Here is a 262,346-nt window from a genome sequence, read left to right as displayed (position 1 = left end):
TTGACTATCCAATCAAGTGCGAGATGTCTGTTTTTGTGTCATTGCTACTTTCACTTTTGCACACTTGCGAAACATAAACAAAGATGGCGATTTTTGTCAAGGCAGAATCCTGCTGATTTTTTAAGCTACTGGATGCATCCTTTGCTTGTAAAATGACGTTGCTGCTGTTCACACTTAATGGAAATTTTACTCGAGTATCATTCTAGGTTTTTTTACCACTTCCTCTGGGAGAGGTGAGATCTGTCCTACCCTCCACTTGCTGATGTGGTGGCTGTCAACTGCTGAATGAAATTTTCGATAAATGGTCACAATGGTCTGATGGTTGTTTACCTTGTGGCATTCAAACTTCATGGTACATTTTTGTGATAATTTGATTGGAGTAACCGTTCCTATTACATCAATTGATCTCAGCGAAAAACTATTTTTATGACTTGATCAAACCAAACCAAACAGCAGTCAAGTCAGATTTAAAACAACATTTGGATTTCGAAATATTTTAACGTTTTATAGACTTAATAATTTTATTGGAAATGTCATCGTTAAATTTTACATTCAGCGGGCATTGTTGCCAAACAATGATTTTTTTGTCACGTTGCCGTTGTTTAACAATTTGAGTAACGCTTTTACAAAAGAACATTGAATATTGGGTGATTGTGGTCAGTAATATTCGTTGAGGCGAGGAGACACAATATTTTCAGGAGTTTTTAATCATTATAAAATTATAAGGACTTTGTTGTGGTTTGAGATCAAGCAAACATTACACGATTCCCATCATCCAGATTCGATAAAATACAATTCGATACCTTGAAAACTGCTCTGGTCGAAACATGTTGGAAATTTGTAGCATATAATGGTATTTTTTCTCAATCCTCGTCCAATATATACAATTTCGATATAATACAACACAAGAAAGGGATAAATTGTGAATGTTTGAATGCAATGATTGCTGTCTTACTACAATCTAATAATGTTCCAAGAGGTTTATATACACAAGAGATGGGTAAAAGTCATTGCAAGATTTGTTTTTTTGATTAGTTAGGACATCCTACTTATCAAAAGCTCTATTTTCTTGATCACGATTTCACCTTGAATATTCAAAAACTACAAAGGCAAAACAATCAAAAGAAAGACTACATGATGCTTTTTTTAAGACACATCAAATTATTTTTAGTTCAAAAGCCATGTATAGAATACTCTCAATATGAGCTATGATGCAAATTTTTAGAGTTTTATTTTTTATTTTTGATATTATCTTTTGTTATTTTACTGTACCCTGTGGAAAGTTGTATTGAGCAGATATTTTTGTAATTTTGATCAGCAAAATTTTTTAAAGCTGTTATAAAAGTATCACAAAATGACTTTTCAAATACCCCCAGGTGCTTTTGGAACACCTCTGTCTTCATACATTTCTAATTTCTTAAACATTCTCACTGGCAATACATTCAACGTGAATTGTAAGGTCCTATTAGTTTTTCTTTTTTTTGTAATTCTGCATTAATTAATAATGGAGTAGTACATTTTGAGATAGATTTCTTCGCTTTGCGAAAACAGAACGCTCGTTCCGCAAGCCCTTTTATGTTGATTATTTTCTTCTTTTTAACCTGTACATATTTTTGTTTATATACCATTCTACTGGTGATAAAAGAGATTCATATATAATAAGTGGTTGTTCGATTATTTCAATCACTTTCGATTATATTTTAATAACAGAATTCAAACTGATATTGCTAAGCTATAGTAAAAAAGAAAACTAAAAAATGTGTTACCTTTTCCCAAAAATCGTAGTTGGAGTCATCATGGCGAAAGGGATTTTTTATGAAGTCACTGTGTGAAGAAATGTCAACAACTGATTGGTTTTTCTGCTCCATCAGTGGTATACTATCTTTAGTACTATCATACATCTCTTTTTCCACAATTCAAAAATGTATTTCAAATCCAAAAGACTGATTTATAATTTTCAAAAATAAGCCATTCTCTGGTTTGTTTACTTTTTTGGTATCTTTCACCCATTTTTCCGGAATTTCTATCCGGACATCAAAATGTAATAATTTGAAGACCCACCGAATTTTAAATATGAAGACTCAAAATTTCTCCGTAATCGCATTGGTTCCTCATCTCACTCTCTGAAGAAATGGCATGGAAGAAAATTATTTTTTCTTGTTTTTTAAGACTTTATTTACATGCTGTTCATTATGGTAAATTTTACAGTAACTGAATGAAAAAGTAAATCTATGTTAGCACATAAAAGAGCCGCAAAAAGCTCGTAATAATTTAGTGAATAATGTTCATTAACTTTGTTATATCTTGCATGTACTTTTTTATTATGGAAAACAAGCAAATTATAATTGAAAAACTACAATGTCGATTGTTATGCGAAACGAATCGTAGTTGTACTCTGCGCGTAGTAATGTTTGAATTTTTTATGTTTTTTTATCATCATAAATTATCTGAAAATTATCACTCCTTGATTCGGCAGGACTTCTTATCGAGCTTAAGGTAGAAAAGCACGCACATGTCCGCATACTTTATCATAACCGATCAGTTTTTTGGTTGTTTTATCTTTCTTCTTCAACGATACCTCAATAACATTACCTTTCGCCTTTAAACCATCGAGGCATTTAGGTATATGTGCATCAAGTTTATCTCCATTGTCATCAAGAGTGTATACCAAAAATAGTTTAGGTTTTTCCTTTTGAACTTCTGAATCAAAGAATGTTTTGAATGTGTCATAAGTGACCTCTGAATTCTCGTACAAAGGTGACGGTAATATTCCCTCGTGTGTTTTCCCCTTATTCATTTCATCGTTGAAAAATTTAGCGAAATTTTCAGATGTCACAATGAAGACCGCGTGAAATTCTCTCAGCTTTTCTTCTAATTTGGTCTGCAAATCCTCTTCTTTCATTTTGATTTGATTGATAGTTTCGATTGGTTTTGCAAAGACGAGAGGTGCAAGAAACTTTGTTTTGAATGAAGAAATTTGAGTATTTAATGTGCCATCGATATGGACTATAAAAGTCTTTGCTGTCTTTACTGTCTGAGCCATAATGAGCTATCGACTGATGGAATTGACTGAAATGGAATTTAAAAAATCAGTTAAATTTCAAAATCCAATATAATTGAAAATTGACCTTTTGAAATTAAAGGGATTTCTAAAATAGCCAAATACTTTTTATCATCTTAAAATTATTTATGGAGAATTGGCGGAATGCTCTCCTCAGAAAATGGTGATTTAATTCCGCCCTCATGTTTACAATCCACCCATCCTCGAGGAGCTATGTAAGGGAACTGTTATATATTACAAGCATAACAAAATTTGGTCTGTAATTTGAATAAAAGTATAAACGGTTTATAATTTCCCCCACAAAATTCAATAAATTCAAGTAATTTCTTGTTTTGAAAACACAATAGTAAACAAAAGCAACAACAAAATCCATACTTGTTTTAATTCCTGCAGTCAAATATCACCAAAAACTGAATGGAAATCACTACTGAACTACTACTCGAGCCACTCCTTCCAGTTAAAAATATTCAAAACAACACGAATTTCCTCTCAAAGTTTATGACTTGACAAAACATAACGATATCATTAATAAGTCAATTTCTCTTTAGCTATGCTATCTATATGAGCTTAAAAAACACATATTGACTGTATTGACAAAAAGAAAGCCACATTAAAAGTTCTATTCCAACGACACACAAAGCAAAATTATTATCAAAATTGGAAAGACAAAATCGATATTCAATAAAAGGATTGTTTATAAGTTATTCAACAAAACAATCCAGTATTCTTGAAAGCTTTTGAGCGGATTGTAATTGCAGCCAACCTAGGTCCGAGGCCTCTAACTCTCCCTCTACATTGTTTGAAACTAGGTCCCAGGGCCCTCTTTCCGTGTGGTACATTGACGTCACCGTTTAATATCAAATCTACCTAGTGATGACAAGTGGTTTATAAAGCGCCCGCTTAGCGTTGTGATGTCTGCGCGCGAGCGAGCGATTTCGACTTTAAGCTCTCAGATGCGCATTGAAGTGACTTTAATACGATGAATCCTTCTTAAGATAATTTGTCTCAGATTTTTTAGGGTTCTTCAAAACCCATCAACGATCTCTATTAAGGATTTTGCACTGAATCCCCCTCATTGTTAAAGGTTTCATATCTCAAAAACATGGCTATTTCAAATGACATGTGTTGTTTTTTATATAATCTCTCCAAATACAGCCGTCCGTGGATGAAATATGTAGTGGAAAAAAGGTTGAAGTCGATTGCTTATTTTTTATTCCACGATTTACGCATTTTCTGCACAGTTCGCTCGATGGGCTGCTTGCCGCGCGCGCGAGAAAATTTCTGGTCTGTAAATTAATACTCTTTATCTAAAGACGGGTGATTCCGTAGTATTTATCTTCCGAAATCAATGTCCCCGCCCCCTTATCTTTCTAAGGCTGCTTTTCGAACGCCCGCGCGGGAAAAATTGTTTTTTCGTCGCTAATGTTTAACGGATTCCGTATCCAAGGAGGTGTGTTATATTTGCCACCGCAGGAAGCCTAAAGCTTCCGAGGATGGCATTCATAGCTTCACGCATAAGGAAGTTGGGCAAACATCTCATAATTTTGCGCGCGTTTTTCAGTATTTTAGTTCCGGTTAAATGGTGTACCGTAACATTCTTAGCTTGACTGCATTTCTATTGTTTTATCATCATTAAAAACACTTTTCCGGATTAGTTTTGATCTGATTACCCATTTTCAAAGCTCTATATGTCTTTTTTATTACCTCAGGGAGTCGAATTAAGGGAAATTCCTTTTTTGTTGGGAAATTCCCTATTTAAACCACAAGTAGTTATTAACCGCTCTGAGCAAAGCAAATTAGAAAATTTGAGTCTTTCTAAAACTTGTCGCGTGACTATTACATTAAAAAGGCAGATTAGTACAGTAGCGTTTACTATGATATAAACAAGCCATTATATACCATTATTTTGGTAATAAAAGAGATGACAAAAAAAAACATATAAATAACTTTATCTTATCTCTATAAGAAGATATCTATGAGATAGACACAACTTGCTAATATTTGTAGACTAAATTTTGCTTCAGATGAGATGCCATTCTAACAGAAGTAAAGGCTATCAGTAACATTTCTTTCAAAATTCAACAACTTATTTGATCGTTCTTCTGCGGTGGCACTTTAATGAAAATTATGGCTAGTTTACAAGATTGTAAGAAGAAGTATAATAGTATCCAGCTCTCGATTAACAATAATATGTGTTAATGAATTAGAATTGCTTTATCTCTAGTCTAGATGTATCAAATTATTATATCATTCCAAACGAACCAAGTTTCTGAACGCTCTAAAAATTAAGGAGAAAGTGAAGATCTTTATAAATCGGATTTAGTTATGTAGCTGAAACTTTCTTTGGCTCTTTGGCGAGTATTTACTCAAGCTCGATCATGAAAACCATCCCATGAAACAGGGTAAGAAAAGCAAAGGATTGGACCTTCTGGGTTTCCACAATATATAATGAATTTCTTCGCTAAAAAGTTAGTTTTTAAGTTGTAAAAATACATTTCTAATTCTTAGCTCAATTGAGTACTTAAAATGAGCCAGTGGTTTCATCACACCTTTGCACTGCTATGGGAAAAAGTATGAGCGATGACCAATGCATATCGTATCCAGGCAACAGATTAAAGGAAATGGTGTGTAGATCAAACTGATTTCGTGAAGCATTAGTTATAAATTTTAACTAGTTTTTTATACCTATAATGTCAAAATACTTTTCATTCAAACTCTTGGACTGGGTATAAAGCTATCACACTTGGTAGTAAGTTAGTAAAGAAGTATCCTATTTCGTAGGGTATTCTTACACAGCAAAGATATCTGACAAAGTATTTTGATGTTGTTGACACAGGAAAAACTGTGAAGGGAGTAAGGGGAGATTAATTAGTATGCAAAGGTAAATTGGATTGAAATTGATGAGGGACCCGGAGGTACCCGGGGGAGGTACTTAGGCAAAAATAGGTGCTGGGTATGTGCGGACGGTAAGGGTCGGGGTTTTCACCTTTCAAAGTCTCTCTAAGGGTTACAAAAATCAGGAAATTTCAAAGTAGTCTCTCTAAGGGTGGGAAAAATCACGATTTTTAGAAAAAAATTTTGATTTTGAGAGAAAAAATTACAAAAAAGTCTCACTAAGGATAGGAAATTTTTGAAAATCAGGGAAAATTTTTCGAAAAAGTCTCTCTAAGGGTCACTTTTTCACTAAAATTTGGTCTCTCTAAGGGTCGGTTTTCGGAGGTCCCGTCCGCACATACCCCTCATTCACCAACCCCCCCCCCCCCGGGATATTATAGTATGAGAAGTAATGGAGGAACCCTTTACCTTAGTGGCCTGGTGGGAATTTAGGAGAAAAAGAACGAGAGCTGTGGGGAAAACCGGGATTTGGCTTTCATAAGTGAGTGTCACGAAATCTCATAATTCAAGTGATGATTCTCTTAGTTTAATAGTGGTTTTCCCAATGGGGTGGGATGTATAACAATACCTCGAAGGGGTAAAAATTTAAGGGTAATTCGAAAAACGTTACCACACTAGATGGGTAATACTTTTTGAACAAAGCTCTTAATCTTAATCAAATTTAGCGGTAGGCTTAACAATTGAGCCGTTCCATTTTATATCCATACAGGGGGTGGACGAACATTTCCAGGGGGTATAAAGGAGAAGAATTTCCAAAGTGTATAAAGGAGTTGTTTTTCATTTTCTAGGGTGTAAAAAGCTATTCTGAAATTGCAGGGGGTAAAACACCGAATTTAGTTCGTCCACCCTCACTTTCAATGGGGGGGGGCGTACGGAGTACGCGATTTCCTAAATACCGAAGGGATTTTTCCCAATTTCCGCAATTCCGAAATACCACACGCCCCACTTTTCAAAGTATGAGAAGCATTTTCCCAAGGGCTTTTCTTTTACAAATTTTACCATATTCCAGAGGTTTTCCACACATTTCTAAGGATCTTTTTTTGCCTTGAAAAGGTTCGTCCACCCCACTGTATGGAAATTTAATGGAACAGCCTATTCTCTAGAAGGTAAAGAAAGCATAAGAAATAAAATTTGGCAATACTGAATTGATACCTAAACTTAGACTGTAACAACTAGATTTTGAGCTTCAAACAATGGAATCGCTTTGTACCACTTTTTGAGTTTAGACGTTGATAGGCCTTGATACAGTTGCGGTTGTTATCAAGGTTACAAAAAGCAAACATGTTTTTCACGAAAACACACCCTTCTCAAAGACCCAATAGGACCCCTTCCCACTGGAAAAATTGGCCAAAATATCGTCCTGGTGGAAAATTATCCTACAATTTTTGTCCCAACTGAAAATAATCAAATAGACCAATCCTCGCTGCAAAATATTTTATCTATCCTCACTGAATTATCTGACTTCAAAACAAAAGAATTTAAATCTTCAGCCATTAAAAACATAGGAATATCAATCACTATCGTGTTTCAGTCCATTATTTTTATCCCCACTGGCTGAAAAAATATTAACGGAAACGAGCAGATAACTAACGGAGTTTACCTTTTTGAAATGTATTTCTTCAAGAAAAACGCTCTTCTTGATTTTTTGTTTAGATCAACACAACTATCATAATTTTAAATTCCACCACATATCCAAAAGTGAAAAATATACATATTATTTTTATACATATTTTTTTTTAACTTTCTGTCAACCCTAACGTTGAAAAATAAACGATTTGAAGATTGAAAATGAAGAACGATGAAGAAAAATAATCTTGTTAAAATCCTTTTCAAACAAAAAAATTCTTCTTAAAAGAAAGATGAAGTTCGACAGAGATTGAAAACAAAATATTTAAACACCTTTGTTTTCAGTCTAACAAATCTATGGTAACAAGTTTTGAAATTTCAAAATTGAAGTATAGCACGGCATTAACATTAACTATTAACCTCTGAGATGAGAAATGTAAAATTATCGGTCAAAAATGATCCGTTTATTTAAAACTTTAACTGACCTTTGACTAGCCCCTATGAAATCATAAATCCTTAGAATAATTTAACAGAGTACTCTTTCAACCTTTCAACGATACAAAATCTGCGAAAATTCAAAAAGAGCATCTGCTGAAATTTTAGTATATTGAAGTATATTCATAGGGAATTTGATCATCAATATTTGATATTTCATTTGACTAAAAAATGTTTTTACAAAGAAAATTTAAAAAAGTTCATCAATTCATTTGGTTCAATAAATTATATATTTTTATAAAAGTTAGGTCCGACGAAATAAATCTTGGATTGATACACAGTCGAGATATCCTTTATGTGAAAATCAGTAAAATGAAAATGATCCTCAAAATTTGTGGTTAACACGGTGGTTTCACACAAAAAGTTCAAACATATTTTCAATTTTTTCCTTTTTTCAAAAATATTTTCTAAAATCCGAGGTCGGTTTCCTTATGGCATAAAGTACGCTTTTACAAAACCTTTATGAACAACGTGTACATTGGGAAAAATGCACGAGATTTATTCTCATGGAGAATTTTCATTAAAAAAACAATACTTTGATTCCAAAAACTCTTTAAAAAAGTTAGAGCTTTTCAATCACCACTGGTATTTAAGCACCTACCAATTAAAGTATGTCTGAACTAACCTACACTTTGATTCCATTCAAGGATTCAATATGATTAAAGAAAGGGAGCTAGGAGCAGCACCCTTGGTCTATTCTACTTGCTGTTTAAGTGGGTCAATGGGACAGCGAGACAGGGATGTTACAAAACTTACCTTTATTTTGGCTACTGAAAGTTTTGATTGGTTTAATCGCATCCAGAAAAAACAAAACAAAAATCATTATTCATAATTAACACAGAGAACCCCTTTTAAGGACCAAGGATCTACCAGAAACTTAATTCTATGCTCGGATCTAAAATTTGTGATGAGACACAACGTGGACATTTAATAATTTAAAATGAGTAGAAATATAAAACAATTTTTTCAACTTTTAAGATATTTCTTTCTTGTTGGTAAAATGAAAGAGTTAAAAAGGCTGGTGTTTCTAGCTTGCTGTTGATGGATTGTTCTTTTTTCAGAGTTCATCGAAGTTCATTGGGGGAAGATGTTGTGCCCGCCTGCTCCTGGTTGATGAACTAGATGTTGTTTTTCGCTGCACAGGTTGTACCGGATTCAAGCTTGACCGATAGCAGGAATCTAGATGGTGTTCCTCCTGACCTGACATCAAATGTTCTCCACAAACTCAAATCAAGCGTTCGTTCGATTCAGCTGCAAGGTGTGTTTCAACGCCGGAGAGGATGTTGTTCTCGAACAAAGCGCTGATGCTTTTTATTAACTCCTGGCTATGGCTGGCTCGACGAAAGTTGGAGAAGGTACGAGATTTTCCTCCTTGGTGAATCTCCAAGGCTTCAAGATTGAAGAGGATTTTGCTCTCCCGTGCTTGGAAGCGAGATTGGAAGTCTTCGTAAATTTTGATTGTGTTTTGTTGTTGGAACACGGTCACCTTCAATTCGTGGATCAACTTGGTGGATTTGGCTGATTTCTTTTCAGCGGTTTTGCAAGTTTTCTTGAGGTCTTGGACCTGTTGTGAGAGCTTCTTATTGATGAACGACCTTTGCGTGATGAAGTCGACTTGTTTGTCGACACGAGATTCCAAAGATTGGATCTTGCGATCAGCTTTATCTAATTCGTCCAGCATTTCGGCGCTCAATGCTTTCACTTTTTTGACGCGTTCTTCTTGCTTTTGACATTCTTGTGTCACTTCGACAATCTTTCGTTCACTTTCTACCTGCTTCTGTTCCAAGTTACTCGCTTTTTGAGTTTGTTTTTGAAGTTTTTCTTCCAAAACTTCCGTGTTGTTTTGACTTTTTGCAAACTTCTGTGTCATTTCGACAAGTTGTTTGTGCAAATCTTCAATGGTTGTTTGTTGGTCTTCGTTGGCCAATTTCAATTTTTTGTTTTGATCTACTTCATGTAGATACATCAGACGATATTCCTCAGAGGAGTTGATACGATAATCTGCAAAATTTCTCATTATTAATCAATATTTTGATAAAAATATTCACAAAAATTCACAATATTCACTTCTGCCGAACTTGACAAAAGTTTAAAAGGCGAATGGTTAGCAAAATATTATTTGACGTCAGTTTTATCAAAATCTTATCTCGTGACGTCAATTTTGTGGATTATTTTGTCAATTGTTGTGGCAAAAAATAGCGATGAATTGACTTTGTGCATTTCATCACAAATACTTTTATAACAAGAAGCTTTGCAATGCGACTTGACCATAGTCCGTCCCCGGTCTGGAAACTTTTTTTTTCATTGTTTCTTACTTGAACTTGCGTTGAGAAATTAGTTTGTTTTGCTCACTTTTTTGATCATGTGATTAAATCAAACCAGTCTTATGAGGATACAGTTTATGTCTCTCTCTAAGGTGTTATACGACCAATTACTCTTAAACCTGCATTAATGTTACATCATGCTACTATTACATACCGGGTGTCTCTGAAAAAACTTCCCCCTGTTTGATTCAAAATTGTGAAAAAGTGAAAAAATATATCAGCTTGATTTTTGCGAAATCGTTTAGAGGAGGGTTTAACTTAAATTTTGGGTGTATCAAACTTTAAAATTGCTTCATTAGATCAAAAGTTATGACAAAAAGAGTAAAAAAAATTTTTCAAAAAGAGCGCAAAAAGACGAAATAACAGGGTATCAAATTAGAAAAGAAAACACTGTACTTTATTGATGGTAAAGTTTTACTTTTGAACTTCTGTGCATCTTTTTTGTTTTATTATTCGTTTTTAATGATTTTTATGTTAAAAATGTTGCCAATTTGTAGCTCCTTTTGGATTAGACGATCCTATCGTCTACACAAGATCACTAAAAAAGGGAATAGTTTAGGAGAGGCGTGATAAATTCGGGTGGAGTAAGCAGTGGCGGAGATGTTTACACAGTGTAGACGATACCAATTTGGCGCAAAAGCAAAAAAACTGAAAAAAGCCGTGGATTTGCCTTTGCGTATTATTGACGATTCGGTTCGGTCATTTTCAAAACATTCGAAAACGCACAACAGCATCAACTTTTACTTTTCTATGGCTGAAGGAATTTCTTGCATGAAATTCTTTTCTTTATGGGTTTATTTTGTAGCTCAAATTTAGAATTTTAGTTTGCAATTTATTTGCAACAAGTATTTAAATTTTAAGAGCCATGCTTCATATGTTTAACATACTTTGACTTCAGAAATAATCACCACAAAGACTAACAGGTTTGTTGTTAATATTTTTTACTTCCAACCTTCATTTTTCTTCTTTTTAACTACAGTAATTTAACTCAAAGACACAACACTTGCTGTACATTTAGTATCATTTTACACATTTCCCTTCTGATAAAAACAGCTTTTTACCTTCTTTTCAATACTCCCTATTTTTGTTTTGTTAGAAATTCTACAAGTTACTAATTTTTAACTTTTATATTTTTTATATTTGACATGTTCTGTAGTATAGAAGTATAATTATAGCCACAGGAAATCATTTTGAAGTTTTTAATTTTTGTTTGTCTGGAAGATGGTATCAATTTGAAGGTAGACTATGTGCTTCTGGCAGCTAGAAAAGAGTTTTATTCTGATACAAAAAATCATTACAGGATAGTTTGATAATTGAAGACAATTTGTTTACAATATTTTCCACCATATTATATTTAAAGATAATTATATTCTGGCCTTAGGTGGAAGTTGTAGACGTTCATGGTACAGCAAGATGCTGTTATTGCTACCATACAATGCTACTTGAAAGTCTTATCCAAATCCCAGCTGGAAAAAATGATTATTTAAAAGAAGATAAAATATTTTATTTTCTCAGACATATCGTACTACATATTCTACAAATGGCCTTTCAATTGCTTTTAATCGGCTGATTGGAGTAAAAACTGAGCTTTTTCAGGGTTTCGAGAAATTAAACCAAAAAATGCCAGAACAAATTCTCACCCTAATTAAAATCCCTGAAGTAATCTCTATAATTAAAAATTTGTTTTTTTCTGATTTCCTATATAAATTTTAAAAAATAAGGATAAAATTTTAGTTTTAGTTCCGTTTTGCTAACTTCTTTATATAAACATTATACTGTCTGCTATTGCGAAACCATATTTTACTTATTACCATATTAACTTATGTAGCATTAAAATTACCATAAATCCTAGAGCACTCTTCAAATTGACTTCAGATCTGGTGTGTATACTCTCTGTACAGACTGGAAGAAATTTGCAAATAAAAAATGCCCAAAAGATACCCCAATCAAAATCTTGTTTTTTCAGCAAAGGGCGACAACAGTCAGACAGTTTCTTTTTTCAAACAGCTAAATTTCTTGTTAAAAAATTGCTAAAATTGGCATAATTCTGCAATTTACATGATATATAAACATTCCTTTGCCACACAATTCACCAAATTTTGTTGAGATATTCATTCAATCTGAAGTTATTTATAAAAAAATATAAGTCAAAAAATTATATATATGAAATATTTTAATTCCCGCAACCCAAGATTATGCTAAAAAATTTTGTCGCTGAATGTCTTGACCTGTAGTAGAATAGTAAAGGAATAACAATTGTTTGAGAATGTGTAAGTACAATTTTTACATTTTACCCTAACCACAACAAGTAGAAAACAACAAATTAGTCACTTATATAGAAAAATTTCTCAAAAATTAAATAAATAGGTTCAATATGTACGGGTAGCAACATGAGTATTCACAGCTTGCATTTGGCAGTACCATTTTTGATTGTTTTGACTGGTTTTATTTTTCATTTAACGTACAGAACAATTTTCCAACCACGTTCTACTGGTTCAATTTCACAAATTTCACAAATTACATAAAAAATAACACGAAATAATTTTATAAAAAGGTATATATATATAAGCAGTAGGGAAACTTATTACCAAAACCTTTTTGGTAATTTCACAAAAACATTTTTGGTTAACTCTTGATATGCACCATTGTCGTCCACAGCTGATTGGTTGAAAGTGACGTATTGACTTATTTTACGTCACTTACAACGAATCACCTATTGGGTATATACATGATGTAATGTCAGGAGACCTTGGAATGGCACATATCATGAATTTGCAGTGAATAGGTGCAATTCATGAAAAATTTCAACCTTTCACACCGTGAATTTGCCAAAAAATTATGATGACTTTTAAACGTTTTGTTTTTCATGTACTCGTACATCTGGAATTAACTGAATATAGACTACGTTCTGGTTCAATTAATTGCCCCTACCTAACCTAAGAACACCCTCTTTTTATTTTTCCAGAAAAATCTCAAAGAAGCTTGTCCATGTCCATTGAAGTGGCAATCTGAACGCCCAATAAATAAGAAGAATTAGAATTTGTAACCCCAGTTCTAAAAGGTTCTATTCCTAGAAACTTGGGAAAATAAAATACTAGATTAGAAACAAACATGAAAAAATATACATGAAGGAAAGTATTTTCAATCAAAAAGTAGTTTGAGGTATAAAGTAGTTGAGAATAGAGTGAGAGCTCGTGCACATAAACCACATAAAAGCACAAGCTGAAAATTTTAAGGAATTGAAAGAATGGAAAACATACCTGATTAAAATGGAATCTTGAGGGGAAAGTCAGTCAGGTTGTTGTTCATATTCAAAAAGATTTTTCCAAAAGCAAATCTTGAGGAATCTAATCCCTAGTACTGACACACTAAAGACTTATATACTGTACACAAAAATTCATGCATAAAATAGACTAATAAAAGTAGAAATAATTGTTCTCCACCATGAAAATAAATCTCATAAAAACAATCTGAGTGAAATTTCATCAGCCATCTTTCTCAAACGTTTAGCTGTTTGCACTGTTTGCACTCAGTTCGAACAAAAAACGCAAACGGAAAATCTCGAAATCCCAGAGGTCAGTCAGGCAAAATCGTTTGAGTGAAGATGCGCCAAATTGGTATCGTCCGTTTCTTCGAAACTCTCCCGCCGATTTTTTTCCGTATACCGCCATAACGCCATACCGCCATTTTTCCCGCCTTTATTATCACTGTAAACGGACGATAACATCGTCTACTTTTGGATTCATTAATGAGCATAAAGTTTAGACAAGCAACAAACTTTTATCAAAATTTTTCCAAAAGATTCCAAATCTTAGCGAGTCTATTTGAGTGGAGAAGAGAAAGTTTGAGTGTCTTTTTTTATAACAAAAGATTTTTTCGTCTTTTTTCGCTCTTTTTGAAAACAGATTTTTCACTCTTTTTGTCATAACTTTTGGTCAGGAAGCAATTTTAAAGTTTGATATACCAAAATTTAAGTTAAACCCTCCTCTAAACGATTTCGAAAAAATCAAGCTAATATATTTTTGCACTTTTGCGCAATTTTGAATCAAACAGGGGGAAGTTTTTTCAGAGACACCCAGTATGGCAGAAGCGATAAGAAATCAGCAAAACCTTGGCAGTTCTGACTCGAAGCTGCTGGGAAGCTTCCTCATTTGAAGGTAGCGGGTAGCGTTAAATCGAATTATGCGAAAACAAGCTCTGTCTTAAAAATCACGCCTTTGATAAGTATATGTAATCACATGATAACGAGTGCAATTCGAATATAATTGCACGAGTGATTTTTTTGTTATTAATTTTCCGAGTCCGAAAGGACGAGGAAAATTCGAAACAAAAAAGTCACGAGTGCAATTTTCGAATTGTACGAGTTATCATGTGATTACGAGCTAATCGCACAATGGCTTTCACTACTTTTTCCCAGTTAGGAAAGTAAATTACAGAAATTACACTGAGAGTTTTATATTTTTCTCTTCTCTTTATGTCTTTCTTTTATAGTTGTTTATTGATTTTTTTCTCACAAAATAAATTTGTACTAGTAATCGTATGGTTTGGAGTGCAATTAACGATTAATCACGAGTAACAAAGGAGAAAATAGTAATTTGCACGAGTCCGAAGGACGAGTGCAAATTACGGTATTTTCTCCTTTGTTACGAGTGATTAATCGTTAATTGCACGACAAAACATACGATTCCGAGGTAATCGTCAGTAAACATTCGAAAACCTCCTTTTTTTCTTTTGTTTAAAAAGAAAACATTGCAGTGTAATTTTTCTTTGTTTTCAATTAAAAGAAGCTATTGTAACGTAAAATTTCTTTGTTCTTTTTGGTCAGCCTAAGCTGAGCATTCAAATAGGTAAAATTTTCTTCCATCATCAGCATCATAAGACGGTAAAAAAAAAATCCGATTTTCCGATCTCACTTTGATTTCTAAACTTTCTTCCGATCGGGTTAACTTTTTGGGTACTTTTAGCGTACGTTGTTTTTACAGATCATAATGTGCTCACTTTGATTCTCAAATTTTCAGATCGGTTAACTTTGTGGGTACTTTTAGCGTACGTGTTTTAACAGATCATAATGTGGTTTTAAGATGGCGGCTCAAGCGATAGTCAGATGTGATAAAAGTCAGTGTTGTACACGTATTCCAGTAAATCTGTTGCAAGCTTCAATTTCTGTCATTTATTTTTAACTCGGCAAATCAAACATGATTTTCATCAAGGGGACTCTTTTTCTATATCTTTTGAAGCTTTAACGCCGTTTGCTCAAAGTTTTTGTTTATGTTGAATTTTCTGATACTTTTATTGCCGTTTTTGCAATAAAAAACCATTTTTCTTGTTTGCCTCTAGGTGGGATTGATGGTGTTATAATGTTATTGGAATTTGATAAAGTTTACAAAAGTACAGTACTGTCTAAATTTGATAAAGACGGCTGCAATTGTGCTTTTTTGACTAAAAAGGCGAACGGCGCAAAAACTGTTGGTTCCCGTCATTTCCTTTAAAAAGTGGGGCGTTCGGTATTCGGTTGAAAAAATTTTTCTTTTTAAGAGCAGCTAATCTTGTTGAAAGGGCATCCGTCGTGTGGCTGCTCCGAATTAAGAAATTGAGAAACCGTGGATAAACTGGTTTTCGGTTTACTCTCCATTAGCATGTGGCTCGCTACTTCGATTTGAAAACTTGTAAACACAGAGCGTGCAGAGGTCGACAGTGGAAATCCAGCAAAGCAGCGGAAAAGCTTTCCGACTCTCCAACTCTACCTGCTGACCGTAAATCAGGGTCGGTCAGATGACGGGAACCAAATGATGACATCACATCTCCTATTATTGGACTTGCAAAATTATGACAAATGGTCTTTGGAATTTGATCAATTATATTAATATTAATATATACAGTTCTTGTTGAAATTGATCAAACTATTTTTCATGCAGTTCCGGACGCAGATTGTGTTTTTCTAACCTTTCCTAACTTTGGTGCACGTTTTGACCGAATAATGGAATGGAATGAATGGCAATAACAGTGTATACATATCTCTTATCAGACTTGCAGAAAGCGGACTGCAGAAAGTTATGAAAAATGGTTTCTAGAATTTAATGAATTATATCGCCAAGTTACACAACAACAGATCCATCTGGTCTTCATTTAACATTGTTTTAAAGTTTAAAAAACACTGCCAGTGCTTGGCACAGAAGAGAGGACTCCCAGTTGAAATTAATTGCTACTTCGCTGCCTTGTTGAATTTATTTATTATGGTCATGTGTTTATTCCGCTAAGGCGGTAAGGCGATCGCCCAAATTCATAGACCAATCAAAAGGGAGTTTAAAGCAAAACGGGGGAAAAATGAGCTTCCCCGCATAGTTATGAATTTTAAGTTTTGCTTTCGATTATCATTTGCGACTAAACTACAAAATTTATTTACGCAGACTGGATGCAAATTATGTTTTTCTGACCTTGCCAAATTTTGGCTTTGACTGAATAGCAGTCAGTATTTACGTACCTCATTGCCCTTGCAGACAACTGATAAATGGTTTCTGTAATTTGACCAAGTCTACCAAAATACAGTTCCTGTTGAAATGTTATAAATATGAACTACGTTGTAAAGTTTTTGATGCAAATTGTGTTTTCTGGAGTTGCGCTTTTGACTTAAAAGTTTGTAGTTAGTTAGTTTAAGTTGAAATTGGAGTTTACAAGTAAAACAAAAAGTACAGTTTCTGACGTTTTGGCAATTTCTATTTATTTCTAGTATAACACTTTGGTCAGATATGGATATTGTCTACATCGAACAGAAAAAATGTATCATAACTGACTGGAATGAAATTAACAAAAAGTTTAATTACACTATGTTTCTCTTTTATTTTATAGTAATGAACTATAGCTTAATTGTTTGATGTCATAAAAACAGTGCTACAATGCTAAAGAGAGTATATTGAGTTTCGTGGGGGGGGGGGGAGGGGAGGTGTGAAGGAGCTCTCAGGCTTGAAATCAAATGTTCACATTTGGACATAACGCTTTTTTTTATAGATAGTGTACTTGGTGAGAGGAAGCAGTATTCTCTTTTCTATTGTTAAACAATAGGCCTATTGTTTAAAACCCGAAATCTCACCCTGATATTCTTATAGAAGTTATTCTTACAAAAGAAAAAGCGTGTATTCAACATTTTTAGTCTACTCTGTTTCAGTACATCTCTTACATCTGTTAACCCACTTATTAAAGCTATCTAGCTAAGCTCTATTGGCTGACCTTCCAGCCTCGGCTGGTTTATTTATTTTTATATTGAAGAAAAAAATGTCTTTGTTTTTTATTATAAAGTAAAAAAAAGTCTCTGACACAGGACTTGGGAGAGAAAAAAATAAGGGGACAAAAGTGTCCCCCCGCCGAAGAGTGCAAAAAGTGGTAATAGTGCAATTAACGATTAATTGCACTCCTCTAAACCAATCAGATTCGAGTAATTTTGCACGGCTGACGATTATAGATGATATCGGTTACATTATGGATGGCAATAGTTGATTCCCATTGGACATTAATTTGGAATATTATTAACAGAGAGAGAAATTATTTAAAAACAAGGACAGTAAATTATCATAGCTCAAAATTATACATAGTGGACTCTCGAAAATTCGTGGGTTTTAAAGAGGAAAAGGAGGTGACAAAATAACTTGCAAAATCTTTTGTACAAATATTAAAGAAATTATATTCTTTTTTTCAACACTTTTCAAAATAATTTATAAACTTTTTTTGGGTCGAATAAAATAATCATAATTCATCTGTACATGCTAATATTAATAACAATAATAAAAGGGATAATAATTTTTAAATCGTAAAAGACAATAACAATAAACAAAAGAATAAAATATATAACAAAAAAATCTAAATTTTTCTAACAACAAGCCTCGAATTCACGCAAAATTGAAAATTTTGATAAGCAACTTCTGTCGAAAAAAAAGACCGGGGGTAGAAAATTTAATTTCGGTTTTAAAATGCTTCCTATCTATTCACATGTAAACAATATCTTACCATTTATCTACTTAATTTACATGTGCATGGGGCTTTAATCTTACTATCTACCTATTTACATGTTAGAAAAAAAGTGCGGTTAAGTCAAAATAAGAATGCCCGCAATCTTTCATAGGGCGTGGTTGACTTTCATGCAATTTAAATTCATATTCTGTAAAAACGTGTTCATTTCTGATAAATCTACAAAAATAAAGTTGTTATAGCTAGGCGGTGGACATTTCGCATTTAGCAGATTCGGAAATATGCATTTCAAAGGTTCTTTCACATTTCAACTGCAGAGGAATCAGCAGAAAGCGACTAGATGATTGAGCCAAGTTTGCAACAATCGTAACAGAACGATTTTTAAATCTTCCTTAAGCCAAAAGAAAAGAAATTTGCTTCTAACATCCTCATAACGTCCTCCGCCATTAAACTTAACAATAACAGTTTGCTAAAAAATAAACTTTTTTTTCTTCATGAGAGTAAAATAGTTAAATAATAAAACATAAATTTGTCTTTTATATGAACATTAAAACACTTAAAATTGTACAAACAGGAACAAAGTTCGCAGCTCTCACACAAAAAGAATATTTAGAATTCAGGTCCCACGCCACCGTTTTTTACAAAGTAAAATTTTTTGGTTGCGCCTCCTTAGACTCTATATTCATTGCCCCCGCCCACTTTCAATTTCATGGCGTGGGCCCTGGAAATTGAAAAGGACATACCGTATTACTTCGAATAAACGCCCGGGGCGTTTATTAAATTTTTTCGATTTTAGGAGGGGCGTTTATTCGAAGGGGGCGTTTAAAAGAAGGGGGCGTTTATTGAATTATTTTAGTCTAAAGTCGAATATTTAGAACAAATATATCCTTTGTTTTAGTTCTTTATCAGGATTTTAGTGCAAAATTTCTTTGGTTCAACGATTGAAATTGCATCGAAAACTGCTTTGGTTACAAGAAATGACTAAAATCTTCCTTTTCAAACCCAATCATCACTGATATTGAAGTATTAAAGTCATAAGTTTCTAATAAACGCCCCTCCCCTAGAGGGGGCATTCATTCGAAGGGGGCGTTTATTAAATAATTTTCCTTTTAGGAGGGGCGTTTATTCGAGGGGGGCGTTTATTCGAAGTAATACGGTATAAAAACCAGTCATCTCAAAAATGAAACTGAAACGCTTCGTAATTATAAGGTAAAGAGAATTTAATTTGACCCGTCTGTGATCCTTGATCTGGCCCCATTTGGTTAAAACTTGAAGAAACTCGACGGGACCTTTCAGTAGCCACAAAGTGATGTAAAAAATTAAAAAACAACACAATTCTCTAACTACTTAACTCAACATAAGGAACAAGCACCCTTAGAAACTAGGGTTAAAAACGAAAGTAAAGTACAGTACAGCGATAAAAATTATGATTATGATTTAGGATATAAAAGCTAAGTCTACTTCATCATTTCCAAAGAAGTGTCACACTAGGATTCATAACTGGTCCTAGGGGACAACGAACAACTTTGGGATGACAATTCATACAGTTCTAGTTACAAGTTTAGAGATACAAAAAAGACATGAAGAAAAGTAGCGAGATGCTCTTCACACAGCTTTGAATAAATTCAAAAAAGCTTCAAGTATGTGTGGATACTTTACATTCAAGAGCATCACGATAAAGTTATATGGAAAACAACAGCATAGGTTGTAGATATCTTTTTTTAAGCAGAAAGTTAAATCAAAACATAATAAAGCCAAATAAAGCCAACCATCAACAGATCATTATAAATGATGACATCATACCCTCAATCATTACAAAGGACCTTTCTTCAACGAACATCCGTTACAAACACGAACTGGATAATCCCAACCACGACTCGGTACCGGCACTCTAGACTTTGAGCATGGATCACAAAAGCCCTTTCCACACTTGCGACAATGATGCTTAGAATCTTTTTTTGAGAATTCCATTTCGCATGAGTGGCAATTCAAAATCTTGGAATCTGGAACCCAATAATCAGGTCTGGCCGAATCCACTAAATACTCCAAGGGATATTCTAAAGAGCTTGATAGGAATGAAAGTGTGGACTGGACTTGCTCGGTTACTTTCCGTGTTGTGAGAACTTCAGGCGGGTGGCGGGTGGGTATGTTTTTGGCGGTTTTGATGGCTACCATTTCACCTGTATCGATTTCAGGGTCATCATCAATCGCTTCCAACAACTCACTATGGATGGAAGGAGAGAGAAAAGATGGTCAATTTTCGATTTGATAATATTCACAGATCTGTAAAGCTAGAATTCCTAAAAAGGCATCTATAAAGATATTCCAATGATATCACAAGAAAATTCTACTGCTGCTAGCATCCACTAACGGATTCTAGCTCCTTAGACCTGCGGTTTTACAAAGGGATGTGATTTAGACTATACCGAGAACCGGCTTTAATTTTTTTCTAGGAAAACCATAGGTCTAACCCTTGCCTTTTGGGTACTATATCGTCGTCATTATCGATTTTAACATTGCGTTTTTGGTAAAAGAAAGCATGCAAATAATATGAAGGTGGTTCAGTTTTTAAATTTGAAACTTTGAGCTTTTGCGATTTTTTTAAAAGATTCCTTCGTGTACTATTCTTAAACCCCTTCTCACAGACCTACTGGGACCCCTTCACACTGGAAAAATTGGCAAAAATATCGTCCATAGTTGAAAATTATCCTCCAATTTTTGTCTCCACTGAAAATAATCAAATAAACCAATCTTCACTGCAAAATATTATACTATTCTTTCTATCCCCACTGAATTTTGTGACTTGAAAACAAAAGAATTGAAATCCCAAGCCATAAAAAATATGGGAATGTTAATCCCCATCGAATTTCAGTCCGTTATTTTTATTCCAGGCTGAAAGAATCCTACCGTGTCAGTGAGAAGGGGGTGTTATTCTTAACGATGTTTGCAACTCAAAATCTTGCACATTTAACAAACTGGAAATTTTCTTACCTGATATCGATCGAATTCTTCTGCACACTCGATTGATCGACTTGTCCGGATTTAGTGAAGCAATCATCACAAACACGAACAGGCGTGTCTCCCCAGCCTCTGTCCGGTACAGGAATCCTATGTTGTGTACACGAGTCACAATAACCTCGACCACAGGCTCGACAATGATGTTTCTTCTCTGTCTCTTCAAAATCATGGCCACATTTTGCACAGTCCTAGAGAGGGTGAAAAATCGAAGTGAGATATATTTCAAATATTTTCACCATAATATTGTAAAAAAATTCGAAGAATTTTTGTCCATCCAAGAGATTGGCTGGCAAAGTTTAAGGTTTAATCAAGTACTTTCTTGAAAGTGATTTTCTTATAAAAAACATTTTAAGGAGAAAACATGAATGGATTGTTTTCTTCTTCTTCATTCTTTCTTCCAGCCTTCTGCCCTCCCACCAGGTCTGATATTAATTGGAGGAAAAAACGACTTTCAAACTCGCAGTTACTCATTACTCAAAAATAAACAAAACTTTTCTTTGAAAACAGTGGAATTATATGAACTTCCCATATAATTACTTTAGACAAAAAAAATTCCAATCGACAAATGACACACCCTTTTTACCATGCTAATTTTTACCTAGAAATTGCATATTTGAATAGCCCTTTTAATTTGAATAGTTTGTCCAAAAGAAAAAACCTCGAATCTTTCATATTTTACAACATCTTCTTAAGCATGGCCATTCAGGGCCATTGGACAAATTTTTCTCCAATTTAATACATTATAGATTCCAAAAGTTTATCTTTCAAAGACACAAATAAAAATATCATTGAGAGCGGATCACAATTTTTTCCATCGTTCAACAACATATCTCTCAAAGACACAATATATTCGAAAATATAACAAAAGAACTTACAATAATGAGATAGTTAGGTGTCCAGTAGGTTGGAGCAACTTTATCAGTAACCCAACTGGTGACAGCTTTAGTAGGTTTTGCACTAACATTGGTGATTGCATCTGCCAAGTTCATCATACCATCCAAAATGCGTCGTGCTGAATTTTGACTAGTGTTTGGAAGTCGTGTCTGCAAACGAATTAATATTCTTATAATTTCGAAATGTGGTAGAGGAATGCATTGATTGTGAAGTGAGTCTATTTTCAAGCAAATCGTTCATCAACATATTTAAAAAGCTCTAGACACAATTCATTATAAACTAAAGTAAAGTTTTAGCTTTTTGGGTAAAGTTCTCTTTATGAGCTTTGCATTCATGTACTTCTCACGACACTCTTGGCTACAAATTTGAAGAAGCTTGGAATGAGAGACTTGTATACGCGATGAACAGAAAATATCAAAATCTTACCCCTGGCCAGACATGTTTGATTTCAATGCGCACAAAATTCTCTACTTCACCATTGCCATACCAAAATTGTCGACTTCGGTAAATAACACCACATTTTGGACATTCAAGAACATATCTAGGGAAAAGAAAAGATACTAATTTTTGTATCATTATTCGTTGCATGACAAACGACTGTACAAAAAGTCTTATGGATGTAAATTCAAGAAACAATCCTCCAAAAAATTAAAAGATAGAAAAACTTGTTTGGACCATATTTTGTGATTCTGGACGAAAATCATTACAAATCTTTTATTTAGCGGACCATTTTAAGTCCAAGCTCATCTAACTGGCAATACGAAAATCGTGTATTTGAATATAACTTGGATTATCTACAGACAGCCAGTTTGAAAGGTATAGGAGAAATCCAGACAAAATCTAAAAAGAAAAACTTTCCAAAAATAAAACGTCGTCAGAATTAATCACTTTTGAACTTTTTAGTGAAATTATTTTGTGAAATAACAATGTAAGGAGCCTGTTCTGCTCTGGAAGCCAAATGCTATTCAGTATCGTGTATTAAAAAACAAACAGTCGATTTTAGTGTATCTTCTGAAAACTATTTTAATTTAAAAGTATTAACAAAATGCAATCTTTTTCTCTGCAATTTTCTTAATTTTAAAGGTGCGAATTCAATGTTATGTATAACTTTTAATGAAAAATACATTGAAAAAGAAATCAAAACACAGCATTCTAAATACAACTTCTTTTCTTAATACAAATCACAAACACAATGAGAACATACCCTGACCAAGCATATTTTGCAAGACCAACCAAGGGAGAATCTTGAGTTTCAGCAGTTTTGGGTATCACAAGTGATTCAACGCCTTTCTCATGGCATGCCTAGGAAATAAACAGGTTTAAAATTGGTCGACTATTGCCTTGTTTATAATAAAAGACTCTACCAACACTCGCGATTAACAAAACAAATGAAAACAAAAGTAGCGTATCAAATAAAAATTAACTTTACACAACAAATTCCAACAGATTCTATAGATTTTTTGCTAACTTTTTAGACTAGCTGGCAAAGCTGAGACAAAAAGCGGACCGAGACGGCAAAACTTTTACTGACATTACTTCAAAATAAAAGTAGATAAAAATCAGACGTACCTTGCACGTATATACTTTGTTGTCAAATTGTGCTTGATATGTACACTTTTGTTCTGAGCGATGTTCTTTCTCTTCTTTCTCATGATTCATGTTTTTTCCACATCGAGCACTATTAGAAAGAATGGAAGGTATTGGAGAAGGTTCTGTTGGAAATGTCTAGAGTTGCTTGGGAGCTGGATCGAAAGTTGATTGATATCTTTCGAAAAAAACATAGAATTGGTTCCGTACAGTGATCAAGTCAGTTCGGTCCACAGTAAAATGATTTTAAGGATTCTATAAACAAGTTCTGCTAGATTTTGCGCAGTTCTACTTCCAAATTCTTTTAAGGATTCCATTACAACAGAATAACAAGGATTAACACTGATTAAAATCCTCTATAAATTGAATAGATATTCCAAGAACATTAAACATACCTGCATGATAAACATTTTGAAACACATGTAAAATATTCATCAGGGAAACTGTTTGGTAGGATGTCATTGATATCATCACCGAATTTGTCATTCAAAAACTACAATAAAGGTAAAGAGTGGTTATCGTCAGTGCACGCCCGATCCACTGATATAAATCTCAGACTCAAAGGAGTGCGCTTAAATACAAACACTCAGCTTATTGGCAATAGAACTAAAGAAGAAAGAATTGTAGAAGAATAACAATTTCCAAAGGTTTAAGAACGTTCTTAATAGTTATTTTTTTAATTATTTTAAAATTTAATTTAATGTATCTCCTAACAATTGCTTAGACAGCATTTTTAAACAAAAGAAAGAACAACTTTTATATCATATAAAAAAGAACATAATCTTTAAAATCAAATTTACCATCAAAGCATTGAAAATGACAGAAACAGGTCTTGCAGAACGAACGGTCTTGTTCTTGAGGTTTTTCTTCACTTCATTCAAGAGGATAGAGAAATCAGTGGATTGGGTAGTCGTTCTTGTACCAACATAATTGATGGAACTAAATGCAGCTGGATTGCGTCCAATGTTGAAAAAATTGGATCTCAAAATCTCTTCTGGACTGTTATCACTGTAAAGTGAAAATAAAAACAAATTTGAAGTATTCTAAGATTGTCAAATCGATGTATTTGGATTATTCAGCATCAATTGGTGCTCAATTGAACGAATATACCAAAAAGATTATTCAGAGAAATCTATGTTACTTTTGTGTAAACTCAAGGTGAAAAGCTGTGTAGCTTTGTTATCAACCCCTCTTTTTCGTTTACAAAAAAGAGTGCCAAGTTTTAAAAGTTTTTGGAGAGAAATAATTCAAGAAGTCTTTCCAGAGAGTACAAATTGACCTTCTGTCATAATTTACTTACTGTTCTGATGGATCATTTTCAAAACCAAGTGGTGTAGTGTAATGTGTCTCTTGAAAGATAACAATAGAGGGACCTAAGCTACACAAGGGAACATTCTCCATATGGCCTCTTTGTTGAACTGATTGAAGATCTTTTGTGAAATATTTGATGTAGGCTTCTGAAGCATCACCCAAGAAAGTAAACATATCAGAATGTAGGCGTTCTGCTCTTGTACGATAAATCACAACATCTGAGACAGCAAGAATCTTCATCAACAATCTCATCCTCTTATTTGCATTTTCTGAAACACCAAGCAGACCTTCTGTATCCACGATGATGGCTTTCTGGTTCGGGCAGTAGGAAACCCATACACCAACGGTACATGATTTTTGGGATGGTGATGTATCAAATACTTCAGCGCCGTCAAAAAATGTATGATTCAGAGTATGTGATTTTCCATCTCCTGTGTTTCCAAAGATTGAAACAACTTTCACTCGAGGATCATCATCACAACCAAGTAAATGCTTGAAATCACCCTCTTTTGTTACCTAGAAATGTACAAAATTATTGTTCTACCTGAAATCCAAATAAATAATAAAACCTCGATTACACCAGATTACACAGTTTTTTAAAAGGTAATGCCTTATGAAGCAAAAAATTTTTTGATCCCATCCTTTTGTTGAAATTTGCAGAAATACTTTGAAAATCTCAAACTGTCTGAAACAATTACTGATTTATCTATGTGGTCTATGATCCTATGGGAAAAATGAAGAGTATAGAAGAACCAAAGCTCCAAGTTGTAAAAACTTTGAAAACACATATAAAAAGATTCTATAATACTAATCATTCTATTGTTGTCAATCAGACGCACAAATACATAATAGATAGTAGTCTGGCAGAAATAAAAGTTGACCTGGAAAAAAATTCCGCGTAAACTTTCTTGGTATCGTTGGAAGCGGAATTTTACGAGGTTTAACATACTCAGAGCCTCACGTTGAGGCCCTTGGGGAAAAAAATTGGTGAAATAAAACACTTAGGACCCATTTTCGATATAAAATGCCTTGAAAAGTGCTATCCTTGCAATGGTAGGTGTCTTTCAAAACACTCAAATATGTATACCCCTGTCTCAAAAATCTGGGGGGGGGGGGATTTTCCAACAACACTACTGGAAACCACAAGCAATTAAACAGTGTTATCCATGATAAAATGGGTCAGTGCAGGCTAAGCCTTGGCGAAAGCACATGGGGATAGCGCTGCTTTCAAAGACTTTGAATAGCTTTGATAGGTATTTAGTGTAGCTGTTGACCAGTACACTGCTAAAAAACGTATCTATTTTGGGGCGAAGAAGTACACTTCAGTCTTGATTTTACCAAAAGTTTTCCCCAAGGGCCTCATCATGAGGCTTTGAGTATGATAATCTACATAAAATTTCGCTTCCAACGGTACCAAGAAAGTCTACGCGGAATTTTTTTCTACGTTCACCCCTATTTTATTGTATTCCGGCCAGACTATCTGTCAAATTCGAAATTGGATTTACTAAACGATCCATTAATAAACACTTCCTTGTATCTCAAAGAAAAATTACATACATCACTTATTGTACTTCCTCAGGACAATTACCTCTTATTTTTCTAAAGCAAAATTGCCTTAAAATTCCTTGTATTTCCAAATCAAAATTACCCAATCAAATTTAGCTTAAAATTCTAGTATTTTCCAAGAAGGTTTATCACATTTAATCGATTAAAAAAATCTACCAAGGATACTTATCTGAAAGTACCTTTCAAGAGACATTCCAAGTCTTTCACTTAGGAATATTATGTAAATTCAATTCTTGAATTGGAGAAAAAATCTGAGAGCAGCTTGGGTTTAATTTAATAGTCAAATATTATAAGGCTGGACTTGATTTGGTTTATTTCATTGTTGTTTCCCTTCAATTGAATCATCTAGGTATCTATTTCTTGTCCAATTTTCAGACTTCTTAAGACTGAATCATTTGAGGTGTGCAATGCACACGTGTACGTGCACCTCTCCACACACATCTGAAAGTAGTACCAACCTTACCCATAAATAAAAACTTCTCCCTGGAGGGGGTGCTTATTCAAAGGGGGGCGCTTATTCAAGCAGGGCGCTTATAATATTATTTCAACTAAAAGGGAGGCGCTTATTCGAGCGGGGCACTTATTCAAGCGGGGCGCTTATTCGAGGATTTACGGTATTTATTTTTTTATTTATAGAAGTGTATTTCTCAGGTCTATTGACCTCTATGAAACAATCTTACATCTTTACAATTTATAGATCTTATCATTCCATTCATCTGTCAATTCTGGCCTCTAACCCACTCTTCTTACAATCATGTTGTTTCCGTCGTAAATTTCTTTAAATAGAGTTTAGTCCTAGGACTACCTCTCACTTTCCATATATGACTCTTGTCTTTTTCTTTCGATGTTTTTTCTTTTGCTTTATGATGCCATTGTTTTATTATCTCCCATTCTTTCCTTGAAAAATCGTCTGATACTCTGAAATCATCTTTATCTAGTTTGTGGGCTGATGCAAGTATTCTAATCCTTTCTTCTTCACTCCCGAGAGTAACTTTTAATGGTCTCCATCGTTCATTTGTATACAATTCATCTTTGCCAGCACCTATGCGTTCTACCTTGATTATCATCACGTCGAAACCCATTTGTTGTTTCAGTATTCTTTCTATAAAATCTTTGTCACCAACTTGTTGCTCTTCTTTGTTTTTGTGTTTGTTTTCACCTAAATCATGCACTATGATGTTGCACTTGGTTGATTTGAGTCAACGCTCCTCTTGGTTCACTGATTTGATGAAACTTTTTATGGTCACCTCTTGTTTTTGTAGATCTTCTTTGGTGACTTCTGCATATGATTGTTTTTTTGTTTCTGTGTTGTCGAGCTGTGTTTCAGATCGTTTGTTGTTCCTCTCTTTGTTGACGTCTTTTTTATTCATTAGCTTCTCGACTTTCCTTTCTAGAAAGGTTATTCTCTCGTTGAAACCTAATTTCAATCTATGATGTTCATCTTTATCTACTTCTTTCGTTGTGATGTTACTGCGAGCTTTTTGTCTGCTTGTTTTAATCCTCTCAAGTAAGAGTGGCGTTATTGTAACACAATTTCCACATTCGAAGCGCCAGCTTTTATATTGCAGACAAAGCTGAATCATATAGGCCGGGAGCTCAGAGCAAGCATAATGGACAAGTCTATCACATCTCCTACATTGTAAGTGTCGTTATCGTAGATGTGTTTGTTAAAAGTTTATTGGGTGTGCATATCCATAATTTTGTGAATTTCATTGTTAGAATTTTCGTTGATTTCTGCCAATTTTTGCATTTTCAGGATCGGGCAGACAAAAAAAACTGAATCAAATTTAAATTTAAATTTGCGCTCAAAAATCTGAAATAAATAGTATAAGATTCAATTATTATTTGTATCTCTCAGAAAAAACACTTACAAACAACATATTATCATTGGAATATCCTGTATTTGAACCAGTCATTGTTGGCCAATAGGCAGAACTAAGTACCGTCAACTGCTCTAACTTGGGACGATTGGTCGCAACATGGGACTGTTGCATATCTGGTCTGTATTTTCACTTACTGTAAAATTGAAAGAGAAATCCTGTATTTTTAAATACTGTTCCTTAACTCAAACCAAATGACTTTGGACATTCGGTGAAATGGTGGCCGAATTGCCGTCCCATGTTTTGTCAGATAGTCCCAAGTTAGAGCAGTTGACGGTAGCACCCTTAGTGCAAGATTGTCGCCTCATCTTTATTCGCCCGCGCGAGAACGCGAGCTAATCATAAGATGTATTTTAATGCTGAGAATCGATCCTGTGAAGATGAAATAATTTCTGCTATGCGTTTTTTCGGAACACTGAAAAACTTTAGATTAGCAAAATTTGGATTAGCAAGGCAAAATTCGCTAAAAAGCTGGTAAAATCGTAATCCTTAAAAATCGAAGTTCCAGCCTCGCTGATTAGACCAACTCACAGTACCTTGTCTAATTCCGTCATAGCAACTGTCTGGTCTGCAAAGTAGTTAGAGTGATATTTATTTAACAGCTTACTCAGGTTTTATTCATGTGCTCATTTTTTCATGTGCTCCATCATGACAATGCAAATTTTTTTCGTCTTCAATCTGAAGGCTTTTTTCTAGCAGCTTGTGGAAGTCCCTATTTCATAAAGCTTTGAAAGCCCCTGTACTTTCTATTAATGCAATTGCAATTGAAAGTAAAGGTAAATTTCTTTGATCAGTCAGGCACATCCTGGCAAATGAACGGCGTATTTTTCACTTGCGACCATTGGCAAATGAATGGGGTCGAAAACGAAAGTGACGTAATAGCGCCGAATACCCAGTTTAATTGAACAGGGTTGGAAATATTTTGCTTCATTTCAAAGAACTGCATAGATGAAATTTTTTTTCCATGGGTCAATTTTGTCTTGATTGAAGATTGAAGAAACTTTTAATGAAAAAATAAAGTTCCCAGTTTTCTTCCTTTTTTCCCTTTTTCAGTTTGAAGTTCATTTTTATTCATTTTCACGCTTTTAGCCTGAGACGTCCTATCTCATTTACACTGGGTGACGAATACCCCATGCAAATAGACCTTTTTTCAAAGAGGCCACCCTGTTGAATAATTATGTAGTCCAGCAGAAAAAACAATGATAAAACCATGCATAATTATTACAATATGCATGATACTGTAATTATGCATGGCTCTATCATTGTTTTTATGGCTGGACTACATAATTATTCAACAGGACATCCTCTTTGAAAAAAGGTCTATGCTCACCCCGTTCATTTGCCAGGATGTGCCTGACTGTCGATCTTTGACTATTTTCCTTTGTTCCATATGAATTTTTTGACAAAAAATCAAGCTCAAAATCACACAGAAAGTAGAAAGCTGGACTGCTTATCTTCTTGTGTGTACAAGGTTGTGTATTGGAAAATGATGGATTATGACTGATGAACTTTAAATCATTATATACATAAAATATTTTATCCAAAGCAATGGTAAACCCGTTCATTGATTACTCTTGCCTCATGATTTGGAAGTTTTTGACTTTGTGAAAAAAATATACATACCTGCAATCTTTCTGTACTGTCAATCAATAATAAACTTTTTGGTTTGTCATTGTGCACTATGTCAAGTTTTGCAATACTATTGTTCTTCTTGTGATGAATTGTTCCATTAATTGATCCATTCAATGTAAGTGGTATAAGTGGATGTATATTTCAATTTTGGAATTAATACAATTGATGTAATCGCTTATCCTTATGCAGCTTAAATTCATTGAATCTCAAAATATCCTAAATCGTCGTCATTTTCAGTCTTTATTAACAAAGAGTCGAATGGCTTCGAAAATTTTCATTACAATCACCAACATTCGATACAATCGCCAACATCGATACTGCAAAATATGCGCTTAAAGTCATTGTATCATAATCGTTTCATCCGATTTTCACATGCTGTATTTGCTCATTGGAAAGATAAAATTTTATGATTTTCAGCATTTCTATAATAAATCAACTGTCACGCTCAGCCACCAACCGACCATTACAAAAATACAAAAATAACAATTCTTATCGCGATTTCCATGATTCCACTGTGACTTCTTCGACGTATCCAGACTTGACCTCAATCTTCGAAATGTCTGGTGATTTGTTCCTGTTGGAAAAAAAAACGTTTTGGTATGTAAACTTTGTATGGTTTGATTACTCGAAATGTGACATTTATGTAAACGAAACACTGAAAACTAATTTTTATTATTTTGGAAGCCGGAAATCCACCGGATGTGAAAAAAAGCCAAATTTGCACAATACTTGTAAATTTGTAAATTGCTAGCTATTTTCTATGAACTATGTACTATCGAAATTTTGGAATTACGAATACTTGGAAATATAATTTTTAGATTCATGAAATCCAAACTCAAGTTACCCGTTTTTGCCCCTACCAACCTGTATTTTCCTGTTCATTTAAAAACGAAAGCAGATTTTCGGCTAGAATGAAAGAAAACTTTTTTACGAATTGCTTGGAATCTCGAATCTTGTCTTTCAAGTTCAAAATATCAAATATTTTCGACCGGAAATGACGCAAAATTTGACCTTGCCTTTCGTTCTAAACTCACTCAAAATAGGTTTATCTTATCAATTTTCCGCATTCCTCTTCAAGTTTTAATTGTGTGTATTGTTCTCCAAGTATTTCAATGTTCTTTTCTTCTTCGTCTTATTTAAGGCGAAATTTTCGACTTCTAGTCGTCTTGTTTTTAAGTATAACCATCATTCTTTCAAAATAAACAAAAATCGTTTAATTCTGATAAATCTACAAGTCAGAATCTTCATTTTAATGAAAACCTCCGTTTTGGGGGCCGTCTCCGTTTTGGGGGCCATATACTGTAGCACCGACATCAAATTACTGTCAATACGTATGAAGGCAATGTTTTACGACTTAAAAAAGTCAATAAATTTACTTTTCTCTTTATCTTCATGCAAATGGTTGTCAAAACGGAGGTTAGTGGCCCCCAAAACGTCGATTCAATTAAAATGAATTTGTTAAAAACCCATCATTTAATCATGTTTCGAATTAATGATACGATAAAATAATTAGTTTTTTGATAATTTTGCAAAAATAAATTTATACCAAAACAATAATTGTTTCAGGCCAGGCTGAGTGCAAAATCCCGTGTAAAATACTAGCAGTCTCTAACTTAGAGTCTAAGTCAAATGTCAATTTTATCGTGAAATATTTCGAATTTTCTGAAAAACTTTGAATTACTGACTGAGTTGGTATGTTGGTATATGTTTATACTTTCCCGAGTTACCCAGTTTTTAGGGTAAATTTCCAATCTTGTTTGACTTTTGACGGTTTAGTCCAAAAAAAAAGGAATTTTCGAAACTAATTTTTGAAAAAACAAGGAAGAAGAAAATTAGCCAAAATTAGCCATGTTATATTGTTATAATGTTAAATTTAAAAATGAAATTTTGATATTTTTCTTTTTTCGAACTCAAGAGAAATGTGTTTTCCAGGTTTTAAAGGTTTAAAGTACCAACATGGCTCATTAAGGGAAAACCTCCGTTTTGGGGGCCGTCTCCATTTTGGGGGCCATATAACTGTGTATCGTGTGCATTATTGTACTGTACTACTGTAGAGACCCTTTCCCGCCATGTTCGCAGATTTTGAAGTCGGAACTTTCTAAAAATCACAGGAACAGCCGATTATCGCCGGAACAACGGTTTTTCTTGAATACCCTGCCGCCCCGCGCCGCCGCACAGCGAAACTTAACAACAAAATTACGTCATCAACTCGGAAATTTGTTTTCGTAAAATGGTAGACCTAACAGCGACATGAACACAAATTCAAAAATTTGAGAAGTCAAGAGCTCAAGTGCAAGTCCTCGTGTGATAAAGTTCAGTGATGTCTCGAGCTCAAGCAGAAAGTGTTATCAAGAACATCATCCGTGAAATAACCCATGAATGTGCAGGTAAAGGACAAGTTGTCTCAGAAACGTTGGTTGCTTTTATGGTAAGTTATATTTCGTTTAGTTTATCATGTTTTATCATCCGCCATTAGCATTATTATTTGATTACAGTTAGGGAAACCATCTAGGATCCTGCCATTCTATACCATGAGATCGGGTAACTTAGCCTATTTTTGATCCTTACCTTCTCTTCGAATAATTTGAACTTACACCTCATTCATTAGACTACATTTAAAAAGCAAAAAGCGTTGATGGCAAGCAAAATTGATGTTATAGATGATGGTAAAGTTCATCTTTGAAAGTTTGAGAGTTTTAAAAGCACATTTTGACAGATTTGATCTTTAAAGCATAGAACAGGAGGTCAAACTGGAATGGAAAAACTTTGAACCTTTAAAACTGATGGTTGCTAACGCAAAATGACTGAAATTTATGAAAACAAAAAAAAGTTTAGACAGCAATCACAAATATCTTCATTTCGCGTCCTCGCTGGATGCTGGGTCTAAAATGTGAGTCGGTTGGTTGGTCGTAAAAATCTTAGGGTTTTCTTACCTGGGCGATTTGCACTAAATCTGTACCGTCCCATCCGAAATCATTTTTTGCATATGATCATGTTCAAAAATAGTGTGACATTTAGTGAACTCAAAAATATAGTATTTCTTGAATAACTTGAAAAATATTTCAAATATAACGTTGAAATTTTATATGATGATCGGTATTTACACAAAGAACATATTTTGATGAAAAAAATGGTAAAATGAGTAAAATGTGTGGTTCCAGGTCCAAATATGTCCAAATATGTATTTTGTCAGCCACCTCAAAGGAGGAAATGGTTTGTTTGAAAATGACACTTGAATCGGTAACTAGAGGTATCATATTATCTCAAAACAGATAAAAGTGCAACATTTTGAAACTGGTTGGTTTCAAAAAGCCACCAGTGTTGTCAGCCACATAAACGACTCATAGCTTATCTTGAAATATCTTGTAACCTAGTAAGCCACTTAATTTCGCTCCAAAACAATTGGAAAGGTTAATCATTCTACTTATCCTTGGTGAAAAAATAAACGGTTAGCCACCAAAAATACTCATTTTATTAACATAATTGTCAGCCAACTTTGAAAATGTCACAAAACAGGCCTTTATTTTTGAACACGATCATATATCTCATTAAGGTTAAGTGTTAATGATTTTTTTCTTTTTTCATCAGATACAGCTTGGTAATGGTACACTTTCTGCAAAATTTCATGTTTTAACTGTCTATCATTAGTCTGCAATCATAAATTTTGTGTCAATTTTTCCTCGTTTTGGCAATTTTTAGCAAAAAAGTGCTTCAGTTTTATGGTAGCACTTTCTTTCCAGGAAGGATATGACCTGGAATTTTGATTTTCCATATACGCAATTTATTCATGTGTTTTTCTACAAAAAAAGTGTTTTGAAACCTTTTTTCCATCTTGCTCTAGCAGTGATTTTCTGTTTACGTCCATTTTGACACCGAAATGTGTCCTGTCCGAAATCATTGCACATTGCCCCTATTTTAAGAGTGTTTATTGAAGGTTTTTTAAGTTTGAGAGTAAGCTCAATCTGTATGTGTTTGAAAACCTGTCAAAAAGTATGATTTTACCATTAGGTTAACATTCTATAGGTCCCAGTGCATTGGTGATTGGAAGTGACACCAAAAAATGTCCCGTCCGAAATCACAATAAGATTGACAATATTTCTGAAGTTCTGCAGGGTAGAAAGATTTGAATGGCTGAATATTGTAATCTAGGATAGAGCATATTTTAATTGAGTAAATCTAAGATTCAAAGCTCTTCAGATTTGATTCCAGGGGTACTAGAAAAAATGTCCTGTCCGAAATCATTTGTCCTGTCCGAAATCATATCTTTTCAAATATGTTTCAATTTGTAATAAAATGAATGTTTAACATTCAGGAAGTTATTAGCAAGACCTAGTGGTAAGAAAAATGTTCAAGCAGGCGAATTGAAGTAAGTTTTTATACCTTTATTTTAACCTTGAAAATAGGAATTGATTTCGGACGGGACAATTTTCCTGTAAAAATAGTATTGTATTAAAACCACTACTGGAACAAAAAGAGTGAAAGATTCTCAAGTATTTTGTATTTGGAATAGTAGTATATTTACGTGTATACTTACTGATAATATGTAGAAAGAAAAAGTTTAGCAAAACTTGAAATAAAACAGATTTTTATGAAAATGATTTCGGACGGGACAGGAAAAATTTAGTGCAAATCACCCTGAAAAAAGATGAAAAAGGTGATTCAGATTTTTAAGATCTATTCTAATTTGAGGAAGGCCTTTGTACAAACAATTTCAGGCTGTTCTACAGCTTCCTTATTCCTCAATACATTTTTCTGATGTATTCTAGCCTTTAGTTTTGCAAATTTTGTCCGTCCGAAATCATTTTCAATATCTACATGCCAATCAAAAGAATGCAACAAAAAAAGGATTTCACCTAAGTTTAGTGATACTTAAATATCACCTGTTACAACCCTTATAATATGTGATACTCTCTACAGTGCAAGTTAGTTTTTTTTTACCACAAATTTACCATTTTCATACGCTCTAACAGCTCCTTGAGCCCCTATATCTTTATTATTAGGCCTTAAAGGTGGTGTCAAGGTACATTTCCATGGAATATAGGCTATAGACTGTCATAGAAAAGTAGAGTTTAAACATAAAAAATGAACTTTATTTTTCATGATTTCGGACGGGACACGGTACAGATTTAGCGCAAATCGCCCACCTCTGTCATCCATTTTTGCATTATCAGTGTATTCTTGAGAAGGAAACTGCCAGCCAGCCATCAGCCTAAATAACCGCGTGTTATGGGTTGTTTCAAATTTATGACCTCCGACTCAAATGGCGCATATGTAATGATAAACAAAGTCAAAAAGCCGCAAATGCGCTAGAAATCGCTCGCAAAAAATTGGCAATAATAAAATTTTTAAATGAAGGAAACGTCATCAACAGAAAAAGTCTGACAAATTTACCAACTCACCAACTCAATTCTACTCAACTTTCGAGAGTTGGTCGGGCGACGCGAAACAAAGATAATGGTGATTGCCACCTTACTCAGAAAAACCAAAAAATGGACAAAAATTCAGGAAAAAAAGACCTAAATTTGAGTCTAATGTATTAGAAACTTTATTTGGAATCTGAAATTCCCGGACATGAGTATTTCCCCTATTTCCACCTTCCTGCCCACTGTGTACCTAGCACACAAAATGAACAGCTTTTTTAGTGCATTGTGTAAACATAATATAATTGGACTCCAAAAAAGCCTGTGGCATGTTGACAGGTTGGCAACATCCATGTTGGTTTTTTTTGTCCCCCAAGATTGGGGAATAATCATTTTTTCCCGTGGCTTTTGTGATCTTATTCAGCTACAAGAAGAAGAGCCTGAAAAGAAAAAATTTTAAGGGGTTTAATTTTTTTAACTTTTGATTTATTCTTTGGGATGTTAGGATGTTATGAGTGAGGGGTAGGGGTTAAAGGCTTAACAGCCCAATGTCGTTAAAGAATTCAAAATTCTTTGTTGATGGTCCCTTTTACCGTCAACTGCTCTAACTTGGGACGATTGGTCAAATCTTGGGATGGTTGATTTCTGGACTGTATTTTCACTTACTGTATTTAAATATCTTTGACAACAAGTTTGTTTTGATACAACGAAATCTATCAATCAAACTTTCACTCTCCCATAATCACAACCAATTGATCGCATTTACGCCTTTCTCATTGCAAAGACTTGCAGTTATGTTAATTAATGACTTTGGTGAAATGTGGCCAAATGGCTGTCCCATGTTTTGTCAGATAGTCCCAAGTTAGAGCAGTTGACGGTATGAGCTGAGATTAGGTATGGTGCTCCACCTCAGCATTCAATGTCAGTCCTCAATGCCCCAAGCAGTTGGAGAACTTGTGAAAATCTCAAATTATATTAATTTTAGAAACAAATTTATTTTCTAAGTAAAATACAAAGCAAAAGGTTTGTATAAGAAAAACTTAAGCCGACAAACCAAACTTATGGAGAAGCACTGGACACAAAATGTTTTCCTGTTGAATGAGAAAACCTTTTTTTAACCATTGAAATTAAATTAACTTTACTCAAACTAGTAAAATACTAATGGTGATTTTTTTGGCATCAACTACGTTTTGCTAGGTTATATTGAGCATAGGTTCTTTTAGCATTAGCTACTTGCTAGTTATTAGTTAGTGAGTCCAAAGGGTTTTATAGCTTTTGTGATCAATTTTGTTTTTATTTTCTCATACAGGTGAAAGCTGTTGTTTTAGATCCTGACAATGGTTTTAATGTTGACAGAACACTTACCAAGACTGATGTTGACAAGCTGATAAGGGTATCTTGTAACCTTTTTGCTACCTTAATCCCATTATTTTTCCGTGCACCTTTTATTTCTGTGCAAAAATCAAGTGCAAGAATAAAAAGTGTGCAAAAAAGGCCTATAAAATTTAAGGCTGCACAATGATGTCTTACAATGTTGTGCAATAGAATTAAGGACGTTAAAATTAGAGGTGTGAAATAAGGTGCGCAAAAATTAATGGTATTGAATGTATATTAAATACCAGATTTTGATTTCTTTTTATGTAAAAGGAATTTTAAAATGACTCGACTTTAATCAATGACTCGACCAAGATTAATCTTTTGCTAGGTATTTCATACATTTTGAAATTCAGATATTATTCATAAAACCACTACTGAGTTCAATTATTGTTTAGTTTGGTTGAACATCTCATAGAACTAATTTTTCTTTGTGGAAGCTGACTAGACGAATCGAAAAAGTGTCAAGAAAAGCGACTTAAAAATTTTAAAAAATTTGACTTTGAAAATTGATTTGAATGAAATAATAATGAATCACTTGTCTTAAGGTTTAATTTTTGCAAAAACAAGGTTCTACCAATTTCTTCACAGCTGTGGTTAAATACTTTGATTAAAATTTTGTTAATCATTTTTACTTATGACTCAACAAATATTGATCTTCCGTCTTTGGTGTTTCATGTAATCCTTCCAACCAGATTCACAAAGTTTTGTACAAAGAATATGTTTTAATGCATATTATTAAAATTTTGTTTTGTTTTTCAGACATGTGTGTTTCGATTACTGGAGAAAGACTCTCCTTCACTGGAGACAATACGAATGCAGGTTTATTTTGATATGAATTATACTACACGTACAGAGTTTCTTGACGAACATCGACGTGTATTGGAAGGAAGGTTACAACCTGTCATCAGAGAAATCACAGATAGTCGAGCAAGGACTCGAGATGAATTGGAGGGTATTATTTAAAAATCAATATTCTTCGCTTGTCCCTTTCTGAATTTTCTAAACTTCATTTCATGGTCGAACTTCAATTCAATTCCCAAGACTTCAATTGCCGATTTTGTTTCAGAATTGTATTTTGTGGTAGGAAATATATTTATTAGCCTACGTGCTTGATGAGAAACTATTCTATTTATCCCAAAATATGTACTTTTCAAATCGTTTAGCCAATACATGTTTTCAGAAGAGAAAATTCAACCTAAAAAATGTAACTTTGGTAAACTTATAACTTTGGTAAAAAGAAAGTGTTTGGAGAAAGTGTTTCATTTAAACTTTTGATTGTCCATCTAAAAATCAACGAATGCTAAGACGTTTGTCACTTCAATGAAATGTTGCAAATGATTTATATATCTTTGTTTAGTGTTATACACGAGAATAGTATCATGTGTTTTGTTGAGATCAGGGCTTGGATCACCCACTGACATCAGTGTTGTCAGGGAAGCAACTGGTATACAAAATTTTTTTATTTCTTTTTAATAAATATTTATCATGCACAGTTTTATTAGGTCCAATGCTACCTTTCTAAAAAAATTTAGGCAGTTTTTTAAAACTTCTTTCTTCGGGTCCTTTTTTTATTTGTGTTTCATTAAATGGTGCCCTAGGGATGTTTTTTCAACACTTTAACGAGTTGAAAGGGTTTTTTTTTTATGCTCCTCTTTTCTATGAGTTTAAACATTTCCGAGCAATTTTGCCTTGTATCAAAATGGTTTGTCTGTAATTTGATAAACTCGTGGTCAACTTTTTCTTGATTACCTCGCTGCGCCTGAAATGATCGAGTCCAATCAAAACAATACCAAATTAAGTAACTGGGTCGAAAGATGGTTCTTTAAGTTAGTGCAGTTTTAATTTTTTAGTAATCCCGTGGTATTTTTCGTATTTTCTAGCTGCATTACAGAGTGTTTTTCCACAAACTGAACTTGGAACGTTCATGTCACTGGTGAAGAAAGATAAGGAGCGACAGTTGGTGGAATTGGCCTTGATTGTGACCGGTATTCGATTGTTTAACCGCGAATGCGGTAAAGGAGGTGATGGCATCGATGAAAGTAAGTTTTCAACTTCTGAATGCGAAACATTCTAAAATCTTAAAGGGTTTCAACATATATATTTTAAGCTTTTGAAACCTTTTCTAATTGATAAGAACAGCCGTTTTTATTAGAAAATTCATAATTTTTCAAATGATTTGTGAAAGTGTATGCTTGCAAAAAATATTTTTATCTCAACTTTTCATATTGCAAATTTCTCAGCTTTCGACCTTGTGAAAGGCTTCAATGGGCAAAATGTTAAGAACAAGTTAAGATGGTCATAAGGCTTCGTGGACTCTAAAACACCCAGTTTCTTAGGAAATCAGAAAAAAGGTGAACCATTTTAAGACCGTTTTTAGGCTGAAAACTCAAAAAGATAAGATCATCCGAATATTTAGAAATTTTTTCTTCTAAAAAAACCTATATATCCACTTTCTGATCTGGAAAAAGCTATCAGAGTCGAAATAGAAATTGAGAGTTTGAATAAGTAATCATGATAATTTTTATGGTTTAAGTTGAAAATTAAAAAAATCAATAAATATTTCAAAATATTAAAAGTATGATTCTAATATTACTGACTTTTAATGACACCTTTCATCATTTGCACCCTGTTTAATACCACTGACATTACTTTTCCTTTACTTTGTAAGATTTCGCCCATTGCACAAGTTGAACAACTTTGGGTTCGGTCATAAAAGCTAGGCTAATATAATAAAAACTGAAAATTAGACATAAAAGTTGCGATTCTAGAAACGGCCCAGAGACAAATAAAATATTTTTTTTCATTAACTTTTTCAACTCTGATAAAATAATGCAGTCTTTTATGTTTACATTCATTTCAAAATGAGTCAACATTTTATTTTTCTCACACACTGCAACCCCAGTTTCCAATAAAAAGTTCGAATGCTTTTAGTACGCAAAATATAAATGACCGAATTCAAAGAAAAATTTGCCAGTAGAAGAAAGCCGGATATACTTCGTAGAGTAGCATTGACTGATGTCACGTCTTTTATGATGAGCATAATGCCATGTGGGAAAGTACAAATTACGTAAAATAAAGTGATCAAAATTAGTGTTTTGACACTTTTCATTTTCCTTTCTCTTGATTTATCTTCAGCGACACTATTTCCACTGTTTTTGTTTCGGTTTGGTGGGTTTTTGTTTGTGTTTCGAATGTTTCCATATGAAATTCCATTGATAATAATTGTAAGTGTCACCAGCAATAAAAAACAATATCCCAGAATTGTTTCAAAGATTGCATATAGTTTGTGATCATACTCTACTACTATTACTATGTATGAAATCAAAAAAACACTTGTACATAAACCAAAAATAATGATTGTTTTATAAATAGTGGCTGGCTGGATTGTTGAGAATGGTTTGACGAGAGACCAATTCCTCAAAAATGTGATTATTAAGAATATCTGGATGCCGAAAATTTGGAAAAAGTTGTTACTAAATATGATAAAATATTGCATTTCCACGGTAACTTTCACCTTAGTCATAGTTACTCTCAGAATAAGGTGAAAAAGAATAGCCATAATATCACAAACACAAATTGCGATGAATAATTTTGTCGATATTTTGATCTTCTTGTTGGTTTTGACTAAAGCTATGATCATCAAAACGTTTGGGATGATTGCAAATATTGGATATGTTGCGTAGACGTAGAATGGTATTTCCGATTCGTTTGCTGCAGTTGGTTTGGTGGAATTCCTTGTAAAACCATTCGAAAATTCTGAACAATTCTGGTTTTCCATCAGTGCTGGGTCTTTTTTTGTCGTAAATATTGTCTAAGGTCTTCAAAGTCGTTAAAGTCTTCTTTAGCTGAATGATTCCTAAATTTCTTTCCTATATTTCCTTTGACGCTAAGTATTCGGCAGATGTTTTTCCGCGAGATGTTATTGAAAAACGGTTGGGAAATGAAAAGTGCAAACACGTATGTAGAATATAGCACCGTGTCAATCCATCAAAGGTTTGACTCTGTAAAGTTGAGCTATCAAAAATAAATATACCGTCTTCGAATAAACGCCCAGTGTGTTTATTACATTTTAGAAGGGGCGTTTAAAAGAAGGGGGCGTTTATTAAATAATCTTCATCAAAGGTCACTTTAATAAAGTGAGTGGAAACCTTATTTTGCCTTTTCGTTTTCTTTCAGTTCAAATATGTCATTTTCGAGATGAAAAACGGGTCAAAATTTCTCCCTAGAGGAGATGCGTTAATTAAAATGTTTTCCTTTAGGGAGGGTGTTTATTCAAGGGGGACGTTTTAAAGAAAATGGGCTTTTACTCAAAGTAATACGGTATGGTATTTTGTTTTGCCTAGGATGTTTGAAAAAGTTATTGCCAATTACTTGCTTTTCTCCATTCTCCAAAGATATGCTGTTATGCTGGTTTGCAAAGTTCATTTGAATTAAGATTGCTTCAAACGCATAAAATATAAAATAGACTTGGCTCATTTTTCTGGGAAAATATTGTGAAACTAATTTTTTGGCTAAACAATGAAATTGGGGACTCGAAATCTTTTTCTAAATTAAGAAAGGAGATTGAGATAATTTGAATGTAAAAAATGGAATAAGAAACCAAATGTTTCCAAATGATTCTTGAGAAGGTAATAATCTTCTCTCTTCAGTACCAACAGTGTTGCAAGAAGCCATTCCCAATGCCATACAAAACCTTGACGAAGAGTTAAGAAAAATCACAAGTCAGGTTTTTCTTTATACAGGTATGTTAGAGTTTAATGTTGAATTTTTTATTCAATTGAGTCAATTTTATCTCTAATTCGGCGTCCTAGTTATTATTATCCGTTTACATCTTTCGACCGAAATCATAAACTAGCTTTTCCATTTCGCCTAACAAAAGTTTCTATCTTTTGTTGTTTTTTAACTGCACGGAACCTCGATAATTCAAAGGTCTCCTTAATTCAAACACGGTGTTTAAGAAAGTACCTTTCCAGTGTGTGATGAGTTAGTCCCCTTTTTTATGAAAACTCCACCTTTCCATATTTCATTTCAGCGGTTCTTGAGAATGCTTGTTTGAACCACGAATTCCCGGACACATTGGAATGGGCCAAACTGAAAGATTCACATTTCAATTCAAGACAACATGAACATTTTCTCAACGTTCTGATGGTAAAAAGATTGAAATATAGCCTAACCTGAAATCCCTTTTTGCAGTGAATCGCTCCACGCTGTCATGATAAGTTCACTCATATATCACTCTCTATCTGTCTGATAATCGAAATTCCGGTCGTCGTCAAATTGCAGGATGTAAAACGATAAACTCGTATACACAATGGCTGAAAGTGTTGATAATGTCACTTAATAACATTTTTTTATATTCAAACTCATAGCACGATTTGAATGATTGCAAAGAGCACGTGGAATCGTTACGTTTGAAATACTTGGTGCAAATGGACAACGTCAAAGATACAGTCTCATCAAAGACAGCTGTCCCCACAGCACAAGTTTACCCACAATTCATCGGTCTTGCACATTTGTGGACTGCATTTCAAGATGAAATGGTCTTATTGAGTGTTCTAACTAATTTGATCTCTAGCCTGGATCAATTTGCACAGGTGAGTGTTATTGGTATTTTCATTATTGAAATTAAGGACTTTGAAGAAGTGCAAGGGTTTGGTTGTCGTCCCCGTCCCATAATATGGGAAATTCTAAGCGTTGTTACTACCCTCCACTAAAATATCATGTTTAAACTGTCTTTCAAAATGGGGGAATTAGGCTAAACTTTTCCTTTGCAAATACTTAAATTAAACAATACCCCCGTTCTTGCTATCCTCCTTAATTCAGTAAAACTTCTTAAATGTCGTCCTTTAAGAGTGGGTCGAACTAAGACAAAGATGCTACATAGGGACACTGGGTTTCATGAAGAAATTTGAATTTTAATTTCAAGGAATTCTTTTGCTGTTTTAGGTTCATGTTTCGATGTTTACAAAAGAAGTTTTGAATGATTATTTGAATGAAGACGGATTGATCAAGTCTGATATGGACCGAATGAACATGGTACTGTTTCTTTTAACCCTTTGCAACCTAAAGATTTAAACATCTTTAATCTCAATCAAGTACTAAATGATTCTTTACTCTAAAGGTCATTGACGGAAAATTTTCAAAAACTAAATATAACTTTTTAAATTTTCCATGTTTTTCTCGCAGACAAATGGCAACGAGCACCGTATCAATGCAGCCAAAATTTTGAACAAGAAAATTGAAGTATTGTTCCCAGAATCCACCAAGAATTTCACTCATTTACCTATTTATGCGAGAGTATGTTGTCCCTAAGAGTTCTTTGCAGTTTTTTCTTCTACAGTTTTATGTGTTTTCTTACCACATTTTGGTATTTGAAAGGCCGGCCACGTTTTAAGAAGGCGGCTGTGAGTTATAACTCGAATACGAATGGCTTCAAAAATATGCTTCTAATTGATTACGCGTACTTTTTGGATTGGCGAAGTTACTTTTGGAATTTAACATCGGAATTATTTTATTGTTCCATTTCTTCAAAACAATAATATCTTTATCCTAATTAAAATCAACGAAGCAAATTCCTACATCATCTTTGCTTTTAGGAAACTTTAAAGTGTAAAGCAGCAAATAGATAAAAAAGAATGAAACGACTACTTGTGTTGAAATCTTCGTTATCTTTTTTACGTCACTTAAACAGCATGTAGCTCAACATAAGGGGAAGCTTAGAGATTTGACAATCTCTTTTACATTTTCATTTAGGGATATTGTCCTTGGTCCCTTTACACGTACAACGGCCTCTTGGTGCCATCCAACCCAAACATCGGTATCTTGCAACACAGCAATGTTTATTATGCTTTTGCCAGCGCTGAGGGTGCTTACGAATTCGCTTCGGATCCTGACGCCTTTTGTAAAGGAGTAGCAGACGTCGCAAAGAAATCACCTGAACTCATTCAACTCCTTGAACTGCACAAACAGTTCGCGGCTATCACGCCTTATACACAGGTAAAGATAAAGTCTATTTTAGATGTTAAAGACAGTGAGAAAATTGCATATTGTTAAAGAAATTTTCGCATACTTATGATTGTTTTTGTGTTATTTGAAACCCAATTTTTGGGTGTAATAAAGATTAAGGGTCGTTGAACCGGCATATTAACAAAAAATGAATTGTTTATCTTTTAGCAAGGGAAAGAGAAGAGTTTCCTTCCTTATCCAGTCACCAAGTCGGATATGGGTACACAGACCGACACCCATCCAATGGAAACAAACTTGGTCAAAACGTACGAATGGAATGAATGGGAATTGAGAAGAAAAGCTTTGAAACTGGTATGTTTTTACAAGATGAGGAATGTTTTGTATTTCATATTTGACTATCCCCAGTCAAAGTTTAAACGCAAATCCCATGTCACATTCTATTAATAACGATTGACCATAGACAACAGTTCTATTCATCATGGACCAATTGGGAATAGGCTTACTGATTTTCTGGATGACGTGTAGGTGCCACCTTACTTTTGGAAATTTTTTGACCCCTACCTGAACATTTTTCGATCATACTTTCCATGATTTCCAACATTTAGCCTTTTGAGAAGCAAAAATTGAAGAATTTTACTTTTCTATCATTCTTTAAAACCCTTCGAGAGAGTGAAATTTGATATTAGCAATCTTTCTTGTAACTAGACCCTCACCCTCGGAGTTTGAAGAACGTGGTTTTGATGGTTTATTGACAAAAATGATATATTTTCTTTATTGCAGGCAAATCTTCGTAAAAAGATGACACACTCGGTACAGACAGAACTCAGCAATTACAAACGAGAAAACACAACACAATCTTATCCACCAAAGTAAGCTTACATTTCTTCAGCGATTTGTGAAGATAGAAGTTATGAAATCAATCTCCCTTTTCAAAATCAGTGGACAGAATAATTTCAGGATTTATTACAAACTATTCTTACAATTTCAAAATCCGCTCTAGATCAATTTCGTAAAGCATTTATTGTGAGACAGGTATACCATGTTTAAAATACACGTTTTTTTTTAAGAAACTAGTTTTACCAAGCCTCAATGTTTCTTAAGAAATCGGCCTTTTGAGCCTTAAATGTTTCTTACATGTTTCTAAATTTTATCAAGCTTAAATGACGCATGTCGATAATACAATAGTCTAATTGACTAATCTACGGTTGTACTTTCCTATCTTCTATATTGGTTTTCTGACTTTCTTAAGTGTTTCTAACTGTTATGTATGTATATTTCTGGAACCTTGATTGGAAGGTTCTTAATAAAAACGAATTAAAAAATGCTATTTTCTCATTCGCAGCCTCAGCATGTTTCTTAGATGTTTCTTAGATTTTAGGCATTGTGAGCCTCATGTTTCTTAAAAGTGTGTTTCTTAAAAAAAAAACGTGTAGAAAATTACCTTCCCAGGAAGTCCACTAAATGATTATAAACATTTGAACACTTTAATTTTTACATTTTACTTTTCAGAGATCAAGAAACACAAACGAAACGAGAAAGTTATACGAACGTTCCAAAACCAAGTGTTTATATCGCTGGTTTGCGTGGCGGAAGCACAACACGTACCAAAATGACCAAAGTTGACCTTACGCGTGATGTTAAAGATATTTAGAACGCCTGCGGACCGTATGATTTCGACCATGACTAAAGATTACATTAGACTTCAATATAGTAAACTCCCGGTTATTCGAACCTCCAAGGGGAATAAGAAATATTCGTGGAACGAATTTTTTTCGCGAAATTTAATTACGCGGTTTTTTTGACAAATCCGCGAATTAACCGAGAGTGTTTTTGCATAAGTTAGGTAAGCAGATCCAAAGGGAACACTAGCTCACTTCGAATAACCGAATTATTCGAATAACTGCCGGTTCGAATAACCTCGGACCCTTAAAAAGCAGGAAAAATTTGAAAAACTTTCAAATTTTACGACCCTAATTTGACACAATTTCAATGTTTTTAGGAGGAAAATAATGAATTTTTCCTATTTTTCTGACCCTTAATGGGAATGAGATTTCATTTTCTGGTTTTTTCAAAAAAGGCATCTTTAAGCGCGGCACATACCCTTACCCTTCACTTGCCTAAGTACTCCCCGGATACACACAAAAGTGACTTTTTTCTGTGTTAAACGCTTGAAATGGATTGTAGGCCTGAAATTTGCGTGCCAACCCAGTTTTTATCAATATATTTTAATTTTCAGTATCACATTGTAAATATAATATAGTTTAATAACGTAATGTAACTTATAATTATTATTTTGCCTCTATTAAATATTAGTTTTATAAAATCAGCTGTAAATACATTGATTGCTAAAACACACTTTGAAAAGAAAATGCTACAGGCAACGGAAGGTATATTACTTTCCTCCCTCTTGAGACGGTAAAGCTTGGCTCCAAAAGAGTCAACAAAGAATTCCGTAGGGAATTTCCCTTCTGTCCACTATTTCTCTCAGTTTGAACCACAAGTGATTTTGTGGTTTAGAGATGCTGGCTAAATCGATCTAGCCTGCCAGGGTGCAGTATGCAGTGCTGACGAGTCCCAATAAGGACGAAATGCATATGCTGCTCTGCCACCCAAATCTCCTGAGTGAATATAGTTGGACAGAAATTCTTATTTCTTCACATATATATTCTTTATCTCCTCTCATGCAGTGTTGAGGCTTTCCTCCCTCTTGAGACGGTAAAGCTTGGCTCCAAAGGAGTCAACAAAGAATTCCGTAGGGAATTTCCCTTCTGTCCACTATTTCTCTCAGTTTGAACCACAAGTGATTTTGTGGTTTAGAGATGCTGGCTAAATCGATCTAGCCTGCCAGGGTGCAGTATGCAGTGCTGACGAGTCCCAATAAGGACGAAATGCATATGCTGCTCTGCCACCCCAAAACCAAGGAATACAACCTTATACCAGTTGATATATCGAATGGATCTGGCCCTCTCTACACCTATCATCACATCACCCTAAATAACAAATCGTACATAGACCATATCTTGGTGTCAACAGACCTCGATTCATTCCTGAAAGACTGCACAGTGCACAACCATTCTGCCATGAATATTAGCGACCATCTTCCAATCTCCATGACTCTAGATCTACCCTACCAGGATCGCACTGACGCTTCCCTGCAACAATCAGACGACGTAGAGCAATATACAATACCGAATTACATGTGGAGGAATCCTCTATTTCTTGAATTATACAAATCAGAAATCATAACTGCAATCCAAAATTGTACCAGACAGGATACCAGCACACGCATCCAAGAACTCGTTAACATCTTAAAGCGGTGTGCCTCGAAAGCTCTTTCTGCGATAAACACTAATCATCATCATGTATCACCTAAGCCTTGGTGGAATGAAACACTCAGCCAGAGAAGAGATGTTCTTCAGAAAATGTTTAATGATTGGAAGGATGCAGGCTTTCCCAGAGATTCTGACAACGTTTCGTATTGTAGATATTTGTTTGCTCGAAAACTTTTCAGAACAGAAGTTAAGAGGGCAAAAAACCAAGCAACAGCTGAGTATTACGTGAACTTTGAGAGACTTAAAAATTCAAACCCGAGATTCTTTTGGAAACAGATAAAGTTATCGAACCAGACATCCACAAAATTATACACAATCAATGGCAAATCCAAGATCAACGAAATAACCTCTGACTTCCAAGATCACTTCAACCGTTTACTGAACACTCCAAGGATTCCAAATTACGACAACGAAAAATCAAACAATGAACTCTCTTCGCTTTTCGACAAATTAGGTGAAGATGTTAATAATAGTAGTGACTTCTATGTATCTGAACTGGATGTCTCGAAAGCTATCAAAAAACTAAACCAAAATAAAGCAAAAGATCCTTTTCAAATCCAAGCTGAACATCTTATTTTTGCTCCAGAAAACGAATTTCTCACATATCTCACTCGCCTCCTAAACGACCTGTTTAATGATGAAAATTTGCCGGACCTTCTCAGTACATCCATCATCATTCCGCTAGCAAAATCAACCAGAAAGAGCTTAAAAGACCCAAACAACTACCGTGGGATTAGCCTGATACCGATTTTAACGAAGCTTATGGAACAAATTATCCTAATCAAACATCCAGAATTGACAGAACACGGCCCTTCCCAATTCGGCTTTACCTCCAGATCGTCTACCACGCATGCAGAAACAGTGATATATGACACAATTAGACATTATAATAATCAAGGATCTCCAGTGTATATTTGCAGCTTGGACGCAGAGAAAGCCTTTGATTGTTGTAACTGGCTAAAGCTGTTCCAGAAACTCAACAGTGAAAGTATTCTTCCAAAAACTGTAATAAGAACCTTAATCCAACTATATATGAATGGAGACGCCACAGTTCGTTATCAAAACCATAAATCTGCACCCTTCAAACTATCACAAGGGGTAAGACAAGGATCTATCCTCTCTCCTCATCTCTATAATTTCTATACAAAGGACATACTGGAAAACATCAAATCTCTGAACGCTGGTACCTACCTACCCAACATGGATACCTCTATTATCGCCTTTGCCGACGACATTATTCTTCTGAGTCCCACCCTTAGAGGCCTGCAGATGATGATAGATAAATGTGTGCAAAAAGGTTGTGAACATTTGATAAAATTCAACGACAAAACTCAATTTGTAATATCAGGCAGATCACCAATTCCAAATCCGACAATAACCGTCAACAACGTCAGCATCCACCCTAAAAGAACCCTAACTCATCTCGGTTTTGAATGGATAAATTCTATCACCTCAAATGAACTCACCTTGAAGCAACATCTTACAAACAGAATAAACAAGCTCTGGGCCACAACTGCATCCCTCGTCTCTTCAGGTATAAGGAAACTCCACCCTTACAGCATTGCGACCATCTACAAGACAGTGATAATACCTCAACTCCTTTATGGCCTGGAAATCGTTGACATTAACCAAACTGCCACCTTGCAGCTCAACAGGTGTGGGAGATCCAGTCTTAAATCCTTGCTTGGCCTGTCAAAGTACAGTAAAAACTACTTGCTAGATCTTTTCCACATCTCAGAGATATCAACTCTCATCTTACAAAGGAGGGTACAACTTTTTGATCAACTCTTTAAAAATCGAATCACTGCCCCTTATCTTCTGCATCTATTAACTTGTAGCGAAAGGAGTCATTTTGTTCTTGGAAATTTGATAAATGCATGTGATACTTTTGGGTTAGAACCAATAGATATTGTAATTAATGGTGCGAACAAATGTCTTTTGGAAAATGTACGGTTGGTAAAGGACGAAGATAAACAGAACATTGATACCTGTAAGATGTATCTGGCAAATTGGCAAAATTTTGAATATAGACAGGGTTTTAAGGACCTACTACAATGTGAGGTGAAAAGAACCTGATCCCTTTTCTTCACTACCCTTTTTATTTATCCCCTTATCCCTTATCCCACTGTTTTCAGGTTTCTAGGTTTTTTCACCTCTCTTTTACAGTAGCTCCTTTACCCTTTTAGTTGCTTATTATTGATAGGAAAGAATGTTTATATGACATATCTGTTTAATTTTTATGACTGTAGTTCCTGGCTTTTACTTTTGAGTTTTCTTGAGACCCAATTTTTGTGTTCAGTTTTTTCAGTTCAGAAATTCAATACTTAAGCTTTGTCGCTCATCATATAAAATACTTTCGAGTTTTGTCGCCCTTTTATCTCTTGTGACTCTCAGGTTTCCTTTTGGTGTAGCCCACTTAAACTTTGTGATTAAACTTAATTTATCATATGATATTTATGATATGTATGATACAGTATTTATTTTTGTCTGACCTACACTTTCACCAAAATCCCAGTCTATTTGGATTTTTGGCATTTTAAGCAAATATCAATTTTTCAGCCTCTTTCGGCTCGTTTTTTTTTGTGTGGCGTTCTGGTCTGTACGTTTCTTCAAGTTTGATCCATCAATATCTTTTCCCAGCCTCTTTGTTTGATCCAGTTAAAACTTCTAGCTATGATGGTGCTGGTCACACTCTGTTCAATATGATCAAATATCTTTTTATTAGGGATAGGATAGGGTTTTCGACTTGACAAAAATGATATAGTTAGTAGATTTTATTTTATTAAAAAAAAAAAAAAAAGAAAAGTTGTAACATTTTATTTTTACTTGTACATATTTTTAGTAGATATACCGAGATTTTTGGTGATTAAAGAGACATAAATAAAAAAAAAAAAAAAATCTCCTGAGTGAATATAGTTGGACAGAAATTCTTATTTCTTCACATATATATAAATTTACTATTCCCTATTCCTAGGTTGAATAGGATGCAAGTCCGTCTTGATATCAAAATAGACTTGCATCAAATTCTCGTCAATAAATAAATGTAAATGTAAATAAATAAAATTCTGGATAACCCAGTCTCATCATAGAAAATAATATCTATTTTCTCCTTTTCAATGCATCATTACATAAGCCATCAATGCCCAAATTTTCATTGGCCATTACCTGTTCCATCAGAGACCTAACTGGTCGGCCTCTTCTGGTGTACTTGTCATCATTAAAAGTAAGCTTTTTGACATTTCGATTCACTTGCATACGGATTACATTGGCAACGTAATTGCGTTGCTGATTTTTAATAAATACACTCACATCCTTTGTGCCACAAATTTCATGTAAACGAACATTACTAATCATCATTCGAAAATCATTCTCCACTTCGTTTACGTGTTTCATGCCATTACGAATCATACGTCTAAGGAACATACGATATGTTGCATCAATGCGATCATATTGGTTCTGGGTGATATTCCAATTCTGACATGCATAGGTCAATCTACTACGAACGAAGCTGTTCAAGAATTTTACACGCGTTTTCAAGTTGATTTGAAAGTTTTGTAGTAAATTTGATAATTCATTAAACTTAACGGATGAAATTTGAATTCTGTGATTTATTTCGACGTTACCCGAATTTGGTTCCAAATAGTCTATATGGCAGCCAAGGTATTTGAATTTTTGAACATTCTTCAGCGGAGAGCCATCGATCGGAATTATGGTTGCCGGGTATTCATTTGTATTTGGGTTTTCACCGTTGATAATCATTGTCTCCGTTTTAGAGGTGTTTATTGTCAGACCAAAATTTTTGAATACAGAGTTCAGTAAATTTGCAGAATTGTTGAGACAGATGTGATTTGTGAGAAACAGAACTAAGTCATCGGCATATCCACACCAGGGTAATGTGGAGGAGCCGTTCAAGTCAATATTTTGTTCTCTGAGTGTGTATCGTTCTTCCCTTGTCAAACTCCTGGGGTTAATACGATACTTGTGTTCGAAGAATTGGGTATTGGTAGATTTTTCGATAAATACGCGCATCACAAAGTCAATGAATAAATTGAAAAGGAAGGGGCTCTCTGGACCACCTTGTCGGACACCCGAAGTTGTTTGAAATGTTTCGCCTTCATACGTTAGGCTTGTGTATGCATACAATTTTTCAAGAATACTGATTACGTGAGGTGATTGGTTTGCAGCAAAGCGTAGCTTGATAGAATCGAACAGCCACTTCCTTGGAATGTGGTCGAATGCAGCTGTTAGGTCGACAAAGAGAAGGAATAGAGGTTGCTTTTTTCGGTGGGTGATTTGTTGGATACGTTTTACGGTGTAGATGCCGTCAGTGGTACCCCGATCGTGACGAAATCCATTTTGTTCCTCGGAAAGCTGTTGTTCATACCAGGGACGTAAGCGATCAAGTATAAGATTGATGATTGATGCTTAGATTAAGACCGAATCGCTGACCTTTACCTTGACTAAACTACATCTGCAATCTTTGACCAGAGTTTTTAGAAAGGTGGTACCCTAATTGTAGCACGAAAAGTGGTATCCTAATGGAAATACTAATTGATGTCGTTCAATTTATTCCTTACCCACATTCATTTTTGTTTTACTGGGATCGAGAAACTGTGTCTATTTTTGTCGGTTTTATCAGCCTAACGACAAAGCAACCACAAACAGTTTTAGCACCAGCAGTATGATGTTATTTCCTTGCATTTGAAATCCGCGAGAATTGTTCGTTTCAGTCAATGTGTACTCTTAGGTGCCAAATAAACGGGGGGGGTTCGAATAAACGGGGGGGTTGGAAAAAATTTTCAAATTAAATAAACGGGGGGACCTAATTACCGGGGGGGGGGGGGGAAAATGGACCTTAAAAAAACCTTAAAGGGGACGTCTGGTCTGATTTTAGGTATTGTTTTTTTAGAATTTTTGGAAAAATTATTCCAGGGAGATTAAAATGAGCTATCTCACTTCAGGAGATTTTTTCTCAATCACTTTCTATGGCCATTTAAAAAATCCCTCTTTTTCAAAATTTATGACGTAGCTTATGTTATATGTTTTCTATGTTCTTCCAAGTAAACAAGATTAACTCCTCTTTCTGTGCAGCTGGCATTTTTATAAGAAAATTTTAAGTAAGTCAGAGATGTGCAAGAGCATTTAAAGTCGTCAAAACATCTTTTTCCCAACATTTTGTCAATGAAAGCTTACTCCAACATCTTCATAGAAAACTGAAATATTTATATAGTTATGGACTGGAAAAATCATCGAAATTAGAAGTTTGAATTAAAATGTTCTTATCAAAAGTTGTTTAAATACAGTACTTTAGACTACAGACAAGATTTCTGTTCTTATAAATTACGAACAAAGGTTACGTCAAAAATCAGGTAAAAGAGAGGAAATTGTAAAACACTAAAATCTGAATATGTCAGTCAAAACTAAAGATTTTGAGTTCGTTTTTTCTGCAAACTTTTTTTTACTAATTTAGCTATCTGGCATAGAATTATGACTGAAATGATCTAACAAAGCAGACGTCCCCTTTTAAGAAGGGTCAAAATAGACTAAATTTAGGCTTTTTAGAGTAAAACAAGGAACTTTCCTTTTGGTAGCTGGGAATTTTGTTCAAAAATTAATAAACGGGGGGTCCTAATAATATACAGGTACGAGCCGGGAAGTATCTTATCCATTTGGTGGACTAACTTTCTTGGGGTTTTTCTTGTTCCTTATGGTAATAAGAATATTTTAAGCTTCTGGGCCACCTGGATTTCTCACCTGGGTATCCATAATGGCGGATTTTTGGTCATGTGACCCCCGTAGGCAAAACTGAAAATTCTTCCAACCCAAATATAGGCATATCATATATCAATCGATCGGAAATTTGATACTGATTAATTTTGAGATACAAAGTTGGGTCTGAAAACTTTCCTATCTCGAGATATAAATCACTTTCGTTTTCTCAGGTTTGGCTGCAGTTGTAGGCGGGCATTCATGGAGTGAGGCAATTCTTTTAGTCATATCTCAAGAAATATGCTTTTAAACATATCAAAACTTTATGTGCTCCTAGAAAAGGCATTAAAAATTGTTTGTGCAAATTTTCAAAAATTTTGCAGTAAAAATGTGTATTTTACAGACCAGAGTACAATTTTTTTACCGTCGAAAAAAGATCTTTTTCTCTCAAAATTGGTCTTTTTGTCTGAAATGAATTAGTGAAATGATGCTTAATAAGGTTTAGAGCCACTCGATTCTTCATATTATACTCAGAGAGGTACCTGGGGAATATATAAGGGCTAAGTGTGTCTGGTCAGCACTTTATAAGTATGATTTACGTTAAGACATGATCCCGAAAACGCTGAAATTTCCAAATAATTAATGAAAAATTCTCTCATTGCATCTCAACATTTTACGCGAACCTTCTGTTCTTTAGATTGACTAATGCAAAGAATTATGAATAATGTAAATCGTTACAGTGTGTATTTTACAGACAGGATTTAAGTCCTTCTAGGAGCTTGTCTTGTTCTAAAACGCTTTAGATTACTACAGAAATACCCAAACTTGAGAATTTACTGAGTTAATCCGTCAAAATTTACCAATTCCTTTATCTTTATTGTTCATGCATGAAACGAGATTTAGAGGGCTTAGAATCTGTATTGTCTGTAGGACCAAAAAACGTCGGCATAATATGGCTTCGAGAGGCGATAATCCTAGGCCATTGTAGGAAGCCTAGTGATATTATATTCATGATGAAATTGTCCAACCAACTAAGAATATCACCATGCCAAGTATAAGGCATAACATAAGGGCTAACTAACTGTTAAGAATATTTTAGGATGATTTTTATCAAAATGTTAAGAATGATCATGATTAAATAGAAATACATTCTTATAGAAAAGCGTGTATTGAAAAATTTTAGCCATTATATAAATTCTCATTAGGTTACCTTAACAACTTTTTTTGATAACTTTATCATGACGTGTGCGGCATTGCACTCTTCTTTCATAGAAATATTACTTTTAAATAAATTTGTTTTTTTATATGGTTAAGGTGGCCATCCACTGAGTTTGAAAATAGTGATACTTTTTTGGTGGTTTTTTATTTTTTTGGCTTAAAGTCAAGTATAACTTCTCTGGAATAACCTCTGAAAATTTCAATTCATAAAAGTAAAGAATAAGCAGAAAATTTTAGGTTTTAAAACACCTACCTTTAAGCTTTTAATGCTTCGCCCACAGACGCCCTGTTTCCCGCCCGTTAGTAAAACAGCAATTCTACCTTCTCTAGCAGCTCGAACGGCTTGAAAATCTTTACGGGTCGTCTTCAAATCGCTAGAAACATTTCTAGAAGGTTTGAAGTCGCTTGGTGTACCCATATTCAGTTTTAAAATGTTGTAAACAATGACCGCCCTCGAATTTTGAGGTGAATTTTAAAGACAGAAAGATGGTTTTTTTGGAGGATGAAGCTTACTGACTTTTGCTGAGTGTTTCATCCACATTTGTTGCTGTAAATGATGTTTTATGGTTCTCTTATTATACAAGGAGGTTTGTAAAGCTCTAAGGAATATTTAATCATGATGTAACTTGTGATTTCTTTTGATTAAGAGCACGGTCGGTTGTTTGTGTATAGTGCGCCAAAGGTATGTAGAACTTTTGTTTGCTTGGTTATTCTTTTTTGGGTGCTATTTTTTTGCCAGGAATCTCTTAAAAAACAACACAATCATCTTCAAATTACTTTTTCAAATGTGTGGGATTAGAATGTGGCGGTTTCATGTGTTTTCAGCGATGGCATGAAAGTGAAAGTGAAAGTGCCCTGTAACACGATAATGAGTCTTCAGTTCCAGAGCTTTTTGAATGAATATTTTAACTTAATTGATTCCCTGCTGATAGGAATAGTCCAAAATAGTCTTACAATGAATGTGGGCATTGTTATTTACATTTCGGGGTGGTTTTCGTGGTGAAAATGAGTTTTGCGGTCTTTTTTCAAAGTTTTGCGGTTTTCTGGAAATGATCAAAATGTCACTCAAATTGGCCAAAATTTTCACTGTAAATAGTTTTAATCCTTATTTCCTTTGAAATAATGTAGAAAACTCCCTTATAGGCTCAAATCATAAAAAAATCCCTATTGAAAACTATAATCTGTTCATTTAACCGCAATTTATGTTTTAAAAGCACGATTTCTCAAAACGCAAATCTGAGGGTTCGCAATTACTGTGGCGGAAAAATCTCAGGATGTAGTTGTCCGATTGGTCTGATTTTTTCAGGGTATTTCCACATCTATGAGAGCTGTGGAATGAGCGAAGGATTTTTCAGATTTAACTAATTTCAGATCTCATATTTTGAAAAAACTGTTTTTTTGGCTTTTACCCCCGGATTTTGGATTTTTCAAAAAAAAATTTCGCTCATTCCATTCTTTGTCCCAAAGTGCCTCAACATACCAAAAATCATTAATCAAGTATTTGTAGTTCTCTCTAAAACGTTGACACAAGATTATTTTGATTTTTCTGAAAAGTCGTACCAAACCCCCGTCTTCCAATTTTTTTTTTAATTTTTTTTTTTTAATATTAACTTTAGGTCATAAATAATAATACCTGGAAGTTTCAAGCCCATATCATTTATAGTCATTGAGTAATCAACATTTAAAGTTAAAAGGTCGATTTTTCAATTTCCAGTGGATGGCCACCTTAATTCAATACGAGGAGCTGCTGGGATATGAGGTTTTGGTTATTTAAATTTCTAAAATTGGTTTCTGATATTCTTATGAACAATAACAACAACAAATATTTCGGTTTTAGAAAAGAGAATTTGAGACAGGTATTTGTTTGTGTCATTGCCTTTTGTGAACAAAACTGACGATAAAAAATTGACGAGCAGTTTATGTATGTGTGTGTGTGTGTGTGGTTGTTTGTGTTGATGCATGCTTCAAGAGAAGGAAAAGCAGTGGAAAGATACATCACAATAAATATAAGTTAAATTCCTAAGGTATATCATGTATACATTTTAGATCCTTAGTTACAATATGTTAACCTGATATCAGATCGCGATTGTTTTCTGAGGCTCTAAAGGGATGGATGAAAGCAAACGATTTGACGGATATGCGATTTCGATTTTGTATGCTGGCCCGGCGGTAGCAAAGATATCTATGATTTTTTAATTTAAAGTTTTTGTTTAGTAATTAGTTCTTGATTTGTGATTCGATTTTAGCTACATAATGTGAAAGGCCTATTTTTCAAAAATTTATAGCCCTTTCTTAACATAATGGCGCAAAACAACATTCTTGTTATTGAATTTACTATTTGTCTTAGATGGTTAACTTCCAAGCCCCTTTAGAGGTTTACCGTACGCTTAAAAAAATCGCGAAAAAAATATGGTCATCTGTTATCAGGTTACATTATGCTTATCTGATAGCTGATGTTTATACTGTTCCATCCATGACTCCATTTATTTGTGTACATACTTCTACATTCTACGTATTGATATTAGGAGGATGGCTTCAAACAGCAAATGCACCAATGATGATTTCCAAAAATCAACAAGCTCACAAAATCAGGATGGAAATAAATGCTCAATTTGCTTGAATCGAATCAAGGAAGATGTCCACAAGCAACTAAGTGGAAAATGTCAAATCTGTTTGGACAAAATCAAAGCTGTTCCTTCTGGTTTCCCATTTGTATTAGCTGGTGAAGAAATCAACGAATTTGAATGTCCAATCTGTTCATTATTGATTCGAAACGCTACGGAATTGAAATGTGAACATCTTTTCTGTGAAGATTGCTTAACTTATTATGAAAAGGACCAGTTGACCAAAGACGGGTAAATCTACAGAAGTTTTTTATGTTTTGCGCTAGGTTTAGGGGAGACCCCATACCCAAATGCGTGATTTTGTTGACGTCTTTAGCATGTGCTTTTTGATACGAAAAGTGGAAATAGTGTCAGGACCAGAGGCAATTAGTAGGGCTGGGTTTAGGTTGAGTTAGGGAATGGTCATGGGCTTGGGAGCGGGTTATAAGAGTAAACGTTCGAATTCTAGAGGCGAAAAAAGAAAATTGAATGTTTGCTTCCATTAAGTTATGTTTAAACTTAACAATGCAAGAAAACCTCCACAAGGAGTTTATCCTGAACTATGCGAACAAAATTTATCTAGCCCTTACTTAGTGATAGAAAACAAAAAGTGCGAGTGGGATTCGCGTAGTTTATTTTTGTTACTTTCATTTGGGGTGAATTTCAGGACCATTTCCAGTTGGATGAGTACCTAGTTCTATGAAAATTTCATCGATTTCGAAAGCTTTACAATGCGAGTTAATACTTCTCTCTGGGTCACAGGATTGAGGAGGTTGAGATATTTTTATTCGCCATCTTTAAACCTTATCACCTGGCCAGATAGCCCTCACTATTTAATAATATCACAAATATTTCTATCTAATCTTGCACTTATTATTGTTATTGATTTGTTTTAGGGATGCAAAATTCTTTTGTCCAGTTTGCCAAGCTGAATACAAATCGAGAGAGGTAGGACTCTGTGTTATGTATCTATTGGAATTGTGTATATATGTGATTGTATTTTAAAAGACTTAAGACTTCTAAGTGCTCCGGATATACCAAGCCCTAGAATTCTCCAACATGGCTCATGGCTTATTACTGCTTGTAATAATACCGTGAGCATAAAAGCGGAGACGGACTGTAAGAATTTTATCGCGTATTATTATCCATATAGCGGTCATTAAGCGGTCACTAAACCGACGTCAGAAAAAAAAAACTTTTTGGTCATTTGCGGCCCGCTCGCAAGGGTACTCAAAACTTGTTGAAGTCATTGCATTGAAGCGAAAAGACTTGGCTGACGCTAGAAAAAAACGTTGTTTGAATTTCCGATATGGATAGTAACAGTAATAGCGTTAAGCTTTCGTTCGTTGTTGTCATTAATTCTGCCCTTGCAGTTTGATTATTAGCCCTCTAGTGCCATTTGCGCCCCCCGCTTCGCGTCGGGCCCAAATGACACTCTCGGGCTAATAATCAAACTGCACGGGCAGAAAATAACAACAACGACCTCAAACTGAACGCTATTGTTATATTTTTTCTCAATCTATAAATAAGTTTCAATTTCTCTGAAGTGATATACAAATATGCATGTTGTATTCTGAGATTACACTATTTCATTGAATCTTTTCTACGTTTCTAACTCGTTATTTGATTGGTACGGCTTTCATCAAAGATCCTGGATGATTACAACGGTTACTTTTTGTTCTCGCTGAATGAAATCGAGATTTGTCGTCACAGTGTTATATTCATACGCTATGACACCCACAGTATCTAAATTGTGCACACACAATTATACTAATAATTATTTTTTAAGAATTAGAATAAGTTTTATTTCAATCCGGGCGGTGTTAAAAAATTAGACCGGCATGAGTCGCGACTCTTCTAGTTTCAAACCTACCGGTACATGACCAAAGAATTGTACGATCTCATCATACGATGTCAGTGGCTTTTGATGGGTTAATTTAGCTGGTGTTAGCAAGTTATACTTTTACGTTTTTACTTTAGAAATTCAACGTTCGATCAACCGATAAGGTCATACAAACTTCATTGAGAGTGAAATGTTTACAAAAGGAATGCGAATGGACAGGCTGTATCAAAGACTACAAGGTAACGAAATACGATGATCTTCTGGTTGAGAGGGGGCACACAGTGGATGAGCCAATTGGAGCAAACAACGCATGCGTTCTTTTAAATCGTTAGTGGTTAAATAGCGGAAAGAACTAAGGGGAATGAATACGTAGGGGTAGGGTTGTGAATGGCAAAATATGTCGTTCTTTATTGTCATTTTTTCGTTTTTTGTCGTTTTTATTCGTTTCTCGTTTTTTCTTCGTTCTTTCATAGTCTCTTTATGGTGGTCTCATTTTGGCACTTCCACTCCCTCGGGACACCTTTTGGTCATCTGTATATCCGTCGGGTCAAATACTTAGAAAAGTCCGTCATTTCCAGTATGTATTGCAAACTTGCCGAGAGGAAGTATCTCTATTAATATGGTATTCTAAGGCTCAATGGGCAAAACTGTGTGCTTACTAAACAAATCAATGATATAGTTCGGGGGCAAAATGAATATCAAGAGTCATTTGATAAATTTATGAATGGATATTATTGATAGTATTCAAGTATACTATATGAAAATAAGCTTTCGGATTATAGTGCCAAATCTTGGTTTTCCTTTTTGTAGAACCATAGCAAGAAGTGTGAATTTTTAGAAGTAGAATGTCCAAACAAAGGTTGCATATACCAAGTTAACGCCAAAGAAATGGAAGAACATCTCAGAGTTTGTTTTTACCGTCAAGTAGAATGTGAATACTGTAACAAAGAATGCTCTTTCACCCAGTTGAAGGTAAGGATATAGATGTTTTGGCGAACGCGATAGTCTTTTGAATAACTAATTACTCCACATACATTACTTTCTCTTAACCAATAAAAACATGATAAATTATCTTGTCTCTAGGTAACTGTTGTGGAGTAATGAGTTATTCAAAAGACCGTCGCGTTAACCAAAACAACTATTAGTATATGATGCTTTGGAATAACGCTGTTAAGCACAAACCTTAACCTTGTCCCTTTGTATCCCAGGCTTTATTTACGCTTCTGATGGACGCCAGAGAATAATGCACAAACCTGTAATCCTGGTGAATTAAAATATATTTGGATTTCTGGGTTAGATTTCGTCCTCTATCAGAATCTATCAAATAAAGAGCTTATCTGATATTCGAATAGCGGATCGGCCACGCAAAGGCAACGCTCAAAAGGAGTGGGCGAGTTCGGCTTCCCACTTTATTTCACAGGATATTTCCATTTAGGAGGATTAAGATAACCACCCTTTTCGTTTTAGGCGCATTACAATAACTGCGAAGGATATCCGGTACCTTGCAACAATTTAGGATGTCCTGATAATATTCAGAGATCTTTGGTATGCCTTTTAATTATATCAGTGAACCGTAACCGATTCAGTTTGATCAAAATAGTTTTTTTTTATTTTATCTAAAACTTTTTAATGTTCATTTTAATATTTTTGCATCTCCAGTCAGTCTAATGAATATATTTATTTCACTAGATGGAAGATCATTTAGAGAATTGTGAGTTCGCGATTGTTTCTTGTCCCTTTCTTGCATTTGGTTGCACAGAAAAGGTAGGCATTTTTATTCATTTGTTATGATTTTTGCTTTAAATTTTGCTTTGATCTCTCACCATACGACATCCACGTGTCACAGACCACCCGGTGAGTGTAGACTCCGCTGGAAAACTTCTCGGGTAAGTTATGGCATGTCTTAAAACTAGCGTAATTTTTAGCGCATTAACTGACAGAAAACGACCAAACAAATCAATGACTGAACATGAAGGGTACCATGATGTAGTTTCTAACCTGATATGTAACCTTATTGTTTTTTCGCTGGTTTTCGCGAAAAACCGCAATAACTGATTATGACGACATAATCGATGACGTCATAAAAACTAAAAATTGAATTTCTCAAGGATTGTTTATCCAATTGTCTTCAAACTTTCACCAAAGGTGTATCCTACTTACGCCAATCATTTGAAGAAAAAAAATCAGTTTTTGCGGATTTTTGCGAAAATAAGCGAAAAAACAATTAGTACCCTTCGTGTTCAGTCATTTATTTGGTAATTTTCTGTCGGCTAATGCAATCTAAAAATTATGGTAATATTCAGTTTTTGAGACATGCCATAACTTACGCGAGTTGGCCAAAACTTCGTCTCAGGTGGGAAAAATCCCTTAAATTTCATTCCCACTTGATTAGTGATTTTAATTTCATGCAAATTTGAAATTCAATTGTTGAAGTATCCAAATTTGGGTCTCTATAGAAATTTTTATCCCAATCATAGGAAAAGTTTCACCAGGCAACTGAAAAAGGGGTATATACTTTTGGATTCAGTCAATGTATATTTTCTTGATTTGAACAGATTCAACGACGTGACATAGAGGACCATAATGGAAAAGCAAAATCGTCACACGACACTCTTCTCTTCCAAATGGTTAACAAAATGAAACACGAAAATGAAGAGAGAGATCAAAAGATTCAACAACAAGACCAAAGAATTGAAGAGTTGGAAAATATCGTCACAAAAAACGAAGAGGAAATCAAAGAGCTTCAAAACAACTCAATACAACAAAAAGCTAGCATTACCAAAGATCTTCTAGCACTTACCGATAAAAATCAATCAATTGAAGACTCTTTAATCAAAACAAACTCAATGACTTCCAATATGAACAAAAACGTGATTGGAATAAACAGCCGTTTTGAGAGGTATGAAAAAACAGCTACAGAGACAGATGAAATAACAAAAGAACAACTTCAGCAACTGAAAAGTCTTCAAAAGTCTAATGAAAAAGCTGTTAAGGTTCTTGAGCCTAAAGTAAATAAAATAGATGCAAAGTTGAAAAAGTTGGAAGAGAGTAAATTGACTGACAGAGTCAAAATCATGGAAAAGCAACTATCAGAGGCAATACAGAAAGAAAAGGCATGTAAAACAGAAATTCTCCAACACACGAAAGATATCGACATTTTAAAAACATTCGCTCTCAAAATGGTTTGGCTTCAACATTTCACGTGTAATCTTCATCAGCATTATCGTCGGCCATCATATTTAACAACCCATCTTTTCAAGCACGACTTTGATCAACATGAAGATGTCAAAAATTGGTCGTTGGTGAAAGCGGAAAGTACCACATCTAAAAACGATTCGGATTTCTTGATTTGTTTAGCTAATTTATATAACAACTTTTCTACGATAATATTTCCAGATACCTATGCCGAAAGGTGGCTCAAATTAACGAAAATAATGAGAGATGGTGAACTTTTTGCTGGATTAGGAGCTATGTTCGTCCGAGTCTACTGCTTGGCATTATCAAATCACATACAAGTTACCGTTTCAAATGAAGTTTTTCCATTTAAAGAACCGTGGTATCGACACTCGATGTTCGTTACAACCTTAAAATTAAATCCATTTGTTGTAAAGGTTATTGCAAATCCACCGAAAACAATACGGCTTCTTCACCCTTTTGTTGAAGAAAAATCAATCTTCTTAAAAAATGGTGTACCAGAATCTCTGAATGAATTTAGCTTAGATACAGAGAGTGGTATGCTTTATAATTATGAAGAGTATCTCTTGCAAATTGAGTACTGAAATAAAACATATGTGGACATACGTTCATCAGTATATGAAAAACAAGGTTTTAATTTGGTTTGCTGAAAACTATCTAAAAACGGTATTCATCAAAGAAATCAAAACAATTTGAAAACTGCAACACGTATAAAATGGGTCAAATACTATGTATTCATTCTTGTATAGACAAAACAGTTTCAACAATAACGTCAAGCCTTTTGTTGGAGAAATCTTCTTGATTTTTGAAATTATTTTTTATAACGTTTGATAGCTAGAAATTTATTATCCTTAGATAAAAAGTTGTATTTAAGGAAGGGTGGGTCACTTGATAAAAAGATTTACAACAATGGCTCTGAAATTTCTCCTTTCCTTTTAATGAAAACGAGAAGTGAAATTTAAAAAATTAAAAAATTAAAATTTTTTTTTCCTTTTCACCAAAAGTTGAATTTTTTTCTCCTTTTCACCAAAAGGTGAAATTCTTTCTCTTTGCCCTTTGACGAAATAAGTTTCAAACGTGCACGTATGGTGGACAGTGTGGTTACCACCTAGCTGAGCTGACAAAACAAGACGGAAGTACCATGCACGAAAGGGAGGAAATTCACCCTCAGAGCCATCGTACTTCAATTTTTTAAATTATACCTCTCCTTTTCATTTAAAGGAAAGGAGAAATGGGCTCTTCCAGAAAAAAATTGTACATGGGGGGTGGAGGATATTTTGTCCAGGGGATAGCAAAAAATCATCAAAATTTGCCTTGTCCGGGGGGTAAATTTGCTCTGTCCGGGGGTAATTGTTATATCCTCCACCCCCCATGTACAATTTTTTTCTGGAAGAGCCCAATCTTGAAAAAGAGAATAAATTCGCTTGCAGAGCCTTCGTACTACTTTCTAATTCCAAAGTAATAAACTTTTATATTTTTAAATTTTAGTTTAAACTCTCTTGGAATCCTTAGTCTACATCTACGGTCGATGAAAGATTTTCTCGTGCAGTTATAGAAAAAGGACATATTTGAAAAAACAAAAACATTTTCATTCACAGGTATGAAATGATGGTTTGAAGGTGAACTTGTTGTGCATTATTATGTCTGGAATGTTCTCTTTGAGAGTTAGTTTTCATGAATTTTAATTTCATTTCATTTCGATAGGGCTTGATGGGACAAAATTCCAATCGAAATCAAAATTCCTTACCTTAGGCGAAAATAAAAAAATTTTCTGACCCGGCCGCAGACTATGGGTTCATCATAAAGAAAATCAAGTTGACCGTTCAAACTATCAAACGTCGTTTGGTTAGATATTTCCGCTTGTAAATCAAGTTTTGTTCGTTAGTAGTTGATACATTAGTATTCAGGGCTTACTTCATACTGTTTGTACATAAGAGGTACGAGAGCTTTTTTCCTTCACCCGCATCCCGGAAACACTATATCTTTTTATTTTCGCCTTACATGAAATCAAACCACATTTTTCAGGCATCGAATGCAATCTTCACCACTATTCGATTTACAGTAGATGTAAAGAAAGTTGTATGTTAGAATAATTTTCTTTCTTCTACTTGAAAATTATTAGAAGAAAAAAGAAATACAGTATTATTTGACATCATCAGAAATAAAATATAATTATGACAAAATAAATATTAAATATCGAAAGAAAATTTTAAATAAAAAAAGATGCAAAAAAATTTACAATCACCTAATTTTAAGATTATCGAAAAAATTATAAAAGAGAAGGGGGTCAAAAGATGATTTACATCAATCGAAATTTTATAAAAAAGAGAAGTGTTACAAAAACGGCAATAGTAGATCTTCGCCAATGGATAAAAAACAAAACAGAACATACCAGACGGGGTAGGCTAGTTTCCTAGTCTCTCTCACAGATATCTGTAAAGCCCGAAGGGCTAGATTTGCGGCTTTTATAAAAAAGTGAAGCTCATCTTTGGAAGGATTTCCTACCAGAGTCACGTGACTAAAATATGCAATTTCACCGGTTTGAGAGATGTGAAATAGTGTTTGTCGCCTACGTTTTTTGATCTCGCGCTCCGAAAACAATTAAAATGCTAGATCCTATCCATCGGCACGAAATTTAAAAAGTCAAATTTTTGCTTCACTTTTTTTTGCTGGAGAAAGCTTAAAGTTGCAAATCTAGCCCTTCGGGCTTAGATATCTGTGGTCTCTCTTTCTCCAGTTACTCTTCATGACAAGAGATCATGACTTTGATTGTATTACATCCAGGAGAGCTACTGGTGGTGAATGCTTTATGAGATTCTTCAAGTTTGAAACGATGAGTGATTAAAGGTTTGACGTTGACTTTACCAGAAGCTACCAAATCCAATGCTGTTGGATAGCTAGAGATTGTAAAAAGAAATACGCATATCATATAACATCAAATCAAATTCTCTAAAAATCATTGAAACCAGAACCAATACAATTAATTTACGAATGGGAGAGAGCGCACGGGTTTGACGGGCTGACGGTATTAACCCTTTTTTCCGTCGGTGTTTTAGTGTTTGAAGAAAAAAGTGACGGTGTTTTCGTTTCAAATATGCCATGCAGTGACAAAATATAAGAACTTTAGCAATTCATGTCGTTGTTGACGGTGACCCAAGGGAAATGTGTCGGTATTTCGGTGTCTGAAATCCTTGTATGTTCCCTTTACAAATAGTTTCTTTAAAAGTTTTACACCCTTTAATGTGGAGTTTAAGCACCCCAAATTAAATTAAATAAGATTTCACGACATTTTCTCATTTCGATTATTTAGGTAAGGAGGGTATTTTTCAAGCACTTCTTACTGTACCACCGTTTTTACAATTCGTTATTCAAGTTCAGATTCAATTTTGTGAAAAATTAAACACGAAAGTTAAAAAAAAGCAAAGTAGAGAAATGATGGTGCAAAAAACTTGATGAACAATCAACTTAATGGGTCTAAGAAGAAATTATGGAAGGTGAAAGCAATTAAAGATTGTTTTTCATTAATCAAGTTAGAATTTTTAGGCTATTAAGATGCATGAAAACACCTATTTAGGACCTTTTGAGGGCAAAAATTCCTTCATCGCCCAACTATGATGCCCGACATTTAGTACTACATTGAAACTCAATTTTTCGGACCAAAACGGTGGCAAGGAAAAGTGCTTAGAAAAAAAACCTGGTAGTAACAGATCTCTTGTCAAATAAATGTCTTTATTTACCAATTGACGTATCTGAAATTCCCTCTGACGTCAATTTCGCGCACTAATACTTCGAAAATCGGGAGATTAATTTCTGCTTTGCCCATTCCAACCAACATTGCAATCCCTCCGGATGCTGTTGCCTGTAAATTTCAAGAAAAACAATTTTGAATTGAAGGGACTAACGAGAAACATAATTCCGCGTACTGAAGAACGGTCTTCTCGGCTGCTGATAGTTTCGATTGAGAAATCAATAGTAATTTTATGTATTTGCGCTTTTTAGGCGGAGTGAAACGATTTGAAATAACCCGCAGTGTTTTGATCCGCAAAATCAAAGACGGTAAAAGTGCTGATTTACCGTCGTCCTCAGTCAATCAGGATCCAGACAAATCAGAAACTTTCCGTCTCTGTCGCAAACACAAAGTCGCCAAAAAAGAATATTTTTGACGTCTTTTTATAGTATTTAAGATGAAATAAACATTTCAAAATGATAAAAATTTTGGCGTTTTGATACTCATCGCCCATCCTTCAGACCTTGAAAAGTAGTGTGCAAAAGATTTTTTACTCACATAGATAGCAGTATGGACACTCGATTCAGCTCCACTACATTCGATTGTTTTATCGATTCGACCGAATTCTTTCTTCACTTGCTCAGCTACTTCTCGTCCATCGCGTGATGTGATTTTGAATGTCATGTCTGCACCTAGCTCTTTCGCTACTTTCAATCGATTCTCGTCTAGATCTATGGTAAAACATAACGATTTTTTTACCATACTTGACCAACCATTATCGGAGAAGATCGATAATGAAAGAAGAATCTCTCGAAACGTAGCAAAAGGTAGAATAACTTCCAATATAAATTTAAACATTATCTATCAACCCACATTCTGGTACATTTAAAACAATACGACGAAGACGGAGTGGTTAAATGAACCCCTATAAGATATTTTTGCACGTTTCTGTTTTGTTCGACTCTACCCATCATAGTACCCATTTTTGTCAAACATTATTATGGGTGGCATCCAAGTTTACAAATATCGAAAAACATTTTTTCATGAAATACCGGTCATAATATGATTACCTGAAATTCGGCCTTTCAACACCAGAAAACCGGTCAATACCGTAATCTCAGAACCCCCATATTATTTATAATAGCTCAACTTGTATCTAAAAAAACATTTCCTATTTGTACATTTCGCTATATTTTTAAAGGATGTGTATGACAATGAAATCGGACCTACCAGTAATACAAACTTGTGTAGCACCGCATGCTTTTGCAACCAATAACGATACCAAACCGATTGGTCCTATAAATAAAGAATTATGTTTTGAAACGTATCTTATCTAGGGAATATTTTATCACAGTTAGCAATTCCAGGTTTATCCTATAAAAGTATATCCTTTTTAAAGATTTTGTGACTTTTTAAAAATTGTGTGATTTCGATCTGCCTATCAATGAAGCGTTGTTCGCGATTCAAAATGAAGGCCAAAACAAAAGATAACAACAAGAAACATTATTAACCTGCGCCACAGACCAATATATGATCCCCCATTTTGACTTGTGCTCGTTTGCATGCGTTGACAGCGACTGATAGAGGTTCCAACAATGCACCTTCTTCACATGACACGTGGTCAGGTAATCTGCAGAGTACGTAACAAGAAAAATTTCTTATGTTTTTTGTACATTGTAGGAGAATAGTTTTTCTCAAAACTTACGGAAATTTATCAAAAGTTATCAAGCATTTTCATTGTGTTATCATTGTTTTCAATGTTTATTTGTCCTGATGATGATAGGTAAAGAATCAAGCTCAATCAAGAATAAAGGTTTGATTCAGAATGAATAAATTTGAGAGAGAATAATGCTGCTTGAAATGACTTTAATATATAATCCTACCATAATTCATGATCTGAATTTAAGTTACTGGCAAAATGAAAAACCCGATGTTTGAATTTTGAAGTTTACAATATGAATCTTTACTTTGCGTTTTCAAAAAAAAAATCTCCCTTCCTTAATTCCTATTCATTTTACATAATAAGGAAAATAAGCAACGTACTTGTAGCAGAAATCAGCAGCATGAACATAATAACGACAAAGACTCCCATCGATAGGTGGCGTTGCACAAAATTCCATCTTTGGACATAAATTGTATGAACCAGTTTTACAACAATCACACATTCTGCATGGTACTCCAGGTTCAATTGCTACGCGATCTCCTACATTATGAATAAAGACGATTTTCAGATCACAATCGAACAGATAGATTAATTAAGTCAAGAAATTTAGTAGATTTTAAACTAAAAATCTTCATTCGCAGTTCTTTGGTTTTAAACTCTCAACTGTTGACTTTGATGTCATTATGTACGTATGTTGACGAGGCAAATTTTTTTCCGTAGACGGGCGGAGATATCTTTAATGGTCGGAAATATCATAGCGTAATGGTCGGAAATATCATTTGATGGTCGGAAATATCCAAAACTCTGAAAATTTGAAAATTTGATGGTCGGAAATATCTTTTGATGGTCGGAATTATCATTTGATGGTCGGAAATATCCAAAGCTCTAAAAATTTGAAAATTTGATGGTCGGAAATATCCCGCGCTTTTAAAAATGCTTCATCAGCAAAAAAATGTAAACAAAGATTGTAGCAAAGGTGGTGTTGTGTGGCCAACTTGTTGTGTGTGCCAGAGTAGTTTTTTATTTTAAGTTTTTGAGACACTATCTGAGAACTGTTCTGTTTTTTAGTTCTTTATACAGTATTTTACACAAGACGTAGACAGCTTTTTAGGGAGAGAAAGTGGTATTAACCTTTTTATTCAAACACGACTCTTCTTTCTTTCTTGTCTTTTTTATATCCTTTCCTCCTCTAGCCCCCACTGTTCTCAAATCACCCTAAAGCTAGTCCCAACCCTACCTATGGACACCCTCTCATTCTAGACCTTACCCGGGGGGGGGGGCACTCGATCTGAAAATGACCATACGTTCGGCAGAAAATTTGGCTTCCAAAATCAAACACGTACAGTGCATCCAGCTGGCAGTGCATGCAGTGAAAATTTGGCCAACAATTGACCCTTACAGTGGGGGCCAGAGGAGGAAAGGATATAAAAAAGACAAGAAAGAACGTGTTTGAATAAAAAGTTCAATACCACTTTCTCTCCCTAAAAAGCTTGTCTGGCACACACAACAAGTTGGCCACACAACACCACCTTTGCTACCATCTTTGTTTACATTTTTTTGCTGATGAAGCATTTTTAAAAGCGCGGGATATTTCCGACCATTAATTTTCAAATTTTTCCGACCATCAAATGATATTTCCGACCATCAAATGATATTTCCGACCATCAAAAGATATTTCCGACCATCAAATGATATTTCCAACCATCAAATGATATTTCCGACAATTAAATTTTCAAATTTTCAGAATTTTGGATATTTCCGACCATCAAAAGATATTTCCGACCATCAAATGATATTTCCGACCATTACGCTATGATATTTCCGACCATTAAAGATATTTCCGCCCGTCTACGGAAAAAAAATTTGCATCGACAAGTAGGGTAAAAAAAAGTCAACGCTTGTAAGGTGATTACAAAAAGCCGGTACCGTCATTATAGGTCAGGTGGTTTCTATACAGACATGATGACATCATTACAAGCCTTCATTGCTTAATCTTTTCCTTAAAACATTGATATTAATAGAATTTCCTAAAATAGTTCATTATTGAGAATGGAGTATTGATTGATTCCAAGATTAGTCGACCATATTAGAATTACCTTTTTTCAAATGCTCTACTCCCTCTCCAGTTTCGACAACAATACCACTAGCCTCGTGTCCCAACACCATAGGTGCATTAACAACAAAGTCACCAATACGACCATGCTTCCAGTAATGTACATCTGATCCACAAATTCCCACTGAATGCATTGATAATAGTACCTCTGAAATATGTAAGGAAATTAAAAGACTAAACCTTTTACTACCTTGGTACCTTCCACAGTAGACACCCCATGTCTACCCCATGTATTATATTATGCCAAAATAACGCTTTCGATAAGTTTGTTTTAAACAAAACTAAAATATTGACAATCAAGGGATTAATATCAGCGTTTTTATGCGCTTTTTCCGGAAATTTTCGGATGAAAAGCTCAATTATTTCTCAAAAAACTTTTAACTAACCAAAATAATTGTTATCCACATAGAGGTCACCAGGTACTAATGGACTTAAAAGCCCTTTGTCATTGGCTTATTATTGAAGTAAGACTATCTGTAACTAAAAAAATAGGAAGACCCGAATTAATTCATTAATTCATGTTTTGTTTTAAAAGATGAAAATTGTTTTACAAATTTAAGTAAAATGTAATCCCAAAGTTGTTAAATATTAAAACCGATTTCACTTGCATCATGTACTGATGTTGTTATTTTTTAATTGATTTTACTTTATTATTTTACAATTTATATTTATTAAGTTTAAACTTTAGAAATATAGATTTGATATGGAATAGTAAAATAAGGGTAAGATGATTTTGCCTATCTAGTTTACACAGCACTGTTTTCAAAGCCTCGAAATGGCGACTTCAAATGAGTCAAAATATTGTTGGATAGAGATCGCTTTCTTTTTAAAATTTCGATTTTCGGTTAAGACTTATTTTTGTTTATTTTGTTTATTTGGAGGGCTTGGAGACATATTGCTTGGTTTAAGTACTTTTGAATTGAACAAATATCACTTTCAATACTTACGATTCGGTCCAGGTTTGGGAGTTGGTCTTGACTCCTAGATGCACATAATTTGAAAAAAAAGAAAAGTAAATAAGATTATTTTAAAGTAGAATTTTTTTTTAAGATTTTTTTTTATATATTATAAACCAAAAAAATCCATTTTAGCAAGTTGAAATAAAACAACAAATATACATCATGGTAACTGCCTAAAGGAATAAATTGGGTGTGGGTGGGAATTTAATTTGGTGGTTGAAGAATATTATTGGCCAAAAATTGTCACTGTAAAGAAAAAACTGTTTAGAAACCTTGAAAAAGCACAAATTAGGAAAATAAATAAATAAAACACATATAGCGAGAATTTAATTTTGTTGACTACAAAAAAAGAAATTTTGGCAGGAACTTAATTTGGTGGATTTTAGGCCAAATATTTCTATCCCCCAAAATTTATTTTTATCCTTGAGGTTTTTCAAAAACAAGTAAAATGGTGTTATAATTTGCTTTTTAAATAATTAATTTTTTTACTCACAATCCTCATATCATCAATTCCATACAAAACACAAGATAAATTATCAGCAGCCATCTTTTTTTGATCTGAAAAAATATAAGAATTAGAAAGCACCAGAAAACTAGGGGCAACTTTTGCATGGAAATTTACACGTCAAAAGAAGCGTTTTAGGATGTAGACTTACAATACCTGTTAAGTGTTAATAAGATTAATTTTTTGTCCCTTTTGAGAAATCGTGTTTTATGACCTTGTAACTTATGACATCCATAAAAATTAAAATTAAAATTTGACTATCTCAAAAAGTACTAATCAAAAGACATTGAAATTTTGCCCAATGACAGTAGTGGTGATTTCCAATTTTTTTTCTGATAATGTCAAACGTCCCTGTTTAGAAAACCAAATTTTCTTTTTTAGAATATACCTTACAATCTAGTTTTCATATAATTTATAGAAACTAGATTGCTGACGTGTGGAAAGGAATTTAGGCATGACTGATCCTTTTGTTTCGATAATAACATCAAAGCGGGAATTAATTTTCTTCTCGTTTCTTTATTTCCTTTTTCTTTCTTATCAGTTCACGCTTTCCCTCACTACTTCCAAAGCGTGGTTAGCTCAAGCGATTAGATCGTCTGTCTCATATGCATGGGGCTCCGAGTTCGATTCCAATGGATGTCCAATTTTTCAATTCTTCAATTCTTCAATTTTCTTTTTTTAATTCTCCTTCTTTTATAATGAAGGTCCATCAAACAAGTAGCTAGCATATATTACCTCCGCTCTCTGTCTAAGGTTTAGATAAGCTATGATAGCATCACTTAATAAGAACTTTTTTAATTTTTTGTTTCTTTTTTTTGCCAAAAGCGATTATTCAAGGCTGAGATATAGAAGAATGGGTATAGGCGTTTGCGCCTGCATTTGCTGACTGACAGTTTCACTTTCATTTTCACTACTTTTACTTTCACTTTCAGCCAGCGAGTGAGCGAGCGATTCTTTGTAAGAGAATCGTCATATAACTTCTTTCAGAATCATTGAACTTCTCGTTTTATACTTTAAAAGCACAATAATAATTGATTTTCCGGGTCAAAATGTTTGACACTTGATCCAATCGTTTGCTCATCTTTCTTGTGGTCATTATTTGAATTTCAGTATTCAATGCTTATAAAATACGGTTGTTATAAGGGTATTAAACTTCTCACTAGGAGGGAACAGATCATAAATTCGAATTGAACGCGTAATTACTAATAGCAATTAACATTACATAAGGCTGGACTTAAAAAACCGACCCTACCTCGAAACCTGCCGACCCAAAAAATATTATTGCCATTTTTTTTTCCTTCAAAAACTTCAAACAATAAAAAATCAAAACTCGTATTTTGTTTGTCTCAAGCATAAGAATCGTAAATTCCCTGCTAGCACTTCTGTTTTTCATTCAAAATTACCTAAATGTAAACAAACTGTTAACCCTTCCATGGACGGAAATTTCATAAATCGCCAAAATAAAAAAGAGATTTCGACCGACCGTCCCACCTCCAAAATCTAGGGTCGGGTGACGGCAAACCAACAATATTTTAAGCCCAGCCTAACGCGTCGATATCTCTTCACTCTAATGAAAATGTGATACAAAATTAAAGTGATGAGGGAATCACAAAAACAAAATCACGAATTGAAAAAATTGAACACCCATTGGAATCGAACTCAGAGCCCCATGCATATGAGACAGACGATCTAACCGCTTGAGCTTAACCACGCTTTGAAAGTAATGAGAGAAAGGGTGAACTGATAAGAAAAAAAGGAAAGAAAATTAATTCCCACTTTGATGTTATTATCGAAACAAAAGGATCAGTCATGCCGAAATCTAGTTTCTCTAAATATGAAAACTAGATTGTAAGGTATATTAGGTATAAAGAAAAGTTGGTTTTCTAAACAGGGACGTTGTCAGTAGAAATTAGCAAAAGTCTATTGTGGCATAAAAAATGAGGACATATCGTTTTTCAAAAACCTTTTATCGTGAATTGCTTCCTCATATAGTAATAAACATGAAAATTTCATCCTATTTTGATCATTGGTTTTTGAGATATTCCAAATTTTAAGTTTTCTCAGGTGAGTTAAGGCAAGTTTAAACCCAATTTAAAAAATTTAATTCCCAATTTTCCCACCGCTTCCCATTGTTACTTAACTCTCAATTATAGCTCAAAAGAAGGGTATTAGCAAGATGGTTACGGAAAGTGCGGGGTCAAAAATTTAAATTAAGCCAATTTCAAGATATCGACCCAAAACTGATTTTGACGTTATGAATTTTGTCAAAAAAAGATGTCATAGGCAAGATTCAAAGACGTCATTATTGAAAAATGGCAATAACTTCAAATCTATAAAGCAATCAACCCCAAATTTCTGAAATATTTCATGAAAAAAATGACCAAAGTAAAATAGTGTTTTGTTTCCGGAATGCGGGTGAGGCAAAAACTTTCTCGTGCAGCAGGCCGCAAAATAATTTTGCTTGGGTAAGTTATGGCATGTCTTAAAACTACCATAATTTTTAGATCCCATTAGCCAACAGAAAATGACCAAACAAATGACTGAACATGAAGGGTACTATGATGAAGTTTCTAACCTGATGTGTATAACCTAATACAGCCTAGACTAATGTTAAATTTCCTTTCCGCGCAAATTCGTCACATTTTGTCTCGATAACCTCATAACTACGGAACTTATCCTTAGAGGCAATCGAGCAAGAACAATAGAAAAAATCTTTATTTGGCTCTGTTGAAAAATTGCAAAATAGAAACTTGCTTAAATTCACAATACTGATTCTTTACCCCAAAACGAAACTTTTCTATTTTGTAAATCTTTCTTACACTTCCCCATACGTAAAATATAGAGTACTTTCGTTTTCCCCCCAAACTTACGAGGGAAAAAAGTTAAGACCGCGTGTTGTCCTCGCGGACTTCCCCAGCGTAATTTATTTGTGTGATGTCATAATGTTATTGTTCTCTTTCTCAGATTATTACTGACGGCATTTCAATCGCTTACGGGATTGGACAATGGTTGACAATAGATCGTGACGTAAACAATCCAATGACGCACGACGAATGAAAGTTCATTTTGGGTGGCTTGATAACACTCGTAATTTCTTTATTTCTCTAGTGTATTTCGTTTTGGAAGAAGAACTATATGGTAGAAAATAGGGTTCTATACTAGTATTTTTAACTTTGATATTTTAAATGCCTATTTTAAAGAAAATTTCGTAAGTGGGCGGAAAATAAAAACGCCTTTGTTTTGAACGCCCGACTGCCAAAATCTCGGGATTCTGGGACTTCTTTTGAGACGGGGGTTAGACATGAAAACGAAGAACTAAGTAGAATCGACTTTTTCGAACTTAAAATACAATGTAAAATATTTTTGTAATCAAAAATTATATTCAACAATTATATTGAAAAGTAATAATTCGTTATAAGGAATGATAACTTGTGCGGAAAAGAAAGTCTTCATTTATTGATCCCCGGATTTTTCATCGCATAATTTCTACGGGAAATCGAAAGTAATTTCATTTGGCTTGTGATGTTTGAGAGCTTGGATGTTGGGAAGCTGCAAGGATAAAGGTAAACAAATTATAGTCTTTTTTCTGAAAGAAAATTTAACATTAGTCTAGGCTGTAATAGACCTTATCGGAGTTTTTGATTTTTCTAAAAAAGCGATGCATTGTGGGATTGTTTTGACTGTATTACAATAGAATTCCATTGAGGAATTCCTAAGAGATTTCTATTGTAATACACTCGAAACAATCCCACAATGTATCGCTTTTTTAGAAAAATCAAAAACTCTGATAAGGTCTATTTTCGCGAAAAATAGGGTTTTTTCGTTTTTTACCAATTTTTGCTGACCTCATCAAAATTTCAGTTACCCACCACAATGTCACGGTACCGTCAACTGCTCCAACTTGGGACGAGTGGTCGCAACATGGGACTGATTTGATTGGTCGGTCCAATTATTTGATGGCTATGCAAGTTTCCCTCCACTGGCATAGCCATCAAATGGCTGACCAATCAAAGCAGCAAAATTTCAAAACAATGATCTATGCAGCTCCGCTCGCAGGCATTTCGCTAAATGCACAGAGCGCGACGGCCCATTTTCCCTTTCCTATCTTTCACCTTACCTGTTTATTCTACTTTCTGAGACTTACTTTTTCATTTCTGACTGAGTTTTCATACCTGTCAATCATTTGTCCATCAATTTCGACCAGTCTAATTTTCGCACCAAGTGGGATTCGAACCACCACCAAAGAAAGACCTTCAGATTCGGAAGCCAGCGTTCTATCCGTTGAGCCATCGCCGCACAGCAAAACCCCGCAATTCATAACACATTATACCGAACTGGCAAAAGACGGGGGTAATGTTATTATAATATGGGTAAAAGTACCCCTTTTTTAAACCTGACTGAGATTCGAGCCGTTACTTGCAACCCTGCGGGGCCCAAGGCGCCGAGTATGCACCCGGAACAGTGACAAGCCGTTACTAGCAACCCTGACCCTACCTCCCAATACCCCCTGAATCACGGAATGACAGATAGGAAAAATTATCGGGGAAAAAAATTGTTCTGCGCGCTCTGTGCATTTAGCGAAATCTCTCGCAGCTCTACTCTACCATTTTTTTTTGTTTTGATTTAACTTTGCATTTTAATGACCAGCCAGGTCATTCAGTTGAGGGCTATGCATGTTAGTCTCCACTGATGCAAGTTACCCAATCTCGATCTCACGGTGTTATTACTTATTATTATAATCAATTTGAATGAAAATTGGAAAGATGCAAACTAAAAGGCAGTTTAAAATAAAAGAAATTTAGAGCTTGGTTAACCAGTATAAGAATGAGAAGCAAATACCTTTTGCCTTTTTAGTACTCTTACTTACCTTTTTTTATTATTGGGGTGGAGATGGAGGTGTGAGCTTTGATTTGAAAATTGAAATGCAAATAAATGCTGTTCCTGTCGGTGAAAGGAGCGAGCGGCAGAGGTCAGTACGATAGCAATCGAAAGCGAAAGTATTTAAAATTCCAAGAATTCCCCACACTGTAACAGGGCGTTAACCTGACGTCAATGGCGCTGAAAAATCGTGAAAAATGGCACTTTTAGACAAACAAAAAAATGAAACTTTGACTGATAAATTCATATTCATTTGTCCTTTCCTACTATAATTTTAGTTTTTCCCTATCGATTACACCTTTGAGGGCCCCTTATTTGAGTACCTTTGAAAAATACAGGAAACAAAGGTGGGCGCCAGAAAGTCTAGTCCGCCCATATTCAATGTTCTATATCATTCGGCTGCCGTAATATTAATACCAGGGGAAATCGAAAGTGCAGAGTTCAAAGTTCAAGAAGGGAGGTGTATCATTTTTTTTGTGGTTTTATTAGTTTGCTGCTGAGTTTTTCTGAAAATGACTGCAGATTTAAGGAACAAGGTGGTTCTAATCACAGGTACGTTCTTTAAATGTATTTTTTGCTAAGGTAGAATTTTATTTCAACAATCAAATCAGAATCTTCAAGGAGGAAATAGCCTAGGCGTCCCGGGAAAATTTTAACAGGTTTGCTCCCTGGAAATACATAGCTGTTCCCTGGAAAAAATTTGAAAGTTCTGTAGCAAATTCTCCAGCTGGAAATTCACATGTGTTCTCCAGGCTAATTTTACGGAATTGGTAGAATTTTGGAGCTGTTCCTTTTTTAACCACAACGCACGCACTAGCTGGAAACCTGGAGCCATTCCTGGGGGACGATTTCTTTGAAGGCGTTCCCATGAAATAGACCTTTTTTCAAAGAGGCCACCCTGTTGAATAATTATGTAGTCCATCAGAAAAACAATGATTATCTATCTATCTATCTATCTATTTAATTAAGTAGCATTAGGCGTGAGCCCATATTCGCCACATATAAAATTTAAAGTTTAAAATAAATATTATTGTTATAATGTACAAGTTTTATTAAAATTAAGGGAAAGAATATAAATACTAGAGCAAGAGTTAAACAAAGTTAACTAAGGCTAAGACTAAGGCTATAGTACTTAATAAGAAAAGTGATATGAAAAATGAATTAATGTGCTAAGTAAAAATTTTTATTGATATACAAAATAAAATAAAATAAAATAAAACTCCTTCCTAGTATTGAGTAAACCTCAGAAATAATGCAAGAGATTAGTAGATGCTGAGCAGGAATGAATGAATTAATGGCACAAAGATTGTTCTAGGGTAAGGTGCGAAAGACTTGAAAGTGGAAGTAAAGAAAATCTATATTGCTCTGACATTTTTCGCATTTTTCTTTCCAGCTGGAAATAGACCTTTTTTCAAAGAGGACGTCCTGTTGAATAATTATGTAGTCCAGCCATAAAAACAATGATAGAGCCATAATAATTATGAAAAAAAAATAAATATGCATGGTTTTATCATTGTTTTTCTGCTGGACTACATAATTATTCAACAGGGTGGCCTCTTTGAAAAAAGGTCTATAGAGAGCCGTTCCCATAAAATATCTATATTGCTTTGACATTTTTCCTTTTTCATCTCCAGCTGGAAATAGAGAGCCGTTCCTATAAATTTATAAATCTGCTCCTGGCAAATGTGAACGGCTATTTTAAGAAAAGGGCGAAACTTTTTTTTGAGAGCTGTGCAATTTGTTCCATTTTCCTCCAGGCACATTTTTCTTTTCCAGCTGGAGATTTGAAGCCGTTCCGGACAACCTGATTATGTTCATTTTCTCCTGGCTGGCAAAAGGGAACAGCTTTTTCGTGTTTTTGCCTCGGTGGCTGCTTCTGTAATAATCCTGCCTTCCAGCAGCTTCCAGGCGAACGTGAGCGCCAGAGTACGACTGCTGATGTACTGGACTTACGTACGGGACTAATCGTTGCATCAGCAGGGTCATGGCAGAGTCTAGCATAGATAGCTAACTAATTACTCCACACTTCAGTCCATTCAGTGCCAGTAGATGCAAGTAAAACCAGAAGAAATTTACATTTTACCCAGCATAGTTTTGTTCCAATTGGCACGCTAACATTCTCGTTAATTAAACGCCCCCAGCCAGTTAGTCGAAATACGTATCAAAAGATTAATGCTGCGAAAACGCTATATTGTTTACCTGACTCTCAAGCAAAAAAATACGCCGCAAAACTTTTGAAGGGATTCATGAAAAAATAACCCGGCGCTTTTTAATGAAATTAACATTGCCAAAAACTATGAGAAATTGCCTAAAATTTGAGCCAAGCCAACCTTGAGAACTAATTTGAAGGTCAACTTCCCAAGAAAAAGGTCTACGGGGGAGACGGAACCCACCTACATCCGCGCACTTCTGGATCTTGGATAGGCTGTTTCCCAGAAATTTTGCCGTACCTCAAATACTGACCCATGCCATTCACATGTGCGGAATTTTGTTTTTACTTTAGCGTTACTTTATCTTTCTCCTTCTTCATCTTCAATGAAGCAGTCAAAGTTTTACTAAAGTTAAGGACATAAGATTTTCTTATAATTATTGATTTTACTGGAATACTGTTCTGTTTGTTGCACGCTTCTGTGGAGTGCACGACGTTGGTCTTCAGCTTTGAGAAGTGGTAATGTTTTCAGTTGCTTGTGACCAAAAATTCTAAGAAACTAGAATTTACGAGTGTCATTTAGTTTTTGCTGGCTGATAGAATTGCAGGATTGTGGATGATTTCCTTAACTGAAGGATGTAAAAAAGGGTCAAAACCAGTTGGAGTGCTAAAAGAGGCTCCTCAAGGTTTTCGTGATGACGTGATAGGAACTTTTTTGTAGCGAGATTACGGGAAATTTTTTTTCGTGATTGCGTGATGTCAAAATTCAAAACGTGATCGTGATTTGAAAAATCTTTGTGCCGTGATACATGATTTGGACTTTTCAAAACAAAGGGATGTCTGATTAGCCATTTTTTACTGATTTTCATGATCATTATTAGAAACAAAAATTTGCGTGATATCGTGATCAGAGTTACGGCTGGGGGGCCTCCTAAAAGAATACAATAATAATCGTTATGTCTAAGTTTCCTTTTATATTATACTTCTCTACAGCTATTTATTTCAAATAAAGAATTCTCCTAGAATTTATTTGACGTTTATTTGAGGGGGGGGGGCAGCGTTCTTTAAAAAATGTTTCCTCATTTAAGCATGGGTGTGAGGGGGAGTTTAAAAAAGGGGATGTTTAAAAGAAGGGATGTTTAAAAGAAGGGGACGTTTAAAAGAAGGGGCGTTTATTTGAAATAATATGGTATGCGTATTGAGATAATGGTATTTAATATTGGCCAATATGCATAAATTATCCAAAATAGTGCAACACAATCATTTAGTTAGTGTTTTGATTCGTGTTTGTTTAATTTAAAAATTGGCTTATGATTAAAAGTTATGCATGCGTGTTTAAGGCTGACTTACAGCTTTTACGCAAATTTTGCTAGTAGCAAGTTAAGTATCTTTGAGGCTAGATAAGACTTGGAGGGGGCTGACACACCTGTTTTATGCTTTTTAAGAATAAAAAATCACCAAGGAATCATACAAATATAGTAAAATTAGTTAACACAGGACTAGAAACCTTCATAATTCAAAAGCTTGTTTTCTGTTTCCATTCTGTTATCATCATTTCCAAGTCATTGTTATAATTGGTATCTTATTATCATAATCTGTCAACCTAGAGGTACTTTTAGGGCATAGTGTATTTTAATAAAGAAACATTTACTTTTTCGTTGTCTACAATTTCTCAATTTTTCTTCCACTACTTTGCTTTATCGAATCGGAAATTTTTGGTGTAGCCATGATGTTCGAAGTGTACTTGATAGTAATTGGATTTTTTTATTAAATCATATGGTAATTGGTAATGAACAATCTTGTGCGTTTTAATGCATACTTTCTGAAAACGATTCTATACTTTTAAGCTTTTTACATCCAGGTCCAAGCGTCAAAGCCTATTCACCTGTCCTCTGTCGATAGGTCATATTTCGGGACTGTCGCTTGAGGGAGTCGACCTAGAATCTGAGGACCTAAACTTTCAGCCAAAAGCTAGAAAATTTCAAAAAGAAATGACCTGAAGGGGGTATAAGACTTGAGGAACTTGGTAGAATGATTAAGCAAATTAAGTTTCCAAATCATCATCCAATCAATCTTTTGATTTGATTTCTTTCTGCTCATAAATTTTCGTCAACAAAATTTAATTTTAATATCTGTTTTCTCATACTTTTATGTTCCATGTGAGGAAACTTTTTAAAGACTTTGTGTATCTTCGGTATTAAAAATTCGAACCGGAGGCTTAATTCGAGAGAATATTGAAAACTTGTTTTGAAGATGCTATCCGTGAGAAATTGATTGATAGAATCTCCTTCGAGACGACTCTTACATTGCTAAAACCAGGAGTAAATTTCTCAGAAAAATTAAAATCAGGCTGGTCAAATAGTCCCGCTGCTGAGCTCGATAAAAGTGGCTAGAAAACAATTTCTCAAAAAGGTGTTTAATTTTGCATAAATTATTGCAGATTGTGGGGAAATTCCCTGTTTTTCATCAGTTTTTGACCACAAATAGGCCCATAACTTTTGATCTAGAGAAGTTGGGACTTTGGTGTAATACACTTTTTTGCTCAGTTTGAAGAGCTCTATCATGTGATATAGGTCTTTTTTTAATTTGAAGACCCCCCAAAAATCATGAATTTCCAGGCCTTGCAATTTTGCCTGGAAACGCAAAAAATCGCCAATTACTCGTTACTTGCACGATAATATCGTGGAAACTTTTTGATTTTGGAATCTACATATACTAATTTGTGAGTTTCCACCAAAAAAAGTTAGTTCTAAGATGTGTGTCACGAAAATTGTTTTCTAGCCACTTTTTTCGATCTCAGCAGCGGGACTAAAAAGTTGCTTCTGACATTAGGCCCAATAGCTTCATTCATAGTAGACGATGTTACGACTGTTAAACGCAATGAAATATGTTTGTACAAAGCCGATAGTGTTATTAGCTAGTAAAACGTTTGTGATAGGCTTTCGAAGGTCGTCAAAAGCATTAATCATGAGGAATTTACATTATGTAAAAACTTTTTTTGGGACACACTGTATATATCAAGTGTATGAAATTCATTCATGAATCGCCATCTCATGAAAAATTTATTCTTGCTGAAGTAACGAGAAATGGCTGGTTTGTTGGTTTGTTGGGAGGGGTAGATTTATAAAGAGAAGTGAAGAGTTCTCTATACACTTTTCTTCATAGTGATTTATAAATTTTATTTCTTTATTTGATTTGTAGGTTGCAATGTCGGTATTGGAAAAGTGACGGCGCTAAAATTTGCTCAACAAGGCGCTAAGATCATCATGGGTTGTCGGAACATGGAAACAGGAAAACAAGCACAAGAAGAAATCAAAAAACAATCGGAAAACGAAAATGTTGTCTTGAAGAAACTAGATCTTGGGTCTTTGCAATCAGTTCGTGAATTCAGTGAAGAAGTTTTAAAAGAAGAGGAAAAAATTGATCTTCTTATCAATAATGCTGGCATCATGGGAACAAAATTCGGGCTCACTGTTGACGGTTATGAACAACAATTTGCTGTCAACCATCTTGGTCATTTCCTATTGACCAACTTACTGTTAGAATTACTCAAAAAAGCTGAGTCAGCACGTGTTATTGTTCTCGCATCTACATACGGCAAATTGGGATTACCAAATTTTGATGATGTGAATTATGAAAAGACTTCATATAGGCCCTATAAATCGTACGACCGTAGTAAATTAGCCAATGTTTTATTTGCAAATGAGCTTGCAAGACGTCTGGAAGGAACCAACGTGACAACGTACTCCGTACATCCTGGTGTTGTCAAGACTGAACTTTATCGTGATCAAAAATCAATCACTAAATTCTTTATGGCTCCTTTTAGAGTTTTTATGAAAACTCCTGAACAAGGAGCAGCAACGACATTGTATTGTGCTCTTGAAGAAGGTATCGAACAACATTCTGGGTTATATTTCGCTGACTCTAAACTTGCATCTTTTCCGGGCAAAGGATTTGACGAAGAATCAGCGAAAAATCTTTGGGAATTGAGTGAGGAACTAGTGAAGTTAAAAGAACCTGCTCTAGATGAAACTGTGGACGCTCAAGATGCTGACGTTGCACTGCACACTGGAGAATGATGAAGAATTATACAGTTCAATGTGATGTAACTTGGACTATGAACTCGAGTTAATTTTGGGTACAAGAGAGATTAAAATAGATGAATAAATCGATTAAATTTATACAATCAATCATATTATATAAATCAGATTGAACTTTTGTTTTTTCGGAGAACTTTCCAATAAGTCACTGTAACTTAGACATTCTTTTCTACACCCCTGTGTCCCAGTTAGTTTCCCTATCCGTTGGTCAAATTTCACCATATTGTTTGGTAAACTCTACTGAACTCATCCTCTTTACAATTTTTAGAGTCCTACAGTACCTCTAACTTCTATTTTAAAGGATAAAGGAAATCTCTACCCATTTAAAACAAGAGACACAATTTATTTATCAATTTCTTTTATGTACTTACTAGAATTAATATATGTAAATTTTTATAAATTTCATGGGATTTTATAATTTTAAATTTGCAATGAATTGAGTTTTTTCAAGATCCTTTGGTTTCTTTCAATTTTAAGAATGTCGAGCCTTGAACTATTTCAGATTAGTGTGGAAAGATATTGAGACTTCGTATGACTGATGCGACTCTTCTTAGACAGCCGGATGTATCCCTTTTTCACTGGAAAAAAATCGGTAAAAAAATTCATCACGACAAGAATGCCTTGAAATTCGGACCCATTGATTGGAAAACTGTAAGAATTTATCAATTTTATTTTTTGTATGTACTAGGCTTATTGAATTAGATACAATCGCATGTAAATTTTATGAGTTTTATTTTGTATTATAACTTTAAATTGCAATGATTGAATTGTTTTCGAGGTCCTTAAATTCCTTTTAACTTTAAGAATGAGACATCACGTGACTGATGTAACTCTTCTTAGACAGCTTTGTAATAAACATGTTTTCAGTTTTCATTTTTTCAAAAATTCTTGAGCATAATTGAGCATAATTTTGAAAGAATTTTTTTAGCTATGCTAGAAATGTAGTTTTGGATTACAAATTTATTGGAATCTATTTTATAGGTTCTAGAAACGAAGGGAAAAATTATGAGGTGAAAATAATTAATTTTCAATAATTATAGTTTCTTTTTTTTTGTTTCAAATTTCTTTTTGTATGATACAGTATTCAAGACTTGATCTCTTACTAAAAATTGGTTGAAAGGGTTGTACGAAAAGGCTCTACGAAATTTCAATAGGCTTTTATAAGAATTGGTAAATTTTGATTTAGGGTTGACTGTTTAATTCGTTTTTTCATGATTCCTAGGATTGGTGCTTGATATTGTTCTAGATTTGCTGACTCAACCCCATTATTGACTTAAAGAGGCTTAAAATCAGTATTTGGTTGCTCTTGTTTTATTTTAAGCTTTCGAACAAGATTGAGGCTAATGTTCTTATAAATTTCTTTATCATACTAACTATTAAGCTCGTAATAAATATATATCATATGATGCTTTCAAACAGGATATGGTTGGTGGGTTTTGTTCTTTCGTCGTTTGTTTTCTATCTGGAATGTCAACCAATATCCGCAGAGCTACAGAATGGTAAGTGAAACAGCCAATTATGAGAGGGATTTTGAATCTTTTGAAAGAATATGAAATTGAATAATACAAAATAAGTAGGAGGAAAATAAAAGGAGTCCCCCACCCAAGCGGCATCCCTCATTATGCCAATTTTTTGGTCTTATCAAGAAAATTTTGCTTTCGCAAGAATTAACTTTCGCTTTTCAAATTACTTTGCGAGAAAAGAACTTTTACATTGATTTTCGTTGAAGTGTCCAAAAAGTACTCCAGTTAGGTTGTATAAGAGGCGATTTCACAAAAAGGGTAGATTTAAAGAATTTTTTCGCGGCAATTAACTTTTGCGAATTTGCCCGAATTGCCCGAAAAATTTCTTCCCCTAATTAAATAATAAGCGGAGAAAGAACAAAGGTCGTTCCTGTTTGAATTTAGTGATCTTCCATCCCCCCTGACCCTGTTAGATATTTCAACCTGAAAAGAGGGATCTTGAGCATTTTTCCGGAGTATATCCCCTCCCCTTGGAGAGGTGCAGTAGTGTAGTGGTCATCGTTCTTGACTTCCACGCTGGAGGTCACTCTGATACAAGAGTATGGGGAAATATGCTGGACATTGAATGTGGTGTAGTCATGGTACTCATATGTTCAGTACCTGCGAAAACGCAAGGTTCTCCCGTACTGTTCAAGTATCATCATCGATACAGCATGGCTCTGATGTGTCGCGGGCACAGAGTAGAATGTCTGATACGCGCTGTGATTTCGCTATCTAGGAGTAGGAAACTATCCCGGGATAGGGCCCGGTCCGATGATATCGGAGGGTCAGCTTCTCTTCTCTCAGCTTCTCCCTCTTCTCTATCCCCCCTTTATGAAAGGCTAAAAACTTAACCATGTCTGACTGTAAAGAAATAAATAGATCATACAAATAAAAATATTATCTATCGACAGGAGACACGATAAACAATAACAATGTGGAGGAGAATAACGAAAGGACGTTCGAGCATCAAGACGAATTAGGATCTGGTGGAGTTGACAGTTCTGGCGATCCTTTTGTTGATGGAGAATCGTTAGTGATTGTTGATGAAAAGAAGGCGTTATCAGCTGGTGGCGATGGAAATGTTGCTGGTGGAGAAGATGAAGAAGAAAAAGAAGTTGATTTCAATACTGGTCAAAAGGTATTATATCGTCGCTTCATTCTTATCGGCATTCCTTTTTGTATAAGAGCAAGATTTAGTTTCAGAAATCATGTTCCAAGTAACCCAACACGCTTTTCTCAGTGTCCAAGTGGAATTTGAAATATCTCCCCTCCCCGGTGACTATGATCTAGATGAGATTACAACAGGGGAGAGAGGGTTAGGCTGATTCTCAAACTAGGGTTTAAATATCACACTTTTTTTAGGCCGTTTACCTGGATATACTTGTGCTGATTTAGAATTTTTTTCCATCGAAGCTTAGAGACTTACCAATCTTTCATTTAAAGCTGTCATTTAACTTTTCCATCATTTTACTACCAAATAGGAACCTACTGATGACAATACCAAAACATACCAACCTGAACAAGAAGAACTACAGCCACAACAACCAACCAGCCCACAGCAACCACCAATTGAGTCTATTCATCAGCAACCACTTAAACCGCAAGTTTTTGAATCACAACAAAACAATGAGAAGGAATTCCAAATGAAATTAAGTAAAATTAAGAAGATTCCTTCCAGTAAATTCGTCGGTTCTAAAATTTCTCATAATCAAAATTTTGTGTTAAATAAAATACAAAATCCAGCCTCGTTATCAATCAAGTTCATAATAAAGCCATTGGAGAGCTCTTCTGAAACACCATCCAGAATAGAATCTCTCGTGGACCAACCAACGTTGACTGAAGCAGACGATGGCTCGGGAAAAAGGGATGACATATCAACTGTTATAGTTAAAGAAGAGGAGGTGTCAGGAAGCGGAAGTGGTAGCGAGGGGACAATGGCTTCAGGCAGTGGCGAACAAGAACTTGTACAAACAGATGATACGGCTGACTCACAGAAAGTGTTGACTTTCACTCTGAAAGCTGTATCGCATCCGTTGAGATTGAAAAATGAAACTTTGCCTTCCAAGGCTAAAGATTTGGTAAGAAACTCTTCTTCTGATACATGATGAAATTTTCAGCATTTTATTCTTGAAACTCTTGATATCTTATCATTCAATAGTCTCTTTTTCACACCCCTTTCTCACAGATCCAGGTGGGAACCCTTCCAGCTGGAAAAAATTGGCCAAAATATCGTCCCCAGTGGAAAACAATACTCAAATTTTAGTCCTTACTGACAATCACCAAATAAAAAAATGCTCACTTTAAAATATTATAACCAAATGAATCTTCTGACTCGATAACAATAGATTTCAAATCCCCAGTCTTGAGAATATCACTTCCATTGAGTTTTAGCCCATTATTGGCTAAAAACATCCTACCGGGTCAGTGAGACGAGAATGTTTTCTTTCGAAGTGTTAACAAAAGAAGATCAACTACAGCTAATGCTAACGCATCTGATCGCTTAGTAAAATCCTACCAAACTTTTTTCCATTAGATTGCTCCAACGAATTCAAATAAACCGCAAGCCTTTCTAAAACTATACCACAATGAGTTTTCCAAGAAGGAATTCGTTCCTGCAAGAGAAATGAATCTACCAGGAAAGCAAGAGACCATCCAATCGCCAAAACAACTACAAAATCTCTTCTACACAAGTTTGAATGCTGATTTTCATGCTAAACCTGAATTTGGTTCAAATTACGACCCCTGGTCAAATGCTGATATCCAGAGTCTTCAGGAAATGGCGAGCACAGCTTTAGAAGAGAATAAGGAGACAACGAAACAGGACTTGGCAAGCCGTAGTAAATTTGGCCAACCATCTGCGATAACCAATAATGACCAGATGAACGCATTGATGTATCGCGATCAGCAGTCTTACTTGGGGAAGGTTGGAAAAGCGACAGAGTTAGAAGAACAAGCTGAAATCACCAATTTTAAGTAAGTTCATTTTCTTCTTCTGTTGCTGTCTTATTGAATCCACGACCTTGCCAAAGTTACACAGTAGATTCTCTCTAGCCCAAACCTCTCTAAGTCCAACGTCTCTTTAACATGTACAAATCTGATGATCCATGAAGATTTCCTGATAAACTTTTATAAAACTTATTTGATCAATGTTTAGAACACAAACTGCAGAGCCTCCTGTCGGTGATGTGGTTGGTAAGTTTGGAAAGCCAACAATGGGAGAAATGGAATCTGAACTGTCAAGCATGCCACCATCTTCCATGTTTGGAAATGCTGGTGAAACGTTACCGAAGAATCAGAAGATATTCCACAAAGATAATGGAAAAGGATCACAAGATTTCGAGTCAATGGTAGAAGGGTTTGCAAGTGAAGAATTACACCAACTGGAACATCAGAAGGTAGCTTCAAAGAATAACGTATTTATTGGTGACTTGCCAGCAATGAACGAACAACAAACTAAACTGTCACAAAGTGATTCTGCATCATTAATGGAGGTTCCTGAACATTTACCGACAGATCAGGAGACTGTTGGCGCCCGATTAAAGGCGGAAAACGAAGACGTTAAACAAATGGCTAATGCTGAGATAAAGTATAAAGAAATGGAGGCTAAGGCTATTCAAAACGAAATGGCCAACCGTAAACAATATGTTGGAAGTCCTGCTCCTGAACCATCAACCAATGTCAATGCAAATCTAAGGTCACCAATATCTAGACATGGTTCCAAGAAGCTATTGAAAGCTGTTGCAAAGAAAGGAAAGGTTCGATCAACCTCCAAGAAACATAAACATTAGACAATTATTTTGACGGTTTACCGCTAAGAATTCAAAAATTCACTCATCATTGATGCCCTTGATCTCTTGAATTTGTAGTTTATTCGATACCGAAGAAAGCTTAACGTTTCCGATAAATTATCCCTATTTTGTAATATTCAAAATTCCAAAGATATTTTTCATCCCCATTGAAGTTAGAGACTTCCATTTAGTCCACACTTAGCGGAAAGACTTTTCTCAGGTCAATGAGACAGGGATGTAATGAATTGTATTTTGATATACTGATCTGTTGATTGCCATAGGTAGTAGAGTAGGAGAAAAGTCCTGATTCTCCGCTTTTTTAAACATTTGATCAACAGACGAGCCACACCAAATTAGTATATGTCATCACCACAAGAAAAAAATCATGACGACTTTTTTTATCGAGTCTCGTCGTAATCGAATCGTTTTTGATAGAAGGACAAGGAAAAACAATCGAAATTGTATAAAAATTTGATGATGAAGAAAGAAATAGTCACACATGATTAATCAAAATTACAATTTTTCTTCAGATACGATGATATTGTTTATATGAGTAGGAGGAGTAATGAGACTTCCTGTACATTTTCTCCCATCTTAATTATCACCATCAACGCGTGAATCGAACGAATGAATCAAAAAAAATATTACAAAATTTTTGATCCGTGACTCAGAAGAATTTATTCGTTATTTTGCTGTTATCAAAAAATTACCAACGTGAAAAAAAGAGCTTTAAAAAGTTTTCTTCGAGATTCAGTTACAAATGTCAGAAGGTTACAATTCCTAGAAAAATCCGGGAAAATAAAGCGAAGAACTTTGTTCCATGGGGGGTGTACTAGGGTTGGAGGATGAGGGGTATGTGCGGATAGAACCTCCAAAAACCGAGAATTTTCCAACCCTTCGAGAGACTAATTCAAATTTTTCTGATTTTTGCGACCTTTAGAGAGACTTTAAAAGGTGAAAAAAGCGACCCTTACCGTCTGCACATTTCCAGCACCCACTTTTGCCTAAGAACCCCCCCCGGTACATTGTCTATTCTCGAACTTCAGCCTCAGACGTAAACCGTGAAGTAGAACTGGTCCGTGGAAGATGAAAGTAACTATTTTAACCGAAAGTGATTCTTCAAGTTTTATCTGGATTAAAACACTAAGAAGAGATTCATACATGAGACACATAAAAACAAGACATAAAATGATAATTCAATTGTAAAATCAGGGCGTATAGTAATGAGTTTGCTTAAAGGATTTCTCATCTTAATTACCTGAGAGGAAATGTTAAGGAAGTCATTGACCAGCCCTCGTTTCTAACAAATATATAAATAAACAAAATCGATAAAATGATTTATTTGGTTATAATTAAATTTTAGGTAATATGACGTATTTGGAGTTTATTGTTCATTGTTTATAGGAATTGTAAAATTACGTAATACAATCCTCTAATTAATGAAATCAATGTCTATTGCGCGGTAATTATTCAATCAGTCAATTACAGTATTATCATTTGCTGGTTACCAGGAGGCCTAGGAACGAAGTTATCTAATAAACATTGGCTGGTTGATAGGATTTTTAGTGATTCGAACCTTTAACAGCTTATTTCGACAACTATCTCGAAAATCAGATCACCAGTCAGATGAAGTTTGTCATCGTTCAGTCGGCCATGAATGCCATGAATTACTGTGTCGTGGTGAAACGTAATAGGAACGGTTTTAGGATGGTAAAACGAACAAAAAAATGCCCGCGCGGCAATTGGCGACTACGATCGAAAAAGTGTATGCCAGTAGAATACCAAAGGATCCATACCAAGTCATTAACCAATATCACTCAGTATCTTCCTTTTATTCACAACTCACCCCTGGGTATAGAATTTCCTCCGGATATTTCTTGTTTTCCTCAGGTTCTGTCATTTTCTGTAAATAAAAAAAATTTGGGGTTTCCTTAGAAAATTAGCGATTCGTTCATCAAAGGTTTATAGGGTATTAGACGATTTTATTCAATTTTTCAGAAACTTGTCAAACATTCTCGATTTATGTATTCAAAATGACCAATGATTTTCCGGGTGCCTTAAATTGTGTTAAAAGTGAACAGAAGATATGTCATAGAACGGAAAATGCATGACATATTTCAATGAAACTAAGAGAGAGAAAAGCAGTTGACGCTTAAGATTTGAGGTAGATTGGAATCTGTTACTCTTACTACTCTTACTGGAAGGCTGGTAGAGCAAATATTTTACTGAAAAGACCCTCCCCATAAAAAGGGAGTAACTTTTGACGTATAGAAAACAAAGTCAAAAATTTCTCAATTGACTATAGTATAAAAGAAAAATACGAAAGAAACGGAGCGATTGAAATCTCATAAAAGATTTTATCTTCCATTTTCGTAAATGCTGAATGTGGCTAGCCACAACTGCCAACCACAAGATGAAGATAACAAAAAAAACAAAAAGAACTCAAAAAACGCAAAACACGGCATAGAAATTCTTGTGAAAAATATCATAATAAAATGGTTAAAATTTTTGCTACAATGGTAAAAAAAATCAAAATACATCCTTTTTAACAGAGAACGATTCATTGATTTTTGACTCTGATAACAATGCGACGAAATATAACATTATATGGATGTCTTTCGGACGTCCGAAATACGTTTTAATTGTAAGGACAGTGGCCTAACAAACCAAAAACATACAACCGTTACATGTAAGGAGGTTTTGAACGTGGTTTTTATACCACCCTTTTTTCTGGAAAAACAAACTTATATCTAAGAAAAGTTCTTATTTTGAAAAAGTTAGAAAAGTTCGAAGTAGAAAAATTATTGAATTATTTCGCAAAAAGCAAAAAAATTCACACAAAGTTAAAAATTGTGGGTAATATGGATTCTGTATAGAAATTTTTGGGTAAACTACTCCATCGAAAGAGCCTGTGTGGTAACATTCAAATTTTTATATTGAAAGAATGAGAGGAAGGATGCAAAAAGGTGCAAAAATCATTGCTGAAATAGGAGAACGCGCCTTGTAAAATGTCACATCAAGGGAAATAAGCTACATAGAAGTAAAAAAAGTATACAATAGTTTGCAGTATAATATCATATTCGAGCTTTCTATAGGGCGACTGAAGTGCTGAAATACATGTAGTATCTGTTTTATATCTTTGTCTATAGTGACATGAAGTCGTAAACAGATTAAATACAAGATTCAGAATCACCCAAAGCAATAATGATTTTAGAAATCCTCTCCCGTCAAACAAAAAGAGAGCTATCTTTTTTTTGGGGGGGGGGTTACGGTCTAGCGAGGAATTCAGCTACAAAATGAGAGCTTCAAAAACTTTCCATTTTCCTTCGTGAAATCATTTCAAAAAAATCAGATCGTGTGAAATTCTCACATAAAGGTCACCTTGTCACAAGATCAGATACCACTTCTCTTTTTGACACTCCTCGAAGGAAAACATCACACAAAACAATCACAGCCAAATCTGCAAATTTACGACCACATTCCTCATTATGAGACCTTCCAATCATCTGATACTCAAAATGTTCGATCAGCCATGGTAGTTTAATTTCTCTGATGAAGTTAGATGAAACTTGGAAAATTTTCCCTCTAAAAAGTCATGATTATTCGCCAAAAGATATGAAAGAAATTCTCTCTGGTCAAATTCTCTCTCTCGATCAAACGTCAGATTAAATTTCTATCCCAATACCAAACGACTAGAATCTTCATCACCCTTCCCTAAACAACAACGTTAACAAAGCATTAAAGTCTGATTTCAAGAGCAGGAAATACATACAGACACCTTTCGGTCAGAAAATCCAATTCCACAGATTAATATACCTCTATATATTTATGTTTTTATAAATAAAACGCCTGTTTTAGGTCACCATCATATTTCCGCTATAAGGTGTTAATACATTCGTGACCGCAATGCCATCAGACTTGTTAAACCTTCATGGCGCTGTTATTATGTTCATGAAAATATAAACCAGAAGACATGCCAACTACTATGTCTGCGAAGATCGATAGGCGGGAAAGTACACTCATTTCTCCATAACAATGTGAGGTAACGTCCCAATCGCTGGAGAAAAAGACATTCCTACTACATTAGCGGCCTTAATTTAGCGCCAACCCTTATTACGCCAAAGGTCAATTTTTTCCATTTCAAGGGTGGCTCTAATTTAATTCCGATCCCTTTACGCCAGCAACGAAAAAAATAGAAAGGCGCGATAAGGTATTTGTAAATTATTTTTAATGAATTTTCTTTATTCATATCTTAGACTAAGAGTCATGTTTTGGGGCCATTCATTAGTCTGTATTTAATTGAATATTGTTAATATTTTCCCCACTAATAAGTTACCAAGACCGTTAAATCTTCCTAGTTTTAGAAGAAACTCTATTTTCTTCCTTAGGTTTAATTGCGTCAGCAAAAGTCTTGGCACGTACAAATTTCTGACAAAAAGCGTCACTCAATGAAAGGTTTTAATATCATAATTTTTTAAAGGAATATAAAAAGAAATACAAGCTTGAATATCTCAACCACGAGTCATCTGTTTTAATATCATTTTATTTTTGTTTCACTTACATTCTAACCCTAATCCCTATTGTCACATAATTTATGCCACAAAGCTATAGCATGCGGTCACAAAAATAAACGAGTTTGGGGTTACCCTACCACGAGTTTGGTATTCATTGTTAATATAAGCAAGATTTAAGGTTTGAGAAGATTATTTCCCCTATCATATGATTTAACAGGTATTAATAAAACGAGTGGGCTTTTGGGTTATCAGTATAAAAAGCTAATAGGGAAAAGTAAAACATACAGCTTGATCAGTTACCGAAGCTTTAGTGTTGAGGATGTTGATTTGATTTTTCGAAGTATCGAACCCCCTGGATATCCTACTTTATTAGTAAAGACCCCCTGGATATCCACTCTTAAAAATATGCTCAACCCCCTGGATATCCTCTCTTATAAAGATGCTCACCCCTGGATATCGCATTTTTTAGTTGAAAAGACACTTTACATCCTGGATATCCACTTTTGAACAAAAATCGTTAACCTTCTGGATATCCAATATCCTCAACAGGGGTCTCCCTTTAACCCTTTCGTTTTTGTAAGTAGTATTATTCGAATAGAACAACAAACAAATTGAAAACCAATTAATTCGAAATGGTAATAGAATTGTGTACAAAAAACCATTTAAACGTTTATAAGATGTTATATCGAAGAATAAAACTCAGCTTCAATTACAAACAGCGTGTGTAGACAGTTAACGTTTTCAACTTTTTGAAAATGACTTAAAAGCAAAAATGATCTAAAAATAGTTTGATCATGAAACATTAAGTACTTTAAAATCGTGACGTGTAATATCAATAATTTTTAAAAAAGCAAGAATGACAAAATGAAGGTATAAAAGAGTATATGATACATCACACTGAGGGAGACTAAACAAACAGAGGGAGGAGCAGTTTATAATCCCATCAAAATTATGGATCATCAAGATATTTGCAGAGGAAATGACAAGTTTTGTAACGCATTTTCATTACATGTTAAATATTGATACTTAAAAAATCCCACCTCTCCCTACAACAGGTTAGTTCATCCTTCGATCCTTCTGTCAAAATGATTTTTTCAGGTTAGAATTATACTCTGCACATGGCACGCATATGATCTCAAACCCGCCGCTGGCTCAATAGAAGGATCTTGCAAGGTTGGCGGTACAGTCAACTCTCTCTAATTCGAAATCTTACTATTCAAATCTTTCCATAATCCGAACAAAAATATTAGTCCACCAGCTAAAAATTTGTGTAAAACATCTTCTGTAATTTCAATCTTTCTCTAATTCGAAGAAAGTTCTTGATCCCTTGAAAATCGAATTTGAGAGAGACAACTGTAGCACTTTCATGTTTTCGTCCATGTTTTAGCTTATCGGCAAAGATGCATTCCGATATTAGCCCTATGGGCACGCAACGTCTTGTGGACATTCAATGGACGGCTTTTTGACCTTTGTACGTCCTAGAAACGTACATTAGACGTCCAAAAGACGTTTTTAAATTTTTGGTGTATTTATATAGGAAACCCTTTAGGAAAAACGTGCCAAAAATCATGCAAGTGCCAAAATTATGCAAGTTCCCTTAAATTTAAGGTATAAAGGGATGACTGATAAGGCACCCAGATGCAGAAATTTTTATCCGACACGCTAAAACTCTGAAGGGCGGAAAGGTTGCAAGGATAGTTGAACCCGACTGGGGATGCGGAACATCAAAGGCCGACTATCATTCCTCTCCAATGAGAAATTGGTCTGCTCTTTTAGAGCTTAAGCGTGGGCGGCCGCCAATCCGCCATCGGAATATCAGATAAAGAGATGACTAGCTTGACGTTATTCTGCTACTTTACATGTGTTGTTTTATTTTTATTACAGCGTCATTTTTCTATCTCCCAAGAACAGATTAACCTAGTTTTTACCATATATGTAAAAGTTCCAAAGGCCATAGAGATAGAGGATATGTAATCAAAAGCCCTTACCTTGAGGGATGAACTAAAAAGGTAAAAAAAAGAAAAGGAAAAGGAAAGGTTACCTCTATCTCATCAATAAAAGACCTTGCTTGAAAAAAAGGTTTTTTTAGTCCATCTGGAAAACTCTCATGCTAAAGTGTAATATTCTGTTTACAGGATGCTCAACAAAATTTGACATCCAGAAATAAGGGAGTGTATTTAAGTAGCTAAACTAATGATATAACATAATAATTTCCATATGAATATTGGCTGGCCTTGATGCCACTTGGAACGTTAAATTAGCACGAAATATTATTGAAGCTAAAGAACACATGAAGATTTTGGAAGAGTTTTTCAAACATTTTATAAGGTATTCTCTTTTTCATTTTGGCCCTCTTTTATAAGCTTATTTCGTTAAGCGTGGGTGTCTCTGCAATCAACGGAGGCGTCTACAATGGCAAAGAAATAGTTGTTATAGCTCATCATGTTTTACCGTTGCAGTCTGGGTAAAAATACAAATTAGCTGCTGGTAAAGTGCCACAGATTATATTATATTTCTTGAGCCCTTAACATATAGATTTTTTCCTTTTCTGAGGTTATTTGGCGTGGGTAGTTGAAAAAAGAGAGTTTACTTTTTTACTCTACTTCAAGGTAGCTTTTTTTTTTACCACAAATGAGTTTTGCTAAGGGTTCAGCGATATAAAGATCGCCAAAACTCTATGCAATTAGGAACCTCTGTCTTTCGAGCTGGGAAAAAGTTCTTAGCAAGGTAGGGATTTAAGAGCTCAGCAATCGCTTCTACTCACATGACTTTGAGCGACAGTAAATCTAACCTATATTGCCTTGCTTCAATTGATCCAGTTATTGATTTTATGTGAGAATACACCCCTGTCTCACAGCCCCAGTGGAGTTTTTTCCTCAGTGGGGATAAAACTTCCTATTGAAATCCAAATGGGGACAGAAATTCTATTATTCCAAGGTTAAAAAATCCAGCAGGGATGGTTTTGGAGTGCAATTTTTAAACATGGGATTTCGAATGGGGATGAAATCAAAGTCAATTTCCCAGTGGGGCTGAAATTCCAGATTATTTTCCCACCAGGTACGAAGTTTTTGTCAAATTTTCAAGCGAGGCTGAGGTCCCAACGGGTCTGTGACACAGGGGTGCTAGGATTATTTTGGCACTCGAGCAAGATGTTTAAAATCAGGGGAAAATCATTCCTGCTGAAAGTGGATTTTACAATTAAGCCAATTTAAAATGAAGTATTTTTGTAAACTGAAAAGGAAGATGAAATCTTTACACCTTCTGGTGTAAAATTAAAACCACACCACTAGGAAATTATCTTTTGTTTTCACGTGGAATGTTTTTAGTTTTTATGGTCAGAAGCGTCGGTTAAAAAGTCAACCGGCAGTGGTCAGAAAAGCCGCGATCAAAAAATAGATCTAACCATCATTTGGGAACCTGTTTCTATAAGATGAATCGAGCCTAAAATATAAATATTTGAAAATCAATTAAGAATATATTGAAAACAGTCTTGACCACAAGAGAGAATAATAAGGAATCTTTAAACCTTTTTAACTTTATTTTTTAAATTTTTCATATCTCTATCTTTTTATTTGAAAAATATTTAGTTTTGTTTTAATAAAATATGGACGAAGTTTAATAAACTCAAAGTCGCCATATTATTTGTCCTGCTTGATACAATTTTCAGTATTCTAAAATTTCAAAATCTTGTATAACTTTTGAATGTCGATTTTGTTAATATTTCAACGAATTTTGAAGAACAAAAATAGATTAGCAACACTGTCTAACAGCCCCGGTGGAAATTCTTCTCCCAAAGTGGGAATGAAAATTTCTATTGAAATCCCAATGGGGAGAGAAATGTTATCGTTCCCAGGTAAAAAAATCCGGTGGGATGGTTTAGGAGTGTAAAAATTTTTCATTGAATTTCAAATGGGGATGGAAACAAAGTCAAATTTCCAGTGGGGCTGAAATTGCAGGGTGTTTTACACTGTGATACAGGGGTGTATTTACCATACAACAGCAAGATTCATTCCCTGGGAGACCAAATTTTCCAAAACATTTGAATTAAACCCGGATTTGACAAACAATTTTTAACGTTTTTACGAATCAAAGAAAATGTTCCAGAATTAAAGAAAAGTTTAGAGCATAGATTTTAAATCGAATCAAAAATTTTGGTTTGCTTAAATACAACCCCTATGATTAGTTCCTTCACGCAAAATTCTTCTGAAAAAAATGTTATCGAATGGTGGAAATGGGCTTATTCCGTGCAATATGGGACCAAAAAATATTGTTTACATTTGGGCTTCGAAATCGTGCATTATTTATCGTAAATTTTAATTAGATTGACATTGACTTGATTCATTATGAATAAAAATTACTGAACATAAAATAGATGAAAGGGACAATATATCTCTATAAAAAAAATGTTTTTTAAAATAGGAATTTTATTCGAGAATATGAGATTCAATTGCATTAAAAAGGAAATTCAAGCAGAAAACCACAGTTTCACTCTTGTGACCGCACCAAATGATAAGTTATTTGCTGACAGTCCTATAATCACTTTATAACATTGTAAAAGAATTGACGAAAAAAAATCTTAGGAGACTGTCTCGTATAGATAATTTTTTTATTCATTCTATCCCTATATCTCTCTTCTATATAAGACAAGGATGACGCTCGATGGCATTCAGTACTAGTGAAAAATAAGGCGCAGAATAAAATGCAAAAGAACTGATACGTCAGACAATAGTCAATAATTTTTGTTTTTATTGAATTTTAAAAACAAGACTATTCATAGAGCATCCTCACAAAAATCTTTTGACAAAAAACTCGATCTTGAAAATCCCAAAATGTTTTCAAAATATGACCTTTAAATCCAAAACCTTTTCCAATAAAAAATTCAAAAGGATTTAAAAGTCTTAAATTGTTCTGAATTTCTAAACAATTAATATTCCTTTTTCTAAGTTTTATAAAATTTAATCAACTTTGATTCAGAGAAGGTTTTGAAATTCCCACCTCTTTAAATCTAGGCAAAACTGAGTGCGACTTGCTTCATCCTTCAATAATGTCAGCAATTATGACGAAAAGAATAGTGGTTTAAGTGGTACTAGACGTCACTCGCGTTTTTTCTACACAATTAAACGTCTATTCCACTTTGCGACTTTTTCGAATGTTTAGCAGGTTTTCGGGCTCCAAACATTCGATTTTTTGACGTCACTGCATCGAAAAATTTACGTCAGGACACTGGAAGGCTTCTTTTTTTTCGAAAATCGTCAAAGTGGAACTCACCAAAAAACGAGATGGAAAATCCGCGGTTTTCGCTGAGGTGCTCGCTATTTAAGTGACGGTAATGTAAAAACTGATGTCGTCATTATCGTATATCATTATTACGAGAATTATTAGCGGATTATTGGCGGAAATGGTTCGCAAAGATTATAAAAATGACGTCAAATTCATCTAAATTTAGAACGACTGCAAAAAGTCGTTTTTATGTTGTCCCCCAAAAGTTTAACAATTTTTTAGTAATAAATCAATAAAAAGATTATTAGGAATAACTTTCCACAAATTAAAAAGCCCTAAATTAAAAGAAAAAATCGCTCAAAAATGACATTTCTGTAAATTACAAAAGTACAACAGCCTATATCCATCATCCGTCTGTCAGTTTACAAATGCGTCAACTAACAATTAGTCGTCAGCGATTTAAGAAAACTAATGACCCCCATCACATTTAATTACTTAATATAAAGCTATGCAAAATTAAGCTTTCAGCACAATTAAGCATTAAAAATATTTAAGGACAGACCGTTACGAGATACAAAATATTCTAGGCACGTAAAAAGGAAATAATGGCAACTTTTAATTCCTTTGAAACGATTTCGGTTCTTGCTTTGAAACAACTTCTTGAATTGCCTTTGAAAAAAATACTTTTAGCAGTCTAACTTAATTTCACAAGGTGCACAAACTCCAGTTTGAAATGAAATCAAAAATCTTAAATCTTAAGGTTCCCAAAGCTAACTATGCTGACAATAAGATCTCTCTAACTAGACAAACAATCACGATGAATGGCAAAATGTGTGAAAAAGGTGCAAAATACATCATGCGAAATCATGAAACTCTCGATGAATAATCGTCTGCTTACTGTACTATTTATAAAATGCTACGATGAATAGCACGCTTAAAGCGACAGCTAGTTACCATACATATTCATACTTCATTAAAAAAGGCAACAAAAATAACAAATTTAATGTTTTATAGAAATCATAGCACAAAAAAAGGTAATCAGAATGCAAAATGGTAGCATATTGCTGTGATCGTGGTTGTGTTGTTTTTGGAAGAGAAAAACATTGAATTAGCCTAAAAGTAAGCAATTTTTTGGATGTTTTGATGACGAATACAGTGTCATTTAATAAGAATCTTCGAAAGAATGAAGAATTGACTTCAAGGCCCCCTTTCAGAATGAATAATTGAAAAATGAGAGAGAATATTTGCTGGAAGTAGCTAAGTTTGATATACAAACATTAAGTCTAAAAGGGTAAACAATGAACGTATTGATGCACTAAACAATAGAGTTTTTGTTTCAAAACAATACACCTTTGTTCAAAATCAAGTTTGTAAAGAAGGACAACTGAGAGATAAAAAGGAACAGTAAATTTATTAAAAACATTGAGGAAAACATTTCCAGTTAAATGTACACCATCACTCAAGTATTTGACCATTAAGAAAAAGTTACCAAGACCTGAATCCTCCAGAAGATTAAATCACACCCAACGCGTGTGTACAGAACCAAGAGAACCAACAGACTAAGTGAGAAAAGAAAGCTTTTTTACAAAAGGGGTTGACTACACGAGAAGAAAACATTTTTTTGTGAATCTTAACCTAGCGTGGTTAACCAATTCTATGCGGTGAACACTGTGTCGTTATTTTTTCTATGTGTGTGTTTAAGATCGTCTTGTTGATGTTGATGATATATTCCCCTCATTATTTCAAAGGTAATATTTCTTTATTATGGTTAAGAAATTCTATTCTTATTCGACTTACTTTCATAAAAACACACTAATGTAATCTATGGGTTTGTTTTGAGTTTAGGTTTATGATACATTTTGATTTAACTTTGTATAGATAGTGTTTTGGTTGCGTTTCTCTAGAAAGACAAGATTATAGATTATCGGGGGTTACTGCATGCTGCTGTCCCCCGGTGCCGGTTTGTTTATGTTTGAGGGAAATTGGTTTGAACTACTTCGTTGACCGCAGATTATGATAATAACGACGAACAATGGAGATACACTCTGGTGTGTTTGGGTTTACTTTTCTATAATTAGGTACAAAACGAAAAAAAATTGGAAAGGGAAAGCTGTTTTCCAAGAAGATGCTTGCAGGTATCGAAAGTAAAGGAAACATACTACATTTAAAGAATTTTCCTTTATATTAAATAATATTTGAATTGCAAAAAGCATCCTTAATTTTCCTTCGTTACCTTTTTCAGCCCTTAGTATTTAATCTAACTGTAATTGTACATGATATTGGGAATTGGTTTGTCCTTTTTAGTAGATCACTATCTATTTTAGCATGAATGTTACTAAAGAGGCACAAGTTCTACCACGTGCATTGTTTTTTACAGTAAGAATTAAGTAATGGGGCATAAGATGGCATTGTTAACAATTTTATACAATCTCTTTCATTTAAAAAGTAGTGGAAATTTCATGCGAGTTCTAATATTCTTTTACATTAATACACCCCTGTCTCAGTGCCCCGGTAAAACTTTTTCCCTCAGTGGGGATGAAAATTTCTATCAAAATGCCAATGGGGATAGAAAATCTATTGTTTCCAGCTCGAAAATCAGTGAAAATTTCAGTGGGGATGGTTTTGGAGTGCAATTTTTTACATTCAGTTTTCAATGGGGATAAAATCATAGAGCAATTTCGCGGTGGGGTTGAAATTGTAGGATATTTTTTCCACCGGGGACGATTTTTTGGCCTATTTTTCCACCGGGGTGGGGGCTCCATAGAGTCTGTGACACAGGGGTGTATTAATTTTTGCTCTTTTTCGATGCTCTAGCTTGGCATTACTAAATTAATGGCATTGTGTTTGAAATTATATTAACGGCCATTAAGATTCTAATTAAGAAGCAAAACAAGCAAAATACGTGATTGTAAAAATAAAATTTTTAACCTGACCAAGTGTTTAACGACACATATGCTTTTCTAATTTCTTTTTCTAATTTCTTCTATCGAGAATTTCGAACTTCTGTAAAACGAGGTAGAAAAAAGCTACCTGCTATGAGGTTTCTGAAATAGAGTAACTTATGTAATTTTAAATACTTAAAAATGCTTTTCTAATTTCTTCTTCTAATTTCTTCTATCGAGAATTTCGAACTTCTGTAAAACGAGGTAGAAAAAAGCTACCAATGCGGTTTCTGAAAAAGAGTAACTTATGTAATTTTAAATACTTGAAAACGGTATTACCTTTGTCTTGGTAAAAAAGAAGATTTTAAAAGTACTTGAATGCCCTGATGGTCTTATATGGAATTCTTGCATATTAGACGAGGTCGTTTAAAGGTTTAGAGTTAGTAGTATCTTTAAGTAAGCTCGAAACAAAATATGAGGATAGTATATAATCATATAAATGTTATATAAAGATTTAGTACCATTCATATTAAGTCTGAAGATTACTCATTTTCATATTTCGTGATCGTAATGTACGGAAAAAGATCGGGCCGACATTCTTCTTCCTTTTCTCGTAGATTTGTATTTTTTGTTGAGAATTTTAAAAAGTAGTGTTAAAAGTGTATTATAATATCATTTTCTATTTTCTTTTTCATTATTATATTCAATTTCTCCCTTTCAAATGAAATCTTTAGAATATCATTTTCATTTTAATAGTTTATTATTCATCTACGTGTCTATATCACAGATTTCGTCGTACAGTTTATAGACACCTTTAAATATGGCTTAGACTACACCTTCGAAAAGGGGCTATGTAAAAAAGGGGGACAGGGGGTCATAAAACGACCCTAAGGTCAAAATCGATACATTTATAAGAAGGTTTTATTCCCGACAGTTAAAAATTAACTTGAAATCGTACTATCATCAGAGGCCTTTGGCGAATGAGTGGCGGAAGGAAAAAAGGAACAAAAAAGTTAAAATAAAAATCCGCGGCGCGAGCGATATCGTAGCGTAATATCTCTTTTTCTCTTTTCTTAACAAAAATCCAATATGGAGGACGTTTTCTGAAACATCCAATTATATGTCATGAGTAAAGGTTTTTTTTTGATTGACGGATAGCTAAAAAAAAGTTTATTGTTATCATTGATAATAAGAGAAAGCTATTGTTTCTTTTTGAATAAGAAAAAAAAGTTGCCTTCATTATTTACTCGAGGTAAAGAGCACTTGATTGTTAATGTTGGTTGACATACAATAAAGCAAGAGGGGGGACATGAGACTTTTTGATATATCTCGAAAATGAGATATTGTTAGTTTTCGAAATAATATTATTGACAATGTTGGTAATGATAGTTAACGATGACTGTCAGATCATGATACAAAGGATATATGTTTCAATTGGTCAAATGTAATTTAAGGTCCGGAAAGATAGATGCAATATGGCTTATGTTGATTGTGGATTAACTTTTGAGGTAACCCTGGGCAGGAGAAAGAGAGACATACAGAACAACGGCTGTTTCTCCAATATTTTTGTTACAAAAAAAAATCGTATATAAAACAATACATTGATTAAATTAAAGTTAGTATTGCGGTTACCTCTTTCTATCAAGCATTGCCGTCGTGAGGCTCACAAAATTTTACACACATAGAATACAGAGAAAAAACGGACAAGAGAAAAGAGAAAGATGGATAGATATATAGAAAGATATCATTTTGGTTTTGATGGATTGGGCCCGAGTGTTGGAGTGAGACAAGTGCGAGGAGAGGAGAAGAAAGAGAGAGATAAATGCGAAAGGGAAAATAAAGACGGGGATTTGTTTCACTTGAAACCGGACGCAATGGTTTAAAGTTGCGGTATTTTGCAAAAAGAACGGCGCGTGAAATTGTGTAAACGTTTTCATTGGTTAGCCTATCATTCTGAGGTGTGATGCTTTATTGCTATTGGTCAATCTGCTATTTCCTGATATAGTGGAGTCCCTATAACTCGAACCTGTACGGGGAACACACAAATTTGTTCCAGTTAAGGAAATTTCGATTTATTGAGATTGGTTTATAAGTCATTGTCAGCTGAAGGGACGAGAAAGCTTGTCCGAGTCAAGGAGATATTCGAGTAAAAGAGTTTGGAGTTAAAGGGCTCTACTGTATTCTCCAATGTTTGGTTACAATAATAGTTAGATGTTTTGAGGTGAGCATAGTTTTGGGAGATTTTAAATCGTGAAAAATACTGAACCGAAGATTTATAACAAAGATTTGTAAGGAAATGAGTTAGAATGAGATATTAAGCTGGTTGTAATGTCTGTGTTCCTTCCGTCACTGCAAGTGTAGTATTAACAGACTGTTATATAGTTTGTAACTCATTTCCGATGATATTGTTTGGTGTTAATGTGATGGATTAAGGAGATGGCGTTGACATGGTGTGGAAGTCTCATCGATGAGTACATTGCTTGTAGGGTAGCGTGTCTGCAGAAGGTCTTTGTCTTTTTCGCTTTTGTTGTAAGTACTAAATACGGTCTTTGGAAAGATCTTGCCTTTTTACAGCTTGAACTTTCTGTTGAACGTGGTCATGTTTTGGGCAAAATAATTAAGGTGACAGTTCTCTAAGACATTTGTTTCCTTGTTAATGACAACTTCAACCTTCGAGAGACCACACTCGATTGAAACCGGCGTCAAAAATGGTGTTCAAAAGTTATAATAGATGTGTTTGATGGTCAATTTTACTAGCCTGTGTATGTCAATTCAGTGACAATTACGCTTACAAATTGTATGTAAGTTTGGCTTGAAGTTTGACTAAATTTATAAGCGGCAATATTTTTACTATTTAGGGAAGACTGTACACTCCTGCTGTGCGAATTATTGGTCCGGTGGAGAGGGGGGATATTCAGTATAGAACAATGTAAATTGAACAAAATAGAACACAGCAAAACAGCAGTGCCCATGAAAAAGGGTTCATATAGAAAAATAGAGACAAGAATTAAATTATTTAAAAATGATTTATTTCATATGGTTTTAATGAACATGAACATTGAAAAGAATATATCAAAAAAAAAAATTCAATGAAAGATAAATTTTTTTTTGTGCTGAATACAACATTATTACAATGTATCAAAGTATTTTATTTTCGTTCAAACAAAAATTATAATTTTCTAATGTAGAGGAATTTTTCATTTGAATAGAATTAGATATATTTTTCATGTTTTGAATGGATTTTTTTATTAATATTGGAGCAGATACAGCGCTGTGATTCGTCAAAATTTTCATGAAGATTTTTTTTCAAAAAAAAAGTTCAATCCATGAATGATATGAATAAATACACCCTGAACTTGTCTTTTCAAAATTTTAAAAATTTAAACATAGAATGCGGTTTTTTTAAAAAGAGTGGACATTTTATTTCCCCTTCTCGGAGAGAATGGGGTTTGGACAATTCTGGAGGTTAACCCAGTCCCAGTAATGTGGCTTTCTTGGTTTCACATATACTCTATTATGCAAACAAAGGGTGTAAACTAATTGACACACCCATAGAAAAGGGGGTAACCCCTCAAATGTTTGTATAAACATTGGTAATAAAATTTTATTGATTAATTTTTTAATGTTTACTTTTCTCACAATAGGCGATAAATAAAAAGTTTGGACAAGAAATTGGTAAATTTGTTTGCAATATTATTGTGTGATCATTGATAGATAACGGATACCTGACAAAATGTCGACAATGACACTAACAACCACTGAACATAATTTTGGACCAATGCGGGGTCTCCCGTCACACCGTTTCAAACCGGAAAAGGGTCCCCTGATTGGGCCCATAGATACACTACAAGAAACACCAGGCGAACTTGTCAAGACTGATTCACCGAATTTTGTATGTAGCGTTTTACCCGCACACTGGAGATGCAATAAAACTCTTCCCGTAGCATTTAAAGTTGTCGGGTTAAGTGGTGACATCCCGGACGGTGTAACCGTAACAATCTCGGCAGGAAATGATGATAATTTCTCTGCTGAGCTTCGCAACGCGACCGCCATTATGAAAAATCAAGTGGCTCGATTCAATGACCTCCGATTTGTCGGGCGATCAGGGCGAGGTAGGTTTGATTTATTTTGTTTAGCGGTCGTATACATTTAACATATCTTTCGGTCACCTATGGAATATTTGGAAGTTTTGCTCAAATGATTCAATAGAAATTTCCTACATTCTAGGCCAGCCTTCGATAACGGCGGTCGCAATTAATAATTTCTAAAAGAAATTTATGATAGCAGCATCATTTCAAACAAGAGAGGGCAATTAAACTAGAGCCATTTATTAATCATTTGGATTAATTTTCGTGTTATGCAAAAATGCGTTAAAATTATATTGTCGACCATGCGCAGTGGTAGCGTACGAAAAGTGGGCGCGTTTGAAAAGATATTTCAATAAACTTTAAAATCCAACTGGCCGTCTTCTATAAAAAAATGTCGCATAAGCTTTAAAGATATGGCTGGCAAACGGAGTCTAATATAACCACATTTTTGTCATCAAGAACGAACTTTTTGCACGTAAGGAACTTGAGGATTGCATGTTCAAGTAATCGGGTCACGAACCCATGCACCTTACAATTAACTTTTTTCGTTCCAAAAGAAAGTATGAGAAAATAGGAAGCATGAGAATTCACCAAATATAAAAACAAACAAAAATCTATACAGTCGGTATTAGCATTTAGCATCATTTTTAGTCGCTATTGTAAGGGAGGAGGAGGGCATTCGGAGAAAAGTCTTTATCGGTAGATTTGAGACAGAGTTCATAAAATGCCGTTGATGTCTGTAACACTGGATTCATTTTTCGTAAAATTTTCACCCCAATTCCGAGCTTAACTGATATTTCTTCACACTTTCACATATTTTAAAATATTTTTACATAAAAAAATGAAGGATATTTTAAGTGGATTATTGAGTGTCTAAAAGCGATTCCATATGAGAAGGAAGAGACCAATGAGGGTGTCGCTAACATGATCGAATTTTTTAGTTTGTATAAAATAAGAATTAAATATCAATAAAATTCGTTTGCGAAAAAAAAGTCAAAAGGGAACAAGTCCGATTTTTAAAGTCAATCCACTAACCAGCGCCAAGTTGTATATCTTAATTTAATTCCTGTAAAATAGAGGTCTTAATATTAACTATACCCGTAACAGCTTTTCTTCTATTTCGTTCAAAAGTGATCTTTCTTGTCTACGTATAGCTGATCCTTCTATTTAAAAATGAATTGAGAAAACCTGTAATATTTCTATGTCGGAGACAACGGCTTGCTCGTCTGTGTTCCAGCTTTTGGGTAGATTGCGAAATTGGGCTTTGGTTTATTACTCGAGTGCGTTTGCCTCAAAAAAGGTCCGCAGAAAAAAATCGTTAAAAAGCAAAGTGGATAACTTTCAAACGGATAAACAATCAATTGAGATATAGTACACACTGTTACCGCACTTAAATTGAAAACAGTCTGAAAGACATACATCAAAACCACAATCCTCCAAATTGTTTTTCTTCTTATTTTAAGCAATCTATTCGCAAAAAACCTCAAACTCAGGATACCCCTAGTACTTTCAAGCAAGAAAAATACACATAAGAAAAAATAGTCAATAGTCGTTAAGGAGCTTCTTTTGTCGATCCCCGCAAAAATTAAAACAAAATCAATAGGCCGCTAATTCTTAAATAAATATAGTTCTTGACATTTCCGCATATGGTAGCTCATTCATATCTTTATACTTTTTCAGGCAAAACGTTCACAATTACGATTAGCGTTAATACGGACCCACCGCAAGTCGCCACTTATATGCGGGCTATCAAAGTGACGGTTGATGGACCAAGAGAGCCTAGAAGTAAGTCATTTTTTCATTTTATTCGTCCCGTGTCCAGTAACCGTATTTACATTGGACGGAAAAATGACCGTTCTCGAAAATATAACTTCCAAGTACGTCACTCTCAGAGGAAACTTTAAATCGCCTGAAAACTCAGACTTGAAAGCCCCTAAATCCGAGCAACGGTAGAATGGCTTACGTCAGAGTGCGTACAATAAAATTCCGGTTGTTCTTGATTCATCTCCGGTTATTTGGCATCTAAAACCGTTAATTTTGATTAACGAGTCTACCAGTCCTTTTCAAACAAACATTTTAATTTTCTTGGGTTTTTTTATGTGTCTATAATGCGGGCACGAGTTTAAACGATTATTGGGTTATAATTACTGTAAGTAAGAGGGTCGCAAATAACAAAATTATTTTTAAATGTGATCTTTCGAACCGATTTTTGTATGACGCATTAACATCCGGTCTTGGCAGTTTCCGTTGACAATTAAAAAAAACATTTTTTATTGAAAAGGCAAACAAAAAGATGACAAAATGTTGAAACCTTTTTTGCGTCGTATGTTTCGACTTACAAAGATTTTGATAAAAGTGAACTGAAGCTAAATTTAGATGTGATGAATTAGACACAAAAACTTAATTTTCCGCATTTGTAGTCCGTCGAGGATTTATCTTCAAGAAAGCAAAAACACATTGAGATCGTAAAAAATAAATTTTTCGAATTCTGGGAATTTTAAGGTGGAAGTAGAATTAGAGGAAAATTTCAACCCAGAAAGCGAGGTGACGTAATCTTGATCACGTCATAGACGGCGTTTTGAGGCTCAAAAGTAAAAGATCTTGTCTTGTGCGGAAAAAGTTCCGAAATCATAACAAAAGATCCTCTTTAGAATATAGGCGCTTAACTTTTTGTCGTATCTCTCACTAGTAGCAAAGGTTCCTATCACACTTTGTCTTTGTTAGTCAATTTTATGTGAGTTTTGTAAGCCAGCTTTACTTTAACAAAAAAAAAATCCCCTATTCTAATCATTTTAGAAATTTTCTTGTTTTCACATAATAATTTTTTGATAAAAAATTGTTTCACTCACTCTCGTAGTATATCTCATTTTGAAAACGATGTGAATCTCATTTAAAGCTTATTAAGTTGAATCATAACATACAATATGGGGGACTTATACTAAGAGATCCGCCGTGACGATTTTTTGTCCAATCGCGCGCCGACCCAATCCCTTAACTTAAAAGATGTCAGCCGACAGACTAGTGACTCAAACCTAATCTTCATTGTCTTTACTTCTATTGAAAGAGAACAAATGAGTCGCCGGGATCTATTTTTCGAACGAGAGTAAAAAGTTCACGCAACAAATTCTTAAAACCTTAAGGATACCTTAAAGAAGAAATTCTGGGATTTTCCTATCCAAAATTTTCTTTCCATGTAATCTGCTCTCAGAAGTCTTTAATCCCTGCATACATACTTTTACAAAGCCTTGAGAAAAGAGGAACAAGAAAGAACCAGTTTGAAGTGTTTACTTGAGCATTTACGCAAAACAAGCGAGACAATCGGGATTGCCAAAAATTAAAAAATGATCTAATTATTCTAGTTACTGACGACTACTGAGAATGGACTTCATATTTCCCCTATACGGCAGGGATACAAAAAGAAGAAGAAGAATTATATTTGAAAAATTTGAAAAGTTAAAATTGGCGACAAGCCTAAAAATTGGGAAGAGAAATCGGGCAAAATTGACACAAAAGAACTTACTTTCAAAGTTTTCTTTTCTTTACATCGTAATTAAATCAGAAGCTTTAGGGGTAACCAATTTCATTAAGTACATTTTGAAATCTACAATAATAAAAATCGAATTTCAGCTGGACCAAAAAACCCAAAAATGAAATTATACTCCAAGATAAAAACTCAATAGAAACAAAATTCGCAAACATGAAAATTCCACAGTGAGCTGCATTTAAAGAAAATTTATATAATGGGCATCATCAAGCACAAAAAGCAAGGGCCAAACATGAATGATATGTATGGAATGAACTAAAGTCTTTTTTGGTTTACATTAAGAGAGAAATTTTAACAAAACTAGAAAGTGTCATGGTGAAATCCACGAGAAAAACCAGTTTTAAAGGGTTTTCTTGTTAATTTTTTGGCCACTAGACACAAAGAAAAGAAATTCGACATTTTGTTCAAGAGTAAAACCACTTGGCGCGAGTGCTGCGGTTGTGTGGTTGTTTGACCCTGTCACGCATTCTGCTTGTTACGTTCTAACCATAATCCTTTTTCTCGCGGGAAAGGAGCGACATTTTGTAGCGGTTTGATTTTCAGTGTTAATAAAAATGTAATTCTTAAACTGTATGTATAACTAGATATGTTCAGGACTACTTCAAAAACAAATAATTAAAAGAGTTTCATTATTCTACAGCATGGTTTAGAAAATTTGCTAATTTTTCTCGATAAATTACATGTTCTTGGGTTTATTTGTATCGGCAATACTTGACGGAAAAAACTACTTTTTCCTATTTAAATCTACTTCAAATTTGGTAAATGTGAAGTGAGGGGGTCATATTTACTTCATATAAATGGGTAGACCATCGCTGAATTGCAATTAGTTGTGACATTTAAAGAAGGGCTAATGAAATTATTGGCACTGTGCAAAAAAATTTTAAATGCAATGAGATGAAAGTCTCAATATTATATCTTAATAGTCGGATTCGCTGTTGGAGGGTAATGGTATACAATTGTATTATTATCCCATTGTGAGGTAAATCGCATACAAATTTCCTTCTGCCGTTTTTCGACCTTAAAAATGGATCCTATAATTTATTTTTGACTTTCTTCGAAAAGTTTATAGTCCTTCCAACGCAAACCACAAGAAAGGAGCACAAAAACATATTTTCAGTTAAAGTTTATAGAGGTCCACGATAGTATCTTTCTCAATATTTTTCCCTCGAAAGCAAAATATTTTTTTCTCAAAATGATAAAATTTCTTTGATTTTTTGTAAGTTTTCCACAGTAAAAGAGCTAGCTGATTTTATTCAATTCCCGGGATTCGATTTAATCAGAAAAGGGAAGGACCTTAAAATCAAATTGATCTCTACCTCGAAAATGTCCTAAACTTTAGATTCGAACTGCCTCTCTAGAAACTAAACTGTTACATTACAGAAAAAGAAATAGAACAAACGAATTAAAATTTGAAAGAGAAGAACAATATGTTCTTTATGAAATTAACCTTAGAGAGATAGGACTCTCGGGCAGACGTACATCTGGGTGTGAAACAAAAAGGTGTGAAAAAATAAAATTCTAAAGATATTTCTTCACTTCTTATTTCTGATAAATTTCGAGGAATTTTCGGAAAGATGAAAGCTGGTCGGCGAATTTAAATGTTCAGAAAAAAAAGTTGTTAATTTAAATTTAATATTCTCATTAAAAATTTATGTTTAAGAGCTTTAAAATATATGATATACTACTGGCCTACGATTTATAAGAGGATTTGTGAATATTTTTGTCTTTAGGAAGATGAAGTTTTAGAATGTGAGAAAAATAACGCACTCGAGACATCAAAACTAAAATTTAAGACGATTTTCTTCCTCGTATTTTTCAAATGAAGAATAAAGTACTAATTCTTAAGAAATTTTTCAAACGTGGACGAGAATCATCAATTATTCATAACCTTATGAATATTAAATACAGCTACTGAAACTGAAAACACCCATTCTGCTAGAACTTCTTCTAGTCAAAAAAAAGTTTCAGTTTTCTCAGCACTTAAAAACTAAAGGAAATCATTTGTCAAGAAAAATGCTTGAAAAAAGATGTTTAGTCCTTTAAAGGAAGTATTTTTTACACGAAAGAAAGTGTACGTACCAAAAAAAAAACGAGTTTCCTGCATACACTACATCACGAGGCAAATTTCCCAAGTTTTACACATAATGTAGAAGAAGCTATAAATCTTTAATAGCGTAAGGAGAATGCAGGTTTCATTTAACTCAAAAAATGCGTCATTAACATAGAGTTACGTATTTTCCAACTCAGCCTCGATTGTGATTTGGCAATCATAGGACCAAAGCTAATATACTATATTAGAAACATTAAAATCACACATTTGACTGAACATCCCCCTATCTTTTCCATTAATAGGACACAGACGAAATGACGATCGAGACGGAGGATTTGTCGATCATTATGGATTACGAATGGGCGAATTGGGAATCGAACATTTTCGTGGAAATATCCCGTTTTCTGATCTACATCACCCATCAATGCCACCGAACTCTTTCCCACCACATCTACCAGGAGGTGAGTCGATTTCTTTTCGCTTTATTAGATTGATTTTTGACGACATAACTTCAGATAGTAAATCTGCTTTTTTGAACCTTTGAAAGACCAGTTTTTTTAAACTTGGGTAATAATGCCTATATTATTAAAAATTTCAGTGAATCATCCCACATTACATGGGATTTTCAAATTTTTAACATCATCTTATCATCATTTCTTTTTCTTTTTTATAGAAATTGGCATGAGGTCACCATCATCCTGGGGAGGCCACTACAACTTCCCAAGCGGTGGAAGCGGCGGTGGAGCAGGTTATGGTCACAACCTGTCACCCACCAACAGTGATTCTTACACAGGAGGTGGCGGTGGTATCGTCCACAATAACTCATACAACCAACAATCATTACAACTTTCAAGTCTCAAGTCAAGCGGTGGCAGCACAACTGGTACTAACAACAACAATAATAATACTATAAACAATAATAATAACGACATGTCGCCATTGCCTGGCAACTATACCGACCAACGAATGTTTAATTCACAATTATCGCATCGTACATCACCAAGCAATTCGACAGGTGCTAATTCACCACCACAGAGTTTGAGTAATACCTATCACGAAAGTAGTGCTATTAACGGTACAGGTGGTGGTGGGCTACAGTGTGGAGGCAACCACCATACCTACCAGAATTCAAACATGCACGGGGGGAGCACTACCAACCCAGCTCACAGCTTTCTCGGCACTAACAGTGTTACTATAAACAATAATTACTTAATGAATGTTTCACCGGGAGGTAGTCTGAATCTACCTTTACCAAAGCAGTATACCTCACCCAACGGAGGAGGAGGCGGTGGTGGGCGAACCATTGAGGAAGACGCCAATAATAACCAACTAAGTCATCTCAACGTTTATCGATCACCACCGACCTTATACGATGTCCATAGCGGCTCGTACGGTGGATATCAGAGTAATTTGAAACATGGTTATGAAGGACATAGTTTAGACCAAAACGGCAACGTTAACGGTCACCATGGTGAAGAACTAGACGAAAACGGTTCAACGCCCAAAGTATGGCGCCCATATTGAAACTAAATGACGTAATCATATAACCAAAAAATCTAACCCCATTTGTATATATTCCTTTTTTAAGAAAAACTTAACATGTATATACTATATTCCCAAGTAAGAATTTATCATTTTCTTTTGTTTTTTTTTTGTTGCTTTTTTTATAACATTATCATTTTAAATCCTTTTTTATATTTGTTTACTTTTTTGGGCTACCAAATATTTATTTATTCTTGTTGGATTTTAGGTTCAATTTTTTGTGTAGTAATTTAAATTGACCCCCTGGAACCAAATATCAATTTATGACAACATCAAATATTTGACCTTTAATTATGAACTCCTTTGTCAACCAATGGCCGAAATTATATTGTCTATGTATTTTCGAAGTAATTTTCTGAGATGCAATTAATATGAAATGACATCAAAATTTTCGATTCGGTAGACTTTTAGAAGAGTGGCATTTAATAGATCTGTCATTATGTATCATTAAAATACAATTTGCATACCTTTTAAAAGCGATGAACAGAAATTGCAGTTTCGAACCCTAAAAATACTCAAGAGGAAAATTTTTGAGTTTGTTTAAAAGAGGAAGGAATACTCTTTTTTTTTTAACTCAAGTCAAGAGCAAGTTACAAAGTGCATCTATGCTTGAAGAAAAAAAATCCCTTGTATTGTGCCCTAATTTTTTACTAGTGTTTATTTCAAATCAAAACATTATTCCGGGGCCGCGATACTTATGAAACGAAAATATTTTGAGAATTCACTCTCTTAGACGAGGAGGCCCCGGTGATTCTCTATATCTCTCAAGTGGCAATCTTCTGATATTTTTCTTTCCATTTAAATTGGCCTGTTGCAATCTTTTCATGAATGTAGTTTAGGATAACAGTAACCCTTTTTATTAAAAAAAGGAGAGATCTTGAAAGAAAATTTAATGACAACTGAATTATTTTTCTTTGCATTATTTATCCTATAGCCTTATCACAACACAACTTTGCTCAAGTGGAATAGGAAGCTTATAACAAGCACCTTCTTAACGAAAAATAAACGAAGTAAAGAAAAAACGGCTCAAATATCACTACTATTGACGTCAATAGGTATCTTTTGTCCTAGTATTTTCTGCTGAGTCAGCATTCCAAATAAAGAAAATGACCAAATAATACAACTCACTAATTACTTATGCAACTAATCAAAATTGACCAAAAGGTATTTTGAGATAATCTTTTGTTAATATTTGTTTCTTATAAGTTTTTTAGATGTTGGACCTTTTTTGTTACAGAATTTGGAATTTTTCTCCAATAACTTAAATAATATTTGCCCAAAAAATATTACAGACGAAATCATTATATTGTATATCTGAACATACTTTAAACCAAAAATAAAATGCAAAAAGGGAACGAAAATTTTGTAGTTTTATAACAAGACCAATTTTTTACCAGGAAGACTAAATTATGGAATTGGTCAACATGTCAAAGCATCAGTGGCGCCTTTAAACTGATTGTTTTGAAACGAACTTTGGCTTTAGCATGGTTTACCTTCATTAAAGGGGGGGGGGTACCAAAGGTATAAGGGTATATTTTTAAGTTATACACTCATTTGAGCACTCATTCGCGTGAGGAAAAAAAACTAGTCCAAAATTAAATCCAGAAAAAGGGAACTTTTAAGAAAAAAATATAACATTTGTAAGAATGCCAGGAACTCGGCACTTAAGATAAATGTACGGAGTTACTTTTGGACCGGTGGTTTTGTGGCCACAAGCTTTTTTAGGATGCGTCTATTTTTGAAAGAAAATACACTCGTTACAAAATTGATTCCATAGTCAGACAGAATAAAACCACATATCTTAAGTATACTTAAGCAGCAATATCAGGAATTATGTATTTTTACATTCATACTATAACAAGGCATATTCAATTATAAAGTGCCATAAAGGTATATTTTTTCAAGGTATAAAAATATTTCATTCATTTGATAAAAAAATGGATAAGTTTTCTCAAATTGGCGCATTTCTCAAAGAAAAATGAAAAAGAAATGTTGAAATCGACAAATGTATGAATGACGCAATGAACATTTCCTTATAACGTAAGATTAATTACCTCCCCTGCACATGTCTTCGGTGAAGACAATATACAAGCTATTGGGTGTATAATTTTGTCTGACTCAGAGTTCATTAAAAGGGAAGAAGACATTCTTTTGTTAATGTTCATGTTTATTATTGAATTATCTACAAAGAGGATCACTGGTACTTTTTATAATGAAATATTTTTAACCAAGAACATTTTGACCGCCGATAATAAAATTGAAAGCGACGGAAGAAGTAAAAGATACCGTTTTAAGCCAGCGCCTTCAAGAGATACAAAAATAGAGGTTTTCTAGGGTGCCAAGACCAACCAACGTGAGACCAGTAGAAGAGGGAAGTTGCCAACATACAGTCTCCAACATTATGGTTCGTGACCGTTCAAGCAATTGGCAACAAGTCAAAGAGAGAAGACCTCAGATCCTACCACAATGATAATCATTATATCTCAACCAACCAAAGAGACAAGCAAGGAGCTAAGCAAGCCAAATAAAAACATACAAAAAGATTAGCCTTAAGAATAGAAGGAAGATTACTTGTGGTTTTTCGTTCTCTTTTAGACTTATTGCACTCATGAGTAAAAGGTATTAAGTAGCTTTTTTTTCAGGCATTTTATACCAACCCCTTTTCTGATTGTTTGTGAGTTTTGTGGGATACGATAAAAGTGCGGTTTGGTTTTCTTGTAACATATTATATTATATATACGTGTATGACCTCAGAATAAGTGAGCAAGTGCAAGTTACATAAAGGATTTACTATTACGGTTATCTTGTAATATTTTTACCGCGATTTGTTTTGGAAATCCCTTTAAATAACCACAAGTCCACTCAAACGATGGTTTTGACATCGTCCTATACTCATTTTTGTTTCTTTTGACATGAGAAAGTTTATTTGGTTTGTTTGGTCTGATGTTTCACTTGTTTCCCTTTCAAAGGGGATTACTAAGGATTCCTCTATTACTGTTTATGATCCCTTTTCATTCATTCAACAGCAGCTAAAAGTTTTAAAAATACTCTCCTGGTCTCCTGTTGGGCTCCTGTTATCCCGGGGGTACTTAGGCAAGTGAAGGGTACGGGTAAGTGCCGCCCTTAAGGGTGCCTTCTTTAGAACCTAGCAATCCCTGTAAGGGTTGGAAAAATAATCCCAACAAGGGTAGTAAAATTCATAAATTTTCTTTTTTTTCTCCCTTAGTCCTGCTAAGGGTCCGAGGGTCGAAAAAAACCATGGCATAAATTTAGAACGCTATGGACTGTTATTTAAATGATTGACACAGACTAAACAAAATGAAGTTTTATTCAGGTCCCTTTCAAACCATTTCAAACTCTGTCACTTAGTATAATGATTATAGGTAGTTTTTTCAAATCTGGAACCGGGATCTGGAATAACACTTTCCCTAGTAATTTAAGAATACGATACAATATAGAAACATTAAAACATTTTAATACAATTGGTTTTTGAGGTTCGATATGAACTCCAAACAAGGAAGGAGAAGCAGACAAAAACCAAATAAATTGTTGCAGCTTTTCATGCATTATATAAGACTGTGTTTATGATGTGGGCATATTAAAATTACTCTCCTGCTTGCGAAAATGTTCTTCTGAAACAATGTAGACTTTGATGTATAGCAACAAGGAAGCAAGATGCAGTCATTTACTATTTGGGGGTGAAAGAAATCTTGCTAGGATGGAAAGCTGAGACGTATTACTTCGAATAAACGCCCCGTTCTTTTTAACGCCTCCCTCAAATAAACACCCCTCCTATCCTAAAATGCATTATTAAAAGTAATACGGTATCCTCTGTTGGAGACTCAAACCGAAAAGAAAAGCATACAAATAAATATTACTGGACTTAGAATAACTCGATGGGTCATTTCCGGCCCTTATAGGTAAGTAGGTAAGCAGCTTTAAATCTCAGGTCGGAGGCAACCCGAAAGCTGCAATTTAAACGACAGTTGCAGGTAAAAATTGAAAAATTAGTCTCTTGTGTTTGTACGCTGTCTGTCTTGCTTAAAATGAGGCAGAACCTTTGGGTTTCAGTTCCATTCAAGCATATCACTTTTGTCAAAATGCTTGGGCACGTGATTTATTGGCTTCGGACCTCAACGGCGCATCCTGGTGATCGAATAGGGTAGTGTGGCCCTGGATTTTTGAAGCTAATTCCAAGAAATATTCCTGGTACTTTGATTGATATCATACGATGGCCCTGAGATGTCACTGTTTCGTCACAAAATTTCAGTGTTTTATCACAAAATTTCAGTGTTTTATCACAAAATTTTTAGTTTCATCACAATATTTTTAGTTTCGTCACATAAAATTTTTAGTTTCATCACAGAAGTTCTTAGTTTCGTCACAAAGTTTTTAGTTTGTCACATGAAATTTTTAGTTTCATCACAGAATTTCAGTGTTTCGTCACAACTTTCCAGGACTTTTCAGTGTTTCATCACGAAACTTTCAGTGTTTCATTATTAATATATTTCTTTATGAAACTAAAAATAAAATTTTCTTTCTTGCTTTTAAATACAGGCATGAAGGATCCATATTTCAAAAGACGATATTTTTGCCGCCAGTGATTAAGGGTGTTGATGAAAACGTGATTAGTATTTTCCCACTGCGATACTCTTCGATACTCATTTCTTGAGATATTGAAAAATATTTTAGGCCTCCTTTTCAAAACGTAGTTACCAAGATAAGTCAAAATCCCATGGTACATGGTTTTGAGCTTTTCGACTCGGTTTTCAAATTTATAATTCTCTTAATCTGATGCCTCTTAGGTGTAGTAGTGTCCACCACCCTTTATTTGTTTGAATTATTTTTTATAGGGTGTTCACAATTAAAAAATTTACTTAAGAGAAAGATTTCATGCAGTTAATTTAGAAAGACTCCTTGCTATAGCCTAATATTCCCTACTTCAATGTCAGAAAATTTTGCGTCTAGAAAATTTTGCGAATGACCCCTTAATTCGCGAAATTAAATGGCGAGAAAAAAATCTTTTGGTTGACCAGAGAGATGTGCTGATTCCTGAAAACTAATTCCTATGAAAAACGAGCTTCTCAGTTTTTTTCGTATTTCTTTTTCGCAAAATAATATGAAAACAGGATCTTGCGCCTGATCCAGTTTTCGCCTGATCCTACCGCCACAAGAAAAAAAGTTTTTTTTAGTTTCATAAAAAAATATATTAATAATGAAACACTGAAAAGTCCTGTAAATTTGTGACGAAACACTGAAAATCTGTGACGAAACACTGAAAAATTGTGATGAAACTAAAAATTTTTGTGATGAAACTAAAAATTTTTGTGATGAAACTAAGAATTTTTGTGACGAAACTAAAAATTTTGTGATTAAACCAAGAATTTTTGTGATGAAACCAAAAAATTTTGTGATGAAACTAAGAATTTTTGTGACAAAACAGTGACATCTCCGGGCCATCGTAATATCAATTGCTAAATGCTAACGTACGCTTCTAGCACAATGCTGTCAATCAAAAGTCTGAATATCTAATTTTAGTTTCAGTGGGAATTAGGATTTAAATACTTTATGGTTGCTGAAAATTAAGTTTCAAAAATACCACACTCGTTGATGACAAACTTATTAAATTCGGTCAGCGGGATCTTTCAACTCTTTTTTCTATGAAATTGCATGAAATTAGTTAAAGGATGTCTTTGAAAATTGGAGTTAAATTTTGCCAGATATTCGACCCAACTAGACATCAAAGAAATGCTTCGACTTTTTTATCCGGCTGATTTCATCTAGTGATGAGAACATTATACAAAATAGTTTTGAATGAAAGCCAAATGTAAATTCTACCCGTTCCGATAGGTCGGAATAGGTAGTGAACTTATAAACATTGGATCTAACTAACTCATTTAAATCAAATACATTTGATAGATATAAGAAAAAATCATAACCCCAAAATTACATTCGACTCCGCAGTTGTTGTTTGTTTGTGGATACAAGAACTTCAATAATTTCTTTCGTAATGTGGGCGAGATTTCCGGTTAACGCAATTTGTCGGTGAATACGGGAGAAAATGCCAAAAGTGGTCGATCATATTGCACGTACAGTCTGTACTTGGCAAACCGAATTTTTTTCAAATGACAAAAAAAGTGGGCCATCAGGCGCATCACACTATTTTACGAAGGAATAATTTTCCCAGATTAAAGGGACAGAAAGAGCCAAATCATGACCAGGGAAAGCTACCCAGTTGTGGAAATAAGGAGTCAAGGAAACCTTTAGTTGAACTGAATATTGGTACCGAATTTTTCTAACAACTCAATGTGGGACAAGTCCTCAGGAAATAAAAAATGCATGGTACCTATTTCTGCAATTATCTTTCCGTCGAATTTCTACCTTGACCACTTTGACCACTATTCTCACAATACCAGCAGCAATAATTCCAGACAAATTGGGGGAAAATTGGACATAAAACCAACGTGAAAACCAAAATTGGTTTGGTATTTAAAAGAATTAGAAGAAAAAAACCTAAAATCTCCTCCCAAAGCTTAATACACAATATCGAACTTCCGATCTTACAAATTAGCGCAAAAACGTCATTCAAACAAGAGCTTAACGTCAGCAAATTATCTGGTATTATTTTAATGTTGTTTGATGATTGAAATTGAGTAATGAGAAGAAGTAAGAGAAAGAAAAACCGCGGAAAAGTTCGTTTACGTCAAAGCAAATTGTGCTACCAGGTAGTGAAAGTAACACAACTTTTGTCATAAGCCTGTTGCAAGTTTCCCGGAAGAAATTAACTCCCGCTAATTCGAACTCGAATGTGAAAATGGAAGAAAAAAATTTAATCTACAGTTCAAGTACTTTGAAGTTCTTTGGATTTTGTAGATCTTTTTTAAGTAAGTGCTACGTAATTATAACATGTTCACTCAAGGGCTTTTACGCAGTTACACCTAAAAAATTAACATAAACATTCAAGGGGAAATATAATTTGTTCGAACTACAGAGAGATTTCGAAATGTAGAAAACTTTTATGAAGACTTCTTTTTGAAGGAAGTTGGGAATTAGTTCAGACAAATAGAAGCTCGAACTAGCGAAAGTTTACTGTATTTTAATCCCCAAAAAGGGTCCTTGTATAGTGTATTAAAGCGAGTTTCTGAATTTGCACTAAATTTGAGGACGGTAGAGTGACTGAAGCGATTTTACCCGCAGTTCTAAAGCACAAAATTGGGGACGGTAAAAATGCTGATATAACGTCGTCTTCAGTCAGTCATAATGTAGACAAATCAAAACCTAACCGTCCCCATCGCAGGAAACACACGTGAATTCGAGTTATAACGATCTCTCATCGTTTAAAGTTTGACACCCAGTGAGATTGCAAAATTCATGATTTACGTAGAAGACAGGAAATACAAAATGTATATTTCCGCTAATTAAGTACTCTAACCAAAGGAAATATGTATTGGTTTTTTGTACTGGGTTTGTATTGATTACCAGTTTTAAAAGTTTCCTTTTCCGTATTTTGTTCCCATCATTTGGATTTTGCTTTTTCTTTTTCCATTTTCTTCGTTTGCTTCATTTCTTTATATGGTATTTCCGAAACCTAATTTCCGACAAAAATTACGTTACTCTAAAATTTATGACCATCTAGCAATTAAACTTTTCATCAATTGCCGCGATTGAAAAGACAAACGACGGAATCAAAATCACATTTAAAGTCGAAAACAAATTTGCGAATTCTCTCAAACAATTACTAGCTAGCTTCATGGACGATGCTAGCTTTTAGATTGACAAGACCTTTCTTTAACTCCCAAGACATTTATCATCGCCAGCGTGTTTCAAGATTTCTCATGCATCAGTTACATACACCCTTGTCTTAGCGTGACCCAGAGAAAGAAAAAACCCAGTGGAGACTATGAAATTAAAGCAGCACCTTTCTCAGTGGGGACTACAATACAGTGCAGTTTTCCATAGGGGAAGAAGTTTTAGAAATTGATTTTGTGAATTCTAGAAAACCAATTACTTCAATCACAACTATTTGGTTATTTATGGTCTGAACATTTCTGTGAGAACAAATTCTCAATATCAATTTTTTAGGTGTAACTGCGTAAAAACCCTTGAGTGAACACAGTTATAATTACGTAGCACTTACTTAAAAAAGATCTATAAAATCCAAAGAACTTTAAAGTACTTGAACTGTAAATTAATTTTTTTCTTCCATTTTCACATAGTAGCCATAGTAGACCTTGTGGGGGATTGGTCTTTTTTCAGAAATTTGGGAACTTTTTGGGAAATTTTTGATCCAGTAAATGTCCTCCTCAATTTTGATCGTCATTTTCGATATTTCAGTAGGTACATCATGAAGCCTTAAAATAATCCACTCTTAATTAGCGTTCCAACCAGATTTTATTCTTAATATCATTTTTTACATTTTTTTCTTCCAGAGCAATGTATGGAAATTTGTAGACCCCCGTCCCCTCTCTTCTTGTCCTTCTTAACATACTATACTATTCCTTACTAATCTATACTACGCCAACGAATTTAGTGGCAAGAAATTATCGCGGAATTTAATTTCGCGGTTTTTTTTACGAAATCGCGAAATTGAATTCCGCGAAATACAAATATTCTCAGGATTTTGGAAATCTCCTCTAAAATCGATGTTTTAAGGCCAAAATAAGCCATATTGTAGACAAAAAATTATCCAAACTGCGAAATTAAATTCCACGAAAATTTCTTCCCTTAAGGTGCCGTAGATAAACGTTTTCGGGACACTCTGTAAGTAAATCTAGCGAAAAGTAATATAAATCACTTTTGGTGTTGCGTATAAAGAGGTCGACCAATATATCGGTTCACAAATGAACGTTGGTGACGGAAGAAGGCCAGTGAAATTAACCAGCAATTAAGTCAAACAATAAGAAACAAATTATGTGTCAAAAGGTTTTGTAAATCCTCAACGATGCGGTTATACTGTAAAATCTAAAACGAATTAAGTTGGTCAACCAGACATACATAAATATGATTGATTTAATGCTTTTGTGTTTTTTTGACAGCTCCCTTAAACGCAATAGACCACAGATTAATTTGTATTTTGGTGATTTTATCAATATCAACGTTCAAATAGTGAACTAACGAGCCCACAGAAGTCACCACGCATTGTAAATGTGTCTAAGGAACTTAAACTCCTTTGTATTGAAATTACCCCCGAAACAAACAAACAACAGGCCCCTAATTTCAATTCTCTGGGAATATTTTATATATTGCATAATAAATATTTTAATTAGTTGAGGAGATTAATAGGTCCATGCATAAATAAGAAATTCAATTTATGTGTTGCTAAGGGGAAGTTGACTCAGACATAACTTAGACCTTACATTCAACTTTGGAATTAACTTGCAACACCAGGCACGGCACTATCAACCTACCCATAGTATAGTTATCTTTTTTAGCTATAATATTTGGGAAATAAGAGAAATTCCCTGCAAGTTTTTAGCGCCACAAATGATTTTTGAGTGCTCTTACTTACCTCGTGAATGAGTTTTAACTCTGAGTTTTCACATTAGACTTAAGGACCTCAGAATCTCGGGATCCAAAAGATTAAATTTGTTCTAATAAGGCTGAGAATATGAACAGGAAGCTACTAAAACCCTCCAAAATCGAAAAATCCACTGGAATGAAGTAAAATTGCTGAAATCGCTTTTCTAGCACGAACTTAAAATTCTGAAAAGCGTTAAAATACCCATAAATACATTTTAACCATGATTGTAGTCTTAGAAAATAAAAACAGCACAAATTGACGATTTGGAAAAAAGAAAGATTGAAAACTAGACTGTAAAAAGCTCGAGTTGCAAAATTCCTCAGGAGAATGCTTGCAGCAGCCTCAAAAGCGTGCATTCTTTCGGCCTGCATTCGAGTGCACGAAAACATAAACAAACCCAAAAACCATTTCGAATGACGTCAAGGAAAGGTAAGTCCTCAAGACCATGGCTGGCCTGTGTATTGTCCTCTTTATTATCTTTGGACGGTTGTAAGACAAGTCTGTCGTCGGTGATCAATATACCGCCCCTCTGTAATAGTGAATGATTTTCGAGGACCTTTTTCTCCCGCGATATTCAGTAAATAATTCTTTTATTGCGTATGTTGAAGTATAATAAATTCACAAAAACAATTTCGATATGATAAAAACAGGCAATAACAATAACACGCAGAATATTTTAATGGCAAAGATTTACTCCAAACTCGTATACAGTGCTCAGACATACTGTAAATTGTATGTCCCTTGTATCGAAAAACAAGCGGACATCCGCTTAAGCACAACATACAGAAAGCCCCAATAACATGAACATCAAAATCGAGAATAACATAAAAAATATTTTATACTTTCCAATAGAAATTCGGTTAACCTAAGGACTTTTCTCGAGAATTTGTCAAGACCGTGTCTAGCCTGTGTAAGCACAACATGGAGAAAACCCTGGTAACGTGACCATAAAAAAAAAGAAAAAGATTCTAATAAAATAAAGATTTATATTTAAAGTTGTCATTGCATTAAGAATTAGGGCTAACCTAAAGAGTTTTACCGCACTACTTTGTTAATCAGAACTATCTGACGACGCTTTCATAGTAGGTGGGGTGAACGAAACAGGAAAGAGAAGACAACACAAAGACCAAAAGGAAGCCACAAAAAGGTATTTGAGGTCTACATCAGTATCGCACTTATTCCCTTCGATTACTCTTCAAAGTTTATTGGTAATCAAATACGAACACATCAAGGTGGTGAGGAACCATAGAAAGACGCGAGAAAAAGCCACAAAAAACACTTCTGAGAGAAATGTTTGTCCGTGGTTCGTCAGATGTGGCAAGTTATGTTTTGTTTATATTTTGAGTGGTTTTTGATACTCGGCCAAAAAAGAATATGTTCCATTTATAGTATACAGTATATATCCCACACGCATTTGTGGTGTTGATTTCGGTGAATTAATTAAGAAATTACCTTGCAATAAGCGAAAAGTTTACCAGTTGTTATTTACGTTTGACCGCGACTTTTTAGAGATAAACCATTACTCGATGTCGTGGTCGAGCATGGGGATTCCTGATTCTAACGATCACTAGGCATTTCAAACCGGCAGGAAGTGGAAAAGGTTATCATTAAAAACTAAGATAAAGCCATTAATTACGAATTAACACCAAATCAAAATATACATAAAGGGGATCTTAAAATGGTATGACCGTTAATTAAGAAGTAAAGACATATGGTTTTTAACCTCAAGAATTAAACTATATTAAGTATCCGGCTTATGTAACAAATTTGCAGCTTCTAATTTAAGACATAGAGGGAATAAAGAGATGTTTATCTAGATTGGTATCAGTATCAAAATTAATTGAGTAATGATACGATGTGGATTAAAAATGGAATCAAATGATTAAAGCATGACAAATTGTTAAATTGAACATCCAAATTAAAAATTGTGAAAAAATAGAGCCAAAGACATCTGCGCGTAGTTAAGTGTTGCCAGATGAAAATGGATTTTTGTGTTAATTACACGTAGAAATGAACTCTTTTCTGGAGACAGTGCAATGTGCTCTGAACAGTTAATGATCTCGTAAATCATACTCATTTGTCAAAAGCAAGATCATTAACTCTTTTCATTAATCTCATCAGAATTAACGACCAACTTAATTGCACCCCTTTTGAAAATGACAAAAAAACGTGCACAGACAATAGACGTTTGATGAAATCAACAAACACTAACAGAACATAATACCTAAATCTCCAATTGATGAATGCTAAATTTGGAAAGTGACTTTATCAAATCAATTTCAGTCCCTTGGGAAAGGGCAAAAAGCCAAATTGAATTTGAGACAATAGTTAAGCAATTAAATTGAAACAAAGTTATTGTGCTGATTATTGGTGGCTCCACCTACGTTGGAAGGCAATTAAATGAAACAATGCAAATTCACTGCATTCTTTATTAAATAATCTTCCATTGTTATGACACAATAATATAGGATCATGTATTTTGTCTGTTCATGCTTAGCAATTTATTGGCGAATAAATAATAGCCTCTTTAATTATCTATGTTGCCATAATATTTGAAAAATTAATTATAACATATTATGGTGATCAGACTGAATTAATAGATATACATAGAGACCATATTAATATTCTACGTGAAGAATTATGAACATTCCAAAAATGTGTATGATACTATTTTAGGTATGACACTTTGTATTGAAGATTTAAACAACAATGACTTACTAGGTATTGCGGCTGCCTACACGCTGAAGTCACCTCCAAAGACCTGAAGTAGATAATAGACAGAAAAATATTTCATAACATTATAATTATAATCACTTCAGGAGGGGGGGGGGGTCGTCGGTAGTAAAATCTCAGACATAATGACGTTTACTACTGTGGTGGTGTGACGAAAAATCAAAAAAAAACTTTTACTACCCAGGGTAGTTAAATACCAAAATGGGTGGTATCTATGTGTTAAATGTTGAAAAAATTTACTACCTGGATAGTTAAAACTGGTTAAATTAGCAAATTTTAGCTATTTTTGTAATTCTTTTAATTTTTTGGATGACTTTTCTGAAAAAATCTGAAAATTTTTATAACTTGAAAAAACTTTCTGTTGGAAAGTTGTTTGCTGCAAACAAAAAATTCTCGAGATTTTTTGTCAATATAAAAAAGACTTTAATTCTAAGGGCAAAACATTAATTCTTGCACAAAGTGAAAAATGTGTCACAGAAATAATAATTTTTTAGCTTTTTTTGTAAAATCAGTCCGAAAAGCAACCAAAAAATAGGTGGTCTTTATGACAAATTGTCCCAAAAACTTTTACTACCAGGGTAGTAAAATACCACTTCCAAGAGTCTGGGTGGTGGTATGTAAAAATTCGTAAAAATCCTTTTACTACTCATATATGTCTGAGATTTGCAATAAAAAATAAATGAAGAGGTATTGTTTCGTTATTAAAAAAACTACCACTAAAACTACTTGTGACCAGGCCAAATCTTCTAAACTGTTCTTGAATTAGTCAAAACAATTGTAAAGGTTATTCATAATACTGATGTGAAAATACTGAAAATGTGCCTGGAAAATGTGACAGTTATTTGAAAGCTTTCGAAGACTCTTGGTCCAAATTTGATGTCACCTTTCAAGGACCTATAAGATAAAAATGATCGGTGGTCTTATGAAAAGACAATTTAGAGGGTCAAATAAAAAAAAAGGGGAGTCCCTAAATTTAATTAAGATTTTGAGAAAATTTTAACAGCCTTAACATGGTATAATTATGTTATTTAAATTATCGCAGTTGATATTAATAGGGCAAGGTATTACAAAATATCACAAGATCGATCTCAATGAAATTATCAAGAACCACTTCAGATAGCATGCAGTGTCCAAGGCAATACATTGATTCAAAAAAGGAAAATAAAAATATCACCCATACACATCTTATGAATAATTTAAAGCATTGAATTCAAGGGATCAATATTTCACAAGCGATGAACAGCCAACATTGACATTTGAAATTTTCGACATAAAAGTGGCATATCGATTTTTAGTAGGAGGTCCCAAAAGTTTTAAATATAGATGCGAACATCCAAGAACATCATAAAAGTAGAATAAATTCAATTTAACAGTGATCATGTTTGGAAATCAAAAATTCACTTTTTGACACATGAACTAGTTGGTTATCTGATTTATCACCAGGTGGCATTTCAAGTTGTTTTGCAAAACAAGAAGATATTTTGTCCTGTGTCTTGTGTTTTTGGAGAGGTACTTTGAAACTTTTGTGATTACTGGAGTTGGTTTTGTATGTATGGTTATCAAAGGGAACCAAAAAAATTTAATTCTTGCCAAGCAAAAGCAGTCTTAAATGATTAAAAAACTTAAAACTTCTACTGCAGTTGATGCAGACAACTAGAGCGATGATCAATTCTACACGAAACTATACCGTGGATCACACTTACGACGCTGCTGATTACAATTACGACTTTACGACTGATTCTTGTTACGATTACGATGAACTTCGTGAAGGTTACGACGCCGATTTGAGCAGGAACTATATAAAAGGAAAAGAAATAATAATAATGAGGCGTAAAGATAACAAAGCAAATGATGTTGAGCACAGTGTTAGAAAAATAAGAAGACGGAAAAACAATATCGAGACAAAAAGACACATTTCTCCAAGACATTTACATGGAGAACCTGACTCAAAATACTCACACGGCGACAAGCCAGATCTTCAGTGTCGTTTTGAACTCAGAGAAACTCAACCAAGGAACTCTAAAACAAAGAAAAAAATACATTCTTATATACACGTCCCTTTGGAAGAAATGGAAGGGTTTAACTTAAACGCAGGTAAAGATAGAAGAAAAGTTCGTGTTGTTAAACCAAGAATCCCGCATCAAGACTTTACGTTGAACGAGATCTTTAATCTAAATGCTGATGGGAGGTCGAAACACCAATTCAATCATATAAACATTCCAAATAAAAGACATTTCGGATTGCCAGACAGCTCCAAAGACCATAGGAAAGAAGGTTCTACTAAGACTGTCATTAGAAAAGGAGATTCTTTGAAATTACCAAGTCGTCAACAAGCTCAATATGAAGACGTGAATATTGATAAAGTTGTGATGACAATGACACCAAGTGAGTTCAAACAAAGATTCGTTGATAACAGCTATCACCAAGAAAATTCATTTGATCAAGTGCAAGGACCTGGTGATTTTGGGTATAATGATAACAGCCAGACCCTGGATATTAAACATAGGAGAGTGAGTGTACAAATTGAAAAGAACAGTGATATCAATGCTGTCGGCTATGGTATGGAAGAGAAAATGTTATTGCCGAACCCTTCTAAATCAGCAGATAAGTATGGTATTGGATATGAAAATGACAGGACGAATGAAGACTTCAAGAAAAATGAAGATGGATACCAAAACGAAAAAAAAGGATCAGTTAGAAATTACAATGAGGGAAATGTCATATTATCCAGAACTTTTCGGGAAAGGAAAAAGTCCGTATTCGAAGGTCCTGATAATGAGAATGTTGAAATGGTTCAAAGTAAGGTATTGGAAGGTCCATCCAGAGGTAAAGAGAACTGGAAACGAATAATAAGGAAAATAGCAGAATCAAACAAAGACGGTGTTGATTTAAACAACAACGATTCTGATGGCAAAATGAATGTGATGTCTGTCACTGAGAATTTTGTTCCAGGCTCTGTCAAACATATGGAAACTGCTGAAACCAGAAGTAGTGATGGAAAGAGTGGACGTAAAGTCTCGTTTAGCCTGTCTGGTGATCTAGGTTCAAATGAGCATTTCGGAACGACCAATCTTCGGTCTCCCATCAATAATGAAAATTTGATAGAACATCATGGAACGTCTTCTAATGACAAACCATCGAAACATAAATCTTCAACCAGTTTGGCAATTGTACGAAAATACAAGGGAGAAAGTGAAAACATAATTGTTGAATCTGACGACAGCGATAATGACAAAACCAGTTGGTTTCATGGACAAGGAAGCTCAAATTCTGATATAACAACCACAAACAATGGTTATTCTAACGCTGGAAATGAAATGCAAAGTGGTGATACATATGATCAAAGCAATTCTGAGAGACAACCATTTTCTGCTAAATCAGACAAATTCAACCATTTGAATCAGACGAGTAGATCGAGCAATATTCCACGACAAACCTGGCAAGAAGGATCACTTAAAGATGGTTTAGGGATAACTGAGGACAAAGATGATTTGAAATCGGAATACATATCTGCAAGAAATAGCTCATTGGACAGAATTTCAAATGTTAGTAGCAAAAGGAACAGCCGAAAAGCGTCCGAGGTTATTTCAGAATCGCCTATCCATCCGGTAAAAGAGGTTAAAAGTGGTGCGGAGAATTGGGCCTTCGTTTTCGAACGTTTGAAAGCACTTAATATGATGGAAAAAGTTAATAATGCCAAACCAAATATTCTTAACAAGCAAGCAAATGGTGGCGATTCAGGTTCAAAGAAAAGTGAATATTCAGAAAAAGGAAGAATTGAACAAAATGAATTCGAAATTGATAACGTGGAAACGTCAGAGCCATCAGAAAGATACGAAGGTTCGTTACCCGACTACGATTATAAGGATCATTATGATTACGATGGAGAGAAAAAGAAAATGTCACTATGGGCTAAAGTTAAGCATGCGTTTAGAAGACAGAAAAGATAGAATTATATTCTTTCCGTTACCATAAACGAAATCAATACTCTTAGGTGCCAATAAACGGGGGGGGGGGGTGTTCGAATAAATGGGGGGGGGGTTGAAAATTTTTTCAAATTAAATAAACGGGGGGGGGGGGGGGGTGGTGGAAAATGGACCTTTAAAAACCCTAAAGAGGGTCAAAAAATATACTAAATTTAGGCTTTTTAGAGTAAAACAAGGAATTTTCCTTTTTGTAGCTGGGAATTTTTTTAAAAATTAATAAACGGGGGGTCCTAATAAGGTCCGGGGGGCGTTTATTTGGCACCTAAGAGTAAATGTGTTGCAGCAACCGTACTTAGATGTTAGATTGGTTAGAAAATACTTACAATCGTTGGACGATATTACCATCAGTGAAATGTATCGCGATTCATTTCAGATACTTCAGTGGACCAGATATTATAGTGATTGCATGACGATTTCTATTTTCATGAAGTCGATTTATTAGTAATTTTAGAGCTAAGAAAGAAAATGTAAATCAGAATATAGATTTCTTCTTCTTCTAAAAATTTAATTTCAAAAGTAATTTTTCATCAGGTTTCATTTTGGCTAATTTGAGTGATTTTGGTTTAGTTATTTTCCCTGTTTCATAAGGCATTACTCTCGGGTGCCTAATAAACGTACATGTACGTTTATTTTTTTCGTGTCAAATTTCCCGCCTGTACGCACCTTATTAGGACCTGTACGTTTATTTATTTTGACCCAATATCGCCCGATTCATACCGGAAAAAGATTCTAAAATCTTCTAAAAACTGATAAAAAGCATGACTCAATTGATTTATTCGTTACTTTACAGTAGTAAAAGATTCTTAAAGTACTTGTCATTGATCTATAAGAGATATGATATACCTATACTTAAGTCAGTCGTTTAGACCTGGATGTTCTACTTTTGAAAAATTGCTAGACTTTTCCCTGTACGTTTATTTTAGCCTGCACGTTTATTTATTTTAGCTCTGATTTCTTGCCTGTACGTTTATTTCAGCCTGTACGTTTATTAATTCCAATTTTATCCCTCTCCTGTACGTTTATTTTGGTCTGTACGTTTATTAGGCACCCGAGAGTAAGTACCTTGAATGAAAAATCAGAATATAGATTTCGAATGAACGAGAGTGTTGTGTTATGTCATGAATTCTAAACCAGTAGAAAAAATCTTCATTTTCAGTTTCAATTTTCGTTTTCGCTTAAATAATTAATAATCTATATATTAATAATAGTGGTAGTCTGTATGTCGTTTTGTCTGTCTGTCTTTCTTTCTTTCTGTCTGTGCTACTTTCGTTTTCGCACGCAATGTTTTTGTTCTTCCAAAAGATGACTTTTATTTTGTTCTTGCTCCACAAATTTGTTTAAGAATATTCGCGCCGTTTTATAAAGACTTTGTTTTGATTGATAGATTAGACTTTTTCTTTTTTTTTTCTTTCTTTTCTTATGTTTTATGTTTTCGAATGTAATTAACGACCTTAGTTGATTTGAGACATTCGAATTCTTTTCAAAACAAAAGAAATCTTTTAAACAGAATCTGTTAAAGAAAAGAACAAATACAAAATAAAACACAAGAATCACATAACAAGTTTGTTAGGACAACAGCAACATTAAAAATACATTCAAAAGGCGGTAAAAACTAGAATTCTTTCTTCGTAAAGACGGACCTTTAAACATGTATGTCGATAATTATTTGTACGAAATCTAAGTCATTGTTGAATTTGAAAAATTATTGAAGTTATGACGAAGTTATTTTAGAAAAAGCAACATAAAATTGCGCTATCTATCACGCTTTTTTGTCTGCTACCTTCCGGGGGGCTATGGTTACGAGCTGCCCCTCGGACCCTTAGCAGAATAAAGAGGAGAAGAAACAAGGGGAATTGTGTGAATTTTAATTCACTTACTGGAACTAATTTGACCAGATTTCTATCTTTCTGGGGGCAAAAAATTGAAATTTTCCTATTTTTCCAATTCTTAGTGGGACTGAAGTTTGATTTTCAAACTGCCATGTTTCAAAAAAGGCACCCTTAAGGCCGGCACATACTCATACCCATACCCTTCTCTTGCCTAAGTACCCCCCAGGCTGCCATTTTTCGACGAATCGCGTGTCATGTCTATTATTTCACTCCGCTTATCTTGACATCAAAATTTTCCTAAACATCAAGAACTATGGCAAATATAACGCGAGCGAAGCGAGAAAAAAAATCTAATTGCAGAGCCGTCTCGGACGTCGCTGGTCGCCGGTATGGTGTAATTTGGGAATGACGCCCTTTCTGTTTTCTGATCATTTTCGCCACAAAAATCTTTTTCGAAATATGGTTAAAAGATACGTCACCCGGGAGAGATAGAGTCAAACTTTGAAGAGAATTCTTCCCTTTAATTTTGATTTCATCGTGTTTAAGCCACCTTCCCTAAATCTTAAAGGACTTTAAATGCGTTCAGCAAACAGCTAAACCGACGTGCGACGCCGGGTACCGGCTAGTTAATTTTAATCTACTTCAGGCGTAACAAACTTTTGCGAGCAGAAATTATCGCGAGGTAAGAAATCGTGAAATTTACATTTACTTTTGCGAATTTGACGAAAAAATCTTTTTCGCGAGCATAAACTTTCGCGAATCAAAACATAATAATAAAATTTTCACACGAAAAAATGACTACAGGAATAAATACTTCTTGAAATGGGTTGAAGCTTTCGTCTTTTGACTGAATATGCTTTAAAAGTGCCATAAATATGCCGTGCCATAATTCTATTTCAAGTTTTAAAGATTTTCTATTTTTTCAAGAAATTTTCGCGAATGGCCCTTTCAAGAATTTTAAAAGACATTTACTTTCACGAAAAGTGCTAAGATTCGAAAATCGCGAATTTCTTCCTTTAAGACAGACTTTAGCTAAATCTTGGCTTATTTATCTACAAGCTGAAAATAATAATGGTTATCATAAAAAAACAGAGCAATGCATTTCTGATAAATAAAAAATTTATGATGACTGAGAATGTATATAAAGTAATGTAATGTAAAATTCATTTCTTTTCGGCACTTATCCTCCAATTTTTTGATTTTCAAAAAAACACGAGCGCAGTCAATCAGACAACAAATCGTTTTCAATTGCTTTTGCAATATTTATCTTCCCATTCTTGATGATCTTCACAAAAGAACTTGATGTACATTCCATTTTTATTGTTCATTGTAAAGACAACAAATCGTTTTCAATTGCTTTTGCAACATTTATCTTCCCATTCTTGATGATCTTCACAAAAGAACTTGATGTACATTCCACTTTTATTGTTCATTGTAAAGACAACAAATCGTTTTCAATTGCTTTTACAACATTTATCTTCCCATTCTTGATGATCTTCACAAAAGAACTTGATGTACATTCCACTTTTATTGTTCATTGTAAAGACAACAAATCGTTTTCAATTGCTTTTGCAACATTTATCTTCCCATTCTTGATGATCTTCACAAAAGAGCTTGATGTACATTCCATTTTTATTGTTCATTGTAAAGACAACAAATCGTTTTCAATTGCTTTTGCAACATTTATCTTACCATTCTTGATGATCTTCACAAAAGAACTTGATGTACATTCCAATTTTATTGTTCATTGTAAAGATAACAAATCGTTTTCAATTGCTTTTACAACATTTATCTTCCCATTCTTGATGATCTTCACAAAAGAACTTGATGTACATTTCACTTTTATTGTTCATTGTAAAGACAACAAATCGTTTTCAATTGCTTTTGCAACATTTATCTTCCCATTCTTGATGATCTTCGCAAAAGAACTTGATGTACATTCCACTTTTATTGTTCATAGTAAAGACAACAAATCGCTTTCAATTGCTTTTGCAACATTTATCTTCCCATTCTTGATGATCTTCACAAAAGAGCTTGATGTACATTCCACTTTTATTGTTCATTGTAAAGACAACAAATCGTTCTCAATTGCTTTTACAACATTTATCTTCCCATTCTTGATGATCTTCACAAAAGCACTTGATGTACATTCCACTTTTATTGTTCATTGTAAAGACAACAAATCGTTTTCAATTGCTTTTGCAACATTTATCTTCCCATTCTTGATGATCTTCACAAAAGAACTTGATGTACATTTCACTTTTATTGTTCATTGTAAAGACAACAAATCGTTTTCAATTGCTTTTACAACATTTATCTTCCCATTCTTGATGATCTTCACAAAAGAACTTGATGTACATTCCATTTTTATTGTTCATCGTAAAGACAACAAATCGTTTTCAATTGCTTTTGCAACATTTATCTTCCCATTCTTGATGATCTTCACAAAAGAACTTGATGTACATTCCACTTTTATTGTTCATTGTTTCTTCTTCATCGTCAGTGTTGGCATTTGGATCGTTCTCCACACAACGACTGATGAACGAGATATTCTCACCATCGTCAATTTGCTCCATTTTGTCAAGATTCAATTCAGTTGACTTCGTATGCTTAAAAGGAGGAATGGAGGGGGTAAATAAATTAAAGTAAAGTATAGGATGGATCAGCTTCCTTGTATTTTTTCACAGTTAAGAGCGTATGAGCACAGACTGTTTTTGTCAGCAGAATTCAAGTAATGATTTGACGGAAACGTTAAAAATAGCTCGCCCTACTAATATTTCAAAAATCTAAATCAAGTCAAGCAGCCTCGTTGAAAATGGGGGCGCTCCAGAGCAGAAAAAATCAACTGTTCCAAGGTTCTATATGATATCAATAATAACGATAATACTAAAATAACAGTATAGATATCCATATTTTCATATGAACTCTTACCATCTGGTTAGCGGACGTCGGTGTCATGAATATAGTGCGTTCCTTAATTCTATCCTTGACCTCTTGACACGTTTCAGGATTACCACATCTTTTCAGTCTGCCCCAAGGAGAAGGATTTTCAGCCAAGTATTGCTCGATGCAATCTTTGATTTTATCTATGAAATGTGAACGTGAATAGGCGAGAAATCTGAGTAGAAAATACGTGAATAGTAAGCAGAAAAGAATCCGAGCTTTCTAGACTTTTCTTGTGCAAGAATCACGAGCTTTTCATAACATGAACCATTTGCCTTGAACGTTACCAAGTATAACAAGAATGAAAATCGAGCGGGAAAAACTTTACCTTACCTTTAAATTTCCCAGGATACCATTCTTTCAAATGTTTCCCAGGATACCACGAGTCCTCATCATCTTCTTTTTCCTCTTCTTCATAATCATTTTCCCTTGGTGAAGTAGATTTCCCTCTCAATCGATCCAGCAAACTTCTTCGTTTTCTTTTCTGGCCATCGTTTTGAAGAATCTTTGCGTTACCATCAACTTCGTCTTTAGTGAAATCTTCAGCGAAATAATCTTGTTGTCCAGTACCAACATTCACTTCCGGCTCTATGATGGCAGTGTCAACGCGTTGGCGCCGTAATGGAGGTGTCATGTCTCCGTCTACCAGAACACTCTGTGTTGGTATCGGTGTAATGTTACCACTTTTTCGGCGATTGGAGCGTTGTTCATCCATCCAGGTTTTGAGGTCACTTTCGACAGAGTGGCTGTTTTGTGCCACACCGCCAACATGCGCTTGAGCTAGTGATGAAAGGAAAATTATTCATGGTAATTAACAGCAGTATAGCATGGAGCTGTTCAAATATTGTATACATTGTCTGAAAGTAATGACTTACTAGTACAGAAAGTACTCTCCTTTTGGCCATTTAAAATTTTAAGCCGATTCTCAGAGATACATTAAAAATATACCGTTCTAGAAATTGCATAGTTCAGACCCCCTCCCCCTTTCTTAAGGGGGGGGGATGACACCTTCCGAAAAGTTGAAGAAGGGGGATCTGAATTTGGACTTCATGAAAGGAAGTTTTCTGTTAGAGTAGAAGAGTTCTGTTAGTAGAGTTTATTATTTCGCTTTCTCTCTCTAAAGATATTTCACATATATTTGTTAGCTATATTTTTGTGCAAAATCCTTTGGGGATAGGCACTTTTAAAGGTTCGGGGATGCCGAGAAGGAGAGGGGTCATTTAAGAAGGGGGGATCAGACCCCTTTCCGCACTATGAGTTGCAACTAACCTGAGGGGGTTGATACTTTACGCATGATTCGGTCTTCCCAATCGTGATGGCCTGTATGGTTGTCGTCGTATTCATGGTGGGGTGATTCTTCAATCGGCATCTAAAGGATTAAAACAAAAATATATTCTACCTGATACAACTTGACACAAAATTATGGCTCTCTGGTGATATAACTGAGATTGATGGAATGTTAGTCTTGATATGGTAAGAATAGTAAGAAGCGATAAAACCAGGATCACAATTGAAATGAGAAGGACTATAAAAAGCGTAAAATGCATTAGAAAAAGTAAAACTTCTCAATGGCTTCTGAAGTACGATATCCTTTGAGAGCAATGAAACACTTACCTTATACATGGTCCTCGTTGTTGTTTTAGTTGTCGTTTTGATCGTCTCCATAAAATCATCGAGATCGTTTGAGGCACCGTTTTTAATATCGTGCACCATTGCTTGATGGCTGGATTGGTGCTGTGGCAATCGGCTGTGATCATCATTCGAAGATTCCGTTATTGCTGAGTTTGTTTGTTTCTGGACCTCATGAATCGATTGGTAGTCTTGAGAATTCTTTACTCGTAATTCCGGGGAAGGTTTTTTAGTGAAATCTATCTTGTCATAGAGTTCTGATTTCTTGACTTTCCCTTTCTTATTGATCACTGCATACTCTGGTATATCATGGACAAGCTTGTCAGCTTTACCAGTTGTATTTGAGCTTGCTGAATATATTTTTTCAGTAGTTTCAACCCTAGTCCCATTGTTAACGCTCTCGTCATGGTAACTCTTTGTATTGTAGGATTCACTATGGCCATTCATAGCATTGTGTGCCGATTCGTTGAATGAAATTTTCTTCGTTTTACCCCCTGATTGGACTGCATTTTCAGTCACAATTTGAGGCACGTCTCCTATCACTTTCCACCTTTCATAGTCCTTCTTAACCGGGGGTTGTGATATCACATTCATAACACCTTCTTCTGATTCTCTCATAGACATGTGATTTGAAGAATCAAAACCATTTTGTGAAGAATGTTCAGAATGTTGTTTCATTCTTATGATCGCTTTGGGAACATCACCGATAACTTTCCATTTATGGTAATCTCTGGGGATGGGAGGTTGCTCAATGACACTTACTATCCTGGATTCTTCTTCATTTATAGTATGTCCTGAAGAAATACCGTGACCGTGATTTGAGGAATCGAAGGATTGGTGATGTTCGGATTGTGAGTTATAATGATTTGAAGTTTTCGATGATGATGGAAGAGCTGGCAAATTCCAATTATCAACTGAACGTTTATAGTCAGCATGATCTGAGAAACGATGACCTTCTTGGTCCAATATCACCTCATCTTCATAAACAATATCAGCTCCATTGTAACCTCTATCATCGACTATCTCTATCATATCATTCGAATAATCTGCGTAGTCAACCAAAACTTCTTCAAGGCCATCATCAATGACATAGAATTCCTCACCGCCTATAGGGTGACGTCTTCGTCTGAAATCATTTGGTTCATGGTGTGAATTTATGTTTCCGCCAATCACATGGCGAGCTTTTCCCTCTCGAACGAAATCTCTACGAGAGGACTTGCGATTGTCTTCAACAACATACACAATATCACGATGTTTCCGACGTCGATGTCGGCGCCGAGGGCTTTCAATTAAAACAGGAGCATGTTCAACCAACATTTTTTCTCTACCAGAGCTTCCATGGTGTACTGTGTCCACGGTGTACACATCATCATTTCGATGACGATGTCTCCGCCGAGGGCTTTCAATCAAAACAGGAGCTTGTTCAACCAACATTTTTTCTCTACCAAGGCTTCTATGGTGACCAGTGTCCACGATATATACATCATCATTTCGATGACGCTTGTGCTGGCGGTGTCTTTTACCTGAAATGGGATAAAGATCAAAACAAATACCAGAACAATTATCACTTTGCTTACTTTAGTTTGACCAAAATCTTCGAAAATTATATTCTAAATTTATAAAAAAACAAACAAAGCACAAATTTTTGACTTTGAACGATCTTCGACTTCTTCGACTTTTTAGTGGGAAACATTACCTTTCTTTTCGCTAACGACAGCAAATCTTTTGTGTGACAATCTAAGATAAAAACGATTGAAAATCGTAGAGAAACGAGTAAAATGAAGTGTCTTTAAAAGTAGGTTGAATAAGACATGCTGAAATAAATCTGATCTGATTTATCAAAGCTGATTAAAGTAAAATTTTAAATCATCAAAATTATTTGTTTTTTTGTGATTGTGATGTCCCTAACAATTGAAATAAGCAAGTAATTACCTTTCAGGATGAGCAGGGTAACGGACAGGCATTGTGGTTAATGCTCAACCCAAGCTATTTTCACTTATAATTTCGAAACATTCAGCTTGTTGAAAGTGATGCCAGCAAGACCTTGATGTTTCCTCAGCATGAACAAGTTATATGGATAAGTTCAATATTTCAAAATTTGCAAATATATAGAATTTTGTTGAAAAAAATAACAGATGATCCTTGAATGAGATAAACTCAATCCCAAAAATTTATGAATTTTTAAATAATCTTGAAATTGATTAATATATTGATGAAATGATTGTATTTTTCCTTGGTTATGTTTAATTTAATATGGCAAATTTCGGAAATAGAACATAAGTTTGAACAAAAAGTGACAGTTTTATCCATTTTGACGTACATATAGATTGAGGTTCGCCTTATTTAGCGAGTGACGTTTCCAAAAAAAGTTATTGGCTATCTATTCTCAAGGATTGTTTGGAAAGTTATTCAACTGTGAGTCTCCAGACAGTTTCAAAATATTGTATCTCATTTTTTTACAAAGCATTTTCTACTTTTCAATTTCCAATTTTTTCTTCGTTGAGTCGACTGCTCGAAAATGAAAAAAATTAACTAAAAAGCACCGCTTGAATATCAAATACCACAGAGATTTGTTTTCACACCACGGGGAAATTTCATTTATAAATCCTAAAATTTTCAATAAAAGTAAAATTGATAAAGTATACTTCGGATGTATATCATTTCAAAGGTTTAAGCCTAAAAATGTTCTTTAGGCGATCTTATTTATGTATTTTGGTCTAATTTTCCATGTTTAAGAGTTTGCAAAATTTTATTAGAATGTTCCTCCTAAACTTTTGGCCTCGAAGCCTTTATGTTCTTATATAATTTCTTCTCATAGAATAAGTGTTTGAAAACAGCACGTTCGGAACGTCATCAATATTATTGTAAAATTGCTTTGATGAAATTTGACTGAAATATTCGGTTTTCAAATCCTTTCAAATCAAATACTGAAAGAAGGGTCAAAGTATACTGTTTCTTTAAAACTTACATTACATACACAAAATTTAGAATGATTTTTTGAGTTCTTTGCAATTTTATAAATCATCTTCCTAGTAAAATTACTATTGTACAACACAATAAAAAGTGCTTTAAAATTTTTCAATTATCTAAAACTATATTAAATTATAATTTTATCAAAGCATCTGCATAATAAAAATAGTACATTAATTAAAAAGAAACTACACCTATAAATACGTAAGTTTGTCGTTGTCTTGTATAATCTAACTTTGTTTTTAGAAGCGATATTAAGTGTCAAATAAGGCTCAGAATATACTATATAGCAAACACCTAGCCTGATTTTCAAGCATGTCTTTTTGATTCATAGAAAAAGTTACGACCCAGACATCTTGGACAAAATAGACGTTTTTTCAAGTGACCTAGCCCTAGAATTACTTTGGATGACAGATCGAATAGCCTCTTTATTGACACTTTTAATCCAGATAAGATTAAGAAGAAAAACGTTTTCAGCCTATACGTTACAGATGAGAGGGAATAAAAATAAGCTTTAGGTAAAGATAAAGGAAAGACGCCGCACTTTTGAGGAGGTTGAGTGTAAGTGACGAAGACACGTGCTAACATAAATGAGGGAATCAACTATATGTGTTTGTTTTTATAATAAGCAAGGGAAAAGAATTCATTTTATTAATATCATAAAAATTTCCCGTCTTGGCTAACAATAGGGAGCCATTCGAGTCCAGGCATTGCTGGACAGAGTCAGACGATGTCAAATCTGGCCAAATTTATACAAATGAATTCTATGGATGTCCACTATACGAGAATGTCAGGGTTAAAAAGTATCTTAAAAATAAAAAAAAAGTAAAACTAGTGCAAAAATGTTTGCGCATACAAACCAAGCAAATGAAAATGGTAACCATGTTGTTACAGCCTCGATTTGGTGGTTCCACCAATCAAAGGTATATTGTTGAAAGGTAAGAGTAAGGGATAAAGAGGCAGTTGCGTCTTGAATGAAATGACATTGTTGATCAAACTCCATGGTGTCTGAAAGGAGAAAGATTCAAATAAAGTTTCAATCGTCTGATTTTTCTAACCGTAAGTCTTTCGACGAGACAACTATTAAAGACATATTCAGCTCATTATGAACTGTCAACACTTCGAGACTTTTTTAAGCGATGCTTTTATCAAATTTTCGTCTTCAACATTTTTATCAAATAAACGTCGGAGTTACAAAAGTTACATCTGAATCTTACCAGACTATCTGTAGAAGATTTCAAGCAGCTCTCGGCGTCTTTACCAAGAATGACAAAAGCAACTTTTTTGCGATGCTCTGATGAAGGACTGATATATTTCTATGAAAAAAAGAGTAGTTGTTTTTGTTATACGAACAAACTATCCCATGGCCAAAATACTAAGAATGAGTTAAGAAAATACGAAAGCTTGAAAATTTTTAGGATTCTTATGAATAAAACCAAACGTTTTACATATGAAACAAACAGCGAGCTACGTGTAAAATTGATTAAAACTTTAATGTTGCAATAATAAACAACATACTTTATAAAATTCAGTAACATCTTTCAAAGTCAATTTCTTTAATTCTTCAACTTCAAATTGACCTGAAAGCGAAAATCATAATCAAATAACTATTCTAAAGATCATAACACATAACATTAAAAACTATTTTGTAAGACATTTGGGAAACTTTGATGGTTAAAATCAAAAAAAGAGGAAACTAAGGTACTTTATAATGGGAATAAAATATAGTCAGAAATTGACTAGGCCTATGATTGACAGACAAAAAAGTCATTAATAGGTTTTGTCTTGGGAAAATCGTATTATTGAGTTTAAATTTCGAAAGATAAATCACGACGACGGATGAAAGCAAGGTAGATTTACCCTTAAAAGAATTCAACTTTGTTCGTAGTACCATGGCGCGAACGAAGTCTACAGGAAATTTGTTTTTCGCCGTGACTTATCTATCGATACTTAACCTCGCTACTTACCTCGTCTGAAATGATATTGTTTGGAAAGGATTTCAGCCCAATATCGTTGTGATTCTTGTTTCAATAACTTGGGTTTGTCAAGCTTTCGAACGGCAAGCGAGTCGACGTAATCATCAAATGTCTTTTGATTCATCTCTTTCAATGTTTCCTGAAACGATTAATTTTTTGCCATTAACCATCAATATCCACTTACTAGTTTGCAATCGCAGTCGGAGGGGACACGGAGGTTCCTCTTTTGATATACCGAAGGTATGAGAGAGCGCCACTCTTTCTCCCTGGATTACGCCACAAACCTTGACTACCCTTCTCTTAATTGCTGAACATAAAACAGAGAGGCATCAAGTACCAATTTTATACTAAGTATGAAGTCTTCAGTATGAACCGGCCGGGGATTGAACCCACCACCTCGCGCTTTGTAACTAGATCGGTGACAACATACTTGGCACAAAAGGGAAATCCACCGGGAAGTTTTGAAACCACAATCTATTTGTAAGTGCTCTAAAGTAGGTTCGAAGGGTAGAGTTTTAACTCTGAGTTTTAACGCTAGACTTAAGGAGGAGGAGTTCAAAAATGGTCCAGTAGGGTTTGAAATATAGCCTAGAAACCAATAAATCCCTCCCAGATCGAAATAATCCATGAAATCAAGTTGAGGGCCTGAAATTGACATTATCGCTCGAACTTCAATTTTCGAAAAATGGTAAATTATCCAAAAATGCCAATATGTTATGGCACTGATTGTAGATGCACTACGGATCACTTAAGGCCACCATCATACGATCAGTTTAAGACAGTGATTGTGCCGCATGTAGATGGATCAGTTGCGTTACAAAGAATAGTAGCTATTAAAGCCATCCTCATCAACGATAACAAAAAACTTATTATTATCATTATATCCCAGGCTACAAACTTATAAAAACTAAGCGACAAACCTCGTATGATTTCAAGAAGTCGTTGATTCTTTCTTCCACCATGGCTGGTGATTTATCTGTTTGTATCAGGTACCTCAAACCCTTCAATGTAAAATACATAATGGAACATAGTGAAAGGATTATTTAAGAACAAAAGAAAACATCCCCTGATAAAAAAGGTTTGTAAAGATTAGAACGTGATAAAATAGAAACTTTTTTTCAAACACTGCATACCTGAACCGATGAAGATCTTCCCAAACCACTAAAGGTCAAATAACCTAAAAATAACAAAAAGGTTTATGTAAAATATAGAAATAGCCGTTGATAATGTTAAAACTATTGCAATGATCTTGTAGGGGAAGGGCATGAAAATGTGATTCAGAAGGGGTGCAGGAATCAGTTATGATTGAGTAGTATAGAAATATACAGGATGCCAAAAAAAAACAGCGACAATCATCATACCGAGTTGTTCTTTCGTTCTCAACGTATCGAAGAAAGGCTCCTTGATCATTGTCGAGAAAAGTTCACACAAAACGTTCGTCCGTGTTTCCATTAAACCGACCTAGAAAATTGAAGTAACAATAAAAGGCTACATTATAATCATAGGTCAATTTAAAGGCGTAATCTCAAAGATAAAATCTTCCGGCTTATTCTGTATTCAGTGAAACGATTCTTTTATCGTTGAAATGTAAGTACAGCTGACGCTCTCTAATTTGATTTTTAAGGGGAATTGGATTTTCATCAAATAAGGGAGTGTATCAAATAATAGAGCGTCGTTTAACCCTTTAAGTGCCGATGTCGTATATATACGACATGGGCTATATAGGAGGGCGAAGCCCTCCTGTAATGCCCAGTTTGATTTAGAAATCGTTATTTTTGGTCGAACTCGTAGGAATTAGATTGTCCTTTATGGTCAAGCAAAAAAAATTTCAAAAGTGAGTCTTTCCAGCGAGATTTTAAGCGAAAAAGTCAAAAAAATGCAAAAAATTGACAAAAATTCACTTTTTTGAGATTCTGACCGTTTTTTGACTATTTTTGGTCAACGAGTGATCCAAGAACCTCCAAATTTGGCCCTGTTTTACTTTATTCTGTCTTCTAGTGAGTCGATTTGAAGTTTTACCACTGGGCACCTTTCCATCAGTTCAGTCAGGTCCGCGCAGCGGGCCTGACTGCTTTAATTCCCTAACCTACCCCCCCCTTGGCCGCCGCCCACCACGCCCTTCCTAAATCGGGCGGCGCCGAAGGCGCCCAAAAGAAAGACGAGACTCTAAGCTATCCAACGAGCTATATACGAGCTTCTAATTCATTCTAGATCAGAAGATATAAGCCCTTAAAGTTTGAACTAGCAATTTTTAAAAAAAAACTTAGAAAAAAGGACCCTGGCACTCAAAGGGTTAAGCGAGTTTCTTTTGGATAGTGACTTAAATAATATCGAAAAAGGGAGAATATCGAATAATAAAAGGGCGTATACTGCCTTTATGATGGACTGAAAATGAAAATTAAAGTTCAGAAACTAAGTCATTCAAATTAACAAAAAAAGAGAAATGAAGTCATTCAATTATCTTACTTGGAAGTACACCAGTATGCAAGACATTTCATGGATTTCATTCCGGTTTTCAATTAAATAACAGCAACCTAAAAATGGTAAAAACAATTAAAAAATCATCAGTGCGTCATACATGTCATACAAATGATACCAGTTTAGACATGATATACCAAAAACTATTTGATAAGCAGCTTTTTTTTAAAGCATTACCTAAATGTGAAATAAAACTAAAATTTCGTAAAGGCATCTTTGAGGGAACTATGCTATAAACTAATAAAATAAATTATAATTATAAAAAATTACAGGGTGACCCACGAAAAAGTTCAGATGTTTCCCGACGTCTTGAGGCCAAACAAATGCCAAGGCCAAAAAAACACGTAAAAAAGAGGTATTAAATTCATGCAATCAATTAAAAAATCACTTACAAATTGAGTTATTTAAAGAGTTTTATGACATTAATAATCAATAAAAACACCTTTGAAAGTAATTTTTGTTTAAAACAAGACTAGTTTTTATAAAAATTGGCGCTTTCATAGATTTTTTCAAAAACTGTATATCAAAAACGTCAAAAAATACCAAATTTGATATCCCTTTTTTAGGTGTTTTTTACACTTTCCGTAAAGTGAATTTTGACTTTAAAAGCTCATAAGCAGAGAACAAGTTGGTCAAATTTAAAAAGTGATAGCTCAAATTTTAAGTTAGGATATCTACTTTCTAAATATCAAAACTCCAAGCACTTTGGGACATTTGTTCGGCCTCAAGACGTCGGGAAACATCTGAACCCGGGTATTTTCATAATCTTAAAGAATTTTTCTAATTATTAAGCCCTGGCTAGCTTGCTGAACTAAGACTGATGTGCCAAAGGGCTATCGATGATTGTAAGGTATATGGGGTCGTGTTGACTGTTATGGTACATATAGATCTTTATACCTGGATCTAATAATTAATTTATTATGTACTCAAGTCTATTATAATTCAAAAACTTTTAACGACGCTATACGACTTTCGAATTTATGAATTTCTTTTGAACAAGTTAGGTCATTTTCTATATAGTCGATGATTGTTCATACTGAGACAAAAGTGAAGTTTTGAATTTTGTTACCTGATTCTAAGGAGCATCCTTACCTTCAGGGAGTTCGTACTCCCTTGACATCATGTGTTGAATTGGAAGCATTGGACATGCATGATTCTTTGAGATCAATACTTGCTCAATACTCTCCGAAATTTGAATGGCTTCGTGCTCCAGTAGATTGCCAGTGAACAAACATTCAATGTAAATGTTACGAAGGAAAGCGGGCACAAACTCTTTGAGAGTGGTCAAATTCACATCTACAGAAAGGTCATAATAACGAATATATAATTAGAAGTACGTAAATAAATAGACGAAATCTTGCGAATGGGATTGCTGGTTAAAGATCTACTCAGCCGGATAGTGGATTAAATTACTCTCTGTAAATCGAATCTCTCTCTAATGCGAAGAAAATTTTTGGACCCTTGAAGATCGAATTAGAGAAAGTCAACTGTAGTTGAAGTGGACGATTTGCGAGGTAATATAAGAAGTTAGTAACAGAAAAAACAAAAATTGATCAACAAAGCCTTTTGATAAATCTTTGTAAATCAATTATGTGGCTTTTCGGTGAGTCAGGCTCTGAGGCAATTTTCGAAAGTAAATCAATGCAGACAGCCGGAACCTTTGAATCAAATGTTAATAAAAATTTGAAAAATACATCGATCAATACATACCTTTTAAAGACTGCAGAATTTCCTCAGTCGTCCAGTACCTTTCTTCCAGTACGTGATTCGCTAAGGATGACATCTGTTGGTAAGGTTGTAAAGATTCAAAGTTCTTTAGTGATTCTTCGATCTGAAAGTACAAGTGATTTTTTTTTGAAATGCGGGTTAGAATTAGTAAGAATAACGAAAATAGAACCTTGACGGGATATGAGTAGTAGAGATGACAAAGCTTCGCTGCAGAGATTCAAAATTATAAAAATGCTATACAAACGCTAAAAATAAAGTGCACAGACTAAGATCTTTTGATAGAGATATTTGATACACTTACCACCAAAAAAACTATTGTAATAAGTAACCGACGGTAGATTCTGGTTCAAACTCACATGTTGTTATCTTTTTAATATTTAGCCTTAAATTTTCTCAAACGCTTGTTTTTTATTTACAATCTACAATCAGCGTCGAAATATATTGGCAATTTTGAGTATTTTAATGTTTTTCAGAATGTAAAGGTTTCAATACTTCCACTTTGCTTCATTGGATTTTTCCAAATATTTTGGCGCCGATTGTGGATAAAACAAATACTTACGATTTCCATTTGCAGATCGAATTTATCTTGCTTTAATGGTAATGTAATGAGTTTATTGAGAATGTATTCCAAATATAACGGTTGCTTGTCATTATACCCGCTCAACATGAACTGGAATGAATGAATAAATCAAGGAAATGGACTTTAGTTTAGTTAGTTTAGTTGTTAATGCAAAGTTTTAGTCTCAGACGGGAAATCGTATTGATATAACAATAATAAAATAGAAATTTTGCTGAATTTTGCAGAATTTCAACAAGGAAATATCTCATTCTGTCTAGACGGAAAATCGTATTGATATAACAATAAAATAGAAATTTTGCTGAATTTTGCAGAATTTCAACAAGGAAATACTTCATTCTGGCTAGACGGAAAATCGTATTGATACAACAATAAAATAGAAATTTTGCTGAATTTTGCAGAATTTCAACAAGGAAATACTTCATTCTGGCTAGACGGAAAATCGTATTGATACAACAATAAAATAGAAATTTTGCTGAATTTTGCAGAATTTCAACAAGGAAATACTTCATTCTGGCTAGACGGAAAATCGTATTGATGTAACAATAAAATAGAAATTTCGCTGAATTTTTCAGAATTTCAACAAGGAAATACTTCATTCTGGCTAGACGGAAAATCGTATTGATACAACAATAAAATAGAAATTTTGCTGAATTTTGCATCAACAAGGAAATGTCTCATTCTGTCTAGACGGAAAATCGTATTGATATAACAATAAAATAGAAATTTTGCTGAATTTTGCAGAATTTCAACAAGGAAATACTTCATTCTGGCTAGACGGAAAATCGTATTGATACAACAATAAAATAGAAATTTTGCTGAATTTTGCAGAATTTCAACAAGGAAATACTTCATTCTGGCTAGACGGAAAATCGTATTGATACAACAATAAAATAGACATTTTGCTGAATTTTGCAGAATTTCAACAAGGAAATACTTCATTCTGGCTAGACGGAAAATCGTATTGATACAACAATAAAATAGAAATTTTGCTGAATTTTGCAGAATTTCAACAAGGAAATACTTCATTCTAGCTAGACGGAAAATCGTATTGATACAACAATAAAATAGAAATTTTGCTGAATTTTGCAGAATTTCAACAAGGAAATATCTCATTCTGTCTAGACGGAAAATCGTATTGATACAACAATAAAATAGAAATTTTGCTGAATTTTGCAGAATTTCATAAGGAAATACTTCATTCTGGCTAGACGGATAATCGTATTGATATAACAATAAAATAGACATTTTGCTGAATTTTGCAGAATTTCAACAAGGAAATACTTCATTCTGGCTAGACGGAAAATCGTATTGATACAACAATAAAATAGAAATTTTGCTGAATTTTGCAGAATTTCAACAAGGAAATATCTCATTCTGTCTAGACGGAAAATCGTATTGATACAACAATAAAATAGAAATTTTGCTGAATTTTGCAGAATTTCAACAAGGAAATATCTCATTCTGTCTAGACGGAAAATCGTATTGATACACAATAAAATAGAAATTTTGCTGAATTTTGCAGAATTTCAACAAGGAAATATCTCAATCTGTCTAGACGGAAAATCGTATTGATACAACAATAAAATAGAAATTTTGCTGAATTTTGCAGAATTTCAACAAGGATATATCTCATTCTGTCTAGACGGAAAATCGTATTGATATAACAATAAAATAGAAATGTTGCTGAATTTTGCAGAATTTCAACAAAGAAATACCTCATTCTGGCTAGACAGAAAACTGTTTGAGACGACGGTTCTTTGTTCACTCTTGCTTAACGGTCAACTCTTCGTGAATCTCGGCCACTTCGAATAGAAACTTGTGACCACAAATATTTAAAAGAACTGCACTTAATATGACTTCAGAAATTTTCAAAAAAAACAGAAGGCTGTGTTATCTATCTATTCTTTGAAAATTGTCAAACATTTTAAAACACCAATAATTCATAACTTACAATGACACCCATATCAGTGCCAGCATGTGTGCCAGAGATACCAGCCAGTGCAGCATCGTAAAGATATTCGTTCATTTCTTCTTCCAATAAACCAATGAAAAGACGAAGGTGAGCCGCGTGCGCTGGTGTTAAACTACTCATCGGACTGGAGAAATATAAAGAAAGTTAATAATTGTATAGAGTAAGAACCTCAAAAGAGGGTTTAAAAATATTTACGAGGTATCTCTTTTATGTCATTTCTAATGGACTGTAGTGCAATGATAGAGCATTCATTCCGTATGTGCGTGCTAATAACAATTACGAAGAAGAATTGACTTTGATTTTGATATTTCTTTTGAACTTTGGGTATCAAATCCCAACTCGATGATACTTAAGGCCAAAGAAAACTTTAACAAATCGGTATAGTATGCTATCACCCTCTACTTTGACAGTAAGATAATACCTGTATAAATGTATATCAATACAAGACTTTGGAAGGACGAAAGTATCGTCTGCTTTGTACCACACCCTCATCATGTTTGTATCCTGAACATTGTTAAATAAGGGAGATGTTCAAAAGGTCCGATCGATAGATTTGAGAAGTGTCTGAAGTCTATAATGTCCTTCTCTCCTTGATCAAGAGGAAAGAATGGATTTAATTTTTAGAAGAGAGAAGAAATCGGGGTAATCCGGTACACAGGGGAGGGAGACAATTTTTTATCGTCAGATTTTTTAAATGAGAGCATTCGTAAAAGGTTTTGTAGCCATGGATCATATGAGAAACAGAACAAATTATTCAAATGATGACAAACCTTGATAAGTTGTGGGACATTCTTCTCCTACGAAATAGAAGGGGTTTAAACAATTAAGGTCCCAATCAACGTTGAAAAATACTAACGAACTATTATGAGTCAAAAGTCCATTGATGTTCAGAACGCATAGAAAGAGGTATTATTTAGGCTGGTGAACGGCAAATTTCGCCGGTTCAATTCACGAAGAAAATCATATTTCACAGGTCCAAAAATTCGGTCTGACACCTCAAGTACATATTTACAAAGTAAATATACTAGGCTTGTTAAGAATTCACCGGGACAAAATTTTGAATTCGACAGAATTGATTTTGAATTCGCCAGACTACCAAAAGCAAAGAAAAACTCATGCAAAGAAACCGCAATTTGATTGATGTCATTGATATATCATAACACAATACCTCAGCTTCGGATTTTGCGACTTTGACGTCCAGAGATTCCGGTATAAAAGGATTTTCGTGTGGAAGTCGGAATTTATCACTGATCGTTACTTTGCGCCACTCCTATAAAGTGATTGGAAGATTGTTATTAGTAACAAATACGGAATTTGCATTCAGATACCAAATATAAGGTTCCTAAACATAATGCCAGGTTCATTATGGACCCATCCTTGCTATACCTTGCGAGCTATCCAGAATAATAATTATTCATATTGAATCAGTGGTCCTAGCATTGCATTTTTTTTCAGATTTTTTCTCCCTGTTTGATCACAGTACTAAACTCAGGATCGCTCGAAAAAATTTCGGCAAAAATTCTGCAATCTTAGAAATTTTTTTCACCAATTCACCTTTTCAACCGTAGTCGCCAATTGTCGCGCGGGCATTTTAAAGTCCGTTTTACCACCCTTAAACCGTCCCAGACACCTATAGACAATAGAAAAAGGTGTAAAAAAGGATTGGATCGAGGTTAAGGTGGTAAAGCGGACAAAAAATGCCCGCGTGGCAATTGGCGGCTACGTTCGAAAAGGTGCATTCTGCTTCGTCAGCGTAAGATGCACGTATGCTTTTGAATTGGACTTTGATTCTTTTAAAGCTTTCTTACGTCAATATAATTTTGTGGAATTTGTGATACATTATATTCAGCTCCATAATGATCAACTGTTTGATACTCTAATTTTGGCCTTCCATCTTGTGTGACCAGCATATACCTGCATAACGAAATAACGAGTTATGATACCAGTAAAAAAACAATAACAATACCAGTGGATATTTCCTAGAATCCAAAAACTAGAGGGGTACCCTCTATAAGCATTTATTATCGATTCCTGTTGAACTACATTGGTTACGATAGCTTTCCCTAGCAGTGAAAAACTTTTATCATTTCCATACGAAGATATGAAAAAAAAACGCAATACCTCATCTAGCAACTTACTCCTTTCCAATAACTTTTCAAGAAAGGTGCTTTGTATCTTAAATTTTGAGCAGTAATCCAATGCAATGTATGTTTTAGTTAATGTATGCTATAGTCGAAATACCACTCAAAACCCGATGCATAAACTAAGCGCTTGGCGTCATTCGACCCGGGTGAACTCAACCTCAAGGATGGACTGGTGTAAGGGACGTTTCTCGACGTCTTGAGGCTGAAAAAGTGTTTCCAAAGTGCTTAGAGTTTTAATATTTGGAAAATAAATACTTTTTGAATTTCGAGCTACTGTTTCTTTAACTTTGACTCACTTGTTCCGTAGTTATGAGTCAAAATTAATTTTTCAAAAGTGTAATAAAACACGTAAACAAAGAGATATCACCCGGTATATATACAAGCTTCCAGATGATTCGTCAAATGAGAAGCCGTCCTAAATCCTTTAGAATGTTATTTTCAAAAGTAAAAACCTGAAATTATCTGGCCGTAGACGACTGAGAATGTCTTTGATCAAATCTGGTCGAAAGTTTGTCATCATGTACGGCCCAATAAGGATTTCTTCAGGGTCATATTTCTAAATCCAAATAAAAAAAATAAATACATTTTTAAAGCATGGTCGTGAGTTTGAGTCTCGCCGGATCCGTTGGTTTTCCAAAGGTTCTGGTGGCTGGTCAGAAGACAACATGAGAGCGACTGTATTCACTTCACTGTGATACATCAGGGCAAAATTCATCATTTTTAAAGAATCTATGAAGTGAATTAAAACTAAAGAACTGTTCACTTTCTCACAAAAAATCAAATTGGGACTAAAATGTTAATTGCTTTCGTTGAACACCTCTTAAAGCTAGTTCAATAAAAGAGCCAATTAAAATTATGTGACATACACTGAGCTTTTTACTGCAATTTGTAACGTATGGTCGTGGAGATGACTTGTCCTTGAATTTAAATCTGATCTCCTCCAATAACTAAAACATAATCAAAAGTAATAAAAAATCTATTTGCTGCAATTATAATAAAAGTAAATTCATTTCCTTGATAACTTTACAATTTTAAATCAATGAATATCAGTGTGAATAGCATTTTCGTTCCATTTTCTAACTAGCAATAAAGACCGATTCGCTCACACACTAAACGCAAGAGACAGCTTTCAATGTTGGAATAAAGTAATGTACCTTTAACTCGTTGAATATTTTTTCGGATGGTTCGTGCGATTTGAGAAGTTCGATATATTCAAAGATGAGACTAATAATTTCGTTTGTATGTTCTAAAGGAAAATCATGAATTACCCAAGGAACAAGTGTGTCAAATTTCAGCCGAATATCAGGCTGTTCCAATTTGGGAGATACGTGACAGACAGACATTCTTAAATTCTAACTCAACCGAAGTTGAGAATCACACTAAATATAATCTTTAATTTCTTTGAGCTATAAAAAGCAAACTCTACTAAGTTCAACATATGCAAAATTTGGAATAATTATCCCTTACTCAATCCTTCCTCGCTTAGTTCAACTGCAATGACGAAGAAACTGAATCCTTTAGCTCCACCTTCTTCTCCAGCGCTCAATGCATGTACCCAAGCTGAAACAAAAAGCATTATTTTTTTGAATGGTTACTTATTTAATCTATTGCAGCATTTTGGTAAAAGGTATAGAGGATGTATCTTAAAAAGAGAAAACAAAAATTTTGATATATTTATTGATCTACTTTTAAATCTCATTTTGGTGATCACATTTCTGAGTTGACAGCTAATACTATTTGCTTTTAAAGATTTTCAAGTTTCAAGAGTATTTCATTTTGAAAAGAATGAATCAATCAATAGACTCTTACATTGTTTCTTCAGATAAGAAAGAATGCTTCCAGGTCCTTCATGTCCAATCAAGTGGGAAAGATAATGTGAAGGCTAAATAAAATTAAAAGATAACATATTTCAGTTTTTTCTTATTTTAAAACCTGAAGTTATAATGTTTTACATTGACATAGGAAGCTATAATAAAACATATGAAATAAAGGTTGGTTAGATGTCCCATTGTTAAAAACAATTTCCTTTTCAATGTACAACAACAAACTTTCAGGGTAGAGTAAAAACTTACCTTTTCTTTGTAGTATTTCCGATAGTCTGACAGTGGAAATTTCATTTCTAATAGTTTCATCTTTTTCACTGATTTTATATTGATCACCGTCTAAAGGAAAAGAAGAGAAGGAATAAACTATTTTTTAACTATCCTTCCAAAGAATCATTAGTGCGGATCTGGTAAGCTAGCATAGACCAGAGTGCTCAAGATCATATATTCAAAAGCAATCGTTATAACAGGTCTACTGTACACAGTATACTTTAGGCGTACAAACTTTCACGAGCAGAAACTTTCGCAATTTTCGCAAATTTTGGTCCTTTTCTCGCAAAAGTTTCAAACCAATCCAAGAAGTATTTCTCCCTCTAAGCCATTTTTTTATGCAAAAATTTTGATTTTAATGTCTTGGTTTGCGAAAGTTTATGCTCGCGAAAAAGATTTTTTCGTCAAATTCACGAAAGTAAATGTTATAAATTTTGCGATTTTTCGACCTCGCAAAAGTTTGTACACCCAAAGCAGTTTAAGAAGATAAAATATTTTGATTATTAACTTTTCTTACCCCTAATTGACTTGAACCAAACGGATGGTCAGAATATACAGGAACCTCAACATTTTTATTTACAATTTCTTCAAATTTAGGTGTGACCATCTTCTCAAGTTCATCCAATGTTTCTAGAAAAATGAAATGTGAAATTTTGTTAAACTTAATGGTAACTATTTTTAAGAAGATTTTACTTTAGGCATAAAACTTTAAAAAGTCTACAAACTTTTGAGAAAGATTCCTTGCCTAGCTTTATACCATGCATAGTGTATATGTATATAAGTAAGCAAAAAGATAGAAAGTATTGAATGAGCCCGTTAAGTTCTTTTTTCTAACGTTATAGGGGTCTCACCAAACAAAAATGATTTATACCTTATTACATGAATATAAGTATGGAATTTAACGGCCTTGAGATATGAAATTCACTTAATTACACGTTTCCTAATACTCATGTAAGGTAAGTAAAAAATATTTGACGAAAATTTTAAAATCGCGTCTTTTGTTAGGGAAAGCTTTTTATAACACAAATGTTTGTTGAAACTTTCATACCTTTTAAGCTTAGAAACAAACCTTTTCCGAGAACTGCAACAGACATGATGTTAGCTGAATAATATTGCTTGTGGAATTTCAGGAGTAAATCTCTGATGTTTGTACCATTCTTCTCTGGGATTGTTTGCAAAGTCTCTAAACTACCTGAAAAAAGGATTATTTCAGAATTTTAAATAGAATTTCAGATTATTAACAAAAAGGTGGAGTGTTTAAATTCTGATTTATATTTTAGAAAAGAATTGTATTTTTCTCAAAGTAGAACGAGGCTCTGGGGTTCCTTGGGACGAGCTAGACTAAGAAAAATATAAGAATATGTTTTTTTCGCAATTCACGCAATTTAATTTTAATTTATGCGCATTTCACACATTCACGCAAACTACTGGGGGGCCCCATAAATGCAATTCAACAAACAGCCTTCTTTCACCTCTAACAATTAATTACAGTACAATTACATCAGCCATATGAAAGACATTACCTGTTCCAAATTTTCTATAAACGTGACCTTTCTTACACGTGACTTTGTCAATGTAGTGTAATCTTCTAGGGTCATTTAATACATTCTTCTTATGTTCTGGAATTTAATAATATCAAGATATACAATACATCTTATAATCAGAGTGTCAATAAGAAAAAGTAGCTTGATTTAACCCTGAAACTTTCAGAAGCCATAAAGTTGTACCTGAACCGCTGGCCAACAATAAAAATTCAGGAAATCCTAACCCTTTAAAACCTGCTGACAAAAAATGAGTTTTGTTTTTGTCATAATATCAGGGGGGATGAAGCAGTACACCTGAGTACTAAGTGATTTTATCCAATTCATATGGCACACCACCACGGTACTAACCGGCATGATGTCTTGTACTAACTGCTTCACCCCCCCCCCCTGATAATATACATATAAACAAACAAGCTGGAATAATATAGAATAATTATTGGACTTTTCACTTAAGAAACGTATTCACCTGAGTCTATAGCATTTAGTTCCCTATTTGTTGAATCTTGATTGAATAACGGGCCAATGAAAAACTGTGAAAACCTGAAATGAAAATTTTCAGATTATCAGGAATATAAAAAGAGAAAATATCTAAATGTTAATAGTTTGAGCATAGTTTGAAAAAGGCCAAATCAAATGGAAAAGATCATCAAATTTTAACTATTTAAATTGACCATTGTAAAATAAACAAGTGATACTTTTATGGACCTACCTGGTTATGCATGTAACACATATATAATTGATATTTACGTGAGCATGACCGTTAAACAATCATTCAGAACACAAATAGTGATGATTTATTAAAATTAGTTGTTTGTTTCTTATAAAAAAACGTTTAGAAACCAAAATTTCATGCTCTTGAAATATTCTTTCATATTCAAGACTTCGTGAGCAAAAAATACATCTATCTAATCAAAAAATTGAGTAATTTGGCTAAGAACATCGATGTATGCTTATTAATAGTGATTCTTATAGATAAGCATGCGTTTTTTTGAGCCAACAAAATTTTTTTGAAAAAATCTGCTTGAGCCATCTTTTACCTATGATGGTACCCTACTTTCATGCAAAAAATCTGAAAAAATTAATGATCCAATCATTTTTCACAAAGTCCAAAAAAACCTGTTTTTTAACCTTTTTTTGGCCCAAATTTGCCTAAATTTTTTTTTTTCAAAAATCGGGCTCCGTCACATTCGAGGGTTTATAGTTACGCATCTTTGTGCAATAAATCATAAAGAATGAAAGAGCCAATCTCCTAATAACTAAGTAATTGACAATGTGCTTATAAAAAATATTGAAATTGGCCAGTTTTTCTATAAAAACACGCCAAGCAACCAAAATTTCATGTCTAGACACACATATACTTCAAAGTAAGCCCTCATGAGCAAAAAAAACATCTATGTCATAAAAAAATTGAGTAATTTGACTAAGAACATTGATGTATGCTTATTAATAGTGATTCTTATAGATAAACATGCCTTTTTTAAGCCAAATAAATTTCTTAGCAAAAATCTGCTTTAGCCATCTTTTACCTAAGATGGTACCCTACTTTCATGCAAAAAATTAGAAAAAATTAATGATCCAATTTTTCACAAAGTCTAAAAAACCCGTTTTTTAGCTGTTTTTCGGCCCAAATTTGCCCCCCAATTTTTTTTTTGAAAATTGGGCTCGGTCACATTTTGGCCACTACCATTTTGCACCTTTGTACCAAAAATCAAAAGATTCCCATGAGCCAATCTCGAGAAAACCTGGTAACTAACAAACAAACGGACAAAGGTTAATTTATAGGACCTCCACCCCACCGGGGTAGGTCCAAAAATGCTATGGGCGGACCATAAAGAGTAGGACAATAATAAAGGAACCCTCCAGAATATTTGGCTAGTTCTTGAATAATTTTACATGTAAAATGATTTCCATTGTATTAATGACACCTGGTGTTTCAGATAATGAATTTACCTATCAAGGGCTTCATCAAGCGCACTACATTTCACTTCAAAATGGTAATTTGTATGTTCTGGTCCAGTGCTGGCATTCGGGTAACCAGCATTTTGTGCTACGAACTAAAACAAAACAAAAGAAAAGGAATTGATGCATTCCAGTCAGCGCACCCATTAGACAGGTTTCATTAACTCTGAATGCCTCTAATCTTGAGGCTTACCTTAGTCCTGCTTAGTCTACATAATAGACAGCTCCAGGCTTTTAGCCCTTACTCTTGCTTCATTAAAACCTCAGTGCGCATGCAATTTATCCAGAGAATTTCAATATTTAAAACAAGAGCAGTGCTCATAGCCCGAAGAGTAGGAGTTTTACGCTTGAAACGAAGGAAGATATGACGTAGCCTAGGCTTACCTGTAAACAAAGAACTTTCAAGAGATTTTGAAGCTCTACCCTTGTAAGGAGTACCAAGAAATTTTAGTATAACAGACAACATATTAGCCTACTAAGCTGCCTATGAAATTTTGATCTCACTATAAAAAAGAAGCTAAAATTTCTTACCTCGCTAAATGAGTTCTCAATTGGATACTGAAAAAAGAAAATAACACAAAATGATCATACTTCCAGAAAACAGCTAACCCTTGTTTATAAATCTTAACAAGAGCAACGTTTATAAGTCAAGTTAACAATCTTTTTCTTACCGTAGACAAGTTAAACAGAGAGAAATAATAGAATTTTTTATTTTTTCAAGTCTTAACCACAACGTTTCTCACCTTTTCGGTGCCCAAAAAAAGCATGTGTTCACAAAAGTGAGCAATCCCAGGAACATCATCTGGATCAACTAAATGGCCTGAAATAAATGAAAAAAATTAAAATAACGTCTTTGCATTAAATGACAAAGTTTCTTAGATGAGAAAAGGGTGGTTATGTCATTTACATATCCCTTATTATTATTATTATTGAGTCTATGACTATGCTGGAATCTCACAAAGACAGAAAAATAGAGGTCTGCATTCAGATCAAAATATGAATAAGCAGGGAAATGCTCATAGTGGGGCGGATTATCACATGTATACTTCAAATTGTGATAGAGCTCTGAAATTTTGTACAGAGGTTCATCATGAAGTAAGAAAAATAAAAATTGAGAGAGACACTCTTGAAAATGATGTTTCTGTTGACGTCAGCACTTTTTTTGCAAAAATTTCATCTTCGAAAAACCCTAACACATTATATACTGCTGGAAAGGAAATTTAATTCTGAACAAGTTTTTTGCTTACGGGAAATCACGAAAATCAATTTAAAAAAAGATATGCCTTTCTGAAGCCGCCATGGTATACAAGAAAATCATTTTGACGTTAAAATATATTGACGTCAATTATTCGTGCTGGTTTCAATAAACAATGTACAATTCAATAGATTTTATGAATATTTATTGAAACTTTTGTGTCGAAATCATGAACTGAGAAAGAGAAAAAACTTAGCAAAAAAGAACATTTCAACTCTAATCCAACGAACTTATGATTACATAGCCTTGTGGCGCGCCAGAAACGCATAACGCATAACGCATAAACATAACCATCGATGGTCAATACGTTTTCAGCAATAGTTGATACAATAGTTGGCTGACTCAATGTGATAGATTTTAGCGATGACTGGACCAGCCACTGACCATCTCAACAAGGATGATGGACTATCAAGGATACCAATGGCGCCACCATCGATCTTGACCAATTTGTTATTTTGCTCATGAGCTTGATCTACACCAATATTTGAAAACAAATGGTTGCTAATTTTCACTTTAAAGTAGCCACGTTTGAACTGTTCAAATACTGACGGATGTTGTGATGGCAATTTCTTTAGGTTCCGTAAGAAGACTGGCATCCAGCGTGAATAGTGTGTATGGTCTAGTGAAAACAACCACGGTAGCATCTCTTCAATAGACTTGACAAAAAGGGAGAAATCAGCATCTCTTAGGCTTAGCATAAACGAAAAGAGAATTGCTTCCATCTCAATCGCATGAAACCAGAAAGCGTGATTAGCGTTTTTTGTCATTGTAGCCTTTCTCCATTCATCAAAATCATTGGTTTCCTTTTGAGATTCGAAAGCAGCCTTGGCTAGTTTTGTCAATACAGCAAATGTCACCTCGTGTGAATATCTGGTGCGTTTAGATTTGTTGCCATTCCAAAGGCTCTCTTCTCGACCAGGTGTTGAAAAATTCGCTCTTCGCTACCTTCCAACCAGTCACCAATGGCGCTCATGAACATCATTTCTATGTGTAATGGACCAAGCATCCATAGTGCATCGCAAAATCTGTCTTGGTAAGTCCATTCGACTTGCTTTCCGATAGAGTAGACTGGCTGATCAGCCGTGAGGATGGTTAATTGTCCTGGATTAAGATGATTTGTCAGCTTCTTAATTACGTTCATACAATGCTGTACCATAGCCGTCGAGCTAACTGATTCTTCAAGCAATGGCAACAGAGTTGATGACGTTTGAGGCATCTTTTTGGACGTTCGAGCAGAAAAATAGGCGGCAAAGTTGATCTTCTCACCATCCGAAAGGTTTGAAGAGTTGATGTCGTCTTGCCATTTCTCTACACGTGCTGTTTGCTGGTTGAAAAACGGATCTTGTTGGTACGAGGAGCGAGGTTTTTGGGGACTCATCGCCATCTTCAGGGTACTGGAATATTGAGATGCTTGTTCCATGAAAACTTTTTTTGGCAGTTGCTGATGAAGGGTCATGGTCAATATTATCAATCGCAGCTATTATAAACAGCAACTTTCTCAAAGAGGGTGGACAAACAAGGCCATCTTTGTTATATTTCAGACACAGCTGCTTTGTGATGTGGTTATCGATCTCTATGACTCTGTCATAGGATATCGAGAAACCTTGAAGAAAGAGAAACTCTACGATTCCTCTTTTTGGACCTACCCCGGTGGGGTGGAGGTCCTATAAATTAACCTGTGTTCGTTCGTTCGTTCGTTCGTCTGTTACCAACTTTTCTCAGGATTGAATCATAGGAATCTTTTGATTTTTGGTCCAAAGGTGCAAAATGGTGGTGGCCAAAATGTGACGGAGCCCGATTTTCGAAAAAAAATTTTCTTGGGCAAATTTGGGCCAAAAAACGGCTTAAAAACGGGTTTTTTGTACTTTGTGAAAAATTGGATCATTAATTTTTTGCATGAAAGTAGGGTACCATCATAGGTAAAAGATGGCTCAAGCAGATTTTTGCAAAAAAATTTTGTTGGCTCAAAAAGCGCATGTTTATCTATAAGAATCACTATTAATAAGCATACATTAATGTTCTTAGTCAAATTACTCAATTTTTTTATGAGATAGATGTTATTTTGCTCATAAGGGCTTACTTTTGATAAAAATTAGTGTTTAGACATGAAATTTTGGCTGCTTGGCGTTTTTTTATAGAAAAACTGGCCAAATTCGATATTTTTTTATAAGCACATTATCAATTACTTAGGTATTGCCTTTTTTCGAGATTGGCTCTTTCATTCTTTATGAATTTTTGCACAAAGATACATAACTATAAGCCCTCGAATGTGACGGAGCCCGATTTTCGAAAAAAAATGTTTTTGGGCAAATTTGGGCCAGAAAACGGCTATAAAACGGGTTTTTTGGCCTTTGTAAAATATTGGATCATTGTTTTTTTGCATGAAAGTAGGTAAAAGATGGCTCAAGCATTTTTGTAAAAAACGAATTTTTCAGCTCAAAAAACGCATCTTTATCTATAAGAATCACTATTAATAAGCATACATCAATGTTCTTAGCCAAATTACTCAATTTTTTTGATGAGATAGATGTTTTTTTTGCTCACGAAGTCTTGAATATGAGAGAATATTTCAAGAGCATGAAATTTTGGTTTCTAAACATTTTTTTATAAGATACAAACGACTAATTTTAATAGATCGTCACTGTTTATGTTCTGAATGATTGTTTAATGGTCACGTCACTTAGATATCAATTATATATGTGTTAGATACATAACCAGGTAGGTCCATAAAAGTATCACTTGTTTTTGTCTTCGAATGGACGCTGAGACCAACACGTGAAAGCAGGGGAAGCTCGTTTTGCTTTGAATGACGCCTATCAACGGTTTCAGATTTTCTTCTTGTTGTTTTTGAAGAGTTGAACTTCACAACTTGGGCGATTTTGACGGTGATGTCTTTATAGTTGCTTGAGAGATGGTCTCCATATTTTTCGAACCGTCTATGATTTGTGCCAGTAGCTTAAGAAGATGATTTGGAAGACTTCGAATATTGATGTCGAAATTGCCATCGAAGCTGTGCTCTTGTGAGAAGAGAGTCCTCCGAATAATAGCAGCAGCTTTTGAAATTATTACATCCTCATCTGAGGTTGACTTTTGAGAAGCTTCAAAGACAACGCGGCCAAATGATCCATTGGTTGTAAGGATTGTATACTTCCCATTTTTTCCCTCGCAGAGGCCATTCACTTCTTTCAAAATACTTTCTTTGAGTCGGGTCACATTGACATTATCTATTCGCACCAAGCTCTTTCAACTTCTCTTGATACATCTCACGCAAATTTTTCATCATGAATATCGGGTTTTCAGTCGATGCAATGACAAGCTCATTGATAGTGTCACAAAGTTCTGACAATGCTAATCCTAAGTATAGAATTGTTTGAAATTAGAATTTGAGAAATAGAGAAGTTTACTGAAAGTGGCATAAGCATCGCACACTGAAGGAGTCATTGAGTTTAAAACCCGAAGGGCTAGAGGAGAGTCTTTAACCTTTCCAAGAAATGATAACGGCGTGTTCTGGATAGAAAATTAGTTCTGCTACATGGGAAATTAGGCGGCTTCATTTTCCATTCAGAAGTTTCTCCTCTAGCCTTTTTGGGGTTTTAAACTCAATGAATGGAGAACCCCTTAACATAGACGCTGTGATTGAAGTTAGATGAGGAAAATTTGTTACAATGCGAGATTAATACACCATGTATCACTCATATTATACCTTCAATTATACTGCTGTCTTCAATACCTTTCTCAGAAATTTTGAAACTTCGATATTGATTATAAAATTGAACGAGGCACTTCAAATGATAATCTGCGCGAGATGACACCATTTCTCCAACACTTAGCTTTGCCAAAACTTCAACACTGCACATTTCCTGAGCTATTTCTTTGATCTTTTCGTTTAACTCTAACGTCTTACAACGGCGCATATTTTCATTATCAGAAAAGTCATTGCAAAAGAAGCATCTCCTGGAATTTTCCAATCCGAGCACACTAGATCTTTTTGGTCTCTTTTGCTCCACATTAGAATTTTTTGTTTCGCTAAGACTAGCATCTACACAAAACAGTTTTCTTTTCACTCTGCTCAATTATTGTGAATTATAGTTCACCATGCAATTTTTGTGAAAGACGGCTTTTTCCTTCAAAACATCCAGAAAGTCGCTTGAGCAAGTATGAGTTTTGATACCATTTACAGTAGGTACAACCTTTTCCATCACCTTCCAGACGTACATTATTCTGTAGCGTTCTCTTCGCCTTTGAAGTGAGTAAATTTTTGTCTGTTTTAGACACTCCCAATAATTGTTTGGGGTGCCATTTATCTTTCGTAAGAAGGACTTTTGAATATCTTCAAGTCTCTGAATGAGACCAACTGCATTTGGGCTCCACAGAACGGAGCAATATTCTAATATTGGTATCACCAATGATTTATATAGTACGGTCATACAATTTAAAGATCGTGAAGAAAAAGTTCTCAGGATCCAAGATGTTAAGTTTTTAGCCTTTTTGATTACTGCAGTAATTTGCTTCTGAAATGTGCAATTACTGTCCATAAGGATTCCAAGGTCTTTCACAACATCTTTGTTTTCAATCTCAACACCAGACGGTGATGTATAGCTTGTTTGAGTCTTAATCTCATGGTTCTTTCCATAGCGCAAGAGTTCAAATTTTATATCATTCAGCTTCATGTTGTTGTCATCCGTCCATTTATATATTCTATCAAGATCTTTTTGAAGTAGGACAGCATCTTCTAGAGTTTTGACTTCCTTTGTGGCGCGAGTGTCATCAGCGAAGGATTTGAGAAAGCTGTGCACCACTTCCTTGTCAATATCCCCAATCAATATGAGGAAAATCAAAGGTCCCAAAACACTACCTTGAGGGACTCCTGAAATGACCTGTTGTGATTCAGAAGTGACACCATTCACTAGCACTGATTGTTTTCTCTCTGTTAGGAAGGACTTAAGCCACTGTAATAATTTTCCATCTATTCCTAGTTTTTTTATTTTTCGTAGGACAATTGAATGGTCTACTTTGTCAAAAGCCTTTGAAAAATCTAGGTACACAACATCCGCATTAGCATCTTCGTCCAATATATTTAGTATCAGGTCATATTGTTCCAAAAGCTGACTCAAACATGAACGCCCGCTTCTGAATCCATGTTGATTGGGATTGAACAGATTATTTTCATCCATGTGCTTTACAATATGTGCTCTGAGTACTTTTTCAAATATCTTGATGACATGGGATGTTAGGGCTACTGGTCTATATAATTTGATGCCAGTGATCTGCTACCTCCTTTGTGGATTGGTGTGATTGTGCATCTTTTAAGTTCGTCTGGGACAATCCCTTTGTCCAAACTTTGTCTCCAGAGGATACAAAGAGGAATAGAAAGTTCTTCTTTGCATTGTTTGAGAAAGGTTGCAGGGAAACCATCGGGACCTGGTGCTGCAGTTTGGGACAGATCGTTGATTGCTTTTATTAAATCATCTTCTGTAACTTGTAGATCTGAGATGATATCTACGTTGACTTCATCATTTTCACTCTGTATTATATCGAATGGTTTTGGTGCACTGAAGACGGAAACATATTGTCTTGACAGAATTTCAGCCATTTCTTTGCTTCGTTGCGTCAATTCACCATTTGTGTTCAGCAGAGGGCCAATTTTCGTTTTTATCTTTGCTTTCTTTCTCGCATAAGCAAAGAAATATTTTGAGTTTTTCTTTATGGAATTGATTGCTATATTTTCAACATAACACTTGGAATCCCTAAATGATTTTTGTAAGTCCTTTTCAATTGTCAAAAGTTCCTTTGTTATTTTAGTCTTCTTTGATTGGGACGTGCATTTTAAAAATTGCTTTGTAATTTTTCTTCTTCTTTTCGTAAGAGATCGGTAAGTGAAGTGACAGTAAGTGAAAATACAGGCCAGATATCGACCAGTCCTATGTTTCGACCAATCGTCCCAAGTTAGAGTAGTTGACGGAATGTGAATAGAACGATGGCTTCTATCTGCTATTTGGGAATTATGATGTTACTTTTTTTTCAAAAAGAAAAAGTTGACAATTCTTTTGTCGAGGTAAGCAGGTCTTAACTGAGAAATTTCCCAGATACAGTTAACACGCTTATCGCGACAATTTCCAACTTTATATAGCTGATGTTATCTCGACAATTTCCAACTTAGCTGATGTTATCTTGACAATTTCCAACTTAGCAAATGTTATCTCAACAATTTCCAACTTAGCAAATGTTATCTCAACAATTTCCAACTTAGCTGATGTTATCTCCACAATTTCCGACTTAGCTGATGTTATCTCAACAATTTCCAACTTAGCTGATGTTATCTCAACAATTTCCAACTTAGCTGATGTTATCTCCACAATTTCCAACTTAGCTGATGTTATCTCGACGTCAAGATAAAGTTTGCTAAGTTGGAAATTGTCGAGATAACATCAGCTAAGTCGGAAATTTCTAAATTAGGACCACTGATGATCCCTGGCGCTATCGTAAAGCTAGAATCGCTTCATGTAGGGTGCGCACTTGTCGGGATTTTTAGCGCGGAACGAGGAAGAATTTACAAAAATGAACTTCAATGCATTAGTACTTACCTTTAAATCATCCAAATCTGTTCATTCTTTTTTTTAAATCAATCAGGAATTATCAGGGAAACAAGTAAAAAAAACTGCATCCAGGTATCTATTTTCTTTCAAAAGATATTCATGTTTTTCGACGTCAAGGTGAAAACGCGATTAGCGCTGACCACGGCACCGGAAAATTCTCGACCCACATTGAAACAAATGGCTGCCCCTATTGAACTGGTTCATCTTTTCAATTGCGGTTTTTCTAGTAAACCGACTGTAGGGTAGAATTAGGCTACAATCTATCACAAAGTGCTTTATTTGAAAATCTACAGGCCGTCTGGAATTTTGAAAAATAAGAAGAAATTGCAATTTTTTAACAAGATTGTAGATTTTTTCATTTTTAAGCACCATACACCATCTGAAAGCTGAGGATTTGAATTGAATTGAATTGAATATGTTTTCGCTGCAACACAGCAGGATAACCCCTTACAAAAAAAAAAAATAGATTTCTCTAATACAATGGGGAACCTAGAAGAAACTGAAAAATTATTACAGAACTAAAGAAAAAATGAATAAACGATTATCATAATATTAATAGTGACAACAAAATAATGAATATAAGAAATATTTTTACTTTTATTTTATGACAATTTCTTTGAGTAGATTTATCTATAAAGTTCTTCCTGTTACACCACCCACCCCTCCCACCCTGGGAAAACACACTAGGTTCACGCACACACAATACTCGCACACACAGACACACACACACAAAGATTATTCGTATTCAGCTTTGTATTTGTCTAAATAGAATTTTGTAGCTAAAGATTTTAGTTCATCAGTATCAAGGTTGTGAAAATCAGTGTCAGGATGATTTATTAGTAACTCATTCCATTGTTTTGACGAAAGACGAGAGAAAGAGTTAAGTCCAAAATTTGTGGTTTTGACCGTTGAAAGTTTTAGTAGTTTAATGGCTTTGCCCCTGGTGCCAGTTTTGTAATCAATTTCATCAAAATTAAGTGTTGATAGGACATCAGATGGAAGATTACCCTGGAGGTATTTTTGAATATATGAGATATTCATTACTTTCACCTGATCAAAGATTTTGAGTAATTTAAGCTCAGCAAACAGGGGAGTGGCAGAAGTTCTTGGCTCACTAAAGGTCATGAGTCTTAGTGCAGTGTTTTGAAGAGTAAGAATCCTATGTGTGACAGTATTGTCACACAGTCCCCAGAGTTGACTAGCATAGCGAACATGAGAAGCAAAAATTGCACGATAAATGTTTAGAAGGATGTGAATTGTGGAACATAGTGACGAAGTTTGGATATTGCCCCATTTGCCCTTCTCAATGTAGCAGCAACGAAAGAAGTATGAACCTTCCAGTTTAGATGATTGTCAAGGTGAACACCCAAATACTTCACACTCTTACTTGGTGATAGAATTTTCCCGCAAAGCTTAATTCTTGGAATACAGTCCATCTGTCTCCAAGGGGAACGAAAAATAACAAACTCAGTTTTGCTAGCATTCAAAGAAATTTTGTTGGCATTAAGCCAGCTGACTAAAACTCTGAGATCAGCATTAACCCTCCCACAAAGACTCCATACAGTTTTTGAAAAATTTAGTAAATGAGTATCATCAGCAAAATGATATGTTTCAGAGGTCCTTATACAGCGGTGAAGATCGTTTATATACAACAAGAATAGCAGAGTACCCAAGACTGAACCCTGAGGAACTCTATGATTAATAGATTTTTAAAAGGGAATTTGAGCCTGCAAGAGAAACATACTGGGAGCGGTTAGTGAGGTAAGATCGGAACCAGTCGTTAACAATGCCTCTGACTCCTTAGTGATCGAGTTTTTCAAGTAAAATTTCGTGATCAACTGTGTCGAAAGCCTTTTGTAGATCGACAAATACACCACAGGCAAACCCACCATTGTCAAGATAGTTTCGGATACATTCGACAATATTAATGAGTGTATGCTCAGTAGAGTGAGCCTTACGAAAACCAAATTGTCGAGAGTAGATTTGATTATGGTTTTCAAGAAAGTCAGCTTTCTAGTGGTGAAATTTGTTTTTAGCTATCATTTCCAGCTCATTAGCGATAAGCTAAAGTTTAACAGTATCAGGCCGATTTTCAGACCGCACCGGCAAAACTTCCCACACCCCGCTTCACGGAAGACTAGATTTCATCTGCCATTTTTGGCGCGATTTTGGTGCTTCCGAAAATTATTTCTTGCTGACGTGGTGGTAAGGAGGCGATTTTTTGAAAAGGTGATTTTTTTGTGTTTTGAAAATGGAATAGCTTTGGGAATACTTAACCAATTCTAATAAATGACCCCTCGTTGTTCTCACAAAGGTAAGGACTTTCAAATAAAATTAGTTTGGTTTCTAAAAATTGAGGGGAAAATTTTGGCCTGTCCACCCTACTTCATGTCTCTTTGCTTGAGAAAATTATTGACAGATTAAAGTTTTTCACCCGTGCGGGAGCTCGCAGGTATTCTGCAAAGAGTTCTCAGCCCAATCCTCAGACCGCACGCTAAAATGGTAGGACAAGTTTAGCTGTGGCAGATCATTTCGATGGAAGTTGTTGGAATGTTTATAAGGTTCTTGGCAGAAAATTGTTTGTTTGATGGCATTCAAAAATTGTGTGAGGTTTTCAAAAACAGCAAAAAAAAAGAAATTTGAATATCCTTTTTAAAAATAACACTTTTCAAACGAAACTTCACAATATTGGTTCTAAAGTAGGTTGAAAATTTTTTTTTTGTAAAATGGGCCAAAATTGCGGCACAAATCAAGAAAAACACTATGTTAATAAAACAGCAGCCACAAATTTGTTCAATGAGTAAAAATCATTTTTTTCAGATGAAACTCGTAGCAAAAGGGTTTATCCACAAAATATCAAAAATGGAACCAAAATTATTGAGTCATTGGGCTAGAATTACGGCTCAAAGTTGACAATTTTTTTCATATATGCTTTGATTGAAGCCACATTTCAAGCCCATTGAAAACCCTGCAGCCACAAATTAAACCCATAAGTATCTTAAGACCTTAAACTACCAATTTCAAGAAAAACGGTTAAAAAATATTCAAGTCTTAAAGCAGGACAGCACATAAGCCAACCCTAAAAATGCCAACTAATAATACCTAATGTAACAGCTCAGAAGGTTATAGTTACAAAAAATGGTATTTGCAGCCACAAAATGTACACTCTTTCTTAAAATAACACTGTATTGTGTCAGATTGTGTTTGTTTTTTTGCTTTAGGCTTTGCAAATATTCATATTTCAAAAACAAAACCCAACCTGGAATGATATAAATTGATAAATTAGTGATTGAAGTATGATTGAAGCCACATTTTAAGCCAATTGAAAACCCTGCAGCCACAAATTAAACCCATAAGTATCTTTATCAGACCTTAAACTACCAATTTGAAGAAAACGGTAAAAAAATATTGAAGTTTTAAAGCAGGACAGCACATATAAGCCAACCTGTTGAGTGAGCCACATGACATACAGCCACAAAACCTGCCCTCGCTTTGCCATCTTATATTTCAAGACTGAATCACTCAACTTCAAAGAGGGCCACATTTTTGGAAAGCTCATCAATTTCCTTATTTTATGGAATTTTGTACTACACAGCAGCCATAAAAGAATGTCAATGTTGTGCTTGTGGGCTAAAAAGTGGTTGTGATATTGAAAACCTCACTTTTTGGGGTTCTATTTTTGAATGCAATCGTTTGATTCTCAATGATGACAGCGCTGTTACTAATTTTGTTATATCTGACAAATTGATGTTTGTAAGTGCACTTTATAATTTTGATTTCCATTGAAAAATCATATATTCTGGTTTTTTCATGTTATATATTAGATGATGCTGTTTTAGAGCTTTAGAGCTAGCCTGTATAAAACAAAAGCAGGAGACTGTTAAAAGTTACCCTCAGCGATGAACAGAAAAGTTGAGAAAATTATTTTTTTTTTTTTAATTCATTTTAAAATAACTGATAACTTTCAATCAAGAAAAGAACTCCAAGACATGAAATTATAAATGAATGATAAAATATCATACCAATGTTAACATCAACTGAGGCAGCTGCTTTATCAGCGATTGGATCAGAAATAAGCAAGATCTTTATACTGTTTTTGAGTTCCACTAGTCTGTAACTTCTTGGATCATTCTCAGACTTAACAACATTGAAATATTTCATTGAATCAGAAGGATGGATAACTGTTTCACATGCCACCATCTTGTTTGCTTTTTCTTCTTGAAAATGGCAGACGGAAGCTTTTTATGCTTGCTCCACATTTAGGTTCTATTTTCACGAAAACCATAACGCATCCCGCCCGCAAGAAGCATGGCTGTAATATCTATTTTATTTATCTATTATGGTTGAGTTACAGGAGGCTCTGGGAGCCCATTCTCGTAACTATATTGACTATAGATGCCTTGAGTAAGCATCCTGTCAGCACCTTGAACTGACTACCCAATTCCCCTCACATGGCATGGGTTGACCCGGGCGAAGGTTTGTTCACTTGCCAAGTAAGTGAACCGTTGTGAGTGGGAATCGAACCTTGGTTGCCTGTACAGGAATCAAGGTTGATGTCCACTATACCACAACGCCTCATACGGTGGAAAGAGCGATGAATTGTCGTTCCATTGTTTGAATATAGATAATAAATGCGATCTAGCAAGGGACAACGACTGACTTGATAAAATGATTCATAAGTTATTTATTTTTTTATTTTTGTACTTTTACTCGTCAAAATTTGAAGAAGAATAAACTAAATCGTAAAAAAGGCAAAATAACACAGAATTTTCACTTGGCGAGTTTATTTAGCTCAGCTTGTTCCTAGACGCCTACCAGAGAGCTACCAGATCAAAAACTTTACGTAACTTTTTCCAAAATGGTTTAAGATAAAATAGCTTATGCTTAGAAAATCTGCAGCCTTAGTTGTTAATCATCATCAACCGACATAAAGATTGTCCCTTCTAAGTTATCAAATGCACATCATAGGCTCCTAAAGTCTGTCCAGATATAATTGGCAGTGGAAATAAGAATGCCCGTAACTTTTAATAGCCAAATACCATTCCGAAAATTTTTTTAGCTTGTTTTAGAGAATCAAAAGCGCTATATTTGAATATATTTATGGTTGAAAAATTCGCGATTTTTAGCGGTTAAATTTGCGATTGCAAAAATTGTGCTTTTTTCTACTCATGCTATACCTTTCATTTTTACACCAGTGGTAGATCAACCTCAGGTAAAGAATGTTGTCAAATTTCAAGGCAAACAGTCCTTCGGAAGATATGGGACCCGAAATACCCCTTGGTAGCACTTTTCTGTGAAATATCAAATTTCCAACTTATTACTAAAAACGGGGGTAGTGATAATATTGATAAAACAGTTTTTCGATCATAACACATTTTACGATCTCTTTAATGACATCATAGCCAAACCAGTTTAGTGTTTTGGGAATTAGCTAAGTTCTTTAATGACTTAGAAATAACAAAGGCAATATAAGTTCATGCTTATCTTTTCAATAAAAACAATTATACTGTGATTTCACTTCGTTTTGAAATAATCAATGATACCACCAATGATACCAATGCACCAACACTTAACATTTTCCAACTTTTAATTGCACTGTTCAAAAATAAAAACATAACCCCCGTTTTTAGTAATATGTTGGAGATTTGATATTTCACAGAAAAGTGCTACCAAGGGGTATTTCGGGTCCCATATCTTCCGAAGGACTTTCTCTATTTGCTTTGAAATTTGACAACATTCTTTACCTGAGGCTGATTTACCACTGGTGTAAAAATGAAAGTTATAGCATGAGTAGAAAAAAAGCACAATTTTTACAATCGCAAATTTAACCGCTAAAAATCGCGAATTTTTAAACCAAAAATACATTCAAATGATAGCGCTTTTGATTCTCTAAAACAAGCAAAAAAAATTCCATAATTATATTTGACTATCAAAAGTTACAGGCATTCTTGTTTCCACTGCCAATTATATCTGGACAGACTTTAATTAAATTTAGGACCAGCTTTCAAAAATTTAAATTTTTTGCTACATGCTTGCCAGGTTGAAACTAGGTAGAAAAACGAGTGCTTCGTCACCCCGATGGTCAATACCACAAGAAGTACTTCAATGTTTTGTTGCAATATTTTGATGGTGTCAGAATAAATTGCAAAACTCCATTTTCTACGATTTCCATTCAGATAGACCTTTGAGATATTAAATGATTTTTTTATGAATAGAAAGTGGTTGTAATAAAATCCACTGGGAGTTAATCACCATGGCAATAATTTTAAAACGAGGCAAGTGATGTTCGTGACGTAGTTTATGAAATGGTCTATTCATAAAAAAATTTGAGAATTTTTGCAATTAGAATACTGCCAGGCATTCTTACGCTAATTCAAATGATAGTGTCACAGAGTCTCTCATTTTCTTTCTAACCATGGAATGCTCCAGCAAGGTAAGAACGATGGGAGAGGAATTTATTTAAATTATATACACTGAATTTCAATATTTTTCGAATTTGAGAATAGAAAATATTGCAAAAATGTAAATAAAATTCTATAATAATAGTAATATAATAAAAAAAGTAACTAAATATTGGTCGAAAGTCCCGTGTGAGTATGATCTCAAGTAGTAGCAGCAACTGCTTTTTGTTGTTGACGCTTTTTGACATCAAAATTATAAACACGAGCCATGCTAACTTCCGTCGTCGTAATTTGATCGCGTAAGAAACATAAATCGTCGGATAACTCCTCTAGGTTCGTCTCTGCAGTCGTCAGATTTTTCTGTAGCAACTTTTCAGCGTCCTCGATATCATATTCTAACATGACGTTTGCACCAAGCCAGAGACAAACTTTCTTGGTAACCGGCACTTTTGCGTTCACGTACAATTGATCTGATAACATGAATTGCGTGCTGAGTGATTTGTCAGAATCCTAATGGAAGTAGAAATTAAATATCAATTAATAAAGTATCGTGTAATTATCACATTATATTGTTAAAACAGTTTTATCATTCGAAGAAAAAGTATGTGCGTATTTTGATTCTGTCTAACATCATTTCATAGTTCTAGCACTCCCTTTCTTGGGGCCCTTTCTTTTCAAATAACATCTACCGAGAAATTGAAAATGTGGATTGGGGCTGGAAATTCATTAACAAAGGGATGCGCTTTGAAGGAGAAGGATGTTAAGCCTTGTTTTTTAGTCTAGATTAGGTAATTATTTTTGTAGTTTTGCACTGTCCAAGAACAATTTCCCAAATTTACAACATGTTTTATATTTTGATAATGCGATTTTAGTGTGGTTTTTAAACAAGTCAGTAAAGTGCTCAAAAGAAAGAAGGTAGTGAGTAGGCAATTATCACACTCAGTACTCAGTGCAAATCCCTTGGGAAAAAATTCACTTCATCTCCCACAATATATTTGATAGGAGACTGTATTCTTGAATGATGAAGAACAATTTAAATACTTACTTTTTTACTTTTGAGACATTTGATAGAATTTAAAGTAGACTTAATGTCTGGTATTTGTCCATTCAACCTAAAAAAAGAAGGTAATGCACTAAACTGAATTATTCACTATTACAGTAGTTAATCTCAAGTAACAACCTTCCTTGCTGAAAAGTAAATTGATTGTTAATGAACCTCTCTGAAGTATAAAGGTCTTGCAGAATTTCATTAAATTTTGAAACTGTAAGATTTTCAATTAAAAAAAAAGGTACAATAGACCTTTTCATAAATTACGTCACGAACATCACTTGCCTCGTTTTGAAATTATTGCCACAGTGATTAACTCCCAGCGGATTTTATTACAACTACTTTCTATTCATAAAAAATCATATGATGTCTCAAAAGATATGATCACCATAGAAATTGTTTGAATATGAGGCAAGTGATGTTCGTGACGTAATTTATGAAAACGTCTATTTCGCTCTTTTAATGGCTCTTACAACTGAAATAAATCATCAAATAAAAAATAATGGGTCAGTTCTTAAAAGAATTACAAAGAAAAAGTTAAAACACCAAATTAAAATAAGTAAGCCCTGGTTAGCCCTCACTAAAGTTCACTGTATACACCTTTTCAATTATTTCTATGAATTACTACATAGGTACAATATATACAATTTTCGTACCTGACTTTTTTTTGTACCAAATTGGATTCCATGAATTTATACTTTTGGTATTGTTCGTCCAGTTTTCGGAGAGCACTTTCAAAGCTTTCCTCTTTCTTCATGAATTCCTCAACATCCTCCTATGGGATCAAGAAAGGAAATATAGTTGGAAAGATTTTTCTAGGAAAATCGCTGGAATTAAAGAATAATCAAACAGAATAAGAGGCATTTTTGGAATGTTCTGGTCTAGAATGTTGAAGCTTATACAAAAAAGCTTTAAATAAAAATACATAGATTACTATGGGAAGTGGTGGAGGATATCAATATATAGCACAACAAACAAATTTGACCAAGCTGCTTTGGTTATAAAGAACCAAAATGTAGAAGTAGTGGCTAATAGATTAACAAGGCATTGTTTGAGACATGAAAACATGGGTGTCACGTTTGAGACAGTTTTGCACATTTAAATCCAATCAGTGAAAAACACGATGCTGTTGCTTTTCTAGGGCCTTAAGATTTTCTTTTAAACAACCATAACATACTGTTGTTTTAAGATTCCCATTAATCTGTACAAAGATTCTTCTTACTTTTGGAATTCTTTTGCTATATATTTTTCACGGGATAACTACTGGCTTGTGATTGAAAAGGGTTTGTTTTTAAAGGTACGGCACTGGATTTCTAAAAGACTGCATGTGCCGCCAAAAAATTGGTTTTCAAAAATTAGACTCTTACAGGACAGATCTTAAGCAATGAAAAGGTACCCTTACAGTAGCCTGGTTAACCAAGCTAGTTTTTACAAGGCCAAGATACGGCTGAAGACAATATAGCGTTATCGGTGCTTTAATGATTTTTATGATGTACGGAATTTTAAGTTTGCCTCGAAAAACTGGCTTGGGCAAAGCGCGCGTTCATATTTTGAACGCAGAAGTCGGTGAGACTCGGCGAGCATTTGGCCTCTTCTAATTGGCCATAATAGACCATGTGATAAGAAACGAAATTTTTCGTTTGTTTTGAAAACGCTTTTCACTTCTCAACGAAAGACTTTTTGAACATATTTTATTCTGTACTTTTTGCATAAAAAGAAAGATATGTTTTTCTCTCTCCCTCTTTTAATTTGAAAAACCTTTATATAACTGAATGAAAGAGAAGTTAAGTAATTAGGGAGGAGGGTGTATTTATTTAACAAATTCCTTGTTTTTTATGCGAATGAGTTATGGGAAATCTTTTGTTGAAAAATATGTGTTGAACAAATTATACAAATTTATGTGCATTTACAAAAACGTGCCCGGGAAAATTTGAAATTTCGTTTTTGTCAGTTGATAAGAAACCAAGTTTACTTGTACTAAGCCAGATATTCAGTAGTCTGGAGACCATACTCTGTTACAAAAATATTTCTATCCTGTTAAAATCCCAACAACTTCACTGAAATACAGAGTATGGAATTATTGACTCGATTCAAATCACTTCAAATCACAAAAGAAAAAACCATTATTTTTTTAAAACAATTCAAAAGCTCGCGCCACTTCTTGAAACAATAGAGCTGTTTGACGTCATACTTTTGTTTATCAAATCATAACAATAAGATATTAGCCAATCAAATTCTGCGATTAATTCTTGCATCTTGTATAATTCCCGGCTACTACTGTCTATAGTATACTTTGATATTTTTTTGAAACCACATAGACAGAGAAGTCGGGTCTCCCAGCTAGATATTCAGTCACAACTTACCATCAGATTTTACTAAGTGACTGAATCAATCTGGCTTAGATTTCTAGGCTACCCTTACAGTGCATTTTACCGAACGTTTCTCATCCTTACAGTGCAGTTTGATCCTTCATTTTATTTTTCTGAAGCCACCCAAAAATGAGCCTGAGATGTCAACACAATGTGCAAAACAAATCAAAATGAGTGCAAGTCAAAACCGTAAAAATACATCAGATTGTCACGGTCAGACTACTTGTGATTCAGCAACCCCAAACACACCCTTACATTGTATCCAGTTAAAAGAAGACCCTTATAGTGCATTTCGAGGGTCTTGAAAAACCTACTCTTAAGGGTAACACATGCTGTTAGTCAGACCATATGAGCCCCCCCCCCGCCCGCAGATCTGACATCAATTTTACCTAGTTCAACACTTTTCCATGAACTGCCTAACTCTGTCTGGTTTTGGATTTTGACATACAGGACATTTTATGACATTTTTGATGATTTTGCGAAGTTAGTATCACATGTTTTAAGACTCTTAAGACTCTTAAAACATGTGATACTAACTTCGCAAAATCATCAAAAATGTCATAAAATGTCCTGTATGTCAAAATCCAAAACCAGACAGAGTTAGGCAGTCACGGATTATTGCTAATTAGGATATCTCCTAATTAGGAGAGTAGTATCCAAATTAGGAGATTCATGACCATGTATGCTAAATAGGAAAGGAGACACTTTGACCTAAATTATTTCAGATATTGCTTCGATCCACGTTCAGAAAACTAGAGAAACTTTTTCTTCATCAAGATTTGCACCGTTGGCCAAAATTTCAAGTAATCTCTCTGGTGTGTTCCTTGAAAATATTAACATCCTTAATAATCTGCTGTGCAGAGTCTAAAATTTGTGAACACAAGCTAAAATTTCATTATTTTTTTCACGGAACGAATAATGTTTTTCTTTCCAAATCTAAAAAAACTTTAATAAAATAGTTTTGGGTGGAAAGCGCTAAGGGAAAGTTAATGGTGTGGTGACCCCCTTTACTGTCAATGCTGAAAATAAAGTCTATTTCTGACTGTTTCCATTATTGAAAACTCAGCCTTCAAAATTTCTTGGTAGGGTAAGCCACATGACCAGTAAGCCACATTTTTTGCCCACACTTCATTTGCATGTAACTGACTAGTCTGGAGATCCATACTCTCTATTCAAACTTACACCACATTTTTAAGTAAGAATCCCATCAGAAGCTATTCATTGAGAGAATGGTATTTTTGACCTAGTTTGAATTTGTTTACATTTGGTTTGAATTTAGTGCCAAAAAAAGCCGTTGATAAGGTTAGCCAATCAGATTCGTGCACTTCCAATCAAAACAATGATATCACCTGATTTCAACAATTGTTTAACAGCCAATAGAATTCTGCGACCAGATTTAGCATCTACAAAAATACCCGGCTACTCTGTTGTTTCTATATTATTATTATTCGTTTTAACTGAATGTTATACTTCAAAACCACACAAACAGAGTAGACGGGTCTCCCAGCTAGTAACTCCCCTTTAAGTAAGCCACAAAAATTCGCCCTTTATGCAAGGGATAGCTAATTTCCTCAGCTTAACCATTAAAGCAATCCTAAGTGTAAGCCACATAATTTTCCCAAGTTATGGTCAATTTAGTGGCTGACAGTAATCTCGAGTGTGTCAATGAGGTGAATTTTCTGGTCTGTAAAATTTATCAAATTTTGCGATTTTCATAATGAAGAGTATTGAGCTCAAATTTAAACGTATAAACAAGTTCAGAATATTGTGTAATTGATTTATTGTGAAAATATAACCTTTTAACTGAAGTTTAGGGCAAACTCTTTTGTTCAAACTGTCAAAAACCGCGAGTAAACGACCACTGAAGTAAGGTCCCAAAATTGCTGTTTATCAAAAAAAGCAACGACTCGGCCGAGAGTTAAGGGTCAAAAACAACTGTTTAGGGTGGCCTGCACATAGGGGAACCTGATCTAGGGTCGGGGCTAATTTTATGGCTTAAATATTTTCTTCAGGAAGTTATTTTGTCAAAGGAAATTTCGAAGTCCAGACTTTGATCTCCTGTTATTCGAGATAGGGACCATGAAAAAATAGCCCCGACCCACGGTTCGGTCCGCAATTTATCTGGCTTTCAAGAAAATCTAAAATGGCTTTTTGATAGCCAATACAAACGCTGCATTTGCAGGTTTAGTGGGCCCCATTATTCTGCTAAAGAAAATTCATTGGATTCTAGGAAACATCAAAATTACAGACCAGACAAAAAATTACGTAATGCCCTCTACAAGCCATTGTGATTGGCTGATCGGGAAAAAGACGTGAGATCTGATTGGCGTAGAAAAAAGTGATTTTTTTTAAAGAAGGAGGCGAGGAAGAAAAAGAGGCGAAATGTCTCAAAATGAACTTCAAAAATCAAGAAACTTGCAAAAATTGAAAGGAAAGAAATGAATTTTATTCTTCTTGTGAAATATTTTATAGCTCATTCATAGGACGGGGATGTATCTAAACTAGAAGGACTAGATATCAGATTTAGAACAACGAGACAAGGTGACTTTTTGATACACAATGCACAATATATTTTAAACTTTCTGTTGCTCAGACATAAAAAATCCAGAAAAAAATTACTCCAAAACCATCTGAAATCCATTTTTTCTACATCCTGAAGAAAAAGAAAGAATATAAATAAATCTAATATAAATCAAGATTTGTGTCATCAATCCATAACCTTAGAGATAAAGAAGATTCTTTCAGTGAGACAGGGATGGTTAGCATAAAATACCCATCTTTTACTTCCATTCTCTTTAAAGACCATAATAGCATAACATAGCATTTCAATCTACATTCTGCCAGAACAGGGATATTAGAAAATGAAAGAGCCTTAGCTCTTATGTAGGGAAATTAAATATCTAAAGTGAGGAGAGTGAAGTGGGTTTAGCATTTGCCAGCAAATAATAATGAGCTGAGTCAGGCTGGATTCTCCATGAATTTCGACCAATTTTGAGGTGGTAGAAGTTTCACAACTCCTTCTTCAGTTGACAGTGAGAGAATTCTCTTGCTCTTGTCATCTGCGACTTGAATAATATCAAGAGTCCACAATTAATAAAAGTTAACTAACCTTTGTTTTATTGCAGTTGAGCTCCATCCAGCACGCATTTCAAATTCAAAAACATCTCAAAACTGAAGAAAGCTTGGTTTTTTCTTCTTCCCATCTTCTTCGTTCTTAAATTGCACTAACATCATCATCATTGACAACACCAAAAAAATCTAAAGCTTTTTGCAAAATAAAATAAAGAATTGTAAACAACAAAGAAGTGAATAAAAATGAATTTAACTGAAGCTATAACTCTGGGCAAAAATAATGCCCTTCCAATAAACTTGTGCATCCAAAATACAGTTAAAATTACTAAGAAGTGTTTCCTGATTATAAATCATAATTCTTTGAAAGAAAATACGTTTTGACTCTGTTTAATGAAAAGAATACCGGTATGCAACATTTAGAAAAAGAAAATATCACAGTCCTTCCCCTCTCAGAAAAAAAGATTTCAATGATTTCGAAAGATCGAGTGACAAATAACATTTTCCAGACTGTCCAGATTGAACGTACTTACTAAAATAAATTGTTTCAAAACATTCGAAAACATTTGCGTGCTCGTGTGAACACTCAAAAACATTCGATTTTCAAAGCGCTGTTTACATTTGAAAATTCGAATGTATTTTCGGCGTAAAGCTCTGTTTAGACTTAAACACGGAAAAAACTACAGACTCGCAAAATTCACCTCATTGATTTCCTCGAGATAATGTCACAAAACAGGGGTTTATTTTTGATTGGGATCTGGAATACTATTTGAAAAACTACTAATGGTTGAAAGATAAGTGACCCCTCATTTTTTTCTGAGGATAAGGGCGTTTCATTAAACTTGGTTTGACATTTTGCAAATGAGTTTGAAATTTTGACTGACCTACTAATTAGGCAGCCCTCAATCACAAATGGTCATGACTTCTTCTTAAAGAAGACGAAAGACACATCTGGACTTATTTCGTACTTTCCAGTCTCTTGTTCGTAGTTTTTCTGACTTTCTTGGACTTTGTGAGTTTTTTCATAGTTTTCAACTGATTTCAAGAATGACTTACCAAAAGATTGCCACCGATGGGATTTGAATCTAAAAGGGGTTGCGGAACAACCGTTCTGTTTTCGCAAAGCGAAGAAATTTCGACACTAACAAATTATTTTTATAAGTCAAACTTTTATTGATAATGTTTTCCAACTCAACTCTTTCTTTTTTATAAGAATTTTATAAGAACAATACGAGGCTCAAAAATTAAATACGCTGGGTTTTGAGCAATTCAAAAACAATTTCAGGCTCAAAGTGCAAAAAAGGACAGCCAAACCTTTAAAAAAATTTACTTGTTCTTATAAAAAATAGTGCAAGTGACAAAAAAGAACACAAATGTTTCTTGTGCAATGGCTGTTGTGCACGGAAATAAACTGACACAGTTTGGAACTTCGATTGAAGTGAATACGATTGTTCAAACTGAAAATTAAAAATAATGACAAAACTAAGTGAGGAAATATTGAACGAAAAATATACAAGAAAATTAAACAGAAATTGACTTAAATCTTGAGAAAATCGATAAAAAACGACCTTAAAGGTATCGTGAAAATCGCACAAGAAATATCATGAAAATGTAGCAAAAATGAAATCTAACTGAAATTTATCAAAAATTAATCTAAGACCAGACGCCTGAGCCAAATGGGCTGATGAGCAGAAAAACACAGAGAGGCAAAGGCAGAAAACAACATACCAGGTAGCCAGTATGTTGAAACTGTGAAAGACTGTGCACAAAAGTTGAAAGTTGATAGAATTTGATTTGTGAAAGTTTAGACCAAAACTGTCTAAGTCTGAAACTCCATATTGACGCAACCACACACAAAGCTTCTCATAGCTTGATTAATGATTCATGAAAATCGAGAGAAAAATACGCGTACTTGAACAAAAATTGAAAATACTAGATAATTGCCTAAGTGTGAATAAACTAATTATATGACAAAAATGATACAAAAGAACTTAAATTGACTGACAATTAATTTTGTCAAGAGACATTGAATAAAGAAATGACGTGAGACCAAAACAAAAGACTGAAATGAAAGACACAAAAGACACTGACATGAAGGGACGCACAAGACACGGAGTGAAATTAAATTTTTTTCCATTTTTCTAAGTAAATTAAAATCGCATGGTTTGACATGCACAACATTCCCCCACCATGGGCCAAAAATTTAATCATAGTTGACCAAGATGACAATTTTCTCCCAGGTAGTTAAGTTCTGAACTTGAACTAGTCAGGGTCATAAAATGAATTAATCACAACGAGACTGCTATATTTGACAATTTCGTTTATAGACGTTTGATCTATGACGGATGACGTTAAGAAGTAGCAACAGATGAGTTGGAATTTTTCCAGTGTTGATTTCGTGAAGCTGGATAAGTGTGAATCGTGTAAACAACTGAAGTCCATTTGGAATGGATACAATACTGATAAGTTGGTTGAAAGACGATTGATGATTGGTATCCAGATTGCAGATTGAGATAGACTGACTGTTGAATTCGTGAGTTTGAATGCTTTCGAGATACTTGACCTTCTTTGGATGAAAGAACCAATGACATGATAAAGGTTTGACGTGATTTCGTTGGACGTTGCTGGCGATGATGATAAAGACTTGACAATTTGATCGTTTGGTATTATTTGATTTGATTGGTTGAAATTTGGGATCTGTGACATAACTGATGCTTTTATACTATTTTTCTCGTTTTGATTTGATGACTCATTGATGTTAAGTTTGTGAGGCATTTGATCGACTTTGATTGCGATATTCATGTGATTGGATGAATCAGTAATGGGTGACTGAGTTGATTTGATCGATCGAGTCTTCGACGGAATTTCGATAGGCGAGTCGATTGGATGTTCTTTTTGATCGTTGATGTTGATTGATTGGTTCGATTGATCCTCTTTACTTTGAGGGAAGTATTTCAAAGATGTCGGGTGGTCTGCATTGAACCCGAGTAAAGGAGTTTTGATTGGATGGATCGTATTATGATAAACTGATGTGAAGTTTGAAGATACATTGAAACAACGGAAGGAAGGGTGTGGACCAGCGATTACTCCTCTTCCACCACTTGAACTAGTAAATAGTGATTCGAGTATTGTCAGTCCTGATGGCATTTGATAAACGTGTTTTGGGAAGTACTTCAGATGTTTGACGCCAATCATCATATGAACGTCACCACCAATTGAGCGCGGAAGTTTCGGTAATGGTTTGAGTCCACCAGCTTTGAATACGATTCGTCGATGTCTTTGTGAGCTTCGATGAGTGAAAAAGTTGGAAATGTTGATGTGATTTTTGGGATGCAGGGTCCGGTAAATGAAACCATTTCTCCATTGCTCAGTGGAAGTTTGACGATATAACGACCAAGTGTTGATTTTGTAATACTGTTTCCAACACCACCAAGAATGACTGGTTTTGACGACGCTTTGATTGCATTTGATCCAAGTAGCTTGATTGCTTTTTGGCTGACAACAAAGTCACTACAACCATTATCAAAGAAAATGAGGAGCTTGTTTTGATTGATTTGAATTTCTTGGAGCATGTAGATACCTCTGTCTCCATCTTCGTCAACGGTTTGGAAAGATTCAGTGTGAAATGATAAACTGATGTTTTTCGTAAAGTTTGGAAGATCTGGATTTCTGAAGAACCTTTCCTTGAATTTCTCGAGCAACTCGACATTGGCAGGCTCCTCCTTGTGCTCCTCACAAACCAAGACGTGTTTTCGGACTGAATACTTTTGATGTGATTCGTCGGGACAAACGAAGTCGTGTTGACATTTACCATCCTTGTGTTTTCCAGATGCACTGGCTGCACCTGGAAACAAACATTGAAAGCAGTACCCCTTTGATTTCAAAAGGGAGAGGCGACTTGCAGGTGTCATTTCTGCAAACAGTTGACAAGTGTAATATTGAATTAATCTCGTCTGGCCTGGGCCTGATGTGGCAACATGATGATCTACTCCAGCAGCTGTTTCACACAAAGCACATAGAGGATTTGAGGTATCAGAGACATAAGAATTAGGATGTCCGTACCTCGTATCCTTGGTGTTCTTTGATGAATCCTTTGGTTTGTTGTTGTCGTTTGATTTTGATGAGTCGTCTCGAAGGATAAGTTTTTGTTCAGCTATTCGACGTTCTTTCGTAAGGAATGTTACCATTTTCGTCCAAGTTTCTCTAGGTGTGAAGTCATCTTCATAGATTTCTGAAAGGAATCGCGTCGTTCTGCCATCACCAAGAAGATTTTGAATGTGAGTGAGGGTGTCTCCATAATAAAGGTGTTCCTCGATATCATGTTTTTTAGCTAGAGCTGCCATTTCTTGCATCATGCTGATGAGATTGCTGATATCAGATACGAGTTTCTCTGGATTTTTCTTTGAAATTTCAAGTGATTTGAGTTGATTGATCTTTTTCTTGAGCATCATCCTGGTGTCACCGAACGCTTGTTCGAGGCGTTTCCAAATTTCGTCAATCGACTCAAGGTTTTTGACCATGGTGTATGCTGGATCAGCAAGGTAATTGTTGACTAACAGATCTGGTAGATAGCTCTTAGGAGTTGATGTTAGATGAACTTTTTCGAAATCAGAACGAAAGGTATAATAGTCTGATTTGGAATCATATCCAGTGAATTTGTCAAGATGAATGTTCAGTTTATTACGTTTGAATTCTGAGTGTACGTCTAGTTCACGATTACTTATTTCAATGCTCAAGTTGTTCATAAAAGTTTGTCGTAAAATGTCTAATTTGAAATATCTCTCACCAAGTTGTTTGATTGTGGTTTTGATCAGTGCATTAGTGGTAGATGTTTGGAGGCATTCCTTGTAGGAATCTGAAATCTTGTTGAACTTTGTTTCGTTTGACGGTATCTCTTTTCGCCAATTCAGGAGGTCGATTGATGCTGAATCAGCAGGGATCCTTTTAAACTTCAGTTCCAGTTCATCGATGGCTCCTTTGGCCCATTGCATATTGAATTCCAGTGTTTGTTCTTTGTGCGCGATGAACTCGTCGACTCGTTTCCTTTCCTTGGTGACAGTGATCTTGGAGTTGTATTCCTTCGAGTCCTGTATGTACTTGGTGATTTGATCCAGGCCTGTCTTGATTGTAAGTTGGAGATCGTCCGATAAGGCTTCTCCCGATGACACGATTCTGCGTGATTTGGTACGGATTGATTTCCGCATTAATTCGAATTTCGCCAGTAACGATCTGAGGTCCTCTGGTTGTACGTTTTCGAACTTATGTTCGTTGATGAGATCTGGAATCTCGTCACACATTACTTCGATGGCAATGCGTTCTTCATTTACTGAGGTGTTGTGCGGTTGAAGATGAGGAGTATCCATTTCGTCTTCGGATGAACTCAGCTCCTTGTAGTTGACACGTTTTGTCTGCCTGAGCAGCATGCGTTGATATTGATTTGAATGAACAGGTGAATGATTCAGCTCTGCATGAATGTTGACGGTGATGAATTTTCGTTAGCGTATTGTTTGTTTGAATGATGAAACGACTTTTGTTTAAATGTTGACGGTCGTGGATGTACTGTCTGTTTGAATGTTGTGCACGGAAATAAACTGACACAGTTTGGAACTTCGATTGAAGTGAATACGATTGTTCAAACTGAAAATTAAAAATAATGACAAAACTAAGTGAGGAAATATTGAACGAAAAATATACAAGAAAATTAAACAGAAATTGACTTAAATCTTGAGAAAATCGATAAAAAACGACCTTAAAGGTATCGTGAAAATCGCACAAGAAATATCATGAAAATGTAGCAAAAATGAAATCTAACTGAAATTTATCAAAAATTAATCTAAGACCAGACGCCTGAGCCAAATGGGCTGATGAGCAGAAAAACACAGAGAGGCAAAGGCAGAAAACAACATACCAGGTAGCCAGTATGTAGAAACTGTGAAAGACTGTGCACAAAAGTTGAAAGTTGATAGAATTTGATTTGTGAAAGTTTAGACCAAAACTGTCTAAGTCTGAAACTCCATATTGACGCAACCACACACAAAGCTTCTCATAGCTTGATTAATGATTCATGAAAATCGAGAGAAAAATACGCGTACTTGAACAAAAATTGAAAATACTAGATAATTGCCTAAGTGTGAATAAACTAATTATATGACAAAAATGATACAAAAGAACTTAAATTGACTGACAATTAATTTTGTCAAGAGACATTGAATAAAGAAATGACGTGAGACCAAAACAAAAGACTGAAATGAAAGACACAAAAGACACTGACATGAAGGGACGCACAAGACACGGAGTGAAATTAAATTTTTTTCCATTTTTCTAAGTAAATTAAAATCGCATGGTTTGACATGCACAACAATGGCTGAATGACCAACAACAAAGATATTACATTTTTTGAAGTATAACATTCAGTTAAAACAAATAATAATAATATAGAAACAACAGAGTAGCCGGGTATTTTTGTAGATGCTAAATGCAAAGTTCCGCTGATTAGGAGCCTAACGCCCTAACCACTGCGCCACGGATTCATCCCAGAAGATCCTTTCTATTTAACGGCTATTTAATATTGTACAAACTAGAGACCATACTATATTATAAGATAAAAAACACAAATGACAGTATAGACCTAACTCTTCATACAAAAATTACGGGAAAGGCAATTGCACTTTGTACACTATGCTGCACGCAAGCACTTAAGCTAAAGTCCCGCTTTTTTGCAGTTTGCAAACAAACGCCAAATAGATCTAGAGAATTCAGTTTATATGTGGATAGAGCAGTAAAAAATACAACTTTTCTATTTTTCCTTTTTTTTTCAAAAGTTCTAGAAATGAAAATAAAAGGATAATGATAATTGATACTATCCACTGATGATCAGCAGCACCATCGTAAAGCTAGAATTGCTTCGTGTACTCTTCACTTGAGAAATTGATTGACAGATTAAATTTTTCACCCGCGCAAATGTTTCATTTTTCCGTGAACTTTGAACCCTTCGAACTTTTTTTCTATGTATGCTTACATAGTTCGGAAGGGGGTCACTACCCCCCCTACCCTAGAGCTACCCCCCCCTACCCTAGGTTCTTCCCCCTTTTAAAATTTGATGCTACCCCCCTCAAAATTTTAAAATCCTACCATAATTCTACCGGTGAAAAAGCAAGAACATTCAGTGTAAATAAGCAAATAATTGCATTGTAAATTAAACGTTACATTAGACGTTGCATTGTAAATTAAAAATAAAACTTCTAATTTGGGAAAACACAAAAAAAACATACCACTGACATCTTACCCCCCCTTTCTAGATGAACCCCCCCCCCTTTCTGAAAACTTCCCCCTTTCTAGAAAAAATTCTCTTACCCCCCCTTTCTGAGATTTTCTGAACATCGCTACCCCCCCTTTATAAAGGGGGGGTGCGAACTATGGCTTAAGCGTTCCGGTTTTTACTAAATGAAAGCCCGTGATCTTAGCTTTCCAGTGGTATATAACACTGTGGACACGGGCTAGATGGCAAATTAGTAAAATGCCGAACCATTTGCAACATTTTGAAAATTGTTTGCCGACGGGAGAAAAAAATTTCCAACTATCGATGAACAAATGTGTCTGGAAACGGAGGAAAATGTAATTGAAGGCTGAAACTTTGTATGTTTATCAGAAAAAGGGTGAGGAATTCAAAAATCACAATCGCTAATTCTAATTCTTTCATTTTCATGTAGTTTTTTTCACTTTTTTGCTTCTTTTGCATGGGAATGTTCCAAAAAAAAGTTTTTATTTCTGCCGAAATGAATTTTCTTTTCATTTGGGGTTTCTCCTTTCAGAAAAACTTATTCTTTATTCATAAGTTTTTGTTCCTCCATTTCCAGAGGCCCCTTGAAAATGGGTCCTACCACCTTTTTTGACTCATTTCAACCTTTTCCAAGCTAATTTTCTTCAAAAACAAAAATAAAACAATGCAATGTCTTCTTTTTTATAATAATATTCTAACACCATCAAAGAATTCTCCCTCCAAATTTCAGGTCTCTAGCTACACTAGAAAAAGAGATATGCAAAATTAAAGAAGCATGACTGGAAAATTTCTTTTTTTTCTTTTTTGACACATTTTTCGAATTTCGGGATTTTTTGTGTGGAAAAAGTCGAAAATCAAAATTACAACATTCCATCCATCATAACTTATCCTTAACAACTCCAAAATTGTTCATTCTTTTTTTTTTTAATACTCAGAATTTATCAGAGAAAACAAAGAAAAAAACCCCATCCCATCACCTACCTTCAATAAAAAGATATACCCTTTATTAAACATCAAGGTGAAAAAATGGCGACTCAGAATTCGTGGCACCACAGTCTACCTTGACCACCATTTTTCAAATGGCTATCGCTATTGAGCTGGATTAGTTATAGACTCGCGGTTTTTTTTATAAAACGCGGGAAAGATAGTACTTTAGTTTGTCACGTGGTAGCCTTTTTGATAATCTACGGGCCGTCTTTAAATCGAGAAAAAAGAAGAAATTTCGATTTTTTGGCACTTTCCTGAAATTTTTGTCAGGACTACAATATATCGTTGGAAAGCTAAGGGTTTCAGCTTTTCATTGGTAAAATTTGTTTTTAGCTATCATTTCCAGCTCATTAGCGATAGGCGAAAGCTTAACAGTCATCGGGCCGATTTTCAGACCACGCCAGCAAAACTCCTCACGCCCCGCCACACAGAAGACTAGATTTCATTCGCCATTTTTGACGCGATTTTGGTGCTTCCGAAAATTATTTCTTGCTGGCGTGGTGTAAGGAGGCTATTCTTTGAAAAGGTGTTTTTTTTGTGGTTTGAAAATGGAATAACTTTGGAACTACTTAACCAATTTTAACAAATGACCCCTCATTTTTCTCACAAAGGTATAAGGACTTTCAAATAAAATTAGTTTAGTTTTCAAAATTTGAGGGGAAAATTTTGGCCTGACCACCCTATCTGGAGGTAGGGAGGTCGGGCCTTACGCGTGCGGCAGTAACAAAACATAGATTTTCGAAAAAAAATATTCAAGGTTACATATCTCAAGGAAGGAAACCTCTTTTAACATAAGTATTTTTTCCAAAAGGTAGAGAATTTATTCAGCTTTCTTTTGCAGAAAAAATCAGCACATCATGTCTTCGTGTTCCTTCAAAATTTGAAAATGAGTACTCGCGGGTGAGTTTTTTCAAACTTCTTGTTCGCGGCACGGCAAAATTTTTTATCCGGGGGTTCTAAAATCCAAAGCGCTAGCCACCCGAAACAGCTATCGACCTGGAATTTTTTGCATCGTTCCCCGCAATAGTTTAGCTTTTAAGACGTACCACGTTCGTTGGTTGGAGCAACGTATATTTTTCAGGAAGTCAAATTATGTACTTAAAATGCGTTTTTTTCATTGAAAAAATCAAATTTTTTTATCGAACGTGAATTTTTTAGAAAGAACAATGTTTTTTCTTTCCAAATGTGAAAAAAGTAAGAATCAAGCTGTTTCCGGTGGTAAGCGATAAGGGAAAGATTATGGTGTAATTACCCCCGTTTCAGCTACATCTACGGAAAATAAAACTCGCACCAAACCTCTCGCACGGAATTTTTCATAAAACACTTTCGCTTTTGGTGCCGTAATAAAGGTACAAAATGGCTGGCGATGCGTGCACGAAAGTGCTTGAAAAATTGAACTTCAAAATGTAATATCTTTGGAACTTTAAAGAATTGGAAGGTAAATGACCCCTCATTTTTCTTCTGATGGTTATGGCTTTCCATTAAACTTGGTTTGGTATTCTGCAAGTAAGTTTGAAATTTCCTCTGACCACCCTACTGGAGGCCTATGACCGCTCATTTTCTTTTTTTCAAAGCTCTACAAGATAGGATAGGTTTTGAAAAAAAAATTAAAATATGAAAAATCTTCTGGAGTTGCTAAAATCGTGCTCCGGAATCTTCCAGTGTTTCGGAGCACGAAAAAAACGGCACTTTTAGTAGCTCCGGATGTTTCCGGAGCGCCGGGAGGGTCCTCTTCAAACTTGACTTCGCTGAATTTAAGATACTCTCCTAAGTAGGAGAGACTGCCACAGGTATCCTAATTTACAATAATCCTTGAGAAATAGACCAGAAGTATAATACAAATTGCAGAAAAATGCACCACTTTGATTCAAACAACCCGCACCACCCGGCCCCGGGAAGGATAAAAACAGAAAATTACCAAAAATGTTGCTTCTGGAATACCACGATGCCTTTTCTTGGTATCAACTTCGGACATTGTGAAGGATGAGGGCAAACAGGTGCAGTCAAAAAGCAACTTCTAGAATGTGTGCTGTGCTGACTTGAAAATAAATGGCACTTGTTGGTACGTAAAGTCGGTTCGCACAAGCTTACATTATAATTATTTACGACTTGTAATACTATAATAGCAGACCTCGTACGACCAATAATGTTATGTTTATAGTACTGTCGTCAAATCAGACCCGACTGTTTCGGGTAAGGCACTTTCCGGGCGATAATCGGGAAAAGCGAAAACCCGGGCAAAGTCTAGTGGGGAACGAAGAACAACAGAGAGAGGAATATACCTTATCGGGGGAAAAATGTTTCGTCGCCGCGACGAAAAAAATACCCGACTAAATAAAAATTAAAATTTTTTTTACCCTGGTTAGGTAATGGGGACTTGTACTATGAATCTTAGCTTTTGTCTAGAAATTTTTGGAGCGGAGGGAACCGAACTAATGACAGTTCACAAGGCTATCAAACCCCTCTGATTCATTGAGGGATGTAAATCGGCCTCGAAAATAACTTCCACTTCATAGCAATTATTTTCAACTAGCGGACATCAGAAAAATTTAAGATAATTTACTGACACTTCTTATGAAAAAAATAATTGATAGAGCTGAATAATCCTTAATATAATGACTACTACTACTTTTAGATATGTTTATTTCCATTAATCGTCAAAAAGGCTATTTCAATAACTGACATAGTACAATTAAATAAGGTAAAAAGGAACAAAACAGTGAAAAATATTAAATCTACTATCTAGTAGTGCCATCCTCAAATTTAAGTTTATTTCCCCCAAGCAGAGGAATGTAAAGAGATGGAAAAACAGCTTCTTGAAAACAATGGAAAAACGGCTCGTCATATACCAGGTCTCTTGTCCTTAAGGGAGTTTATGTCGAGTAAATAGGTTTCTTTTGTTGTCGCTAGAAAAAATCTGCATAATTAGCGTGTTGTGACAAAATTCTTTTGTTTCAAGCCTTATTATGCGCAAACTTTTAGGGCTTATATTTTAGGTACACCTCTCCTATACGAAAAGATACCTATATCTTCTTGCTCAGAATTTCCTAGCGATTCTACTGATATAACCGCATCATGACCGCACCATAATATGGAAGGCTAGAGCTCGAGAAGATTATAACTTTATCTTGATTTTACTCGACTTCTGACAGTTTTACAAGAACCAATTTAATATCATTGCGTTAGGAATTTCTTTTGTTATACATTAGTAAAAATATTGCTCCTTATTCTTAAAAATTGAACTAGTAATCGGCAAAAAAGGAAAAACTAATTTTCATTTTTATCGTCAAATCATGTAGAAACCGTCCGATTTGTATGGCGAGCCGTCTTTTCTGGACTTTCATTTAATGACCTAATCAACGTTTTTACAATAGAATTTTCAATAGAAGTGATCGTTGAACTTTGAGTAATCAGAAAAGCTGTTTTCCATCTCTTTACATTCCTCTGCCCCAAGTAACTAAATCAAGCTTGGGGTTCCACCGTTAGGTATCGATCAGAGCAAGATAAGAGGGTTCTTAAGCGATTATTGTTCAGTATCTTCACTAGTTTTCAAAGTATGAATTTTTATCAATCATTAAAATCTCAAGTAAGATGACTTGCTGAAACTAAATAATGTCATTTACAAGTAAGTGTACATCCCTGCGTCGGGGCCCAAGCCCCACTGGAAAATTTGGCAAAAATTTCGTCACCGGTGAGAAAAATACCCCAGAATTTCAGCCCCACTGAGAAATTGATTTTGATTTTATCCCATTCGAAATTCGTTGTTTAGAAATTGCCTTCCAAAACCATCCCACTGGATTTTTTAACCTTGGAACAATATAATTTTTATCCCCGTTGAAATTTCAATCAAAATTCGCTGTAGAAAAAAGTTTCACCCCGGAACTGTGAGACAGGGGTGTAGTTATCATTGTGGCAACTAAACTTATGAAGTAGGTAAAAAACATCCCAGCCTATTTCAAGTCAAGGGTTGTGTTATTCCTTTCAAGTTTCTAAATAAAATTTTTCCACAGCCATTACACTGAAACATTACACAACCTTTAACCCTCATTTCACACCATTTATAATTCGAAGCTTAAAGCAGCCATCGATAAAACAGCTCACATCCAGCAACTGAAAATTAGTTTCTCTTATTCTTTCAGTACTGTGATTTACAAAAGATTTTGTGGAAGAAGGGTCGTTGTTTTTATCTCGCATTAGCCCTGCATTAAGCTGGATTTTCCCTCAAATTCATATATGAAGCAACAGTCACAAAGTCACCAGCAACAGTCGTTCACACAATCCACTGTCGGCTTTGGCGGAGTAAACAGGGGTCTGATGTTACAGTTTAGGGACTACAAAAATTTAAATGCCCCTTCGAAAAATCATTTATCAACGTTACGTCAACGTAGCATCAACTCGGAATTCGGAAATACGTATACGCATCCCATGTCTCAGTTGCTAAGGTGTTTCCTATTATCTCCGGCTCAAATACCTAAAAAAAGATAAAGTCGAAACATTAGAATTTTCAGAAAATGATATTGCACATGCTAAAAAAAGAGGCAAAGTGAAGAAGAAAAAATTTCTCAAATTCGCATTTTAACTTTTTTAATTTCAAAAACATTTTTAGTAATGAAAGTTTCTGTAAAAAAACAAGAAATTTTTAATAGCCTTTTTTTCTTTAATGATAAAAAACTGCCGATTGTTTGGTTTAAAATGGAATGCCCCTGGAAAATCAGCTGCCAGAGGGATGCATCTGCTACACGCCATTGCTTATTGTAAAACTTTCTATTCTTTCAATAGAAAGTCCATTGTCAACCCATTGTAAGAAAGCTCAAAATTAGGATTTCGTCATTGAAACATGTCTGTGCGATTAAATCAAAAATTATAAAAAACATTTCATTTCCAAAATCGTAACACGAATGAAAGACTAAAGGACACTGACCATACACGAATAGGAGTGTCACTAATCATAGAGCTTAAAGTTCTTTCAGGTTCAAAAAAAACTAAATACAATACAAAAAAATAAATTACATAAAAATCACACAAATAATGAAACAACAAGTAATTAATAAAAATTTATGCAAACTATACCTAGCTCTACCAACTTTTACAAAACTTAAATTCATTTTTGCAAGCTTCAACATACCGCAAAGTTATTTTCTCGCTAGCCCAAAAACATGACTGGAAGTTTATCTTGTACTTTAGAATGATGGAAGATTGGTGGTAGACAGAGACATTGCTTCCATTCTCTTTTGTGCGAAATAATGCCTGGTGTTTTTGCGCGGTTTGAACATGATGAGGTAACATTTTTGTCCATACAAAAGCAACACTATGAAAATACAATTGGTCATCAGGACAATCAATCGTGCAAATTCTTTGTCCACTTGATCCAGGAACGCAGTAATAGGAAAGGAAATCAGGAAATTTATGGTGGCGATCAGAACTGCATAGACAAGAGACATGGCGTTATTCATCGGGCCTGGTAAATTGCGTCCACGGTAGGCTTGTATCAAGCATAACAATTGTAAGAATGTGATGAAGGCAATCAAGACATTAACGTGATATCCAGTATTGCAATAATGGACTCGCAACATCTGGTCATCGTCAATATAATTGATTATATTTGGCGATTCTTGAGTGAAGATGATAATGGTGATTGCATTTGAAATCAACAAAAAGACGGCAACGGTAAAAACTTGAGCGGCTGAAGTCAGGCGAATCTCTTTACGCGATAGATGAACATGAGAACGGAAAGCAGTCAAAAGTTTTTGCGATTTAGTGTAAACAAAAGCCACATTGATAACATAGAAGACGCTGATGATCATATTTGCTGCGATGCATTTAGCAATGGTGACTTTCTGGACAAGATTGAGATAAAGCAAAGAAGCGATTGTCAGCAATATATTCGCTAGATGCAGTATGGATAAAATCTCATCAGAGGATCGAACAAGGGGCGTGTTACGTTTGGCAATAAAAACAATGAAGTTGGTTAGAGTCAATAAAATACAGCCCAACCCTGTGCCTAAAACCAAATATGTTTGCATCATGGTAAAATGTATATCCGCATTAGAATAAGGGTCGACACAAACAGTTCTGTCACCGTTATCGATTACGAAAGGTTCAACGTTGCATTTCATACACCTTCCATCACCATAAAATGGGTTGATATGGTTAACAGGGCAAAGTACACATTTGAAGCCATACATCTCATCAAAGAATGGATTCTCAATGGAACCATACACTTGTTGAAAACCTGGTTCACAGCGGAATCTATTGCATTGTTGCTCGCGAAATTTCACTTCTTGAAGAAACGTCTTTGACCAATTCATCAGAATTGGATAATCATCAAAAGGATCGTCAATGTTGGATATGTCCTGATAGTAAGGCAGCACATAAGAATGTCCCATGTATGGAAAAATCTGCTCCAAAGTTTTATGTAAAGATATCCTTTCATCATAACGACGTCTATTTTTATACGCGGCTTCTTTGATGGCGTTGATTTCCAAATCACCGACAGTATAGACACTTCTCCTTTCTTGATAGTTGGCCAACCAAGGGAGGGCTTGGAAATCAGACGGCGTTTTCTCAGTCGAATGATGAAAATCGCCATATGGAAATATCATTGGAGTCTTTGAGAAGTTGAGAAGAAAAAAATCACGTAGCGCACTGAAGAAATTTTGGACATGCGTTTGTCGACCGCCCCACACAATAACTTTAGTATAATTGCGTGTGTTAATGAGGAAGTATTTGATCTCGAGTATCATTTTCTCAAATTCCTCATAAGTGTCTCCGGTATCAAAAAGTTTAGCTTTGAGACAAAAAGTTTCCGATTCTTTAAGGATTCTGGAAGTTTTGTTAAAGTAATTGATCCAATAATCTTCAAAATTGTCGGATATTGTGATGAGAGTGACGTCATCCCATTCGAAACGTTCTAAAAGTGATCTCAATTGTAAAGCTTGGTCGTCAATAGATTTCAGATTAAGCCTCTGGTCACAATGTCGTGGGCCACACACTCTAAAAGTTTCTGAAAAACTCAAAACACCCTCAATAATTCGAGACATTGAATCAGGAACTACAGCCAAAAGGTATAAAATATTCTGATATCTCCATGTAGTAATGTTTTCTTTAGGCTGGAAAAAGTATTTCTGGTCAAGCAGCATATCTACCAAGACTCCAAGCAGTAGATCAGTATCATTGCAAATATCCATATACTCGATTTGATTGGTTTCTAAAAGGCCGTCCCAAACATAAGGAGCTCCTTCTTTTGATTTCAATATCGATGCCAGCTCGTTCAGAGGTGTTCGATTGGTCGCATTGAGGCATTGAGAATGGAATGATACAGAAGTGTATTTTTTTAGCAAAAAGTGGTATTCAGAGGAGTCTCCTCCGAAACTATGTGCACCACAAAATGCAACCACCGCCATTATGGCCATCAAAACCAAGAAACTCGGAAAAATCATTCTTCCCATTTTAACGGATTCTTAAAAGACTTTTACTTTTATTCAAGTTTTTTGAAAGGGGGAAAACTTTTCCGAGGGTAATATATTTAGAAAGATGACTTAAGCAAATGTTTGAAGGTTGTTTTATGTAGATCAACTTTTCGTGATAAAAAAATTCAAGGTTGTGTTAATTAAAAGGTTTGTTTTCGATCAACTTCACCCAACTGATTAAAAAACGACAAGAGAAGTAAAATGGAGAAAAGATTTTTCCAGATAAAAAAGCAATGGATCACAAAATATCAAGGCGATACTTGGTGACGAGTCATGATTAGATTTTATGGGCGGTCTTATCTTTCAACAAACCTATTCAAAAACAGCATATACACTTACAGCCGATGTAATAGGGTTTAATTAAAGATCTGATCAGTATGTACCCAAATCTCATTCAACATTTACCAAGTACAATCAAAGTCATAATATTTGAAAAAAAAATAGTCTACTCAATAGACAGCTCCAGGTCTTATTTTGAACTTCATTGTACCTGAGTTATGTTATAACCCTCGTAAACAAAAGGGAACACTTACTTTTCCCACTTATAATGATCAAGTGATTCAAAGGAATCCAACTCCGCAATTTTCAACAAATAGTCGGTCAATTTGACCAACTCTCGGTCCTTGTCGCGATTCTGGTGTGCATTCTTGAAAGGTCGGATCTGTAGGGGTGGAGAAGGACAATTTTCTAGATTACTTAAAATTAACAACAGGCCTTAGCAGCAATTGGCAGATTTGAAAGCGAGTCTCTATTTCAAAAATAACGGATTGATCTAGAAAAAGGAATCATGGATCCCTTTTATCTTCAACTATAGAACCGAGTTTTTTATGAGAGGTGACTCCCCGGGTGACTCCCCGGGTGACTCACCCTAGTTCTTAATTCATCTTATCGGGGAAAGAATGTCGGAGTTTTATTTAGTCGGGGAAAAATTTCGTCACCTAGAGGCATTTTCGTCACTTTTCCCCGACGAAATTGACAATTTAGTCACTTTCACCCAACTAAATTGTCCAAATGAAATGGTTTCCTTCACTAGCTCGAAAAAAGATCTTGTAATTCGACGTTTAAAGCACTAATTTCGGTTAATAAAAAGGTGATTCTCGTTTTGGTTAGGGTTTAAAAAATTGGGTAAGTTTTGGTCGGGTGATGAAATATCGGTGTAAAAATTCGTCGGGGGAAAATTTCGTCACCCCCTCAAAATTTTTATCACTTTCCCCCGACATTTTTTTCCCTGATAAGGGCAATTTTCCTAAAATATGATTACTTTATTCACCTAAAGATAAAATTTGCTTTAAGTCAATACTATCTGATGATTCAGGTTGCTCTTCTCATTTTGTTGCACAATATATCAGCCTTCTTTTATTAAAAAATTGTGAAAAAATGAGTACGTTAGTCGACAAATAATATGAATTATCGACCTTCAGATAGTAAAGGGAAGCCTGAACCGTATAACAAATGTGATAAAAAAAAATTATTCACCTTTAGCCCACAAGTAGGATTCATCAAGAAATTTCTTCTCAAATCGTCAAACATGATTGTATTGTTTTTATGGTATTGTGGATATTTGCCCCAAATAACACCCAACGGTTTCGTCTACAAAAAGAAGTAGAAAATTCCCAGAATTAAATCATTAGAACTTACTAACTAGGGAAAGACCGAGTGTTTGCAAATGAATTATTATTTCAAATTAAAAATTGCTGAAAAGCGACCAGTTCTTCCCTGGTTTAGCTATAGTTTAGTTTTATAGTTTATTAGGTAGTTTAGCTATTTCTAGGTTGTTTTGGAAAAAAAGATCATCGTATAACTCTGCCCGCATCAAAGATACTTTGTAAAGATTTGCATGTAGAGGTAATAAGGAGGGGGGTGTTCTAGGATATGATTATCTCAAATTCGTTTACAAAGGTCGTTGATACTACTGACCTAAATGGAAACCCGGGGCGAATTTATATCTCTCATTTTTTATTGGAGGTTAAACAAGTGATACTTTTATGGACCTACCTGGTTATGCATTTAACATATATAATTGATATCTCCGTGAGCATGACCATTAAACGATCATTCATTAAACGATCATTCAGAACACAAATAGTGACGATCTATTAAAATTAGTCGTTTGTTTCTTATAAAAAACGTCTAGAAACCAGAATTTCATGCTCTTGAAATATTCTTTCTTATTCAAGACTTCGATAGCAAAAAAACATCTATCTCATCAAAAAATTGAGTAATTTGGCTAAGAACATTGATGTATGCTTATTAATAGTGATTCTTATAGATAAAATGCGTTTTTTGAGCTGAAAAATTCTTTTTTTACAAAAATCTGCTTGAGCCATCTTTCACCTACTTTCATGCAAAAAATCAGAAAAAATTAATGATTCAATTTTTCATAAAGTCCAAAAAACCCGTTTTTTAGCCGTTTTTTGGCCCAAATTTATCCAAAAACATTATTTTTCGAAAATCAGGCTCCGTCACATTCGAGGGTTTATAGTTATGCATCTTTGTGCAAAAAATCATAAAGAATGAAAGAGCCAATCTCGAAAAAAGTTGGTAACGAACGGACGGACGGACGGACGAACGGACAGAGGTTAATTTATAGGACCTCCACCGGGGTAGGTCCAAAAATAGAGGCTATATTCGCATCAATAGCGCTAGATGTATTCTTTGTTAAGTCGGTGTTCCGTTGAGCTTAAATTTTCAGCACAGGATTAATTTTTCAGATGATAGGCATGCGCAATGTGCATTTTTGACGTCATCTGATATGAAAAACTTCGTCGACTCACAAAAAAGTTTGCAAAAAAGTAAAACCGTGTTTCTACCTTTTAGTCTAAACTCAGCGGAAAAACTGAATCAGTCAAACAAAGGTAATTTATGAAGCAACGCTGTTTGGAACCCGTCAAAGTTAAGTAAGCATTATCGCAGTTGTTTCTTTGAGGGTATTACATAAAGAATTATATAAAAAAGGTTAAGAAAATGAACTCTTTCTCCATATTAAGTACTTTAATAAAAGTTTGAAGACGGACGAACAATCGATTGTACAGAGTTTTTACCTCCATAATTCCATATCGATCGGTATGCAATGTGATCATAGCACCACTATCAATCATGAACATGAGCTTGTACGCTGGATTCTTCGTCACACCTAATTCCTGTTGTACAGAAAATCAGGAAAATCAGGAAAATGAGTTATAGGGGCTGGATAGTAAATGTTTCAATGAATATTTTGGAAATCATAATTATGTGCTACCAAAGTGCATAGACTCTCTTGTGAAATTTATTTTGATTTGGCTAATCAAAATTGGTAAAACTGATGTTTAAGCTAATCTTAACAATTTCTAATACCAGAAAGGATATGTTTCAAATACTTACTTCCATTTTAGCCTTGATCCATTTCATACCTGTCGCCGCTATAAAAAATAAAGAAGACTCAAATATCAAATACAGAACCATGGACATAGTTCCTCAGTCCAGCGTGTTAAATATTTTAGACCAAAAGGTTATTCCAATCTGATACACTTTTCGATAGGGGTCAGTGATATTTCTAACGAAAACAGTATTTGTACCACAGATACAGGGCTAGATGTCGTGCAAGCAAAAATAGTGAAAATCGCAAAAAATATTGCTGCTATTGTTTTTGAAAACCCGCGAAGCTTTTTGGTCAAGCGCTGAAATTCTATTGTAATTTCACGTGACCTATTTAGGATTTCCTACCTAACCTCGGCACACTTTTCAGCCAAAGCACGACATCTAGTCCTTCGGGCTTTATAAATCTATGATTTGCACCCGATTGAGCCATACTCAGCACACTGACAGGATACCAGATTAGTAAAACTTCGTTGAAAGATAGCAGATACTTTAGGCGTACAAACTTTCGCGAGCAGAAACTTTCGCGAGGTTGAAAATTCGCGAAATTTACGATATTTACCTTCGCGAATTCGAGGAAAAATTATTTTTCACGAGCATAAACTTTCGCGAACTAGATGATCAAAATAAAAATGTTCACCAAAAACTGGTATTCTACGAATTCAATGACGCTTTTAGGCATAAAAATGTAACACAATTTTAATTTTGATTTTGATTTGGAAGCTTTAAAGTATAACGATGTACAGTGTGTCCGAAAAAAGAGGCAAATTTTTATGTAAAGTAAAATCCTTATGATTAATGCGAAATTTTATAACTGTTTACTTAATATTTCAATCTCCAAAACCTATTCAATCATCTTGGGAACTGAATATATATTGATAGCACACACAATTGTAATCCTATTTCAATAATTCTAAGCCAATATAGATAATGAGTTTTGAGGATTTTAGTTTTTATAAAAAAGTCCGCCTGTCCACTTTTTTTGTGACACTCTAAATGGTTTATATTTATACTTAAATTTGAAGAAAAGCAATGATGACGGCCCTTGGTGTGTCTGATGCATTGCTCTTACATTCTATTTCATATTCATTCTCAATCAATCTACAGCCGTCGAAAGTAATTCAGAAAAGTATAAATGCAAGATTTTTGGTGCAATAGAAAATTCTTTATCTTTATTTATATTTTCGAGATTTTAAAATCGTAACTATTATTTTAAAACAGTCTTTTCCTTCAAGAGCCATGTATCGAAATAGCGACTTTAGGTCAGATTTTCCCTTCCTTTTAAATTATATTCAAGCTTGTAATTCACGGTTACCGCTCGTTATCGTTCGGCAGTACATTATGCGGGCATATGTCTGTTTCGCTTGATTATTCCCCGTGAAAGATGTCGAAAAGCGTTTTTTATGGGAGCGCATGAGCCGAGACTCTCTTTCCCGCAGGAATACACAAGGATGATATAAGGTAATAGACTATTTTGAATTCGGAAATTGGTCCAGTACGGACCGAAGTGTCTCGTTTCGAATTGATTGGGAATCAAAAATAGGCTAAAGCTGGGAGCAAACCGTCAAACATTGTTCTTCAAACATCGTGACGTTTCATGTTTGAAATTGATGTTTGACGGTTTGCGAAGTCAAAAATCGTATCTTTTCAACAAAAAGATCAAAAAATATGTTTGAAACAATGTTTGAACAAGTTCATAATCTTTTCAAACATTCAACTCGGGGTTTCCCTAGAAGGAAGACATGATTTCGAACGCCTGAGTTGAAAAGTAAACAAAAGAAAGAAGCCGTTGTAATGCAACAAAATAAATTTTTGAGACAATGTTGGAAATGCCGCGCAAACCATTCAACAAGAAAGTTCAAATGTTTGAAGAACGATGTTTGATGGTTTGCTCCCAGCTTAAGTTACTGCAAACCACCTATCAATACTGGTGCAAATATTGTGCAAAAGAAAAACGACCACTATTGGTACTAAGAAATAACCATTGCCTTGGTGAAATAAAAACAAGAAATACTAAAATAAAGCTGACGTCAAATAAAAATTTCGGCTTAAAGCAAGTCAGAAAGGTCCAATAATTAATAATTGACGTCAAAAATTTTTAATTCGCATTCGAAAAATTCTTAAACAAAGAATGTTAGTTTGGAAAATTTTATTTGGATAAATAGACAGTTAACGAATAGACGTGTTAAACTATGGCTCACAGAAGGTTGGTAGCAGCCATCGCTGAAAATCAGCGCGAGGGCACAACAAGCTCACTTTGCATGTACAACGAGGATCTACGATCGAAGCATTTCAAAATTGCTACTCAAAAAGAGTTCATAGATACTGGTGCCCTATTAGGAAGATGTGGCAAAGACTTCGATATCACGCGTCAAGCTTACTTGGAACATAATACTGCAAAGTATCATAAAGGTATGTTATTCCAATCTAAGGGAAGGGATGTAGACTTGAAGCGAACGATCCTAAGCTTTAAACCACCAAGATTTTACTGCACACGTTTTTTTTTGTGCATAAAAGCATCAAAACTTTTTGAGGTCTTCGGATGTTCTTCGCTTTATGAGTTTTAGGCCTAAAAGTATTTTCAACATGTTCTTATTTTGACCATTTTTAAGTATTTTTGTCTATCTTCCTAAGAAATCGGGTGTTTTAGAGTCCACAAAGCCTTATAATGTTTATAGAATGTGCCTAATATTTTTGCCATCGAAGCCTCGTGTTCTTACATAGTTTGTCCTTATCAAAAAATGTGTACATACATAGCTCTATTTCCGGTAAAAAAACAGAAAATGTTTTGAAAATTCGACCGATCACTACTATTATAATGTTACATAACGTTATAAGTACCAGTAATTCTGACTCAGCCTCAGTAATCTTGACTCAGACTCGGTATTGTACCTCAGCCTGGAATACGCATTCTCAATTTTTAGGCTCAGGTTTTCTTATGTGTTCTTAGTGTAATGCAAGTTTACAGTTTATTTCATGTTGACGAATAAAGTCTAATGAGTCCACGCTACTCTACGATTTGTATGGTGATTATAAAAATCTAACACCATCAATATAGGTCCGGCAGCTTCTACACAGGCATAATCTTGGCCTCCATAGCTTAATCTTTCCTTCGAAAATACTAATCTTAATTCATCATATGATACGGCCACACCGTAGCCAACATCACTGCGTATTCCAATTCTAAAAACAATTTTGTTTAATTTTATAGTTCAATACGTTCCAGCACGCAAGCGGAACATTTTGCAACGCTTATGGGATCGTTTAAGACAACGCAAATTGCGCAAGATGGCGGAAAAATTGGCCACAACAAAGAACAATATTAAAAACACAAGCAAACAATGGTACCAAAGGTTCGCTTGGTGCAATGGTGGTGATGATATAGAGAAATGTAGCCAAGAAGAAATTCTTGATCGCTTCGAACAAGATGTAGAATTAATTAGAAGTAAGTCAAATTCAACAGTTTCAGTCCCCTTCTTAAGAAGGGGGGATAGTGATAGTTCGTTTCCAAAACCCGAAAAAAGGAGATTGGACAGGTTGAGTATGTATTTTTTCTCAACCTTTATTGCGGAGTTTGAGTCAAAACACTTAGTATTTTCCAAACTAGAAAGAGTCACTATATCAGATGAAAAGAGGGGAGTTTCAGAATTCTTTACGTAACATTTTGTGTTTGATTTGCTTGTCATTGTGTATTAGTACAGGGTATTCTATGCACAAGTAATACGCTCTTGTTTCAGAAAGACTTTTTATAATTAATATTTGCTTATAGTTTCAATAGATATCAATGGACTGACTTTTTTTTTCAGGTAAGATATCTCTCGGCATTACTGGTAAACAAACTATTGATTATGATGACGTCAGCATTAGCAGTAGCGAAGGTAGTTTAAGTGACGTCATCGACGTGGACGAAGATAAAGAATACGCATATCTCCAACGATGTGAGTCTACCGATTCTGAAATCTCACATGAATTGGATAACCTGACGTCATCAGATTTAGACGATTCCGCGAGGAAGGAAACACCTTCAGCTACTTGTTCAACTGGTATCGGTTCCACAAGCCAATTGAATAAATTCCCCACAGAAGTGGATGTCGACGGACCTGTAGTTTGCAACCTATCTGCCCTACCAGCCTGGTTAGCCCGTGCGCCTGACCAACCATATAAGGCGAAATCTAAAGCCTCAGTTGTTCAATCAGGAAAACCGGCAATCACACCAAGGCCATTACCATCGCTGGCTGAATACTTGACGGTAAAAGAGCCCACTTCACAAGCAAGTGAGGTTGATGATGACATTGAACAGGCGTTCTCAGACGTGTGCAAGATACCGAAGGTTGACTTGGAACTTAAACGGAAAAAGCGGGAAAACTTCCTGTATTCTCAAATGCCCAACTTAGAGAAGGGGCCATCAGGATTTGCATGGGAGCTGGATACTAAACTTAAGTTTGGGGCACCTTGCGATAGATCCAGCACACCACGACCTGTTTTGACAAGCCACGGGAAACGACAAAAACGTCAAAATAAGGCCTGCTTGGAATTAAAACAAAAACAGGCTGAAGTCAACAGGAAATTGCTCGACGAAGAACGCTTAGAGAAAATCCGTGTTGTACAAAAACGTGTAAAAGAAAACCGGGAGATAGTTAAGTTTGACGACAAAATGTTGAAACAAGCCCGAATGGATGGCCAGAGCGAGCGCGCACAAAAACAAGAAAAAAGGTTGGAAGAAGTTCGAGGGAAGATTGCTCGAAAGGGAGCCACTGATCGGAAATTACAATTGGCTCGTGAGCGAAGAGAGCAAGCCGCAAAGGCTGAGCAAAATGTGAGTGTTTTTTTTTTCGTCTTTTGTTCAAAACCTTTTTTGGCCATAGGTTAATGAGCACGAGTAGATTTTACAAGTATTGAAGACGAAAAAGAGAAATCTTTATATTCCTAATATGGTTTTCGTTAATACCAATCAATCTCAATAGCTTGGTATAATGGTATATAAGACAAAGAATTCCAGTACGTAGACTGCAACACAACTCATACCTGATGTCAGAGCATAGGCCTAGATCTCCTTCTTGGGTAGGTTGCATTCTGATGTATTACCTATTTACTTCGTATAGGGCGTTCGAGCGAAATTTGATAGCCCAAAACTATCCTCGACTCGCGCAGCAGGATTCAAATCATCCAATACCTCAAGCAACTCATCCATCCGCATCCTACCACAATTGTCAGGTGAAGGCGTTGCAGTTAACGTGGATGAAAACGCTCAAATCACTGAGCGCTCAAATGCAGAAGTTTGGGCTGACTTTGATCTTTAAATTTCCTTTTTAAATTCCATTTTATTGTATTCTAATTCTTTTTTTAATTCTTTTTTTTACCATTTTGTGTTGAATTATTTTTTCTTTCTATGCCGACCATGCAGCGCTATATTTACATAAAATTCAAGATACAGATAACCCGCCAACACACAAAAAGGGTGTGTGAACATCAAAAAATACTCTCAAAGAAAGTGATTTATATCTGAACTAGGGTGAATCTTATAAATTATGGATAAAACGAACTGAGTTTGATGAAAACGTTGTTTTTCTAAGGTTTGGAGTCATTAATTGTGAGGAAAAAATGATAGATAGAGTAAAATGTTGGGGACTTAAAAATACCATTATATATAAAAAATGTAGATTTAAAATATTTCCAGTTGAGTCAATTCTTAAGTTTAGGCCTAATAATAATGTGTTTATAATAATATTTTAGTTGATAGTTAATAAATTTAGGTCTTAAAAGTTAATAAAAATATTTTCAGTTGAGTCAATTTTTTAGTTCAGGTCTAAAAAAATCAATTTAATTCAGATCTAAAATAGCGTTTTTTACAAAAAAATATTTTAAATTGAGTCAATAAATTTAGGTCTAAAAAAAATTTTTAAAAATAATTTCAGTCGAGTCAATTTAGGTCTAAAAATGATGGATTAAGATATTTTCAGCTGAATCATAAAAATTTGCTGCATGGTCGGTTTTTTTAAATAAAATATTATATATCTTGAAATAAAAATACTGCAAAAAAAATCGTACGAGTCTTTTAAATTTGATAAACTGTAAAGTGTAAAGTCAGATCCCTGCTACATGTTTTTTTATATAAGCAAGTGTCTGTCCCTTTTCTAGGCTCGTTTCATGCTTAGCATTCTATTGTTCTCAAACAATAGCCATTGTTTAGGTACCCAAAACTGAGCCTGTATATGCTAATAAACGTTATGCTTATTTGTTAACCGGTTACTTTTTCGAAGCGGGCTACATGGCTTTTTGCGCAATGCAATTGGTTCTTTTCGCATGACGACGGGCCTACATTGTCCAGAGTTGCCCGTCGTTAGGAAAATTCATTGTGACGTCACTTTTTCAAAGGAAAATGAACAATGCGTTGACATCATTTCTCTCATTTTTTATTTCAGACGTCAGAAATTATAGCAATTTTTTATCTCTTTTCGCTTGTTTTTTCTGCTTTATTTCGCTATTTTTCTTGGATAAAGCGCTAAAATTCAATCCAAGTTGAAGGAAACGGTTAACAAATACAATAATGACCGGTTATTTTCGGGCTGTACTGAAAATATTGCCCTCGGGCAATATTTCTCAGTACAGCCCTCACTAACCGGTCATTATTGTATTAAAAAGAAAAAACATGTGGGTAGATAAAAGTTACTTGTTCACGCTTTTATCAGAATCGGGCACATTTTGAGAAAAACTTAACTGAAAATGTTGACATTAGTTTCAGGAAGACAGGCGAACTATATGCTTTTGTTATAAGAGCCAGTAAATTTTGACCGAGGCTAGGCTATTCTTATTTTATTGCAAGTTTTCAGGCTGACGATGTTCTAAATACGCTTTGTCTTTTTACTCCATACTAAAAATGGGTAAAAATCTGTTAAATCAGTACTTTCTTAGTAATTTTTTCTTAGTAATTTGTGAAATGTGAGCCACAGCGATCTGCTATCGGATTCAAAATATCGATTAATTTTAATTTTTGTTGAAATACTTATCAAATCAACAAAAACTTTTTTTTTATCCTTGTTGTATTTATGATCTGGTCCTACAGTCAAAATTTTAGGTCTGTAGCACCACTACAGTCGGAATTATGTGAATTCCGATTTGCGGGATCTGAGAGGGGATTTCTAGGGATTTTGAGGGATCTGAGAAAACGAAAGTGCTCTGTTTCAAGAAACCTGATTATAGTTTTCGGAAATTTTAGATTTTAGTCTATTTCGTACATCAATTGCACTATATACACAAATTTCCATCTTCATTCGGCTATTAAAACTCGAGTTATTAAAAAAAACGAGTCAAAGTTTCCCCGATTTTTCATACTTCCAACACCAGATCACCAGCCTCAAATTGTTCTTTATTTCTTCTTTATCAAGGATCTGAGTTATAAGGCTCTTCTGCGACAGAGGTTCAGTGTTTAGAGGTGGGGGTAATCAGGTTCATTTCTCCTACACTATTTTTTATAAGAACCAAAGTGAAGGCCCATGGATGGTTCCTTGACCTTTTCGATGACAGGTCAAAAAGTATACAGGAAAACAGAAGAAAGTCTCTATGTCGAAATGTGGGAAAATAATTTGCACCATTAATAATTTAACTTCGTAATCCAAGCAAAAACAGCGCGATAGGGTGAAAGGTTTCATTAGCAATGAATGTTTTATAAGAATCCAAAATCGAAAAATTTGTGTCATATGAATCATATCATATTTTTATCGTGTTTTTGGCAAAATAACTTTACTATGAAAATATTTACTTGATCTTATTGGTGCATTTTTCTAATAAATTGAATTCTTACAACAAAAATCATTTCAGTCAAGCTCTCTTCATTCATAAATAATCACACTCCTTTGATATAAGAAGGTCGTTAAAGATAGAAGAATAATAGGACGAAGAAAAGAGTATTTTCATTTCACAGCTAGAAGAAAGTAGCGATAAAATAAATATTCCACCAGTTTTTTTTCAACAACACTACTGTTAGAGGGGAAAGATGTTTGGGTTGTAAAGAGCTAAAGGTGAGAATATGATTTATTTTATTCTGAGATCAATATTGAAAATTGTTATCAAGCTTTCCAGATATTTGTCTGATGAGATTATACTTAGACTATAAGAGTACGCTACGCTTTATCATATCCCTGGTTATACGATAATACGGGATAATATCAGTTTGTATAAACTACAGTTTGTAAGCTTTAACCCTATTCGGACTAGGGGGGGGGGCTCTTTCTGTTCGGAGGTCAAACTATTGGTAATACCTCCTGAAATAATAGAGATTTTGCCGTGAAATTTTCTGTAAATTCCTAACTTTTATTTAGCTTCAAAAAAAAAAAAAATTTGACACCTAAAAATTTTCACACCTTGAGCATGATGACATTTCTGACAGTAAGATGTCAAAAAAATTGACACTTTTCCAATACAAATTGATTTTTAATGTCAAATATATCGTTTAAACCGTAATTTATTGAATATTTAGGATAAAATAAGCATTTTAAACTCAGGCAACTTTTTTCTAAAGCTTTTGTTAGAATACAATAGCTATTTATAAGAACAAAGGAAATTTTCGGTTTTTGCTCACTTTGGGCATGATTAGTGACGTCATCAAAAAAAATTTTGGCAAAAGTTACCTTACGTGAAAAGGATCTTGTGTGCCAAATTTCATCCAAAAAGACTCACTAGATCAAAAGTTAAGGGGTGGTACAGGAAAAGCCCCCCCCTAGTTCTGAACCGCCCCTAAAAGCCTAGGTTGAATAGGGTTAAAGTTTTTGTTGGCATTATTCTTAGTTGTGAAGTGCTAATCGTTTAAAATCAGTCTAATACGGTTGTTGCATGCATGTTGGTTTTACGACATAAAATCAGTTTGTATAAATTTATCCGGATTCCATAATGTCTGATTTAGCTGTCTAGCATGCTAGGCTAGTAAATCGTGTATTATTTTCAAACGATATTTTATTTTTCACGCTTCTGCTATACTTTGGAGACTTAATCAGTGGTGGTAGAAGAAACGAACCTTCCTATTCCATTCGATTTTTGGTTTGGTAAAGCCAACGGGTTTACTTATATTGTTTACGTGATGATAGTACCCTTCTAAACCCTAGTGCCATGACCCTATCTGTCACATATTTTGAGCGCCATTTCCCAAGGGCGAGTACGAATGAAATGATGAAATGCTATAAATCCTAGAGGAGCTCAAAGTTTAAACAAAATGTAATAATTAATTCACTTACACCAGATGACGATGTCGTAGTGTTCGTAAGAGGCTGTTAGGAATTCGTGAAGAAAAGGTCGCATTAGTTCCACTCCTCTCTCTGCGGATGAACGGTGGTCTGGGAACGAAAAAGGAGAGAGAGCAACAATTATACATCTATCATATCAACGGTCAAGGCTTAAATTTGCAAAATTAAAAGAATTGTAGCCTCAAAATTTTTGTTTGAGTTTTTCCTTCAAATACAATTTTGCAGTTTCAGGTTTTTTCTTTTCAAATTAACCATGAGGCTCATCTCGATTTATGTAATTTTCATATAAAAAAATTCTATGTCGTTCTTAAAAAAGTCAGGGCGCTAATTATTGATATGGGTTCGGTATGATATTGATATCTCAATATAAAGATGACTTTGAGCAACAATTTAAATACCAAATAATGTGTAATCGATATCCAGGACCAATAACTTTTTCCCTTCACGTGGGGCATTCAATTCTTCGATTTTGTAATTATCAACTCGCTTCTGGATCTTCGCTAAGTATTCCTCCCTAAAGGAATAAAGAAATAAAATAAAAATATAAGAAATGGCAAATATTTACCGAAAGGAACATACTTATAAAAGGTTGACGGTTGCCTTGGAGTGTTCAATTTATCAACGATAAAAGCAGTAGGATGAAGGAAAAGAGAGCCTGACCCAGTGAGCATTGTCCCACTTATACATTACACATTTTTGATACCTGTGTTCTATGGCAATTTCTTCTTCGCCAATATCGAAATCGTCTACAACGGTATTCTCTGTGATCTCTTTTGGTGGTGCAATTACTTCTGCCTGAAGATGAATAGGGTAAGAGCAAAGTCAGATCTTGTCAATCATTAGACTGTCGAGTCGTATAGCAGTGTAAAACAGTTCTATTGGTGTTATATGATGATATGATAATAGACGATATCGGCTTCACATGAAAACTCAGATTTGACCCCCGAGAATTCCCCAAAACTTTGTACGGAAAAAATTTCACGGTGAACTTTTTTCCGCGCAAAGCATTGTGGGGAATTTTCGGAGGTCAAATCTGAGTTTTCACGTTAAGCCGATATCGTCTATTAATACGGGGTAATATCAAGTTTATCCTTCCCTTATTTTTTGCTTATAAATTGTCTATCGTCTAAATTAGTCGTCTAGATGTATGTCCTCCCGTGTAGTTCGAGTATCGTCGTCTATACACCAATAACTGTCGTCGTGTCGCAAGCGTAGGGTTAGCAGTGTCTGGTAAGCGTGATAATAAGCAGACATTCAATAGGTAAAAATGTTTCACATAAAACACACCCATAATCGAACGTTCGAATGTTTTTCTTTTTTAATGATTTTCTTAATAATTACTTACATGGTATATCAGGAAGTATTCAATGGCTGTTTTTGCTTACAGGTATATAATAATTTCCCTTATCCTAGGGTATGTATCTATCCAGGGATAGGGCCCATTCCGGATGATTCGGAGGGTTCACTTCTCTTCTCTTCTCTCTTAATGAGTGATATTTGTGAAATTAGTTGCTCGTTAAAGATGTGCGTGACCTTTTAATCAAAACAAAACCTTTAAACGAATCAAAACTGAACTGACCAGTTTTTCTTCTTGCGAGCCCATCATCATGATCTTCATACCTTCTTTGATGGTCAACGCGCTCAACTTAATGTAGTCTGTTGCTGGCTTGCCTGAGAAATATTCAACCAAAGAATAATAAGTTTTTAATTGTTGGATGAAAGAAGCGCTTATATTGTATATGCATCATCCAACGGCAAAAAAGCACAAAATCACGAATATATCAATTTTTAAAGTCCTTCGCGAAAAAAATCCTGTACTCTACTGTACTACTGTACTCTAAGTTTGATCCGGCTACAAAAGTTGTCTCATAAAGTATGAACAGACTATAACGTTTTTTAAAGGAACAACTATATAAGAACAAAAGGATTCGATGGCCAAAATATTAAGAACAAGTTAAGAAGGCTTTGTGGACTCTGACCCCCCGATTTCTTAGCAAAATGGGCAAAATTACTCACAAAATGGTGAGCATGAAATAAGAACATATTATGAACATTTTTGGGCTTCAAAAATTTTGGATGCTCTTACGAAAAAAAACATCTATGTTAAGAATCTTCACTGAAAGTCTACCTTTGAGTTTGAGAGTTAACAATTTCTGTCTTTCTGGTCGAACATTCGTCTTCTCAAATATGAGATTCTTCAGTTCAAGAACAGTGAATTGTAAGGAGACATCTTCCAATTTGTATTCTTTACCACTCCATTTAATGGTCAGGTTCCGTGTCTCCGATGACATCCTCTTCTACACATAAATGGTAATTTAAGTCTAAAAAAAGTACGATGGAGTCTCTTTAACTCGAACCTCTATAACATTCTGATTGCATAACGTCAGATTCACTTCCCAGTAAAACTTGGATTTCATTTAAGAATCCCATCAAATATTCCTAACAATGGGTACTAGTCAAATTACTTATTGACAGATTTAACGTTCAAGTATAACTATGTCTTCTTGTTGACGGGCAAGAAATGACTACTTGTGATTCATTTGTTTCATACTAAAAAAAACCATTAGTTCGGTTGCCATGTGTAGCCAAGACCCTGTAAATTTAGCCTTTCCCTGCTAAAAGTTTGATATAATGTTAGTGTGCAAAATTTCAGAACCAAGGAGTCATTTGTAGTATTATTATTCTAAGCCTCCTCACTAGTTTTTAAATAGACATCAATGAAAACTGAACTTAGTTCGTGATCGACATTTTCTTTGGCCGACATTTTCTTAGGCCACATTAAACTTAGGCTCAACTTATGCCTTTAGGCAATATTTTTTGATCCTGTTTATGCTTAGAGAAAACGTGTAATTTTTAAAAGTTTTTTGTTCAATTTTAAAGAGAAACTGGGACTTTATCTAAGAAGCCCCGTAAAAAAATTTTATACATGGAGGTTCTACCGAGATCCTTCTGGTTACCCAGAAGGGATAGGAGCTAAAATGTTTAAAGCTCGCATAATATAGACTAGCACCTAATAATCACTTGTGGTTCAGAAGTTTGTTAGCTAAAAAAAAACCAGTCGATGGCTGGGTATTTCCCTCTATTGTACAATCAATCACCAAGAGAAATAATAATTTGAAGATAAAAAAGCTAAAAAATATGTGTAGTAAGAAAAATTTTTAAATTGGCGATCAAATTTCGAACACGCTATAACTGATGTGAGGAAATGATATGGAAACAAAAAAAATATTGTAGGCACTCTCAGAGACAATTGACGCTGGTTAAAAGAAGAATAAAGCTTGATTATAATTATAGTTTTATAGACAGTGTAAATGAAAATCTTGATTTCAAATCACATAAAATTATTATTAATAATATAAACAAATCATTATAAAGATAAGAAAAATCAATTTCTTATAAATCATTACCAAATCAGATAGTCATTAAAAACCAGTTAACCTTTATGACTGTTTAAATTACTTTAAGAGCCTTAGAGAGCCCCAGAGTTTCGTGTTACGAGTTATATAAAGAGGGGCTAAAAATGATATCGAGCTTTTTCTTGATTTCAACTACAAATGTAACACGTAGTACCCTCCCAGCAGAATCCTAGAGATCTTTATTTTTCCTAGACACCCCTGTCTCAAAAATGGCCAGGTAATCAGTAGTTTTTCCCGATGGGAAAAATACCTTCTCAAAAGCTACTCTCACCCTTTTTTAGGGTAAATCTCCTGCAAAGGGGAGAAGTAGTTCACTGTAAGGTAAGATGATTTTATGATCTATGGACACATTTTCATACATCAAAGATCTACAAATTCTTGCTAAGAACATGGAGAAGGTGGCTTTTCGGTGAGAGCCAATGAATTCTTTAAGGTTAAGATTGGTTAAAACACTTTCTCTCTGCCTGATCTGTTGTTAAAACAAATTAAAAGTAATAATTTAATCATAGTTGTTATAATCTTGTCATCACACGATCAGGATTATTATCATCTCGACAGAAAATTAGATAAAAATGATTATACTTTTATTGAGATAATTCAACTTTTGGTCCTAAAACGGAAATAATCTTTTATGGGTCATAGTGGTCATAACATAACTGTCAAGACGATCAAGGAGGAGTGAAAGGGAAAGTACAATTTCAAAAATGACGGAGTGGAATCTTTTTTTTTGCTCATTGGAAAGAAGAATGTATTTAGAGACTTTAATTTGGAAAAGATATGAGGTTAAGGTCCATCTTTTTAGGGCCAAAATAATGAGTTGCAGGCAAAGCTGTAAGTAGGGAAACAATTGTGTAAAAAATCAAAGAAATTGGATCTGACAAAAAAAATTATATAATCTTGAGTATGAAATTTTGAGCAAAACCAAACTACGGCCTTTGAAGCACAAAATCCTGTCAGATCTAGTGACGAAGTTTAACGTCAATCGTACTTAATTAAACTGAGATGATTACTTGTATGTTTGAGTAAGAAATATGTTGTAGTATACTTTTCTTGCTGATTTGAATCAGTCTGGTCATATAAAAAGACCCTGACCAGCCCCTTTTGTATGTGATTACATTCACTACAAACTTTGAAGCTTCTTCACAATATAATATTGAAAGTCAAAATTTTATTGAGGAGAACGAGACGAGATTAATACGGTATTATTTCGTCTATATTAAAACTAAGAGGATTTAAAAGGCGTTGACAATTAATAAAAAATGCATAGATACACGTCGAAATGTATTTGATTCCTTTTGCAATCAAAATCTGATGAGTGCAAATATTGAAGTCCGATTGAAAAGACTATATGACAACTATATGTTCATAAAAGTTTCAAGCAAACAACATTTTTTGGTTTGTAGATATAACGTTTAGATAGGCCTTTACGAGTATGAGGAACTTAACAATCATAACAATATAGAGAACCGGAAAAATATGAAAAAAGAAAGACGATGATACTTAATACTTTCTATAGATACTTGATGGTCTCAAGCGATTGGAAGAGTTTAAAACAATCAAGGTGTTTTTTTTCCAGTATGAGAGTAAAGTAAGAATTCTTTAATTTTTGAATGACTAAATGTCCGCAGCAAGTATTGAATAAAATCATGCATAATAATATCACGTATGCTTAGTTTAACAAAGGTGCTATACTGCGTTTTCCGCAATTTTGTGAAATATTACAATTAGGAAACTTACGAAAGACTATAGGAGAAAATCAGAATGAAACAAGCCAGTCAAGCTGTTTTTGAGCATAAAATGATTGCTTCATAGTCATTAGAAAAATTACTCAATCATCAAATTATATAATAGACTGCTTGAAAAGAGGAAAAACACTGCAAGGTAATTTTTTACCTTAAAATAGAGATTAAAGTAATGAGCTCATTAATTTAATCGACAATGGAAACTAGATGATGATTGTATACTAATTGTTGTGCGTCGTGTATATAAGGTATATTATGAGGACGAGCAATTATGTTTGTGACAAATAACTTGATGGGATAGTCTGTCCTGTTTCAGAAAGAAAGAAGGGAAGAAATTGGGTGGTTGACAAGAAGAGAAAAAAAAGTTGAGAGTATTATATTTTTTGGGGATAAATTCTGTCAGATGTGCACAGATCTTTTGTAATATTGGTAAGCGCTTTAGTATGAAATGTTTTAAACTTGTTATACAGCAGAGTCTCCATAACTCTATAACCTCTATAACTGGAATAATATCCTTAACTTAAAGGTTTTGTTTTTAAATAAGAGTGATATCGTTTGCTTACTCATCAATTTTAATATACAAGCTTTTTAATATTGAATTGACACAGATGTGGAGCAAGATAAGAAACGGGAACACTTATGTAAAGATAAAACCTTTAAACAAGTTAACTTGTCCCTTCAGTTGACAATGTCTTATGAACATGTTTCCTTGACTCGAAATTCCTATAACTCAAACAAATCTGCCCTCTCCGTGCTGGTTCGAGTTATGGAGATTCAACTGTAGTATGACAAAATGAATACTTGAGTTAGGTGATTATTTTGTAGCATTACCAGTATAATTAAAGCAAAATCGCGAAACTGTAAACTTTTTTCTTTCTAGTGAAAAAGTATTTTATAAAATACAGTAAGAAACAAAAACTAAAATAAATTCAAGATGCAAAAAGCAAAGCAATATGATTGGAAAGACAGCAATATGGCCTTGTTTGGCTCCGACACTGAAAAAGAGGTAAGCAATCCATTTTCATGAAATGTCTCTACAGTTTATTTAACTCTAACCTCGATAACTCGACTGTCTCCTTAACTCGAACAAGTTTTATGGAAAACCCCTATACTCCATAACTCGAAAATCCCATAACTCGAATAAATTTTCGTTCCCGTGTGTTTCGAGACTCCAATGTATTAAAAATACGAAAGGAAAGAGACTCAAAGGCGTGAAAGGTGGAATCGATTGGCGAAGTTAGTATTATTATTATCATTATTATTATTGCAAATTAAATCTACAAAGTATCAAAAAATAACATTCTCAAAACATTTGGTTAGCATTTTTGCAATAGCAAAAAGTTATATATAACATTTTGAACTAGCATGATAGGTCCTTAGAGTATTTAGGATTAAGAAATATCGAATATACAACTCTACACATGCTGTGCATATTACTTACAATCAACTATGATCTTAATCTCAATACCTCATGGCAGGATAAAAGAAAAATATTAAAAGATCTTGCCAAGATGATCATGCTTTAGGGACTATGCCATGCGATTAACTGATGAGGGTTTTAAAATCAAACTGAGATAAAATCAATCAAATTACCTTTTCATACATTCATACAGGTAAAGAAAGAGTCAGCTGAACAAGAAAAGGCATGGCATGGATCTGGTCAAAAAGTTGGTGTCGAAATTTGGCGGATCAACAAATTCAAGGTAAGCATGGGAAAATATTGTGAAAATGACAGCAACAAAAGCTTTGTTCAAGCTAGTCTGATGCCTTTGACAACCCTATAAAATTGATACCTCCGATGAGATTCCTTTAAAGATATCATGTAATAAGTAGGTTGGACCATATAGAATCAGAACAAGAAGAAACCTCTAGATCTATAAGTAATGTTTGAGAAATTAAAAGGTGCTGGAAAAGGAATGGATGAGGCTTTCGATTTATTCGAAGGTACATTATCGAGGGCAATCATCATAATATTAAATTTCATTCCAACAGATTGAGAAATGGCCAACTGAGGATTATGGGAAATTTTACAGCGGAGATTCGTACATCATTTTGAACACTTACAAAGATGCTGACGAGGATGTAAGTATGAACAAGTTACTGCCTACAGACCAGGCGATTCTACCAGTCCAATATCATCATCAGTATAAACATTTTGTTTACTGCACTTTATGTAGTCTACATTATAGAACATTTTAAAGGTGTTTAGACCTTCCTGTTCGACGATGTGATATTATAACGTAGCCTATTTTTCAGGATTCTTTAAAAGAAAATCAAGAATGCATTTATACATCTAAATTGGCATGACTGAAAAATGCAACACCTGTGACATGTATAAGAATAATGCCTTGTTACAGATCTACAGGGACTGCACCAACATGATTATATACTATGACTTGCCTTTACCTTTTTTAGGAATTGAACTACGACCTTCACTTTTGGATTGGCAAATACTCCACACAAGATGAGTACGGAACAGCAGCCTACAAAACTGTCGAATTGGACACTTTCCATAATGATAAACCAGTGCAACATCGTGAAGTTCAAGGACATGAATCTTCTCTCTTCAAAACATATTTCGGTAAGTTACGCCAAACCTGAATAAGATAAATTTTCGGACCTTGGTATCTGACCAGTATTTGGGTTTGTCATGATGGTTAAAGCAAAAATACAATCTTGGCCTTTAAAACCTGCACTCGAACAGCTTAATTGTGAAATATGCTCGATAAGTTGGTTAAAAGCATATTCTTTTGAAAGAGTTCTCTGTTATGAATTATAATTTTCAAATTGACACTGATAAAAGTAAAGTTTTCAAATGAAAATCGAATTCAAAGAAAATCTAAATGATCATCAGAAAAACATTTGGAAACACATTGATTTTGACATAATTTCTTCCCATTCTTTTCACCAACTTAACAGAGACAATCACGTTGATGAAAGGAGGAGCAGCTACGGGTTTCCGTCACGTCAAACCAACAGAATATAAACCAAGATTGTTCCAAGTGGTTGGAGAACGTAAGAAAATTGACGTCCTTGAAATCCCGATGAAGAAAGGAAATGTCAACAGCGATGATGTCTTCATCTTTGATTTAGGCCTTCAAATTTACCAAGTAAGTAAACATTCCGGATATGTACTTTGGCCATTAGATTTACTATACTCGAGATATTCTATGTTCGACCAAAACTCAACTGTATGTTTGACCGTAGATGTTAAAGAAGGTTTGGTTTCAGCCTGGGGTGTAGATCTTAAAAAAATCCAACCAGATTTTCCAAAACACCTTTTGACAATTTTAAGGTAATTGATGATGTGAGTATTTGATTTACTGAACCAGGAAACTAGACTATATAGAAATCCTCATCGATTATACGGTTTTTGCATCAAAAGTATCATATCTTTTGTTTGAACCGATATGAAACATTTGATTTTAAAAATAGTTATATGTTCCAAACTTACCATTTTGAAAATGTAACACAGCTGCTAAATCTAATCTATATACCAACGCCTTCTTTTAGCTGAATGGCTCTAACGCAAACAAGGACGAGAAATTCAGAGCCACACAATATGTTCAAAAGATCAAATCTGAAAGAGGTGGTAAAGCTAAGTTAGAAGTATTAGAAGAGGGTGATACAGCGAGCGATCATGAAATCTTTAAATCGTTGAAAGATGGTGTCAGCCGGAACAGCGTCAAAAGAGTAAGTGGAAATTAGTAAGGCCTTATTATGGAAAAGTTATCATTTTATTATTTGTATTCCTCCATGCAAACTCTACAAGTGAAAATGAACGGTGCACTTGACTTAACTACGGAATGATACTTGCATATTGAACTTAAAGAACTAGATCACTCCGATACACGTTTTTTCTTTAGCATAGAGTTTATTTGAACTGACGCTGGGGCCATACTCTTAAATTTCAATTGTTCTATAACAATAGATCTATTGTTTTCAAGCCCAAATCACAATAATGGCTATGCTTCATAAAGTCTTTTTATTAAAAAAAACGTGTACTTTATACATGCGTTAGAAGCTTAGCCTCATGCAAGTCTTGAATATTGAGAGTGAGGAATATCCCAGGAATCCTAACAGATGTTTCATCACCTTTTTAGCGTGCACCACCACCACCAACACAAAAAGGAATGTATAAATTGAGTGATGCCAGTGGTAAATTGCAATTCTCGACCATTTCGACTGGCTCATTGAACAAATCAGGCCTGGACACTAAAGATGTTTTCTTAGTTGATGGTGGAAGCCACTTGTATGTCTGGGTTGGAAATAGTAAGTCAATAGTTTAAAGGAGATCAATGCTCGAAATAACGATTTCAAGTGGGTCGGGCAAAATTTCCAATAAGGGTTGCTTTAGCTTGAAAAATATGATTTTTGGGTCGGACAAGGAACGACAATTTGGGTCGGACGTCCGACCGTTATTTCAAGCCCTGGCAGATTGTTGTATCCCATTTTTTGGTAACTATATTCAAAATTTGGAAAATATTTTCCTGTCCTATTGTTTTTTACTGCTCATTATGACCACAGAAAAGGGTCAGCTTAAGAATTGTTGTGGTCTTAAAAGTTGAAACCTAAATATCTTTTTTCATTAATTGTAACAAAGGTTTACCTTTAGTTCTCTTCGAAAATTTCGGAGTGAGTCATTGAAAAATCTTTTGGCACCTTACAAATTAATAATATAAAAATGCACATAATTACTCTTTTGGTAACCTTCCATTGTTGCTTTTAAAAGAGATTCGGTGAATTTTTTTAAGTGCTAATTATGTTCATTCAAATATTTATCATCAGGCGCATCTAGAGCTGAGCGACAAAATGGCATGGTTTTTGCAACGAAATTCTTGCAAGACAAAAAGAACCCATTGTGTCCCGTCACAGTCATGAACGAAAAGAAAGCCAACAAGAATCAAGTGTTCCAAGCTTTATTTGCCTGAACACAAGATCGTATTCTTATGAAATTGTAAATAGTAACAACTTGGATTTTTTCCTTTTGTAGGGTTTCTTTTATGTTAAATTATATTCATGTCAAAATTAAGTGTTATTACAACCATATCATCACAAATAAAAGATTTTGCACAGAAATTACATTTCACTAGCAGTATTTTTCAAAGGATGGGTCATGTCATCCGTAATCTTAAGCTTATATATTTAAATTGATTTGTAGATAGCAAATTTGAAAATAATTCTTTTCTTGCCAAATATAATGATAATAGATCTACATAATGATATTCGTTTTCATACCTGATCAAAATTTTAAAACCGTACTGGTTGTTGAGATATTACTCAAATATTATTCTAGAAGTATAAAACCTTCAACTACTCAAAATGGATACACTAAAGACAAAACCCACAAAACAAAAAGACAATACGAATTACAACAAAAATCTAGAATGAACATTCACAGAAAATCAATCAGGTTGGAGTTGAAAAGAAAAATATGATGACATAGAAATCTGTCAATGTAAAACTAGTGATTTAAAATGACTATAAGGAAGAAAGCAGCTCAATATGAGTTAAGATGGAAAGAAGTAACTCAGTATGTGTCAAAAAATATTTCAAGAAAACACATAATCTGTTCCTCAGTTTTCGACCTACACAGGATTTTGGCCTTAAACGAAAATATCCTCCTATATTATAATATTTTGATATACATTCAAAAGTGACAATTTCCTCCAAAAAAATCTTGTGTGTGTGGAAAGTTAGATATTTTATAGTAGGCAGGACACAAATGGAAAATACAGCCTGGAAAACAATCAAATACCTCTGTTTCAATAAATTGAAGATGAAGTTAGCCTTATTTTCTATGAGACTTCAGCTTATCTTTTAAACAGTAAAATTTCGAACCAAACTAAACCTATTTGTTTCCCTTTCTAGAAGAAGCATCAATTATTTCAAAGACTTTTTAAGGAAACCACTTGAAAAAAAACACTTGAACTAAAAATTGAAACGATTTTGCAAGAAAAAGGTAATAACATAATAAAGTATCATTTCAATATCACCAAATGAAAAATCTTACACCAGTTTGTAACCTAAAAACTTCTTATCATTTTGATATCAACTTATTTCGGAAATTTTAAGAATTTCAATAAAAATACATTTAAGATTTGGTTTTCTTGCAATGAAGCTTTTTATCGATGATGATGCAACTATATCAGCAGAATTGCTAGGAAATTTTGAATAAGAAAATAGGTATCCTTTTGTAAGAGTGAGGTGCACAAGAAATTGAAGCCCCTAAAGTTTCTGCATACATGTTACTTTTAATAAGCAAGTGTCTACCCCTATACCAGGCACAAATTATGCTTAGTTTAAACAAAAGAGCCATGGTTTAAGTACAAAAAACTGAGCCTGCATATGGTTATAAACGTTACATGCCAAAAAAACATGTAATTAGATCCAAAACAAAAGAAGTTTATCACGCCACTGTAGTTATGCAGATTTTTCAAAGCTACAACAATAATAGTAAGGAGCAAACCCTTAGGATCTGTAGCTTTTTCCTTGGGCCCAACAACGTGTGTTTGTTTCGAAAAAAGTATAAGGGTTTGGAGAGTAACTGTTTCCTGTAAAGAGAAAAGGCAAACTCGGCGATCAATCAATTTCTTTTATCCAAATCAACAGGATTTGGGAATGTGAATGTTCTGGTTTTTATTCATTTGGAAAAGTACAACCCTTAGAAGCAATACAATTGGATGCTTCAGGTGGCCCCAAGGAAAGAAGTTGCAGATCGTTAGATCTGGTGATCTTGGGGGCCAAGCCCAATCTCCATTTTTGCTGATTAATCTTCCAGGGAACCCGTCAAAGTTCTTTAAGCTTAGCATCATCAATCTTGCAACCTTAATTTTCCGGCTTAAACTTCCCAAAAGGATAGTTAAATGTCGTAAAAAAATTAATTACTTTTAACACTTTTGAAAGACTTTAAGTCGTTAATCTAAGCTTTGAGAATTTTGAGAATATTTTGTTATGGTGCTGTATGGTTCATTCAAATATCAATAAAATGATTGATACCATCAGATAGAGCATGAAATTCTGAGCATAAAAGTATATCATTTTAGTTTAAAAATTAAAGATCTTAAAATCTTTTGCCTCTTTTGGGGGAGTTATTCTTACAGTGTCGTTTTTTGGCAGTAAGACCTTTTGTCAGGCCTAATTTGCGGGCACCCACCCTAAAAAGTCTCATAATCCTATCTACTTTTGAAACATACAATCACATGTAGTTGCATCCCACAAAAGATGCTACAGATCCTTAAGGGTTTCTCCACTACTAATAGAAATCTATAAACTCACAAGAAAGTCCCTTAAAAAGAGGAAGAAACCTGGTGTTTGAAGTGGCAGTTTTTTCTTTCTTAACTAACAATACTCTGGTCAAAGATAAGTTTATCATCATGGTTTTTTTCAGATATTTTTGTCACAGATTTCTTGTCAAGTTGGGGAAGTTTTTACTTCATCTTCGAGGTGTGAAAAAGACATTTTCCATACAAACAAAGATTCATTCAATTAAAACTAAATAATCAGATAGCTCCACAAGTGTTCATGAAAGTGAAAGTGAACCTTTTTTTGTCTGGCCATATTCTTTTGCCCACCCTGTATATGAATAAAAATATAAAAACTATGAGAATTCTTCTGGGAATAGCATGGCAAAATGATGTCATAATTCAAATCAAAACATTGAACCCCTTGATTTATAGCGACAAAATATTTCTTTTTATCAGCATGTTGTACTAGACCTTTTAAATCAAAACGGGGGCTTTAATATTTTCTTGCACAGGGCAGAGAGTAGAACCTCATAATTACAGCTTTCAATTTTTGTGTTTTGAAAGTTTGATGTGTGTACTCTTTCCTCATCAAAACAGAATATATCTTCAAAGAACAGATTTCTAAAAGGTTTTGTAGCTACTCTCGGGTACCTAATAGCCGTCCCCCTGCTAATTAATTTTTCAAAAATTTTCCACCCAGGACATTCTTATTCCAACCCCCCGCTTGTTAATTTTTTAGGGAAATGTTTTTGAAAGTTCCCTCTTTTGTCCTAATTCAGCTGTATTAACCTCCTTTTCAAAAATTTTCCACCCAGGACATTTCTATTCCAACCCCCCCCCCGCTTATTAAGTTTTGAGATTTTTTCCAACCCCCCCCTGCTTATTCCAATCCCCCCGGCTATTAGGTACCCGAGAATATGTCTTTTTGAATTATAAAGTTTGATAATTTGCAGCATCAATCTTTGATACAAGTTTCTGCGGGATGCTAGTGTGAATAACTGTCAGGCGTTTCTCGATGGCTGCTGAACTTGTAACCTCAAATTTAATGATATTAAACATAATTATGCATGATATCAATTATGATTAGGAGATAAACATATTACCACCCACAAATTTTGTAAATCAAGTTTGTTATGATTTAACTATTCTAATGACCAGCTAGGCCATTCATTTGAGGGCTATGCATGTTAGCTTCCAATGATGCAAGTTATCGGATCTCACGGTAGCACTCTAGAATCAGAAACAATCAAAAACCAGCTTTTTCCAATTTAATTCCTTGTTTGTTTTGATCTGAAATTTTCAGTAGGAGTGGCCAACATGGTTCCCTTGCTCATATCAGGGGGGCCTGAGACGGGGGGTAAGAGAATTAAAGTTTCTAACTAAAATCTTAATTATCACCCAAAAAAGTGCCTTTTTTGTCCATATCTTTTAAATAGATAGTCCCAGCCTTATCCCTCCTTCGGTAAAGCTTCCTATACCTTTTGTCCTTCAGAAAAACCAAAAATATTGGCCTTAATTGCTTGCTTTCAGTTCCTGTAGCCAGTAGTGTGACCCCCTGTATTTCTATTTTATTATGCGCGGGTTTTTCAATAGAGATGTCACATGACTCAAATCCCGCAGTCTTATTGGACTAGAGAAAGCGAAAGTGAGATCGCACGATCTGATTGGATGAAAAAAAGACCGTGGGAACTGGAATAAAAAATAATTCTCATTCTAAAACTAGATGGCGGCCAGAAAAGCACGTCTTTTGCTTTGGATGAAAGGTTGTAAATTCTGGTTGACTTTAAAGTTTTATCTTATCTTATCTCATTTACATTAATTAGTAGAGGCTTCTTCATTGTTTGGGGAAGGTAAGTCTATAAAAGTTATTTGTTTTTCAGTGGAAAAAAGTGTTTAAAAAAGCATTTTTTGTGCTCAAGTTTTATTTTTCTTCGCAAATTTTTGTCTTCAATCTTAAATAGATGAACGAGTATTTGACTGATGGTTATCATTTTTTTACAGAACATAGTAAAACTATTCAGGAACTTGGACCTTTTTTACAGAATTTCAAAAAATCTGTTAGTTCTGGAGATATATTGAAAAGTTTAGACATGGGTAGTTCGCGTTCGTTTTTTGCCTTCCCAAACCAAACCGACGGTACATAATGCATAAAACATAATGCATATTGCATAATGCATAATATTTGAAAAAATGTCAATTTCAGAGGCTATAACAAGGATAATTTAAAAGATAATACTTTCAACAAAACAAATATACCATTTTCTACCAGAAAATAAAGGTTAGAAAGCTGTAAATTTGAATTTTGGATGATGAAGAAGATTCATGATCGACTGAAAATGCTTGTTGCCATTTTGAGTTTCATAGTTGTTTTTTACATAACATAGTATAGTGTAGAAAAAACACAAAAATATCTCCTCCGTATTTTACTTTTCTATAGCAAGATCTTTATTCTGGGTTTTCTCAGAGATCTTTTCGAACAATTGCTAATAAATTTCAACCGGTTTTCCCTCTTACAAATCTTTTGTAAGCTAAGATAAGCCAATATCCAGCTAGATCAGCTGGCTAGATCAAAGAAAATATACTTCAAATCTTTTTACAGTCGAATGTTTATGTGTTTACCTTTTTACCTTTTTTTTGAGAAAGAAGAAGGGGAAAAACCTTTCTGATCTGTTGCATCTTCTTATTATTTATGCTTAGGAACACCCTTTCTTGTTATGATTCGAATGTTTTCTCTTTCGTTCGGATTCAAAAAGTAAATATCATGTCTGGGGAAATCCCTCTGATTGGAATGTTTACTTAAGAAACTCTTCTATAGTATAAAGAGGATTTCGCGGTTTTAGCCTCTACAAAGGAGAGTTTTAGAAAATATAAAATAGTTCTGTAAATTACGCAATACTATTATACATTATGCATTATCAGTTAGTCACACTAGGAAATCTAGCTTTCAGAAAAAACAACATCAGTTGACTGATTATGTTTTATGCATTTTGTACCCGTCGCAAACCAAACGCACGTGGAATGTGTATCAGTTTCAAGGGCAGGGGCAAATTTTTGATAAGGCGACAATCAAAAATATGTTCCATTCGGGTCCTAAAACATCTTCAAATCCAGTCGGTCAGTCGGTCAGTAGTAAATGTTGTCGGATTTTTAAAGATCTAGTAAATCCCAATGAATCAAGTCGGCAATCATTATGCCGCCATCTTTAATTTGCCAAACTAAATGTGCACGCGCATGTATTAACCTTTAAAGCTGCCCTTATTTTCGGCCCTGAGGGTATTGGCCCTACCGTATTGCTGAATTTTGACATGAAAATTTCAATAAGGGTACATGAAAAAACTTGAACGAGACTCAATGTGGGTTTAAGTAAACAAAAAATAATGATTCAAAGACATGCTCCGTTCGCCCGTGCCTGCCATTATGGGAAAGATCCGAACCTGCGAACAGCGCCCAAAATAACCTGACGATTTTACCGACTTTCCAAAGCGGAAATAAACAGTCAGTCGAACGACCGACCCGAACACAACACATATTTTTTATTGCAGCCTAATTTTCTGGTCTCAGGGGGAAAAATCACTGACGACTGAAAAATGGCCAATTTTGTTACTTTTTCTGGTTTTGAGCAGCCTTTCTAGGTGGGTAAACAAAGTTTAAGGGCAGGATTTCAATGGTATAATTTTTCCGGGGGGAGCCCATGACATGCTCTCTGAAAACTCTAAAACTGAACCAAACGGCAACGGGCGTGGGGATACCATAATGATTGACCATCATATCCAGTTAGGAACATTTGGCGAGTTCCTGTACGCGGCCGCAATCAAAAAAATCATAACCACTCTCATAAAAAAATTGTGTTTGTGTCTTTTTTTACCGTTTGTTGCCTAGATATAGCAAACATAGTAAGTATAAGCAGACTGTGCCTTTAATTGGCTGTAAAAAAATTATGCGTCGGTAGAAATTTCTTCAACTTTCAACAATGATAGAACAGACCTATTTAAAAAAATTAACCAGCGCATTTTTCATCTTTATACTTCTTCATCTTCCATGAAGCTCTCAAAGTCAAATAAGAATTAAGCCCATAAGATATTCTTATAATTGTGAAATGTCATTCGCGCTTTCGCTACGGTGGAGTGCATGACGTAACTCGCGCAGCAACAAACTCGCCTTCTGTTGGCTGGTCATATTGGGCGTTTTGGCGTTACCACCCTCGAAGCCAGCGGGCACCTTCGTCATTCCGCAACTCTGTCCACCATTTTAAATGAGTTAACAATAGATCTAAAAGACGACCCTGCCGGTGCACCCGACAGTCGGGTGCTGTTGTCGGGTGCTTGAAGTTAGAAATTTTAACACCCGACAGTCGGGTGCACTTTGTCGGGTGCTATATCTTTGACGCTCTTAACAGCACCCGACATATAACGGGTGGGTGGCGATTTCCGAAGGGCGGAAAAACGGGTTCTTTTTACTACCGCCACCCCGCCCGTAGTGGGCGCGCGGCGTTTTTGACGAAATTACTCTTTCGTCAAACCAATCTCTTTAGTTAAAAAATGTGATTTCTGATTCTCGGGTTTTGATGTTCTTGGGAGAAGTTCACGGATTAACGTTTTTTTTCTTCTTATTCATTCATGCGTGATGAGCGACTTGTAAAACAACGACACAACGATGAAGACAAATAGAGATGTTTCATCAATGAGTCACCAAATCAACGCAACCTTCACTAGTACTTAGGTAGGCAAAAATCCATTCTGGGTATTAAGTTTATCTAGGTAGGTTTTCCCTCTTCTACCTACCTGAAAATCGCGTGTGTCATTAAACTCTTAAATGACGTTCAATCTATCTGAGCTGATTGAGAAACTTCGTCAACTGGACGCTATATATCACCTGGGTTTTCATTTTGTACCGAAAAGCTACTTGTATGCCGAATTTTTTGTTCTATCTTTTTAGCGTACACCCACTATTCTTATACAACCATTGCATACATACGTACGGTACATACAAACTGTTTGGATGGCTGGGGACAACGTGTGTGTTGCTCAAAAGAAGAAAATTGGACAACAACCTTTTTATAATATAGACCATGTTCTAGACGTCACGGTTCCGTATCGTTCCAAAACGAAACGGTTCTGAAACAAGTGTGAATAACGCCAAAATTTGAAAAAAAGAAAATGAGAAGACGTTACAAAGCAAAGCAGATCGGAACGGTTTCGCTCCACTATTTTCATCGGAACAGAACTGCTCCGTTTTCTTGCTCCGAAACACTCCGAAACCAATATGAACACTATCGTGGAAACACTCACGGAAACCATACCGGAATGATACGAGACCGTAACGTCTGAACATAATCTTACAGACAATCTTTGAAATACATACAATTAAAAATATGTAAAATAATAAATTATATATAAGGCCATTTGATCATCAATGCATTCCCTCTGTTTTCTTTCTGAAGGAGATAGAAAGTAGAAAGATTTATTAATAGACTACCACCCTTCACGATTTTGAATCTCTTGTCCATCCACAGCTTTAATATCCATTGCACATTATGTCTGAGATTATAAGCCTGATAAAATATTTTTAAAAGTATCCATAGAGTAACTAATTTAAAAAAAACCATTCCTCTCTCCGGAATTACGCATCTCCACAGGCCATTTAGAACGCCATGGACATTACGTCATTTTGAAACTAAATATCAGATGAGATCGAGCTATTTATATCATGATATTAAAGGTAATTAACGTCTTACCTGGATAAACCAGTACGTCCGTGTGTTTTGTCATCATCAGAATGTCTAAAAAACGAAGAAAAGAAGAGAAAAAAACGAGTGGGTGGGATGTCATGCCTCAAACCTAAACACGGAGAAATAGATTGACCATCGAGTGCAGGCTGGAATTTAAGAATATCGAAACATTGATATGATCAAAGTAGAGAATCAAAAGAAAGACACGGCAATTTTTTTGCGACTAAAATGTAAATATCAAATTAAAAGTGATCACCTGTATCGCTATTTGATTCATTTTCTCTTATTTGCGACTCTAAATAAAAAGAATGATATCGAGATTAAGTTGAAATGAGAGAGGTAAAGGTTAATGTCAGGTATGGCGTTTCAATCGTATCGATCAGTAGTTAGTAACGTAAAAAAAACCTAGGTTACACGGGACGAAGTTGCGCCCAAACTCGTACCCAGAGCCACTTGCATATCGCACTTTTTAATTTTACTTATGGACGCGATACAATCGTTCCACGGATAAAAGAGCGCTATATCAGAATGATAAATTAAAAAAGCAAACTAAGGGACTGGGTTCGAGTTTGGGTGATAATTGCCCTTATTATTACGCCGAAGCTTATTTTTCTCTACCTCAGAATTTTCGTCACTTTCCTGCCCCCGAAACTTTTTTCACCTTCACCGATTAGGACTCGAAGATCTCTATTAAACCCATCGCTGATCCAATTTACACGCCGGCCCTTTTCCGCCGGTGACGAGAAATAGTGCTTTATAAGGGCCGATGATGTTCATATCATTTGACTGACGCCCCACGGCATCGGAAAAGATGGCGGGAAATAGTAAAGGGCGTAAATCCGCCAAATGCCCATCAGGCGGTGTCGGGTGTTGATTGTCGGGTGTTCTCACTAAGTTAGGAATTTTTAGCACCCGACTGTCGGGTGCACTATTTGTCGGGTGTTTTCGCAAATTTAGAAATTCCAGCACCCGACAAAACACCCGACAGCACCCGACTGTCGGGTGCACCGGCAGGGTCGTTCTAAAAGGGCGCCCTCATCAAGAAAGATCATTTGCTTTGGTCTCCGGCTTTGGGAAGTAGTAATGTTTTCGATTGTTTTCGATGGAAAATGGTAAGAAACTTAAGTTTAAAAGTGTCATTTAAGTTTTTGCTGGCTGATAGAATGGCAGGATCCTGGATGGTTTCCCTAACTGATATCCATGATGGAGACGGGGTTCACTAGCTACCGGTACATAGAACGAATATACAAAACTAGCAGACTTATGATCAAGAGCATTGAGAATAAATAAAAATACATACCTTTTAACTGGGAAGATTTAGGAAGAATGAAGAATGGAGGCTGCTTTAGACCAACTACCTGACTGACTTCTTGTAAAATTACATGAAACAAATAGCCAGCGTATCAAGGAAATTACCCTTATGGAGTATATTCTTCATACTTTACAGAGTTAAGTGAAACGCGTTTATCCCCCTAGTGCCTTTTAGTGAGATTCGAAATTCTTCAAGATACTGCTCCACATTTGAGTTCAATGGAGAAGCACAAGGCATGGTAAAATGGCGGGAAAAGTCCACAGGCCAAAAGTGATTAGGGGGCACTCGATTTTGAAAACGACCGTCAATTTTTCGAAATTTTTTGCCATTTTCAGGGCAAAATTTTTTGAAATTTCTCAAATTTTACCTCAAAATTTGGTATTTTCTCAAATTTTACCTCAAAATTTGGTATTTTCTCAAATTTTACACCCTTACAGTGCACTTTTTCCCACTTGCTCACAAATCAACCCTTACTTACTTACAGTGCACTTTCCAAAATCCAAAAAACTTACCCTTAAGGGCCGCACGTCCGGTAGGTCACTTACCTGGAGTGCCCCCCCCCCCGGGATCAGCCTGATCTATGAAGTTAGATACCTTACAAAATTCGACCTTTCAATTGGATGACGAATTGATCCTTCAATTTGATGGTCGGCTTGTCAATTTGACAGTCGGCTTGTCAATTTGACAAATCGACCCTTCAATTTGATGGTCGGCTCTTCAATTTGACGCTAGTCCCAGTCCCTCTTTCAAAGAGATTTAGTCTGTAAAATGGGCCAGTTCTCCATGTATCTTGCATATTAGATTAAGGAGATAATGCTTTTTATGTATTTTTCTTATTCCCCATAGTCCCTCTTTCCCCATATTCCCTCTCTCCCCATATTTTTCTTATTCCCCATAGTCCCTCTTTCCCCATATTCCCTCTCTCCCCATATTCCCTTCTCCCCATATTCCCTCTCTCCCCATATTCCCTTTCTCCCCATATTCCCATATTCCCGTATTCCCATATTCCCTTTCTCCCCATATTCCCTCTCTTCCCATATTCCCTCTATCCCCATATTCCATTTCTCCCCATATTCCCTCTCTTCCCATATTCCCTCTCTCCCCATATTCCCGTATTCCCTTTCTACCCATATTCCCATATTCCCGTATTCCCTTTCTCCCCAAATTCCCTCTCCCAAAATTCCCATATTCCCTCTTCCCATATTCCCTCTCTGCCCATATTTCAATACTCCCATATTCCCCATATTCCCATACTCCCATATTCCGAATACTCCCATATTCCCCATATTCCCATATTCCCTGTCTCTTCATATTCCCGTATTCCCTGTCTCCCCATATTCCCTGTCTCCCCATATTCCCATATTCCCGTATTCCCTTTCTCCCCACATTCCCTGTCTCCCCATATTCCCGTATTCCCATATTATGGAAATTAAACAGTGTCCACGAGATCTCTGCGACCAATTCTATTTTTAGAATTTTTTCCACTCGGTGAATGAAAACTTTACTCAAACCTCTCCTTAATACGAGCAAATGTGTTGGCACGGTGAAAATTTCCTAAATTACTCTACCTTAATAGTACTAATTTTCGCGCATCAAGAAAAAAAGATTTTCGTGCAGCAGCCAATTGTCTTATAGACTAGCAAGCGTCTGGTTTTCCTGAGACACAAAACGCGGGAAATGTGCTTATAAAGTGATGCGCGCGGCTTTAAGAAAAACGCCACGGGAATGAGAGGTTTCTGCATTCAGCGAACGTAGTGTGCGTGTTCCAGCGGGGCTGCAGCGAAATACAACGGCTAGTTACTAGTCTAATTGTCTTCGGATTATCGGTATTAATTTTCGCGCCCAAAGGCCTCTCTTTTCTATGCATATAAACAAAAATAAAGAACTTTTTAAAGATAAATGCCACTTTCTTTTAAAATGTGGTATTAATTTTCTTGCACTTCCTGACTGTGCATAATTTAGGTATCAAATTTTGCGCATTTTTGGGCCTCTGCGCACAAATTGGTACGCGCTAAAATTAGTACCAATAAGGTATTACCAGTAAACAGGCCTTAAAAAGAACCATTGTACGCATTAATGCCTTTTCTGTGGTCACAAAAAGTTTCTTAAGTGCCGAAAAATGATTTTAATACAGAGCTAATAGATTGTCGACCAGAATAAAGTTAAAATATTCCAACTTTTTTTCATATCTATGCCATTATTGACAATTATGTCATAAATGATGACACTTAAATGCAGTCAAAATTGAATATTTTTTCCATATTAGAACCCCCTAAATCTGAAATTAAATTCTCAATCGATACATTTTAATAGAGATTAGACCTTGTGTTTTGGCTACAATGTAGTTATTTTTACCATGGAGTCTTTTCTAGCTTTTGTATTTAGCCTTATCTTGACACGATTGCATTGTAATTTTTAATGCTTGATATAAAGCCTGGTAATAAAAACATATTATGGCTCATTTTAGGCTTTCAATGAAACAACTATCTTCGAAGTAAGTTGAATCCATTAAAAAGTGATACTGCGAGCATTTTCCAAGATGGTTTTTCTTACGAACAATGTCACGACAGTGCTTAAAAATCGATAAAAGGTTCCATTTTCGTTCAATTTTTCATCCATTTTTGCAAGTTAGAAATAAAATGAGCATAAAACTACTTTGAAAAAGTAATTTTAATAATATTTTTGTTTCAATGTAACAATTAAATACCAAATAACTGAAAACCAAAGTTGAAATTATGAACTCTTTTGTCTACAAAAGTACAACTCGCTCTACATATTGTACTTTTTAAGGCTTGGGTTAAGTAATTTTTAAGGCTTATTTTGAATTTTTTGTAAAAAAAAAAAAAAATTAAAGGTTTGCAAATGTCTTTCTGATTTTAAGAGTACTTTATTCGGGTTAACTTTCGCAAGATAAACCTTTGCGAATTTCGCGAATTTTACCCTTTCGGGAAAGTTTGTCTCGCGAAAAATCTAAAATCATTCATTCGCGAAAGTTTATCTCGCGAAATTATTTGATTTTTCCTATTCGCGAAAGTTTATCCAGTAAAATTGGGACTTTTTTTCGCGATCTTTAGTTGTAGTTTTTCATCTTGTACGTTAAGGCTTGCTTACTCGTACTCGAACTTCCGTAACTCGAATGATTTTCTTGGTCCCTTCTTGGAGTATTTCCTCTAGAACTCGATTTTTCTGATATTGTGATTAAAATTTTAATCCTATTCTCCCGATTCGGGGAAGCAATGCTGGTTCCTTGAAGGAATTAAATAATAACATTAAACAAAAAATTGATATTAATACATGTTTTTTTTTATAAGCAAGTGTATGCCCCTTGGTCAGGCTCGTGTATGCTTAAGTTCCCAAAGCATCCAGGCATAGTTTATGCTTATCATATGCTTATGAATCATGCTTACGATTCACCTCGAGCCAAGTTTTTAATGAAATTTCAGAAATTTTGTAAAAATTTGTTCAGATTTTGGGAGCAGTGGAATGTCTTATTTTTTACTTGACCTCTACCAAACCTTTTTTAAACAGATGAAAATGACTACTTGAAAAATAATTTTAGGCTGACTTATATGCTCATGTTATGCTTAGGAATTCAGCAAATCTGAGCCTTCATATGCTTATAAGCGTTATGCTTATAAAAAAAACAACATGTAGTGAACAAACAGTAATTGATGATTTTTTCCTCAGTTAATAAATTGTTGATGATAAAATATATGTTTTTGGCCTTCTTCTTATCGTACAAAAAGTAGATATTTTATCAAATATTTCATTTCCATCAACTCATTCCATGAATTAGAGAAAAAAAATTGCGAAAATTTCAAATTCTCTACCCAACTCGAACTCTCCATAACTATATAACGATTTTCGATTCCTCTTGGATTGGGTGTTCGAGTTATGGAGAATCTACTGTCTTCGCCCCTTCTGTTAAACGCCCCCTCGAATAAACGCGCCCCTTTTTGAAAAAAAAAATTCAATAAATGCCCCATCGAAGGGGGCGTTTATTCGAAACAAGGCTGATTTGAGCTCTGATTCGAGGGAGATGGGGTGTTAGACTGTATTTTTTGAAAGCAATTTTAACACTTATGCATAACACGAGTAATATCAGCTGGTAATATTGTCTATTCCCTTAATAAGGGATTAAAGGGAAAATGGGAATATGAGGAGAAAGGGAGTATAGGAATATGGGGAGAAAGGGAATACGGGAATATGGGAATACGGGAATATGGGAATATGGGGAGAAAGGGAATATGGGAATACGGAAATATGGGGAGAAAGGGAATACGGGAATATGGGAATATGGGGAGACAGGGAATATGGGGAGAAAGGGAATATGAGAATACGGTAATATGGGGAGACAGGAAATATGGGGAGAAAGGGAATACGGAAAAATGAGAATTTGGGGAGAGGGAATATGGGGAGAGAGGGAATATGGGTAGAGAGGGAATATGGGAATAAAGGGAATATGGGGATAGAGGGAATATGGGAAGAGAGGGAATATGGGAAGAAAGGGAATACGGGAATATGGGAATATGGGGAGAAAGGGAATATGGGAATACGGGAATATGGGGAGAAAGGGAATATGGGGAGAAAGGGAATATGGGGAGAGAGGGAACATGGGGAAAGAGGGAATATGGGGAGAGAGGGAATATGGGGAAAGAGGGACTATGGGGAATAAGAAAAATACATAAAAAGCATTATCTCCTTAATCTAATAGGCAAGATACATGGAGAACTAGCCCATTTTACAGACTAAATCTCTTTGAAAGAGGGACTGGGACTAGCGTCAAATTGAAGAGTCGATTTGTCAAATTGAAGGGTCGATTTGTCAAATTGAAGGGTCGAATTGACAACTTGAAGGTTCGATTTGACAAATTGAAGGGTCGAATTGACAAATTGAAGGTTCGATTTGACAAATTGAAGGGTCGATTTGTCAAATTGAAGGGTCGATTTATCAAATTGAAGGGTCGAATTTTGTAAGGTATCTAACTTCATAGTTGTGGCGCCTTTAACAATCTACGAAGTTGCTGTTTCGAGGGTGAATATATTATTCAATAGAAAATGTCCCTGAAGATAAGGAAGGCTGGGTCTCCCTAAGCCCGGGGGGGCACTCGTATGATCTGGCCTGCATCATGTGCTGCGCTTAAGGGTGGGGTTTTTCAGCATCCCAAAATGCACTGTAGTGTAAGGGTGTGTTTTTGTGAAATTGCAAAACAAATTCAAAATAATTGATAAAAAGAATGATAATTACAGCTGACAAGGATAAATTTCTCTGTTTTTCTTTGAAACAGAAAATTTCCCAACCTTCTTCTGTCACGCAGATTTACAGCTGAGAAATATAGTGCACTATACCCGGGGGGAGGGGGGGGTACTACCCTTGTCGACCGACGGGGGTGCTCCGCTGAGGTTCGAAAAAAGTGACCCTGAAAATGGGACTGAAATTCCAAAATGTTCTCAAATTTTCTACTTTTTCCCCAAATTTTCCAAAAATAGGCACCCTACGAGGGACTGATTTTTCTATTTTGGTGGTTTTGCGACCCTCACAGGAAAAAATTTTCGATTTCCAAGGTTGGAAATTTCAAGTTTTCTTAGTTGGAAAAAAGATAAAATCCAATGGAAAATCATACCTGAAAATGTGGGACATCTTCCAAGGTTGAAAATTTTGCATTTTCCATGGCTTGGAATTTTCGTAAATCCAGGTTGAAAAAAGCCAAAATCCAAATTTAACAAGGTTGGAATTTTCGTAAATCCAGGTTGAAAAAAGCCAAAATCCAAATTTAACAAGGTTGGAATTTTCGTAAATCCAGGTTGAAAAAAGCCAAAATCCAAATTTAACAAGGTTGGAATTTTTTAAAATTCAGTTGGAAAAAAAGCCAAAATCCAAGCTTAAACAAGGTTGGAATTTTCGAAAATCGGGGTTGAAAAAGCCAAAATCCAAATTTAACAAGGTTGGAATTTTTATAAATTCAGGTTGAAAAAAGCCAAAATCCAAGCTTAAACAAGGTTGGAATTTTCGAAAATCGGGGTTGAAAAAGCCAAAATCCAAATTTAACAAGGTTGGAATTTTTATAAATTCAGGTTGAAAAAAGCCAAAATCCAAATTTAACAAGGTTGGAATTTTCGTAAATCCAGGTTGAAAAAAGCCAAAATCCAAATTTAACAAGGTTGGAATTTTTTAAAATTCACGTTGAAAAAAGCCAAAATCCAAATTTAACAGGTTGGGATTTTCGTAAATCCAGCCAGGTTGAAAAAAGCCAAAATCCAAATTTAACAAGGTTGGGATTTTCGTAAATCCAGGTTGAAAAAGCCAAAATCCAAATTTAACAAGGTTGGAATTTTTTAAAATTCACGTTGAAAAAAGCCAAAATCCAAAAAGTGATGGCAGAGATGTGGAAAAGAGATCTTAAACAAGGTTTTTGTTTTTGTGAACAGTCACTCGCTAGCCTAGGCTCGATGGCTCCCGGTCAATCTCTTGTTTTTGTTCGCAAAGATACGTGGTTGATCTTAGATCACTCACACAGCTCAGCAGGGCGCTATTTGAAACTATGACACAAGTACCCTATGTGCTTCACTGTGCGAACTCACTGCGATTGACCGAGGCCGCTCTGAAGAGACGCCTCACCTGACGGAAACTTACAGCTTGACTGCTCACATTATAGCCTATTATTATATACCCGTAGGCAAAAACAGCCATTGAATAATTCCTGATATACCACGGTATTATACCACAGTAGAATTTTTTTTTCAAACCTTTTTTCGAAACTTGATTTTTTGTCACTTTTATTTTGTTGCTATTAAAGAGAGACAATAAAAGAGTTCAATTGTGAATTTCGTGAACAATTGAATGACTTTAAATCATTAAAATTAAAAGCAATTAAAAAGACAAAAACATTCGAATGTTCGATTTGTGTAAGAGTTTTGTGTGAATCTCTCTACAAATAGAAACTTATAACTTGTTTTCGTCTTTGGGCATATAATAAAACATATATTCAATAGGTTTACGTTGGTTATTGGATTTATTAACCCTCGGTGATGAATATTCAACTCGGCTTCGCCTCGTTGAATATTACATCACCTCGGGTTAATAAATCTCAATACAACCAACTTTTACCCATTGAATATCTGCTTAATATCTAGGTTAGCTATATATCAAAACAGTTTTGAGCGAAAAATCGCTTGTGGTTTTCCCAAGGACATGCGCAGAAAATGGTTAGAAAAACGTAATTTCCACATGGATTTTTAACGTTTTCCAAACTGTTTGGAAAAACACAAATTTCCAACCCAAAAAGTCTAGTTTTCCAATCGAAAGAGTTTCAATTTCACAAAAATGTTTTTTCCACATGGATTTTTAACGTTTTCCAAACTGTTTGGAGAAACACAAATTTCCAACCCAAAAAGTCTAGTTTTCCAATCGAAAGAGTTTCAATTTCACAAAAATGTAATTTCCACATGGATTTTAACGTTTTCCAAACTGTTTGGAGAAACACAAATTTCAAACCCAAAAAGTCTAGTTTTCCAAGAAAGGGTCTCAATCTTAGAAAAATGTAATTTCCACATGGATTTTTAACGATTTCCAAACTGTTTGGGAGAAACACAAATTTCCGACCCAAAAAGTCTACAACTTGAGGTATCAAATTTACTAAAATATGTATTTTCACATCGATTTTTGACCTTTTTTTTCAATTCCCAAACTGTTTGGAAAATAAAAAAATTCCCACCCAAAAAGTCATGTTTTTCAACCAGCCTTGGAAAATTGTCATTTCTACATGGTTTTTTTTCACTTGATTTTTCAAAAACCTATGGGTAATTTACTTTTTCCAAATCAGCTTAAGGTAATCGCTCAAATTTCCAACCTTCAATTATAAAACCAAAATTTCCAACCCAAAAATATTGACTTTCCAACCTTGGAAATCGCCCCCCCCCAGGGGCACTATAAGGGTTGGGCAAATCAAGAGAAAAGGCACTGAAAGCTAAAAGGGTACCTTTTCAGCCATATTGAACTGCACTGTAAGGGTACGACTTTGAAAAGCACAAGGATATTGTTGGTTCGGTGCAAACCTCTCGACAAGGATTTGGAAATGCAACCTTCAAACCTTTCTCATGCATGAGCCGGAAGAAACAAGGAAAGCAGGAAGGAGATTGTCGGAACCGCAAAGAAGGATGAAGAAAGAAAGAGGTATCACCAGCTAGTTCAGTGATCACAGCAAGGTCAATGTACGGCTTGGGAAGATCAAGTAGTGAAGAGGGAGATCAAGAAGTGGAGTCACTTATGGAAATGACCAGCAAGTCGATATCAGTTCTTGATCAAGTCCACCTTTGAGATGATGCCATCCCCATCTCTTCAAATGGAAAATTGCCTCATCAGACAATCGTGCATGTGAAGAGAAAGGATCATTGTTTCACATCCTATCAAATTGTCCGCTGGGTTTTTAATCGATACACCTGGCGTCACAACCAGTTCTGAAAGTTATTGCTGATGCTGTTAGAGTGAAGATTAGGGAGATAAAAGATAGCAAGAAACCAAAGGTCAAAGATGTACCTTTCCATAGGGAAGGAAAACTATTCAAAGCGTCTCGAGAAAAGACGATCAACGATCCTGATTGAGATGGGTTATGCACAATAGTGGCTAATCTTTCAGGCGAAGAGTACAATCTCCCAGTCGAGACTACAAAAAGACACGAAGATAAGAAAGCGCTCAAGTATTTTGAACTGACAGTTTGCTGGGAAGCAGGTATGGAAGTGGCAAGGATACGAAAAGAGGATCGCTACGATCAATTGATGAACGATTGCAATGACCAAGGTTGGACTGTCACTTGTCTACCCTTTGAAGTTGGAGTTAGAAGTTTAGTTGGTCTCAGAACAATTAGCCTACTAAAGCATCTTGGTTTTAATCGCACTAAAGGAAAGAAAATGGTCGAGCAGATCGAGGGCACTGTTGAGAACGCGAGTCGGTTTATTTAGACCAAGAGGTACGTTACAAACTGAAGTCACCACGTTGGTAGGATACCTCATGGGAGGTGCCCCCGCCTCCATAGTCTGTTGCGGCTAGGGGGTGAAACAGAAGACGCTGTGGAGACCACCTGATGAATCCAACGACGCCAGCGTGGTATCTCGGAGACGGAGAGACTGGTTCCTCAGCTCACGAAACCGGTGAGTTTATTGTTTCTCTTTCCCTGTGTATTAGTGTTTTCATCTTTGCAGCTCTTTTTTATTTAGAAAAAAAGTATCCAGTCTACTGTCTCAGACTTTCATGTTTATTCCAGACTATATCAATACGGTGGCATTTTGTGTTAGCTATGTCCGTAGAAGAAGGGCTAGATGTCGTGCTTTGGCTATGAAACTTGTGAGGTTAGGTAGGAAATCCTACTTAGGTTATATTATAATAAAACTTCAGCTTGAAATTTCTTGAAAAAAGAAAAAAAAAGCTTCGTGGTTTTTTGAAAACAATAGCAGCAATTTTTTTGCGGTTATGATTCAAAAAACATTTCGACAAATATTTTTCAACAATATCTTTTGCGATATTCACTTTTTTTTGCTTGTAAGAGCTTGAAGCACGACATCTCATCTAGCCCTTCGGGCTTTCACAGAAATCTGTGGCTATGTCTAGTAAATAATTAACGAGGAATTAAATTGCGTTTTGGGTGATTTTAGGGAAAATAGCCCTTCATTCCATTAAAATTATGATTATAACTATGTTGAAATATTTAAATGAACTATTAATTTCATATCAGTCTCCTAACAATGTTATTCATAGCAAGGTTTGAGAAATTATTTTGTAGAATGAAAACAAAAAATAAATACACCCTTTGTGTCACAGACCCACCTACTGGGACCTCAGCCGCACTGGAAAAGTTGGCAAAAAAATCGTCCACGGTGGTAAAATACCCTTAGAATTTTAGCACCACAGAAGTTGACTTCTATTTCATCCCCTTCGAAATTCAATATGTAAAAATTGCACTCCAAAACCAGGTCCACTGCTTTTTTTTTAGCCATGAAGCAATGAAATTTTTATCCCCATTGGTATTTTAACAAGACGACTTAAAGTCGAAAATTTCGCATAATACTTGAACATCAACGACGAAGATGCGTGAAACGTGACTCCTGCAGCATTAAGCATTTTGAATGAAGTGTTACACAAAATATACACAATGTATTGTATATAAATTGATCTCAATCCATTAAAAGAAGATTCCTTAAAAAAATGTGACTAAAGAATTCCATTCTATAATGATATGATGATATGAGCCCTCCCCATTGGGGAATGGGTCCTACGCCTTACGACGTAGGAATTCCTCCTTTTTCAAGTAGGAATTCTTAGCGCTATCCAGACACTGCTGGTTCTGTGCACGCGACACACAGATACCATGATGCATAGTGATGACACTCGGACTACGCGGGAGAGCACAGTGCTCGTCGCAAGCGTAGAACGGGATATGAGTGCCACCACACACCACATTGTCCGGCATATCACCCACACTCTTGTATCAGAGTAATGGTACCCAATTCTCCTCACATGGTATGGGTTGACCCGGGCGAAAGTGCGTTCACTTGCCAAGTGAACCGTAGTACCACAGTGGGAATCGAACTCGGACCTCCCGCATGGAAGGCAAGGACGATTACCACTATACTACTACGCCATTCTATAAAGCGTAAACAAAATCTTTCAATTCAGAATTCAGAGAACTGCAATATACTTGAGAAAAATAATTTAATTTTTTTTGAAAATGAAGACCCTCATTTTGTGCTTTGAAGGAACTTGTGGTAAAGACTTCTTTCACTTGCGCAAAGTTTATATCTACTTCTTTCTATAAACAGTATAATTTATCTAAAATTGAGAAGAATGGCTAGTCAGAAAAATCTGTTGTATACTATTTTCGCTTTCTAATATGAATGATGGCCCACCACCATCAAGATCATTGGACTTTTCCAGAAAAAAATTGAATATGGGGGGGGGGGTGAAGGATATAACATTTTTTGGCAATCCCCCCTGGACATTGTTACTTTTGATCCCCCGGACAGCAGGTCTAACCCCCCCCGCCCTGGACAAGCATCAGTTGATCCCATTGAGAGCAAGTTTACCCCCCCCCTAGGACAGGGCAAATTTTGTAGATTTTTCACTACCCCCACCTCCAGACACTATATCCTCCACCCCCATGTACATACATTAAAGGCAAAAAGCAGTTGAGTAGTTGAACTCCAGCTTCTGGGACTAGAAAATTGCAGGGTAAAAACTAGCCAACTTTAAGCTTTAAAGAAATAATACTTTGACTCCTTTATAACTGCTTTAAACTGCATCCCATTAAACAAACCCTCCCCAATCTATTGCCGTTCATCCCGTGAAAAATAAATACTGTAGGGGAAAGATTCCAGAAAAGTAACAAGAATCTTAGTGTGGAAATGGGAATCTTATACAAACATCGGTACCATGATTCAAAATGAAAATCCTAATTAGCAAGAGGTGTATCAAGATCGGTGAAGTTTGATTGAAGCTTGATTTATTACCTTGTTGCCCATTCTTTTTACATTTTGACAGCTTATTAGCAGACGCCCACACTAAAGCTTAAAGAGCGAGCCAATATCTATCATCCCATTGGGAAGGAAAAGCTGGAACTTTTACTAACCAAACTCATCGAACACCAATCAAACTTCATCGGATAAAAAACTGTCATCGTTAACAAGGGACCGCTGTACATTGTGCGGTGGTGTACGGTGGGGCTGGATCTAAATGTACGGCGGTGAAAATAGATTAATTTGAAATCTGCTGTACTGTATATATGTGTACACCCCACCTTACCCACCGTAAATCACGGTACAATGACACTGTACGACATGTCTAGGCAGGGTCGTTTCAATTATACAAAAATGATTGCTGAATTTCAATTGACATGATTTCTAAGAAATACCGTGTGATCGGGTAACTTGCATCAGTGGAGGCTAACATGCATAGCCTTCAAATGAATGACAAACAGGTTTGGTCATTAAAATACAAAGTTAAATCAAAACAAAAATGGTAGGCTAGAGCTGCAAGCGGAGTTGCATAGTTCATTGTTTTGAAATTTTGCTGCTTTGATTGTAGCCTGGATATCCAGGCTGTAAATTATTTCACAGTCTAGTTTTAGATATTTTATGTTCTGATTTACAGCCTGGTCTCCCTAGAGCGATTTGCATTCTCTTTAAGAGAATGCAGTCCGCTTGCTTGCGCTCACTTCGCTAAAACCGTAAGGGCCAATCTACACGGTGTTGAGCAATTCTAAAGCAAAAATAGGATAGTCCTCCAGCTGCTAGTGAAGATAGGGCTTTCTGTTACACGAAAACATGAAAAAGAAGAAAACAGAGGCAAGTTCATTTTCCAAGAAAACATGGTTGGTCATGATAATGCATGCAAACTTTTTTATGGACTTTGGTGTAATCTTTGGATGTTTTTAATAGTTTTAGATCTTGTAAGACTGCTTTTTATTAATTTCTGTTTTGCTGCCCTGGGTTGGCTAGGAAACATGGATTTTCACTTTCATTCTCTAGGGAGACCAAGCTCTATAATTTAAGAACTTTGTATGTTGAGGTAAATTTTGTTTTTTCTTAAATTTTGAGCTTGGATATCCAGGCTACTTTGATTGGTCATTTGATGACTATGCAATAAGTTAGCCTCCACTGATGCAAGTTACGCGACTTCACGGTACTTGCTAAAACTGACTGTTTGTCACAACTGGTTTCACTATTAACACATAACTATCTGGTGAAAAAAGGAAAAAGATCATACCTGTGCTGTTTGTAGTTTTGGAGAAGATGAGAAGAGAGGGAGGGTTAATAATGTTGTTGTTTGTTGTGGAAAATTAACTCCTACTTACTGAGCATGATCAATTTGTTGGTGCATTCACTAACTACACAAACATGAAATACTTAGTAGTAAACAAATATTAAACCTCTTTAAACACTCTACAAAGGACCAGCAAGTTTCAAAAGCACAAAAGCATGTGCAATAATAATCAAGCAGCCATTTAAAAAGTTCTCACGATGAATGTTTACAAAAACTTGGTTACACCCACTTCTTGCACTAGCCTAGCGTATTTTATTTATTAAGAAAAGCCCTGTTTTTTATCACTTTTTATCTTTGTGAGTGAGTCCACCTTTAGAATATTGCCCGTAGTACGCCCGCAGCCAAACGCCCACGCCATAATTTGCGCCCCAAAAAAATGTCTCGCCACATACATACGTACATACATACACGGAAGGCTATCGTAATACTTTCGCTAAGCGAAATTAATAAGAATCTTTACATAACCACTGAGGAAAAAAGTTCCACCGGGGATGCGTGAGGTAGGGGTGTATAAATCGATTGATTTTTATTCATATTTCTAATTTTTTAATAAAAATTTATTTTTATGTTTCCGATTTTAGTAATCTCAGACAAAGTTTAGTGTCAGATTTATTTAAGTTGTGGCTTTCTAAAAAAAATTCGAATCTGATATCCAAAAAACTTTTCTTCCATTAAAAGTAGTATTGAAATCCCCCTAAACTATAGAGAAAGGATTACAACAGAGTCTTTGTGAAATCTTTATTGACTTTTCAGTCATTTGAAGGGAAAAGGTTTAATACTTGTCTCAGGAATAAGAAATCTTGTCTGGTTTGTCTAGACTGGAAGTACCAAGGCAAGTGAAGGGTACATGTATGTGCCGCCGTTAAGGGTGACTTTTTAGAGCATGGCAGTCCCTGTACGGGTTGTAAAATTCACAAAATTTTCGTTCATCCCAGCTGGCACACAACGTCGTTTCAACGTTTTTCTAATATTCACAACGTCCATATAACGTTAGTTAGATGAACGTTGAAACAACGTTGTGTGTCAGCTGTGATTCCTCCTTTTTAGTCCCGGTTAGGGTCTGAGAGTGGAAAATCGGGTGGCACATACCCGTCAGCTCACAACCCTAGTACCCCCTGGTTGTTATAATCATGACAATTTCGTTAGAGAAAAATAAAAATGCTTTCATATAAAATTATAGTTGATTACATTTATAAATAGCGTGCACAGTTGAGCGTGTACAGTTAACTCTCTCTTACTCGACCTTCAGGAATTCAGAATTAACTCTAAAACACCCGATTTCTTCGGAAAACGGATGAAGGGGGGCGGGGGCGTACGGGGTTCGCGATTTCCGAAATACCGAATAATTTTGCCAAAATTTCCGAAATTCCGTAAAAAAATACTTGCAATTCCGATACCAATTTTTTGGGTATTTTTCCTCTTGACTAATTTTTCATCAAATTTCCCAAAATTCCGAAAAAAAGGGACAAAAACTTTGCAATACCGAAATTTCGAAGCTAAAATTCATGGATTTCCGATACCGAAACAATTTCAAATTTCCGCAATACCGCCATGAAAATGCCCAAAAACGAATTAACAGAAAGATTTGAATAATAAATAGAGGTTCGAAATAGAGAGAGTTGTCTGTATACAATGCTGGACAAAAGGTTTGTAGACTTCTGCAATATTTGTAAAATACTTCAATATCGATCAAAGACAAGTTCACCCACTGCAGTCTAACCGCAAGGGCAAACCACAAGGGCTTGATTAACTGGCTTACACCAGTATCAAAACGCTGATGTTTTGCTTGTGGTTCCCTCAAAAGCAATTCAAAGGCAATGCAACGACTTCAAAAGTGTTTTTCTTAACTTCCATCCCCTTTCAGACACATTGAAGAGTCATTTTGCTCTATTTCTCATCATTTTTCACTGAAATTTCATTTGTCAACAACCTTTTGTCCGGCATTGTAATGCCTGATATTGAATTAAATTTCATAATATAATTTGCAAACTAGTGTATTGAATTGCTACTACCGCAACTCCCACATGTAAATAATCTTAGAAGAAACGTCTGGAAGCCAGGAATCATCCTTGCGTAAATGAAAAAATTCAAAATGTTATTAAGGTGTATACAAAACGAATTAATCACATACATAATGTGATGAAAGCTCACCAGTAATGGGACTGCGGTCAGAAATTTGTTTATAACTACATACAAATGGACAGTAAGCAATATATCTGTGATTCGACCAGGGATTACGGCAATTGCGTACAGCATGATCAAAGCTTTGATAGTTCTCACGGCTCTTCGATTTCTTTGACGGCTCTGATAATGTATTTGTAATGTATTTGAATTTTCATCAGCTTCCAATTTCTTTGAAATCATGCGATAGAAACGGTACATCAAGAACGAAGGTAAGAAGCTATCTAATAAACTACCGATAGCAAGATTGATCATAAATTTTTTGTTAATAATATTATTCTCAACAACACAATGCAAATCTTTACCAGCCTTTACGAGTCGACGATTGATGAAGAGATATAGATACAAGAGAATAGCTACAATCCATATAGCTAAACATACTAAGCTGCATTGCTTCTTATTGATTCTCCTTTCAAAGGGGTACGCGATGACACGGTACCTGATGTATGAAATAAACACCAAAATAAAACAAGAAACGGTTGGACAAACTTTGATGAACATGTCAAAAAGAAATGAGCAGGCAAATTTCCCCAATCGCCAGTTGTTCAAGTTATAAGCAACAAGTGCAACTCCTCCGCTTGTCATAAGGTCAGCGATAGCCAAATTAACGATAAGAAAATGATAAGAGCTCATTTTCTTTATTTTTTTAGCATTGATTTTCACAAAATATATAATAATTAGAATATTCCAAAAGCTTCCAATAGCAAAAATAACAGGCAAAATGTTCTCCATCATAAATTGTGATGCTTTTAAAGTCGTCACAACCATTTTATATTCTATTGAACTTGTATTGATCCCCAACATTGTTTTTGCAGGTTCTGTTGTTTCAATTTTCAGTTATAAAAAAAGACTGATAAAATTATATCATATTTGGTTTGCTTTTATAGGAGCTTAAATATTGCACCTGCTTTGTTTCACGTCCTTAATCTGACAATAAGTTTCGTTTGATCAATCAAAAGAGCCGCTAATATCAATGTTATTTTACAAAATGAAAAAAATGAAAAAAGTGAAAATAATTTTTTCTCGTATTAAATCAGCCAGCGACTAACTTTGTTTGACTTAATTTATAGTTTTAAATATCTTTACATGGATAATATTTTTAAAATTGTAGACCCACTCCTGTGTTAAATGGATTTTTCAAGAACAGTTTCATGAAAAGTAAATTCTATTTTTCTTTTTTTTTAAACAATGATTTGACCATAGTTTTCTATTGCAAAGTTAAACCATTTTTGAGTTCTTTCCAAAGATTCAATGAAAAATACGACCGACGCGGGGGTTTAAGATGTCATAATGTTGTATAGGTCTTAGGAAAGGAAAATTAGAATGAACTAACTGTATACTTTCAAATACTTTTCAAGAAAAAAATAGAGCATGGCGTTCTAAATCCCCATACGATGGTGCCCAAGGTGTAGTAAAGAATGAAAAATCGACAAGGCATTGACGACGTTATCACCGTGTTTCCTGGAAAAGGGTCTTGGACTAGCGAACCTTTTTTGTGGGTGAAGGGGTATACTAGAGTCTACTTTTGACTGAACTTTGCTTTTTGATAATTTTTTATGACGCTGAGTCCAGTGAAGTAAGTAAGTAAGTAAGTTTGCGACCGCAGTCGAGGGCGACCCGGAGGCTCCCTTTTCGTATAGCTGTCTACCCGAAGGTAGGGGAGGGCGCCACTCCTTTCCCTGGACTTCTCCACTTACCCTTGATCCGTCTCTTTAGTTGCTGAGCATCAAGCAGAGAGGCACCAAGTACCATTTTGGGAATCTTTGGTATGACCCGGCTGGGGATTGAACCCACAACCTTGCGCACCGTAGCTGGATGCTCTACCTTCATGCTACGGTCGCTTCCAGTGAAGTAGACTAGGAGCGTTTGGCGAGGTCGCCATTTTGAGAGAAAATGTTAAAAATCCAAATAACAATAAAACTACTTGGAGTTCAAAGATATACTTTAATAAGATAAACTTTCGCGGGGATTAAATTTAGTGGATTTCGCGAAAATCCGCGAAATTAAGTCCCAATGGAAATTTGGAAGGGCCTCATCAGCAAAATATTTCTAAACAAAACTCAAAATATGTCAAACAAATACTATTTGTATGTTTACCGGCATCAAAGAAGCGCTAATAATGTGTATTTCAACGACCATAATGCATGATTTGACAGTAAAAGTCACAAAATCGTGAAAATATTGCCACCCAATAGTGCCATCCGCGAAATTAAGTCCCCGCGAAATTTTTGAATTTCGCGGATAAGCCCAACCGCGAAATTTAATCCCCGCGAAAGTTTATCCCATTAAAGTAATCAAAAATGAGAAACAAAGATCAATAACATATTTGCAATCCCTTATTCTCAAATAAAAACATTGCTTCATACTCTTTTTACCTTCCAAAAACAACTAAAATCTGGCGGACTGTTTTACAGTCCGCCTAGGCAAAAATATATTACCATATACTACCGGGCCACTTAATCGCGCCATCCAGTCTATAAAGAAGCTTTAAGTGGACCCCGGGCTAGGGAAGGGGGTGTTGAAGCAATCGCCGAATATTTTTTTCCTCATGAATTTTTTAGCTAAACTTTGCAGACGATGGATTTAGAGGTGTCCAGACCAAGTCGTTTTACTATCAATGTGTTACAGCATGGAACCAGCTACCAAAAGAGACTGTTAACGCTACTAGCATCAAAGCGTTCAAAGAAGAACTAACCAAGGCATGGATGGAACATCCATTGCGCTACGAATCAAGATCTTTGTAATTGTAGACGATAGATCGGTTTAGAGGCCCTCGTGTGCCTGGACTGTAAATCTTCATAATAAAAAAAACAAAAAAAAAACAAAAAATAAATACTCCAACAAGACTTTTCGGCGTTTTTATTAATAAATTCTACGAGAAAGCGAAAAAATGATTGTGGCGATGGAAATAATGACACTGCTAAGCGTAAAAAAAAACGTCAAGAAAACAAAAAATATTGTGAGAAAAACAAAGACGCGCTTAGGCGAGACCAATTTGATTTGTTGTTCTACGGACAGATCGTTAGAAAAATATGGTTTGGTCGGTCGGCAAAATAAGAATAAATTTTTCATTTATCAGGGTTGGTAAGGTACCGAGAAAATATTCCAAAAAGTATCTGGATCAAAAATTCACTTTCTTTTTTATCTTCGATGAAGGTCATAATAAAATTTCAGTGCATGGAATGCTTTTTATGATTTTTCAATTTCTTGAATTAATTTTCAGCTTTATTCAAGTTTAATTCTTATAGTCAGGGGCTGAAGTTAGGATATTTGGCACAACCTATACATGGAGTATGAACAACATTTTATTGCTGGAATTGATAGTTGGAACCCTTAGGATCATTTTAAGCCAGAGTGCCATTTTTCTAAGGTTGAGCATTTTTCAAAATGGCAGATTTTTCAAAATGGCGGATTTTTGCAAAAATCCAAAAATGTGAAAATTTTAAGTTCTTCAAACATTGTCATATTATATACCGTTGGAAAGGAAATTTCAAGCTCGACAACTTTTTTGCTTACATCAAAAACTAAAAATGTACTCAAAGTGAGAAAAATGTCAAAAACGATGACGTCATCATATTCATTTTTTAATTTTTTCGTTGAACATAGGCATGTGACACACCGTTGGAAAGGAAATTTCAGACCGAACAACTTTTCTGCTTACGAGAAACGATGAAAATGTACTCAATGTGACTCAAAATGAAAAATGATGACGTCATCATTTTCATTGTTTTAAGTTTTTCTCTAACCATATACACGAGACGTGTATCATATGAAACAGGAAGCTGAAATGAAATCTCTTTTATTTGTAGTGAGAGCTAGAAACGTACTCAAAGTAAGTAAAGATTTTCCAGTAGTTTAGTCTTTTTTTCCTTTATAATGTTAAATTTGAGTTTGTTATCACGTTGAAAAGAAGTTGAGGGTTTTTCATGGAGTTCAAATGTCAAATTGTCGTTTTTTATCTTTAGTGAAAAAGAAAGAAAATAGAATAGTAGAAGGATCAAAATGGAGGAAGAAACAGAAGGAAAAGAAGGAGAAATTCAGAAGAAGAAAGAGCATTATTATTGGAATTAGCTCAAAATCGACTATCAATAGTCAAAAAGGCAAGTCGAAAACGTAAAGATAACCTCGATTTATTTAGTGGAGAAGCAATGAAATTTGTTCACAAAGAATGTCTTCTAGAGTATACATCTACAGACCATATTCAGAGACATAAACGTAAAACTTCAGACAGCCATCAACCTGCAGCAAAACGGACCCGGAGATCTGATACTGCGTTCGATTTTAATGAACATTGCCTATTTTGTGAGAGCACATGTTTAGTCCAACGTGATCCAAAGAACCCAAAACGATGGAAAAAGAATAAAGGTATGCTTTGTAGAACAGCAGACAGAGGAGCTGGAATGAAGACAGTAAAGGAAACCTTACTAGAGGTATGTTATATTTCTAACATGTGCATTTCTGCTTTTCTGATTAATTTCTTTTTTCGAATACGAAATACAATTTCGAATTTCAGACAATAAGTGAAAGAACGTTAAATTGACAAGGAAAAGATGACAGGAGAGAGGATAAGGATGGATGGAGAGATTGCGAGGTGAGGGGGAGGGGGGTGGAGTGAGATAAGGAGGGGGAATATAGAGGAAGAGATGTTTAGCAAGTTTTGCTTTCATAATTTTTCAGATTTGCGATAAGAGGAAAGACGATACAAGTGAGGCAGTAAGAGTTCGTTTGGAAGGAGCTACATCAGACTTGCATGCTGCTAATGGACGATATCATGTAAACTGCTACAAATCGTTCACAAATGAAAGAAGCATTGATTCTGCGAGGCGAATGTCTGCTAATGAGTCAAGCTCAGATAAGTCTCTCCAAAATGTTATTACCGCACTAAAGAGTGACCCTGAAAAGGTTTGGAATTCGATTGAGATTCATAATCTTTATATTGATAATGGCGGTACCGAATCGAATAGAAGTAGATTTATGTTGAAACTGAAAGAGAAGATGAAAGACGAAGTATTTTTGCTGTCATCGCCAGGAACTGCAACGATAGTTATGCTAAAGACAAAAGCAGAAACAATATTGAAACTCGAAAACGATGATGAGCAGGACTACCACGTTCAAATGAAATCGATCGCGGAAAGAATTGTAAAGGAAACCAAATCTTTGAAAAGAACTTTCGACCGATACACCCTAATAAACGAACAGATTTTTAACGGTAGCAAGACACTTCTTGATCTACTCTCAGAAATTTCAGATAAGTTAAAATATTCACTGCCTGCAGCCTATGATAGGAAGCATTGTATCAAGCACGATTGTCGGAAAGCCTACCATGCTCCAAGTAGGTTAATCTTTGGTTGCTAAAAGCAGAGAAGTAATCGATCATTTTCACTGTTACGGTGTATGCTCCACCTATCAGGAAACTCGACGGTTGAAAGTTTCAGCAGCAGCTCAAAACAAAAATGTGTCCCAATTTAGCGCAGTCAATGGACTTATCCAAGCCATCTCAGATAACTTTAATGCTAGCATTAATACTCAGAACGGCATCAAACAAACCAACTGTATGGCTACTATCGTAACCCACTCGGGTGAAACAAGGCATGTGCCAAATATATTTTGCGTGACGCGCACCGCTTCCAATTATTCCTTAACGTTCATATATAGCTCAAAAGAATCATATCAACGAGCGGATTTCGAAAAGTGCTGGGTCAAAAATTTGCACTAAGGCAATCTCAAGATATCGGTCAAAAATTGATTTTGACGTTATAAAATACATCGAAAAAACACGTCATAAGTAAAATTCAAATGACGTCATTATTGAAAAACAGCGATAACTTCAATTTTATTAATGCAATGAACACCAAATTTTGACTGGAGTTGTAAATTAATAATTCTGAAATATTTGTTCAAAAATTTTCAGAAAATTTGAATGACGTCATTTGTTGTCGGGAAAAATTAAAATACGTCAAAAAATGCTGACGTCATCATGAATTTTCAAATTTTTTTTCATGAAACATTTTAGAATCGTTAATTTACATCTCCAGTCCAAACTTTTCTTTGATAGTAGTAAGTTAATCGGAATTATCGCCTTTTTTCAATAATGACGTCATTTAAATTGTCTTTTTGACGTTTTTTTTCGATGTATTTTATAACGTCAAAATCAGTTTTTAGCTGATATCTTGAGATTGGCTTGATGTAAATTTTTGACCCAGCATTTTTTGAAATCCTCTCGTTGATACGATTCTTTTGAACTATATATGAAAGTTAATGAATAATGGGAAGCGGTGGGCGTCACGCAAAATATATTTGGGACATGCCTTGTTTCACCCGAGCAAACTCAGAAGAAACTTGAAGCTAAATCTGACGGACCTGATATTCCAAGATTGAAACAAGAGGATATTTCTAACGTTAAATTGACACAACCGAAAATATCCTACTTCAAAGGAGTGAAAAACCCTCCAATGCCAAAAGACTTCAGCTTAAACCAACCGCTTTCATTGATAGTATTCTGTAAACAAGTTATCCTCCGTGAAAGAGCTAATCACGAAGACTTTCAGTTTATCAAATCCATTTTGCTTAAGCATAGCTCACCAGATTTCAACGGCTATAATACCCAAGGCATTAGAACTAAAGGAGAAAGTTTAAAGCCTAAAACCAAAGTTATGTTTATGCCCTTGTTAGACCGAACACCTTCAGATCCATCGACAGTTCTTACCACAATGTTGGAGGCAGAGAGGTAACCGTTTATGCTAGGTTTTGGTAGTCTTGACAATATAAGACGTAATAGTAACCTGAACTTCTAAAAACCTTGTAGACGGTAGCTTCAACTGATGACCTCAATATAATGGTGATTTATTTTATAACACAACTTCCAAAAATGTTAAATTAGCAAATGACACAACCATTTTAATTTGGTAATCACTTGCCTTAAAAAACTCAAAATAATTATTTTGCAATTGCTTAATGACTATACTTCGAGTATTGCGAGACATACTCTCCACAGATTTTCAATAAGAAACTTTGGAAGAAGAAAGCAGACAGCTGTAAAAGTACAACCAATCCTAAATTGAATCGATTGCCCCCGACAGAAGAAGCTTTAATACCAAACATATCACGAGCGCACTGGCAACTTGCTATTCATTATTCGTGTATGGAACCGGATCCACCTGCTGGTGATCCATGCAAGGTAATAACTAATTGATATTTAACATGTTAGTTTTAACAGGTTTGATTCACTTACCTCTGCAATCAGGGATTGATACAGCAAAGAATAGTTCAATAAATTCCATATTTTTACCTTCAGTTTGGGTGGACACGAGATGAGCAAGCAAAAGCCCTTAATCTATTAATGCTTCCAACTGGTACAAAGTATGCTCCCGATGCTGTTCTCAAAAGCACAAGGTGTAATTGTAAAGGTAACTTTTCTTTTTCAATAGTAATCATAGTCACAATAGTCTTTTTTATCAACTATCCAAAAAATATCTGCGATCTGATAGGTTAAAAAAGAGTACAATATATCTTGTATTTTACACGTACAAATTATAAATTGACGAAAAGAGCGTAAAGTATCATACAATATGGAAATATTTCACTCGTTCCGGATTTTCTGTATATTTTCCTCGCCTAAATATTGTACGGAAAAATTCTCGGAACTCGTAAAATATTTCTCATATGTACTCACAACTGTCCGATAACTATTACATATCACTTTTACAATTACAAATTTAGGCTCTTCCACTCTTTTCAGCTTCCCAGTGTAAAACTAACGCATGTTCGTGTGCCAAAGCAAAGATGGGTTGTAGCGAATTTTGTGGATGTGGAGACGAGGGTTACACGAACGAATGCAACAACAAATGGAACGAGAACCAGTACGAAAGCGATGATGAAGACGAAAATGAAGATGAATTTGAGGATGAGGACGAAGACAACGAAGACTAGTCATTTTGAAAAATATTTTAGTGTTCATAAGTTTTTGAACTTTCTTAAAATGTTTCTAATAATTTGCTCATTTCATTTCAAGGTCGTTATTTTTTGCCTATGTTCAGAGAAAAAAAATTGAAAAAATGAAAATAGTGACGTCATCGTTTTTGGCATTTTCTCACGTTGAGTACATTTTCAGCTTTTGATGTAAGCAAAAAAGTTGTTAAGCTTGAAATTTCCTTTCCCACAGTGTGTCACATGCCTATATTCAAAGAAAAAATTGAAAAATGAAAATGATGACGTCAGCGTTTTTGACATTTTTCTCACTTTGAGTACATTTTTACTTTTTGATGTAAGCAAAAAAGTTGTTGAGCTTGAAATTTCCTTTCCAACGGTATATGATATGACAATGTTTGAAGAACTTAAAATTTTCACATTTTTGGATTTTTGCAAAAATCCGCCATTTTGAAAAATCCGCCATTTTGAAAAATGCTCAACCGTAGAAAAATGGCACTCTGGCTTAAAATGATCCTAAGGGTCCCAACTATCAATTCCAGCAATAAAATGTTGTTCATACTCCATGTATAGGTTGACCTGGTTCAGCCCCTGACTATTACAAACAACTAGTGTGTAAAATATATAGTGATGGAAATTCGATATTATTATTTTTTTGATTTTAGCAAAAATAGGGTCGGTCGGGCCCGTAGAACAACAAATTAAATTGGTCTCGCCTTATCACAAATAAAAAAATCTATCATCCCAAAAACAAGAGAAAATTAACGAAAAAAAAGAAAAATTATAGTTAAAAAAACAAGGAGAAAATCAATAAGTAAGATAAAGGATGATGATCTAGTGACAATATCTAAAGATCTTATTCATGAAGGCGTTAAAGCTTATTCATTCTAGCTTGGTGGGGGGATCCGTCGTTTCTTCTTGAAAAAAAATTGTCGAAGTGAATATTATACACTGTGAACGATGAGCATAGCAAAGTGACAGCTATAATAAAAGAGAAAAAAATATCAAGTAATTTACGAAATCTCACTAAGGAAATATAAAAATAACTTATTTTCCGTGATAATTATTCAAAGCAAAATTTTTAACGTAATTTGACTACAGTAAAAACTCCAATTAACGGACACTCCTAATCAAATCCTTATAAAAAAAAGGCGGGCATGCACTAATCCGTTTCCCCGATGGTGTCCGCCAATTCGAGGTTCCACTGTAGATTTGTTGGCAAACATTTCTGTGTCCGACACTTCCAGTAAGTGGATAAATTCATCACATTTGATTAATCAATATTAAGTAATATTACTGTCACATTTTTAATATCGACTTTCAACAAATCCTTGTTAAACCTTTTATTCGATATTGGCTGACCTTCCAGCGCAGCTGGTTTATTTTTCTATTGTAAAGGAAAAGGGTCTGGGACTAGCGAACCTTTTTTTGTGGGGGGAAACGATCGCCGAATTGTTTGATTTTTTTCTTCATGAATTTTTTTGATTTTCTGACAGCGTCACGGGAACTGGATACTTTAAGGGTACAAATTTTCGCGGGGATTCACCTTACTCGCGAAAATTTTCAAACTCTCATCTCTCGCTAAATTCGCGAAATTTAATCCTCGTTAAAATTAAGTTTTTTACACCAAAAAGTCTTTCAGCTAGGAAACTCTCTTAAACAGGTCTCGATTACTCAAATGTCTCTGTAATTCCAATAAATTGTCATTCCTTGTTGCAGTTTGAGTTATGGAGACTCTACTGTACAAATAAAATCTCGTAATCAAACTAACAAAAATTCGCTAATTCGCGAATTTAAATCCTTTACAGTCGAAGTTAGTCGCAAAAATAAGTCCCGATTAAATTAAATTATTTCGCGAGGGAAGCTGTCTCGCGACAATTAGTTGCCGCAAAAATTTGTACCCTTAAGGTAATTAGTTAAATCATATTCAAACTACAATTTAACAGGTTTTAATCAATGCCAAAAACCATAAAAGCCACTAAACATAATATAAAGGAAGAACTTACTGAGACAAAACAATTTTAATTTGAAATTGTTTTTAGTAATAATTACATAAATACTCTTTGTATACATAAATAAACTATGATTTGATGTAACAATAACAAAATGAAACAGGTTTTGATACTGTACAATTTCTAATTACAAATTGAATTATTTCTACAAAAAAAAAAAAATTGTTGAAATAATATAATTATTTAATCTCTAAAATATGATAAAATTCCAACCAGGCATTTACAGTGTGAAATTGGCTAAATTACATTGGTTGGTTAAAAACTGGTCTGATATTTAAAGAACTTAAATTAACAAATATATTCGGACATTTAGAGAAAGAAGTCCCAACAAATAGAAATCGCACTTTCAAGACTAACTTTTATAACATTATTTGAGGCGCCGAAGAACTTTGCTAAAGTTGGTCAAGATATTGCAAAAATATAAAGTAACAAGGAATGACTATGAAAATGTGAATAAAAATAGCCTAAAAAAGCATACAGTATTATTAATAATTTTCACCCCTCAAGCATAGTTTCCATTCGGCTAGCGTTCAGGACGATGCGACCAAAGTTTCCTTAAATCTTAAATATGTAATTCATTAACATCACGAAAAGAAAATATTTTGAAAAGAATTTGAGCTTTTCGGAGTAGTGCAGAGCGATAACGAGTGCGTTTGAGCTCTATCTGTTGCGACCAAATATGAGGAACCAATCGCAGAATCGAGTAAATTTGCTGACAACGCAAAAAATTGAAAGTAAGCAGACAGACTGATGATGACAAAAGTCGTACATCATAACAAAGTTTTCTGGGATGAAATAAAAAATTATTTTATGTATAATTGTGTAGTGTGGTTTGGTGAAAATATGGGTGAAGTCAAAAATGGAACGAAGCAGGAACAGAAGAAGGAGTTTTGTTTTTGGTATCGACCAAAGAAATCATTACCAAAAGTATTTCAATACCAGTATACTCTCAGGTGCCTAATAAACGTGGGGGATGGTTTTTTTTTTAGAATTTTAATAAACGTGGGGGTCTTAATAAGCGTGGGTGTTGGAAATTTCGGTCATATTTTGTCACACCTATAAGTATAATTAAATAATTTTTTATTTCTCGCTTTTGATTTACGCATCACTGATTTTGTAGCATTTAAAAATGTGTTAACGCTTGTGCAGTATCATACCTGATAGGCTGCACACATCCCCTCTGATAAGTTTTGATATAGGGGATGCGAATCAGGCTCACAAAACCATTCCGAACTTAGCAAAAAATCTGCTAACCAAAAAAAGAGTTGAATGATAGAGAGCTTTGATTGACAGTTTGTTATCTTGAGAGTTTTGTTTGCTATTTCAATCAATTTCATATCATTGAAATCTCCGCCCAATCTGATATGGGTACGCCCTACTCTTATTTTCAACTCACTAATTTCAACTCCCTTTTTAGTTCTACTCGCGAAGTATGTCAGACGTATTGAATCAGTAAGTAATTTGTTTATAGAAAAAATCCACAAATATCTTGTGGTTTTTTAGTGTTTTATGACTTATTTTGCAATCATTACTTCCTCGACATACAGTTACGTAAATGCACTCGATATTTTCATGTGAAATACAAGTATTTTCTCATAATAGTCATCTCTCTTGCAAGGCAGGAGAAGGTTACAGCATCGAGGTGCAACAGCTATACCCTGCTAGGCGGAGGTTAAAGCCAGAAGCTATACTCATTGCCCTGTTAGGCAGAGGCTAGAGTGCTGGAACAGAATAGTGATTAGGTCAGTAAAGTTCTTGTTTTCATGAAATGAGGAGATAGACTGGTACAATGTTTAGTAAAGTGTTTTCCCGTTTTTCATTTAGAGCGGGTGCCAAACGGCCATCGAACGTCACAACTGAAGAGGAAGCGCCCCAGGAGAAAGTCTCTAGGTGCGAATTAGATGAGGACGATGAGGAAAATTTGGAGCTGCCAGAAATGCTTTTGGCTCATTTGAAGAAGTACTCCACGAAACACTTCAGTGATAAGGTCATTAAGGAGAAGATCCTTGACCTTGTACCGATTCCTAAGAATGTACCGAAACCTCCTGAAATGGACTTGTATATCAAGGACTTGGTCAATGAGTCAGTATTTAAGACACGGATAACGAGACTAGACTCCTTTCTAGTCAATGTTCAACATTCGATACGATCAATACTTGGACCGGTGTCCCACCTTTGGGTAGCAGTAAATGAGGAGAGAGAAACAAAGAAAAGGGAAGACCAGGATTTGACTAGTGAAGAAACGGAGGCAACGCAAGAGGAACTTCAACGTCTCGAGGACTGGCCATCCAGAGGACTTCCTACTATAGACGTTTTATGATATTAGATACCTTAATCACAGATAACAAAACTGCCAAGTCCATGTTATCTGATTGGGAGAAGACCATCTCTGATAACGATTCCAATAGCCTCTTTGGAAACAAATTTGAGGAGGAGCTGTGTCGCTCGGCAAAGACAAAGAAGAAGACAAAGGAGGTGTTAAAGGGCTTGATGTCCCCAAATACTCCAGCAAAGCAGAAGCCCTTTCAGAAGGGCCCTCGCCCCAGTTTTTCCAGCCGTGGTGGTAGAGGGCAGAGTTCAGGCTTTCAACAACGACCATCTTCCTTCTGGCCCAGATTTCCACCAAGGTGCAATTTCAACAACAACAACAACTTCAGGGGTAAGAGAAAGTTTTCCTTTGCCTTCTGTAAATCTTCCAGTTTTAAAGGACTTTTCCAGGGTGCACCCAATGGTGGAGCATTGAGTTTCAAGCCGAAGGCTAGAGGTCAATCTCTTTGGTAGGATTTGAAGCCAACAAATCCTACCAAAGTTGCGCGGCCTTGAGCGACCCGCCTGGTTTTTACACAAATGACAGATTGAAACTAAAATTTACCGCTTAATTTCGAAAAATATATCACTCGAAGACAAAGGAATTGCTAGATTCAATCCGTCATCAAAAATACGGCGCATATTTTAAGGCTTCAATTTTTCTTGCCTGAGAAAGGTTAGAGATTGACCTCTAGCCCTTCGGGCTTGAAACTCAATGTGGTGGAGTCCTTGCTGAGCCCAGATCTAGGGGGGAATTTTCCACTTGCAGGGAGGTTAAGGTTCTTCCTGAAGAACTGGGAATTGATTTCCAGCGATCGGTTTATCCTGGATACAGTGTTAGGTTACCAGGTACCATTTTTAACCAAGCCCAAGTCAACTCTCACATTGCCTTGAACCACTTCAAAATGGAAGGTCTGTATATGTTGAAGGATATTTTGGTGAGAGGGGATTTCATGTGCAAAGTAGACCTCAAGGACGCATACTTTGTAGTCCCATTGCGCAAGGAATCGCAGAATTATGTATGTTTCGAATGGAAAGAGAGGTTTTATCAATTTTTATGCCTATGTTTTGGGCTGGCTCCAGCCCCTTATGTTTTCACCAAGCTGATGAAAGTGCCAATTACAATCATTCGGAGATTGAATGGGAGAGTGATAATATATCTGGACGACATCTTAATAATGGCTCAGTCCAGGGAAGAGCTAGAGATGTTGAGAGATACTTTGATTTATCTTCTCAGAAACCTAGGGTTTGTAGTGAATTTCAAGAAATCTGTGTTGGGCCCATGTCAAAAGATAGAGTTCCTCGGCTTCGAAATCGATTCAGTCCAATTAAAAGTATCCCTCACATCAGGAAAGGTTCAGAAAATAGCAGAACAGTGCCAGTCCCTTCTCTTCGAGTCAATGGTCTCTCTCAGGAAACTGGCAAAGATAGTGGGAATTTTCTCATCAACTTCAATGGCTGTGCTTCAAGCTCCTTTGAGGTACAGAGAGACTCAGCGTCAAGTGATCCAGGGTCTTTCCAAGGGAATGTCTTACGAGCAGTTAGTTCCTTTGAGTCAGGGGGCAAAGGAGGAGAACTGGTTGATCATAAATCTAGGAAAGGTGAACGGAAGAAGCTTATTGCAGGAACCACCCCAAATGACCATTCAGTCGGATGCCTCCAAAACAGGTTGGGGGGCAGTGTGCCAGGGCCAAGCAGTTGGGGGACTTTGGTCAGAGGAGGAGACTCAGAAGCATATCAACATTCTAGAGTTGAAAGGGGCATACATGGCGACATTGATTTTTGCAGAAAACTTACAACCAACAGCTGTCCATCTTCAGATGGACAACATTGCTGCACTGTCATACATACTAAAGATGGGGGGTACAACCAATTTGGAGATGTCTCAGATAGCGAAGGAGTTGTGGAGCTTTCTGTTAGAGAGGGAGATCACGATTACTGTAGAGTACCTCCCGGGGAAACTGAATGGACTGGCCGACAAAGAGTCCAGGCGGATAGACAGGAGCGACTGGAAGTTGAATCCAGGGGTCTTCCAGAAGTTATGTTGGAAAAAGGGACGACCGGAGGTCGATCTGTTTGCGTCAAGAGTGACAACCCAGTTGGAGAGATTCTTCTATTGGAGGACAGATTTCAAGAGTCAGGGAACAGACGCCTTTCAACAGAACTGGTCCAGCATAAAGGGTTATGCTTTTCCTCCTTTCTCCCTGATAGGAAGGGTATTAAGGAAGGTAATGTTGGAGCAAGCAGATCTGTTGATAATAACTCCAGCCTGGCAATCTCAGCCTTGGTACCCTTGTCTTCTGCAGATGTCAGTGGCAAATCCAATTCTACTCCCAAAGTTTCAGGGGTTGTTGAAAAACCAGAAAGGGGAATGTCATCCTCTAGTGCTAAACAACTCGCTACAACTGGTGGCATGGACAGTATCAGGAAAAATTTGTTATCAGAGCGAATTTCTGAAGAAGCTGCAAGTCGTATCCTGCAAGCCAGAAGAAAGGGAACAAGGTCTCATTATGAATCGGCCTGGAGAAAGTTTTGTGGCTGGTGTAGTGAGAGGAAGATTGATCCCTTTAGAAGTTCTTTAGCGGCAATCCTTCAGTTTTTGACCGAACAATTTAGAACAGGCATTCAGTACAATACTATAGCAGACTACAGATCAGCTATATCTGCGTTCTATGGTACAGTTGAGGGATGTAAAGTTGGTGATCATCCTCGGGTATCTTCGTTGCTCAAAGGGATGTACAACGAGAGACCGCCAATGCCAAAGTACGCTTTCATTTGGGATGTGGATAAGGTGTTAAATTATTTGGAGAAGTTGCCCATAAAGGGTGATTTGAGTATTCTCACTCATAAGTTATCAATGCTGTTGGCCTTGACGTCAGCATCCAGGGCATCCGAAATGCATCAGCTTGATTTACAGTTTGCGGTTAAGACGAACAAGTTCCATAGGTTCACCCTGCCACAACCTACTAAGGTTCAGAAACCAGGGGATCCTCATCAAGAGGTGACCTTCTATGCTTTTGATGTGGTTCTGAGTTTATGTGTGTGTAAAACAATTGAGGAGTACTTAGAGATGACTAAAGCTATCAGGGGGTCAGAGACAAAACTACTCATTGCCACAGTAAAACCGCACAAAGCAGTGGCAGCTAGTACAATATCTAGGTGGCTCAAGACAGTCATAGGAGATGCAGGTATCGATTCGAGTGTTTTTAAGGGTCATTCTACCAGGTCTGCATCTACATCAAAAGCGATATTGAAGGGGGCATCAGTAGAGGATGTAACGAAGACAGCTTATTGGTCGAACGAAAGTACGTTCCAGAAGTTCTATAACAAATCCTTTTCGCTTCAGGGAAGTAAGTTCCAGGGAGCAATATATAAGAGCTTCAAACAAAGGGAGTTGAAATTATGACCTTCAGTCATAATAAGAGAAGGGCGTACCCATATCAGATTGGGCGGAGATTTCAATGATATGAAAATGAGGATTGTGCAAGGGCCCGAAGGGCCCGCAGTGCAATCCCGATTTTATGAATTGAAATCGAAGCCAACGATCTGATATGCCCACCCTCTCCTCCCTAAATCTTAAAAGATGTAATATTCTCGATTATTATTTTCTTTCAGGTGGCCGTGGGTGGTGGACGTGGTCGTGGCGGTTTTAATAGTTTTGGTTAACCTTGTATTTTATTTGTCACTAGTTTTTTGAGCCATTTAACGGAGGTCCTGGCAAATATATTGTGTTCTTGTCAAGTTAAATATATATTGTGTTATTTTTTGTTTGTATCCTAAGTTGAAATTATGACCTTCATTCATAACTGCGAGTAGGGCGTACCCATATCAGATCGTTGGCTTCGATTTCAATTCATAAAATCGGGATTGCACTGCGGGCCCTTCGGGCCCTTGCACAATCCTCAATTTCGCTAAACAAAAAGAAAGAGAGGAGAAAGAGAGATTTCTAGCCATATGTTCTTTTTATTTGAATCTTTATTTGATTTCTATTTACGTCATCAAATAACTCAAACAATACACAGAGTTTATTGAAAAATATAAGTCGCAAAAATTATAGCTATTCGGTAATTTTCTCGGAAGCGATATCAGAGCCCGATTCGCGTCCCCTATATCAAAACTAATTTGGGGATGCATGCAGCCTACATACCTGATGAAGTTCTGAAAATAGAACGAAGTATCGTAACAAACTGTGTTGATTTTACTTTTTTGTTCACTTATAAGTATAATTATATTCGTTAAAAGTCTTAAAATAGCTTAACTTGTTAATTTGTCAGCGTCTATGTCAAGTCATTGAAAGCCTGCAGAAAATACTTGCTCTCCATTTCAAAAATAAGACGCGCGACTTTGAAATTAGGTGTCCAATGAAAAATACTTGATAAGAAATTTCTGAATTTCAATAAACGTGGGGGTCCTAATAAGGTCCGTGGGGGTTGGAAAATTTTCGAAAAATTAATAAGCGTGGGGGCACGTTTATTAGGCACCTGAGAGTACACCGCAGCAAAACCTACAACCGCTACAACCATATTATACTGATCCTCGGCATTCTTTCGGTCCTTATAAAGTCCCTCGGTTGTAAGAGCAGCCGTCATCAACACAACCAGAGGAACTGAGCCCTGTAATTCTTAAGTTTGTGAATCAGAAAATTGAGGCTAGTGATGCCATTGTTGCAACTCCCTTTGGAAGTTCTAAAACTATACAGCAATTTAATGTATTTCTCCTCTAAATTATCTGCCACCAGGACGAAACTCCGAGTTTGGAATCTCAACTGGACGGAAAAGTTGCAACATCATCTGTGACGCAGAGGAAGACCGGGGAAGGTGACACAGACGACGAAATGTTGGAGCGAAACCGACAGTATTTGATAACAGCAGAAGAAGTCGGTGAAATGGGAGACGCAAGTACCGCAGCCTCTTCAACAGAACGAAAAATCGATAAAGAAAGTATCATTGATGCGGTTAGACCGTATCCACCTCTTTGGCAAGCAGAACACCCTAAATTTAAGGAAAAGGCGCACAAAAAGATCATATGGCTCAAAATCCAAAGCGTTCCTTCGATCAATGAATGTAAAATGTCTTATTGGATCAAGCTAGCAGACAAATCACAACATTCCAACAGCAGAGACTTACTCAAACAAATTACTAAACTAACAAAAACTGTAATGAAAGTTAACGATGAAAACAGAGAACTTAAAAAGTATGTTAAGGAAATGATAAAGAAAATTGACCAACATCTTACTACCGACCGTGATAGAAGTCCATACCATCCAGCTCAACCCTCCCAGACAACAACTCAAATCGACCAAGAAAACAGTCCCATCATCTTCGGAAACCGAATAACTCGGCCACAACCATGTATCAGGCAAACCAAAACCATATTCCCTGTTCGTTGGGGGTTTCAATCCAATCCTTTCAGAAGATGAAGTATGGGATATAATAACTAACGAAATCGAACTGAAAGTAATTATAGTTCAATCGATAAGCCAAAATGACAACAACCAAGCATTTAGAATTGACATTGATCCATCAGAAATTTGTAAACCATGCTTGTTATTTATGTTTTTCCATTTCGTTTCAGTATAAGTACAGTATTTAAACAAAACACAATGGCTTCACGTGATCTTAGTATGCCAGCTTCGTCTGAAGAAGAAACCATTTCGAAAAACATCCATAGGAATCGCCGTTGCCGAATGCCGAATGTAAAACCTTTGACATTGCATTATTTTCAACATTAAATCTTCGTTCTTGAGTGCGTTTTTATTGATCCTTTGTTTGTATAAATTCAACGTTCTTCCCTCTGACCAGATTGGAGGCGATATCAAGAAAAAGACAAAAGAATTCGAGTTTATCGAGAAGAAACATTTCCTGTTTAAAGGGATGAGACCGGTCACGACTGTATATAAGGCAAACCAAAACCATATTCCCTGTTCGTTGGGGGTTTCAATCCAATCCTTTCAGAAGATGAAGTATGGGATATAATAACTAACGAAATCGAACTGAAAGTAATTATAGTTCAATCGATAAGCCAAAATGACAACAACCAAGCATTTAGAATTGACATTGATGCATCAGAAATTTGTGGACCATGCTTGTTATTTATGTTTTTCCATTTCGTTTCAGTATAAGTACAGTATTTAAACAAAACACAATGGCTTCACGTGATCTTAGTATGCCAGCTTCGTCTGAAGAAGAAACCATTTCGAAAAACATCCATAGGAATCGCCGTTGCCGAATGTCAAACGTAGGTAAAGCTGTCCATGAAAGTGCTGAAGATCGTGATGGTGAATTTATTTGCCAATATTACTGTGAGCGGAGATGGCGCGTGGCAAAAGAGGATATTCTTCGTTAAATGACGTAATGACTTTAATATCAGGAGGGAAATTCATAGACACAAAAGCTGTAAACAATGTGAATACTGGGAAAAGAAAAAGACATTACTGGGTATGAGGAATGGAAAGAAACATGTATGCTCGATAAACCATGTCGGGAGCTCTGGCTTAATGTAATGGGGGTTGTCGGGATGTTTCATCGCTCGCAACGTCTTCACAAGCTTCGATACAAATCCTACATCGGAGATGGTGATGAAAAGTCCTTTGAAGAGATTCGAAAATCAAATCCATACCCAGGATTGGATTTGGGAAAAAGGTAGAATGCATCGGCCACGTGCAAAAGCGTGTCGGGTCACGTTTACGTACAATCAAGATCTAATATGCGGGGAAACCATTACCGGATGGAAAAGGAATTGGGCGTGCAAAAGGACGTTTAGGCTGCACGTATCCCCTAAAATAGTTTTTGATATATATCAAAAGTAATCAGAGGGGATGCAGGCAGGTAGCCTAAAGGACGTTTGACTGACAAAGTCATGAATACTTTGCAAAATCATTATGAGTATGACATGGCCATAAGGCAAAATACTAAAACCCTTTACAGTATGAAAAAGGACATTGCGGCAGTCTCATATCATTCTACCGTACACCAAACTCTCGAAGTACGTCATCGATTTTTCCCACGCACCGAAAACTCTTGGTGTAAATTCCAAAAGGACAAAATCACTTGGGAAAACACATACAAAGAAAACATAACCATTGACAAGGCAGTTGCAGAGATAATTGCTCCAGTCTTTTCTCATTCAGACTTCAAACGATGAACTGTCAAAAAAGTGTATGCATGGGCAGACACAGCACGTAAATGAATCCTTGAACAATGTGAAATGGACGCGGTGTCCAAGACTTAGGTACCAGTACATTTAAGACAGCAGTTGCATCTGCTATTATTGCATATAATGATGGATCAATTGTACAACTATTCCCAGTTTTTGAAAAATGTTGAATAGAAATTGGACATTTCACGAAAGTTTCAAGTGAACAATCTGATAAACAGCGCATCAAGCATTCAAATCGGAAATCAACAGAAAAAGTTAAGAGCCGCCGTAAATGGTTAAGGGGGGTTAAGAAAGGCTATAGAGAGAAAGAGTAACTTGAGGAAGGACAGTTTTATGGTTATGGGTTGAGTTAAAGTAGTTTTTATGGCATTTTTAGTGTATTTCCTAGACTAGAGTCTACTTTTGGCTGGACTTTGCTTTTTGATAATTTTTTTATGACGCTGAGTCCAGTGAAGTAGACTAGGAGCGTTTGGAGAGGTCGCCATTTTGAAAAAGAATGTTTAAAATCCAAATAACAAAAAATCTACTTTGAGTTGAAAGATATAATCAAAAATGAGAAACAACCATCAATAACAGATTTGCAATCCCTTATTCTCAAATGAAAACATTGCTTCGTACTGTTTTTACCTTCCAAAGACAACAAAAATCTGGCGGACTGTTTTACAGTTCCAATCGTGGACCTGCAACCCATCCTACCACCTTTCAAATTACTGAACAGCCAAAGAAAAAGATAAGTTTTGATTTTAAAAGAGACGTTTCATTTTTTAAAGAGGTAATCTCATGGTTGATTGAAATTCGATTGACGTTTTTGCTTACGTTAAATTGTAATTTCCCGCGAACTTGTAATTTCCCTCCTAGCTTTTGTAATTTCCCTCCTAGATTTTGTAATTTCCCGCAAAAGTGAAATTTTCATCGTTTGGAAATTCATACCTTTTTCGACTTTCTTACTAACTTCAAAGGCTTAAGTAAATGGAATACTATCCAATCAAAACTCGATTCGCGTTTCTAAGACTTTTTTGAGACCTTTTTAAATTTCCAGTGATTTCCAGTGTTAAATTGACGTCTTTCAGAATTGTTAGAATTTCAATCCAAACCATGAGATTAACCAGGAATCCCATGCTTGTTTCGTGAAATTCTGGATAAATTACCCTCTGTCAAATTTCGAAATGTTTTAAATTTCCCTCGTTGCACTCGGGAAATTTCAAAAAATTTCAAAATTGACCTCGGGAAATTTATCCCGAATTTCCCTTATAACCATGAGATTACTAGTACTAATATCATTTGGCACGTTTCATCAGAAGAAAGGCACACTTGCCAGAGGAGAAACCTGGGATAAAGTTGCTGAAAAAATGATCAAATTATACCCACAAGATGGGGGATACAAAAATAAAACTGTTAGAGAACGTGTGACCAATAAAATGAAGGAACACCGAAAAAACATGAATAAAAATTTAAAACTTTCTTGACATATCTTGATTTTTTTGACATTTTCACAGCCGTCATTCATGCAATCTGTGTTAAGATTTTCGTATCTTTCTTGGATAAAAGTAGGCTTAAGACAGCCAAAAATGGCCAAAAATTACCAAAAATAACCATCTTCAGTCGTTTAATACTATTATTTCATTCTATGATCCATCTATCATCTTTGAATAATCGTGCAATTTGCGAAATTTTCGACTCTAAGTCATCTTGTTTAATGCTATGACAAACTGCAGTTATGTACCAAAAATTTAACACGTCATTAATGTTTTAACGAAACGTTGGGAAAGCTGAAAAGGAGAGCTTTGTTTGAAGTGATGAAACACGTGGAAAACAAACCGTTTGCTTTTTTATCCCATCCACAAAAGAAATCAAAGAATCACCTTTTTGTACTTGTATCAGAACAAACATATTTCCTTTGGTCATTTGCTATTTCTTTGTCTTAAAAGTTTCGTTAAGAAAAAAATAAGTAATATCAAATTTTGAGAATAAATTAAAAATCAAAAAGTACAAAAAGTAGCAAAAAGAATTGTCAACCTTTGTTATTCTTTTCTGAATCCTTCCGGTAAAAGAAATATCAAATGATCGAAGGAAAGATGTTTGTTCTGATACAAATTTGATACTGCCTTTGTTGACGTTTTTTGACTGTTTTTTATAGTGACTTTTGACTTTATACCTCCATATCTCGAAAACTACTTTTCCAAAATTAAAGAATGATACATCAAAATTTAAGTTTGCCTTTCCTCTTTACCACGAAAAGAGAATTTAGTTAAAATTCAATTCTTTTCGGACAAAGTTACTCTTCAAACTCTTATACTTTTTCGTGGGTCACCCGGTACTATGACGAGTAGACACGCTGATAGATTGATAGGGAAAATGAAAGAAAAGTATTATCTCCTTATTAATATGATATAAAGACATGATACATGAGTGAACCGATAGAGACACCGATAGAATTAAAGATTCAATATCAAAATTGAAATAAGAACTAGAAAACAATAACGAAAGAATGATATTCTTGGTAAAGCAACCTCAAAAGAAACATAAAATGCTCAAACATGATCGTGTCCAAGAATTCCTTGTTGACTTCTCCACTAAGAATTCACATCTCAATGAGCTGAAGAAAAGTTTGATATCTACAATGTTGAACAATTCAACCACACACTGTCATAAGTCCTACATAACTTTGGAGAAAGATTTCTGGATTGACATCTAAAACAACGGTTTTTTAACCAGACTTTTAATCTACGAAACACTTAGGGACCATAGCGATCGACTGTCCAAGCATGGCATGGAAAAACACCAAAAATGTCTATCTAGGCGTAAGAAGATATTTTAGGGGTTTTCCCATTGAGTTTCAAGCCGAAGGCTAGAGGTCAATCTCTAACCTTTCTTAGGCAAGGAAAAGTGAAGCCTTAAAATATGCGCCGTATTTTTGATGACGGATTGAATCTAGCAATTCCTTTGTTTTCGAGTGATATATTTTTCGAAATTAAGCGGTAAATTTTAGTTTCAATCTGTCATTTGTGTAAAAACCAGGCGGGTCGCTCAAGGCCGCGCAACTTTGGTAGGATTTGTTGGCTTCAAATCCTACCAAGGAGATTGACCTCTAGCCTTCGGCTTGAAACTCAATGGGTTTTCCTATCAGTCAATATCAAAGATAAGATAATGTGTTTAAAAAACTCTACTTTGGCAATTTATGTTTTTAGCTTCGAAGTCAAATCTTTCAAGTTGAGTTGGGAGGTAGACTAGTAAACTAGTCGGTTATTATTTATAACCTTATAATAAAACTGTCAATCAAATAATGTAAACACTAATTAAATATTCAACACGCGTGAGAGAAGCTACTTCCAACGCCTTTTTTTCTTCACCTAAAATCGTAAGGAGAGACATACAGATTTCTGTATGTCTGACCCGTGCGGGATTGCATTTATTTTTCTTTCTGTTTATTGCGTTTTTAGAAATGCTCATTTATTTATATGTTCCCATGTTCAATGTTACTATGAAATATCATTTAGTCAAAAAAGTTGGATGGATTTTCAAAAACCTAAAAAAAGTTGTAAAATTAAACAACGTTTTTTGAGGGAAGTAGCTTCTAGTCGTTGAAATTCAGAAAAGAGACGCAACTTCACCCCTTCGATTCTTTTTATTTGGAGCTAGATTTTTTGTATATGGGTCTGTTTTCAACGACTAAGTTTACTAGTCTAGTTGGGAGGTAGTTCCTGAGATATTCGCGAAAAACCGCCAATCTTCAAACTTTTTTGCAACTTTGTTTTTTTTATTTGAGTAATCTCGATTCTGATTGGTCGAAATAGGTGTTTCCACATACATCCGACTTTATTGTGTTTGGACTCTGTTTCTTCTGGTTTTTTTCTGGTATTGTATGATTTGATTAAGATCTGGACATTTTTTTCTGTTCTTGTTTAATGTTTGGAATCAACACTGACTAATCGAGTCTCGTTTCGATTAATTACGTAATCCTTGAGATTACGTGTCAACCCAATCTGAATTGCTGTATAGAGATTCCAGACTCGTCTCTATTTGTGGAAACCTTCTTGGCACAGGTCACCCAGGCCTTCTGATATTTTCATTTCTACAAAAAAATCCACTTGTGGTTCACAAATCCACTTGTGGTCCCGCAAAAATCTTAATTTCAAACATTAAAAAAACTCTCTTTTTTCTCATTAAGTTAAAAAATGGCTGGTATAGCCGACAAAATCCCAAAAGAAAAAAATTCAGAAAATTCTTCAAAAAACTCAAAAGAAGACTTCTTTTCAGCCCTGATCTAGAAACCACAATAAAACGCATTCGCGACGAAACAACTGAAACTGAAAAAACCACATTCGTTTATGCAAAATATTAACACTATGAAAACGAACAAGATGATACCGCAGAAATTCAAAAAAGAATCGGCAATGACATAAAGGTCTTAGGATCAAAACAACTACAACCCAACGGATATCTTGTAAAAGTTTACGACTCAGACCTACAAAAACTATTTTCAGAAAACAAAGCATACATCACTCCCACTGCAAACACAATAAATAAAAAAAAGCCTTTTATCAACAAAATAGACAAAATTCACGACACAGCAGAACTTGAAAAAAAATTATTCTACTGTTGTAAACAAATTGCAGAAAGTTTTAAAGAAAATAATCTGATAAACGTTTTTATGACATATAACAAAAAAAACATTTTTATAAGAAATTTCGACCCCATCTCAAATTACATATCTCAGTGCAAATCATTTCATAAATTTAATCACAACAATTAATTGTAAAACCAAAACAGAAAATGCACAAAAACAGATTGTAACAATCAATGCACAGAAGAAGAACGAAAATGCATAAACTGTGAAGGAGACCACAGTCCATATTAAAAATACCCCAAATATCTCGAAATCATGAAAGAGACATCATGAAATCAGAAAAAAGCGCATAGAAAAACAAAAAATAGAAAAAATCGCAACCAGAATAACAAAAACAAGTCTAAACGAAATCGGTCTAAAATATTCAGAAATTGCAACAATCAATACATCACATGAAAACAAAATCACATCTAACGAAACTAAAATCACAAAACACCAAATTTGTATCATCAAAGCCTCTTGTCGTCCGTTTGTTCTTGTATTAGAGAGAAGGTAAAGACTTATGGCAGCGTTAGTAAGATGTAAATGAATCCATTTCATTTTTCAGGAAACGTCCGACGGTGCTGTGATGCAATATCTGAGGAAGAAGATTTCCAGAACTTGACAATACCTTAAATTGATCCAATGAGATTCCCTGGTTCATGCAGGTTAAAAGCTGTACAAACCTATACAATTTGAGTTTTGCTGCAAATGTAATGATTGGTGAGACTGCTGTTAAACATGTTGTTCAATACCATGCTCCAAACAGCTCTATTTATGGATTTACAGCCATGTCAAGATTCGTTATCGTGCGAAATGTTCCTCAAAATTTTGATATAAAGGAATTCTTTTGCAAGCTTAAGATACTGATGGACAGTAAGTCGAATAAAGAAATTATGTGGCAGCACTAAGATCTCCCTTGGAAACTCACCGGACTTCACCACATACACTGACTGGAAAAAGACATGGGAGATGACAACCTATTTGTTCAGACGATACCATCAATTCCAACTGTAAACATTAACGATGATATTCAGTCACAGATTCACACACTTTTCACAGAAGCAAAAGGAATGCCCGATTGGTCAGATCCTACTCAAACATTAGATGCCTACTTTCTTTATTCTGGGCAAAATACACGATTTTCCGAGAAGATGGGCTAATTTGAAATTGTTCTGATAGGATAAAGATTGGGAAATTTATCGTTCTTTATTTAATTCTTTTGTTGCGAATTTGGAACTTTCTCCCCTCGTTTCACTTCACTCAATTAGCATAAATTAGCATAACAGACGGAAAGAGTCTGGTGAACCGAAAGGAACCAACTATACACACAATGATATGACACCAACAGACGAATATGATAGATAGTTTGATCCTTCTTTTCTCTGAAGTTTCCACCAAATGAGCTTTTAAAACATGTGAAGCTTTTGAAATGCTAGGCTTCTTAAATATCAACACTTCTCCGTTACATTGCTCTAAGGTTTTCGTCCTGACCTTCCAGCGCAGCTGCTTTTGAATTCAAATTTTTCCCTTTGCATTTAGCAATAATAGCTCTATTTAAAGTAACAGTCTTTTAATATTAATTTATTATTGACAAGTGTACCCCTTGTACCCCTTAAATAAATAAAAATTTGCTAAATTAAAAAAGAAAGTAGGACTTTCTTACAAAACCAGTCACAAAATTCCAATCTTTCACTGGATAACAGCAAGACTTTCAGATGATTTGTGGCTTGCGA

The 262,346-nt window shown here is 35.0% G+C and overlaps 21 protein-coding genes and 3 long non-coding RNA genes across 26 annotated transcripts in view; 12 read left to right on the top strand and 12 right to left on the bottom strand.

The window, feature by feature from the left end:
* LOC136810553 (uncharacterized) overlaps positions 1 to 3,688 on the bottom strand; it is a gene marked incomplete in the record, with an annotated part of 12,055 nt that extends 8,367 nt beyond the window's left edge. The window contains 2 exon segments of the mRNA XM_067067116.1: positions 1,767 to 3,069; positions 3,437 to 3,688. Coding sequence (XP_066923217.1) covers positions 1,767 to 1,901 — 135 coding nt within the window.
* A 5,554-nt stretch (positions 3,689 to 9,242) lies between these two features.
* LOC136810552 (myosin heavy chain, clone 203-like) lies at positions 9,243 to 10,034 on the bottom strand. The gene has a single exon (XM_067067115.1). The coding sequence runs from the start codon at positions 10,032 to 10,034 to the stop codon at positions 9,243 to 9,245; it is 792 nt and encodes a 263-aa protein (XP_066923216.1).
* Positions 10,035 to 19,516: 9,482 nt separating this feature from the next.
* Positions 19,517 to 25,452, bottom strand: LOC136810454 (zinc finger FYVE domain-containing protein 1-like). The gene is made up of 9 exons (XM_067067014.1): positions 25,100 to 25,452; positions 24,600 to 24,807; positions 24,195 to 24,292; positions 23,782 to 23,890; positions 23,417 to 23,514; positions 22,639 to 22,753; positions 22,194 to 22,361; positions 21,292 to 21,506; positions 19,517 to 20,524 (listed from the first exon to the last, which is right to left on the bottom strand). The coding sequence occupies exons 1-9, from the start codon at positions 25,360 to 25,362 to the stop codon at positions 20,113 to 20,115; spliced, it is 1,686 nt and encodes a 561-aa protein (XP_066923115.1). The 5' UTR covers positions 25,363 to 25,452; the 3' UTR covers positions 19,517 to 20,112.
* A 6,967-nt stretch (positions 25,453 to 32,419) lies between these two features.
* LOC136810453 (cilia- and flagella-associated protein 206-like) lies at positions 32,420 to 45,635 on the top strand. The gene is made up of 14 exons (XM_067067013.1): positions 32,420 to 32,616; positions 36,858 to 36,941; positions 37,685 to 37,877; positions 38,283 to 38,369; positions 38,806 to 38,964; positions 41,575 to 41,667; positions 41,958 to 42,073; positions 42,295 to 42,519; positions 42,872 to 42,961; positions 43,112 to 43,222; positions 43,679 to 43,921; positions 44,099 to 44,242; positions 44,672 to 44,760; positions 45,401 to 45,635. The coding sequence occupies exons 1-14, from the start codon at positions 32,509 to 32,511 to the stop codon at positions 45,540 to 45,542; spliced, it is 1,884 nt and encodes a 627-aa protein (XP_066923114.1). The 5' UTR covers positions 32,420 to 32,508; the 3' UTR covers positions 45,543 to 45,635.
* A 1,144-nt stretch (positions 45,636 to 46,779) lies between these two features.
* Positions 46,780 to 48,629, top strand: LOC136810551 (uncharacterized). The gene is made up of 2 exons (XM_067067114.1): positions 46,780 to 48,321; positions 48,576 to 48,629. The coding sequence occupies exons 1-2, from the start codon at positions 46,780 to 46,782 to the stop codon at positions 48,627 to 48,629; spliced, it is 1,596 nt and encodes a 531-aa protein (XP_066923215.1).
* Positions 48,630 to 56,061: 7,432 nt separating this feature from the next.
* LOC136810448 (TNF receptor-associated factor 5-like) lies at positions 56,062 to 62,675 on the top strand. The gene is made up of 8 exons (XM_067067010.1): positions 56,062 to 56,174; positions 56,676 to 57,005; positions 57,650 to 57,701; positions 58,734 to 58,835; positions 59,407 to 59,568; positions 60,064 to 60,141; positions 60,286 to 60,360; positions 61,152 to 62,675. The coding sequence occupies exons 2-8, from the start codon at positions 56,680 to 56,682 to the stop codon at positions 62,373 to 62,375; spliced, it is 2,019 nt and encodes a 672-aa protein (XP_066923111.1). The 5' UTR covers positions 56,062 to 56,174; positions 56,676 to 56,679; the 3' UTR covers positions 62,376 to 62,675.
* Positions 62,676 to 64,153: 1,478 nt separating this feature from the next.
* LOC136810445 (sorbitol dehydrogenase-like) lies at positions 64,154 to 75,738 on the bottom strand. The gene is made up of 11 exons (XM_067067008.1): positions 75,626 to 75,738; positions 70,747 to 70,811; positions 70,242 to 70,275; positions 69,278 to 69,442; positions 67,562 to 67,721; positions 67,030 to 67,148; positions 66,749 to 66,814; positions 66,077 to 66,249; positions 65,529 to 65,650; positions 64,521 to 64,688; positions 64,154 to 64,215 (listed from the first exon to the last, which is right to left on the bottom strand). Exons 2-10 carry the CDS (start codon positions 70,798 to 70,800, stop codon positions 64,529 to 64,531), a joined length of 1,053 nt encoding a protein of 350 aa, XP_066923109.1. The 5' UTR covers positions 70,801 to 70,811; positions 75,626 to 75,738; the 3' UTR covers positions 64,154 to 64,215; positions 64,521 to 64,528.
* Positions 75,739 to 76,068: 330 nt separating this feature from the next.
* Positions 76,069 to 82,691, top strand: LOC136810450 (retinol dehydrogenase 11-like). The gene is made up of 2 exons (XM_067067012.1): positions 76,069 to 76,188; positions 80,987 to 82,691. The coding sequence occupies exons 1-2, from the start codon at positions 76,149 to 76,151 to the stop codon at positions 81,862 to 81,864; spliced, it is 918 nt and encodes a 305-aa protein (XP_066923113.1). The 5' UTR covers positions 76,069 to 76,148; the 3' UTR covers positions 81,865 to 82,691.
* Positions 82,692 to 82,790: 99 nt separating this feature from the next.
* On the top strand, positions 82,791 to 87,295 carry LOC136810449 (uncharacterized). The gene is made up of 6 exons (XM_067067011.1): positions 82,791 to 82,895; positions 83,305 to 83,384; positions 84,302 to 84,528; positions 84,872 to 85,468; positions 85,924 to 86,363; positions 86,545 to 87,295. The coding sequence occupies exons 1-6, from the start codon at positions 82,891 to 82,893 to the stop codon at positions 87,176 to 87,178; spliced, it is 1,983 nt and encodes a 660-aa protein (XP_066923112.1). The 5' UTR covers positions 82,791 to 82,890; the 3' UTR covers positions 87,179 to 87,295.
* Positions 87,296 to 87,681: 386 nt separating this feature from the next.
* On the bottom strand, positions 87,682 to 91,295 carry LOC136810452 (uncharacterized). The gene is made up of 2 exons (XR_010847108.1): positions 90,995 to 91,295; positions 87,682 to 89,081 (listed from the first exon to the last, which is right to left on the bottom strand). It is a non-coding gene; the product is annotated as an uncharacterized lncRNA (long non-coding RNA).
* A 12,139-nt stretch (positions 91,296 to 103,434) lies between these two features.
* LOC136810444 (runt-related transcription factor 2-like) lies at positions 103,435 to 111,286 on the top strand. Its single transcript, XM_067067007.1, has 4 exons — positions 103,435 to 103,906; positions 105,563 to 105,667; positions 109,779 to 109,937; positions 110,150 to 111,286. The coding sequence occupies exons 1-4, from the start codon at positions 103,528 to 103,530 to the stop codon at positions 110,998 to 111,000; spliced, it is 1,494 nt and encodes a 497-aa protein (XP_066923108.1). The 5' UTR covers positions 103,435 to 103,527; the 3' UTR covers positions 111,001 to 111,286.
* A 13,646-nt stretch (positions 111,287 to 124,932) lies between these two features.
* LOC136810550 (uncharacterized protein DDB_G0283357-like) lies at positions 124,933 to 127,221 on the top strand. The gene has a single exon (XM_067067113.1). It carries the CDS (start codon positions 124,933 to 124,935, stop codon positions 127,219 to 127,221), a length of 2,289 nt encoding a protein of 762 aa, XP_066923214.1.
* Positions 127,222 to 130,185: 2,964 nt separating this feature from the next.
* On the bottom strand, positions 130,186 to 135,737 carry LOC136810443 (uncharacterized). Its single transcript, XM_067067006.1, has 7 exons — positions 135,591 to 135,737; positions 135,355 to 135,395; positions 133,644 to 135,181; positions 133,299 to 133,398; positions 132,363 to 132,809; positions 132,018 to 132,172; positions 130,186 to 131,695 (listed from the first exon to the last, which is right to left on the bottom strand). The coding sequence occupies exons 1-7, from the start codon at positions 135,620 to 135,622 to the stop codon at positions 131,486 to 131,488; spliced, it is 2,523 nt and encodes an 840-aa protein (XP_066923107.1). The 5' UTR covers positions 135,623 to 135,737; the 3' UTR covers positions 130,186 to 131,485.
* A 919-nt stretch (positions 135,738 to 136,656) lies between these two features.
* LOC136810446 (insulin-degrading enzyme-like) lies at positions 136,657 to 165,191 on the bottom strand. Its single transcript, XM_067067009.1, has 30 exons — positions 164,976 to 165,191; positions 153,846 to 153,922; positions 153,634 to 153,660; positions 153,094 to 153,197; positions 151,610 to 151,683; positions 151,123 to 151,218; positions 150,669 to 150,791; positions 150,117 to 150,229; positions 149,579 to 149,668; positions 149,316 to 149,388; positions 148,974 to 149,066; positions 148,661 to 148,752; positions 148,373 to 148,453; positions 147,959 to 148,062; positions 147,171 to 147,276; positions 146,531 to 146,632; positions 146,133 to 146,159; positions 145,784 to 145,866; positions 145,342 to 145,486; positions 143,370 to 143,480; positions 142,793 to 142,913; positions 142,175 to 142,378; positions 141,071 to 141,138; positions 139,966 to 140,065; positions 139,738 to 139,781; positions 139,525 to 139,605; positions 138,596 to 138,743; positions 138,147 to 138,208; positions 137,846 to 137,944; positions 136,657 to 137,636 (listed from the first exon to the last, which is right to left on the bottom strand). The coding sequence occupies exons 1-30, from the start codon at positions 165,151 to 165,153 to the stop codon at positions 137,517 to 137,519; spliced, it is 2,946 nt and encodes a 981-aa protein (XP_066923110.1). The 5' UTR covers positions 165,154 to 165,191; the 3' UTR covers positions 136,657 to 137,516.
* Positions 165,192 to 167,386: 2,195 nt separating this feature from the next.
* LOC136810442 (prefoldin subunit 3-like) lies at positions 167,387 to 184,216 on the bottom strand. Of its 2 annotated transcripts, none has more exons than XM_067067005.1 (4): positions 175,569 to 175,652; positions 169,059 to 169,177; positions 168,400 to 168,466; positions 167,387 to 167,864 (listed from the first exon to the last, which is right to left on the bottom strand). In XM_067067005.1, the coding sequence occupies exons 2-4, from the start codon at positions 169,157 to 169,159 to the stop codon at positions 167,556 to 167,558; spliced, it is 477 nt and encodes a 158-aa protein (XP_066923106.1). In that variant the 5' UTR covers positions 169,160 to 169,177; positions 175,569 to 175,652; the 3' UTR covers positions 167,387 to 167,555. The 2 variants fall into 2 exon arrangements, with proteins under 2 accessions (XP_066923106.1, XP_066923105.1); XM_067067004.1 differs by lacking the exon at positions 175,569 to 175,652 and adding an exon at positions 184,025 to 184,216 and having other exon boundaries at positions 167,390 to 167,864.
* LOC136810518 (uncharacterized) lies at positions 177,035 to 180,179 on the bottom strand. Its single transcript, XM_067067095.1, has 2 exons — positions 179,749 to 180,179; positions 177,035 to 179,477 (listed from the first exon to the last, which is right to left on the bottom strand). Exon 2 carries the CDS (start codon positions 179,261 to 179,263, stop codon positions 177,035 to 177,037), a length of 2,229 nt encoding a protein of 742 aa, XP_066923196.1. The 5' UTR covers positions 179,264 to 179,477; positions 179,749 to 180,179.
* Positions 184,217 to 186,065: 1,849 nt separating the features above from the next.
* Positions 186,066 to 221,687, bottom strand: LOC136810440 (ubiquitin-like domain-containing CTD phosphatase 1). Of its 2 annotated transcripts, none has more exons than XM_067067003.1 (11): positions 221,599 to 221,687; positions 204,294 to 204,462; positions 203,745 to 203,836; positions 202,869 to 202,960; positions 202,564 to 202,679; positions 202,157 to 202,255; positions 192,936 to 192,973; positions 192,617 to 192,715; positions 191,052 to 191,165; positions 190,109 to 190,236; positions 186,066 to 186,577 (listed from the first exon to the last, which is right to left on the bottom strand). In XM_067067003.1, exons 2-11 carry the CDS (start codon positions 204,454 to 204,456, stop codon positions 186,559 to 186,561), a joined length of 960 nt encoding a protein of 319 aa, XP_066923104.1. In that variant the 5' UTR covers positions 204,457 to 204,462; positions 221,599 to 221,687; the 3' UTR covers positions 186,066 to 186,558. The 2 variants fall into 2 exon arrangements, with proteins under 2 accessions (XP_066923104.1, XP_066923103.1); XM_067067002.1 differs by having other exon boundaries at positions 186,468 to 186,577; positions 204,294 to 204,486; positions 221,599 to 221,649.
* Positions 195,087 to 198,365, top strand: LOC136810523 (uncharacterized). The gene is made up of 4 exons (XM_067067097.1): positions 195,087 to 195,341; positions 196,141 to 196,374; positions 196,736 to 197,745; positions 198,032 to 198,365. The coding sequence occupies exons 1-4, from the start codon at positions 195,122 to 195,124 to the stop codon at positions 198,227 to 198,229; spliced, it is 1,662 nt and encodes a 553-aa protein (XP_066923198.1). The 5' UTR covers positions 195,087 to 195,121; the 3' UTR covers positions 198,230 to 198,365.
* Positions 208,204 to 212,543, top strand: LOC136810439 (gelsolin-like protein 1). The gene is made up of 8 exons (XM_067067001.1): positions 208,204 to 208,329; positions 208,937 to 209,026; positions 209,316 to 209,405; positions 209,739 to 209,904; positions 210,243 to 210,433; positions 210,837 to 211,016; positions 211,427 to 211,595; positions 212,112 to 212,543. The coding sequence occupies exons 1-8, from the start codon at positions 208,258 to 208,260 to the stop codon at positions 212,252 to 212,254; spliced, it is 1,101 nt and encodes a 366-aa protein (XP_066923102.1). The 5' UTR covers positions 208,204 to 208,257; the 3' UTR covers positions 212,255 to 212,543.
* On the top strand, positions 218,649 to 220,047 carry LOC136810522 (uncharacterized). The gene is made up of 2 exons (XR_010847120.1): positions 218,649 to 219,289; positions 219,506 to 220,047. It is a non-coding gene; the product is annotated as an uncharacterized lncRNA (long non-coding RNA).
* A 756-nt stretch (positions 221,688 to 222,443) lies between the features above and the next one.
* LOC136810548 (otolin-1-like) lies at positions 222,444 to 222,896 on the bottom strand. Its single transcript, XM_067067112.1, has one exon. The coding sequence runs from the start codon at positions 222,894 to 222,896 to the stop codon at positions 222,444 to 222,446; it is 453 nt and encodes a 150-aa protein (XP_066923213.1).
* A 17,766-nt stretch (positions 222,897 to 240,662) lies between these two features.
* LOC136810547 (uncharacterized) lies at positions 240,663 to 241,956 on the top strand. Its single transcript, XM_067067111.1, has 2 exons — positions 240,663 to 241,031; positions 241,279 to 241,956. The coding sequence occupies exons 1-2, from the start codon at positions 240,750 to 240,752 to the stop codon at positions 241,954 to 241,956; spliced, it is 960 nt and encodes a 319-aa protein (XP_066923212.1). The 5' UTR covers positions 240,663 to 240,749.
* A 1,577-nt stretch (positions 241,957 to 243,533) lies between these two features.
* LOC136810438 (uncharacterized) lies at positions 243,534 to 244,605 on the top strand. The gene is made up of 3 exons (XM_067067000.1): positions 243,534 to 243,778; positions 243,896 to 244,007; positions 244,340 to 244,605. Exons 1-3 carry the CDS (start codon positions 243,743 to 243,745, stop codon positions 244,528 to 244,530), a joined length of 339 nt encoding a protein of 112 aa, XP_066923101.1. The 5' UTR covers positions 243,534 to 243,742; the 3' UTR covers positions 244,531 to 244,605.
* Positions 244,606 to 260,702: 16,097 nt separating this feature from the next.
* Positions 260,703 to 262,346, bottom strand: part of LOC136810451 (uncharacterized) — a 5,272-nt gene continuing 3,628 nt past the window's right edge. Inside the window, exon 3 of the long non-coding RNA XR_010847107.1 lies at positions 260,703 to 262,346. This exon is cut by the window's right edge and continues 76 nt beyond it. This is a non-coding gene — a long non-coding RNA (uncharacterized lncRNA).

Source organism: Clytia hemisphaerica, unplaced genomic scaffold (genome assembly GCF_902728285.1).
Source record: "Clytia hemisphaerica strain Z4C2 unplaced genomic scaffold, Clytia hemisphaerica genome assembly, whole genome shotgun sequence".
Lineage (NCBI taxonomy): Eukaryota > Metazoa > Cnidaria > Hydrozoa > Leptothecata > Clytiidae > Clytia > Clytia hemisphaerica.
The sequence above is the reverse complement of the archived record's forward strand: the minus strand, read 5'-3'. Positions and strand labels throughout refer to the sequence as shown.

Excerpts from the sequence above, each read along its gene's own strand:
- LOC136810440 (XM_067067003.1), bottom strand. The coding sequence starts at position 204,456 with ATGTCATCGGAGACACGGAACCTGACCATTAAATGGAGTGGTAAAGAA. Across the intron at positions 202,680-202,868 it reads GAAATTGCCATAGAACACAG|GGAGGAATACTTAGCGAAGA; the intron begins GTATCAAAAATG and ends TTATTCCTTTAG. Across the intron at positions 190,237-191,051 it reads ATCCTACTTGTGGGCTAAAG|ATCCGACCTTTCAAGAATGC; the intron begins GTGAATAATTTT and ends CCACCCCTACAG.
- LOC136810443 (XM_067067006.1), bottom strand. The coding sequence starts at position 135,622 with ATGCCTGTCCGTTACCCTGCTCATCCTGAAAG. Across the intron at positions 135,182-135,354 it reads TGTCGTTAGCGAAAAGAAAG|GTAAAAGACACCGCCAGCAC; the intron begins GTAATGTTTCCC and ends ATCCCATTTCAG. Across the intron at positions 131,696-132,017 it reads CGACGTCCGCTAACCAGATG|CATACGAAGTCAACTGAATT; the intron begins GTAAGAGTTCAT and ends CCTCCTTTTAAG.
- LOC136810550 (XM_067067113.1), top strand. The coding sequence starts at position 124,933 with ATGATCAATTCTACACGAAACTATACCGTGGATCACACTTACGACGCT.
- LOC136810450 (XM_067067012.1), top strand. The coding sequence starts at position 76,149 with ATGACTGCAGATTTAAGGAACAAGGTGGTTCTAATCACAG. Across the intron at positions 76,189-80,986 it reads CAAGGTGGTTCTAATCACAG|GTTGCAATGTCGGTATTGGA; the intron begins GTACGTTCTTTA and ends TTTGATTTGTAG.
- LOC136810454 (XM_067067014.1), bottom strand. The coding sequence starts at position 25,362 with ATGAGATTGTTGATGAAGATTCTTGCTGTCTCAGATGTTGTGATTTAT. Across the intron at positions 24,293-24,599 it reads TCATTTTCAATGCTTTGATG|TTTTTGAATGACAAATTCGG; the intron begins GTAAATTTGATT and ends CCTTTATTGTAG. Across the intron at positions 21,507-22,193 it reads CACCTAACTATCTCATTATT|GACTGTGCAAAATGTGGCCA; the intron begins GTAAGTTCTTTT and ends CACCCTCTCTAG.
- LOC136810453 (XM_067067013.1), top strand. The coding sequence starts at position 32,509 with ATGTCTCGAGCTCAAGCAGAAAGTGTTATCAAGAACATCATCCGTGAA. Across the intron at positions 42,074-42,294 it reads ATTTTCTCAACGTTCTGATG|CACGATTTGAATGATTGCAA; the intron begins GTAAAAAGATTG and ends TCAAACTCATAG. Across the intron at positions 43,922-44,098 it reads CTATCACGCCTTATACACAG|CAAGGGAAAGAGAAGAGTTT; the intron begins GTAAAGATAAAG and ends TTTATCTTTTAG.
- LOC136810445 (XM_067067008.1), bottom strand. The coding sequence starts at position 70,800 with ATGGCTGCTGATAATTTATCTTGTGTTTTGTATGGAATTGATGATATG. Across the intron at positions 70,276-70,746 it reads GAATTGATGATATGAGGATT|GAGTCAAGACCAACTCCCAA; the intron begins GTGAGTAAAAAA and ends ATGTGCATCTAG. Across the intron at positions 66,250-66,748 it reads TACACAAGTTTGTATTACTG|ATCTAGACGAGAATCGATTG; the intron begins GTAGGTCCGATT and ends GTTTTACCATAG.
- LOC136810547 (XM_067067111.1), top strand. The coding sequence starts at position 240,750 with ATGAAATTTGTTCACAAAGAATGTCTTCTAGAGTATACATCTACAGAC. Across the intron at positions 241,032-241,278 it reads TAAAGGAAACCTTACTAGAG|ATTTGCGATAAGAGGAAAGA; the intron begins GTATGTTATATT and ends ATAATTTTTCAG.
- LOC136810449 (XM_067067011.1), top strand. Across the intron at positions 85,469-85,923 it reads CTTCCAAGGCTAAAGATTTG|ATTGCTCCAACGAATTCAAA; the intron begins GTAAGAAACTCT and ends TTTTTCCATTAG. Across the intron at positions 86,364-86,544 it reads GCTGAAATCACCAATTTTAA|AACACAAACTGCAGAGCCTC; the intron begins GTAAGTTCATTT and ends ATCAATGTTTAG.
- LOC136810552 (XM_067067115.1), bottom strand. The coding sequence starts at position 10,034 with ATGAGAAATTTTGCAGATTATCGTATCAACTCCTCTGAGGAATATCGT.
- LOC136810446 (XM_067067009.1), bottom strand. The coding sequence starts at position 165,153 with ATGGTGGCATGTGAAACAGTTATCCATCCTTCTGATTCAATGAAATAT. Across the intron at positions 148,753-148,973 it reads ACTAAGCGAGGAAGGATTGA|AACATACAAACGAAATTATT; the intron begins GTAAGGGATAAT and ends ATTTTCCTTTAG. Across the intron at positions 137,945-138,146 it reads ATGTTACTGAATTTTATAAA|AAATATATCAGTCCTTCATC; the intron begins GTATGTTGTTTA and ends TTTTTTTCATAG.
- LOC136810444 (XM_067067007.1), top strand. The coding sequence starts at position 103,528 with ATGTCGACAATGACACTAACAACCACTGAACATAATTTTGGACCAATG. Across the intron at positions 105,668-109,778 it reads TGGACCAAGAGAGCCTAGAA|GACACAGACGAAATGACGAT; the intron begins GTAAGTCATTTT and ends TTCCATTAATAG. Across the intron at positions 109,938-110,149 it reads CCCACCACATCTACCAGGAG|AAATTGGCATGAGGTCACCA; the intron begins GTGAGTCGATTT and ends TCTTTTTTATAG.
- LOC136810448 (XM_067067010.1), top strand. The coding sequence starts at position 56,680 with ATGGCTTCAAACAGCAAATGCACCAATGATGATTTCCAAAAATCAACA. Across the intron at positions 58,836-59,406 it reads GCTGTATCAAAGACTACAAG|AACCATAGCAAGAAGTGTGA; the intron begins GTAACGAAATAC and ends TCCTTTTTGTAG. Across the intron at positions 60,361-61,151 it reads CATTTGGTTGCACAGAAAAG|ATTCAACGACGTGACATAGA; the intron begins GTAGGCATTTTT and ends TGATTTGAACAG.
- LOC136810551 (XM_067067114.1), top strand. The coding sequence starts at position 46,780 with ATGCATATGCTGCTCTGCCACCCCAAAACCAAGGAATACAACCTTATA. Across the intron at positions 48,322-48,575 it reads CCTTCAAACTATCACAAGGG|ATCACCAATTCCAAATCCGA; the intron begins GTAAGACAAGGA and ends AATATCAGGCAG.
- LOC136810518 (XM_067067095.1), bottom strand. The coding sequence starts at position 179,263 with ATGCTGCTCAGGCAGACAAAACGTGTCAACTACAAGGAGCTGAGTTCA.
- LOC136810548 (XM_067067112.1), bottom strand. The coding sequence starts at position 222,896 with ATGGGGAATATGGGAGTATTCGGAATATGGGAGTATGGGAATATGGGG.
- LOC136810438 (XM_067067000.1), top strand. The coding sequence starts at position 243,743 with ATGGAACCGGATCCACCTGCTGGTGATCCATGCAAG. Across the intron at positions 243,779-243,895 it reads CTGCTGGTGATCCATGCAAG|TTTGGGTGGACACGAGATGA; the intron begins GTAATAACTAAT and ends TTTTACCTTCAG. Across the intron at positions 244,008-244,339 it reads CACAAGGTGTAATTGTAAAG|CTTCCCAGTGTAAAACTAAC; the intron begins GTAACTTTTCTT and ends CACTCTTTTCAG.
- LOC136810523 (XM_067067097.1), top strand. The coding sequence starts at position 195,122 with ATGGCTCACAGAAGGTTGGTAGCAGCCATCGCTGAAAATCAGCGCGAG. Across the intron at positions 195,342-196,140 it reads TACTGCAAAGTATCATAAAG|TTCAATACGTTCCAGCACGC; the intron begins GTATGTTATTCC and ends TTAATTTTATAG. Across the intron at positions 196,375-196,735 it reads AGATGTAGAATTAATTAGAA|GTAAGATATCTCTCGGCATT; the intron begins GTAAGTCAAATT and ends TTTTTTTTTCAG.
- LOC136810442 (XM_067067004.1), bottom strand. The coding sequence starts at position 184,081 with ATGTCCGAAGTTGATACCAAGAAAAGGCATCGTGGTATTCCAGAAGCA. Across the intron at positions 169,178-184,024 it reads TTCCAGAAGCAACATTTTTG|GAGGATGTTGAGGAATTCAT; the intron begins GTAATTTTCTGT and ends TTGATCCCATAG. Across the intron at positions 167,865-168,399 it reads AATGTCTCAAAAGTAAAAAA|GATTCTGACAAATCACTCAG; the intron begins GTAAGTATTTAA and ends TACTTCCATTAG.
- LOC136810439 (XM_067067001.1), top strand. The coding sequence starts at position 208,258 with ATGCAAAAAGCAAAGCAATATGATTGGAAAGACAGCAATATGGCCTTG. Across the intron at positions 209,406-209,738 it reads ACAAAGATGCTGACGAGGAT|GAATTGAACTACGACCTTCA; the intron begins GTAAGTATGAAC and ends TACCTTTTTTAG. Across the intron at positions 211,596-212,111 it reads GTATGTCTGGGTTGGAAATA|GCGCATCTAGAGCTGAGCGA; the intron begins GTAAGTCAATAG and ends ATTTATCATCAG.